Source organism: Salarias fasciatus, chromosome 5 (assembly GCF_902148845.1).
Source record: "Salarias fasciatus chromosome 5, fSalaFa1.1, whole genome shotgun sequence".
Lineage (NCBI taxonomy): Eukaryota > Metazoa > Chordata > Actinopteri > Blenniiformes > Blenniidae > Salarias > Salarias fasciatus.
In genome coordinates, this window is record NC_043749.1 from 13,215,997 (window position 1) to 13,499,204 (window position 283,208).

General features: G+C 42.7%; 13 protein-coding genes, 2 long non-coding RNA genes and 1 other non-coding gene across 20 annotated transcripts; 2 read left to right on the forward strand and 14 right to left on the reverse strand.

Moving 5' to 3' along the window:
• Positions 1-5,776: 5,776 nt before the first annotated feature.
• On the reverse strand, positions 5,777-13,707 carry gata2b (GATA binding protein 2b). Its single transcript, XM_030092205.1, has 6 exons — positions 13,562-13,707; positions 12,916-13,343; positions 11,834-12,433; positions 10,181-10,326; positions 7,864-7,989; positions 5,777-7,262 (listed from the first exon to the last, which is right to left on the reverse strand). Exons 2-6 carry the CDS (start codon positions 13,139-13,141, stop codon positions 6,978-6,980), a joined length of 1,383 nt encoding a protein of 460 aa, XP_029948065.1. The 5' UTR covers positions 13,142-13,343; positions 13,562-13,707; the 3' UTR covers positions 5,777-6,977.
• A 12,300-nt stretch (positions 13,708-26,007) lies between these two features.
• Positions 26,008-29,004, reverse strand: LOC115388076 (fibroleukin). Its single transcript, XM_030091009.1, has 6 exons — positions 28,924-29,004; positions 28,116-28,311; positions 27,635-27,712; positions 27,440-27,552; positions 27,040-27,302; positions 26,008-26,474 (listed from the first exon to the last, which is right to left on the reverse strand). Exons 1-6 carry the CDS (start codon positions 29,002-29,004, stop codon positions 26,132-26,134), a joined length of 1,074 nt encoding a protein of 357 aa, XP_029946869.1. The 3' UTR covers positions 26,008-26,131.
• Positions 29,005-32,512: 3,508 nt separating this feature from the next.
• On the forward strand, positions 32,513-41,283 carry LOC115388647 (ras-related protein rab7-like). Of its 2 annotated transcripts, none has more exons than XM_030091869.1 (6): positions 32,513-32,838; positions 36,575-36,637; positions 38,645-38,771; positions 38,888-39,106; positions 39,507-39,635; positions 39,727-41,283. In XM_030091869.1, the coding sequence occupies exons 2-6, from the start codon at positions 36,585-36,587 to the stop codon at positions 39,820-39,822; spliced, it is 624 nt and encodes a 207-aa protein (XP_029947729.1). In that variant the 5' UTR covers positions 32,513-32,838; positions 36,575-36,584; the 3' UTR covers positions 39,823-41,283. The 2 variants fall into 2 exon arrangements, with proteins under 2 accessions (XP_029947729.1, XP_029947730.1); XM_030091870.1 differs by having other exon boundaries at positions 32,513-32,646.
• Positions 41,284-42,017: 734 nt separating this feature from the next.
• arpc4 (actin related protein 2/3 complex, subunit 4) lies at positions 42,018-44,352 on the forward strand. Its single transcript, XM_030091206.1, has 6 exons — positions 42,018-42,115; positions 43,242-43,360; positions 43,458-43,569; positions 43,667-43,762; positions 43,977-44,147; positions 44,271-44,352. The coding sequence occupies exons 1-6, from the start codon at positions 42,113-42,115 to the stop codon at positions 44,274-44,276; spliced, it is 507 nt and encodes a 168-aa protein (XP_029947066.1). The 5' UTR covers positions 42,018-42,112; the 3' UTR covers positions 44,277-44,352.
• A 463-nt stretch (positions 44,353-44,815) lies between these two features.
• pfkfb4b (6-phosphofructo-2-kinase/fructose-2,6-biphosphatase 4b) lies at positions 44,816-60,220 on the reverse strand. Of its 2 annotated transcripts, none has more exons than XM_030091203.1 (14): positions 60,065-60,220; positions 49,979-50,095; positions 49,725-49,821; positions 49,376-49,442; positions 49,204-49,278; positions 49,061-49,117; positions 48,450-48,571; positions 48,127-48,334; positions 47,878-48,024; positions 47,685-47,789; positions 47,467-47,596; positions 47,299-47,361; positions 47,113-47,177; positions 44,816-45,862 (listed from the first exon to the last, which is right to left on the reverse strand). In XM_030091203.1, exons 1-14 carry the CDS (start codon positions 60,105-60,107, stop codon positions 45,803-45,805), a joined length of 1,356 nt encoding a protein of 451 aa, XP_029947063.1. In that variant the 5' UTR covers positions 60,108-60,220; the 3' UTR covers positions 44,816-45,802. The 2 variants fall into 2 exon arrangements, with proteins under 2 accessions (XP_029947063.1, XP_029947062.1); XM_030091202.1 differs by lacking the exon at positions 60,065-60,220 and adding an exon at positions 51,617-51,792.
• Positions 60,221-62,494: 2,274 nt separating this feature from the next.
• LOC115388214 (MAP kinase-activated protein kinase 2-like) lies at positions 62,495-75,836 on the reverse strand. Of its 2 annotated transcripts, none has more exons than XM_030091205.1 (10): positions 75,270-75,836; positions 66,306-66,445; positions 65,694-65,758; positions 65,522-65,601; positions 65,280-65,406; positions 65,036-65,111; positions 64,783-64,907; positions 64,047-64,132; positions 63,875-63,952; positions 62,495-63,647 (listed from the first exon to the last, which is right to left on the reverse strand). In XM_030091205.1, the coding sequence occupies exons 1-10, from the start codon at positions 75,522-75,524 to the stop codon at positions 63,471-63,473; spliced, it is 1,209 nt and encodes a 402-aa protein (XP_029947065.1). In that variant the 5' UTR covers positions 75,525-75,836; the 3' UTR covers positions 62,495-63,470. The 2 variants fall into 2 exon arrangements, with proteins under 2 accessions (XP_029947065.1, XP_029947064.1); XM_030091204.1 differs by having other exon boundaries at positions 62,496-63,647; positions 63,875-63,955; positions 75,270-75,833.
• A 1,309-nt stretch (positions 75,837-77,145) lies between these two features.
• uroc1 (urocanate hydratase 1) lies at positions 77,146-82,392 on the reverse strand. Its single transcript, XM_030091201.1, has 19 exons — positions 82,267-82,392; positions 81,330-81,460; positions 81,097-81,190; positions 80,947-81,006; positions 80,725-80,853; positions 80,588-80,649; positions 80,397-80,463; positions 80,151-80,294; positions 79,956-80,044; positions 79,667-79,729; positions 79,371-79,550; positions 79,196-79,293; positions 78,975-79,047; positions 78,633-78,822; positions 78,431-78,529; positions 78,232-78,331; positions 77,848-77,929; positions 77,619-77,718; positions 77,146-77,492 (listed from the first exon to the last, which is right to left on the reverse strand). Exons 1-19 carry the CDS (start codon positions 82,390-82,392, stop codon positions 77,352-77,354), a joined length of 2,028 nt encoding a protein of 675 aa, XP_029947061.1. The 3' UTR covers positions 77,146-77,351.
• An 827-nt stretch (positions 82,393-83,219) lies between these two features.
• Positions 83,220-86,320, reverse strand: chchd4b (coiled-coil-helix-coiled-coil-helix domain containing 4b). 2 transcript variants are annotated; one of them, XM_030091971.1, is made up of 3 exons: positions 86,142-86,320; positions 84,863-84,961; positions 83,220-84,747 (listed from the first exon to the last, which is right to left on the reverse strand). In XM_030091971.1, the coding sequence occupies exons 1-3, from the start codon at positions 86,161-86,163 to the stop codon at positions 84,410-84,412; spliced, it is 459 nt and encodes a 152-aa protein (XP_029947831.1). In that variant the 5' UTR covers positions 86,164-86,320; the 3' UTR covers positions 83,220-84,409. The 2 variants fall into 2 exon arrangements, with proteins under 2 accessions (XP_029947831.1, XP_029947830.1); XM_030091970.1 differs by having other exon boundaries at positions 84,863-84,964.
• A 658-nt stretch (positions 86,321-86,978) lies between these two features.
• Positions 86,979-92,513, reverse strand: LOC115388900 (protein transport protein Sec61 subunit alpha-like 1). Its single transcript, XM_030092207.1, has 12 exons — positions 92,409-92,513; positions 91,767-91,834; positions 91,607-91,672; positions 91,083-91,161; positions 90,870-91,001; positions 90,675-90,784; positions 90,077-90,230; positions 89,839-89,999; positions 89,559-89,756; positions 88,406-88,597; positions 88,242-88,318; positions 86,979-88,123 (listed from the first exon to the last, which is right to left on the reverse strand). The coding sequence occupies exons 1-12, from the start codon at positions 92,413-92,415 to the stop codon at positions 87,937-87,939; spliced, it is 1,431 nt and encodes a 476-aa protein (XP_029948067.1). The 5' UTR covers positions 92,416-92,513; the 3' UTR covers positions 86,979-87,936.
• Positions 92,514-101,294: 8,781 nt separating this feature from the next.
• Positions 101,295-106,817, reverse strand: LOC115388456 (inositol hexakisphosphate kinase 2-like). Its single transcript, XM_030091617.1, has 5 exons — positions 106,226-106,817; positions 103,582-103,813; positions 103,303-103,466; positions 103,016-103,191; positions 101,295-102,922 (listed from the first exon to the last, which is right to left on the reverse strand). Exons 1-5 carry the CDS (start codon positions 106,437-106,439, stop codon positions 102,341-102,343), a joined length of 1,368 nt encoding a protein of 455 aa, XP_029947477.1. The 5' UTR covers positions 106,440-106,817; the 3' UTR covers positions 101,295-102,340.
• A 27,971-nt stretch (positions 106,818-134,788) lies between these two features.
• On the reverse strand, positions 134,789-134,861 carry trnaf-gaa (transfer RNA phenylalanine (anticodon GAA)). The gene has a single exon. It is a non-coding gene; the product is annotated as a tRNA-Phe (tRNA).
• A 4,397-nt stretch (positions 134,862-139,258) lies between these two features.
• Positions 139,259-154,818, reverse strand: LOC115388354 (uncharacterized). The gene is made up of 3 exons (XR_003931471.1): positions 154,807-154,818; positions 140,327-140,329; positions 139,259-139,884 (listed from the first exon to the last, which is right to left on the reverse strand). It is a non-coding gene; the product is annotated as an uncharacterized LOC115388354 (long non-coding RNA).
• Positions 140,403-143,093, reverse strand: LOC115388353 (G-protein coupled receptor 22-like). Its single transcript, XM_030091447.1, has one exon. It carries the CDS (start codon positions 142,994-142,996, stop codon positions 141,308-141,310), a length of 1,689 nt encoding a protein of 562 aa, XP_029947307.1. The 5' UTR covers positions 142,997-143,093; the 3' UTR covers positions 140,403-141,307.
• Positions 154,819-165,644: 10,826 nt separating the features above from the next.
• Positions 165,645-230,252, reverse strand: col7a1 (collagen, type VII, alpha 1). Its single transcript, XM_030091010.1, has 118 exons — positions 230,087-230,252; positions 223,916-223,988; positions 223,625-223,805; positions 223,386-223,542; positions 223,176-223,269; positions 222,904-223,062; positions 222,658-222,815; positions 220,515-220,644; positions 220,307-220,426; positions 219,131-219,286; positions 218,509-218,628; positions 218,270-218,419; positions 215,520-215,636; positions 215,266-215,412; positions 215,068-215,178; positions 214,843-214,989; positions 214,128-214,394; positions 213,838-213,981; positions 213,614-213,745; positions 213,282-213,428; positions 212,592-212,720; positions 211,794-211,943; positions 211,577-211,713; positions 211,353-211,479; positions 211,101-211,244; positions 210,733-210,902; positions 210,485-210,526; positions 210,284-210,310; positions 210,143-210,187; positions 209,903-210,022; positions 209,752-209,823; positions 209,631-209,666; positions 209,505-209,558; positions 209,319-209,393; positions 209,049-209,162; positions 208,147-208,173; positions 207,994-208,047; positions 207,794-207,865; positions 207,650-207,709; positions 206,762-206,797; positions 206,637-206,681; positions 205,813-205,848; positions 205,655-205,699; positions 205,514-205,549; positions 205,335-205,370; positions 203,558-203,590; positions 203,397-203,468; positions 203,247-203,306; positions 203,134-203,169; positions 202,961-203,041; positions 201,971-202,006; positions 201,767-201,811; positions 201,587-201,658; positions 201,416-201,460; positions 201,293-201,328; positions 201,117-201,158; positions 200,898-200,978; positions 200,731-200,766; positions 200,576-200,611; positions 200,021-200,101; positions 199,855-199,890; positions 198,455-198,526; positions 198,270-198,314; positions 197,890-197,925; positions 197,442-197,477; positions 196,804-196,908; positions 196,646-196,711; positions 196,355-196,390; positions 196,220-196,255; positions 196,096-196,143; positions 195,978-196,013; positions 195,680-195,805; positions 195,371-195,580; positions 195,267-195,302; positions 195,147-195,191; positions 194,960-195,076; positions 194,801-194,872; positions 194,147-194,191; positions 193,568-193,603; positions 191,888-191,923; positions 191,764-191,808; positions 191,631-191,663; positions 191,491-191,553; positions 191,350-191,385; positions 191,054-191,134; positions 190,894-190,962; positions 185,832-185,867; positions 185,651-185,710; positions 185,516-185,560; positions 185,395-185,430; positions 184,604-184,639; positions 184,457-184,516; positions 184,247-184,372; positions 184,089-184,160; positions 183,937-183,972; positions 181,168-181,227; positions 181,019-181,063; positions 180,535-180,570; positions 180,354-180,389; positions 178,218-178,274; positions 178,044-178,115; positions 177,849-177,920; positions 177,704-177,739; positions 177,512-177,592; positions 176,366-176,419; positions 175,483-175,536; positions 175,319-175,381; positions 175,164-175,226; positions 174,937-175,053; positions 173,094-173,171; positions 172,601-172,654; positions 172,428-172,476; positions 172,183-172,191; positions 170,820-170,903; positions 170,295-170,420; positions 167,865-168,038; positions 167,235-167,420; positions 165,645-167,145 (listed from the first exon to the last, which is right to left on the reverse strand). Exons 1-118 carry the CDS (start codon positions 230,120-230,122, stop codon positions 167,117-167,119), a joined length of 9,171 nt encoding a protein of 3,056 aa, XP_029946870.1. The 5' UTR covers positions 230,123-230,252; the 3' UTR covers positions 165,645-167,116.
• A 5,897-nt stretch (positions 230,253-236,149) lies between these two features.
• Positions 236,150-240,623, reverse strand: LOC115388919 (uncharacterized). The gene is made up of 4 exons (XR_003931530.1): positions 240,592-240,623; positions 239,918-240,352; positions 238,749-239,219; positions 236,150-237,313 (listed from the first exon to the last, which is right to left on the reverse strand). It is a non-coding gene; the product is annotated as an uncharacterized LOC115388919 (long non-coding RNA).
• A 35,377-nt stretch (positions 240,624-276,000) lies between these two features.
• LOC115389101 (PAK4-inhibitor inka2-like) lies at positions 276,001-278,608 on the reverse strand. The gene is made up of 3 exons (XM_030092500.1): positions 278,507-278,608; positions 278,371-278,404; positions 276,001-277,104 (listed from the first exon to the last, which is right to left on the reverse strand). Exons 2-3 carry the CDS (start codon positions 278,386-278,388, stop codon positions 276,097-276,099), a joined length of 1,026 nt encoding a protein of 341 aa, XP_029948360.1. The 5' UTR covers positions 278,389-278,404; positions 278,507-278,608; the 3' UTR covers positions 276,001-276,096.
• Positions 278,609-283,208: the final 4,600 nt, after the last annotated feature.

The window sequence follows — 283,208 nt, forward strand, 5'->3', positions numbered from 1 at the left end:
TATGGCGATTTCCTCATCTCTATCAATTTATTACAACAAAAGATGACAACAATGGCGGGTATACCACCTTCAGGTAGTATAGAGCTCCTCACTGCATCATCACTGCAGCACTGATGCCCACTGGTCTCTCATCAGGATGACCCCTGATCCTATTGGTGTCTCAGGTGCCCTACAGGTCATCCAGCACACAGACCACACTGATGCAAAAGGTCTCCAGTGGTCTGACGTGACACTTGGGGCCTTCTCAGAGTTGAGTGGCATTCATCATCTGGTTCCACAGGACGTTCTCTTCTGTGTCTTTCTGCGACTCTTCCAGTCGCTCTGTATCTCTGTTCATCGTGCTGATGACACTCTGAGCTCAGTGGCCGTTTCTGTCTGGGAACTTCCTGTTTGATGCCTTGCCATTGGTCTCATGATGTCAAAATGTGAACAGCATGATGAGGAGAAGTGTTAAATGCCCGTCCTAATTGAGACAGAACATGTATTGAGTCATTTGTGGATCAAACACCTTTTGTGAACTTTGCTGTTATGTTCCTTGCAAAAACGGTTTTAGCTTCACTCTGAAAGCCGACTCCCTAACTCTTTGTCATTGTATTTAAAAACTGACGTCCATTGGCTAGATTACACAGTAATTGGTGCAAACACTTAAACAACATTTGACTTTGAGTGAACACCATCACTTACGATTTCTAGCATGTTTTATGAACTATATATTTTCAAGCCAACCCGGCCTTCATACCTATATAGGCCACCATCGGTTCAACAAACCTGAGATGTTTTGTCTCTCCTTCCGTCTTCCTGCGCTCCCGGCCTAGATACCCCGCCTCTCAGATTTCCTGAGGGCTGAGCCCTGGGCTTTTTGTCAACTCTGTCATAAGATAGCGGGGCCCAGACGCCCAGTCCCAGGGGCCCTAACACACAGGACTAGCCTAGTGCCGACAGTGTAGCACTGTCAGGCAGATGTATTTCTCTCCGCTTCTCTCCTGAACCCTCCCTCCTCCTTCCATTGGTGCAACAGGCTGAAGAAAAGAGGTGATTGTTTGAGGACAAGAGGGATGAATTTGTCTGCCTCAGACAGGAGAAGAAAAGCAGTTTGAAAAGGACTTGTCAGTGGTTGTGGATCGGATGCTTGGAGGGCGTCCCACTTTTTCCAGAGAATGCACCATGTGTCAGCATGTTCTACCTTTTCCTGGAGAGCGCAGTCCACTGGCGCATTGTGTTTATTTGTACAGTGTGTGTTACATGGCAAAGCAGTGTGTACATTACAGCTTTGGCTAATGGAGGCTGTGCTGCCTGATTGTGTCATACGTCTCCTTTCTTAGTATTTCAGTCACACTTTTCAGCTCGTTCTCTCTTTGCTCCGCATACAAATGGAATCACAATTATAATGGCTACATTATTATTTGTGATATAACTGATAATCCTGGGGGTTATAATCCTGGTTCAAACTACAACACGGTGAGATATTTCCATAGCCACGCCGATCTCCCCAATGAGAGCATGTCAGTGGGTCTCTGGTGATGTGAAAGTTTAGTCACTGACATTCATTTCCCCCTCGGGTGCTGAAGATCAATAATACTGGCCCTCTCCTTCTCATCCCTCTTATGTTTTTTTTTTGTACATCTCAGTCCTCTTGAGATCCCTGCAGACAAAACTCTTCCCGTATCAAGCCCAGATCTCGCTGAGGCTCATTCCCCGTTGCAGCAGAGCACCTCTGGACCCGATCTGACATGTCCCACATCCTCAGTATGATGTTGAAGATGAAATGGCCAGGTGATGTACGTATTACTCAGTGGACAGGCGTGCAGAGATCACCAAATTAGTTTTCATTTTCGGGGTCATGGTCTTTTGGATTGTGTAATGCTCCCTGACTTGTTGACTTTACAGCTTTACCAGGGTGAAAACGGGTCTCCTAAAGAAGTCTTCGTGTTTTTTTATGTCCCTTCAAAACAAATTTCAGTTGTTTTTCTCTTAGTGGTTCCTAAAAACACTCTCTATATAGTTGCTCCTAATTCCTTAGTCACTTTAATGATAGAATACAAACATCAAGCCATCTTATAATTGCTTTTTCAAAAGATGCATGAATAGAAACACAGACAACGTTGCACCCAGACCTCTGCATGTAGATTACCGACACAGAACAATAACCATGACCATCATCAATTGGCACTGTATAAACTTCTCACTGTTGTTTATAAGAGCTCTCAGCCGCTGCGTGGCATTTCTATGAGGTAATTATCAGCACCTGAGTTGTGAAGCTGCATCTCTTATGATCTCAGATTGTTCTTGTTCTTGTGTGATTCTTTTACAGACCAAAAAAATAGCAACTGAAAATAATATTTAAAAAATAACAACATCCCACTCTGAGTTTTCCTGATCTCTGAATTTGTCCTGTGCTATTACATAAGTGGACATTCTTCCTTTTATGGAGAATTCAGAGAAGTGACCGGAGGCTCCAGGAGTATTGGCCTTATCTGTTTCAATGTGTTTTTTGAATCTTTGCACAAACACAACCGGCAATGTGGCAATGTTGTTGTAGCGTGTGAGGATTACCATTAGCAGCTGGATAAATGAGGACGCTTGAGGCTGAGATGAAGTGCAGGCCAACCTGGTGTTTCTGTTTCATCAATATAAACACATATTAGACCTCTCTACCCTGGATGGCATCAGCCGCTCCGCCCCACCGATCGACACGGTGGCCTGAACACAGCAGACATTGTGTGAACGGACAACGAAGCATCATACTGCTAGGAGAAATATTCTTCTTATAAGTATATGATTATATGAAGCACCTCTAGCATTAGTCGCTGCTCATCACAAATACAAATTAACAAAACATCTACTTTCAGTTTTTCTGCATTTCTGCAGCTTCTCTTTTTTTTAATCCATCATCAAACCACTCATTGCAAAATGTCTCACCTTTAGTCATCCAGTCATGAAGTCTGCCATCGTTACAGAGCCATTGTAACAATACGATTGTTCACTATGAAACTAAAACAAACCATGATGGTTTGAAGTCTGCTGAAGGTTTTGGTTGACACAAAGGCTTCTCAGATTAAAAACAAAACAGAAAAATAAGAATCATTATGACACAATTAAGAATAGCTGTGGTAACCTACTTTTTTTTTTTAATTTTACATTTTATGTGCAAAATGAAGCAAACTGTAGGCGCAAATGGATCTCTTGAAAACTAATTTGAAGTTATGAACAATCATTTAAATAGATTTTTATTATTTTATGAATCAGTTAACATTTAAGGATCTATGTTTATCACATTTGAACTGGATATGAACCATATATTTTCTGTGGTTCTCAAAGTACATAATAGTTCTATATAAGCAGTTAAAGGAGATTTTATTACTTCTGTTTACAGCTGAAACCAGAAAGTCTGTAACATTTTAAAATATATTTTCTTAAATTGTAATGATATTTTCATGGCTATGAGTTGAAAAAACACTCGCTAAGAATCCCACCTTCATCATTGGAGGATCAACATGTGATGTTGATGAGATGTTTTGTGCCTCCTCTGGTCGACGCCGCTTCCCTTCATCATTATTAGTTGTCTGCTCTCTAGAAATGTCTTTCATCTCCTTTATCTCCATCTGTTTGCTAACTCGGTCCTCTGAAGTCATTTCTGTCCCTGTTTTTGATTCTCGTAATTGAATTAGGTAGAAAAACAAACGGTTCAAGGAGTTGTTGCCGTACGAAGGTGAGAGCTGTAAATCTTTGCTGCGAGTTGATTTAGGATGCCCACCCAGTCCTGAAGCCCCTCGCACCAAAAAGGTCCTCTGGGAGGTTTGTCCAGCAAAGTGGCTCTTAGGACTTGGCTCCTCTTCATCTCCTCGTATCGCGTGTTTTCGCTCCTTCATATTTCCAAGGAGGATGTGGCAGTTTAAAGGGTTCTGTCACTGAGTCTGTGGGAGGCCTTGGGAGAGTGACAGGGTAAGTGCTTCTGGGGTGAAAGGTCAGGGAAGTCTGGAGAGGAGGCTGCAGGCTGCACTTGAGTTGACCCTTAACTGTGAATCTCAAGGCCTGCTGCCGCAGGGCAGAGACGCCCTTCAGCCTCCCGAGGAACGTCTGCCCTCACAAATACTTCAAAAGGGAAATTTGTGCCAGAGATGAGCCCAAGGCGCTCAGACCTTTAGCAGAAAGTTTACACTGGTGCAGACACTTTCCAATGTCTACGTGACGTTTTTGTCAGACTTCTTCTGACTTCCATGCTTTTTGCCGTTATATTTGTAGAAAGTTTGAGATCTGCTGCCAAGGTTAAAGCTCAGTCTTCAGTCCATGTGAATTTATTACAGATAATAAATTATAAATGCTCTCGAAGTTTGTGAATCACGTCGAGCCTCGACCTCAGTTGTGGAGGACTAGATTTGGGGCGGGATGTTCAGCCGCATAAAAACTAATGAAATCGAAAGTGGAAGTTGTAATGACTCCCGATGGCTCTCTGTGTGAAAGGGAGCAGCTATTGAAAATAAAAATGTTAAAGCAAAATGGATTTAAATGCCACAACAGCAGTCTCAACACACTTCACATGATCAGTCACATTCACCCAGTCACACACACCAATGGTGGCAGCTCCATGAATGGTACGAGTTCTTCCCTGAGGAAAACATGAGTTCTGGTTCTTGATCAAATATGCTGACAATTGAACTGCATTAATACCCCAAATGGTTTATTTTCTTTGTAAAATGTGCTTGTGTTGACCCTGTAGCAGATCATCATAGTGAATGACCCTCTGTCAATCTTCCAATAACTGTATTAGTCCCAGTTTGAATTGAGTGAATTGCACACAGATCTCAAGTCATCTTAGAATTGAATTCATGATCGTGATCCTGAGGTCACACTGCATTTGAGAGGCAATGACTCAATAAGTGGTGTGAAAGGTGGATGATGCGAATAAAAGTAAAAAGAAATGTAAACACAACAACACCATCATATCAGCCTAGATTTTCGATCAAGCTTTCGGTTGCAGCTGATATGGAGAACGTTTCATTTATTCAGTTGTGTTTCTGGCAGGAGTGGAAACAGGAAAATACTAATATACATGAATAGAAATGATTTTGGGATACTACTACTTTTAGACGTATCTATTCAACGGTGCAATTTTAGTCACTAGTACATACAATTAACACCATGTACTTCGGTGCTTTTAAAATTGGAAGTCAACACTAATCATACCAACATTTTCAAAAAGCGCTAAAACTTTTTGATCCACGTATTTGTGTCCAACTAGTTTATTACTTTACCAGGCAAATTGTCATTTACTCACAAATCACATGGTCAGTGTGTAATGTTTGTATTACAATCGTAAATCAAATATCTTCTATTGTCAATGCAATTCAGTTAAAAACTAAATTCCTGTAAGTTTTTTTCTTTTTTAGGAGACTAGTTATTTTTACTTCACTATTTTTTTGACAGTATATTTACCCATATTTGCATACAATGTAAGTAATGTAACAGTGCATGATCCTAGGACTTCTTCATCCACTCCAGTTTAGAGTGTGGTATCAGATTTCACCAGTTTTATCATTTGGGAATGTTTAGGGCTGAACTTTACATTATAAAGCAGGAAGAGAGAAGCAGAGGTTTTGCCTGAAACCAAAAACAGCCTAAAGAGATGAAATGATGCCTTTAATTTAGGCAAACTGCAAATCAAGTCTCCATCAGTCCCTTACATGAAAACTCACCTTTCACATGCAATGAATCATGGGATTATTCTAGAAGGAATTTATAGAAATAAAGGAAAATAAGTTTGCTCAGTCGTCACAGCTAGATGTACATATCTTTTATTTTTATTATCAACAGTATGCATTGGCCACGAGATCTCAGCTTGTATTTTATTTTTTTTCAAACAGGTGTCAAAGAGCAAGCACATGCTCTTACTCTGGCAGGATGGTATGAATGCATGGTGAATATGACACAGATTATTAGTAGAGGAATGTAAATATATTCTCCTGCAGGAGACATTAGCATCATCTATGGAAAAGCTTTAAGTGAGAACATTTCTGCCGACTCCCCAGTCTAATGCTCCGGTGAGGAGGAGGAATACAGAAAAAGATGCCGGCCGCCTGATGGTTAACATAAGATGGTAATTGTAGCAGCGCATAGAGCAATTCTTCAAAAAAAAAAAAAGAAAGAAGGCTATGGTCCCGTTTATGAGTCTCATAAACAATGGCTGTAATTTCAGACGTATCCTTTCTCCTCTCTGAGATTCAACCATCCGATATTGAATAGGCAGAACAGATTGAGTAATAAACTTTATCTCTTTATTTCTGAAGAGTATAAATGTCGACCAGCTCAGACAAGGCGCTTCAGCTAAAAATATACTCATAACTGGGATAACAGCATCCGTATTATGATTCAGGTATTATAGTCAAAGGAAAAAAAAAAAGCAACTGTGAAAATAAATTATCTGAATAACAATAATTATAATAACAATAATCATAATAAACAGTGTCAAATTAGAATTTATAAACCTTTTTTTTTTGTTTGCGTGCTTCTTTTTGTGAAAACTCCTTTAAAATCGTCCATGAGCAAAAAAATCCAGCATATTTTCATTTAAAGTTGTGAAGGAGATCTCCGTCCGTCTTCAGTCTCACACATGTACAATATTCACAGTAACTCGCTTTGCACATTTCAGCCACACTGCAGTCTGTCAGCACGGACACAACGGTGAGGTGCAATGATATTTTTGTGTTTGTGTGTGTGTGTGTGTGTGTGTGAGTGTGTGTGTGTGTCTGACAGGAAGTAGAATCTTTCTCCGCCTAATTTTGGTACCTATAGATATCAAGTAAAAGGTCTTTTCCTTTTACAGCACACCTGTTCTCTCCAGTCCACCATTGGCATAAATCAGTAAGCAGACAATCAAGATGGAGACACACAAAGTGCATGTCTGTAACACTGTACACGCCGCCCGCCCCTCTTCATTTCACCATCTCAAGTCTGTGATGGAGCCGCCTCCAATCGCCCGCTCAGCCCATCGCCGTCACCATGTTGGAGTGGTGCGGGTGGCCGAACGACGGGTGTATGGGCGTGGGCGTGGGGAGCATGTGTCCGGCGTGGCTGAAGGGCGGCAAGTGGCTCATGGTCATGTGGCTGGCCAGGGAGGCGGCGCTGAAGGGGGAGCTCTTGTCGTGTAGGCTTTTGGAGAACTCCTCATAGCCGTCGCCGCCGCGCTTGCACTTTTTAGACTTGTTGGACATTTTGCGGTTGCGCGTTTGGATGCCCTCCTTTTTCATGGTGAGAGGTCGGTTCACCTGTCAGGAAGAGGGAGGATGAAGAGTTGAAGGAGGCTTTCAAAGCATTCAACAAAACAACAAGCAGGGTTTATTTGTAAAGGACAGTCTTCTACTAACACTGCACTTCACCGATGTGTTCTCAATATATTTGCACAGTGATGGTGCATGTTAAGCTGAAGCTACAAGTTGGCTTCAAAAAGCAAAACTTGTCAGTGAAATAGACTCGCTGATTTTTGTTTTTGTTTTCCACAAATGCGCATCCCAGGCCCTCACATATTCCGTTTTGATGCCTCCAGCTTTAATGCTATTCATATGGAGACCGGCCTTGTGGCAGTTGCACTCAACAACAGTCCCACCATTGTGACTCTCAAGGGGATTACGCCTACCATGGAAACAATAACGCACAAAGAAGGGGGGGAAAAAAACACTAAGGAGTGCAACAGTGTCTGAGAGTAAAACAACCCTCACTCTCTCTCTCCTCTCCCTTCTGTCCTTTCTCTCTCTCTCTCCCTCACCCTGGCCTCTCTTATCACTCAACAATCAGTGTAACCTGCCTGCCTACTTCCTGTCTGCTCGGCCCTGCTGGGCCCAATATGAGGCTCAGCGGTCAAATACTTACGTTATGCAGTTTATAGTAGAGGCCGCAGGCGTTGCACACGGGGTCCCCATTTGCATTGCGCCGCCAGAGAGTGGTGGTGGTCGTCTGACAGTTAGCACAACAGGTGCCTGCTCGTCTGGCTGCAGACTGTAGGAAAACACAGATCAGGCTTTGATTAGAGCGCCACAGCACAGGCAGACAGGAGTTATGCACAGTTTAGCCATACATTTGATACTTTAATATATACACCATGAACGTGAGTGAGCTTTCTATAATGTTTATTTGACCAGCTTGGTGACGTGAAGATTGTTTTCACTAATGGTTATTTGTCATTGAATTGCTTGGTGAAAATAAAACCTCATCGCGTGTTTCCAACACCACTGTGACATTTTACAGTTTATTTCCAACCAGCAATCACTAAAGAGACATTAAGCAACATCTGACCGGCTGGAGCTTGTATTTTTATTCTCAAAGATGATTTGTGAATTACAACCCACTGCAGACCTGCATGTCTAATTTGATCTCAAAGCATTTTATTGGAAGGTTTGAAAAAAAAACATAGGTAAATATAAGCACAATCTCAAGTGAGAAAAACGTTTTTAAAGTCCTTTCTTATATTGTTTAAAAAAGGCTAATGAGACACTTGGAAGTTTATATCCGATTATTTCTGATTGTTGTGGACATATTGAATGTACTTGCTGTAAGTGTTCCAAAAATATCCTTAAAAATTTTTAAAAGGTGTCTGTTTAGATTAGATATCTGAAATCTACAGAATGGAGACAGAATCTTGCGTCCCAGTTTTTTTTTTTTTTTTTTTAAACACATTTGTTGTATTGATTTTTTTTCTACTCTCCTTAATTTTGTAATTGCGTGCTGCTCTTCCTCTCTGGTGGCCGTGCAGACTGACCAGTGGAAAGAGCGCCCGGGGCCTTCAGAGCGGAGGCCTGCGCAGGAAGCAGGCGCAGTCCTGCTGCGTTATCTGGACCGGTCAGACATCCGGAGAGGAAACAACCGCTGCCGCGCCGCGCCGCGCCGGAGCAGCAGCCCCGGCCGAGCTGCACGGAAGCCGGGCCTGATATATGGCCCTATATGTGTTCATGGTTAGATTAGTGCTCAAATTGTTGGGAGATTTTCAGTATCAAAACCAATAGTTAAGCAGTTTCTGATTATGTGGTTATATGCGCTAAATCTGTGCGCAAAAAGTTGTATAAACGCTTTTTTCCCCCTCAAACTGACTTACAGCCCTGACATGAAGACGATTTACAGTATTTGCAAACTAGTCTTCTTTCTTTAGGTTTTTTTTTTATTTCTTCTTGAAATCTACTTAACTCATCCGTCTGTTTAAGATGCGCGTTTTGGCGGAGACTGAAAACTGAAACTGCTCTTTATCAATAAACTGTTACTCTGGTGTAATCCATAAGCATCCAGGAGCCAAAATGAAACTGCTTCATGAAATTTCCAACATTGAGACTTCTAACTGACCACTCCTGGATTATTAGAATATTAGCGTTGATGCCGTCTTTATTTCTCCTGCAGATTATTTGTTGAATATACAGACACATCATTTTATCATGGAGCCAAATTTACTTCTCAAATGTATTAAAATTACCGGGATTAACTTGGAGCACAATTCACGTGTCTTCCTTTCAAGCATTCTTAAAAAAAAAATCTCTCCACAACCATGAAATTGAACACTGGCTAATGCATACCAATGCAGAAGTAAAATGAAGTTGGACAATAATAATAATACTAAAAAAAGATGACTCTGTCCAAACGGTGCTGCAAACGTTTGATGGAAAATATTTATATTCTGTTTCCCAGCCTTTCATTGTGTAACACTTTTTCACACATAATTCAATGGCATTTTAGTGGGTTTTTTTAAAAAAGAGAATGTTCTCAAATTACTATAAAAACTACTTGTAAAATCACAACGGAGACTGCAACCTCTGTGTGAAAATAAAACCAGACAGTATCTCAAAAAAACACCGTGCCCTATAAATGTGTGAGGTCCAGCAGGCCTGCTGAGTGTCAGCCAGCCGCTGCTGGGTTTGAGGGATGACATGCTGACCCTGCTATCAGTGGCACTATCAGAAGTAGCTGTAATAATGATAAGAGAAACAACGCAGATAATCTCACTCTGCTCGCAGGCTGAGCTAAAGAAGCAAGAGGTGAAGGGGAAACACAATTCCCGGAAGCTGATTGGGAAAATATAACTTTCCTGGAATTGTGCCTTCTCCCCCTCACCCTTCACCTTGTGCTCTCTTTATTCACTACCTTTCACATCACACTCAGTCGCCCCTGTCCCTGCAGAGGGGGGTGGGGGCAGCACCACACTCACCAGTCTGCGTTTGGGTTTGATGAGCGGTCTGTTCTGCCCGTTCATCTTGTGGTAGAGGCCGCAGGCGTTGCACAGGTAGTGTCCGGTGCTGTCGCGTCTCCACAGAGGTGTGGATGTGGCTCCGCAGTTCACACACTCCCGCCCCTCTGAAGAAAAACAAAGCCACATATGCTGTGAGCATGTAAATGAAATAAACCTGTATATTAAGTTTTTAATGATGGGCGAGGGTTTCACTGCAGATTTGGGTTTTTAGCTCAGTCACAAAAGCACATCATGGAATTTATAACTTATAAATAAGACAGTGTATTGGGAAATTTGGTAGCTTACATTAGCAGAGGCAAAACAAGAATATAGGCAAAGTATTCCTTCAAGTTTTAACAGAAAATATACTAAATATCAAACAACTGTTAATATAGTATATTCCAAACAAATGAAGTATTTCTAATGAGCCACCTTATTACATTATGAATTTAAACCACTCATTAAGAAAAAAAATCTAATAAAACCTTATTTCTCTCAACAGCAGCGTCCATTAAAAAAACACTGAAATAGGACAACATGAGTTTTTGTTCTGCTGCTCGGTCTCTCCTAACATGCTGGTCAAACACAACTGAGAGCTGAAGCCGAGAGTCTCCTGCTCCGTAATCAAATAACAATCAGGACAATGTGTAAATGTCTTATGTAACAGAGACGCGACTCCCAGCCTGAATACTGAGGTTTTGGCTCGGCGCGCCTGCGGATCTTCCTTTCACACCTCTGGGCTGGATCCAGTTGACTGTGCGCTGCAGCCAGCTCAGACATCATTACAAAGTCACGGTTAACAAAAGAGGATTATCAAAGCGGCTCCGTGTTGGAAATCCGTCGAGAGCAAGCTCCGGGCTTCGTCTCGATTTATTTATTTCGGGGAAAATATTACTGCTCCATTCACACCCAGTGTTTTATTGTTTTATTTTTTTTAAATGAAATTCCAAAAGTGGTGATAGTAATTTTGCTCAAATCACAGCCTGCACACTGGACAGGACAGCTACCTTACTGAGTGACAATGAAGGCATTAACCAATTCCCAATTAAGCAATGTTCAATAAATAGATTTTATAAGGTTAATTGGAATAAAAAGCAGAATGATTCTAACTCCTCGTAATTTTTCAGTAAGGTTTAAATTTATTACAGAAAAAAATGCGAAATTCCTCAATTTTTATTCTCTTTGATCAATATTATTTGTTAATTAAGTTCAGTGTATTTAACTTAAATGTACTGAGGATAAATACGCGCTATATTGAATGACATGGCATTCATCATCTGATTCATGGTTGGTGCTGAAATAGCAAAGAAGACAAACAGAAATACGTTTTGATTTAAAATGCGGTCATTTCTTTTTAAACAACAAAAGTGGCAATTTGTTTTTAACAAGCTCCTCTTTGTGCCTCAGACGCGGATTGCCTCTGGAGAGCTGCGGGGTGTTTTAAAATTACGTTTCTTATTGCTTCAGGTTGTACTTAGTTAAATTGACACTGGCTGGCTTCAGATCCGAACAGCAAAGCTTTCGATAAGATCACCAATATATCTATCTCTGCGTGCAAACGCGGGCGTATTTAGGTCCAGGTTTAATTTCCTCGGTTCTGGGGGCTGATCTGGGGTATTTGCGGAGACTCACCGGTGCAGGACCGTGTCTTGCCTTTATTCTTGGTGCAGAAGCCGGACGAGGATCCCAGCAGGCTGCCCGGGTGGAACAGGCTGCCGCCGTACTCGTGGGCCGCGGGGAGGGAGTAGGGGGGGTAGGTCGGGATGGGGTGGTGGGTGGAGGGGGTCTGCGCGCTCATGGAAGCCAGGCTGCTCCTCAGCGGGCTGGAGCCCTCCATCTTCATGCCCTCCGGCAGCGACACTTGGTATTTGATAGATTCCTTCTCGTCCATCCTGGTGGCGGAGGAGGAGGACGGGGACGCGGCCCCGGGGTCCGGGGACACGTCTTTGGGCGGCGTCGGGGGGAAGGTGTACAGATGCGAGCCGGAGTGGGACGGCGGCGTCAGCGAGGACGCGGAGACGGCGTTCGAGGTGCTGCTGCACGGGTAGACGGCGGAGAGCGCGCCGGGGGACGCGGAGCCCGGGTGGTGCAGGCTGGGCTTGCTGAACGGGCTGACGGCCCAGGCGTTGTGGTGGTGGTGGGCCGACAGGGCCGCCTTCCCCCCGTCCAGCCACGAGATGCCCGGGCTGTGGAGGAGGTGAGGCCGGCACACCTGAGACCCCGTCAGACGAGCTGCGGAGCAACGACACGGTGTTTATCATGGAGAATCAGTATGGCACACTGATTCTGTCTGGTTTTCTTCTGCCTGTGAGTCTGGTGGAGTAATAACCAAGACTTGTTGATTCTCCCCGTTAGTTAAAGGAGTGAAATAGTATGGATGCACTAAAATTAACAAATCAACGGGAAAAATCCTGAACAAAGCGCAGGCTATAGAGTAAAAGGTCTATTTTTACGCAGTATATTTGCATTTAGAGGTGACTGATGTAGAACAATAAATATTAGAAAATGTGTTAGAAAGTGTCAACCTTATGAACATTAGTGGTTCAGAAAGTAATAACATTAACACACACCAATATATATAGAAATTAGTCTATATTCACGCTTGGAACAGTCACATTGTTCAAAAAGCTTGTGGAAAATCGTATATCTTTAAAACATGGCTGTTAATTTTCAAGTTTTTATTTTTGAAGCGGCTCAGCTGAACTCGTCCTCACCGTGCGCTTGGCTGTAGGACACTCTGGCCCTGGCTGGGTTGTGGTAGTACGGGTTTCCCTGTGAGTCCAGGTGGTTAAAAAACACATCCACCTCATCCGGAGGCAGCAGCTGCGCCGTGGGCTCCATGTAGTTGTGGCCCAGGCCGGGATGGTGGCTGTCCGGGTGTTGACCGTTCAGCACGGCGTGGTGATGCATCCAGCGGGGCTGGTCCGCAGCCACATCCATCTCCGCGGCTCTCGGCTGCGCCTTGTTTATAAAGTGAGCGAATATCCAGGGACAAAGCTCAGAATGGTGGAAATAATCTGTCCTTTTACGGGATCTCCACCGCGTCCATTCACAGCTCTGGAGCACTGCTGTGTTTTGCGGGTTGTCTTAACTTAAATTCCTCTCTTCTTCTGGACATGGAGTCGAGTTTAACACTGGAAACCTGCAAGGAGCAAACATCACATGTTAATATTTTAAAGGTATAGGTGTTGTGCACCCTCCTATCTGTTTGTAAGCATCAGTCCTCTTTACGCACTCAGCTTCTCTTTTGCGCGTAAAAAGATTATTATCGCCATTCACACCCACCCACTGCTCGAATCGGTTTTTTTTTTCTAATCACCCTCGCCTGTCTGCTTTACTCACGATCTGAACGCGTCGTACCTTTGCCAATGTTTGGTGCTCAGCCTCAGATCATCTCACACCTGTCTGGAAGAGCGTCCTCTGCCTGCTCCGCGTCGCCGCAGCTCCTCGCCGGCTTTCGTGTGATGTTTGTCGGAGTGAACTCTGTCCACTGGGACTTAACGCAACATGTACAGCCCTGACTGACAGCGAGAGGGGGGACGGCTTTAAAACTCAGGGGCGGAGTCTCCAATCAAGCCTTCAGTCAGCCAATTGCAATCTACCTTTATGCCAAACCTCGGCGACAGTTGCCCCAGCCAGAAAATCACAGAGATCTTTTTTTTTTTTTTTTAAATCTCCATGTAGATGTTGTTGGTTTGGAACCAAGACGGTATCATTTGTATTGCATTTGAAGATATGATATTCTCAGGTAAAAATCTTGGGAAAAAAACAAACAAGTGCGCTTCTGCAAATAATTAAAACAAAGCTTTCACAACACATTTCAAGCGGTCAACAATTGCATATCTTAATGTAACCCCACTGTCATGGTTTTCTTTTTGAGACCCAGACTTTGATAAATGGTATGACTACATCATTGTTATTTCAAAAATTGGAAACTTGCCTAACCCATGCTCACCCTTTGAGATGAAGTTAATGGGTTCAGTTCTTATCGTCAAGTCAAAGAAAGAAAGTGGAAACCTGACTAAAGTAGGCCCTGACTCTTGAAATATAGGTACATGGAGACTTAACACATGACATGACACTTTTCAGACCAAACCAGGCCTGAAACCTGATTCAGATCTTAAAAAAATGAGGAGGACCTTTTTGAAATCATTGTTGGTTGATTTAATAGTTTATTCTGGACTCATTAAGCTATATCTGAAGGCAGACTACTCTTGATCAGACTCCTAACTTCAATGCTTTAATCTGATTTCTGTAACTTCAAATCTTCAAAAAGTGAACTCCACAGCAACACACAGAAATTTAAATTTCCAATGAGTTATCCTTAATAAAATAATTCAACAACAACATTTCAAAAGTTGATTATTTCTTTTCTTTTTTGCGTTCCAAGATGGAGATTTCTTCACAGTTAGTGACAGGGGGTGGCACCAGGTTTATATTTTATTTATCGTCATATCATCAATGCATTTTCTCAATTTCCAGATTAAAGAGGTATTACTCAGTATGGAGTGGGGCTGGTCCTCTTGTTTTCACGTGCTGTGGACATAATTTACAACACTTTCTGTCTTGCATTTATATTTATTGGCTGTTTTTGAGGCTGATTGTGTGTTATTGATGGTTTATCACTCTCTCTCTCTCCCTCTCTCTCTCTTTCTCTCTCTCTCGTGCATGATTGACAGGCAATAATTGGAGAGGGAGCGCGCGCGGCCCCGGCCGGCCAGCAGTGCCGCCTGCTTGACGCCGTTTCCTGACGTCAGTGCATCTTAGTGAAAAAAAAAGCATGAAGTTTTTCCTGCACAGAAAGAGGGGGAGAGAGAGAGAGAGAGAGAGAGAGAGAGAGAGAGAGAGAGAGAGAGAGAGAGAGAGAGAGAGAGAGAGAGAGAGAGGGAGGATGAGAGAGGGGAGAGTGAGACAGAAATAAAGACAGGGACAGGACAGGGGTTGCCCTGATTCGGATGGGCTGGAGGAAGGACAGAAGTGATATTTACACTGCGGTGGCATAAATAATACATCAAGTATACATTCTGCTTCACACTGGCCAACACTTAACGTTAAAATAAAGTGTATTTTATTTTGAGTTACCTGTTTAGATATTTTAGATATTTTATTTCTCTATCTATCTATCTATCTATCTATCTATCTATCTATCTATCTATCTATCTGTTTCATCTTAATTATCAGTATAAATGGAAATATTTAATAATATTATTTTTTTAGTGACCGTCACGTTCAAGAGCAACAATTAAATTATTTACCAAGCTACAATCGTTATATTTAAATTCAGGAAACACCCAAACAATCTGCCTTTTATTTATTCAGCGATAGGAGACTTTTTTTTTTTTTTTTTTTTTTTTTTTGGGCAGCATTAAGAGAAAATCTACAATATAGACGGAGGAGAGCGGAACATATACCACAGGGACGAGCGAGCGGTATTAGAGCTCATCAGCATGATAATGTGGGAATACACATGCTTTGAGTGTGAGCCCTTTTGATCTGGCCAGGCGATAAAACCTTATCGGCAGCAAACATCCACTTCCATTTTAGGATTTGACATTAATTCAATCCTGCCTTTTATTTACGGCTCCTTTTCTCACACGAGCTCAAGAGAAAGAGGGATGGCTCTGAGGATTTTATTATGGGACAAAAAAGCAAGCGGATTCAGCTCATAATAGAGGGAAATACAATTGAAATGTCATTTTGATCAAATTCAATAAAGTGTAAAGATACGTTTAAATTATTATTATATTATTATTATTATTATTATTATTATTATTATTATTATTATTATTATTATTACATACGTTTTTTATTTTTATTTTTCTGCTGATTTTATAGGCATTGTGTGCAAAAATAAATATATACTTAGAAGAATTGATGGGTGTAAGTGAGTGAAGAAGAGATTGAAGAAGTGTGTGCTTGTGTATGTGTTTGTGTGTGTGTGTGTGTGTGTGTGTGTGTGTGTGTGTGTGTGTGTGTGTGTGTGTGTGTGTGTGTGTGTGTGTGTGTGTGTGTGTGTGTGAGAGAGAGAGAGAGAGAGAGAGAGAGAGAGAGAGAGAGAGCTCCGCTTCTGCTCGGATCCTTGGATCCAGCTGATTATAGCCCATCCCGGGGTAATTTTTCATCGGTGCTGGCTAATCTTTGTTCTTTGTGAAGATAATAAATAGCCTAATCGTTATCAGCGAGCTGCTGGAGGTGTCGGGGAGAATGGGGCTGATCGGCCCGGGAAATAGGCTCCAAAGTGCCGCCGAATAAATGGCATTTCTTATCTCTCTCTTCCAGATTATCGCCGCCTTTTCAAACTCGAACAACAAATACATCTAATGCAGCGAATGCATCACTTACTGGACTAGATCTGTGCGAATGATTGATAGATGTATAGATATAGGGAGGGGAGGGTGAGAAAAGGGGGATCATGACTATTATTTACAAGTATAATATTGTGCACGTGCAAAGTCTTTCTTATACTTGATGGCGCAAATGCAGCTCGCTTCTCCGTCCATTATCTCTAGGTTATCTGCAGGAGCCATCTGAGGTTCCGGTTCTTTGTTGCCATATCGCCCTTCTTTCATCTGGGATTTTGCTGGATAACAGTTAAACAGGCGCAGCCGCTTCACCCAGGCAGAAAAATATATTTGAATAATGCTTTCACGTGTTGGAAATTTTACAAATGGCAAATGCAAGCAGCAGCGGTATTATTAGGCCACGTGGATGAAACGATGCTGAAGCATCAAGGCCCCGTTAGATCCAGAAGACACGAACTGCTGGATGTTCTGATTTCATTATTCTCCACTATTCACACAGCCCGCCTATTTAGTGCAAAAGAAAGCTGAACTTTTGAACATGTTTTTTTCAAAAAAGCACAAAAACAATCTTGAAGTAGAATATAAGATTTTCTAGATTTGCAGTTAGATTGGCACAGAAGTACATCAGTGAAACTATTTAACCAACGGGATTGAAAATGAACTTGAACTTTGAAAACTGCATGTTCTAGTATAAAAAAAATGGATTATTTTGGTTTAAAGAGAAGAAAAACACTCCACCATTGTGCATGAGTGTGCACACAGGGAGTGACCGGTTATGACAGAAAAAGGTATTTTTTTTCCAATATATACAAACTGGATGCTTAATAACTTGGCAGCTGCAGCAGCCCTGGGTGCTGCTGATGGTCTCCAGGGAAACGCTGATAACAGCTCAGTCATTTTCCATATCTTACAGTCTATTATATTCAAGGATTAGTTCTCCTTCCCGAAAAGGTCAAACATAAAGTCAAGCCAGCCAGGAGTGCTCCTCCTCCTCCTCCTCTTCCTCCTCCTCCTCCTCCTCCTCTTCCATCCCCCCACAATGACAGAGCATTTCACATTTTTTTCATATTATCTATGGTTTAACCATGAGATGACCTTTGCTGACATGCTTTGATAGATGTATACCTTCACAATAAACAGCCTGTATTTTTCTTTTTAATTTCCTCATGTTTGCAGTGGACATTGATTTTCACTGTTCTTTTCTTTTTTCTTTTTAAAAACATCTTATGCTGTCAGTTTTTGTGGTATATCTGAAATCATTCACCTCATTTGTTTCCAGTGTTCAAATATTTAGTTTTCTTTGACTTGGGAACAAAGACATGTTGTGATTGACTGAATAATTTTGTTATTTCACCATTAATGATATGATGCAACATTTGACCATGCAGCAATAAAATCAAATCAAACTTTTCCTAACTGATGAGGTCAAATTGCAGTCTAATTAAGAAAACATTTCAACTAAAGAAGAAATAGCGATAAAAGATGGTTTTGTATGAGCTCAGTTTAGTATTTTGGTTGAAGTTTCATCTGTGAAGAGGTGAGCTCCAGCATCAGTGTGACTGATGAGGGTCATGTGCTGCCTCATGTCAGCGAGTTGAAAAAATACAGTGGAAATGAACAGATTTTTAGTGAGACTTTATTATTTATACGGCAGAAACTGTCTGTGCATTCAGACTGATGCGTTTTGCTTTGCTGATGGGCCTGTTAAGTCAATAATGAGCTATTTACAACCACATTTGTCTGACATTCATTAAGAGGACGATAAATTAAAACAAATGAACAAATAAAGCAAATTTTAAGGGCATTGATGAACAGATTATGTGTATAATTTATTAACGGAGCCAGCAAGCACACTGCATGCGTTGTTAAGTTTTGATATCACTCTAATTGCAAATTGTAATTATTTTACTGGTAGTTTTGTTTTATTTGTTTCAATAATGTTGTTGTCCATATTTGTGTCACTTCAATAGAAGTTCTGTAATTTGAGTTTATTTTCAATCCACCCCCCCCCCCCCCCCCCCAAAAAAAAAAAAGCAATTAAAACACCAATTAATGAAAGTAACCGTTTGTCGGTTAGTGAGTAATAAAGCTCAGAAACATGAAGTCATCCATCTCCCCTCTCTCTCCACTGAAGCCTCCTCTTCGAGCTTTGGGAGTTTCCTGTGAGAAATCTCTTTTCCTTCTATTTAAGAGGGATTTCAGTGAGTGAAGGATAAACTGCTCCAAAGCAGGAGGAATTATCAGGCCGACAGCGCCTCCTACAGGAGAGGAGCAGCTCTGCTCATCAGTCTCCTCCGTTCATGATGTGATTTTATCTGAAAACTGTGTTATCTGAGCGATTAGGATAAAACAAAGCAAACACTGCACATGTCTTTGATATGATAGGCACTTCTAGTTCTAATCACTGATAATTCAACTTTTTTCAAAATACTACATTAAAGGCTTGGATTTGTTAGTGTTGTCTTCCTTTTGAGCATTTCACCTTCCATCGTATGTACAGGTAGCTATCCATCTTATTTTCTTAATCAATCAACAGCATATAAAATTAATAGAATGAGCCCCAACAGGCATCCTGGACATGTTTACATTAAAGCCTGTGGGTAATATAATACATCATTTTAAACTTTTGTTTGTGTCTGTACTGTATTCCGGACTTTAGTCTAGAAAGAAAGACTGCTCTGAGTATAATGTCCCCACTTGATCTCAGACTTTGCCCAGTGTAGTCTTGAAAATGATCTTTTTAAAGTTATAACAGGTCAGAGGTTCGAGACTTTGCTTCCTGCCAAGAGAGCTGCAGGAAGTGAGAGTTTACAACACCTTGTCACAAACCACCTGTCAATCAATCTCTCTTTCACTGACGCTGTCTGGGGAGTTGTAGAATTCAAAACAACTTTTTTTTTTCTTAACTTGGGAGAGCCCATCAGTTTCTGGTGTCTTTATTTTGTCTGTGTGTGTATGTTTGTGTGTGTATATGTGTGTGCCTGCGTGTGTGTGTCTTTCTCATTTCATCTCTTTGCCGGATTTGAAACACAAGACTGATCTGTCTTCTAGCATCCACAATCAGCTTTCAAAGATTGTGATATTATTTTGGGTGAGTAGAATAGAATAGAATAGAATAAATAAAATAAAAAACTTATAAAGGAAAGTGGTCTGTCTGCCTGTTAGATGAAACATTTTTGAGGGAAAGCTTGTGTTGCTGAATCAGTTTTTGCCCTCATCTGAACAGATGCAGTCACCCAGGTGTGTGTGCGTGTGTGTGTGTGTGTGTGTGTGTGTGTGTGTGTGTGTGTGTGTGTGTGTGTGTGTGTGTGTGTGTGTGTGTGTGTGTTTGTATATACCTGCTTTGTTTCATGTTTTAGTTTGCATCTCTCAGCTCAGTATGTCTGATCCTCACTGATCTGTCTTGACTATAAATCCTGCAGTCTCTCCTCCTGAGGTGACACACACACAAAAACATCTGCTGCTTTGCGTAAGATGATTCTATAGAGCTAAACCATCCTACTATTCTCATACACACACACAGTTTTAAAAAAAAGCGAAAGCCTTGAGAGGACAGTAGAGTCATGAGGCTGCAGTAAGGAGATGTGAGAAAAAGCAACACAGAAGAGAAACAAAACTGACCATCAGCCACATCCTTTATTCTGCGACATTTGGGATTTTTCACACTCTCCATGGATACAAGAGGCAAAAAATGAAAACCCCAAATCAGATCAGTAAGTTTCAAATATTCAACCTTGTGTTTTATGTTTTGTGCGTATTGTCTGATCCACAGGTTGGTTACTCTTCATGTGCTTTCAGTGGGTATTATCAGGTTAGATAATCCTCTGATTCGAGAAAAAGGCTCGGCGCCTCCATCTCACTGCTTCTCCTGCTGTTTTCTTCCTCTCACCCTCCAGTCAGTGTGACAGTTGGGTGGATTATAATGAAAAGGCAGCTCCTGATGCTGCGAGAATAAGAAGAGCTGCTGGAGGAAAACAGCTTTGAAATATTATCTTATGATACTGAGATCATGTCAGGTTTCAACTCCTGTCAGCCATGGAAAGTCAAAGAACTACGTGAAGAAAAATGAGTTCAGTGCCGTTCTATCAGTGTACTCACACACCTGTGTACACTGCCATCATTAAATACGGAGGTTTAAACTCTCATTATAATCGTGTGAAGGCTGTTAAATGTATATGACCAGACCAATGATGACTCATCGAAACAAGATTTGGGAATTTCAGGTGGAAAAGGGATTCTTAATAATGTAAGATAGCAACACAAACAAAAATATAAATACTTTTTGTGCATTTCATGCACAAAACGTTTAAAAAGTGACTGAACGGAGCAAAGTCAGGAGGGCATCTTTCCCTGAGAAACGGCAGGAGTGTCTTGTTCTTGTCGATGTAAAGCAAACGGCATCAAAATGTGACATGTAAATGAGTGCACCTTGCCTTGGTTTCCTACCGTGATGAACTTACTAGAAGAGACTGAAGGCCACATGGTGACAGTGAGCAGATGGTCCCCGTCAATGGCCTTCACTGAGAATAATGTTTCAGAGTTCATGCTGTTTCAGATTTATGTTTGTAAAAGAAAAGAAATGACCTATTAATCTCGGTTTTAATTAAACTCAGTTGGATATTGATTACAGTTTTTGTAATCTAATCTAATCTAATCTAAAATCTCATCAGAATCAGGAAATACACATTTCACATATGAGATCTCAACCACTAAAAGCTTTCAGGAAAAAAAAAAAAAAAAACGATGATTATATATATTTCTGAGAAGGTTTGGAAAATATAATTAAGGCCTTTTAGGGTATTTATATTGTGTTCCTGGTTGAGTAAATGTACATACATAAATCTGCTGATAATACCATAAAAAAAGTGTTTCCTATGAACAAAAACTGGAGGTTCCTCTCCTTGTATTAAAAAAATCCAACATTAAACACTTTTATTAAACAACTTTAGAACTACATTGAAACAGATAGTGAAATGGTTATACAGTATTAGACAGCCAGTTATATTTCATATGTGAAAATCTGTTGCCTTAGCTAGTTTGTGAAACTTTTGCTGCTACTGGTTGAACTCGTCCACAACAAAATACTTTTAATAATGTAACATCTCTGTATTATATTCACAATCAACAAAGTAAAGCCTATTCTGTCTTCTCGCTTCCCGCCTGCAGAAGCTCTCAACCATCGCGTCTCTGTGCAGATTTAGATAGGAGATGCAGCGAGGCCTGCCACATGGCGCTCTCTGTGTCCTCCCTCCTCACCCCTCCTCACCCCTCCTCACCCCAGCTCCTCACCACATCAGGATACACTTGTTCTGGTGGATTCCGGTTTCAAACGGAACACTGCCTTGCTCTGGTTTTCTTTCAGGACCAGTATTAAAAGAAAGCGCATGCTGTCTCTCAGTGGCCCTGTGGTCAGGGAACGGGACCACTAACGGCCTGTTACACTCACGCACCTTTCAAACCTCACCCGCCCTGGCTTCCTCCAACACCCCACCTCCCCCAAGCCTTCCGCCCCTCCTCGACACCCTGACAGCTGCCGTGGACGTCCTCGTGACCCGGGAGGCGGATCTGGGAGCAACAAAAAAAAAAAAGGCCTTTTACTGCAGGTAACGCCGTCGTTCATCACGTCCTCCTGACTCTACTTTGAAATCACCAACCTCTGACTGAGCTGGAGGCAGGATCTACGTTTCTCATCAAAACTGTTACTATTATCACATGACCTCTGTCTTGGATTCTTTGAAAAAGCACCGGCTGCAGACACTCTGTGTCCTTTGACCTCTAACTTAAATTGTGGCGCCCCCAGTCACAACTTTGAGGGCCACAAGGGTGCAGTATTTTCCAGGATATTTGGACATGATGGCATGCACATGCATTCCCATTGTTGAGTTTTCAAATTATTTAAAGCAAACACGTTTAAAATAGAAATACATAAAGTACAACCAGAGTTCCCTTTTCTCTTTAGCACATCATTTTTAGCAATTGCCTGTCACCTTTTTGCTCACTGACCCTCACACAGCCAGACCGAGGTACAGTTTTTGTCTCTGGCAGGTCATTCTCACGCAGAACATCTAATATTAGCACACGTCCTATTTTCATCTGTCCCTGACATGTCTCTGCATTTTCTGTTAGGTTCTGAGGTTTTTTTTTTATGTGAAAAAGTTTTTTGAGGGTTTCCTCTTTGCAACATTGCCTCCTGCTGTTGATCAGGAGAAGCGGTAAAATCTTCCTGCAGTCTGGAGCAGTTAAACAGAGCCTCTCATCTTTGGACTGCACTTCTGTTACAGCTGAAAAAAAAACATTCACCTGTTGTATGAATCAGCTTGCTGAAATACTTCTTTGCAATGTGAACAGATTTCAGTTTTTCAGATCCTCTTTTGACATCGATTCATTGGATGCATGAAAACACCATTTTAGTTAAAGTAATGAGGTTTACACTGAGTTTCACGCTGCCATCGCACAATATTCTCAAAATTCAGATAGGAGAGAGACAAGATGATAAAAGAGGGTGATTAGCACAGAACGATAGTGGTTTTCATGAAGAGAGAGACCAAGGAGTGTCTTTGTTGCAGCAGCCACAATCTGATTTGTTTGCTATGCATTTTAAACCCCTGTGAACAACATTTCACAAAATGATTGATCGTTATCATTCATACAAAGATAAAACATCTTGCCTATCCCCAAATGAATCGCAATTCCTCATGCAGAAAGGTCAACGCACCACAATTAAAAAAACAAAAAACAAACCATGAGGCTTCACAGTTTCCAGCGACTCGTGCCTCCCAGAGATGAGTGTTATAGATCACAGGGGAACTTCCCCTGTAGGACTGCAGTATTTCTCAAAGGGATGTGCTAGCTAACCGCTGCCCGGCCGAGGCTTCCGGCCCTGGGGCAGCAGAGCCTCCCGGCACCCGTAACACCCTGCAGCACCACTACTATCACCCCACTCCAGACACCGTGCCAGGATACTGTGGTGACACAACCGTGAGCCTGTGTTCCTCCCTTGTCAATAAGACAGATGGATGCAGAGTGGAGAAGAGGATGAAAGAAGATGACATATCAATACTCCGTGGAGCTGAGAGACTGCAGAATCACAATGAAAGGAAGGGTGCAAAAAAATTTTCCAGATGTGAGACAGATGAGGAGATCATTCAAAGGAGAAAAAACACGCCACGAATATATAGAAAGGAGCCAAAAAGGTTCAATACTGATTTCTCTCCAGGCGTTCATTATTCAGACACGAGGGAGCACATCTGATGGGTTCAGTATTGCAGTGTGAAATGAATAAAAAAAATACATCTAGACTTAGCCCAACAGGTTTTTTTTCTGATTGTCGAAACTTCTGATTGTGCACATTTTACCCTTTAAGTTCAGCTGAAACTAAAAAAAAAACTCAGTGTCTCCTCTATGTTCAGGAGCCAGCAGGGGGCAGAACAGGGAGCCTTCTCTCTTTCAGCTTTCAACATGGCTTTGCTCTGTTTGAACACACACACACACACACACACACACACACACACACACACACACACACCACACACACCACACACACGATCTGCCCACCTCCTTAACTCATCACAAATCAAATGAGAAAGCTGATCTGTATAATGGCCTCCATGGCTGACTGATCTTCACTGCTTACAGTTAATCGCTTGTTGTACAGGTCTATGTGTAAAACTGAGAAAAGGGGAAAAACGCCATGTGGTTTGAAGACAATAATTGATTTTTTTACAACACGAGCCATGTATTATTTTCCATCTCCATTGTTTGTTTGTATGTTGCTGAAATCTGTTTACAAAATCAGAGTATTTAGATGATGGCGAGCGTGTTCCCTTAAGGCAAAGATGTCGAACTCCTTTTAGTTTAGGGAGGACCAAGGTGGTCTGAACTGGGATCAGTACAATGGGCAGCAGAAATACGTTTATAACACAAGATCCACCTCTGAAGTTCTCTCTCCATGCAAATGGAATCAATGAATGAATAAATACATGTACACGGTGAAAATGATCACGTTTCATATACCATCTAAAAATATGTTTTGAGCAATGTAGTATTTTCTTCAGCAAAGAAAGCAAGTAGCTTTCTTTCCTAAGGCTTTAGTAATGCAATCTGAAATCGTACTTACTGCAGCGGCTTGCTTCTGGGTAATGGAAGTAAAGTTCTGTTGCTTCTCAGAGATATCTGAAGCCATTAGCATGAAAGTTTTCAAAAACATACTCACAAGCTATACTAATGGAATTAGCATCCATCCATCTCTAGACACACTACACACACACACACACTTTTCACACCACTTAAACTACTCCGGGAGGAAACCACAGTACCTGAAGAAAACTCACAAAGACACCAAGAGAACTTACAAACTCCACTCAGAAACGCCTTTAAAGGTGTGAGATGATGTGAGCGCGCCACCCGCTGCACGTCAGAGCAGCCACGCCGGCCTGGAGCCTATTTAAAGGTCATGTGTGTTTTTTAGGGCTAAGGTCATAGTTACCTCAAAAAATGACTGTGGATCAGGTTAAGGGCGATTCAACACATCAGCGGTAAGGTCATCCAAAGACATGCAAGTCCTATAAGCGTGTGTGTGTGTGTGTGTGTGTGTGTGTGTGTGTGTGTGTGAGACCAAGTGTCATCCAGACAGCTCAGGTCTGAGTCTGTCTCTGACTGTTTAGATCAGAGCTCCTGCCGCTCCCTCAGTGCATTAATGCAGTCGGTTTGTTGCTTGCCTCTTGAAGAGACCGACATCTCACTGTGAACGCTGCTAAAACAGGTGGAAAGTTTTTCAAAAGCAGTGCGGCAGACAGCCGCTGACCATCCTGCCAGTCATCTGTCCAAGTCTCAGAAAAGATGTTGTGAAACACAGCCAGGGAGATTGAGTGGGCATTTTCATGTATTTGACATAAGCAAAGTGCTTGGAGGACTGTTTTGGAGAATGAAGGCAGAGTAAAGTGCTTCAAGAGGTTTGTGTCTCTGCTTCTGTTTGGTGTCAAAATGCTCATTTTTAGGTTTAAAGGTCAGGACCTGTGTTTTCACAGAAGATTTGTTTCTAATGTAGCCATCAGATCTCTGTGATCTGAAGCACATCAGTGAAAAGTGGCAGCTGCTGGAGTTCTTTGCAGAGATACGAGGACCTTTTAGACTCATCTGGCCTGAAAACACCACAGTTGCAGCCTGTATTTAAAGGGTAACAGAGCCTTCACATAATTTGAGATGGAACGAATCGCTCTCCAGTGTGAAGTGGGGGGCAGATTCTCGTTTGGTAAGTACACCCTTTGTAAAACCTGATCCATTTTTACTTTGCAATCAGTAATATATAAACAGACACACACCTCTCAAGACAGAACAAAACGTGGTTAATGTCTTTTTACCTTCCCAATATTTTAATTGGTGATTTCCTTCTCTTTCTGTCTCACGGTCATATTGTGAGACACACATGGCAAAAAGACAAAGTTTAAATTGAAACAGCATTTAAGCAATATTTATTGGACTTTTTAAAAATCCATTAGCTGCCATCTGCATGTTACTAGTAGGTCACATGAAGGCTTCTCTAAACGGAGTGAAACACAGTCAGTGAAAACAAGCTGCAGAGCAGTGCTGACAGTATGACTCCAGTGTACCGAGTGTGTTACTGTCATCTTTACTGTGTTCCCACAAAGTTCTTTGGTCTCGTCTTCATCTCCACGCTCTTGAAGGAGTAGCGTTCCCCAGTTCGCCCGTCGGTCAGGATGTACCAGGTGCCCCAGTAGATGCCATCGGTGATCCCGCTGTATCGCCCCCGGTAATACCGTCCATTCAGGTTGGCCGCCAGGCAGGCATCGAACCACCAGCCTGCACCGTAGTACTGACCACAGCTCCCAGACGCGTAGCGGTCGTGGTCGCGGTCAGCAGTGCTGAAGGGCCTCCCATCGTGGTTGTAACGTTTACTGTAGCTCATTGCGTTGCCCGCATCCCCAGAGTACTCTCGAGCCGTGAGACGATATCTGGAGAGCACAAAGAGCACAACCTATGTCAGTGTTGATTATTTTTTTTAATGTGGATTATGTAGCTTTAGTCTCAAAAAAAGGATTTTTGATTCCTCTAAATGTTGCAGAGCTCTTGTGTTTGATATTTTCAACAACCGTGGTGCAGTGGGTTCTTTATGTTCTAATTATATCGGACGCACAAAGTTACGTTCAAACTGGAATAAGATCAATGAATCGCCATTCAAAAAATGTTTTCTTAATACCAGTGAGTTGATATGGTTCCAAATTGTAAAACAAAACAATGAATTTACATTCAAATGTTTGAAGTATGAAACTGTCAGTAAGTTCAAACTATTTTTTCTATTAATTAAAAATAAAAAACTTTGCCCTTACTGTGGCTCTTGTAATAGTTTCTGACACATTTTGATCAAAACCTTATTAAAATTATTGTTTATGCAGATAAGGTTGTGAGCTTTCCCGTCGGTGCACTTGTTGGGACTTTTCCTCCAGCGCTCTGTTTAATCTCGGGCTAGCTTTAGTCATCCGTTCCATAGAGTGTGTACGTGTCTGCTGTACATTTCACCTCTGGGCCTCTGAGGCCACTTTGAAGTTGCTGTATGTCGCCTGGCGTCTCTGCTGGTGCCAGTCCTCCAGTTCAATGCGGAGCTGGTGCTGGCCGGTGGAGGTGAGCGCATGCAGAGCTGCATTGCCCAGCCAGTGTTCTCCCTGCAGACTGCCAAAGCCTTCCCGGTATTCTTGCCACGTTCTGTTGAAGTCCACCGAGCCGTCCTGCCGACTCTGGATCACCGTCCACCCGCCGCCCGCCGTCTCCATGTCACATTTAGCCTGAGACGAAACAATGACTCTGATATTATGAAGCCGTGAATTTACTGATCCACAGATGACGTGGTGATCTCTAAAATAGGAAGAGTGAGAATGAGGGTCTATCTGTGTGTTTTACGAGCGCGGTGAATCAAAAATACCTCCACCGCTGGTCCATGTAGGTCGGGCTGGATGGTGTAGATTCCATTCTCTTTGATGCCGTGCTTGTAAATCTCTGCACAGTCCTGAGGATGTAACCTCTCCAAGGGAGCAACTGAGACCCACACAGTGCATTTTTATTTTTATTCAGACAATCAGTCAGTTGCATTTGGTGCGATTCCTGCTCGTACCCTCACCTGTGGGTGGATATTGTGTGATGCTCTTCAGCAAAAGCAGCAGGTCTTTCTCCCCCTCTCTTCCCACCGCCACACTTTCTGTCAACCCCACAAAAAGATTAGCTTTATCAGTAGGACACATCACACTGTCATCAGGGCCTGAAAATAGATGCTTTGTCTTGATGCACCTCACAGAGGGCTTTTGTAAAAGCTCTTTGAAGCTTCGTGCAATATGTATGTGCACATGCACACACAGTTTTGCCAAGCTTCCCACAGCAGTTGAATTCCTATGCACTCACCTATGACCGACACTTAGCAGGCCTCATTGAGGTTCTGTTTACTATGTGTGGGGGAGTGACTGCCCTGGCATTTGTGCGCGTGCGTGTCTGTGCGTGCGTGCATGCATGTGTGTGTGTGTGTGTGTGTGTGTGTGTGTGTGTGTGTGTGTGTGTGTGTGTGCCTGTGTGTCTGTGTCAAAGGGATATAAATGTGTACTACTCACCCAGTCGCTTGGCCATCACCCCAAGGGCCTGACTGTGACAGTGGAGGTCACACTCTGTCAGCACAGCTGCCATTAAAGCCAGGATGGCCCCCAGAGAGCTGCTGTCCTGGCCCCCATGACTCCTGGGTGCCCCCGTTTCCTGGAGAGAGCGCATGCAGCGCTGCAGCTGAACCAGTCGGTCTTTCACACCTCCGCTCTGCAAGACAGTGACCTCAGGCAGGTACTTCTGCAAGACGATTTTCTCACTGATCGTAATAGTTCAACACTGTCAGATTGCCTTAATTATTAATACCCTAACATTGTCTTATTTAATGAATAAAGTGCATGTGCATAAACCTGCATTTCTGTTTGAATGAATATGTCATTGTCCTCCAGCTCCCGTCTGTGTCCCTCCCCCCGTCTCTTACACTTACATCAGACTTTGTAATCATGCCCCTGATGCACCTGTTGCCGCATGAGCTCATCACAACCATATGATGAGGACATTTTTAAAGTAGACCTAATTTTATCCCTTCTTTGATTGCAGGCGGCTATTACTCCGTGGCTTTTAGGTAGTGCCAAGTTTAGTGTCCCATGGGAAGGACCTGCTGGCATGTGCTTGACACTATCCTGCTAACTCCCCCTGGCACATGAGAATGCACAGCCAGAGATGTGGATCTGCTTCACCTTCTCTGTCTGTGTGTTGGAACCATCTGACTTGCTGAGTTAAATGTGGCATCATGCATTTGTTCCTACAATTACAGTTCAAGATGTCTACTTTGGAAACAATAAACCTCACTGAAGATGCGCTGTGCAGTATGTCACTTACCTTATGTTGAACCTGGGGAGAATCAGGTCCGGGCCCTGCTTTCTGAGGAGCATCTGAGATGGCTGGGAGTGAAGCCCCCATCATGCAGACACTTGTCCCTGTTTGACCTTCACAGGCTGAAGCACCCAGTCCGGCTCCAGTCCCCGGTGGGATGGGTGCAGCCACTAAACTGTCCCTGCAGGGAGGATGCATGCAGGCTGGAGATGCATCTGAGGACAGCAGCACTCCAATGTACAGTGGCAGCAGAGGAAGCATGCTCAGGGAGGCAAAGAGAGTCATGGGAAATACAAAGATGATGAGTTTTTTTCTTCCAGGTCCAGTTTCCTCCAAGCTGTTGTTGCGTTTTTGTTTGTGATTCCAGGCAATCTTCAGGTAAAAGTTCAGTTCAAATCTTTGTATTGGTCTTGTTTTCTACTCTGCGTGTTCCTGTCATGTCCTTTTTTTTTCTTCTTAATTTCCTCACCTTATTTGATTTGTCATCATCCTTTTTCTTCTGCTTGTTCTGAGTTAGTGAGGGTGCTCCCAGCTCAGATTCCTAGATAAATGCGGCACTCTTTGCTGTCTGACACGGACTAATGCACCCACCCCCTAATACCACATGCAAACAGACACACACACTCACACACACACGATCTGCCCACCTCCTTAACTCATCTCTTTCTCTCCTACCCTCCCACACAGCCACATTCAGAAATGCATGTTTACACACACACGCACGCGCTCACATACACACCTAGATGAACCTAAATCCCACTGTCCTGCGAATACATGCAGTGTAACAATTTAACATGTTTAAAAGTATGCCTCTCAAAAATAAATGAGCGATCTTTGTCGACCTTGACGTATTTCCGATCAGACTTTGACTTCTGTGGCACCTCTCACCCTAAACCACCGAGGTGTCAGAGTGTGTTTAGAAGAAACTCCTGCAGGATGCTTCAGATATGTGGCCTCCTCCTCTTGTGGATCATTTTTCTCACTCACATGCTTTTGTGTTGCTGTATTTGTGTTTACAAACTGAGTTCCAAAGAGGCCATAAAGACTGGACATTCAATAGGCACAAGAAGGCAGGAATTCCTCTATAAACACCAGAGCTGTCCCAGTCATCAGGATTGTGCTCAGGCACACTTCCAGTGCTGGGGAGAACAAACACACACATAGTAGACACATTTACACACGGCCACGGGATAGGACAAAATCAAGTTGAGTTCTCAGAGGCACAAAATCCATGTGAAACTGTAGCAGCACTGTGATCTTTAAGATGAAGATGCAAAAAAAACAAACAAACAAAAGATAAATTAAAAAACCAGCAGTCAGTTATGTGATAACAGTCACCACTTACTTCAGTTATTGGACTGTTATCGTATGATCCATACTAGAATATAAAATCTATTTTTTTTTTCCTTTCCAAACTAATGGCCACCATTATTTTCTTTATTCTTGTTATGTTTGAGTCGGCCACCTCTGGGAAAATAGTCCATACTTCTAGATTATGCTGTCTTACCACCAACAGCTTTTGCTAAGAATATGTGTATAATAAATAAGACGTTGCCTGTCAGTTGACAGAGTGACAATTTGCAGTATATCACAGTGCAGTCTTTTGCAATTCTTTCCTAATGTGACTGTCAATCAGGGTTTGGGATCCTGCTCACCCAGTCAAGGAGATCACTGCCCTCCAGTGGCGGTTTTTACTTACTGCCTCATAGGGTTGAAGGGTGCTGGAGCCAATCCCAGCTGAAGTCCAAAAGCAGATTACATCCTGGACAAGTCATCAGTCCATCACAGGGTAACACAGAGAGACAAACCGTTACACAAAAATTAAATAATCATAAGTTCAATACTTTTTGTGATTCATTTCAGAAAGAAAACCCCATATATGGTAGATTCATTACACATAGAATTAGTATATCAAGTCTTTATTTCTTGAAATTTGTATGGAGCTCATAGATAAAAAGTATTGTAGAAGATCTTTCTTCAATGCGATGTGGCATGGAGGCGATCATCCTGTAGCACTGCTCAGGTGCCCAGGTTACATTGACAGCAGCATTCAGGTCATCTGCATTGTCTGCCTGGGTCTGGCCATTCAAGCACACCAACACCACGGTCACCATGGTCTACCTTTGGCAGTGTGTGCAGGTGCCTCAAGCTGATGAAAAATTAAATCGGCATCTCCATGAAGCTTGTCAGCAGAAGGAAGCATGATGTGATCTAAAATTTCCTGCACAGACAGTGGACTTCAGTGAGCCAACACCAGCAGATGACATGGTGGCCCAAATCATCACTGACTGTGGAAACTTCACTCTGGACTTCAAGCAACACGGATTCTGAGGCTCTCCGCTCTTCCTCCAGACTCTAGGACTTGATATGCAAATGGCATACAAAGTTTACTTTCATCTGAAAAGAGGCCTTTGGACCACTGAACATCAGTCCAGTTTTTTTTTTTTTTTTTTTTCACTTTAGACGTAAGATGCTTCTGACTGTCTCTGGTTCATCAGTGGCTTGACACAAGAAAATTTATGTCTAGGATTCATCTGCGCAGAGTGGCTCTTGAATCTCCCCCAAATTCTTGACTGGATTTGCCTTGACAGTCCTCTCAAGGCTGAATTGATCCCTTCTGCTGGTGCACCTTTTCAAACCACATTTTTTTCATCCACTCAACTTTCTATTAATATGCTCGGACACAGCACTCTGTGAACAACCAGCTTCTTTAGCAATGACCTTTTGTGGCTTAGCCTCCTTGAAGAGGGTGACTGTCCTCTGGACGTCTGTCAAATAAGCAGTCTCCCCCAAGGTTTCTTGACCATTAAAGGCTCAAGAAACCTTTGCAGGTGTTGTGAGTTAATTAGCTGATTAAGGTGTGACACCATGACCTTCCAATATGGATCTTTTCCCAATATCCTTATTCTCTGAGACAACAAATTTGGTGGTTTTAGTATCTGTGAACTACAGCTATCCAAAGTCCAAGAAATAAATTATAGGAAGAATTATTCTATATGTCATGTATTTATATGATATATGCATGGTTTTTTTCATGATATTTACATTTTTTTAGGTGTGCCTGCACAGGGAATTTCCTGGAGTTAACTTAAAATGCAAGATTTTGAACTGTGGCAGGGAACCAGAGAACCCAGGAAAAAGCCACGAGAATAACATGCAAATTTCACAGAAATGGCCCCCAAGTCCAGACTGAAGTGAACTGTACTGTTTAAAGTGAAATTTTCTAATTACTAATTACTACAAGTCCTTGCCTCTATACGAGACATTCATAATAAACTGAACTTAAACATGAGAAGACATGCTCATTTCATCCTCTGAAGTCTCAGTGTCTCCACATGTTGTAAATATTCACATTTATCTGACCCACCTTACTGTTTGGCTGTCTACTAAGAAACTGCACTGTTAACAGGTACACCAGACTACATGTGGGGCTTTTCTGAGATCTAAATTTGAACAAAATATAAAGTTTGAACCCAAAAAAATAAGTGTCTTGTGTTCCTGTGTGCGTGCGTGCGTTGACATGCCCTGACTCGGATACAGCCTGTGATTGGTCAGCAGCCCGTGACGTAAGACGCAGGCGTTGTTTTGGAGGAGGAAGTGAAAGGGGAAGATAGAGCTGTGGGCAGAGGGTAGTTAGCAGGCTGCTCGGCGATCAAGCTTTCAAGCAAAGTGCCAAATTTCCACCGCAGTTGCTGATAAAGAGCCTCGCCAACTCAGGACACGTTTTTTGTGAGTGCTTTTGAAAAGGACAAGTCGTTTTTGTACGCTTTTGAAACTAGACATTGCCAAATCAGCGCCACTAGCCAGCGTAACGCCGAGTTAGCCGCTGACGCTAGCTGTCCTGAACAATAACAGCTAGTTAGCCCGCAGCCGGTCCGACACGATCAAGAAGTCTCCTCTCCGCTGTGCTACGAGATTAAAGTAAGTTTTTTTTCCAGGATGACAACACTGTGTTAACACACAGGATGTTTGCTGACTCATTAACGTGGCCGGTGTCTTATTATCCCCGCCGCCGTCACTGCTAATGGTGGTGCAGTGTTTTTTTTCGAGAAGCTGGCTGGTAAAAACAACGGCGGCCTGTGACTCCTCTGGGTCGCCTCCAGCCAGGAAGGAGAACCAGGAGTACATACCTAGCAGAGGAAAACCCTTTGGAAACTGTGAAATTGTCGACATTTTCAAATTAATTTAATACGCTCCGATCAGCTCAAACAACTGAGACTTCGAAACTCCACGTATATGAGTCTGTCTCGAGTTAATCAAACGTCAAAGGGTGCTTTGGTAACACGTCTCGACGCTGACAAGTCCATTTTCTGTCAGCAGGTCTCCCGGGCTGAGTGTTGCATGTCGCTGTGGCAGTGTTGCCAGGCAGACGTGACATGTCATGTGTTCGCCAGTGTTTGTTGCCTTTGTGACTCACAGGTCACGCAGGTACACGTCGCTCCCTTTGCTGCTTCTATTAAACGTGGATTTAATGATCCAGTGAAGTTGCACCGCATTATCAAACTGACAACAAGTAATGACAACAGCGTTTTGATGCTATTCAAACCATAAATTCCATCTTTGTTCCATTTGCTTTTACTTTTATTTAGTGGTAGCCGAGTCATGTCATGTCACTTTTCCTTTCTGTTGTAGATAAATCACATCTTTTACAGTGTGTAGCCTGAGATATGTCTCTGCCCTTTGGTTCTGTTTTAAATAATTGATTGCAATTGTTGGCAACTATTCCCTGAGAGAAAAGAGCTCATCTCGGGTTACTTGATATGAAGTGCTTTCTGAATACCCACCTGGTATTCTTCTCTTGGTGTCCTCGGCATGCCTGAGAATGTTTAACTCTTAAGAGTCCTTACTCTACATTGCAATGCATACCTTCCAGACAGTCCTCTGGGGGAAAAACATGAAGGTGATTTCCCAGGTGTGTCTGCGGTGTCATTGAGAAAGGGAGTTTTTGTTTTATCCATGTTTTCCATGGAATAACAATATGAATGTCTAATAAATGTTCCACCAAGTGTGTTTTCATGTTTTGTTTAAACTCTCTATTATTAAAACTAATCTTAAGGTCATTTAGTGCTTTATTTAGACTGACTTTTAACTCAAAAAGTTTGATAGAAATATCCTTCTAGAGCATTTGCTTGTCATGTGGAATATAGTTAACCAGCAGGCTAAACTGAGTGATGCTGGGTGATGTGAGCATTGAGCGTCTGAACTCTGCTTTCCAAATCTGTGTTTTGTTTTGTACAGAGTCTGTCTGTTGTGAGTTAATTTTCAATATCAGAGGTGATTTCCAGGTATGCCAGTGCAAACAAAATAAGTTGTCCTCTAGATGACAATTAATTAATTAAAAACTTCCAGTATTGGCAAATTGTGTTTGAGCTGTGCTCAGTTTTTAGTCATTGTGTCATTCCTCTTGTTTTTGTGCCAGGCAATTGCATAATGATGATTGGCCATCAAATGTATTATCCAACTGTGTGGCGAAGTCAGAATATTTATTTGAATGTTCTCTGTACAATAATGCTTACTTGTCTGGGGAATTGTATGGAATCGTCCTGTAATTACGAAATGAGAAATGGGCAAGTTAGTACTCTGTGCAGCAATAAACTAGCAGCATATTAAAGCCCTAATAGCTCAATAAAAACTTATTTGTGTGGCATTGAAACAGACAAATGAGCTGCTTATCACACATTAAGCACTATTCCAGCAGCTCTCATTTCAGAACAGTGAGTTCAGGTAAACAGTCATTCAGGTACTGTAAACTACATGAGGTCCAATCGCAGTCCTTAGTTCAACATGGTTCCTCAACTGTTATTTTTTTTTTTTTTTTTTTTTTTTTTTTTTTGTAATTGGCGATACAGTCTGAAGTCTACCAGGTAATGCATTGATTGGAATTTAGTTTCATGTCACTGTACTCGGCTGTTTATCAAAGCTCAAATGCTTATCTTGGCATCGTTTATGATCTTGTGACTATGGCCTGAACACACCTAGACGTCAGTTCACTCCTGTCAGCTGTTCTTTGCTTCAGTGTTTTTGTCAGTGGTGCGCCAAAGTTGCTCAGAAAGAAGGAATGCAAGTGTACTTTACAGGTACTGAAATGTTTGTTATTCCTTTAGTTGTCGGGGTTTTACGTGTGATTATCACAGTTGTGCTAGTAGTAACTGAGTATGTAGAAAAATCTGGTTGGGTCGGTGTATTGACTTGTCAACTACTTGTATAAATGTATGTTGCCCCTCATTAAAGCTAAAAAGGAAGTGGTCAGATTTTCAGTTGAACTGTTGTCTAACAGGTTTGTGTGCTCTACTTATAACACTTATCACTTGCTCATGTAAATAAGGGCAGATGTGTTGTAATTTTGCCAATGAGAACAAAATGTGGCACACAGATTGGTACTTTATTGTCCATATCTATATGAGACCATCATTAATACCAGCATCTGCTCATGTGCAGGGTGATTTATTTGGAAAGTTTGTTTTTTTTTGTTTGTTTTTTTCCTGGTAATATTTTGTTATATGTGACACTTTGAGTCACATTTATTGTCGGGAAGGTGCTATGTGAACAAAAACTGACCACATCCAGTGTTCTCACCGAAGGCATGTGCACTGGCAGTAGATTTATCGAGGTCTGTCAATAACAGCGTGATGACGGCTCACAGAGCAAAGGTGTGAGAAACTGTACAACAGTCTCTTATGAAACCACTTCATTTTACTCTACCTTTCCTGTTTGTGCAAATATAGGTTAACAGATAACACTTATAGCTGAAAAATATTTCGTTGCCGCACACTGTATTTTATTATCAAGGTTTCGTTCAGAAAAGGTAGAGTCAACACTGTTTTAGTTTGCCCAAAAATGAAGGCAGGAGACGGCGTGACGCTTATCCACATGGACCAAAGCAGTAGAGGAGAGCAAGAATGTGGTCGTATATTGTTCCTCTATAAGTAACAAAGCAGTCCTGCTTTGCATTGAGAAAACCAACCACAAAGTGGTTTTATGTAATCATAGGAATTAGTATGATGAAATGCTTTCATTTGTACAGTCATTCCTGAACGTACATATCTTTCAGATTTCTTTTTGACAATTAGTAGAAACGATGCATGTTGCTGCGCAGTGGAATGCATTTAGAGTGAAGAAATTACAGATTGCGCACCACTCAAAGGATTCTGCTGTTGCTCAAAGTAATAGAAGACACGGTCTTTTGAATTGGTGTTATGTTTTATTAACTGCTGTAGTGTGTTTTCAGCCATGCCGCATTTCAGTACCTCATGTGAAAGAAGCATTTGTAGTAGTAATAGTAGTAGTATGTGGACAGTGATGTCAGGCGCGTCCTTCATTTTGGGCCGTAAGGAGAAGTCGGTTATCATGGAGGTAACTTCCCATGTTTGAGAGAGAGAATGATGTGTTCCTCGTGATTTGCCCAACAGCTTAGAAAGCACATGACTGGAATAAATGGCATTCAATTCTGATTGGTCCAGGGGCTTGAAACGCAACACACAAATTTGTTGAGTAATTTTTTCCAATCGGCCGGTCTCCTTAGTAACATATTCAGTCATGTATTTTTTTTTAATGTACATCAACAATAGAAAACTAGTGAAAATGTTGTGACTGGTGATTAGCTGTCAGAAATGCTCCGAGCTCTGTTTGATCTTCTTCTTTTTTTTTCTTTCTGCAGCTGAAAAAAAATGACATCCAGGAAGAAAGTGCTCTTGAAAGTCATCATCCTTGGAGATTCTGGGTGAGTCACACAACATTGAGTACTTTTTTTTCCTACATGCTCAAATTAGCAGAGTGGAGTAGACAATCTGTGGCAATACCAGTAGTAAGTGTTTTGGTTGGGAACACAAACTAAATGCCACATTTTTTTTTATTTGGATTTAATTCCATGTTTTAAAACCTTTTTTAGTAACGTCCTTGTTAATGAACAAAACTGTTGTGCCCTCAGCTGTCTCGTGGCAGGGTCGAAATGCTTCTCCTTGTCAGCAAAGCTTCTGCATTTTCTGATTTACATTCAATATGAGCCTACCTAATGCTGCTTAATCACTATTATTTTCATTCTCTGCTCCATGTCATCTATGGAAAGTAATTGGCATCATCAATTATTAGGACTATTAAAAAGTCATTAGGTGTTTCACAGCTTTGTAAGAGATAAAGTTATGTATATAGACGCTCAGGCTCCATGATGAGGTGATCAGAGTCATAATTTAAAAATGACTGCCTCTGTTGTTACTGTGATAAGGGATTTAGTGCATTCCTTTTTAATCTGCCTGTAAAATCCCTTGATTGCATTTAGAGTCAGCTCTTGTGAGATGAGATGGCCCACTCACGGTAAATAAAGGAGTATAAAACTGGAATAATGTCTTCATTACTTTGGTGCATCACACAGGCCGTGGAATAAGTGAATGTGTCATTGCAGTTATTGGCAGAGTTTACGTTTCTCTTTTCTTCTCTTGAATTTTCTGTTGTGATGTATTTAAGGTTTTCTGTCTTTCTCACCATGAAATGAATTCTCATTAAATTCATGAATGACGTACAAAAAAGGTAGTGATTTTATTTCTGCAACATTTGTTAGTGCCTGTCTGTTTAAAAAAAAACGTATTCTCATGACCACATGATTGTTTTTCCCTATCCCTGCTAAATCAAATAATGTCTAAATTGGATGCTCTCAGGTTAGTGATAATCTTGTTCTTAAAGTGGCGGTTTGTTTGTGCATAGTCACTGCAAATTTAGGAAATGATCACTTACTTCATTCAACTGGTGCATTCCAGAAAGAAACGGTCGGGGCCAATTTTGAATGATCAGAAGTTGAATTTCTCTTATTTTACTAGCACTAGTACTAGAAAGCCCTCTAGCCTGGGCATGTTCTTGATATAATCGTCAGCAGGTTCAGTCACTGCAGGGTGAGCAGCAGGGTGGACTGAAGAACAGACACAAGAAATGTCCACTTGGATCAGTGGTGCTTCAAGTGTTAACAGAAACAAAACCGAAAAGCTGATATATTGCGTTGACAGTGCTGTAAAAATGTTGCTCAAGACACAGGGATTCCCCTGCAAGTTGCAGGAACAGTCCAACCATTTAGACCACAATGTTGCTGATGAGGGACTGAGGCTTCAACCAGGTTAAAAAAAAAAAAGTGTCACTACTTCAAAAACCTGTGTGAGAAGAGCGGTTTGCAGTCAGTGTGACAGATGTGCCGCCGTTTATAGAGTCCGACCAGACGCCATGTTGGCAGAGCAGTGAAAGTGGTAATAGATGTGGAAAAACAGCTTCGCCATGGAAATCTCATTTAGAGGCAAGAATCCATATTGCAAGATGCATTTACTCAAAATGAGATTAGCAATGATGAACGCGCGCTTAAAAGTAAATCTCTTCATTGAAGGAAGGTGTGATCGCGCTTATCAGATTTGAATCTATTAAGGCTCATTTCCTCTGTTAATGCAGTTCATATGTAGACGTCTGAACACTGCCAGCCACTGTCTGAAGCCTGCTTGTTGGTTTAGCATTAAACACTTCATCAACATTCAAATGGCAATTTTCAGTTTGCTTTCAAATGAACTTGTATAAGAATTCAATGAACGTTTGATCACAGCCCAGACAGCAAAACGAGAGACTGCACCGTTGTTGATGCTGTCTGTCTTTTAAAGCATTCAGAGTGAAAAGTGTCTTTCCACTGTCCCTCTCTTTAATAAATGAAGTTAAAGACAGACGGGTCACTGTTATCCCACCTTGTGTCTTTGTCCTGCAGTGTGGGGAAGACCTCCCTCATGAACCAGTATGTGAACAAGAAGTTTAGCAACCAGTACAAAGCGACAATAGGAGCAGACTTCCTCACCAAGGAGGTGATGGTGGATGACCGACTTGTTACAATGCAGGTGAGAAATAACCGCCTTTCATGAGGAGAATTGAAACTGTAAAAGTAATTTGGACAGTGAATATATTGAGTCTCAGTCGACATCTGTAATTCTTTTTCCCCTCATGCTTCATCTAGATCTGGGACACAGCTGGCCAGGAGAGGTTCCAGTCTTTGGGCGTGGCGTTCTACCGCGGAGCAGATTGCTGTGTGTTGGTGTTTGATGTGACTGCACCAAACACTTTCAAGACACTTGACAGCTGGAGGGATGAATTCCTGATCCAGGCCAGCCCCCGAGACCCGGAGAACTTCCCCTTTGTGGTGCTAGGCAACAAGATCGACCTGGAGAACAGACAGGTTAGCAGGAGTGTTTTCATTGCCAGGTGTCCCGGTCATTCATGCATTACCCACAGATGTGTTGCGCCCTGAGTGCTGCTGTTGTCCTTTTGAACACATTGCAAACTAAAGCCACTTTCTTTGGCTAGCGTGCATTAAATAGAACAACCCGGCACTTAGTGTTTTTATTTAATTAGCTGAAAATGTGTCTTTGATAAAGAGCTGCAGCTACTTTTCTGCGGCCAGCAAAGAGCTTGACTCACTTTTGTGGCGTTTGTTGCCGTCTCTGAATATCAGATAGAAATTGTGTGATATTACTTTAGTCTGATTTGAACAGAGCAAATCCAATGTAAAGCCCTCTTTTACTTTTCCATTCATGTGCAGCTGGTTTGTTCACGTGTCTCTTCCACTGCCTTCTCAGGTGACCACCAAAAGGGCTCAGGCTTGGTGTCATAGCAAGAACAACATCCCCTACTTTGAGACCAGCGCCAAAGAAGCAATCAATGTAGAACAGGCATTCCAGACAATTGCACGTAACGCTCTCAAACAGGTGAGCTCCGGTTTCAAATGGAAAGTCTGGTGATGTGCGAAGCGGCCGTTATTCAACCATCCACTCATTGTTCTCTCCCAATGTGCCGCAGGAGACAGAGGTGGAGTTGTATAATGAATTTCCAGAGCCCATTAAGCTGGACAGGAACGACAGAGCCAAACCTTCTGCAGAAAGCTGCAGCTGCTAAGGGACAACTTGGACCGTCTTCTCTCTTGGCTTTCTGAAACACCCTGTCACGAGTCCCGTCACATCACCCTCACACACCCGGGGAACGGACTTCCCTTCTGGTCTTCCTCCTTCAAGCCACTGTTCATTCCTTTCAGCGAGACCGGCCCCTCACGCAGCACGCTGCACACGGATGTATCCCACCCCCACTTACTACACAAAATAATACACTTGTGCGCTCTCAAACTACGCTGACAAATCGCTTGTTCCCCCTCCAAAGATCACATGAGAAAAGAATGACGGCCCTTCTGCCCTGATGTGCTAATGAGTGATCTGTCCTCGTCACCTATTTGTCCAACTGTGGCCCTCCGACTCTCACACTTAAGAGGCACAATAGAGCCGTGTTCAGAGCGCAGAAGTGTTGCTCTGTAATCTGAGATGATAGCTAATGTCAGCATCCCAAGTATCCTATCCTTTGTTTTTGTTTTGTTTTTTTTTTTTGCTTTCTTTTGCCTGTCAAAATAATCTAGTTCAACTATAAAAATCTATATGAATATATAATTTTAGAATAATTTGGCTGATATCTCACACGCCAAACAGAAACACATACTTGTTTTGCACTTTTACTTTGTTTTTGCCTTCAAATGTTATAGTTTGGTTTAGTTGTTCATTCATTGTAAAAATAAATCAGTTCAATAATACTTAACAATTTCCCATCTGCTTGAGTGAAAGGGAACAGAAAGAAGGATAAACCTATCTGCTCTGCCCCTTTATATCGTATAATCAGATTATTCGAACATTGAAAACAAACAATTAGAGGGATGACTGATTTTTTGGGCACAGTCTGCTGCCACACACTCTTTGGCAAACTTCAAATTATATCTCCTCACTTGTTTTTCCTGTCAGATATCTGAGTCTTTCAAACACTTTGGTGATTGTATTGCCTTTTCCCTTCAAGATTGTGCATTAATGGGTTTATAACCGCCTCACACTGCAAGTGTTGTAAAGTAGACATGTAAAAACCGATAAAGCAGTTACAGTGTAAAATGTGGATTAATCCCTTGATATATTAATATTTGCTTTTTTTTTAATGTAACATTACTTGTACTGCTACTACTCCTGCTGTATGTGTTACATCCCTCATCAGACATCTTTCAGTGCTACAGAATCACAACATGCATCACCAACACAGCACACACATACACACCTTTCTGTCTTCAGACACATCTTTGTTATTGCTGTTCTCGCTATCTGCTTGTAGCTCAGGTTGGCTAAGTACTTAATATTTTTAACAGAATTTGCATCATGGTGTATAGATGGTAAAGGTAAGAAGGACTTAACTGAAATGGATGTTCACTCTTTCCATTTAAAGAATCTTGAACTATTTCCCTGGTATTACTCCTACTCCTTACAAAAAAAAAAATTACTGCAATGCCAACAATGTTAAAGAAAATTCAGACGTCAAATAAAACTCTTGAATATATCTCTGGTGTGATTTTTTTTTAATCTATTTTTGCTTAATTTTCAGTCGAGTACATTATTCCTTTCAACAAGAAATGTTATACTACTGAAATGTTTTTAATTTAATGTCTTTAATGTTTTAATGGTGGAACTTGTTTAGTGTGTACAAGAAGCTATAAAGGAGCTGGTAAAAAAAAACAACTTCCAAGCTGGTTTTCACAGACTTGACAAATCTTTCATAGGAAAGCCATACATTAATTTCTGCTGATCATCCCACAAGTGCATGTTCTATACAAACAGGACTGCTCATCTTCAGAGACCCAGCTGGGATCATAAGCAGAAACGGGGATACCTTCTTTCTTATACTGAGTAATTATGCTGATTTTGCATAATTTTTCAACCTCTTTGTGCACTTAAACAAGTTTAGTCAAGATTTAAGATGCCTGATTGTGGCATTATCGCCAAAGTGGTCTCATGTTACAATCACACATGGAAGCAGATCAACTGCAAGACTGTGAAGAGATCCTGTTTAAGTTGGAATTAACACCATATTTAGAACAATCTAGTTGGATAAGTCTTTGCTCAGCAAAAAGGCTATAATTCTTCTCCTTTTTCTTTTTTTCTTTTTTTCCTCGGCATGCTATTTTGTGAACATGGAAACTTATTTGTACTGAGTATTGTTTATTTAAGTGTAACCGAAGCATTTAGTCAGTATTTTTTGCAATCTATCATTTTGACAGCAGTGAACACGTCAGTGAGCGCGCGGCTCTTTATTTCCGGTATGCTCACTGAACGAGCGCGCGCACTCAGAAGCTGCTTCCTGCTTTAGCCGCCTCTCCTGATAACTAGCAATGGTAAGAGGATTTTGACATATTATGCTTTACTTATAACCATTTCACACCAAAGACGTGATAGACAGTGACTGTTACAGTCCGGGGACTTGAACGGAGGCCACGTAGAAAGACGCGGGCGATTTATTTCCCCTGGTCCAGTTTGAAGTAGACGTGTAGCTAGCATGCTAACGTTAGCTGGTTGGTTTGTGAGTCAAACTGGAGCTGATGGGCTTCATCACTGTCTCAGTCACCTCACACACACGGCTGCGGAATACCGTTACTACGACGTAAATATCTATAGGTCTATGTTGTTATTAATTGAAGTGGACCGTCCGGTTGAGTGACTGATGGTAGTGATGATGGAGGGCCAGATGTGACGTATGGGACTGCTGTCGTCATGGTGATGATGGTGGAAGACCAGATGTGACGTATGGAACTGCTGTTGTCATGGTGATGATGATGGATGTGAGGTGTGGAACTCCTCTCCTTAAATGTAAATATTAGGTGTTTCTACAGTGTTTTTTTTAGTAATGTATCAAAATAAAAGCTTATTTTTAACTTCTAAATATGATTGTCAACCATGGATAATCAGCAATTTCTGTAGACAGTTTGTTACCAAAAAGAATTCACACAAAAGGGGAAATGTGGATTCAGAATAGATCAAATGTCAGCTTCTCTTTCTCATTCTGAAGGATCTTTGAAACATTTTCAGGTGAAGGACCGATTTGATCACGTGAAATTGCCTCAAGACCAACAGCCCTCATTTTTTTTAAAATACTATTTTCTGCCCAAATGCATTATGCTGTAGTTGTTACATTGAATTGATGAAATAAAAACAGTAGATGATGGGGCTGGAATGTGATTAACTGAAAACACCGCTGAGTCTTAGGAGACAAAACTACTTGATATTTTGGTTGCGATGACCATCAGATAATCTGAAGCACAATCTGAAATATGGATTATATCTTTTCCTGTGATCTACTACTTTCACCATCACTCAGTCCACAGACTTCTGGTAATTATTCAGTCAGGTCTCCAAATCAGCCCTGTGGTTCCGTACTGCCATGAAGTGAAGAGAAAACAGGAAGAAGTGTGTGATAGTGAATTGTTCATTAGACATGATCCTCTGTCTTCTCCCTCCTCTCAGACTGCTACCTTACGCCCCTATCTGAACGCAGTGCGTGCCACGCTGCAGGCCGCCCTCTGCTTGGAGAATTTCTCCTCTCAGGTGGTGGAGAGACACAACAAGCCAGAGGTGGAAGTGAGGTGAGTCCAGCAGTGTGATGACACCTGAACCTCTGAGCTCCTGTGGACTTCATGTTGGTTTGCGAAACATTCACTGTCTGTGTTAACCTCCCAACAGGAGCAGTAAAGAATTGCTTCTCCAACCAGTAATCATCAGCCGTAATGAAAAGGAGAAGGTTCTGATCGAGGGCTCCATCAACTCAGTCCGAGTCAGCATTGCAGTCAAGCAGGTCGGTCAAGCTCTGTTTTGAGTCAGCAAGTATAATAATTAGCATTAAATGTCTAATATCAGTGCTGATGATCCCTTTTTTCATCCTGCTGAGGTAGGCAGATGAGATTGAGAAGATCTTGTGCCATAAATTCATGCGCTTCATGATGATGAGAGCGGAGAACTTCTTCATCTTGAGGAGAAAGCCAGTGGAGGTGGGTGCTCGAACACATCCTCAGGGATGGGAGGAGTGTTCTCATATACTCAAAGTAATGTGGAAGTAAAACGTTTTGCAAACTTTGAACAAAAATCTTCAAATTCACTGATATTTGTATTCAAGATCTCAAGTGGAAATGGATTTCATTTCTTGGATAATGTATTTTTTGCAATGATTTGACACGTTTCCACTGATCTGTCTTCATTTCTCAGGGTTACGACATCAGCTTTCTCATCACCAACTTCCACACAGAGCAGATGTACAAACATAAACTAGTGGACTTCGTCATTCATTTTATGGAAGAAATAGACAAGGAGATCAGCGAAATGAAGCTGTCTGTTAATGCTAGAGCTCGTATCGTCGCCGAGGAGTTCCTTAAAAATGTGAGTGGCACATTATATGTAAAATTAGTATTTATTTAACGTGGCCAGTAATTGGTTCATAATGAATCACGTCTTTCTTTGGAAGTTTTTGCAACTAAAATATTGTGTTTTTTTCTTTTGCAGTTCTGAGACAGAGAAAAAAAAAAATCCTGGAAATGTTCCATTGCAGTCTCGGCCGCCATGTCTGAGTGAGAGGAGGCAAACTGCTCAGCCAGGAGATGTCGAGAAGCAGACAATGTACAGGAGAGGATGTGCAGGCCAATGGGGATTTTCCCTTCAATTTTAAAATGTCGCTGTGCTCAGAAATATTGAGATTTGTACATATATAAGAAATATGCACACAATTAGACATTATTTTCTGCCTTTGGTAGCTTTCCTAACAGGATACTCTTCGATATAAATGAGCACAGGATAATGTGATGGATTTTTAAAAAAAAATAATTTAAATGTTTTTTTTTTTAAATAAAGAAATATATAACTATATCAAGTGCATAAATTTAATTTTGCTGTGTTTTGTTGAAACAAACCATTAACCACATAGGCAATCAATACTTAATATTTTTGTTTTACAAGTACATAAAGGATGTAGACTTGCTGGCAATGACAAATAAAACCTATAATACTTTGTATTCCTGTTTTTTTTTTTTTCCTGAGCTGGTGAGTCTTGGAAGAGTTAGAAATATTTCACTTTATTGAGATTTTGACAGTTTGAAACAAACAAGGCCTTTGAAAACAGTTTTTAAGCACAGTCATATACAATGTACAACGTTGTCAAAAAAAAAGAAGGAATAAAACAGGGAAACTATTACACAAACATGCACACAGTACCAGACTTTAGATTCCCACATAAAAAGAGGTATTGTAGCAGATAAAATTACTGAGTGGCCTAAAGATGTCCTAAGTTAGACATCTGGTTGAGATTCGTCTTAGCTTTCATTGTGTGCTGGGGAATAGTTCATTTCACAGTAATCATGAAGAAACAGTAAAGATTTTTCTAAGCAGGTGAATACAGTTCAGGGAAAAAGCCTCATTTAGTCGAGGGACTCTTTATTTGTCCTATTGTTTTTGTGGCTCTCACAGTAAGAATTGTATCTTCCCATCTGGAATGTTAAAGATCCTAATCTTTGTTCACAGACACAGAGCACCGTCACAGCTGCACTTTTTGTTTTTACACTTTACTACAAAATAGAAACCGACCATCAGGAAATGGAGAACACTGTTAAAACACAGATAATCACTTGTAATTTAAGTGTCCCCTGTTCTGTTCTATTCTGTTCTGGGATTACCTACTTGAACTTCAAATCATAAGAACATCTTCTGGTGGCAGTATACACAGTCACAATATACAGTGGATATTAAATACAAACATGGAGGAATTTGTCAAAATGTGAAAATGTCATTATTGCACTGTCGACAGTTGAACCACATATCAAAAATAATGGCATCTGCCTTTAGTTTCCTCCAAAGCTACCGTGGTATAGGTCAAACAAACATGTATAAAATTGGATGAGACTTGGGTGAAAGTGCTTTACGGCGCGGGCGCTGGGAACATGTCTCGGTATGCGTGAAGAAGCTGCCGTGAAGGGCGGCGGAACGGCAGCGTTCCCACGAGCCTGTCGGGAGAGTCGCCCTCCGGCCTGGGCTGCCGCGGGCCGCTAGAAGTGATCGGGGACTGTCTGCAGGGCGTCTTCGGTGCTGCGCTGCACATTCACATTCTGAAACAGTGGCGAGAGGGAAACTCTGTTACAGCCCTACACTAATGTTAAACTTTAAACTTCTAACATTGTAATGAGAGCAAGATCATGAATCGATCCAGTGGCTGGATGATCTTTACTTTTTGTCAAGGTGCAGAGGGACATTGCTCTATTTAAACTATTGTATCGGTAAACATTTCCATGGCTGCTGCATTGTTTGATTTGGGTCCTGTGTTGCATTTGAGGCGTTTAGTGGTTAAACACGCTGTATGAGAAGTGGATACAAGAGACACACTGATCACAGAAGTCCTCGACGACAACTACAGAGGAAGGTGAGAGGCTGAACAAACTGCAGACGAGGTAAGTGATGGTGGGAGGAGTGAATGAGTGAAATTTGGCTTGGACAAAATAATGTTTTCACCAGAAAAATATTCAGGTCAAAACCTATTTATTCGTAGATTAACAATTTGTAAACTTTTACAAACATGAGATGAGTTACAAATGGTAAAATCAATCAAGCTTCTGATTCTTCAAACAGAAAATTTACTCTACTGCTGATTTCAGAACGAAAACAGATCACATCTTCACTGTGCAGAGGTTTTTAAATTTTGGTCAACACTGCATAACACATTTAAAATGTAAACAATTCGGACGGAAACAAATTTAGCTTCAAACAAGAGATTTGCTATGAATTGTGCCTGATTTTAGATGCAGTAAAAATGTTGGCTTGGGTGAAAAACATTATTCACAGTCACAAGTTTAAAAAGTGGCAAGGCTACACAAAGCATCCATGAACATACAAAAAAATAAAACTGAGGAAATACAAAAATGGTTTCTGTACTTTATCAAAAGAATAATCAAAAAGAGAAGAGTCTCTTCATTCATTCTGCAGGGTTTGAATAGAATAATCACACACACTCCTTTTTAAGATTTCTTCTGATGTTAACTAAACATTAGTCTGTCATGATGTGCAAATTAAAAGCAATTCGTTTCTGCAAGTCTCCATAATGCCAAATTTCTATATCACATGGTTATTGATACACACACACAGTCGAAAGATTCAATCTGAAACTAGATTCCACTTTCAGCTGAGATTAAAGCTGCTCAATGACCTGATCTTTACTAATAAAACTGAAATGAGAGAGTCTGAGTCGTTTCTTGACCAGACAGTTGAAGGTATCAGTGCTAAGTGTCGTCACAGTTTAGATTGCTGTCAGGAGTCACCGGTGGACGGAGACTGAAGTCTAAATGCGCACTGAGGTCATACCTACCTCAGGCCTGTCTCTGTGTGTGTTGACGGCGTCCACACTGAGATAGACGGACTCCACTTTACACCCTGAGGGAGCAGAGATCACGAGGATGGTCAGACCTTTATGATATTCAATGCATTGCATTTGCTTTTCAGCTGCAAGACAGTGTTTCAGGTAGACATGATATTTGCTTGTAAAATCACTCACCATAGGCCACAGGTGTCAACTTCAACACAGTGTGCAAAGGACACTTCAGATAAGGCAACTCATCTGTGGGAAGAGACCGAAAGCTGTAGAACTCTGGATTCTGAATGCATCACTTTCTGATTCTGATAGATTGCCAAAACGAAATCCTGACACCGAAACTGTTCTCACTTGCAGACTTGTCGAGAAAATATGCCAGAAGACATCGCATGACAGCCTGATGACAGACGACCAGGATGTTCTCCTGCCTCTCCAGCTCCATGATGACGGGCTCCAGCCGCTGGACCAGGTCCTCGTACGACTGAGAGAAAACCACGGGTCACAAAACACTCAACAATGTGCGGGAGGCAGGGAAAGTAAAGGACTTCCGCGGGGTTTTGAACCCTCACCTCTCCTTTGGGATAGCGGTAGCGGTATTTGTCCTGGTCTCTCAGCGCAAACTCCAGAGGGTAATGCTCCTGGATCTCCTCGTACATCATTTCTTCACACACACCCTGAGCGCAGCAAGGAGAACACGTGTTTACGTTTCGCACAGGTGCAAAACAAACTACCTTGCTGTGCCGGATGCAGAAGTCGGCGTACGGCGTCTATTTCGTTGAGAGCCTTCCACTGTTCGTACGGCACCCCGAGGCACTCTGCCGTCTGGATCGTCCTCTTCATCTGGCTGGTCCACACTTTCAGATCTGGGATGTTCTGCTCCTCAATGAATTTCCTCAGTTTTTTGGCAAACTAGAGGAGCAACATTTGGATCAGTACCAATAAAAAAAACAACTTCTCTGCTGAAGTCTAGACGCTGACTGCTAGTAAGACAGACGGTGCAGACACACACACCTCTTTTCCTCTGGCAGACAAGGCGGAGTCGCCTCCGATGCGTCCCTTGATGTTGAGATCGCTCTCTCCGTGCCGACACAGGTAGATGGAGCGCGGCGTGATGTGGATGTTCATCAGGTAGTAGACGATTCGGCTCTGGATGTGGTCCACCACGCGGTTCACAAGATAACGGCGGCCAACATCCATAATCTTAATGTAGGATAGATCCCTAAAACAAGAAATCCAATACGTTAATCGATTTAATCAAAACCAAGTCTGTCTATTCTGCCTCCAACTCAGACGGCACTGGAGCAGATTTCTGCCTCACTGCAGGTTATCCTCACCTGTCAAGAACCTCATCCAGAGGCTGGTATGAAGACTCGTAACACTTGATTCTCTTCATGAAGTCCTCGATGGCCTCCTCTGAGTTGCAGTCGATGTAGTCTGGGTTTCCCAGTTTGACTTGCTACAGAAAAAAAAACAAAAACAAAACACACAGGGGAGAGGATGTTAGAAGAGGAGAAAAAATAAAGAGAAGTTCACTGCTCTTTTCTGATTCAAGCCTTTTTTATATTGATCTGGAAGCTAAACATTGTGGAGACCTTTTTTAATTTAACAAAGATCATCAGAGGAGCAACTATGACTCAGTAATTAAGCTGCAAATCCCTAAAAGAAGATGCAGAAAGCTGTCCCTGTTTAGAATTCGCGTCACATTTCTTCTCCTCGGCTGACTGCAGCCTTTTCTGCTTCTGACAGTCTTGTTGGCCACAGTATGCTCGTCACGTTTGCTCGTTTGTGCCACAGTTCTGACAGTTTCTCGTGGTTTCCACCTGGAACTGTCACAGCAGTTAAAAATAAAGCATTTCAGAGGCTTCTTTACAAAAAAATAGTATCAAAGTTTCATGCTGTTGCTTCCAGAATGGATTAAAGAAGGAAATAAAGAGTCCAAACTCACCACTATATTTTGTGCGACTACATCTGGGTCTTCACACACAGACTCCACAAAAAATACCTGAATAGAAAAGGAAACCGTTAACTTGGTGGCAACTAGTTGACAATCGTGAAAAGAAAAGAAAAAAAAAAAAACGTTCCACTTACCCTAAAACCATTCTGCTCTGCAAACTTCATGATGGTCCCTCTTCGTTCTCTGGTTGTATTTGTGGCATCGAACACCTGAAACGCAGAGCAGACATTCCTAATGCGGCACTGCCACATTTATTTGACGTCCGATTCCTCATTCTGCAGCTCCAGGAGAGCAAAGGTGACTCACCGCGACCTGTCCTCCTTCAACGCTCAGGTACTCCCGGACGTCATTGAGCGCCGATGTAGCGCACTGCCTGCAGAAAAACACATGACGCACTTTCAGGATTTAAACGGATTTTTCAAAGAATTGAATCCTGTCTTTGTCGCATTTGTGAAATAAAAAAAAAAAAGCAGTTTGACAGATATAGATTGCATTAATGTGGTGCAGGATGTTTAAAGGTTTTCAATCCAGCTGATGCCTCTGAGTCATTTTTCAAAACGAGCCACTCCAGTTTCGCTTAGTGGAAGAGGTTTTTGTTTGGTTGCTCCAGTCCTTGAAAACACGCTGACACAGAGAGACACCGGAGTCTATTTACCGTCGGATTTTCAGGCCTTCTTCATTGTCGGGACGGAAAAACTCGAAGGATTTGTAGATCTTCAGACACTCCCTCCGGTACTCCCCAACGTTAAACTCTGGAATAAATGACATTGCAACGTATTTTAAACACTTTTCCACAGAAGAGGGGGCCTCAGACCTCAGACAGCTCTCAATCATAACAAGCTTCACAGTTTTCATCGACACAAGTCAGAATAACAAAAGAGACATGCCGTGCGGCGCTGCAGCACGTACCTTTGGTTGGCACGCCGATCCAGTTCAGGTAGCGAGTGAGCTTCTTTGCGATGTACGTCTTTCCTCTGGCGGGAAGTCCGACCGTCACGATGAGGGTCGGGCAGTTTGTCATACACACTGAAACAAAAGACGGGACAGAAAACACAAACTTTTAATGAATTTGTTCTGCTCAGCCCGTTAAATTAGTGTCATCTGCCTGTCAGCACCGCCTCGGTCACGTGGAGATTAATTAGTCCTGAAGGTTTCCCATCATTACATGTGACAGTGACACACAGAAACCCCTCGAGACAAAGCAGACATGTAATTACTGCTGCAACACAAAAACCATCTGCTTAAAGCAAACCTCAGAGGGAGAATTAAATAAATACAATCAAAAATAATTAACCATGACAATAAATATGCAACATGTGATTCACAAAGAAAAACAGAAGCAAGAAAATGCAGCTAAACCAACTTAAGGTTACAGCGATAACTTATCGGGTCTGAAATCAACCATGGCTCCTTAAGAATTTTCTCTTCAATCTCCTCCTGCTGACGCCGCTTTTATTTTATTGTAAAGAACCACTTCGTGTGATATGTAGGAAAATAAAGAAACAGCCCTTGTCCTTTCCATCAACCCTCTGTAATGACAGTCTAATCAGAAGCACGAGTCCATGAGCTGAGGACTGCATTAAACTGGAGAAGGAAGACCAAGTTGAAGCTGTTGGGTTTGGAAACCGCTTCAACTGAAACATATTCCTGAAACTAGATGCTAATTTATAAAATAATTATTCACAAGAAAATATAAAGCTATTAAAGATAGTGAAGATAAAGTATTGGCTTCAGTTATTTATTTTCTGTTGTTGTAACCTAAACGTGTTTTGTTCCTTTATTATTAACAAAGACACATTTCATATTGCAGCATTTGTTTTTGTAACATTGTGGCGGAAATTACCTCAGATTACAGTGGAAAAAGTTCAGCAAAAAAAAGACCACATTTACTTAGATTGCTTCACGTGTTATAGTCCAAAAATACACTTGAATTTATGTAGCAATAAATACAGAGTTACATTTTGTATCTTTCCCTGGAGCTGAAAAAGCTTGGGAAGAAAGAACTATCAGCTCCAGGGAGGGAGCAGTACTTGACTCAGCAGAAAAAACGGTGTAAAGAAACTCGACCTGCGGAGAGGAAGAGCAAACTAGACAGAAACGCAGCGGGGGGGACAGCTGTCCAGCGCCAGAGCCAGACCATCAACCCAACACCAGGCCGAGCGCCAGAGAGCGGCCGTCCGGGAGGACTGATCCGAGCGTGTCATGAGTGTCTGCGTCTTTCCCCCCCTCCGTACAAAAAGCGTGATTCCCATTTAGCTCAAACGCGTGCGATATCGGGGGTAAGAAAGGACCAGAGGGGGCGAACATGATGCAACGCAGCCGGGCGCACGAGCGCATCCTGACAACCTGCAGCAGCACGTGCGATTAAAAATGAAATCAGGCTCGGATCACACGAGCCAAAAAGAGAAGACGTTCAGGTAGAATTAAAAAAAAAAAAAAAAAAAAAAAAAAAAAGGGCGAGAAGAAAAAAAAATTGACGAAGAGACGCCCTGCATCATCCTCCGGTCTCATCCTCTGCGCACTTGCCGGCGCGGCGCTGCATCTTACCGCGTCTGTGCGCGATGTGTCCGGTCCTGCAGGGCATCCAGATCTTCCGGAGCGGGTTCTGGGTCAGCTCCTGAGGGTACACCTCCACCATGAACTCCTCGTTGTCTAACATTGTGCCCGGAGGCTGATGCGCGCAGACTGAGGCGGTGGGCTTCAGCCCCGGCAGTGTGATTCAGCGGCGGGCTGCGGGGGGAGGATGTCAGCTGAGGAACAGCGGCTCCTCCTTACCGTAAATACCGGACAGCGCGCGCAACGCAAACGCCGCAGCTTCCTGTGTTTTCAGTGGACACTCATCCTGCCCCGCTGTGTTTAGCAATATATTATCGAGATGGGTTGCAAACAAGTGCTGCGATCATCATTTGGAGAATTCCTTACTGGAACAATTGCGTAAATCGGTTAAATTCTACCAAAAAAAGAATAATTGGGAGAGGAAAATCCAAGAAATACTGTACATTAGGATAACTTTTTCAATCCCCCATAGCTCCACACAGAAACGAACATACAATAAATAGCACAAACAACCAAACAAAAATTCAACAGGACGGAATAAAGGACAGAATAAAGTTAAATAATGTAATATATGTTATGGTAAAATGAAATATAGTATTTTTGTGCTCTTTCTGGCAATAGTTAAACCACAATAACTCTCAAGATTCGTATTACTTTGAGATTCAGGCCTGGGAAATCTTCTGAAAAGATGTTTGTTCAGTTTCCACAGAGTTGTGGATCTCAATAATTACTGCATTGTCTCCCAAGGTTGTTTTCCTCTAAACTGCACCTGCTCTGACTCCTCCGGTTTGGGAGGTGTAAAAGTTTTATTCGTCTGTGTCTCAGAGTGATTCGGCCACGCATTCAGGCCGGTTGTCTGTATGACTCCTGTACACCAAATATGAAACTTTTAAAATACTATTCGTTGACGATCCTTTTCACCCGAGGCTGTCAGTGGTACAGCATAGAATTTCCATGACAATATGCACAAGGCTAAGTGGTGACTCGTATTAGCAGAGAAGAATGACAATACAGGGGCCCAAAAGGGTCATGCAGCTACAAAAGCCACAACAACACAAATGTAAAGGTCAGAACAGATGTTAAACCAAAACAAAAACATGCACTGGAACAGGGTTTGTTTCCAGGGGACAGCATTTTCTGAGGCACTACTGATTATGGGACAGTTGATGACAATTTGGTGACTAACAGGGCTGATATGTGAATCCACATTGACATTATAGTCACAATAATCAGCAGCAGCCCTCTAATTGCCTTTCATTAAACTCTCCCATGATTAAACTAGTCCGTCAAAGAATATTGTCCCCAGAAACAAAGCCTAAGAGACATTGTTCAGGATGGAGGTCAGTTTGAACTGGACCATCCTCTCCAAACTGAGGTCCATCCTGAACAAATAACATAATGAGGATGCCCAATGAGATACTTAAGGTACTTACTGACTCACTGTTTATTTGTTACAGTCAATTGTAACTTTTTTTTTTTTTTTTTAATAAGCAATGTCCACTAAAGAGTGTTCATAAAAATATGTAAATGCAGGAAATTTTTGCACATAAACCTAATTTAGAGAAAGGAACCACTTCAGACAAAGTTTAAATAAACGTAATGTTGGTATTATAACAGTGAAAAAGTATCTAATAAACCAGTGTTACATTTATGCTGTTAGTAATCACTTGTGACAAACTAGTACATCATGTACTAACTTATCGTTTCTTTTCCAATCATCTTTAGGACAACAATGCAATTCAGTATTACAAAAATAAAACCTCACAATGTCTGATTTAAATATTAATATATTAGTCCAAGTTGAAAATATTTAGACAGTTCATGCTACTACTAACATAATTGATTAAAATGCATTTATAGTTTCTTTCTGCAAAAACGTAAACTTTTTTATGCTGTTCACACGAGTTGTGTTTGTCAAATATGCAATAAATGCCTGAATTAAATCGTTACTATTCCTTCAACCTTCGAGTAACTTGTAAATGAAGAATATTTCCAAATATCCAGACAATAGTTTTTTTCAGAAGACGCCTAGTTTTCTAGGAAACTACCGTAATAAGGATAGCAGAGCGCACATTCTGTGAAAAACAAGTGCTCAGACCTTCACATGCAGCACACATGGGCAGAGGATGCAACCGAGACACGAGCCAATCAGAGGCGAGCCCGAGAACCCGGCAGCCAATGGGAGAGAGGAACGGGGCGGAGAGGAGGGCGTGCAAACTGCGGGAAGCTCAGAAAACACATGCTCACGAAAACTGAAAGACTGGCGTTTTGTACAGCCCCCAGTCACGGGTCCCCTCGACCCGAGGCCCGTGATCAGAAACCGTTCAGACACAAACACACTGAGCACTGCATGAGATCACTCTCTGTGACAGACCTGGGTATGTGAAAAAACTTATCAAAAAACCTATCTTATGTTTGGCTGTCACACCCAAAAATTTGGTTTCTTGAAAGATTCTGCAAAAATAAAACTCAAGTGAGAAAAATGCAAACCGTGCAGTACATGGCCAAGGCCATCTGATTAAAAGGTTCACTAGAGAAGGTGAAACACTGCTGCGGTCTTTAGTGTTACACTGTAGCAGAGGTACTGGGGGAGTTTGTATGTTCTCTGTTGTGTCCAGACTCTGCCCATCACCTCACAAATATGCAGAGGATAAAGGAATGGACCATATGTGTTGATGTGTAAGAGTAATTGTCAATCGCTTTCTGTCAACCAGACTCATAAAAAGTCATTTCTGACCTCAGCTTTTGGTCCACTTTCCATTGAAAATGCAGATAACACAGTAAAAAAAAACGTATACAGCAAAGTTTAACAAAATATACAAATAACTGCACTTTGTTGTTCTGTGAACAGAGGATGAAAACTCAATGCAAAGACTTTCAGACTGCATGAAATCATATTTTATACCAAGTACAAGACAAACAGCATTTCAGATGTTGAAATTAAGACATTTAACACTGAGGAAAACATTAGCTCATTTTGGATTGAACACACTCAAGTCAAAACAATAACACCTTTCTCACAATCGATTTTTATGCAAACTAGATTTAAAACACTTTTCCATTTTTCCTGGAATTTATTCACCAATTTGTGAAAGTTTACAGGTGAAAAAAGGCAGATGTGGCTGCAGGGGTTGCAGATCTTTCGTCGATGTCCGAGCCTCGACACCAGAGGGCGCTGTGTACTCACTCATAAACACCAAAGCCTATCAGCTTAGAGGAACCCATCACAGTTGGGCCTAATCATTTCTATACAGTGTGTAGCACAAGAGCGGGCGTGTTATCAGTTCAGCATCCAGTGTAACAGTAAACAAGAGCAAAGGTCAGGTCTGACAGCACTAATCTCATCACAGACACTTCACTCCACTCCGTCTGGCATTGATCCCATTACTCACACCCTGAGTCGCTAGATTCTTTCAGCAAGCAAACCGACACGTGAGCAATGCCTATAAACTATAGTTAAAGTTAATCTTTAACTGCTCGCTTAACAGTAAGTCTTTCAGGAACAGTATCACTGATAAAGTTGGTGTTAGTTACTGTAAGTTATTTTGAAAAATGTGTGTAGCCTGTGTCCCTTCGACGCATATAAAGGATGTGATGTGATGATAATTCCAATGTAAATCTGTGCAGTAGTTACGCCACAGAGCATAAAGCATTAGGAAAGTACTGTCTGCTGCCTGAAAAACCACAAATGGGTTTCACTTCTCACAAATGAGAACATTTTTATTGGGCTTTCTCATACGTGCACGTTTGTTGGCATGGTAACCATTCTGGGATCATTCATTCTTTCAAAACAGAGCGATTACAGAAGTCCAGTGCAAAACACTATGTTTATTCGAGCTTCAGTGACTGGCGGCAGTCCTTCCTCTGGGACATTATCTGACTTTCCATTACTTTATTTATGTCCGGGAATAAGGCAACAGGATGTGTGTGAAGAATTTGTAGCAAAATGTGGCTGAAGGTTCACCTAAAAAGACACACAATGACACAGCCATGCAAACACTAACACAACGGTGTGGTGTGTCGTATTGAAAAACATTTCACATCCATCTGCCAAACTCCAGCTGGTCTGCCTCGTTCCTCTCTGTGCCTGTGCAGGTCTACGTTGGAATCAAGTTATTATTATCAAAACTGCACATCGAGACATATTAAATCACCGGCATTCAGTTTACGATGTACAATGTGGCAAAGGCACGGTGGACCAAGAAGCAGACGTGGTGCTGTAAATGTGATACAGCTGCAGTTAGTACTTTTGCTGCTCTAGTTAAAATGATGCACCGTCATGTTTCCATGGTCAATGCCCATGACGATGCCGGGAGCACCGTGTTTGTGTTCCCTGTTGTATTTTGTAGCTTGTTGAACCATGTCTTTTTTCCACACCATTACTTTCCATTTCCAAGCAGTTTGTCGTCCCACTTCGACACATTTTAAAAAATGCAGGGTGATCTGCTAAAACTAGCCTCAATGTGTAGCTCATTGGACTGTTTAATCTGTCTGGAGCTAAAACTCGTGAGCATGAGAGGCAGTTGGTTCAGTGTCACGCCAACGCCACCTCTGCAGGTCGTTCACACCCGGGTGCCAGTGTGGTGTTAACACATTCACTGCAGGGCCCTACTTGGTGCCCAAACTCAGCTGATATATTAATTACTTCAATTCTAACATTTAAATTACTCTAATTATAATCATCATGACCTTGTAAGATTGGCTACTGCTGACAGCTCTGTGTTTAGTAAATAAAACGTGGCAGTCTTACCGTATAAAAGTAATATTTACAACGAGGTGCTGGACGATGGAGAGACAGATTAGTGACCTGGATCCAGATTTTCACCCAGTGCTCGCTGGCTCCAGCTCAGTGCGATTCTACGTTACATAAAGCATCGATGGATCTACTAACGCCAGCGTTCTAATAATAAAGACAGACACAAATAAAATGCATCACTATTCTGGAATGTCTACAGACTACATGACCATCGGGGGGATGCAGGTGATTGCTTTTTCTGCTTTTTGCTTTCTGTCCATGACTGAAATGTTCACTGCAAATCTGAAGAAAAAACAGTAAAAACATTTGATCTTCAAGTTGATTTGGAATCTGCCCAGATAGGCGTTACCACTCCTGATGTCCCAAACAGAATGTTTGACCCAGATCTCGATCCAGTTCCTTTAGAATTGAGCAATCTGATACTTTCGTCAGCTGATTCTTGAATTTTCTTGTCATATTAAGCAGAAAAGTGAGTTTATGGTGTTTAAAAGGACATGAATTTGTTCCTTTGTTTGTTCTGTAATTGTTCATCATCACCTGCTCTGATGTTCCAGACCTGTGAAACTGGTCAAACAGCCCAAACTTATGGCATACACTGGATATTTGGTTCTGTTACAGCGGCCGCTGTGAAAGCACCGTGTGTGAACATTCTGTACTTCCTTGCATGTTTACTTTTTCGATGTCGTATCAAACTGAACAAAACTTTGATGCTTCACTTCTTTCAACGGAGGTACTGCACACAAAGCAAGTGGGCCTTGGATTGTCCACAGTAACGACATTTTAGCCACTGTGTTGTGATGGGGCTGTTCCATGGCTTGATACAAAAATTAATATTCCTTTAAATCTGCCGAGCTGATCGGCTAAATATGAAGATAGCCAGTCATTCAAAAAAATAAATAAATCAAAAATTTTAAATCATCCTCGATCCACTACCAATCCAATCAGAACATCCCTTGTTATCACAATTGGCATTTACACACAAGCTTAGAAACACTGTAAAGACACTGAATGTACAACTTCCAGTAAACCAAACTATGACATAAGAAAAGTAGTGACCTTTGCGGTGAAAGAAAATTACTCCTCTTCTTCAACATTATAACGTAACAAAGGATCAAACACTAAAACATTACCGTGAATGAAAACCAAACAACACTGCTTATTATGATTGGCAAATGATGGTTACAAGAAACAGGGTAAACAAGTCCAGTGATGATGCAAGTCCAACATTTAGCAACAGAGGAGCCATTATTACTGGCTCTTCCCATCGATAAAATCAAATCAAATAGCTTCGGACCACAGAGCTGGGAATGCTCAAAATATTTCCCAGCCTGGTGATACCTCCCGATTTACCATCCAGTAAATAACACGATACCAGAACACCAGAAATGTCTCATAAGCTATGGAAAGGATGCAATTCCTCCAACTGAATCAGCTAAAAGCACATTATGGTTCGAACAAAGGCAAACAAATATGAGGTCTTCTGTTGATCAGCAGGGTCGTTCTGAATCAATATGGCGTTTATGGGGCGTCACAGGGTGCTGAGAATGACAGAAGGAATGATTTCCTCAAGCCTAAAATAGCTCAGCCTCATTCGTCCAATGCACAATAACGCTGCTGCGTTTACAAGGTTAAATCAAATTTGACAAAAACAACAGTCGTAATGAGACAGTGGTCCCTTGTTCAAAGCAGGAGGTCGATGCATTCGCCAAGCATTTCTACAGCGATTGCAAAGGCGGCGCTCATGTAGGCTGCAGCCTCGCTGGAAGCCTCTAATGTGATTCTGAGCAAGCTGGTGAACTTTCCCCCAGATAAAGAGCAGACACAGGGAGGGAGGGTGTGAGGAGGAGGAGGAGGAGGAGGAAGAGGAGAGTGGGAGAGTGGTGCAGCAAGCGAGAGAGTGATAGCCTGTGAACCAGGACAGGAGGAAATGATGCACGGTGGAGATTTAATACAGAAATGTGACGGGTATAAAAACATTAAAGAAACGAGAATAAGAAAGAGAGGAAACACTGAGGAGGAGAGCAGTCTCACAGTCTGAGCAGCCTCTCAAGCGAGAAGACGAACATCCTGCAGGGCAACACAACAGCCATGCATGTAATGGCATAATCTGTGTTGGCTCTGCGGCACCCACTGAAGAATGATTAAACCCTTCTGCACCTCCAAACACATATGGATGCATTAACAATATTAATGTAATGCTTTTAACTCCAGTTTTCCCAGTAGCATCACACTGTCAACACCATTACACAAAACAGAGCCTTAACCATCAGCTACTATCACCACTATGTACAGCTAAAGCACAAAACAGCTGTTTCTATTTGTTCATTGGTGCTCCTAAAATAAACATGCCAGCCTCCACAGACACACAGCAATGCTCATGTGTGTTTTTCCTGTTTTTCTGCCCCACCTCCCTCCCTCTGTGTTTCTGTAGGCAGACAGGCAGCCAGCCGGCAGAGTACATCTCCTACTCATCGACACAGCCTGAGCTCTTGTTCATCCCTCGTACATCTGCCACAACAGCTCGGGCCGCAGACATTTAAAGCGCAGTGACCACACACCCACACACACACAAAGAACAGCAGTGACTCTGTCTGCCCTGTCTGCATGGTGTTTGTCAACATGACAACACAGCAAAACAGGCCCTCCAGCATACATGAGGAACAGCGTTGCATCATGGAATACTCTCACAATAAGTAATTCACCGGATTATCTCATCCATTCAGTCGGCACTCACCTGCACGTACTCGGTGGGTTTTGGAATGTAAACTATTACTTGAGGAACATAAGGCAAAAGCAAGCAACTGTAAACCGAGTGTCACGTTCAAGTGCGTTTGATAGAGCAGAGCAACTGTTATTTCAGGATGGTGGACTGAAACTTGACCTGAAAATCTCCTCTCCATCTGCCCCGAACCAGAGCTGTGACAAAGTTGACTTTACAGGTAACCAGACGCTTAATACTGTTTGACACTGATCAAAATGAGCTCATTCTAATGGACAGAAGAGTATTTCCACTGAAATATCAGAGTTGCTGTAGAGCATCAGGAGACCTACAGGGCTGAAACATGACTTCATGGGTGAGTATGAAGGTCATGGCACTCAGGCAAGGCTTTCTTATTTCCATACTCCCTCCTTCTGCCACACAACGTGGGCATGCAGGATTTTCTGACTCATACCTCCACAAACTTCGAGCAGTCTTCAGAAACACCTCTGCAGTCACAACTTCTATGAAATGCAGTTGGAGCTGCAGAGACACGGTGTGATACCGGCGTTGTGTGGGCTCTCTGAGCAGCGGCAGGAAGTGTGTTAACCTTGTGGTGACAGAGAGTTGTGTACAGTCTGCCCCTCTCACATGTTACTGCCTGGCTAACATGCAGCAGCTGCAGCCGGGCTAAGCCTGCAGATGGTGAGGATGCTAGCCGAACCAGAAGCACCGCAGACTCCTCCAGGACAGCCCGAACAACATTACAATCGCAACTCTTTTTCTTTTTTTCCCTTCTCACACTCCTCGGCCGTGTATCGCAGTGTGTCCTGGCTGTACTCCGCTCCGAGGCGAGCCTACGTGACACAGACTTGTTTACTTCATCCGCTGCTAGCCCAGCTGCTCTAACGCTCCGCACACAGCCAGGAAATACATGAGGGGAAAAGTGAGGCTCTGCGAGCGGCAGCAGCCCCCGGGACCCTACCTGTCCTGTCCCGCGGGTGTCTCGGGCGGCAGGAGCCCCTCATGGTCCCGGTTCGATGCCTGTTCTCGTTGCGCGAGCTGCGGACTTTGCGAGCGTCTCCTGCAGCTCAGGCAGCAATGAATGAAGCCAGGGCGCGCGCGCGCTCAGGGCTCAGGCGCGCCCACAACCACGTGCCCGTCAGCGCGCTCGCGAGCTCAACACGCTCATGTTATGATACATACAGACACATATTCACCCCCTCCTTCTGAATTTATCTGGAGCAGTTTACACTAAATAGTCTGCTTTTCTAATTTTAAAATCATAAGTCACTACTGAGAATTGATAAATTCTTAAATCTGTCTGCCATCCACTGGATGGATGGATTCCAGTTTTCATAAAGCTCCATCCAGTCCAGGGTCAGAGGGCACTGGAACCACTTTCAGCTAACAATGGACAGGGCTGGACATACCATGAACATGTCTCCAGTCCATCACAGAGGAAACAGAGTTAGAGAGAGACCGCCACACACACTCACATTCACACTTCCTGCAATATAAGTCGTACAATCAGCTCCAAACGCCTGATTTCAGACGGTGAGAGTAGAAAAACTACAACAGCATGCACGCACATGGAGAACATGAAGACTCCACACAGACTAGATGGGACGCAAACCAACATTTTTTCACTTTGAGGCAAAAGTACTAGCCACCAGAATGCAGCCGTAATCTAAAATTTAATGCCCATTCATCCAAACTTGATCTGGATAAATGGTTTGGAGCCAATCCCAGCTGACTATTTGAAAAGCCAGGATTTACCCAGAACACGTCACTAGTCCTCTGCAGGGAAATCAGAGACAGAAAATCTCATACACCAACATCCACAGTGATGTTGAGCCACCAAAGAAACAGGAACTCACATTCTGGTTCATGAAAAGAAATCAGGGCTCATGAGGAAAATCTCTGCACACAGGAGTAACATGCAAACTCAGCAGTTGGATGGGATGGTTGTTTTTTGTGGGTCTTTCATAATTAAGACTGTTCTTCCCCTGGGGAATAATCTTCTATTATTGTGTTTTGTGCTTACAGTATTTAAAAAGAAAAGTTTTGAGATAAAAATCTAGGTTAGTTGTCATTTGAACCATGGACAGCTTCAACTACTGAAGGAAAGATTTTGCCCTAGTTTAAAACTCATGAGGTCCTGTGATGACACAGTAAATAAGATGCCTTCACTGAGCACAGGATGTGCAAAGATACAACCACAGGGTCACGTAGCGCTGCAGGAACTGTGTGGCTTGTTGCGTATTTGAACAGAATGTGCACTTCCTGCTCATACAATAATTTGAGCTCTAACTTCGAGTGTGGGTGACGACAGATGAGAGGGGAAGAAGAAGGACAGGAGTGGTTACAAACAGCTGGCGGAGTTAAACAAGGAAAAAAAACAGACACACCTACAAAGATAAGAGCTTCCATTGTTATTGAAGGAAGCTGAATTAGAGAAGGTGTGTGCAGCTCTCCTCGTGAATACTTTGAAAGCTTTAAGGACATAAGAAGCATTAGGAGCATAAGGATGTATTTCATGATATTGTATTATTCTTTAACATGACTCAAAGTATTCAGGTTGAACATTCACTATGGATAGTTTTTCATTGTGACAAAAAGTTGCTAGGCTTCAGCATATAGAGAATGTAAATCTAAGAGTGAGTTTATAGTTCAAGAGTGGACTATTTTTGTCTCATCAGTTTTGAATCTGTATCATTTTCACTTCACAGACAAAAGTTCACCCGCCCAAAGTCTCCTAATTTGCTTCCTCACAGAGTTTTCCTCCCTACTATCTTACAACATAGGCTACATGTTAACATAATTAGTTATTTTTGATTGAATTCTGGACTTTGTCTTGTTTGACATTAGTATTGTTAGAGGTTGGATCCATATGAAAAACATAAGTCTCTTTGAAATATCTGATCAGTCTTTATGTAGGCACACTTACATTATTGTCTACTCTCAAAATCTTAATTTATTTAAAAATATTCGAAGTCTGAATTATTGTCAAACCAATAAATATTCATGCCCTTTCTCCTGACCCCTGAATCTCTCCTCCTGCTGTGCCGCTCTGAAGCTCTCTAACCCTCCTAAAATTTTGAAAGCACAGTTTTAATTTTTATTGCGAGTGACCCATACACACTGTTGATGGAACTCAAGAGATGATTCATTCAGATAATTTCTATACTTCTTGTTGAGTTTCCAGATTTTAAATTTCTATTTTTTTGATCACTGCTACATTGGTATGATTTGGATCTCCAGATTCCCACAGAAAAACACCGTAACTTTACCTTCTTAAGTCAAGTTCAGTTTTGGTTAGAATTATTTAAGTAGATTTTCAGTTCATGGTTCTTTTTCTTGAAACACATTAAAAAACACACAAACCCAGTTTTTCTGATTTAAACGTGTTTATATTCTTACAGAAAAGAAAAATCTTTGTTTTTATGACAGTTGTGAGCTGAAGTGAGGTTGAAGAGTACACCTTTCCGACAGATCATCAGGAGATTCTTCATAATCTGAGATACTGGCACCATGACCTCAATATTTCTCCTGAAGCTGCTCTGAAACACATTCGGTTCTGCTTTGCTTCTGATTTGACTATCTGTATTTCCAGTGAAGAACGTTCCATGCAAATTCATGAACACTACATAGGCACTGTGGCTTCACGTAAACAAATGAACAGTTGGTCATAAAACCAAAAAGGCAAAATGGAATTTTTTGGCCACCATATATGTGAATGACGAAGTCTAGCTAGATGACTATTACACAGAGTACAGTACATCACACTATACTACCACTATTATGTTCCAGGACACTACTATTAAGGTAAAAACAGTCATCACATACTGAGTGGTTGAAAAGTACATTGGAACAAGTTCTCCTAAAAACATCACTTCTTGAGGTACAGTCCTTGCCGTGCTTTATAGGAATATAATGACACATTTTACGTTCATATAGGTAAACAACTAGTGCTACTTTTTATACTTGAGGTCTCCTGAAACAATGAAAAGGAGAACATGCAAAGTCTTGGACAGAAAGGCCCAGAATTAAACCAGATTGTGCAAACCACTAGAACACTGTGTGGCTTCTGCCTCAATATATGATCTAATTTTCACCATCAGAAACCTCTGTGTATGTTGAATGGTTTCTTCAGGTCAAACTGATTTTTGCAGAGTGAACCTCTACAGTGATACAGTTATAAAACACTAAAAAAAACAAAATAATTTTATTTACAAACTGTTGAGTGACATTCTCTCCTCTGTAGAGAGCAGTGACACAAACAACGAGTAAGATACTGTAAGTGATATGTAAATGGGAAAATATTGCTTGCTTGCTTACAATACATTTTCCCACGTTATGAAGAAAATGCAGCTTCTTTAATAAGACTACTACACGCCACTCTTCCACCCCTCCCCTCCGTCTGCCTCCTCGGCTCCTTCGGCTCCTCCTGGCATGGGCCTCTTGCGTCTCTTATTGAGCAGAGGGTTGTTGGACGTGTCCAAATCTTTTATTTTCACCTGGTCGTAGTCCACACGCATAGTAGCCAGAGCACTGGCCATTTCCTCCTGTTGAGAGAACAGTGTTTGAGGCGTAAATCTGAAGTTTACTGCCATCTTGTGTCCACATTATGACAACAAGCATATTCTGACACTTGGATGGATCCTTGGCAGGAATCCTAACGAGTTTCTGCACCTGTCTCAAAGATTCATTCAAAGACAGACTTCACAATAGAGAGATTCTCTATGCAAAAGCCCTTCCAACAAAACACTAAAAGTACATTTTATAGTCTCACCTTCACATCGTCCCACAGCTCCTTGTCCTCTGTCAAAACACGGGACGTGTGCAGAGGTGTTAGAGGGACCACCATTGACTGCTGTGGTACAAAAACATGAGCATCCATGATTAGACAGCAGGCTGACACAGACAGCATGTAGACCGCTGCAAGGCTTCAGTTGTTAACTTACACTGATCCAAGGATGGTTCATGAACTGTCCGATAGTCATCCGCTCGCTGGGGTCTGTCTTCAGTAACTGAATGATGAGCTGTTTGGCTGCAGAGAACATGGGATGAACCAAAATTCAATGACCCACCTAATTTTTATTAAACTGAATTTGAACTACAATATGGAAAAAAAACATACTCCCAAACATATTTTTAAATTTTGTGATTGAATACTAAATATTGAAATTGAAACTACAATGATAAAAATTAGGAAAACATTTTTTTTTTTTATTTCTACTTCTTTGAGATTTGTCAGCATGTCAGCAGTCCCTAATAAAAGTTTTTTTTTAATCAATGTTTCTAAAGGTAATATATTGCAAAAAAAAAAAGTTACACTATGGATTATTTCCACTAACTTGATGCTCAAGTTTTTGTGATCACACAAAAACACATTTCACAATACTCTAGGATATCTAATATATTGATGAAATGAACCAGAACATTTTCCCTTCATGTTCATTCAAGTTATTTTCATCCGTAATTTCAAAGTGTATGGGAATGTTTCAAACCGTGTCGTTTACATTGATGTTGATGGACCAGTGCGTCAAACTCAGACGCCATCTAGTGGTAATGTCGCAAATTACAAAAACAGTAATATTCATGCTGTGAATTTTACTGTTTCTGTACAATTTGGCAGCAAATCACAGTTTTTAACATTTGATATTTTCCCTTTATTCATATATAAATTCAGTGCCTGACCTTCCTCAGAAACGTCGGCCCACTCAGGATTGGGAAACTCGTATTGGCCCAACCTGATCCTCTGTTTCATCCCAGGAGAGATGGCCTGACCTGTGTTTGAGTAGAAAGGAGGAAATCCACACAGACTGGGGAGGAGAGGAGAGGAGAGGAGAGGAGAGGAGAGGAGAGGAGAGGAGGGCAAACCTTTGATCAAAATAAAGCATGTCGGTAGTTACAATTACATCATTAAGACAGAGATACACACGATACTCACAGAATATACATAATTACTCCCAAAGACCACATGTCACACGATTTGTCATATTTCTCCGGCCCCAGCACTTCCGGCGCTGAATGGATAAACAGACACAGAGGAAAACAAGACAATAACATGGGGGGTAAAGAACATATTCACAAAGCAGCCGGTCAGTAATATACAAACACACACTGACAACACACAAGTGAATTACAGTTCACACACGCAGAAAATCAAGTCTTCTTACTATGCAAATACTCACCAACATAATAAGGGGTATAGCAGGGAGTTTCAAGGGATTTGTGGAGGTTTGTTTCTTTGGCAAAGCCAAAATCTGTCAGTTTGAGTGTTGCGTTCGTCTCCTTGGTGGTGTAGAGCAGGTTTTCTGGCTGTAGTGTGAATCAGAATAAGAAAGGGAACAAAAATTGAATCACAACAGAATTCTTTGATAACATTAAAAATCTCCTTTGCATTCCTCCTCCATGTGAGCTGAAGCAGTCGTACCTTGACATCTCTGTGAGCAATGTCCATGCGATGGAGGAAGTCTATGGCTGAGCCAATGTCATGCATGATCTCAGACACCTCTGATGGACACACATGAACAAAGCCGTGTAGCTGCAGCTCACAGAACAGAATATAACATGTTTTAAACTCAGAAAAGTGATTTCTCACCCACCTCTTTCTGTGAAGGCCCGGTCCCCCCTGGCCTGGATGCGGCTGAACAGCTCCCCTCCCTCCATACTGACACAAGATTAACAAAGAGATCAGAAGTGGGGCAAAACATGGCAACCATGGTCTCATAACAGAGCGAGTCTTTGTGTCTCTGTACTGCTCAGAGCACAAAACTAGTTAGGAAATAAATTTCCTGGGTTTTGCACCAACGAAACATACCATAAAGCTTAATGGTGATTCTCTTGACTTCATGTTTAACTAACCATTCATGTCCCATCAGTGAATTTAAATGCATTATTCACTTCAAATGCTGATTATGCAAAGTTATGCCAGAATTTCATTTACGTAGTTACAAATAACACAAAACTGTAAAACAACAAATAAAAAGTATTTCTTTCAGTCACTTTGTACCAATTAAGACCCAAGGCGCCATGAACATCTAACGCTTTCTATGTTCACAATGGTTCACCCTTTGTGGCTGAACGGGGATTAATGTACCATAATCATTTCTCACATGTATGCCTCATGCATCTATTTCATAATCTACTCTGAGTGTATTTGCGTACATGTTGCCGTGGAGCTTAACAATGAACCACTTACATCTATTGTTTCTTACCATTCCATTACAATCAGTAAACATTTCTTCCCCTGATGGAAGTTCTCATAGAGGCTGAGTATTCGTACAATGTGGGGGCCTCCAGACACTCGCCAGTGCAGGTCGACCTCCCGTCTGGCTTTAGGGGTATCACTGAGGATCTGTTGAACAAAATGTGGACACAAGACAGTGCAAAGCTGAAAATCCCTCCATAAGCCTCCATGCACGCACAGTGAGTGCGGCTCAGTTGACAGAGTATGCATCCAAAAGTGTTCAAAGCTTGTTTTTTAAGCTGCAAAGTTTAAGGATATCAGAGGTCAAAGAAGGGGTAGAAAGCCATATTTAGAAGCAATGTGGGCAGAGAAGTTGATTCTGGAGGACACTGAAGAGTTGAACTGATAAACATTGTATCATACATCACAAAACACAGATAAACCAGACAGTGGCTAAGGGCATCCTGGTTTTCATGGCATTAAAAACCCAATCCAAACCCAAGCAAAGTAAAGGTTTTCACAAGAAAACATTCGCAGGTGCTCAATGGACGGCTCTTCCTGTTTGTGAGGCTTTATTGCAGGCCTAAAGCCAGCTGTTTATTTACTTAACGCATCTGTGTGTCTCACAAAATGACAGTGTGAGCTGAATATTACTGAGCGTGAGTGAAAAGATGTGTGTGTTTTGTGCTTCACTGAAATGCCAGAGGCGCAGTTGATTATACAAAGTATAACAGAGCGTGCCATTGTCCACCACATAACAATTATAGAGAGGGGTAGAGAGAGAGAGAAAGAGAGAGGGAGACAGACAGAGAGAGAGAGAGAGAGAGAGAGAGAGAGAGAGAGAGAGAGAGAGGGAAACAGACAGGGAGCGAGAGAGGAACTGAAAGCTTCCCAGACAGCACATCACTGTCAGACACATCTACTGTCTGTTAAACTCACTAAGTGGATTTGCTTCAGAAATACTTCTCCAACCAGCCATGCCCGTGAATTCATTGATTTTTTTTTTGTATCCTTCTGATATGATAATCTCACAAATCTGATGCAAGTGCTGTAGAAGCACCCTCATAATAAATATGAGTAATGGATGAATTGTGATCTGATTACTGCATATGCTTGCCAAGTAAGACACCACTGAACGGCCTTGCAGGCCAGGGGATGTCCACTTCTTCATCTTAGACACTCTTTCCCGGATGTCTGCCACAGAGCTGCGTGCTGGTTCTTGCTGTGGGAACTGCTGTGGTCAAGTCTCAGGTCCATTAGCCACTGAGAGTTAGTGCTGTCACCCTTACAAATAAAATAGATAAACTAGGATAAACTACGATAAGTACAAAATGACAGTGGTTTACTCTCTGACCTATTATTTTGTTTTGTTTGTTGTAATGAAACTGTTGATTAAACATTTAGGGTAGTTGTCAGTTGAGCTATGGAGCAGCTTAAACTACCGAAGGAAATACTTCATCCCATTCTCGAACTGTGAGAACACAGGATGTGTACCTCCTGCTCCCAGTAATGTGGAGCTCTGTGTTCAAGTAGGATGACAACAGATGAGAGGGGAAGAAGGACAGGAGTGGTTACAAACTGAAGAAGTCACACAAAGAGAAAAACAGCCACATCTACAAAGATAAGAGAACTGTCACTCTCTAACCCATCAGCTTTAAAAACACTATTTCCATTGCAACGCTACTGCGGTCAAGCCCGCCCTCATTTCAGAAAGCACGGTCAACCTAGCACTCAATTGACTCTGTGGTGCGCGCATACTCTGTGCATTACGGGAACAGCGTTTTCACAGTGACTTCACAATAAAAGTTGGGTTAAGTTGAATGAGATCTTCCTTTTGATTTGGTTAGCCGAGTTAGTTTTCTTAAGTTTTCACGACCTGGAGTGACAGGCACAGTGAAACTGATATTCTACTGCGACAATACAAAGTATCAAAATAAACACGAACACACACCAAACAAGAACAGACGCCCAAAAAAAAAAAAAAAAAAAAAAAAAAAAAAAAAATCCTGTTGGCAACAACCCAGTCCACTTCTCACTGAAAGTAGGCCACCCGAGGGTGCAATTCACCAAGTGTCATCCAGATCTGATGTGTATTTTCAAAGTAAGAGCCCTCTGAAAAAGCGCATTTTTGACTCATCCAGCCAAATTCAAAGTTGCATTGCTCCAAAACGCCCTGTTGCCGAGCAACCATTCCACTTCTGACTGATAGTACGCCCCCCCAGGGTCCCAGTCACCAAGTGTCATCCAGATCTGATGTGTATTTTCAAAGTAAGAGCCCTCTGAAAAAGCGCATTTTTGACTCATCCAACCAAATTCAAAGTTGCATTGCTGCAAAACGCCCTGTTGCCGAGCAACAGTTCCACTTCTCACTGATAGTCGGCCCCCCCAGAGTCCCAGTCACCGAGTGTCATCCAGATCTGATTTCTAGTTTCAAAATAAGAGCCCTCTGAAAACTCACATTTTTGACTCGTCCTACCAAATTCAAAGTTGCATTGCTCCAAAACGCCCTGTTGCCGAGCAACCATTCCACTTCTGACTGATAGTAGGCCCCCCCAGGGTCCCAGTCACCAAGTGTCATCCAGATCTGATGTGTATTTTCAAAGTAAGAGCCCTCTGAAATAGCGCATTTTTGACTCATCCAACCAAATTCAAAGTTGCATTGCTGCAAAACGCCCTGTTGCCGAGCAACAGTTCCACTTCTCACTGATAGTCGGCCCCCCCAGAGTCCCAGTCACCGAGTGTCATCCAGATCTGATTTCTAGTTTCAAAATAAGAGCCCTCTGAAAACTCACATTTTTGACTCGTCCTACCAAATTCAAAGTTGCATTGCTCCAAAACGCCCTGTTGCCGAGCAACCATTCCACTTCTGACTGATAGTAGGCCCCCCCAGGGTCCCAGTCACCAAGTGTCATCCAGATCTGATGTGTATTTTCAAAGTAAGAGCCCTCTGAAATAGCGCATTTTTGACTCATCCTACCAAATTCAAAGTTGCATTTCTCCAAAACGCCCTGTTGCCGAGCAACAGTTCCACTTCTCACTGATAGTGGGCCCCCCCAGAGTCCCAGTCACCGAGTGTCATCCAGATCTGATTTCTAGTTTCAAAATAAGAGCCCTCTGAAAACTCACATTTTTGACTCGTCCTACCAAATTCAAAGTTGCATTGCTCCAAAACGCCCTGTTGCCGAGCAACCATTCCACTTCTGACTGATAGTGGCCCCCCCCAGGGTCCCAGTCACCAAGTGTCATCCAGATCTGATTTGTAGTTTCAAAATAAGAGCCCTCTGAAAAAGCGCATTTTTGACTCATCGAGCCAAATTCAAAGTTGCATTGCTCCAAAACGCCCTGTTGCCGAGCAACCATTCCACTTCTGACTGATAGTCGGCCCCCCCAGGGTCCCATTCACCAAGTGTCATCCAGATCTGATGTGTATTTTCAAAGTAAGAGCCCTCTGAAAAACGCATTTTTGACTCATCCAGCCAAATTCAAAGTTGCATTGCTCCAAAACGCCCTGTTGCCGAGCAACAGTTCCACTTCTCACTGATAGTCGGCCCCCCAGGGTCCCATTCACCAAGTGTCATCCAGATCTGATTTCTAGTTTCAAAATAAGAGCCCTCTGAAAACTCACATTTTTGACTCGTCCTACCAAATTCAAAGTTGCATTGCTCCAAAACGCCCTGTTGCCGAGCAACCATTCCACTTCTCACTGATAGTGGGCCCCCCCAGGGTCCCATTCACCAAGTGTCATCCAGATCTGATTTCTAGTTTCAAAATAAGAGCCCTCTGAAAACTCACATTTTTGACTCGTCCTACCAAATTCAAAGTTGCATTGCTCCAAAACGCCCTGTTGCCGAGCAACCATTCCACTTCTCACTGATAGTGGGCCCCCCCAGGGTCCCATTCACCAAGTGTCATCCAGATCTGATTTATAGTTTCAAAATAAGAGCCCTCTGAAAACTCACATTTTTGACTCATCCAGCAAAATTCAAAGTTGCATTGCTCCAAAACGCCCTGTTGCCGAGCAACCATTCCACTTCTGACTGATAGTGCCCCCCCCCCAGGGTCCCAGTCACCAAGTGTCATCCAGATCTGATTTGTAGTTTCAAAGTAAGAGCCCTCTGAAAAGCGCATTTTTGACTCATCCAGCCAAATTCAAAGTTGCATTGCTCCAAAACGCCCTGTTGCCGAGCAACCATTCCACTTCTGACTGATAGTCGGCCCCCCCAGGGTCCCATTCACCAAGTGTCATCCAGATCTGATGTGTATTTTCAAAGTAAGAGCCCTCTGAAAAACACATTTTTGACTCATCCAGCCAAATTCAAAGTTGCATTGCTCCAAAACGCCCTGTTGCCGAGCTACAGTTCCACTTCTCACTGATAGTCGGCCCCCCCAGGGTCCCATTCACCGAGTGTCATCCAGATCTGATTTCTAGTTTCAAAATAAGAGCCCTCTGAAAACTCACATTTTTGACTCGTCCTACCAAATTCAAAGTTGCATTGCTCCAAAACGCCCTGTTGCCGAGCAACCATTCCACTTCTGACTGATAGTCGGCCCCCCCAGGGTCCCATTCACCAAGTGTCATCCAGATCTGATTTATAGTTTCAAAATAAGAGCCCTCTGAAAACTCACATTTTTGACTCATCCAGCAAAATTCAAAGTTGCATTGCTCCAAAACGCCCTGTTGCCGAGCAACCATTCCACTTCTGACTGATAGTGGGCCCCCCCAGGGTCCCAGTCACCAAGTGTCATCCAGATCTGATTTGTAGTTTCAAAATAAGAGCCCTCTGAAAAAGCGCATTTTTGACTCATCCAGCCAAATTCAAAGTTGCATTGCTCCAAAACGCCCTGTTGCCGAGCAACCATTCCACTTCTGACTGATAGGAGGCCCCCCCAGGGTCCCATTCACCAAGTGTCATCCAGATCTGATGTGTATTTTCAAAGTAAGAGTCCTCTGAAAACTGACATTTTTGACTCATCCAACCAAATTCAAAGTTGCATTGCTCCAAAATTCCCTGTTGCCGAGCAACCATTCCACTTCTCACTGATAGTAGGCCCCCCCAGGGTCCCATTCACCAAGTGTCATCCAGATATGATGTGTATTGTCAAAGTAAGAGCCCTCTGAAAAAGCGCATTTTTGACTCATCCAACCAAATTCAAAGTGAGATTGCTCCAAAATGCACTGTTGCCAAGCCACCATTCTGACTGATAGTAGGCCCCGGGGGCTGCTGCGTGTGATTTTGCCTGCCGCTGCAAGGCATGATGGGACGCGGGACTGGGTTTTGGGCCATTTCTTGCCGGTTTGCGTATTCTGTGTGGTTTATTTGTGTTTCATTTATTATGCATGTGTTTTGTTCATTGTTGTTCTCTGCTGTTGCCGTGTTTTCCTTCATTTTGTGTTCCTTTTTGTGTGCACCGTGGCTCAGGGGGACCTTTGGGGGAGGGATGCGGCCTTCGCGCCGCTGGGGAGGGCCTGTTGCTTGTGAACCTAAAGGTCAAACTCAGTCTCCTTCGTTGTCTCCGCCGCTCGAAATCGCCACATTGGTGTCAGAAGTTGGATGGAGCCACGGCAAGCTTCAGATAGAAGACGCCCGGAGAACGCAGGAAGGATCGCCGCACAGTGGGGGACTCCGAGCCGGCCCGACGGGTCCAGCGATCGGCCGAAGCACCGTCCAGAAGCGGCGAGGATGGCTGAGGACGGTGGCGATCGCGTGGATGCGGGAGCTCGCCCACCCACCGCTCCAGCGAGAGCCGCCGTCAAGCTGCCGAAGTATGATGGCGCCGGCTCACTGGAGCGCTTCATCAAGCAGACACGAGTCGCCGCAACGCACAACAGCTGGAGTGGCCAAGACACCGCCGCGCATCGAGCCCTGGCCTTGGAAGGCAAGGCCCAGCAAGTTCTCTTCGACTTCGTGCCCGGACAAGAGCGGATCCTGGCCGCATTAATCACCGCACTCGAGCGGCGCTTCGGGCGGCGCACCATAGAGGCCGCTGAAAGGGAAAAGCTGAATAACCGCCACCGCCTTCAAGGAGAAGGGCGTCTTCTTTGGCGGCGTTAGCCAGTTGAACACGGGGCGGCGGTGATTTGGCGCCGACCCGCGGTGTGGAGGAGATTGTCTCGGTTAGTTCTGCTTCCCAGAGGGCCTTCTCCAGGGTCTGTGGTGTAGCGAGCTGCACATGCTGATGCAGCCGCCTGGGGCGGGAGTCCTTGCTGGAATGCATGTAGTTACTCCAGTTACTCCAGCATGCTTACGGGGAAGGTGGGGAAGCCCTGCCGTGCGAATAACTGGACGTCAGTGGTGAAGGAGCCCAGGTTTTCTCCTTGGCGACGGCGGCGGTTATTCAGCTTTTCCCTTTCAGCGGCCTCTATGGTGCGCCGCCCGAAGCGCCGCTCGAGTGCGGTGATTAATGCGGCCAGGATCCGCTCTTGTCCGGGCACGAAGTCGAAGAGAACTTGCTGGGCCTTGCCTTCCAAGGCCAGGGCTCGATGCGCGGCGGTGTCTTGGCCACTCCAGCTGTTGTGCGTTGCGGCGACTCGTGTCTGCTTGATGAAGCGCTCCAGTGAGCCGGCGCCATCATACTTCGGCAGCTTGACGGCGGCTCTCGCTGGAGCGGTGGGTGGGCGAGCTCCCGCATCCACGCGATCGCCACCGTCCTCAGCCATCCTCGCCGCTTCTGGACGGTGCTTCGGCCGATCGCTGGACCCGTCGGGCCGGCTCGGAGTCCCCCACTGTGCGGCGATCCTTCCTGCGTTCTCCGGGCGTCTTCTATCTGAAGCTTGCCGTGGCTCCATCCAACTTCTGACACCAATGTGGCGATTTCGAGCGGCGGAGACAACGAAGGAGACTGAGTTTGACCTTTAGGTTCACAAGCAACAGGCCCTCCCCAGCGGCGCGAAGGCCGCATCCCTCCCCCAAAGGTCCCCCTGAGCCACGGTGCACACAAAAAGGAACACAAAATGAAGGAAAACACGGCAACAGCAGAGAACAACAATGAACAAAACACATGCATAATAAATGAAACACAAATAAACCACACAGAATACGCAAACCGGCAAGAAATGGCCCAAAACCCAGTCCCGCGTCCCATCATGCCTTGCAGCGGCAGGCAAAATCACACGCAGCAGCCCCCGGGGCCTACTATCAGTCAGAATGGTGGCTTGGCAACAGTGCATTTTGGAGCAATCTCACTTTGAATTTGGTTGGATGAGTCAAAAATGCGCTATTTCAGAGGGCTCTTACTTTGAAAATACACATCAGATCTGGATGACACTTGGTGAATGGGACCCTGGGGGGGCCGACTATCAGTCAGAAGTGGAATGGTTGCTCGGCAACAGGGAGTTTTGGAGCAATGCAACTTTGAATTTGGCTGGATGAGTCAAAAATGCGCTTTTCAGAGGGCTCTTACTTTGAAAATACACATCAGATCTGGATGACACTTGGTGAATGGGACCCTGGGGGGGCCGACTATCAGTCAGAAGTGGAATGGTTGCTCGGCAACAGGGAGTTTTGGAGCAATGCAACTTTGAATTTGGCTGGATGAGTCAAAAATGCGCTTTTCAGAGGGCTCTTATTTTGAAACTACAAATCAGATCTGGATGACACTCGGTGACTGGGACCCTGGGGGGGGGCGACTATCAGGGAGAAGTGGAATGGTTGCTCGGCAACAGGGCGTTTTGGAGCAATGCAACTTTGAATTTGGTAGGACGAGTCAAAAATGTGAGTTTTCAGAGGGCTCTTATTTTGAAACTACAAATCAGATCTGGATGACACTCGGTGACTGGGACCCTGGGGGGGCGTACTATCAGTCAGAAGTGGAATGGTTGCTCGGCAACAGGGCGTTTTGGAGCAATGCAACTTTGAATTTGGCTGGATGAGTCAAAAATGTGAGTTTTCAGAGGGCTCTTATTTTGAAACTACAAATCAGATCTGGATGACACTCGGTGACTGGGACCCTGGGGGGGGCGACTATCAGTCAGAAGTGGAATGGTTGCTCGGCAACAGGGCGTTTTGGAGCAATGCAACTTTGAATTTGGTAGGACGAGTCAAAAATGTGAGTTTTCAGAGGGCTCTTATTTTGAAACTACAAATCAGATCTGGATGACACTTGGTGAATGGGACCCTGGGGGGGCCGACTATCAGTCAGAAGTGGAATGGTTGCTCGGCAACAGGGAGTTTTGGAGCAATGCAACTTTGAATTTGGCTGGATGAGTCAAAAATGCGCTTTTCAGAGGGCTCTTACTTTGAAAATACACATCAGATCTGGATGACACTTGGTGAATGGGACCCTGGGGGGGCCGACTATCAGTCAGAAGTGGAATGGTTGCTCGGCAACAGGGAGTTTTGGAGCAATGCAACTTTGAATTTGGCTGGATGAGTCAAAAATGCGCTTTTCAGAGGGCTCTTACTTTGAAAATACACATCAGATCTGGATGACACTTGGTGAATGGGACCCTGGGGGGGCCGACTATCAGACAGAAGTGGAGTGGGTTGTTGGTAACAGGGTATTTGTTATTGGCGTCTGTTGGTGTTTGGTGTGTGTTGGTGTTTGATTTGATAGATTTAGTTCTGACATTGTCGCAGAAGATTATCTATTTTACTGTGCCTGTCAGTCCAGGTCGTGAAAACTTAAAGAGCGTAACTTGGTTAACCAAATCAAAAGTAAGATCACATTCAATTTAACCCAGCTTTTATTGTGAAGTCACTGTGAAAACGCTGTTCCCGTAATGCACAAAGTATGCGCGCACCACAGAATCAATTGAGTGCTTGGTTGACCGTGCTTTCTGAAATGAGGGCGGGCTTGACCGCAGTAGCTTACCCATACATACTGTTAGTGGAACTGAAGAGATGCTGTATTCATGATCTGATTTCTGCATATACTTGCAAAGTCAGACACCACTGAACGGTGCAAATGAATATTTAATGAACGCTATTATTATTTCCAGCTCCCATCTATGACCAGAGGTAAAGCAGGGAGAGAGAGAAGAGCACAAACAAACCTTGAGGGCGCATTTCTCGCCAGTTTTCTTGCAGTAACACTCCAGCACTTTGCCATTGATGCCAAGACCAAGGACCTGCGTGGTTACTTTGTAGTCCTCTGTCACTGTGTGCCTCTTGAACTCCAGCTGAGGGAAGGCAGGTGTCTGGGGGTCGGCGTTCCCCTCGTCCAGGCTGCCGCTGCTGCCCGGGCTGCGGGAGTCGCTGCGGGGCGCAGCGGACGCGTTCACCGCCTGCTCCTCCTGGCTATGATGCATCTTTCCTCTAAAAGCCGACAGCAGCGCACATTAAATGCCTTCAGCTTCTGCCACAGAAAATTTCCAGGGCCATTTCAGCACGCACGTTCATTTTCACGGGACTTTTGCACTTCCCAGCATAACATGGTGACCCGCAGTTCACACTGTAGAGGAGGAAAGAAAAAAAAAAGAAAAAGAGGAGGGCAGCCTGTATCCCGGGAGGAGGAGGGCGGAGGGCTGAAAACGCGCCCCTCACTTCAGCCGAGGCGGTTAACAGGTTTCAGCAGCGCGCCGCGTGGAGATAAAATACACACATAGGCGCAAATAATGGAGAAAAAAAGGCGCTAACATAAAACGCGAACCCCGCGTCTGTCCCCCATCCCCGTCATCTGCCTCCCGTCCTGCGGCTCAGCAGCCTCTCCAGGCCGCTACGTCAGCGCGAGAGGATCAAGTTCACCATTCAGCTTTCTTAAAGGAACAAGATGCTAAACAAATCACCGGCAGTTTATTGGATTTTCTCTGTGACATCTCAGCTTTAGCCTCTTCAGAACATTAAATCTCAGGAATGGTCAGCAGTAGCTTTTTCTATTATGAAAGGTGCGTGTGCTGGGCAAGTTACTTTTAAAAAGTAATTAGTTGTCTTTGCTAGTTACTTGGTTAAAAAAGTAACTAAGTTAGTAATTGAGCTATAATATTTGAAAAGTAACTAATTACTTGGTTCATTATTTTTAAAAATGTGTTTGAATATATGTCAAATCATTTGGATCCCCCCTTTAACGGAATTTTTGTATGTATGTTCAATTACTATAAAACAGTTTATATGATTAATGAAATGAATGGATACTTAATAAACTAACAGTAAACGCTACATTAATCTAAATTATAGTGATTGGGGTTCTCTATGGCTGTATAACACTGTCACATCACCTGACGCACTTTGCACCAATGCTTTCCTTCTTTGTGTATGACGTCATTTAGAACGTTAGTGACTGAGTTGGCAACAAAGTATCGTTTTAAATGACATCATCATCATCATCATCATCTAATATGAGCTGCTCATTTTCATATTAGGACAAATTAGATGATGACATCAATTGTATCAGTTTTCAAGTTACTTTTTTTTACAAAACACAATAGAATGCATCATATTTAATTATCAAGCTTTAATGTGAATATTATGAGTTCACATTATGGACTTTCTTCTGAATTATTATGACATTGTAATATGTACATCACAACTCATCATTCAATTCAATTCAGCTTTATTTATACAGTGCCAAGAAAGACACGGTAATTTCTAGGCACTTTTGCAGATAAAAACCCAACAGTTCCACATAAGTGAGCATGAGCGACTGTGGAAAGGAAAAACTCCCTTTCAAAAGGAAGAAAATCTTCTTTGTATAGGAAGGGATTTGGACTGGGGGTGGGGGGTGGACTACAGGAGAGAGGGAGCACAGACAAGCAGAGAGAAACAGGTTAGTAAATTGCTGATTGAGACTTTCTAAATGTTTTTGGTTTATTTTCAACACAAAACATAACAAAAGCATTTTTGTTAAAAAGGCCAACAGTTTACTGTAGTTCATTGTAGTTTGTAGTTTCTCTACTTTCCCAGCAGACTGACCGTTTATTTTTTTCCTTTTACAGGTAAATTATTATGCAAGTTTTCAGTGTGTCACGACGTCTGTGTGGGAGCTTTTTAAATATTAGTCATTCCTATTTGTTTCAAGTACATGATTTTAACAGCTGGGTAACAAGCTCATTCATACAAATGGATCGTGATCAGCGTTGCTGGTTTCCTTTGTTATGCAGCTGTGAGTAGTTGGTTATAAAACTGTGACTGAGTGTTGGTTAACCCTGCAGGGCACGGTCAAGCACATGTTCGTCCTGCACGGGAAAAGGCATGGTGACACGCAGCTGCCGGTTCTCCTCCATGGTGTGTTGGATGGTTTCATAGGCATTACTGTTTCCAGACCAGCAGCGGCGAGCCACCTACAACACACACACACAGACACACACACACACACACAGAGTTTAAGTTTAACTACCAGCTGCAATCCAAGCAGATTGGGACTGTTAGGCAACGCTGTTAAACTTCTCTTGTTTTGGTACTCTCACCCCATTAGAGACGTCCCAGTTGAGCATCAGACTGGCGCGTTTCGCAGCCTCCTCTGAGCCGTCCAGCATCAAACCAAAGCCTCCATTCATAACCTCACCCCTGTGTTCCGGATGGAGGCATAAGTACATCGACTTAAGCATCAGGTTGCCATTACTTAAAGAATATGCTTTTGATGAATATGAATAATTATTCACGCAGGTTACAGTTAATGCTATGAGTCAGACCTACCAGCCTACACCACCACCGTTGTGCAAGGCAACCCATGTGGCACCTCTGAATGCATCACCAACAAAGTTCTGCACAGCCATGTCTGCAACGGAGAGATGCTGTGAGCTATTATTGGCATTTTTATCACTCCCGAGGTATAATGTATTCTTTTCCATGATGAGAGTCTCCAAGGAAGAAAGGCAATGTGTAACTAACTTCCTGTGTGGGAAAACCTATAAACCTAAATCAAGGCTGTTTCAGCACAGATTCAAGATAGATCATTTAAGGTAGTTGATCCACGAAACAGTGTCTGCCATGTGCTCTTCAGAATTTCTACGATGAGACTGAAATTTCACTTCAAGTTTAGCACAAGTTTGATTATTCTTCATTGCAAATATCAGGTACCTGCACAGAAGGCAGAACCATCGTAGACATTCGAGGTCTCTCTGAAGGGGCTGTCTGTGCCGCTGACATCATGGTGGTCTCGGCTAATAACCACCGGTGCCTGTTCAAGAGAAACAACCAAAGATACCACGGTGACTCTGCTGAAAACTTCCAATCCTGCAGAGATCAGAGCATGTCAAACAATCTTGGATCCCCTTACTGAAACTCTTCCATCAGCAATAGCCTGGTTGATAGCCAAAGCAATGCGCACTCGTCCTTTTTGGTCTGAGTAGAGGATTCTCGCCTGTGATCCCACAACCTAACAAGAGAAAAAGAAGTGGTGAGGATTAGTTGGACCTGTGCCTCTTTTTGTTTCAGGTGTGGAATATCTTAAAAGCACAGAGTATCTCAGAGGTTATAACCATTTTGTGTTTTCCAGCCTGTCTGATCCAAAGGATGTTATCATTGTACTGCTGTTTGATGCGATCGGACACGTGGGCACTGATTTCCTCCAGGACAGTGGCAGCAATGTTGTCAGTTACAGCAAGGTCTTGGGGATCACCGGATGTGCACACCCACCGAAACGGCCCAAAACCAAGGGAAAAAATATCTCTGTTGCAAAGGCAAAGATAAGAAAAGAGACTAAATAAGCAATAGCAACTTGTCAAGCAAACCCGTGGAGAAACTTTTGTGAGACCATCACTTGTATTAAATCAGCTCTTTTGCCTGATCAAAGTTTGATTGAAAAGAAGTGAATATCGTACCCCATGATGTGTTGGACATAAGAAGGGTAACGGAACTCTGTTGCTCCTCCTCCAGCTTTTTCAACCTCTGCACCTGTACGAAGAAAAAGTCTATAACAGCTATTGGTACTGTGTGTGTGTGTGTGTGTGTGTGTGTGTGTGTGTGTGTGTGTGTGTGTATGAGTGTGCGTGTGTGTGTGTGTGTGTGTGTGTGTGTGTGTGTGTGTGTGTGTGTTACCTACCAGCTCTTTTGGCCTCCAGGAGAAAGGCATTACCATAGTCCCAGAAGAACATGCCTGCGTCAGACAACTTGTTGATAGCCGTTACGTGTCTTCTTAGACTGTGATAGAATATAAAATGTGATTATAGCTTCATAGATTAGTGCATTTCAGATCTACACTCTGAGATGAAATGAACCTTTGCTGAACCATGGTTTTGAAACGGTCAGGATCAGTCGTCATGAGCTGGTTGGCCTGGCGGAAGCTGAGCTGGACTGGATAGTAACCGCCGTTGTAGGGGTTATGAAGGGAGGTCTGGTCTGATCCCAGATCCACCAGGAGCTCTCCTGTCCTCTCAAACTCTAACAGGAGCCTCTCCCTGAATGGAGCAGGAATAAAGTGTGGAATGATTGTAAAAGAATGAGAGGAAGGTGCGTTCATTCACTCTTGCGGCAGACTTGGTTTTCATCAGGGTATCTGCAGGTTTGTACTCACCACAGGTCTACTATGTTTCCATGGTATCCCAGACTGAGAGGAGTCTTGGAGCGCTTAGCTTCTCTGTAACACACAGAGAGATAATTACTGAAAATCTCAGCAGGCAGGATCTCTTTCTGTTCTCTCCTTTAACTTGAATATAATTATGCTGGAAGATAGAGACGTTCTTTGAAGCTGAATCCCGACACAGATCACCTGGATTCACTGGATTCTGTAGTTTATAGAACAAATGACAGCTCTGACACTTAAAGCATCTGTTTATTGTCCTTTGTGTTCTTTTCTCTGTTACCTGATTCGCTTGATGCATTGCTCTATGTTGCTGGTGACCTCCATCAGCCAGCCCTGCTCATGTCTCTTTCTCAAGGGAGCCTCGTCCACCTACCCAGAAGCCAAACGCACATGGTCACGTGGACAGACAGGACTTCCTCCATTCCTGCTCACTCAGCAGAGAGTGCTGATGGTAAATGACAGGAAATCAGCTGACCTCTGCAATCACGCCAATGCAACCAGCAATGACGGCGGCTTTAGCCTGAGCTCCGCTCATGCCTCCGAGGCCGGAGGTCACAAACACACGTCCTGACAAGTCGCCTGAGCCCAGATACCTCCGGCTGGCGTTCAGTACCGTCAACTGCACAGCAGAAGAAACATGGAAAAAATGAGGGACCATTGATTTAACAAATGAAGTGATATTGTAGTGCTGGAAAACATCTATTTTCAATTTTTTACAAACCATTGTGCCGTGAACTATCCCTTGAGGCCCGATGTAGCAGTAGCTTCCTGCTGTCATCTGACCATACCTGGAAGGAAAGAAGCTCTTCTTACATTCCATACCTCACTAACAGGGTACATATGATACGACTATACCGTCCTGTAGACAAAAACAAGCACAACTGAATGTCAAGAAGCACCTTGGAAACTTACATCGACACACCAAGAGCGAACATCTTTTCATACTGATCTCTGGAGGAGTAATTTGGAATGACCTGACCAGAACAAAAGAGGAAAATGTGACTATGTGCAGACTATGTCCTTGAACCGGGTGTGTGCACTGATGCTACCATGCCATTGGTGATGATGGCCCGGGGGGAGGAAGGCAGGCTGGGGAACAAGCCCATGGGATGGCCACTGTACATGACCAGGGTCTGTTCCTCGGTCATCTCACTCAGGTAATGCATCACCAGGCGGAACTGTAGACCACACAATCACCAGCAAACACAAATTATTCACATCAAACCAATCAGGCAAATTCTCAAGACAACTATAGCTCGTATGAGGCTTACCTGAGCCCAGTTACTAAACACCTGGCCATTCCCCCCATAAGTGACAAGCTCTTGGGGAAACTGAAAGATCAAGAAACGTCAGAGACATTAAACACGACTGAAATAATGTCCAGCATCGCTACTTTACAGAAACACAGGTAAACAAATCACCTGAGCAACAGCCGGGTCCAGGTTGTTCATGATCATGAGCATCATAGAGGCTGCTTGACGTGTGCGGCATGGGTACTCGTCTAGGGGGTAGGCTCTGAGGACGCCACAGCACAAGTTATGTTGAATGAAACTTGTGATTACATCGTAATTTATTAAAAAGACAGATTTCCCAACCACATTGATGACAATATTTTTCTGAAATCACTTCCTGAGTTCTCAGTGAAGAGCCTCACCTCATGCGTAGCACGGGGCAGAAGCGGTACATGTAAATGTGGCCATACTGCCGCAGCTCCTGAGCAAATTCAGGAGCCAGCGTTGGATGGTGGGAAGGCGGAAAGTAACGCAGAGCATTTCTCAATGCCAGCTAGAGGGAGGAAGCACGGGCAGAACAGGTCACGGTGAAGAAATGTTCTAAAGACGGTGCACAGACATGAGTTCATGTTTTACTCCTGTTTCCTCTTCTTATGTAATCGGAGGCGCTCCGCCTGCACCTCTCTTAATTATTGACCAAAGCCTTTGCTCTGTGTCAGTTGAAGACCTTTGAAAATAATCAATATTTAGGATGAAACACGAGCCAACACAGGCGATGCAATCGGTCTCAGCACACACTGTGGCATAAGAGCAACTATTATCCTACATCTAATACTTTGGAAGCATAAGGTAGTGGAGGTCAGAGGTCACATCATCACAGGTTTTTCATCCTTTCTGACTGGTCGGCTGAAGTCAAGTCAGACATACATTTACTAGCTCCCTTAATAAGTTTAAAATATGCATTCCTGCTCAACAAATTTAACACTGAGTGAATTAAAGGCTCTCTGATGCTCTCGAGTACCGGTAATAAACAAAACTGTATTAATCGCACAAAGGAAGAAGCTTTGGCTGTGACGGATCTTATCAGAGTGTACAGAGGTGTCTTTTAAAGTGGCCAGTCGGTGTACAGCAGTGTTCTAAATAATTCATAAGGACAATAAAAGAGAAAGAGAGTGCACATCTTGAATTGCAGTTCTTATTGTCTGTTGGGATTCTGTTGCTATAAAACTGCTCATCAGGCAGCATAAAATAAAATTTAGACCTTAAAAAAAACAAACCCTGCTATTTACCTTTACTACTGATTCACAAAACAGTGAGAGTTGACACAGGAATGAAAAATAAAACTTTTTTTTTTCTCACCCGCTCTTCTTCTGCAGTAAGGTTGGGGGTCCGAATCGGAGCATGAGGCATGCTGGGATCTCGTCCCCTGTTTGGAGGCAAAGGATCGAAAGGAAGCCCGCTGCATATGTCCTTTAAACTGGACATCCTGGTACCTGGCTGAGAGGAAACCCCGAGACACAGCTGAGACTGAACCCTGAAGATGGCTCTGTCCCTGTGGAGAGTCAGACCGGGTTCCAGTGAGCCCTGCAGTGGGATCGCCCTTCACATGACTTTCTCATTGGCTTTTTCTACCTTTTTTTGCCCCTCCGGTTGAACCAATGGTACACCAGGGATAGAGAGGGTTGTTTGGTAATTATTGATCGATGGAGTTTAAAGCGACTCATGCTTCAGTGGTCAAAGCCTGACAGAGACCTCTGACCCCCCCCAACACACACACAGATATATAACACAGTTAAACAACAGCTGTACTAAAACCCTTTCACATGCAGTGAAATGTAACTTGAAATTATTTTGTGACACAAACACAACTAATGGAGTTGAGTGGCAACATCAAAAACATTACCTTAGATCACATGTCAGTTCCTGAAATATGTCAGTTCCTGCTGTTTTAATTCTTACTGCTTTAAGTGATTTGATTTCCACCACAGAGCAAATCAGAAAGCAAATACCAGACTGACTGGATCCACTGGAAAACTTCTCAGCAGAAGCTCCACTAAATCTGGCTGAGCCTGCGGGTGGGGGTGTTTCTCTGGGAGATACGGCCTGTCTCAGTACAACGGCCTCCAGGGTGGAGAGGGTTAAGGTCGCCTCACAGTGGACGCTCTGCTCGGACCTCATCAGTCAAAGCGATGCATGTTACTCTAGCTGATGTAAAGCAGAAGTACATTGAGTACAACACGAGTCAATGTAAAACGTCCTCGACGGACAATGAAAATAAAAAAACAAAAAACAAAAACCCAAAAGTTGAGACTTTTTATTTATTGCAGCATTGACTTCAAGCACTTCTGTGCCGTTCCAGTTCAGCTCAGATGAGGTAAATATTTCAAGTCTGGTTATAAATTATCAAAAGAAATGCAGTCCCGAGAGACAGAGGGCAACAGTGGGACTGCAGCAGAGAAGATCTCACACTAAAAATACCCCGTGAGTAAAAATACCCATCAGTTTGATCAAATGAACCACTAAAACAAACACTGTCAGTTTTAAGATGAATTAACTCAATCTAGTAAACAATTACATCAAAATGAAACATAAGACAGAGAAACACAAACAACTAAATGAAAGTGGAATGAAGGCTTTTTAGTGTAACGTTAGTCTTTGACCATCGCATTAAAAAAGCAAAAAGAAAAACTCTCAGAACTGAGGATCTGACCAGCTTCTTCGGAGTTCAACAGTCTGAGTTTGACTCTATCATGTGATTGAAGATGTGGAGAATTGAGTGAGCAGGATGGTGAGCGTAAACAATTTTTATTTATATTTTTAACCATATTTTGACTAGTTTATTTCCTCTATGAAGAGAGGAAGTGTAAACTGGGATGAAAAGCTGCTGTATTAATGAGATGAGCCTCTCATGTTCAACCTTCTTTGAGAAAACTACAGAAGCTGAACTGTAGCCAAATCTTCTCAAAACACAGATCATCATTTCTTTTTAGTTCCTGGTGAAATAATGTAGTAGTACTAGTAGTAGATTTATTTGATCAGCAAGGAAAACATTCTATCAATTGTGTACAATGACATCATCATCATCATCGTTATCCACATGAGTTATCATCGTCAACATCATCAACAAAATCATCATCAAGATCATCCTCAACATCATCACCCTGTGACCAAAGGGTTTAGACTGAAGTCAAAACTTATTTTGCCTAACCCTTTTCAACCAAAACAAAAAATTTCCATATTTCGTAGAAGGAGAAAAGGAAAAAAAAACAAAAAAACGAAACAAAACGGGAACAAATTTCAACCAGTTATATATCTGCAAGAAAATCTAAGGTACCAGGATTTTATTTAGTCTTACTTAGGAAGTCATTCCTCTTTCAAGCCCTCACATTTTTGACTTTTTCTTTTTCACAGTAAAAAAAAACCAAACAGTTTTGAAAATACAGTCACAATTTCATTTCTAGAAGGAGACAGTTAAATGTCCCTGACAGACTGCAGCCCTGCATTAGCTCTCCACTGAGCTCTCTGTGCTGGGCCGTGTGCTTCCAGAGTCCTGTTCAGATGCAGATGTTGCAGATGTTGAGTTTACATCCGTCTGTTCGGCAGAGTCCTGTGAGGTCTGACTGGGGGATTTTTCGTCTTCCTGTGGGTAAAGCTCTGGGTAGAGCTGCATACACCCCTGCATCGCCCTGAACTGCTCGATGCAGTCGGATCCTTTCACCTCCTCTTTACTGTAGTGAAAACAGGAGAACGCGTCCTTAAATTCAGTTCCGCAAGGACCGCTGGCCATGCCGCCGAGACAGGGGCAGTTCCAGTTGATTTCCCCACTGGGAAGAATTAGACCTAACAAAGAGAGAGAGGGGATTTTTAAAACAGTACAAAAATACTGAAGTTAAGTGAACAGAACATTCTCCCAGTGAGCTACAGTTTGAGTCCAGCTGGTCTTATTAGTCCTCACCTCGCTCCTCATACGGTTCGTCGGGGTCTTCCTCCACCAGCTCAGCTTTGCTGGGTGTTGCATGATCCTCTTTGGTGACAAAGATGATTGTGTCTTTACCTGCTAAATCGAAAACCCTGCATTAGATGAAAGCTTGCTGAGGTTTTGAGGCTCCGTGTGTGACACTCGTCAGCTCTGTGAAAGCACATCTGTAGCGGTGTCACAATAATACTAAATACTTTTTGTTAGGTATAGACTTTGCTTCACTCCACTGTGAAGTTGCCAAATGTTCCAAATGATTCTGCTCCTTTGAGTGACTCAAAACACCATCCTGTGGTCAAAACTGGCAACACATAACTAAAAGGAGAATGAGTGGATAACTTGCTGACTTTAGTAGAAATGGCAGCAGGACATCATAAAATCATCCTTGAGATGACACCAGGACTATTTTTTATGTCTGTTTCATCTCAGTTGTTTTACTTCTTATGTTACATTTATATATTAAACATATTACATATGGCATTTTTAAAGTTTCCAGCATTTCAAGAATTAAATAAAACTTTTAAACTATGATTTTGAAATTGATGGCATTGAATAAGTACAAATGAACTGGAAAGTCAATATAATTAAAGATATCTGAAAAGTCTTCACGTAATTATATTTTAAGGTTTTTAATCTTTTCCTTCAGTCTAAGGATACTAGGATACTGTACTAAACACTGGCAAAGATCAAGCTGTGTCAAACGTCTCAGATGTGTTAAAATTACGACGGGAGACAACACTTTCTTCAATCACATGAACAGTGTCATTTGGGGCTCTTTTACTTTGTGGTTATGAGTAGATTTATGATTTCTACTCGAATCATCACATTTACACAAATGTGGTTACAAACAATGTCTGATTTAGAGGCTCTTTAAATGTCTGTTAATATGTTTTATAACTTGTATTTAATATATGATGTAACTGCAAAATATGGAAATCCAGACTGACTTCAAAAGCCTACAAAATAAGAAAAAATAAATGAGTCTTCAAATATATTTCAAAAACGCCCTTGTTGCTTTTTTGTCAACTTAGTCAAGTGTTGTATGAGGGGTAACTTTTAAAATATTTCATTACTGCCTCCTTTTTCTGGTGACAAATCCAGACACACAAGACCTTCGTGTAGTTTAGTCTGTTGCACCGAAACAAGACATGAAAAAGGCCTGATAACTGATAACACGTACAACAGCATCCGAGATGCTTTTCTATTTCAGACTGCAGGAAAGTTTAGCTTCACAGGTTAGCAGAGGTTCGCGGGTTACCTTCCTGCCTGACGGAGCTCATGTCTTCACGGTCAGAAACCTCTTTCTCCTCCTCCAGAGTCCCTGCAGTTCACTAGAGACACGCTTCTCTCGGACACACAGCGGGCAGCGGGAGGACGGTGCAGCTTTCACTCCATCTTCTGCACGATGTTTCACAACTAACCTCCATTCACACGCTGCAGGACTCCTTCTGCTCCGCTGTTTCCGGCAGCGTTTATCCGGCAGGGAGCGCTGCTGCCCCCTACCGGCCGAGGAGGCTCGTCGTTGCATGATGAGCACAAATCTCCATCAACTAGTATTCCTCATCCACGACTACTACCGCTCCAAATCAAACTTCCTGAACCCCTGAGGACCGCGAACACACTTGTTTTATATTCGGTTTGTTTGATCCTACTTTATAAGACATTCAAAGCTGAAGCGTTGTGACGAGGAATGATTCTGCATGCTCTGTAAACATGTTTACTCTCGATTCCGGTTCATGAAAGGGTGTCGATCCTTCCTCACCAACCCACCCTGTACTCTCTGGTTAATAAGCTACTATTATCCACTTGTAAAATTTCACATTCGCACACATCTACAAACCTGCTTCCCTCCTAACGGTCCTCCGTACAGTCACGGTAGGAGCTTCCAGGTGAGTTCCAACTAGCTATAAATATCAAAAATCCTCAAATATTTCTCAAAATAACCCACACACTGTGCTGACTACAGTGCATTGCATATTGATATTATAAAAAGCAAACAAAGGCAAAAGGCAGTAAAATCAAGAAAAACACAAGCATCAAGTCAAAAGTGAAAACCTTTTTCCACAAAAGTTTTTCTTTTTTAATTGAGAATGTATTTTCTTATATATAAGTTTGTTCTGAAATGTTTTTTTTTTTTTTTTTTAACATATTCAAAGATTTTATCTTACACTTAAGACAAATTCAAAGTATTCAATGCATGGCCTATGTACAGAAAGTCAATCTGAAAATCGGATCAGTTAAAGTATGAAGAGCAGACATAAAACAAAAGATCTGAGGACGAAGGGAACGAGAGTGAATGTGACATGCGAGTTAATACTGCAGCGCCCAAGGAATGCCATACACCCAAACAACTAGCACAGTTGTTTTGTTTTTTTTCTTTTCCTTTAAAATGTTCACTGGATTACTGTTAACCTTTATTTGGAGCTGAAACCCAATATGAGCTCCACGCCCTCTTCCTGCAGGACCCAAATCTAATACAAGCTAGAACACAGGAATACAAACAGTACAGGATGCAGCATCTGACAGTTCAGCTTCTGGTCCACCTGATCGGCAGGTCAACAACAACAACAACAAAAAAAAAAAGAAAACTCAAAGTAAAAGTAGAAACCAAGACAACGTTGAGCACGCTGCAGGCCGTCGATCGCCATCTGAATCAAGTATGCCTGCATACTGAGATGCTCACTTTGTCGGTCTAAAAACAAAAGAAAAAGACCGAAATCCTGCAGAAAGCCTTTCAAAAGAATCCTGGAGAGCTTCAATCTTAAACTGGGTTTAAAAAAAAGAAGAAAAAAAATCTGATGCAGTACAGCTCAGATTGAGGTTGTTGTGTCACTTTGGAAGATATGTAGGGGGAGCGCTTGATGTGACTGTCGGCACGTAGTCCCACCACCTCAGAGCAGCTCGTCTCAGCGGAGACTCCTGAAGGTTCCTCAAACCGGGGCTGATGGAGCGGCGAAGGAGGGGGGGGGGGGGTTCGTCACACGGGTGTCAAATAAACGTGAGGTTGGTGATAAAAATAACAGTTGGTAAGAGGAGGGGACATGGTGTGTGTCCTAGAAGAGCAGGGCCCCCATGCTGCCCACTTCGCTCTGCTCCTTCACGAAGATCTCAAAGTACTGATAGATGATGGTGACGGCCAGCAGGATGCCGGTGCCAGAGCCAATGGCGCCCAGGAAGTCGGCCATTACGGACAAACCGCCGATACACAGTCCACCGAAGGCAGCAGCGGTGGGGATGTACCTACAGACAGGAACACGGTGGTTTAATCCATTGTACTCAGATGAATGAGCCACTCGAACTGAACGGATATCTGAGGATGATGAGGAACGATGTGCGAGAAAGAGGACTGTGAGCGTACCTGTTGAGTTCATGGACCATTGAGGTTTCTCTGTGTCCTCTCATCACCATCTGCTGCTCCTTCAGCTGTTTTGCCACCTGAGGGAAAAAAAAAAAAAAAAAAGTGTGCTCAATTAAAACGTCCTTTGATTTTTTTAACGACCAGACAAAACTCAGCTCACTCACATCTTTAGCTGAAGATCCAGAGACTTCGATCCAGGTTTTGGAGAAGAAGGCACAGGATCCCAGCATGAACACGATGTAGATGAGCGCGTGGACCGGGTCCTCCAGCACCGAGCCGAACGACTCTGGAGGGGAGAGGTAGTAACAGAGACCCCCGACAGGGTAGGCCCGGGCCGGACCACCAGACGACGTGTCCTACACACAGGAAGGGATACGTTATTTATGGAAAAATGGAAATTATTCTCATCTGACTGCTTTTACACTGTTTCCACATCCGGTTCAGTCTTGCTGTCGACTCAGAACTGACGTGACGCCAATAAGGAAGAACATTTTATAGTTTTTATTTTGTGTCAATCTTTCTTCCTGTTCAGATACCGGTTGATCCAAGTCAACCATCAAAATAATGATAATCTAATATTTTACATGAATTCCAGGTGATCTTTTGGGTGTCAGATAAAGGCTCAAACTGGCAGGTGTGTGTAAAACACACTGTCCAAACCTGAAACATATTTAAAAAGGAGTCCAGTTTGACTTATATCCATTAAACCATCATAAAAAGTTGACAGTTATGTGAAAAAATCTACAGAATCTTCTGTCCATTAATTAGTTAGTGCAAACATAATTGTCATCAAACTACAGTTGGTGTGTTTACATTAAATACGGACTTGCTTCTCATCATAAAAGACCAGTCATTGACATTTAAGGCAATAAATCAGACCAATATGCAGTGATTGCACTTGTGTTTACAGAGCTCAGTATTGTTTATTTCTGGAAATACATCAATACAGTCAAACCTCGGTTTATGAAAGACTCACATCTGTTCGCAAACAGAATTTTCCAACTCCCTAGAGGACTGGTTGCTGTCCTCTTAGTTAGTGGACATTTTACTGGGCGATAGCCTGCAGCAGCACGTCATTATTATGCACGTCATGTCAGTTCCTGGAGCCTTTTAGTTACATAACTTCAGACTGGACTGTAATTTGGATTTGTTGACTCCCTTTGTTAACAGTTTCATCTTTGAGCCACTGTGGCCTGTCAAAAACCTGGCTTTGAGTCTCCCAAACAATAACGCCTCCTGAACCTCCTCCATGTTGACTGTACACTGAATTGACTGCTTCACAGTGAAAATAAAAGCTCAGATCAAACGTATACTCACAGACCACGTCCCCAGCAGATTGACCAGGAAGTTGCCACTGAAGCGAGTGGAAAGCATCTGGGAGATGACGTACAGGTTGGACACCAAGGCAGACTGGAGGATGATGGGAATGTTGGAGGTGTAGAAGAGCTTGATGGGGTAGGTGTTGTACTGGCCGCGGTAGCGGGCCGACTTAATGGGCAGATCCACCCTGAATCCCTGTGGAAGTAAAACGCATGACATTTAGGATTCATTTGTTCTCATTAAAAGAAACAGAGTGACTCTGATCAGCACAACTCACCTGGAAGTATATCACCACGGCGAAGACGAAGACGGTGGCGATGAGGTTCATGAGGTTGGGCAGGTTCTGTCTGTAGAAGGCTTCCCTCAGAGCTCGCACCTTGTCCGTCCTCGTGGCCAGCAGATGGAACAGAGCGATGATCGCGCCCTCAAACTCGGTCCCTTCACACAAAAAGCAACCAGTGACGAGGTGCTGCCGAGCGCGGCAGCGGCATGAGCGCCACCGAGCAGCTCCTTACCTCTCCCGGTGTTCACAGTGGTGGGGCTGAAGGCCTTCCACACGATCGTCTCGCAGATGTTCGTGGCAATGAAGAGGGAAATCCCCGAGCCCAGACCGTAGCCCTTTTGAAGCAGCTCATCCAGCAGCAGCACGATCAGCCCGGCAACAAAGAGCTACAGAGAAACACAGCAGACCGTGAGCTGAAACGACCTGCAAATGTTTCTGTTGGCTGTGAATTCCCATTTCTGAACCTTATTCATAAAGGAGACAACATGATGGATCTTTTTAATTATCATGACTTAACCTAAAGCAGCCTTTTTTCCTCTTTTACAAAAAACTGAATTGTGAGTAAATCAGTCTGTCCTGCAGCACTGATTCAACTAAGGCTGGAACCATTTGTAACCGCCAACAACTTGTATTAAACCTTTACAAGACTAATAACTGCGATGGAAATATCTGGATCACTGTATATCACATGTTTATAATAATCAGCTTTAACTATGCAGCTATTTCAAAGAAAACCACATGACACTTCAAATCTCTTTGGAGCATTTCATAATAATTATCCCAAAGTTCACAATCAATCGCCACAGAGACCAAGAAAATCCTGTCCTCACCTGAATAATGATCAGCAGACAGATTCCAGCGCCCATCTCCGATGGATCTCCGTACATGCCGGTCATCACGTACACGATGGCCTGGCCGATGGTGATGATCATCCCAAACACTGACAGCCAGATGGAAATTTAATTTAGAGTCTTTATTATAAAATCTGACCGCCTCAAATCACCTCCTGCTGAGACGTTACTCACATTTCTGAGCTCCGTTGAAGAGAGCTCTGTCCTTTGGAGTGTCTCCAACCTCAATGATCTTGGCTCCGGCCAGCAGCTGCATTATCAGGCCTGAGGTGACGATTGGTGAGATTCCCAGCTCCATCAGAGTACCTGGAGGGGGGCAACGGAGTTATGACAAACCGGCGGGACAGCAGTCACTGGGTTTACTATCAACACGTGGAGGATACTGACCTCTGTTTGAGGCCAGGATGACTCTCATCCAGTAGAAAGGATCTGCAGAGTCTGAGGACATGATGCCGAAGAGAGGAATCTGAGGGAGCAGAGTGTGACCAAGTTATGTTAGAGTCTCAACGTAAAGGACAAAATCTCATATTTTGTGGGAGGTTCAGTATGTTTGTCAGGTTCAGGAAAATACTTTAAAGTCTAATTAGGAAAAAAAGAAAAAAAGAATCACTCTTGATCAGAAAGGGTGCAGATCAACCAATCAGGATGACGGTTACAGCCAAAAGAAGTTGGCGCGTGTATTTCTCACAACAATAACTTACAGAACGACGATATCTATAACATCCAAACAATGCTATGAATGAAATGAAGTACAGAAAGAGCAGTGATTAAATCAGTCATTTAAAAATATTACAATAGGCACCAATAAAGTGTCAGTGCTCTCAATGTCTTATGATCACTTTGTGTATTAACCTGGATTCAATGTAAAGATGGGAGTGAGGAAAACAGACAGTAGTAAAAGGGGAACCGACCTGGCAGCAAACCAGGAAGATGAAGAGAGTGATGGCTGTCCATAGCACCTTTTCTCTGAACTGAATCTGTTGATGAAGCACAGCAGAGGGAAGATTTACACCAGGTAAAGGCCTCATACAGTCTGGTGGGGTGGGGGGCGCAGCAAGTGAGAATACCCACCTTCCTCTCTGGTTTCTGGATCTCAGGCAGCACCGCACAGAAAGGCTTTATCACCTCCAGGAACTTGACTGGAAACGAGCAGAGGGGAGTCAGAGAGGTGGCCGGAGCCGCTGCTCCTCAATGGGACGTGGCAGTGAATGGGGGGCGGGATCAGCGAACATTTGAATTTACAAATAATCAACAAAATCAAGAGCCGGATAAACCGAATGCTTTCGCGTGTGTTCGCGTAGAGCTTCACATGCTCGGTGTCTGAGGAGTTGTACAGCGGGCTGTGTGAGCAGAAGCCTTCAGAAAACACCGGCGCTGTAATGCGTCGTCATCACTCCAGTGTCTTTGAATGAGTGGCTAACGAGTTAGCTTACAGGAGCTTTACAGCTAACTTCCACCGCCGTGGCACTCCTGGAGCTTAACTACAGCCCAGAAATTAAGTCCTGGCGAGTTCCCTAATGTCGAATTGAACCTGGAAGCCGTTCTTAATCTGACACACACACTACTACAACAGAGAAGCCCTGAGCAGGAGCAGCAACAGCGGAAGCTAGCCGCCTGCTATGAATGGCTAACACGGCAAACTAAGTTATCGCCGCAAAGAGGACACGGATTAAAACACACACTGCTCACATCAGGAAACAAAACAACACTCACTGCCCATGATGACGCCGGGGGTCCACTTAAAGGCTGCTTCGCTGCGTAAATCAGACCAGACTGACTGTGACTGAGGCTCTGGGAGGAGGACGAGGAGGAGGAGGATGAAGAGGAGGAGGAGAAACTTTACAGACACGTCACCACTAGAGACACGGTGGACAGAGATTTAAAGACGCCACTCACGTTTATTCTCTTCCAAACCAGTCATTACTTTTTAAAATAACACATTTATTCTTTGCAGCCAGGCACTCTGGCATTGTCGTGGACTCCACCTCATCCCGCCAGCAGAGCTCCATCATGAACCAGTTTATCAAGGCAAAGCTCATAAAGTTCACAACTATTTGTTTGCATTCAAAATACCTTTTATTTTATTTTTTCATTCTGAAGTAACTTGAAATTATTATAACTTATTTTACTGAGGGAAGAATAGATCAGTGTGTCAAATATAAGGCCCGTGTGGCAAAACCAGCCCGCAAGAAGCACCAATGTGGTCCAGGAAAAGGCCAAACAAATTTTTTTAAAAAAAGAAAAAGAATTGTGAATAAACCATTGACTATTTTTTAACTATTTTTCTAAAGAGTATCGTACAAAAGACAGCAGTGCGACTCAAGCTGAGATATCTGTGATGCTGCCATTAACGCTAGCTTCCTCATTAACATCAAACTAGAAAAAAAACAGATATAATTCATTTTAAAGCGTCAGATTCTCCTGTATTAGATGAAGAGAATGGAAAAAGCTTTCATCTGCGTTCACTTCAAGGAAACCATTCGACGTAGATCACTTCAGTTTCCCTTCTCTGCAGAAATGTCTGCATGTCTCCACCAGAGGGCAGCAGTGAATGGGCAATGAGACTGAGGCCAGCAGCCAAGACCAGAACCAGTTTACTATAAACAAAGGCAGAGCTACAGACCTCAAAGGGCTGCAGAAGGACAGCAACAGCTTGCATTTTCTCCAAATGTTAAGCACTGGAGCTGCAATACCAGTAATCATCTTAAGAAATGTTAAATTGAGTTGTTTGTGCTTCAGAGTTGTTTTCTTCTATGAAAATAGGAATCAGGAACAAAAACATGCACTGGTAAGCAAAGAAGCAAAACAAACATCATGTTTGTGTATGGCAAAACTTTTTAATGACTAAGAGGAAAGTAAATGACAATCTTTTGGGCTTTCGAAGAAAGTCGCAAAGTGTCAGTCAACAAGATGTCATAAAAGGCTGGACATGCATTTCTCACATATTTGAGGGAAGTATGGTAACGAGGGTTTCAAAGAAATACCCCAGTCTTTCGGGGAACTCGGGAGCAGCAGTATTCCTAGTGTTGGGGCACCAGGAGGCCACTTCAACAGAATACGTCTTGGTTGTAGTTGGCTGACATCGTTGGTCTGGCTCTAGTTTCATTTGTCTCACAACGTGTTGAGTTGTCCCTGAGGAAGAAGCACAGGTTTTGCCCCATGGCAGTCACAATTTGAATGTGCTTGCATAAAGTAAAAGAAGTTGTCTTAGGAAAACAGATAGCTATGTGCTGACATGAAATATTGACACTCTTGACAATTTTTTGTAATGACATGGAATTTCTCCTCTTGTTTCAATGAATGAAAAATGACTGTTATAAGACTGAAATGGTTAAAATGTAAGGGAATTCCTTTTAGTTCCGAGGCAAGGTCAAACAGTTAAGTTGTTTATGGACTGGGAATGAACTGTTCTGATCAAACATTTTTATTTATGGCATCTAAGTCTGATTATTGCCACTTGTGTTGTTGTATAAATCCTAAAAGCAGTCTCTCGTTTTGTTTGTGTGAAATAAAGAAAGCCCAAAAAAATGACTCTGGAGACATTACATAACAGTGTGTGACTCTAATAGAGGAAAGTCAAATTCTTTTGACTGATACTGTGGGTTCTTTGTGCTGTTGTACTTTTCTTTTCCTCTCACATTCGTCCCATTCCATGTTTTGTTCCGGCAGTTCACCCCCCATCCACTACCAAGCAAGACACAGGTTCCATGAGGCCTTTTAACTCACCCGCCGGTAACCAGGTCACTCACAACAATCCATCTCACTTTCCATTAGCGAGACAAACAGCCCTGTATTCACCTCTCTTTTATGCAGCGCTGTGTGTGTTCAAATAGACTTTTATGTTTCCCAGCCACTCCTTGTGAAGCGGCTCAACACACTGGAACATCATGCAGACCTTGGAGTGACAAGGTAAAATTGGCTGTCAGGGGCTTTTGAAAAAGCCACAATTTGATGAGACGAGATAATACGGTGTTTTCTTTAGTGCCCCAAACCCCCTGTGTTGTTTTTCTGGGAATGGTCTCTTGCAGATGTACAACAAATTGAGTGGGAGCAAAGAGTCACAAGATCAACATGAGACCGAGAGGAGTAAGTTTGCTCTCTTAGCATGATTCTCATGCTTCCTGTCAATGGCCGGCCAGGATCCACTACAGCAACCGTGTTTCCAATTCACGGAGAGCATCGTGTTCTTCCCTGGTCTTTAGTCATCATACACAATAATGTCTTTCCTTCTAATCTTTCAGTCTGCTGAATCTTTACTGCTCTTAATCAGCAGGTTCCCAGATAGCAAACAGTCGCTGAACCCAAACAGGGATTGAATGTGACTTTACCGTATTCTGATTCCTCTTTGACCAATAAAGTACTGACATGCGGTACTTCACTCTGGCCATCTTTAGATTGGAAGTTGAGGTCAGTGGATTTTTAGTGGCGGACATAATTGCTCTTGTAATCCACGGCAGCGATCCAGTGCGTAGAAGAACATTGTGTCCTCGACCTCAGGACCCAGGTTATATAAACATCTACAGCTCAAAGAGCTCCCTGCAGGCTTTTTCTCACACAGCACTGGAGGGTTAATGAAAGGAACAAGTGTGCTCGTCAGAGACAAAACGACCGTGAAATGTAGCAACAGCGTCGACTGGGCTCAGTGAAGAGTTGAAGTCATTCGATTTACATCATCAGCTAATCAGAAAGCAACAACAAGTAGGACAAATAAGAGGATGTTTCACAACCTTTTTCTTTTGAACTTCTGAAAGAAATCAACATTTAAAATGCATAATAGGTGAAATGTGGGGAGTTTAATCATCAGTTACATCATTAAACATGTTTTTAGAGAATAATGTGCTGTAAGTATATTGGAGATTAATTACGATTATGTAATAACTTTCGGTTTAAAAGTGTAATCGTTCTTCGCATAGACTTTAACTAAAAGTTTATTGGAGCAAATGAAGCCTCTGAGCATAAGAACATCTTTGCATTTATGTTTTGAAGTAATGTATCCCAAGAGCTGCAAGCAAAAATAGCTTTTGACTCAAACTGGTGATTTTGCGAGGAACAATGTTGTTCAAGGTCTGTTAGGGGGGCTCACCCCCCCACATACTTCTGATTCCAGCAGAAGCCGTTCAACACAATCTTTACAGATTTCAGCTACAATGTGTCTGATCGAAGTCATAAATCATGGCAGTAAATATCACAGAAATGCTACAGTTTGGTGCTGGACTGCTAACAGAGACAAGACAAGAGTCGGTGTCTATAAAGCTGTCACTGCCGCTTGCTTCATTGTGAAGAAAGTCTTTAAGATCAATAAAAACAGTGATGTTTTAAGTCCAAGCTAGTCACAAAGCGAAGCACACAGTAAGACCTGAATGTTCCGGGACAGCAGTGTGAAGGAAGGCTTTGCTGTTTCTGCTTCTGTCTGGCTGCTAATCTCAGGTGAACAGCTGTGCACAGTCCACTCTCAAAAACAATTTATGCAACCAGTTTCAGCGCTCCGGGACAGCTTTGCCCCTAAAACAACAAAAACACAGACGTGACAGTCAAGTTCACCTGGCAGAGACGTGGCCTCGCTTGTGTAAACAAAACTTACTTAACTGATATGCCAGAAATGTCAAATGAAAATAAAGCTTTTAAAAACTTTCACTTTTAAAGTCAAGAAAGGACTAATGACCACATCTTCCAGACATAAAACCATTTCCTTTAGTAATCTTTATTACTGTGATTAAATGGTACATAGAGCCGCAGATGAAGTGTGTTTCCAGAGGAGCGAGGCTCTTTTATTGAAACACCTTCAATCTTACTCACTGCAGGGATTTCAGGGACAGAGTACTCCATCGCAGCATGTACGAAGTGGAAAATGCATGTGAAGCAGATTAATGTGGTCACATTTTTACCAGAGGTTGGAGTAAGAAACCACAACACAAACACGCGTACATCAACTTCCCCTTGCCGACCAGTGGTCATCAGGCTTAATCCAGATTATTCCAAACTGTACACTCTCTGCTTTCTGCGCCGGTCTCGTCTCGTGCGGAGCTATTTTAAGCTCATACAAACTTGAATGCATTGGCCACAGGGAGGATGAGAGAGGCTGTGCTGCAATGTGACTGTGAGGTTGTCCTCATGTGAAGTTGCTTCTTTGTTTTACATTGAAACACACACACACGCGCGCTGCTTTCACCCTTAACAGTTCCCTCTCATGCATTCATCTACCACCAAGAAGGCTTGTTTACAGAACACACAAGTGAGACTTTGTCCTGAGGGCTTCAGGTGGAGTTGATGATGGGTTGGAGTTAAAGTAAAAAACTTTGGATAAATGTATTACGGGCACAGCGCGGGGGCAGTCGGGCCTTCAACATGTGGATTCACACATGTGGAACAAATGAGGCTTCTGGCTCAGATCTGGTAGGGACATTGTCCTCATCTTCACAGCCAACCATGATGCATCGCTGTGTTTTCACCGTAGCTCACAAACTAAAAACAGACCCTTGAAGAGCATTTCTGTATTCGTAGGATTTCTCTTTTTTCTGTTTTGCTAATTTTGCAAACATTCTTTGACCAGCTTGAATACTAGGATGAATTAAGGAAAGGGGGGGGGGATTGTTTTACAGCTCAGGTGATGGAATACTCGTAAGTCCCTGGATCCCTGCCCCGGCTAATGAGAGGGTCGACTCCCTGCGGCCAAAGGTGGAGGGAAGGAAATCTCTGACTGTTGTTCTTTTCCTCAAAACAGCAGCATCGGAGTATGGGGCCTTCTCAGAACGAGTGGTGATGTCCTGGAAATGGTACCGCCAACAGATTCCATGAAGGAGCATGTATGTATTATACTGGTTACACAACTCAGTTTCTGAACTTTGGTGGCCTGACATGATAGCAGGGAGCGTTCTGTTGATTTTAGTTATGTTTCTTTCACAAATATTTCACAGAAAACAAGACTGACGTATTGTAAAACGGATGTACTGTGATCATGAATTTACATAATCCCTGTCCTGCTTTGTCCTGTCCAAATAAAAAACAGGTATTGCTGCAACGCTTTGTGTCAAAATACCACAACATCCCTATCAAAATTCTGACCCTTGGTCATTACATTCCATCTCTCCATCCGTTAAACGGCATGCTGACATAGAAATCCCTTTAACAGAAGAATACATCTGTCTTTATGTTCTGCTGCTCAGGGACAAAGGTTGAAGACGTGATAAGACCCCATATTAAGGCCGTGCCAGCGGGGTTACCAGCGGTTACACTGCGATACAGCCGTCCTGATATGAAAATGGGCCAACAACAGTCAGAAAAGAGAACAGCGTATTCAAGTTGATTGTCTCATGAATGACCAGTGGACCACAGTTTGATTTCAGTGGGTGGCCGTGCGTTATCTCATCCATCAGCTGAACACGGTTCCAGGAGGGTTACATAACCTGCTGGGACACTATACTCTTTGACCATATGAAATGCTGTGTGGACAACTGTAAGTTTCACCACCCACCGGGAAAGACTGTTTACTTTCAGAGTGATTTATAACATTATTTATTTATCTGTTATGCTTTGACAGCGTACTGACTTTTTTTGCTTTCAACTCTGACATTATTTCACGATGTTGCATCATGCATGTCTGCTTTGAATCTGAGGTATAACATCCAGTCACAATATTTCACTGTCTTCTGCCTAAAGTTGTAATCTTTAAATTAACTTTTAAAGATCTATTCTTTAAGGTTTATGTTAACAATCACTTATTTTTCTTTAGCACTCACCAAGATTGACGCGTCACTGAGCTGATGGTTAAGTTTATTTCACAGTAAAATATGAAAAAGATCTTGACTTTATAGGCCAAATTTTATTCAAATCTTTTCATAGGTTTATCCTCCCTGAATAACGTGCATACTGGTCAAGCTTTCTTTTTTTTTTTTTTTTTTTTTTGGATTCCATTATTTCCTTCTGCTTTTCTGCTCCTGGGAGAGTTTATTTAAAGGCTGCACTCAATTATCAGATGTAGCCCCAGGAAGAGAGAGCGAGTGCACGTGGTGTACAGCAGGACTCACATCCCTTTTTTAGGCATTTTTACGAACTGAAATGTAACCCTTTTCTTTAAATTTAAAAGGCACGAGACTAACGCAGAAGGACTGCGTTGGGGAGATTCCAAGTTATCAGGTGAGAACATTCATAACCACTGGACTGTGGGGTCTATACATCCACTGTAATCACCTCAAACACCTGTTCACACACTACAAGCCACCATGCAGCAAAACACACATGAAAATCTGTTATCTTAACTTCCACATATGCAGAAACAGCAACATTCATGCATTCTATAAAATATATTATGCTCACACAACTTCTCACATTTTACCTGAGAGGTTTCTGTGCCCTATTTATGTCAATCAGGAGTTTGATAGTTTTTTTAAGACACTGCCAAACCGGTACTTACATCCTGCAATCCGGTCATAGTTGCGAAAGTGTTAATGCAAGATTAAAAGAAAAAACAAGATCCATTAAAAACCAAAGAAAATGTAATTGGTGAATTTCAAAGTTATATTTTGATGTGATATCAACCTTTGTGACTCTGGGTGAAGTTCATTCAAGCTACGAACAGCACCACCCCTGTATTTAGGAGTTCAAACACTCTGGAAATAAAATGTTAGCAGAGTTTTTCTCATAAATGTCATATATCGCGTAACTTCATTAAAAGAACACCAGCAATTCTGTCTCGCACTGGAGCTAAACGCATTCATTTAAATCTGTTTTCCTACTGGCAGCAGATGAGCACGGCATGCGCAGCTATTTTTAGATCTGAAAAGTGGAAATTATAATCCCCCTCATCTGATGCCCCGGTGCTATTACCTCAGCTAAACTGTCTGTCGCGCCTGTCTCTTCCGTCTGGTGACGCTGGCCTCTGAAACCCCTTGACATGCCGCACGGGACGACAGATGGGATGTCAGTTCACGTGATGTCTAATGTTGTGTTACTGTTTGGAAAAATCAACCTGTAAGTTAATTATTTCCAAGAAAATCTACAAAATTCACCAGCAACTATCAGCAGGTGACCATCTGTGTATGCAGCTTAGGGCTTGCAGTTATGCACACACACACACACACCCGCACCCACAAAACCTGTTGACCAGCTCCTCAAGACCAACCACTGAAGAAAAATTCAAAGCTGTGCAAACAACCTCTTTGTGATTGTTTGCTTCACTCCACCCATTGCATGCCACGCAGTTCTCCGGGGCTGAAGGCAGATATCTGCAACAGGATCTTCCACTCGGCACAGCCATGATAACTTTATTCTTCTGTCGCAAATCACTCCACGCTGCATGTTCAGCAGGTGTGCCAAGCTGACGAAGAGTGACGCAGGGTTGCAGGCATACTTTCCACACAGCTAGAGTTTTGGGGGACTTACCCCCCTATAAGCCCGGTGTTTTCCTACGCCGGGAAAGCTGATTAGGCCGACAACAAAGTTGCCGATTTTGATAGCCAACAACTTTCAATGTGGAGTTCAAAGTGCAGGCAGTAGCTTGCACTGAGTAGCGCTGGCCATCTGAGGTGCTGCCTAACACCTCGTAATACTTCCTGCTGGTTAAGCGTCTGGTGTTTGAAGGTCTGTGGCAACCGAGTACAGGGCAGTCGCCGATGTCACCGCTGGACGGCAACTCGGCCAAAAACCTCCACTAAACGGCTTAATAGTGACCTCCGTAAGTACTGACGCACGCAAAAGGAAGTTCGCAATCCTTGTGTGCAAGCAAATTTGTGAAACCAAAGTAAAAAACGCAATGCCTGCTCTCTTGGCAGTTTCCTTTGAATAATTTAGTCTGAGCAGTCTGAAACAATATTAGATTCCGGGGTTTGATTGATAACTGTGGCTCAAACACAAGCAAATCAAACGCGCGCAGAATAGAGGTTTTATTTTCAGACTTAAAAACTCTATAGTAACAACTGTTGACATGAATAATATCAGAAACCAATGAGAGGGAAAGCTTGCAGTATAAGTCCCAGTGTGGACTTTATGCATAACTGTGATCACTGAGAAGGACATTCAGAACTCAAGCTAAAGACACACTGCATATGCTGTATTTTCACCACAACCAATTACCAGTTCACCAGTCTCACAGATAACTTGATCACAACACTTAAATAAACCCACAGTGGGGATTTGTTGGGTTTTACCAGTTGCATATCATTACTATTAATTCTACTAAACCTTTTATTTTCTTCCTCACATGTAATGTTACATGGACTTAAAAGATATATCCTGGTTCTTTAAAACATTCAGAGTATCATTGCTCCTTCCTTCCTTCCAGCTGTAATAAGGAAGTCTCACATTAGCGTTTGAATGTATTTATCCTGGTTGCATAGATAGAGAATGACCAGCAGAATATGTTGTTTGTATTCATTAACAATAGATGATTCATGCTTTTCGTTATTGCTTTTATTTTTTTATAGCTTTCAGGAAAATACAAATTGCACTTCCTTTTCCCCATGTCGGTACAGCCTCTCCGGTAAATTTGTTTAGACCCTCACTGGCATAAATATGGCATTACCTTGGACTTTGGCCCTTAACACCACAAATCTTAGTATATAGAAATACACTAAATAAACACAAAGTAGAATACAGATTTTACCACAATGAATGCCTTTATTTTCCAAGACAGTTAACACACAAGTATACAAGAGAGCTTCTGCAATAACAAAATAAGTAAGTCTGCATCAAGAGGACAAAACATTTAAAGTGGTAACATGGAATGTACTTGCTTCCATTTTCAAACTGTCCTTTTGAATAAATAGTCTTTGTAGCTAGTGTTTTCATCAATATATTCACTCAAGTTGAGTCAATTTTCAGGAATGAAAAGGAACAAATTCAATGGAAACAAAACCAGTGACAAAGAAATCATATTCTCAACTTTGCAAAAGTCTTTTTTTTTTTAGGCAAAAAAAGTACAAGGTAGAACAACGGTTGAAAAAAAGGCAAATCCCTTCTTCCAGAGCAAAATCGTCGTCCACCAAAAAGTAGAAATCCAAGTGCATGGTGGACACAAACTGTAGTTGTTGCCAGGTTCTTAAGCGATACCAATATAAACAAATAAATGTCCTTATCAGATGCTTTTAACTTGTCAATTGCTACAAGGCTGCTGACCCAGCCAGCAAAGGTCAGCTTCCCCACTAATTGTGCTGTGCTTCTGGGGAATGGCAGTCCAAACTATCCAAAAACAACCAAAAAAAAAGTATATCGTATCACAGGTAAAGCACCACAACAGGCTCCTATCTAACTACAACAGCTTCACTTTTCTCTGCCTCGCTCTTTCTCTCTCAGAGAGAACTTAATAAAGGAACTTTTCTGTACCAGAGGAGGAGAGGGGAAGGAAAATCCTGGGACGCGACAGGGAGTTCCTGTGTTTGTATGCGAGACGTTTCTCCTACCATGTACAACAAAGAAAAGGAGGAGTCTCAGAAAAAGTGCTAGGAAGGGCACCGGCGGCCCCGTCCTCTGGCGGGCGTGTGAGAGCGCAGGAACGGACACGCAGACTCTCCCCCGACTCAGAGGTGCCTGAGGTTTCCACCGAGCGGACCCCGCTGCAGGCACGGGGACAATGCACCTCGGGGTGGCAGGGCTCCGAGCTCGACGAGCTCTTTCCATGCTTGGGATTCAGAACAAGCTGCTCCGGCGCAGCCTCAATCAGTGCTGTGATCCTCCAGCTGGGAGATTATGGTGATCAGATTCTGGAGGCCGAAGATGAATCCGCTGTCCTGGCCCTCGTGCACCACGCTGTCTTCTCCGTAGTGCCGACAGGTGGTGTGAGCAAAGTCGATCATGCGCACGTCCACCGCGGGGCTGCTGGCTTCTCCTGAGCGGCCGCCGCTCCCGCCGGCCACGCCGGCACTGCCGGAGGAGCGGGGGAAACCGAACGCCCCTCCCTCCGCATCTTCCTCCTCCTCCCCGTCCTCCTCTTCGTCAGACGGCTCATCCTCATCACCTTCTTCCCCACCTCGATGCCTGGGCCGGGTGGGCGTCCTGGGAGGGTCTCCGTCGTAGATCACGAGCAGGGAGCTGGAGTAGAAGCGGTAGGACTCGCAGGCCTCGAGGGCCGCCTGCATTTCGCGGAGGCTGCGCAGCACGGGTGACAGCAGCTCGTGACGGAGGCGGCAGCCGTCGTGGAAAAACTGGTAGAGAGCCTCCTTGAAGCCCGCCAGGGTCAGCTTACGCCCGTGGTACTTATTCATGAAGATCAGCTGGCCCGTGTCCGGCTGGTACACCTGCAGCCATGGAAGAGCAGCGTCAGCCTCCACACGTACAGCCAGTGACAAAACCACCGCAACGCTAAGGAAATGCTTTCACGTCTGTTTTACCTGCATGCCACAAAGTCGCACCCCGATAGATGCAGAGGTGCTCTGTTGACACTTGCGGATCTGATTAGCTTTCTTCTCTTCCGATGCATCGTCTCCATGTTGGCGGGTTCCCATCTTCAGGTCTAAGACGCATGGTACTCTGTAGCGCCACGTCAGGTTTTCCAAAAGGATAAATTCTGTGAAAAGGGGGGTCAAGGATCATACAGCAACACAGAGACACGCAGACTGAGGACAAACACACCGACTCTGCTGTCCACTGGAAAACCTGGTACTCTGAGAAAGGATACTGTATTGGTTGCGGTGCTTTGCGTTCTCTTTCATCCGCTGCAGGTGCTGCTGGTGGCATTTCAGACTCCATGGGTTGTGTTTGATCTGTGGAACCACGTTGCCTTTCTCCAGGCTGAAGTACAAAACCTCCGCCTGCTGCTGCTGCACCTCTTCGCGGTTATAGCTACAAAACGCAGACGACAGAACAACGTCACCAACGGAGCACATGATAGTAACTGCAATAAAGATAATATCAAATGACGAGTGAGTGTCTTCCTGTCATAAAGCTGCATCCTCACCTCATGATCTTGTCTTCTTTCCGGCTGTGTCGAGCTCTGTCTTTGCTGTAGTTGTCGTTCTCCAGAAGCAGGGAGGACTGCTTCTTGTTGCTCCACTTCAGAATCTTGCTCTTGGGCTCGCAGTCGGTCGAGGGGTCTTTGTTTTCCAGGTCCCCTGATTCGCTGTGAAGGGGGTAGGCAATGAGGCACAGGTTCCCTTCCCCGTCCTCTTCGAAACTGACGGACACCACACCTGAAAAAACAATGACAAAGACAACATATGATTCATACTCGTTCGGTTCTTTACAATGTACCACAATTCCCATAAAGCTGATTATCTTTCTCTGAAGCTGCAATATGGACACAATATACATTTCATAAACAGAGGTGTACATGTTGACACCGGAAAGAGGGTGGTGCGGTTAACAGAATATTTTTACAGTCAAAAAAATGCCTGAACACATTTGTCTCTCACTCACTCACACAAACATAAGAAATGTTTCGAGTTGAAAAGACTATTGAAATAATTTCGAAACCTTTATGAAAATAATGTGATCTCATGAGACAGTAAAAAATACAAATATAAATATCTAAAATGAATGTACGACAATAATACATTCATTTAGTGATATGAAATCTATTCATAGAGATTTCAATGTAGATTTAATTGCAAAAAATATATACATAGTTCATTTAAAAACACATTACTTGTCTAGTAGATTGAGTAGTGTGAATAGTAATTGATCATTCAATTTCACAAAAGTGTGAGCAAACAGAGGAGAACACAAGTGAGAAAGTCGATCATGGATTTACTCCCTTAGTACTGATAGAAACAAGGTGAACCTTGACACCAATAGTAACCTGCAGTGGGACCTGAAAGCACACACCCCCTCATCTCCCAATAAAACTCCTTACAAAGACTTGATACAGAGTGGGGGAGGTGTCTGCACTGAGAATAAATGTTGCAGCTGCACTGGCTGATATCACAGACTGGAAGGACGGACCGGGTTTAAACACACGAGGAGAGAAAGTGTTGCAGATAAAGTCACAGCCCCCAAGATGAAGAAACGCACTCCAAGGACGAGTAGCCATCAAATTATTGAACCACCAAGATTGTTTGTTTGTGTGTGTGTGTGTGTGTGTGTGTGTGTGTGTGTGTGTGTGTGTGTGTGTGCGTGCGTGCGTGCGTGCGTGCGTGCGTGCGTGCGTGCGTGCGTGCGTGCGTGCGTGCGTGCGTATGTACTGACTGTGGGAAAATACAGTATGATCTTAGTGAGTGTTAAGCGAAGGGCGCGAAGACAGTGCCTCTAATAATTTTTCGACAGCCATCACGTGACGCTTTCTCCACTGATATCATCCTCGTCACACAAGAAGTCCTGCCTCTGAAAGCCATGCCGGTGCACTCTGCACTGTCATCACACCACAGCAGGATGTGTGGGAACTTATGAGTCACATTGACTCAATGCAACGGAGGAGCTCATAAATCAGGGACAAAGGTTAACGGGATTTCTTTTTTTTGGTTTTATAACCTGATGGAATCCCGCAGGGGTTTGGCTGCACCATAGATCTTTATAAATTGCTTTCAGTTTATCAGAATCGAAAGTTTTAACTGTCCAATCTACTCTTTGACGAGTGGTTCAGCATAAAAGCACATAACATACTGAGTCATACGACCCATATCTCTTCATCTACGTCTTCAAAAGGCCATACCTTGACCAACATTTTCCAAACTGAAAATAAAACTGGCAACTTAAGTAAAGAAACAGTTCCACCTGCCAAGCCTGCTTTGTTGAAAAAGAAGGTTTGATTACTCTCGCTATTTTTTGAAATATAAAACTAGAGATGTGTCTGTGGTGAGGAGCACTCAAAGGCCCCACAAGTCTGTGGTCTGCTGTCCAAATCTCGCTCCATCTATCCAGGCTCTTTTTATAGTCTCATGCTGCATTACTGAGGAGTCAGATAGCACATGTGTCTAGGCTTCGTCAGAGGGCTGCCTGAATGTCTGTGTTGGTATATACACATCTCATTGTCTAATATGGACGAAACTGTAACCAGATTGTGGATCTCCTCACAACCAGGCAACAGAAAATATCCATTCAAAGAGGGGGTATGCAGGTTCAAATGTGTGCTTGTGTTCAGGCTTCTGTGACAACACCTGAAACCTGATCTAATAAATCTCATCAAGTGTCCAGTCCCCAGGTGATCTTTCCCAGTTATTTTAGATCCTTGTGTGCTCTATTACATGATGAAACTGTAGATGCCTTCAAAGCCAGACATGGCCAGCACTCAAGACACCTCTGACTAGCCATCCTCCTGGCAGGCAGCCTGCTCTTCAAACTGAATGCTACTGGAAACATCCTCTTATACATCATGATCACAACCAGAAAGCATGTCGTAAATATGCTTTGTCAAATGCTGTAACATGACTGACACTCCACTCAAGCTATGCAGCCATGCAGCCAAGAATGCACCAGCTCAACATTTCAGAACAGGCCTGGCGTCTAGTGCAGATGACATTTGGGTGTAATATTTGCTTTTTGCAATATGATGCCAATGCATAGGAGATATAGTTTATAGATGTAGCTATAGAATAACGAGAGAGTGCTCACATGGAGAAACCTGAGTACCACCACATCCCTGTCTCGTGCATGCAAAGCAATCTTACCTTTATACTGGGGGGTGAACTTCCTCATCTCTGGAGGAAGGCTCTTGTAGAACTGATGTTCTCGTGGAATGAGGGGTTTGCAAATGGTCTGCTCCCCAAATCGTAGCACGCAGGAGTGGCCTCCCACCTGGTGCACGAAGGGTTCAAGCATCACCCCTTTTGCGGGATAAGGAGTCCCGTCCGCCTGCATGAGGGCTTCCAAAGCGGGACTCATCCTCACTCCGCATCGGACAGCTGAGCTGGGCAGACCCACGTCGCACGGGAGGCAAGAGGCACGGCCGCTCGTCTGGCTCCCTATCCTCGGACTGTTCTCGGATGGCTCGCAGGGGGCGCTGCTGCACACCTGCTCAGACCGAGGGCTGGAAAAACAAAAGGCTGAACAGGAAGGGCAGAGGCGACGACGAAATCCCTTATTCCGCCCGCTTCCCCCGATTGAGGACAAATAGTAACACTCCTTCGGTGTGTGGTGTATTCTCCGTGTTTGTATGTTGAATAAAGGGCCACTCTCGCAGCCCTGAGAGCTGCTCTTTCTGTGAACGGCAGCGTTACGTCAGCCCTCTCCGGGATGTGGCTGATACGGAAACTGACGAGGAGCCGCGAGCCAACCGAGAAAAACAGCTCAGCTGCGAGCTGGCCCCGCCCCTCGACGGAACCAGCCAATCAGAGAGCCTCAGCTGTCGCTGGGAGGAGTCAGGGCTCCTAGAAGGGGATCAAGCAGATCAAGCAAACAAAGAGGAAGGGGAGAAAACAAGGGGGAGGGGAGAGCAGGGGAAACGCGACACGCACGCACACACACACACACACACACACACACACACACACACACACACACACACACACACACACACAGCATTCAAAGCCTTTTTTTTTTACACATTTAAGGCAAGCCATGGGTTTATATGGGCTGATGTTTTCACTTGAGGTTTTTTTTTCTTTATGTTGTCTTCAGATGCGATCAACACTGAGGAGCAGATCAAAGCATTTACTGTAAAACGAAAGCAAGCAGGAAGGAAATTCTTTGTTTTCATACATGCGTCAGAGGAGAATATTGGAAACATAGGTGTTGTGCTTAACTTCATGCCATATCCAGTTTTCAATTAAACCACAGAGTTGAACTGTCTAATGTTTGTAAAAAGAATATTTCACGTCTCCATTTGTACAATAAAAGTGAAGAGCTAAAAAAACATAAGTGCAACGAATAACAGGAGGGCCAGCGCTTCATGTTTACAACTTGAGTGCGTATTTGAATGTCATCAGATAAGGAGTTGACCACGTGAGGGTTGAAGATGCATCATCAAAACAAAGATATCTGTTTTGAACCACCTCTCTACGGGAGAATCTGCCCTGACAGTGACATGAACTCTAATGACAAGGTGTCATCCAGAGGGTAAAGTTAGAAATTATATATATTAATGTGAAGATGTGAATAGGTTCTATCAAGTGCCAATAAAAATAATGGCAATTTCAATCTAGTCAGCACAATGCAGCCATCTGTAAAAGCACATCCATGGCACTGTGAAACTCTGTCATAATTCCTATGAAATGCTTAAAGACCGAGTTGGCACACTCCTATTTAGCACAATCCACAGACATTACATTGACAGAACACGGCATAATTGAAAACTAACTTTTCCCTGCTTTTGAAAAGTTTTAGAAATTTTAAATTTGTATTTCTATCATGCAGATACATTCAGTTATGTTTTACTCTTCAATACTTCCTTTTAGTAGTTTCAAATTTTTCTTTATTTTACATCAGTCCTTTGGAACAAATGTGTTTTGGGTTCTTGGAGTATTTGTGGTGCCCAATGGCAACAACTGACCAGACTTTCTGTGCCACAATCAATAAATCTTTGTCCAAAAGATTTATCAGCCACTGAGAGACTGTGCAACACTTTATACTGTGTGGGGATGTTTTCTCTCTTTTTGCCACCGTAAAATATTACCTTGGATGAAAAAAAAAAAAGTACTGACAGCAGCAAATTTACAGTGTGATATTAGATGTGTCCAGGATACTTGGAGTGTACACAGCTGGTAATTTTTTACTGATCTGTGATGAATGTTCAAACCCGAGTTCAAGTTACAGCTGGGCTTCACTGCACTATATCCTTAGGGGTATGACTGAGAGATTTTGCAGTAGTTAGATCACACTGATGGTCTAAATGTAACTTCAGACTTTGATATTGAGGTCTTCATCACAAAAAATAATGAACGGCTCATAAAGAATAAAGGTCAGTGGGCAAGAATTCACCACACACTGGGCTGTCAGGTTTCACCCAGCTTAATGCGGGTTTGTGTAAAGAGTCATTTATTGCTCACTCATGCTTCAGGTGTACCTGACCAAAATAGAAATGTCTTTGTGAGTTTTACTCGACCTAATGAGTCAGACTGGCGCACCAGGCCAGACTATGCTGAGGTGCTCAGGCTCAGGGCACTGGATGGCTGCAGCCTAATCACGCACTAATCTCTGATGTTCCAGTTCAGCACTGGGATTACTCAGGGAGAGAAAATATCCCAGATACAGCCAGAGAAGGGATTAAATGATCAGCGCTTGAAGTGGGCCCCCTCTGTTTTACCATGTCCTGACAGGTGGACCTGGTGGTCGAGGCCTACATTGTAATGTTGTTAAGACTGTATGTGTGTGTGTGTGTGTGTGTGTGTGTGTGTGTGTGTGTGTGTGTGTGTGTGTGTATGCATGCATATGTTCAGAGCACTTCCCAGATATTTTCATCTCAGCTTCAGATGAAAAATACAGACCACGTTAATCCCATGTGATTTTGTAGAGGATGTCGATTCTGTGTGTTTGCAGGTTCTTCCAGTCGGGTTCTTTCTGGCAAAAGACATGTATGTTTGGTCAGTTGGTGTTTAGATTCAGATGAGACTGTGAGCACACATCTGTTTCTCAGTGCTAATACAGGGACGGACTGATGAGCGGTCCACAATGTACCCTGCACAATGTTTGCTGGATCATGCTTTAATCCATGTGAACGTTGTCGAGATAAAGTCGATATGCAAAGTGGATGGAATGATGTATTAGCTACGTCTGGTATAATGTTAGTATTATTCAGCAAGGAAAGAGAACCCACACAATAATGTTGTTGTGGTTGCTGTTGAGCTATACACCTGAATAAAAATATCAACATTTTTCACATTGTTATTTAAAACAAACAGATTGTGATTCAAACCATCTTAGGAAAAGTGATGGTATTATCTATATTCTGGTAAATGGGATGAAGTGCATTCTGATGTGTATGAGTTGTCATTTTTCCAGCTTAGTCACCCTGCCCTCACTGGTCGGTAGTGTTATGTCAACTTGACATGGCTTCCCCTCTCTTGTCATGGGTCTGTGCCTGAGGACAATAGGTCCAGGCTGTGCCACAGGGCCCACAATCCAGCTCTGAGCTAAAGCAGTGATGCAATCCCCCAAAGGGCCCAAAGGGCCCTCTACAAACACAGTGATCACTGCAAACCTCATGCATCACAGGCTCAGCAAGAATTTCTTTAAATCCACTTTTCGACAAATACACCATGAGTTTGAGAAATGAAACAGTTTAATGCAGTGAATGTGTTTTGAAATCTTCGGGAACTATGACTTCTAGCTATTCTGTCAAATTCAGCTTATGTAAACCAAGCTTTTCCTTGATTTTTAAACAGAAGTCCAGCTGCAATTGATTGTTTTGTATGAACTGAGTTAGAATAGTTACAGTGCAATGCTCTGTTGGGTAGTTTGACCAAGTTAGTACAAATCATGTAGCTTGACATGACTGATCGTCTGTTAGCAGTCTGCTTTAAGTATAGAGAGTAACAACAATTTTGAGGGGATGTTTTTTCACTTGAGGGCCTTTGCTCAACCATGGGTTTGAACTGTAACAGAACAAAGTTAATAGCTTGGAATCTTTAACCTTACAGTCCAGCGACAGTCCATCCTGAACCACAGGGCAAAACGTGTTCTGTTAGGCACACAGTGCCTCGAGCCCTCTGTGGCGGAGAAATCAAAACAGTTGTACGCTGACAATTTGACAAGCCATTCTCCAGAAGGTCTGAGCCCTCCCCCTCATTTCCAGACACGTGAGGAGAAGAAGCAGGGCTGAGTGTGAGACGGAGCCTCTTGCTGCTTCACTTAGGCTTCTGCCTGCTCTTGTAAATAGAAATGTGTTGATAGTGAAGAGTGCTGTTGGCACACTGACACCCAATGCCAAGTCAAGGACAGTGTTGTTTACTGTAGCTTTAACCAGCTCCCACTCTCGTTATTAAATTCCTTCTGGCTTCCCCTTTGTCTACAAAAGAGAATAACTCACGTGATGTCTGCTTGATGATAAAAATGAAATTTGCCACCCTGGCTTGTGTCTGAATTATATCTGCCAACATCATTAAGTACAAACGATACTATGAGGGACACTTGTCGTGGCCGGTTGGATCACTTCTGAGCCTTATGGCTTAACAAAGAAAGACAAACTTTTTGATACATACACAGTACTTTAATTTGCCTTTGTAAAAGTTGATGACTAAACTTAAGAAAGGCACTGATTTATGGAATTCAACATAAAAATCAAGACACATGAAAGAGTGTGCACACTGAGGACATTTGGTTGTACTGTAAATACAACTCAAACACGTGAGTAAAGGTAATATACAGTAAGTAAATTATCAATTTTACTGATAACACTTCTTCTGTTGATGGGCAACTCCATGTGTACACTGAACCATGAAGTGCGGCAGAAAATCTGTCAAAACTAACAATGAAGTTCAAAGTTAAACAAGCTAATTGCGTGGACTTTACACAAGGAGGAGCGAACAAACAAGGATAAGAGTGAAAGAATATCACCTTTCCTTTGACAAACTGTTCATGCATCAATCATGCAAATAGCTTGTCTCAATGGTTTTCAGAGTAAAATTCATTTGAGCCCTCAAATAAAAGTTTGAAAAATAGACTATACATTGAATCAACACATCTAATCACTGTATAGTTTCTCGGACAACAGCTATAAAAATATTTAATCAACATTTCAATCAACAGGTTTGACTGAGATTCATACAAATTACTGCATCAGGTCTTTTATTGTCCAGTACAAATACTTTAAGTGACCAGACAGGAGAGGCTTTATTCGATGACCATGGCAACTTCCCTCAAATTACAGGCCAAAGGAGAACTGGAACTGCTTTTACGTAATACAGGCTCAGTTGTGACCCTTACTCCAAGGAAAACCAAACCTGTGTTCACTTGAATCGACTGGAGAAAGAAATTGTAGAATCCACTGAACGTCATGGGATGTGTGTATTGGAGTGAAAGTTGAGATCCCTGTACCGCGGGGCTATAGAACGGCAGCTGGAAAGCCCCTTACGACCGGGGGAGACATATACGCGCCGCCACCAGATGCCTTGGCACTGACCGCAGTGTGTAATGCCTAGTTAGGCCTGCGCTGGAGATAATACCACACTATCAGACAGACACTTTGAGCCTGTCAGTGAACAAACACTGAGGTCCTGACCCACTTGGGAGGAGGCGCTTGGTCACCTCTTTCCACAATACAGAGGCTTTGATTACAGACGGGACCATCTCTGGTATCTCGCTAATGCGCACGTGTAACGTGAGACATGGAGAATACTTATGAAGGACTGATTGAGGCCATACAGGCGACCAAATCACTGGAGTGGTCGCCATTTATGTTTGTGTGCAACGTGTGGATGATCCCTACTATGTTTAGGTTGAAAATTGCGAGACATGTTAAGCTGCCTCACTGTTACGGCCTAGTTTCTACATGATCCACATCAATACTCGGTCTGCAGCACATCACCATGGGAACAGTTATGAGATGATAGTGTATGTCTGAGCAGCGAACACGTTCAAGGTTTTATTGAATTTTCTGCTTGCAAATGGTGCACATACTAGATTTGCTGTGTATGTGACCTGAGTGCAATGTAATCTTTTTCTCCTTCTTTCATTTTTTTGTAAGCATGTAAATTGTGATTTCTGTCCCTGCCCATGGCTGCAGCGCCTGTGGCTTCAGTCCACTTTCTATTTTAACTTTGCTGGCTCATCTTGAAACACCTCCAATTTGCTAAGCACACACACACACACACACACCCTCACCTTTGACGCCTGCTCATGACATCAAATAAATAAACCTAAAGTGGAACGCTGTGCATTGACACCACCTCCTCATGGTTTGATTTCCTGCAGGTCTGGAGGTGAAATTAGGTCAGACACCGAGTCTCTTGCCCAGGATCTGGGAAGCTAGGTTATCTGGGTACAGTCCAAGCAACCACAACAAGTGTGTTTTCATGTGTGGTGATCCTGATCTTTACGTCTTGTCTACCATCATAAATCCTTCTAATGTCAAATGATGTTCAACGCCACTGTCAAACAAGTCGACCAGAATGAACTGATATTAGCAGAACATTCCAGAGCATCTCTGGCTTGTATAATTTATCACACATTTCTTAAGCCTTATCTCATTCTGTGTAAATGTTTAAACCATCGGAGCTAATTGGCAACCATGTCCAGCTTACGAAGCACCTTGTTAATCTAACTTATTCTTACATTTAATATAAGCTTGGCACCAGAATTAGTTGGGTAAAGCCATCTAGTATATTAAAAAATATATATTAAAGTGGGCAAAGTGCATCTGTGTGAAAATTAGAGTTAATAGGTTCACATTCAAACACTCAATACAAGCTAAAATTGAAGGTTAACTTTGCTGTCACGATCAGTCTAACAAAGTTCCCCTTGTTAAACCTGGTTCTTTAGTTTCTCACTGTATCTACAGTCCAAATAGCTGTCAACACCTCTGCTATTTAGGAGCGCGCTGCAGCTCTCATATGGTTTACCTAGAGCAACGGCGCCACATGGACAGACATTCATATATAAATCAACTCAAAACAAGATGCAAAAGTCTAATTTTCATCACTCGTAAATGTGGATGTGTTACCGCAAGTCTGCATTTAAACATGGCGTGCATAAAATAGACAGCCGCAACAAAACAAAACAACTAACTGAACTACTTTCATCCTTATTGATATTCTGATCAACTACATGAAGAAGGACACAGTGCCAGTGCTGTGGTCACAAATTTAAAGCCAAGCACTCACTATTCTTCTCAGACTAGTCAGCAGGATAAATACAGAACAAACAAACAAAACACGGCACAGATTCCATTGGATTTACTGGTGGAAAAAAAAAATCCCAGCCACTCAGCCTAATAACCAAATTATGAACATGTCTTTGTTTGTATGATAATAGACACAGTATTGAAGAGTATATTTCAGTCACATGCCTGAAAAGCTCAGTGGGTGGGGACTAAGAAAGAAAAACAAAACAAACTTTCTAACCTCATGGCCTACATCAGTTCCTTTTCCTTCAGAGAGAAACATGAGCAACTTTATCTCTGGTATGTAGCCTTCCTCGGGGGTTTTTCGAAACCTCCAGTTAATAGACAGCAGAAGACAGTCATAAATTGCTGCGATTAGCTTTGAACAAAACCTTCCAGAACTGCTCTGTTGGATGAAGTTTCTGGAAGTGAGAGGGTTTTACAACGGAGGGAAGCGTCACTCAGAGTGAAATATGCAGTTTTTGCAGCTCCGTCTTCCTCCATGCTGCTTCACTGTACATTAACAGGTTCCATATGACCCAAATATGCTGAGAGTGAGCAAAGAAGTCCCTTACATAAACAAAACCCCCTCCCTCTGCTTCTCACGTGTTACACAGGATGTCACGTGGCATCCAGTACTGCCAAAATGTTAAACCATAATATTTTGGTTTTCGTGTGCACATGCAAGCCCCAACAGAAAATGTAAATTCTGCCTGGGCAGTGGACTTGAGCCTGATAGAGAATCATCCAAAAACAAACGATGGCCAGAACATTTACCATTCAAGGACTTGCATGAAACTGAAGTTCATTGGGTTAGCTTGAAGTTTTCCTAGTTAAAGTTTTTGCATGACTAAACACAAGGTGGAGAAACATAGTAGGGAGTCCAGGGACATTTAAAAGTTTTGTCACTTATCTGGAAAAGAAAAGAAAAACAAATGCAGCTGCTTAACTTCCTCTTGTTGATGAGAAAAAAGTCAAATTTACATTACCGGTACTTTAAAAGTCAGAAACATAAATCATTGCTCATGGTTGTCTCACTGCCGTGCACTTCAGCGCACTACGGCAGTCTTCTTTTTCCAGGAAACGGGGGTAAACATCATCTGTTGCAAGTCAGAATCAAGACTCCGCCCAGTTTCGACTGGACACAGAGATCATGTTTTCTTTCTCAGTCTGCAGATGTAAAGGGGTTTTTTGTTTTGCAGTTCCCTTGGTGTGTTTTTGGACGAATGTGTTACTGGCTGGTTAGGGGATATCTGCTCGTGCCTGCCTGTGCATGTTTGTTTGTGTGTGTGTGTGTGTGTGTGTGTGTGTGTGTGTGTGTGTGTGTGTGTGTGTGTGTGTGTGTGTGTGTATGTTCTCGTATTTCTATCCTTGTTGGGGCCAAATGTCCCCACAAGGATAGCAAAACGTGAAACGACGTGCCTTGTGGGGACCTTTTTTCGGTCCTAAGTAGGAGAAACAGTGTTTTCTTGACCATGTTGTTGTTACTGAAAAAAGTAAAAGTGCAAAAACATTTCTTTAGGGTTAGGCTTTGTTGTGGTGTGGGTTAGGGTTAGGGTAAGGGTCAGGGTTAGGGGCTAGACATGAATGGGAGTCAATGGACGGTCCCCACAAGGATAGAAATACGAGACTGTGTGTGTGTGTGTGTGTCTATGTACAGAAGACGAAATGAATATAGGTTCTGTGTGCATCTGTGGTATTACATAACAGCCAAGGGAAGCCAATCGGACTATCTAAACCTCATGACATTATATTCACACTGGGTACAGACTGTTCTGAGGGAATGACCCCCTCAAATACAAATACATATGATTTCACAACCAGTTTCCGACTCACCAGTTGTGACCATTATTTAATTCTATCATGCACAACATGCAAACTGAAAGCTTAATTCACTTCTATAATTCTACAATTTCATTTAGCAGACGCTTTTGTCCAAAGCGATGTACAACACAAGCAAGAATTCAGACATAAGGAAAAACCTTTTGTAAGTGCAAAAAGTACTTCAAGTGCAATTGGTCAAAGGTGTTGCCATCAAGTTGCAGAAGAAGTGCCAACCACCCCCTTTTTTTTATCAACTTTGTCAGTGCTAAATAAGTGCTGGGTTTTGGTCCACCTGACTTATTCTACCCCTAAGGTGGAGTTGGATTAAATCCCTCGGTGTTCTCTGAACAATTGAGTCTTCAATTGTCTCTTGAAAGTAGAAAGAGACTCAGCAGAACGCACAGAGTTTGGTAGTTTGTTCCACCATTTGGGAACAACAGAGGAGAAGAGTCTAGCTAGAGATTTAGAGCTGTGCTGGGCTGGAAGCACCAGGCGTCTCTCACATGCAGAGCGAAGTGGGCGTGAAGGAGAGTAGACCTGGATCAGGGAATCCAGGTAGACTGGAGCTGTTCTTGTAAGTGTTTTGTAAACCAGGAGGGGAGTTTTGAATTTGATTCTGGCTGTAACTGGAAGCCAGTGAAGGGAGATGAACAGGGGAGTGACATGAGCTCTTTTGGGCTGGTTGAAGACCAGACGTGCTGCTGCATTCTGGATCATCTGTAGAGGTTTGACTGTACATGCAGGGAGACCCGCCAGAAGAGAGTTGCAGTAGTCAATGCGTGATATCACGAGAGCCTGAACCAGAAGCTGTTTGGCCTGTTGGGTCAAGAAGGGTCTGATCTTCCTGATGTTGTAGAGGGCATAACGACAAGACCGAGAAACTGAGGCCACATGAAACTTAAAGGTCAGCTGGTCATCAATCATGACACCCAGGCTTCTGGTTGAGTTTGTGGGCACAAGTAGGTTCGAGTGATGTTGGACACTGATCTGAGGCTGAACAGATGAACAAGCTGGAAAGACCATGAGTTCAGTCTTAGACAGATTTAGCTGAAGGTGGCGTTCATTCATCCATGTGGAGATATCAGCCAGACATGCTGACATCGGAGCTGAAACTGTTGTCTCGTCAGGTGGAAAAGAGTGGAAAAGCTGAGTGTCGTCAGCATAACAGTGGTAGGAGAAGCCATGGGAGCGGATCACTGCACCAAGTGAGGTGGTGTACAGAGAGAAGAGTAAGGGACCAAGCACTGACCCCTGAGGGACCCCTGTTGATAGGCCATGTGACCTTGACACCATGACACTCTGAAGGATCTGCCTGTGAGATAGGACTTGAACCACAACAGGACAGAACCTGAGATTCCGAGCTCAGAGAGTGTGGAGAGGAGGATCTGATGGTTCACAGTGTCAAAGGCAGCAGACAAGTCCAGCAGCAGTCGGACAGAGGACTGACCAGCAGCTCTCGCCAGCCGCAGAGAATCTGTGACTGATAGGAGTGCAGTCTCAGTGGAGTGGTCGCACCTGAAGCCTGACTGAAAAGGGTCAAGTAGGTTGTTGTTCCGCAGATGTTCACAGAGACTTGGTTGAATACTGAGCACTCCAGTATTTTCGACAGGAATGGTAGAAGTGAGACTGGCCTGTAGTTTTCAACCTGGGCTGGGTTGAGATGAGGCTTTTTGAGTAGGGGGGTGACGCGGGCTTGTTTAAAAGTAGCAGGAAAAATGCCAGTTTCCAGAGAGGAATTGACAATATGCGTGACTGCAGGTTTGATTGTGGGTAAGATGGTCTGCAGGATGCTGGTGGATATTGGATCGAGAGGACATGTAGGTTTTGAGCTCAGACGAAGTCTGGAGACCTCATCCTCGCTCACAGGAGCACAAGAGCAGAGTGAAGGAGCAGTAGTGGGTTTGAGCTGACGGGACTGGTCAGGCTGCTGACTGCAGCCACTTTTTCAGTGAAAAAAGAGGCAAACATGTCAGGAGTCAGCTCAGTGGACGGCTGAGCAGCTGGACGAGAAAGCAAGGAGTTGAACGCCATAAACAGTTCTCTGGAATCAGAATCAGAATCACTTGCATGGGTATGCAGTTTCCCTATGATCACCAGACAGCATGTTTCAAGCTAATTTGTGAGTGTGAATTAGTACAACTCGTGTATGCGTAAAAATATTTGTGTGGAAAATCAACATGTACTTTGCAACATGTCCTGTAATGCAATTTGCGTGAATCAAGGGACAACACAGCAGCTGTGATACAACAGTTAGCTGTGCTGTCTCTGTAACAACGCTCCTGGATTGAACTGACTTATTCACACAAACAGAGAAAAATAGTCTCTCCAAGCTTGTCCTGAGCCGACAAGAATGACCCAAAGTTCATGACAACAGCTGACGGCGGCAATGTAGACTGACCGGTAAACAGACAGCTTTGATTTGATTCAGAGCTAAGTTTCCTCCCCAAGTGGGATACTCCATTATAGCCCCCTTTATGCCCACAAAAGGTTGGTTGATTTTTCCAATTGCAGCAAGACACAGCATTGAGTGGTGCAGACACGTAAAGTGGTATTTAAGTTCTGAGGTGAACATAAACAGCTCTCCATGGTACCAAGACAAATTAGTTCATGTTGATGGCCTCACCATTTGTTTTTCATGAGTGTCCTAGACAATTAGTACTTCGATACTGCCGATCTGTCCTGTCACTGTGAGATACCATCAATATCTTTCAGGGTCAGAAGCGCTTTGGACTATCCAGCGATTGACTTAGCAGCAGCGTTCACTTTCCAGTCTGGAAAAACAAATTCTAAACAAAACAAAATAAAAACCTAAAAAACAAATAGCAGTAGAGTCACATAACTCAAGAAGTTGAAATCTTATCTTTGCGACTTGTTTTTTTGTGGTTTGCTGGGAACAGTTATCAATATCAGCATTCAAAATACTGTTTCTTCTTGCCTCTGGCGTGGGAGAGAGAAATCATGTACTGAGTTTAAATGCTGAAGAGTTTTATTCAGGTGTGTAGAGAGCTTTCAAATGTTTCCTTATCCTTTATATCTTTAGCTCCAAAAGGTGCAGTCGATCATATCAAGCATCGAATACAAGTTGATTGTTTTCAGATGCCTCTCACACTGCACACTACAGATATTTCTTCATTTATTATATATATACGTATGTATATATATATATATATATATATATATATATATATATATATATATATATATATATATATATATATATATATATATATATATATATATATATATACATGCCTCAAAAATGCAGCCGTTGAAAGTTTTAATGCTGATGAATGTTAGTGTCTGAGTTCAGTTTCTCACTTGAAATTAATGGTTTATAATAGACAAAGCATCAACACAAGCACTTAAAGAAAATGCAAATATCCTGCTTGCGGAGCATTATCTACAGTCGATTGTGCTGCAGCACCACAGAAAGGTGGATACTTTCTGAACAAACCTGGATGTGCTGACTCAGAAAGCAGAACTCGACTTTCCTGAAGCGTGAGTCACTTCTTGCAAATTAGATTAGTCCAAAAACAGATAAAGTAGAATGAGTGGCACCAAGGGCCTTGTTCTCATTATAAATAGAAGCATCTTAAAAAGCGAACCAAATGTAATGAACTACATAACGAGTGCTCGCACCACACGTGTCACTCATTCACGTTTCCACAGACTTCCCTTCTTTTCCAGCCATTCATTCAACCATCCGCAAATTGTGGATTGATGATCAATAACACATTAAGCTGGTTGGTGTGAATCAATGTGTATGGAACACACTCCTATAGTGGGATGATTGATCTGCAACTTTGTGACGTCTGTTATCTGGAACAAAGCCTGCTTCAAAGTGAGAGTGGAGACCATTTCAATTGAAATATGAAAATTGTGTAAAAGTTCATTATTCACATTTTGTAACATCAGCATATCACAGGAAGGAAATGAGAATTATCTCCTGACTCTGCGGCTCCAGTCAGTATTGGACAACTGAACAAAGAGTTCCAGTAGGTTTGATGTTGAGTAAATGTTGTTTCCGTCACACTTCCTCAGTCACTGGTAGTAAATGTTCTGAAATCCAGTCGATGTTAACGTCTCAGAACAGGACACCAAACTCTGATTGAACGTTAATGTTCCTGTAAGACATGGCTGACTGTTTGTAAAGGTGATAAATCAACGTCTAATGTGGAGTTGCTGCACTCTCATCTACAGGCCCTCCAAAACAGGTATTGATTACTTAACATGCAATAATAAATGTTTAGATTCACCACATTAAAAATAAAAGTTAACTGAAATGTGATTTATCAGTAGAATCGATCTACTGCTGTGATAGCATTCCTTTTATGTCGGATCGGTAGACATATTTAACGACATGAGAGAAGCCAGGCAGTAATGTTCACATGAGCGTGTGGAATCAAACTGCAGTTCTCTGAGCTGAGTGTTTGTGGGTGCTCGCTCTCAGCAGTGTGTCGGGGTGCTGCAGTGCTGCTCTGCTGATTTGCTGGGCACGTGATGATGAACGCACGTTTCTGCAGAGGTTACTACAGCCAACAGAGCTGCACTTGTCAATCCTTCTGTTTTTCCACCACTTCAGAGTTCCTCAACTCGCCACCTGCAAAACGATCACAACCCACCACTGTTAAAAATTTGAAAATCTGACATCTCGGGGTTTTGCTTCATCTTGTCTGACAAAAAGGTTTTCCCCAACTTTGGATTAAGACCCTCATCATCCCCCTGTTTAATTCAGCATTGTTCACGACCATTCATGCAGTTTCAGAAACACCCATGATTTCTTGCCGCGTCTTGTCTCACTTACGGTATTTACATAATTTAAAGTGCCGACGTCTCCCTCCCACGGCACTCCGAAACCTCAGAGCATCGATTCTTTCTCACGAGCATACTCTCATCCTTCCCCCTCACCATCCCACCTGCCTCTCCCTCTTCACCGCCACCCCTCTCCTCTCTCTGCTGCAGTGTGGAATTTTCCAAGCACAGCAAGTGCTGCAGTGCTCGAGCTCACAGTGAAGGCATGGAGGAGGAAGATGAAAAGAAAAGAGGCAGGGCAGGAGATTTTTTATATGTATATATATATATATATATATATATATATATATATATATATATATATATATATATGAGAGACAGACAGAGAGAGAGAGAGAGAGAGAGAGAGAGAGAGAGAGAGAGAGAGAGAGAGAGAGAGAGAAATACAAAATACACACACACACAATTGTGGGGAAGGACCTATTATCTAATTTCTTTCTGTGAACTCAGTGGAAAAATACCAGGTAACCAAACCTGCATGGCAACAGCAGAGGTTGAGAAAAGAGTGATATGCACAGGTATGGTCTTTTGTGAATATATAGTGTTCAATTCAATTAAAATGTAAATAAATTACTTACTTGCTTTACTTACTTTAAATCCAAAACATCTTAATTGCAATTCTGAATCACAAATACATTAGGAGTTATGTAGCAGGCATTGAGACCTGACATAGAGCAAAGGAATCAGACACAAACTGTATGAGCTTAATAAACAAATAATTATATGCTTTCTGTCACGTAATAAAACTAAAAATGATAAACTGTAGAATGAAACAATAGACGGTTTAAATGGTTTAATTGAAAAACAAATAAACTGATGAAGACTCAACATATCACAGTATCATCCACTAAAGTAGCTGCAAATGTAGATGAATCAAGAGAAACTATATTAGCTTGTCATTAGGAATAGTACTGTAAATTCAAACATCACCTTCAGATACGTATATGCAATAATTTCACTTTCTTTCACACTGACTAATTACCAAGAATCTGGGCCAACATCTTATACAAATACGATACAAAGATAACAGTAGCTATTCCCTCTTTTTAGGAAATACTCTGAAAGATGGTATTAAAGAATATAGTTTGTAGATAATGTAAGACACGAAGGGTGTAACTTAAAGCTTCATACTAAATGTAACTGAAGGGTTTGCTAAAATCCCCGGTAGTTACCACCATAATCTGACAAAGGGCCTCCCAGGAAAGCCGTCATGTCACAGTCAGACACGCAACATTTTCAGCGTGAAAGTGGAGGAGGTGATGGAAAATGTGTTAATGACATTCTGTGTGCTGCGGCGGACCACACAGCAGTGGGTTTTCTACAGAGATGTAGTAATAAATTATTAAATAATATAGTGTAAATGACCAGGGCAAGTTTTTCTTTTTTTTCTTTTGCAGCAGTCTGCTATGTCCGCTTGAGAGCAATGACGTTATCAATGACAGCGAGTGTGGGAAAGTCAAGGGGTGTGTCTCTGTCTGACAACGTCCTGCGTCACTGGTGACGTGTAAGACATAACACCATTTACGCTGCTTCTAGGAGATAACCTGAGGGCAGACGCTCGGACAGTCCCTATCATGTGTACAGTCCAGCATGTGGTGGACACACCCACAAATCTAACACGATGGGACAAAACATTACGTGCAAGAATATTACAAGATGTACCTGATTGGATCAGATAGAAGAGTCCAAGCTCACAAATATTTTTATGATCACATTTTTATTTTGTTTGGAAAATTATGATATACAACACAAACAAGAACGTGTGTAACCAAAAGGATACAAGTGATGACTGTCAGCCTCGACAACAAAAAGGAGCAAAAAAAAAAAAAAGAAAAAAAGAATATATGTATATATATATATATATATATATATATATATATATATGAATGTATTACAGTGAACATGCACATGCCACTGCAGAAGGAATATCAACATAACAACATAAACTTCAGAGTCTCAGCAGTTTCATGCGACTGTTCCAGTATGCTTTCCTGAGCTATATTTATACGAGCAGTTGATTATTGCATGTAGAAAACGCCAAGAAACATAAGAATCCAATGAGTAAGAAAGTCACATTTCAGATAGAATGTGAAGTGTACTGTCTGGCTTTGCAGGCAATCTATAGAAGTTATTTTAATGGACTCTTTATGAGGATGTATTCTGCTAAACCTCTGTTATGTAATCTAATTGGCTGTGTTGTTTTTTGGTTCTGTATTGATGACTGGGAAACAAATTTCTTCTGTAGATAATAAACACTTGAGCCTTGATTTTTATTTAAAGACAGTGGTGGATCTAAGATGTGCAGGGACCAATGAAGCATACAAAACAAAACAAAAAAAGAGAGAGAACTTAAAGGTTCATCAACGTTTGGCCGCTTTCAACATCCTTCTCCAGGTGAAGGGTGAAACTGTAGCCATGATATTCTAATCAGCTGCTTCACTGACATGTTAATCTGCATTAAAGGTAGAATGGCTGAAAACCTGAAATTCACTGATCATTTCTGCTGTGTAAGAAGTTTGTTAAATGAACTCCAGCATTAATTAAAATAAGATGTTTGAAAAAAAAAACAGATTAGAAATTCGGCCGTGGTGGTGCAGATGGAATTGTGTATATATCTGTGAACTGAGTAGGAGGAGGCTGTGCTGGTCAGGACCACAGACAAGTGGACATTTGGCAATGAATGAGACAAGCTTCACTCGCCTTTCTTTTCTGAACATGGGACCCTTTGCAATTTTTTTCTGTCACATTGTGATGCCAGATGAAATGAGATCCAGTGAGCGTTAGCGACAGGAGGGGTTTTATGGGAATCCTGAGGGGGCTGGGAAGTGGGCCAGAGTAGGGTCACTGCCACAGCTGCCAGTCATCTGCCCTTGTATGCACAAACTCTGGGACACTGTCAAAGCAAAAACCCAAAGAGCAGTGGGGGGGGGGAGTCTGCAGAGGTCAGAGCTGCGTAACCAGTTACACAGCCAAATGTTGAATAAACTCTTATCAAAGACAAACTACAATATCCTCAAACACTAATGCAATTTCTAAGCTCTACATATAAATTTTTCTATATTTCTTTTTTAAGCAGATCCAGTGGAATGCGACCAAACCTCTGGCCTATGCACTGTCGTTTCAGGTTGTCTGACTCAATTTGTCCCATAGAATAATCCCTGGGTTGCATAACAGCAGCCCACCACCACCTACTAGTGGCAAATCCCAGAGATCAAGAAAGGGATCAGACAAAAAGAGGGCCGAGAGAGACAATGAAAAGACAGGATGAAAAAAAAAGAAAGAAGACACAGTGGATGTGAAGCTGTGGACCCAGCAGTCAGGATGGGGCAGGGCAAGGACAGTATTTCAGCAGAGGTAGCAGACAGTGGAAACCAATGTCAATACAAACATCATGCCGTGTGCCGTCAAGAACACATGGCGCACAGCATGAGCACACAACTCAGGTAAACAGTGAATTATGCAAAGGGAATCTGCACTTCTATGACATAATGAAAGGGAGAGGAGGAGGAGGTCTCCTGTGGTTTGATAGAGTAATCCGCCTTTCCCACCTTGTGATGGAGCAATGGGTGCTGAAGAGGAAACCAAAGAGAGGAGCTGGTAACTGGGACAGGCCTCAGCAGGCATAATGTGAAGTATGTGGGAGAAGTCTGAAATCAAAAGATGAGAGAAAGAAACTTTCAAGTGTGTGGAGGCGACAGAGTGGGAGTTAAAAATGCTAAAAACAGCCCGGCAATTTAGTGGGACAGAGCGACAGGTAAATTAGAGCCTGTGCCAGCGGACATTTTCTGTTAATGAGAACAGCTTAAATATAGCCAAAGAGGAAGGAGGAGTTGACACCGCACGCTAAGGAGTTTGCCTTCACTTTCTCTGTCAGTCTCATGGAACATTTTTACAGCCGAGCCTCAAAGTATCCTGTGTCAGTGAACATAGAAATCCATCTTGAGTATCCCCCGATGGAGTGACATCAAGATCACGCACTGATTCATACTGCAAATGTGAGAATGGGTCCACGTGGAGCATTACATAACATCCAAAAGAAACATTAGACTTCATCATGTAAGGTGATTCTGTGAAGGTACTATCAACCCTGTCAATAGCCAACAATTTCTTGACATCAGTAACATCAATTTGACTTCACAGACTTTTGTTGTTGCTGTTGCTGAGTTCAGACCGTTTGTGCCTGATAAGCCACAAAAACTGAGACATGCTGAAACCTTCCTTTTGCATGAAACAGAAAAGAAAATAATGTTTGATGTGTTTGTTTGAGAACCCTAGGAGAGGCGGTCTGCAGCAGCGTGAGTATCGGCCGGTTTGCTTGTGATTCATTGGCGTCTTGGTGGGTGGGTGTGCATGAGCAGCTCCACATCAGACATGATTCGTCTCCGTCGAGCCAGTGTGTCAGCAAAGCTTGGATGACCTGAAACCCCGGGAAGCGTTGCTGCAGGAGCCAACGTAAGCACAAGGAAAGGGTCAGCGACACCGCTAACACGAGCCGCACACAGACCTTTAGCTTACACAACATTCTGGGAACTTCAGAACTGCACTGCTCCCAAAGACTATTGATTTTTTTTTTTTTTAACAGAAGAAATGAGGAATAAAAAATTCATAAACCGAGAACTCCAACAGAGGCCTTTTCATTCTTTTCACAGTGAGGATTAAAGATTTGTGAATACAATAATTATGTGCAAGACATTTAAAACCGTATAATGTGGAGATAATTGTCATGAACTGAGGCAGATTTTAAAAAGATGGTTCAGCATAATTGCACTTCATTTACAAGTATACAAAAGAGCTTTTAAGAATGTATCCACTTGTGAAATACTGCTATTGTCCTCACAGTGAGCTCTTTGATAATGGTGTGTGTAATCTGGGACATGTCCTCAGAGGAGGTGTTTCTTTCTAAGTTCAAGTGTTAAGTGTTCTTGCATGGATTAGGTGAAACAGTTAGGACGCCATCGAAATAAAATGTGTGTTAAACGTTTTCAAAACACAGCATACATCACATTCAGACTAAACATGCATGGAGGTCATTTGTTACAATTACTGGTATATTTTCCACAGTGTTTAGGGAATGAAAAGCTCAAATTTGATAACTTTCATCTCCTTCTTTTAAAAAATTGTGAACTGGTTAGTTTCTAGGAATCAATTCTGTTACTTTGGTAACATTACAAATATTCATCAATTACTTTATTTGATATATGCGTGAATCAAACTGGAGCTACAGAGATGTGAGACACCATGAAATCTGGAGAACTGGGTACGCTCAGTCAGTCAGAGCACATTTAATAAAATCAATCTTTACTATTTGTGAATTAACGACCGTGTGGTCATTTGATGACAAGTTTAATCAATTATGGATTGCTATTGGTTTTCAACAATTTAAACTCCTCTTGATGTAAATGTCCTTCATCCACACAAACAAATACAATGAAGCGATGGTTTTAAGTTAACATCCACTTCTCTATAGTGCACAAACAATGTTGTGATTACAAAAATTCATAGAAATATATTTTAAGCATTGAATTAGCAAAAAATCATATTTTGTTGAAACGTATCATTCAAGAATTAGGCTAAAACAAATGTGTAATCTAAATAATAATTACAAAAATTATCACATATTTTGGATCCAGTCAATTTGAAAGTATTAGGATATATGACTCCACTTGAAATGCGAAAGAACCACAGAGTACAAAAACTTTGTGAAGTGAAACACAAGCTGGGCCCTGGTGCTGCAGGTGCCACATGATAGTGTATGACACTGCATACCAGGACTCCTCGGGGTGTAAGTGCTTCATTTATTCATCATAACCCCATCACCTTGTGTTCTGAGATGCCGGATTGTGGTAACTCAACACCAGTTAACCTCTGTGTGTGAATCCAGCCAGCTGCTTAACTCTGCCAAGCACCTCATGCAATCAATACGTCTGCATAGTACTCCGTGTCTGTCTGTCAGCGGTGGAAACACAGAATGAGTTAGAGATATATTTACCCCGATGCAGTGCTCTGTTTTAAAGGGTTCCAAAAGTAATAGTAAGGACACAGTAAAATGATCTCATTATAAACTTGATCTCAGCCATTTTCTAACACGTGCGGAAGACGAGAAGACCTCTAGGGTGACAATAACCCCACTAATGTGGGTCAGTGCTGCTGATAATTAGCTGCCTTCGCTACGATCTCATTTCAAAGGGGACAGATCAAGAGCTTGTCCACGGTGAAAACATGAATAGAATTTAATAGGATAGTATGGTCTCCCTTCACAAAATAGAAGCACAAATAAGGTGGAGTCTGCTTCAAAATGTCTTTTAAATATCTGTGCTTCTCTGAGATGATCTGTTACTGTCTGCGGCAGCGGGAACGTCAAAGGTCTCTTGGCAAACTTAGTTAAACATACCTGAGCTCTCTGCCAATGCTAAGCCGCTTTCACTGGCTTAAGAAAATGTGTCATCTGTGTAAACAGCCGACAGAGCCGGTAAATACACAACAGCAGTCCTATATAAACACACACCCGTGGAGAGGAGGATGACTGGTTGGCTTGCAGAAATGCGGTTGCCTCACCAGGTGTTTAGTAAAGCTGAGAAGTGCTGAGATGACAGTATTGTCACCGGGCGAAGGCACAACCAAAGACTGCCAGCGACTCTCTGATGACCAGCGGTGGTAAAAAGATGATGCATCCGCCTCTGGCTCCCTGACACATCAGGGCTGGAGCGCCTTCGGTTTACTGTTGGCCCAAAGTTCCCTATGATCAGAGGTCTTACCTGTACCTTCTAATGATGATCTACATTCTGTCAAATAATAAGCAGCACTGAGAAGTTTCCAAATGGTACTTTACTTTTTTGCTGGAGTCAGGGCTGACTAAGACTTTCGGAGGCACTAAGCTAACAGCTCTGTTGTGCTCCGCTCTGATTCACGCAACAGGAATCTGTTACAAGAACAACATGTTGCTATTGGGGTCACAACAACTGCAACCCCGGACACATGGAGGGCACCCCCAGCGGCAGCACACTTATAGGTTCATTCCAGAGCTATAAATAAACACTTTCCAATGGAATGGCAAACGGCAAGTCTTCCTGTTGATGTTGAGATAGCGGCAGAAGAATAAGAACTCCAGCTGAGCATCAAACAGCATCAAACAACAGTGAAAAATTCATTTGATAATAAATAACCCTCCGTTCCCTTTCAAAAGCATGGAAATTAAACCAGCTGAATTCTGTCTTTCACCAAAAAAGCAATGCACTCTCCCAAAGACCAGATTATACAAAGTAAGTTGTTTAATCAAAAGCCAAAATAGCTTTCATTAACTAGGTTTTCAGACAGAATCGATATATCGAGGGACACTGAGGTTACACCGGGAGATAAAGCACGGCCTTGGGTGCTGCTTTGATTGCCTCGTACACAGAGGCACCATGCGCTTGTTTTCACCAAGTACTTCTGAACCAGAAGTAGGTGCGATATGGAGAAGAGCGCTAGCCTGTGTGTCAGAAAATGGTCACTATAGCTGTACATCAGTTCACGATGTGGAATCGATCTACCGAGACTTGATGTGCAGGGTAACCAATCAGATGCTCCCTATCAAACAGTAGTTTTATAGGAAAAAAAATATTTCATGAAACACTGAAACACTTGACCAAGACATTAAACAGAAAAATAATTATATATACTGTGTCTTTTATGTGAAATGAATTGGTCTTTTAATGAATTAATGACACACTTAAGCAATTTTTGGCACTTTTAGTCTTCTATACTGAATATATAAGACAAAATTTAAGCAAATACACGTTACCAGTAACACAGTACTGCCATTAATGTCAAGAAAATGTGATTGATAATATTTATAAAGTTTTTGATCACACAACAAGAAAACAAATCAATTCTTGAGAAAAATCCTCTGATCAGCTGGGTATAAGTAATTTCATAATTTACGAGAGCTATAAAATTAGTGAATGTTATTGTGTGTAGCTGCTACAACACAGAGTGAATGGAACATCAGATCATGTCTAATGTCAGATAATATTCTATTAATCACTCAAACTGTAATTTAGAAACGATCCAAGCAGGTGTTAATGTCAAACAAATGAGAGAAACAAATAATGACTTCAGCGATAAGCTTCTAAAACACGACAGGGACTTCCTGTTGGGATCAAGAGGATTTGGCGTTTGTGTAACAGTGACACAGTGGCTGCTGCTTATCTGCGAGGGGCAGGTGAACCTGAGAAACAGACTCCTCTTTGTGTGCTTGGCGCCATGTCTGCGACCAACAGAAAGACAACAGGCTGCGCTCAGCGGCAGTTCACGTGACGGCGACAATATCTGTATCGGGCTCTTTTTGTCCGCCCGTCTTTCACTTCTTCTCAGTCTGAATGTTACTCAGGGGCTTCTGGCATTTAGTTTCTCACTCAAGTGCACTGACTACATTTTTTTTTTTTTTTTTTTAAATGGCTGAGGGTTTTAGAAAGACCAATTTGAGATCTGAAAAGAGGAAGTTCACTTGGGAGTGGACTCAGTAAATACAGGAAGTTGGCTATTCTCAGTATCTGCACAGCGAAACAAAACACCCATCCTGTTCTTGTCTCCACTGCTGACAGATTGATTCATCACAACCGTTGTTTAGACTGATCTCATCTCTTTCAACCTCAACTGGAAAAACCTTTGGGTTTAGTCAAAGAATAACTAATTCAATTAAATATTTGCTGAAGTAAGAGTCTAACCATATTTAAAATACATCTGTGTTTGAATATGACAGACCCAGGGAGCTCGAACCAACTGTAGACCTTTAACTAGACTTGAATATGTGTCTTTTCAATGCTAACCATTACACAGCTAAGCTTTCTGTTAAAGAAGACTAACAAACTTCAAAGAAAAATTGCAGCATGATAAAATAAATGAGAAAAAACATAAAAATAAAAATTTCCACATCACTGAAAAGAAATCTCATGTATGAAATGTGCCTTTAATAAAATTGTTAATACCTTTAAAACTCACTTTAAAAAAAGATGAAAGAAAGCTGTTTCTATTAAAGAATTAAAAGTTAAACGGGCAATATAATTCTGGAAAAATGTATCTCCTTGGTCTGTAGAGTCTCAGTGTATGAAATATGAAGTATCTGCTGATCTGTGATAAAAGTGCATGAAACTTTAGCAGCCGTTCCTGCGGGGTATTCCAACTTGACCACCAGGGTTTGTGTTTCCTTGATCCTTCGGCACTTCTTCCTGTTACAGTTTAACAAAGCTGAGTCAGTGAATGCTGTTACTAATTACACTGTGAATTAATGTAATCAGTAACCACGACGCTTCACCTGCCACAACACATCAAAGCCTGTGATGGTGAAAACACACCAAGGCCCTGTGGTCGAGTTAGAGTAAAATCTGAACCATTATCACCATCTACATGTTAAAAGGTTTATAGAATGATCTGAAGTCCAAATCAAGACGATACAATTACCAGAAACCACATCACATGACCATGACCTGCTTTGTCTGAGCAACAATAAAAAGTCAATTAGTGTCAGCCTCCTTTTCTTTCACTGGGTTCACCAACGTCCCGGTTTGGGAGAAGTTCCAGATTTAATAAAGAACTGGTTTGTACTTTGATTTTGGTTTGTCACATAATGGCAATCAGTTTTTTTGTTAAAAAGTATTTGATATACACCGAAGCCTTTCACTATTTCTGTTGTTAGAATCTTACTGTTTTTTTTTTGTTTTTTTTTTAGGTATGCACGTGGCAAAAGTAAAAATAAAACTGAAACTAAGTCTAAGCTAAAGCAGGTTTCTTTATCTTGATTTCTGTTTTAAAATACTTGGGTTAAACACTTTTCAGAAAAAGAAAAAGATCCGATTTATATTCCTGACATGTGCCAGTATTTAACACAGTGTCCTCATAGAGCCTTATTAGACACCAGTGGATTTCTTCTGAACTTCAGCGTGTGAAGATTCAGAAGTGCCATTCCTGGCTGAAAAAAGAGGTCAGTAACAAAGTGAAAAAGCATGAAAAATAAGTAAATCTGATCGCTGATAGGTCCATGTTACAGTTTGAAATGGTTACAAGATAAGGAAAAAAGAAGCGTAGCCATAAAGACAAGTAGGTCAGGGAATATTTGTTGAAGTCAAAAAAGACAATAAATGATAGCTCACTTTTAACTCGAGAAAATACAAATAACATGTACATGAACACTGTGATGCTGTGAAAGGTCCTTATGAAGAAGCATGTTACCATGAAATCAAAAATATAAAGACAACAAGCCAAACAGTGTAAGAAGAAAAGAAAATGAGAGAGAGAGAGAGAGAGAGAGAGAGAGAGAGAGAGAGACAGAAAGAGAGAAAGAAAGAGAAAGAGAGAACGCTGTAATATTAGCAGTGTCTGTGAAAGAAAACAGAAAATAGAGCTGGAGTGTCAAGTTGCCGCTGGCGGGGAATGCGTCATATGAAATTTATGGAGATTAAAGGATAGCAGGAGGTTCAACAGTACAGCTCAGTCAGTATCTCTGTGTAACCGGTTAGGAATGCCTCGGTATTTCCCTGAGCTCTGTATGTAAGCGAGAAACATGAACACAGCTGTTATGACGTAGAAATGAATGTTACGTTTGACAAGCTATGAAACAAAAGAGTTTGTTCCCGTGTTTGAGTTCCTCAATCAGAGAATAATGCACTGGGTTGATAAAGTGTCGTGATACCAACACTACATTTTGTGCTGTTTACAATACAGATTATTATTTCAGAAAATACCCATCTGTGATAAGAATTACATTTGAAGTACAAACAAATTTTAACAGCTGTAGTGACTCATGAACAAAAAACTGATGTCAATAATTATACAGTGTTATATAATTCTGTAAACTTCTCACAACAGACCATGTGCACTGTTATCATAGTCATCCCGAAAAGAACCTCATAATAGATAAAACATTCATGCATTAATCAAAAGTCTTGGCACCCTTGGGCAGTAAGATTCAAAGACATGCCGGGACGTATCAGAGAGGCGTGCTCAGTAGACGACAAATAGTTGTGAATAAGGTGTCAGTGTTAGCTGGTGTCACGTGGCAGTCATGTGAGTCTTGCTGCTGAAAGGAAGGATGGTTGCTTCAAACAGGCAACAAGGTGATGGAGCGCCTACACAAGGAGGTGTGCGGGTGGGGCCAAGTCACTGATTCTGTTATCCGCCTTTCGATAGCAACTACAAACTGGCTGCTGTCAATATGTGTAGTACAACAATAAATTTTGCAGAAGGTGACGAAGTGACATGCACTTTTACTGAGCACAAGCTTAGTGAGTGACTCAGTTCACTGGGATACAAATTTGAATGCTAAACTACTTACGTCTATGTCAGCTGAATTTGTTGTGATTATGAACGCTTAAAAACTCATACATGGAATCAATTATCTTCCGTTTCTCAGAATATAACTTTATCAAAAATGTTGGGCAAAAGCTTCTAACAAAATGTGTGCTGATGTAGCATAAATGTGTTTATTTTGTGTCCAAATATGGTGTAGCTTACGACAAAAGCGTCACGTTGCATATGAAAATGTTTTCACCGCTGATTGTGAAAGTCTATTGTGTGTAGAGTGTGATCTAGTGCTGAGATCCAGGGCGAACACACACTGCTCTTCAGGGAGTCGTGATTGTCACAGCGGCAGCAAAATAAGCAGCAGTCCTTCTTTGTCCTCTCTTGTGGTTTGTTGCACGTTGCAACTGACTTTGCCCATTTTCAAAAGTTTGAAAAGTTCGAAAATCTCAAGCAGCTCTGAAAACACTGAACCTCTGTCTATAGATAAACTGATGTGTTATTGGCATACTGGGTCTTGTGACTTTTCAGTGGAAATGACGTTGAGGCAATGCAATCTGAAACGTATGTTAATGATAGGTGTGAACGGGATCGTGTCAGGACTCACCAATTGAGATCTGATCACAGACACACACATCACTGCTAGATCACATACTAAACTAACTGAGCTTAGCTAGTTAAAGAAGTTAACAAAAGCACATAACTGTTTGACTATAATGATATGTTAATTTGTTGTGATCAAGTTTTGCTAGTGATTATATTAGGATTAATTATCCAGTCAGTAAATTAATGATAGCTGTGCCCCATGCCAACACAGGGCTTTGCATGCTAATCTTTACTTTACTAACGTGTAAACTCGCAATCCGATACATATCACACCAAAACCACAAATCAACACAACACAACACTAATCACATTCACACACACCTGCAAGCACTTTTCCCTTTATAAATCAAAATCCACCTGGGAAGTTGTGCAGGTGGATTCACCTCATATCCTGCACTCTACTCGCCCACATTCTGCCATCAATGGTCAATGCAAAGCACCTCATGAATAGTTTTGCATGTGAATAAGCCTGCTGACTGATGGCATTTTATAGTCAATCATGGCAGAGAAGACAAAGGAAATGAATTTCCCAGAAAGGGAAATAGTTAGGGGGGCAGTACAATCAAATTGCTTGGTGGTCGTAGTAGTGGCATCCCTATTAATAAAAAAAAAAACAAGTGAGTGGTGGCACGTGATCACAGTTGTAAATAGTGTGACTGACAGAGCGATTTAGTACGTAGTACAGGCTCACTAAAGAAACACATCTATAACACAGCAGGCTTGGGCGTTTATGATTATGTGGCTCTATAAAACTGATATGTGATGACATTAAATGTTTGAAATAAATCTCCCTTCAATTCACCACTTCACCATTTGCATCGCCAGTTTCCTCAGTCTCTAAATGTTCTTGTGCAAAAAAGAAAGCTGATGTACCAGTGTGCCCATTCTCTCGCCAAGTGTATTTACGTAAATCCTAAACTTTTATGTGGGAAGTGACGAGTACATCTTTCAGGCCCCATTTTGTGTTTAAGCAGGACACTGAAATGAGGCCCCTGATTCTCCTGTCCTTCCTGTTTTAAGCACAGGGTCAGGAAAACCACTCTTCTGGTCGCTGCCATTTTGTCGGTATAGTTTTTTTTTTTTCACGCCACACACAAGCACACACACACACCCCAAGCTTGTATATAATATATGTAGAATCTGTGTTTTGTTTTGCTTCATTTCTTTTGTGAATAAATATATTTTCTGGTATAATACCTGCTGTCTGTTTGACGTTGCATAAGAATGAATGACACGTCCACCTCTTCTACATCGAGAAGTCCAAAATTCTTCAGGCATTACTTTTAACTTTGTTAATTGCTGTTAAGTTATTCATCTAATTCCAAATTAATAGCTGAGTGTATTTTATGAGACTGATGTCAACAAATTGGCGATAATTTCCCCTTAACGAGGTGATCAGACGTAGATCAGATCCTACTCTTCACCACTCAAAAACTATCTGTGATGATTATTAATCATTAATGAAAGCCCAATTGCCTATAATGTTGATTCCCAACACTATTTTATATGACTTGTGTGCAGGTGCACCATATTTATATATATGGTGTGAAATTAGTCCAGTTGCACATGCATGTGTCTAAAGACACTGTAGTAAACAGCTATAAAGAAATTCTGGATTAGCTGTTTTGACATGCCTCTTGTGATTTCCAATAATTTTATCCCTTACACAACACTGAAAAAGAATATACTTGGAATAAACATATTTTGCTGTGCATTTTATCATTGTCTGAAAGGTGTAATACAAACAAATCCTAGCCCCATCTTCTCTTTACCTCTGAAGTTTAATAATATCAGTAATAATAATAATGCATTGGCATTGGCATTTACATAGCACTTTTCTAATCTGGACACTCAAAGTCACTTTACAATTGCGTGATTCATTCCATACTCGATGGTGATAAGCTACACATGTAGCCACAGCTGCTGTGCGATAGACTGATGGAAACTAGGCTGCCAATCCGCACCATCAGCCCCTCTGACCACCACCAACCACTCACTCTTACACTGACTAAACTACATGAAAGAAATAATCTTTAGCAAAACAAAGACAAATGAACTCCAAAGCACAAAGACGGTTTGCTGCTCAGGTATTAGAGTACTAAAAGGATTCCAAAATACATGAAGGCCACAGAGATCACATGTTTAATAGGCGTCTAACACAGTTCTACTTAATGCTGCTTTTCATTTGTAGCAGTTGTTCAACTTCTCTCTCTTTTGTGTTTCATTTGCAGAAGTACAACTTGAACCATGGACTTTATATTATTGAAGTTGATGCATCTCCAGCCCCAACCAGGGTTCAACCCAGATTACCCTCAGGAGAAAAGACTTGACTCAGTGAACCACCAGAGCGGCCTGCTCACGTTTATTTTGCTGTGCTCTTTAGAAAATGCATCAGTCAATGAGCCAACCTGATCATTTACTGGACAACATCGCCCTCTGGTGGAAATAGATGTAACTGTTTGTTTAAAAATGCGTTTGCCTGCAGTTTTATGGTTAGCAGTCCATTACACCATTACAGACACTTTTTGATTTTGCAAATGAGGAAAAGTCACGGTCGGTTCAAGTCTATTAATGTTTTCTAAAACACTGCACTTTTTATTTGTGTTAAACACCTTTTAAAAAGATACTTTGAAAAAAAAATGCAGAATTAGAACCAACACAATGGAGTCAATTATGAGTCGAGAGTAATTCAAAAACATATGACTGGACTTTATCACTTTTGTGTGAAAAGAGACTGATGCTCGTGACATTTTGACAGAAAGTAGCAAAATGCCATATCTTAAGTATTTTAAATACACACAGGCTTGTAATGCCTTGAGGTTGTATTGTTTGACTACCTTTTATATAGACTTGCTTTAGTGAGAGTAAACTTTAAAAACAAGTACGTCCAAATTTTCGGGTGTACATATTCTTATTTCTACTGTACATTCACTTCAAAGCAGGAAAAAACTTTGTTCCCTGCTGCCGAAACCCGGGATCGAACCAGGGACCTTTAGATCTTCAGTCTAACGCTCTCCCAACTGAGCTATTTCGGCGAGCTGCGCATGACCAACACGTCATATAGCCAAAAAAATTCACTTCAGCGTACAGGCAGTCGGGTACATCTACCAGCCCTTCTCTGAACCACTCACGTTCTCAGGTCTATCTTTTAACAATCAATTGAATCACCTGCTCAATCTTTTGAAAGCCAATCAGAACCGAGGATAAAAAAAACCCTCAAGAGTCCACGACTCATCCCTCACAAACTGGACATACATTTTGACGTCTTCCTTTTGATTCTAAGACAAATAATGGAAACAAATGTCGGCAAAAACCATAGACTGTATGGCATAAACGGACAACAATTAATAAATAATAAATCGAAAAGAAAAAAAAATCGGTTGGAGTTGTTCCAAAGATTGAACACATGATGGCGCCATTGTTGCCCATAAATAAAATAAAGCACTTGTCTAAAAGGTTGGACATTGGTCGTGGGCTTCACCAAAACGGAAAAATTCAGCATCTTAATTTGAGATTACTTCACTGCTCGCTTTTCCAGAGCTGGAGTAATGGAGTAATTTTGTTGTGATCTACTTCGATTAGCCAAAACTTTATCAAAACATTTAAGAAAAAATCTGATTTGCACCTGAAAAAAAAAACCACATCCTGGACTGCAACATGACTCATCTTCAGTGGCGGCGTCAGAAATTTTTTTCCCCACTTAAACACACCTCTGAATCTAAACTTTAACGCAATAATGTCAGTGACAGGGCAGCCGCATGCAAAACACACAACAGGTTTCCATTTCGGCCTCGTGCACAAAGACCACAAACACTTACTGCCAGTTAAAACCCTCACTGAATGAAAAATATTCCGTTTATTAGCTCTAATGGCATATTATTAAACATTGCAGAGATAAGGAGTCAGAATTTGTATCTCAACAAGCACATGGGCAATCGTGCACTTACCATTAAATGTCATAATAAAACAATATGTCGGTTGTTGAGAGCGAAAGCAAAGTTCGTGAGCTGTGTCGTTCCTGTTCACTTTCCAAATGCGCCGACGTTTTAGCAAACAGCGCTCCATGTTTTTCTCTATAAATATGTTATGGTCGCCAGAGAAAAAGCGCTCTCATTATGAGGAAGCGGCAAGATCAAAGGTTAATGCACGCGCTGCACGTACCGGCTGAAACAGAACACGTGGGTTGTTAGTAAATAAAGTAAATAGATAAATAAATGCCTATTTCATTGCTGTATTTACGAACCAGCAGGAAAACAAATTCTATGATTCAGACATAAAAAAAAAATCAAAATAAACCACTTTAAAACAACAACGCTGTTTGCCAGCTTCAGGGCAATGTTCCCATTGGACTCTCCCATCGGGACCTCCAGCACCCCCAAGCCTCCCACGACCAACACCTTATGCAGCCAGTTACCCCTGAACCTCGACTGAAGACAAATGTGCAGTTCAATAGATCTGATAATACATCTATCAGACACTTTTGGTGAGAGTAATGGATCCAACTTCCATGGGCCAACTTCAATGTCTACACAACATGCCTGACCTGCGTGACATTTTGAAACATGCTTCCAATCTTTCATGTTTCTACACACCAACTTACTGGGACATTCAATCTGTTTAGATTTAACAAAATGGAAAATGGGCAAGCTCGATAGATTGTGCAAGTGTAAACATTTGATCGATTGCGACCATTGAATGCTAATTTATTTAGGTAAAATGTGCAGCAAAATGATATTATATATAAACAAATCACAATATACACGTTTCAAAAAAAGTCCAAATAAACCACTTTTAAAAAATCCTATTTCTTTGGAGTGCTATAGGAGTTCTGTGTCTACAGCCACACCCCTATTGCACCACCAAAAAATAAGACTAAGAAAAAGTGGAGTATTTAAATAAATATTCTTAATGTGCAAATATTATAGATTTTCAACTTGGCTGAAAGTGGAAAAAGAGAAACCAGAACCAAAGAAGAAGCCTGGTAATCTCATCATCCTGCGCTTAGAGTCTGTCCGTTTTTTTTCAAACAGGATTCTGCGGTGATGCAGTGCTGTCCCTTTATTAGTCATATGATGTACCAGTGCCAGCTTCCGTGGCTCCCGTCTCTTCTCTTTTCCCCTGATCTCCCCTCCATGCTGTCGCTCATACCCGCTCTCTCTCTCTCTCTCTCTCTCTCTCTCTCTCTCTCTCTCTCTCTCTCCCTCTCTCCCTCTATTTCTCTCTCATGTTTTGTTCCTCTGTCATCCCCCAAGGTGACTTTCCTTCCTTCACAGACACTGCAGCTGTTCCTTGCTTTTGTTCTGGAAGGCCTGAGTGTGGATAAGAGATGAGAGAGATGCAGACTGGCGGAATAAAGAGTAGGAGAACCAAAGGGGAAAATGGGAGTGTGAAAAAAAAAGAAGAAGAGACTGATGAGATTATCAAGCAGGATGGAAAAATCTACAGTCTTGATGCAGTGCAAAAATCAGTAAGGCAACAAATTTGCACCACAGCTTTGTTCTGATGGAGGAAAGAATGGATTGTCAACATGAGGAGATGAGCTCCCTCGACAGATGCTTACCTTACTAACAAGTTTCATCTTCGTTAGGACGGATGATTTGCACAGTTGTCACATCACAGTGAAGCACAGTGAGGGTTCACTACAGTCAGCACTAAATACTGCAAGTATCTGGGACGGAGTTTCTAAATTTAGGGATCAGAGAAACAGGGATTGGAAATTGGAGATGTAGAAAGAGAGGGACAGCTGGAAAAGAGAGACAGATTGGGACAGCGAGGTCCAGAGGATGAGGGATGGAACGGTTCCCAAGTCGTTACGAGTCTGATGAATCCAAGCTCTCTGTTTAAACTGCAGATAAAGAGTGGCAATCATAATGAAGCCCAGTCCCACTTTTGAACCGTCTTGCTCTCAGTGAGAGAGACATAATAGTCTTATTTCACTCTTGCATTTGCAGATCATATCCTTGGCAATACTTGAACGCTTTAATAATCTGCACGACTTCACTGTATGGAGAGAGCAGTTGGCATTTCAGTCTGGACTTATCTGTAATGATTGTATGATTCTATGAACCATTCAGTCTGAAATGACATGTTTAATAAAGTCTTTCACCATGTAAAATGAGAAAACACTGAATTTTTTGGGGGGGAATGAACAGTTTGTTGTCATGTTTCTCATTTAAACAACAACCAGCCAACAGGGAGGGACAGGATAAATACATTAGTTGTAAATTTGAATAACAATAAACTCAAGTGACGCTGAAGTAGCTCCATAAGATATCTTGGACACAAACTGAAGATCGTGGTAAATAAATCAGATCAGCTTGTCATGCAATTAAGTTTACCAGTCCTGTGCCTTCAACACACTCAAATTAAAGCGACACCAAGGAACTTTCAGTTTTTGTTGATTTTGGCGGCGCCAGTGGACAAAAGCGGTAGTGTTTTGCCTGAAGGAATACCACAGTTCCCATGAGGTCTAGCGCGTGGCGTGGTAAAATGCTGCTCCTGGTCACATGCTGTTGGACTGAACTCGGCTACATTTGTTTCCAGTGGCTGTCTGAAGGATGGATAGCGACGAGGTAATGAATCTAATGGTGGCTAAACAATGTTATATCATGATGTGACGTATGCCGTAAAGCAGTCCGCACATTTGGAGTTTTTTAGTGTGCAGGGTTCCTACCACCCTCCTCACAGCTGCTTAGTCCAAGTGAAAGCAATACTGACGCCCTCAGCCCGTGACAGAGGGGTCATTCAACTAGTTGTAAGTCGATGTATCGTCACAAAAGATATCAAAATGTTTTATTAAGGTTGAAAAGTTCCTTAGTGTCGCTTTAAATTCCTTTTTTATAATAGCTGGCCAATGATTTAAGGACAAGGAACACCACTGACAAACTTTTACATACACATTTTTAATGACCCACAATACTATGTGCAAGGTTTCGTGTTATGTTTTTTTTTTTTTTTTTTTTAAAGATAAGATTAGATTGATAATGCTGAATTTCTGTCATTAAAAGCTTGGATTGTGCAGCAAGCCACTTAATTCTTGTCAATATGGCAGATAGCACCATGATGCCAAGCAGAACCACTCGCAAGAGAATTCAGTTGACAAATCCGGGCAAAATGTACCACAACCTGTCATCATCTGAGTACAGTTCAACTACTGATATTATTATTGTAACCCACTGACTGCAATTTTTTTTTTAATTTGTCATCTTATTATCAGTGTTTATCGTCATGGAACAAGTTGGAGGAACAATTTTTCATTGTAATATTAAATCTAAGTAAAGGTTCCATGACAATACAACAGCATGAGATGTAAATAATATTTGAAAGAAAGTTTCGTTTTGTATTTATTCATCCAAATTTAAAACGTAGTTCAAGTTTCCCACATCTGCCCCACATCAGACAAGAAACACGTCACCGACACAGCAAAGATAGGTCCATTTTTAGATCACCTTTTTAATACAGATTTTGCTCTGTTCTATACAATAACATATATTATAAATCTTATACAATGCTAATATTTCTCTATACACGTCTTCATAAATGTACAGTACAGTTTACACACATACAGTATTAACACAAATTCACTTACATGTAGCTTCTTTACACAGTAACTCTTCAACTCAGAGAGTTGATCACAATGGCTGATTTTCTGTCCGGCAGATGATTGTGGCCAAAGGGGAAAAAAAAAGTTTTCTGACTAAAACCTAAATAAGACACTTCTGTATTTACATCCCTGAAAAATGTACATGAATACATAAGAATTGTTGTTTTCTGTCTGCCTCACAAATAGTGTAAAAGGGGTGAGGATGAAAAGAGGAGATAGCCCAAAGCCCAAGGTGCGCTCCCACGTCTTAAATCCATACAAAGTTGAAAGTTTACTTTATCTACATGGTGACATGAACTTTTACCTACGGTAACACAACTGATTGAGGGCTGGTATATTGGTTTTTTTTCTTTCTTTCTTTTCCTTTTTGTCCAGCAGGTTTTGAAAGGAGTCGTGAAGCCCTGAGGAGAAAGAGAGACGCAGATCTAGTGTGACACGTCCCGGACTCAGTCTGTCTCTGCGGTCGTTCAACACGCCGTTCAGAAGCAGTAACTCTGCCGTCCAGAGAAGGAAACACAGCGAGCAGAAGGGACTGTCCCATTCCAGGTGTTGTTGTTGTTGTTTTTTTTTAATATCATGTTGGAATCTCTCGAGTTTATGATGCTGGGTAACCTGCAGTGACTTCAGAGACAGTTTGAGTAATGTTTTCATAAAATATTGCCCTTAAATTCCCTCATTAAAGTTCAGTATTATTACAGTGGTCTGTCATATACACATAGATACAAATGTCCCATATAATCTCATTGTATTGTTTCCAGCAGGCTCCTCACAACAATTCTGTGTTCACATTCTCTTTGTTTCACATCCGAGGGGGTCATTGCTTTGTTCTGGATTTATTGCACATAATCATGAATACACACACAGTTGGCCATTTACTCCAGCATACGGTTGAGGCACAGGCTCACACTTGACCAGATATACATACGTGCATGCCCTTGTGCAGACATACAATCACACACAACCTCTGTCAAAATGACCATTAAAGTTCATCTTTTCAAAAAACAAACAAAAAAAAAAACTCATGCCTTTTAGGTTTAGGTTGCCCACATTCATCTAAAACATGGTGCTTCTCGGAAATGAAGTCTGAATCAGTTTTTTTTTTTGCTGTTTCCAAGAAATTGAACCTGATTCTGTAAACTTTCATAATGAATGTTTGCATTTATCAATCATTAAACGGCTATGTTGTGTACAGGATGTGGAAACGCTTCACTCTACGCTGATGCATTATTGTAAACGTACAGCAGGACATTCAGCACCATGATAATATATTAATAACTTAATTAAGGCATGAAAACAAACAAGGAAGGAAATTGAGAAATACTTATTTCCATTAATATTTTTCTCACTGAGTACTTCAGTGCAGGTAGATATTGGTGTGCTTTCACAGATAATGAATAAATATTGATCAGTGTGCATTAAGTGTTTGCGTAAGTGTCTATCTGTGCATATGTACATGCACATGCAAGTTGAAAAGTGCACGCAGGAGCATTACTGTACTATATGCTTTTGCAGTTATTTATTCCTCACCCATCACATGGGGTACCCGCTAGTATTTTCAGTAGTCATGGCTATGGTGTTGTCATGGAGACACACTGGTTACCGTGTCAGTCAGAACGTCGACTATTAACTGTCTGTGTAACAAGCTGGAAAGCTGGCTCTCATTAGAGCTTGAGGCTCACCTGTCTCAGCATCGACATGGAACCAGAGGCCGCGGGATTAGTCCTGACCTTTGTAAACTAACTGGTTCTCATTTTTCCATTTTTCCTCTCAGCGACACGTGAATACACTTAAACCCCGTCTCCATCAACTTGTTGAGATACATACAATTATTCAAATTCACACACACTGAATTATGCAGCCACTGTCAGAAGACCAGCCTCATTCCCTGACTGCCTCCGTGAGGCACCGGTCAGTGCCGTCGCTGGCCTCCACACGCGGCTTACGGTTTTTCCTCTGGCCTCCCCCCTCAACCCAAGAGTTATGAATAACCGTCCCCCCGCTCGGAGCTGGGTCCACCTGCAGAAGCGACACGACCCTTTTTTTCACCCGTGTTTTGAGGGCTCGTCGCAGTTTCTGCCTGGTGAAAGCGTAGAGCAGAGGGTGGAAAATCGTGGTCCCATAAGCCATCGCCAAAAAGCACAGACGCAGCCGCACCAGGCCGTCGCTCGGGCCCATACACAGAATCAGAACATTGACCGCAGACAGGGGGGCCCAGCAGCCCAAGAAGGTGGATATGATGATGAGGGACATTTTCAGGACGCGGCGTTGCCGTTCCCGACGGTCCCTGTGCCGGCGCACCGCCCGCCTCAAGGCGATGATAGCGGAAACCGAAGCCTGCACGCCCATGGAGGACGCAGGCAGAGGAGTGGTGGCCTGGGTCGGAGCAGACGTCGAAGCCGGGGTTGGAGAAGCCGGGGTTGCTGGTGTGGTCGCAATGGGAGTGGTGGCAGCCGTGCTGACAGTTGTGACTGTTGCTCCACTGTCAGACATCCCCTGGGGCATGGAGGAGAGCGGTGGTGGAGATGTTGGTGTCGGGGTGGGAGATGGGATGAGAGGGGGATGGCTGAGGTTCTGGTTCTGGTTGGAGGACACTATCTCCGTGGGCAGGCTCAGGTCTTTCTTCTTCCGCCTCCTGCATCGTATCCTGCAGGTGGAGTCCTTCGCTCGCGTATTCCTCATCATGTGAGAGCCGATACGGATGTTTAGGGCCTGTAGGATCCTGGAGTAGGTGAACAGCATGACCGCAACGGCAATGAAGAAGCAGGGCACTTGGAGTAACAAGTGGTAATACATAGCCAGGCCTGTGTAATAGCCCTGCCCTCCAACACACAGCAGTGTCCTGTTCTGCCATGCCGGAGGCAGGTGGTGTGAAGGGGAGGAGGGATGAGCAGAAGGTAATAAGGAGGGAGCGAGGGAGGAAAAAATAGGGGTCAGTCCGGTGGTGAGCTCAGAGTCATTGCTTTGTCTTTCTGGCTCTTCATCTTCGCCATCATCAATTCTCGAAGAGAAAAAATCCCCCTCGAGGAAGGGCAAGAAGAAAACAGCCAGAGACACTGCCCACACTGCTGCCAAGAGCAGCGCGGCGCGCCTCGGGGTGAGCAGACGACTGGCCGGACGCACTGAGATGTCGTATCGGTCCAAACTGATGACTAGCACGTTGACTGCCGTGGCCACGCTGGTGAATGTGACACAAGCCTCGTGAAAGCAGCAAAGCGTGGCCAGACTGCTAACTCCACTTTCGCTAGCTGGTAGCAGGATCACAGCCACGGTCAGCGGCAGACACAGGACACAGACCAATATGTCGAGCACGTGGAGGTTGACCGTCACCAGGTTGCTGACCGAATCCACCAGGTTGGACTGAGCACAGTAGAGCACGAGTACGGTAAGGTTGCTGCTGAAGCCCAGCACCAGCTCCAGCATCAGCACAGTGGTCAAAGACACCTGGAATCCCAGAGGGTAGGGCGTGCTCCAGCCTTCCTCCACACCCGCCTCTCCCCCTCCTTCCAGCTGGCCTACCCCCTGGCCGTCACTGGTCTCCAGGAGGTCGCGATAGCCTTCGGTCTCCATTGGCGCCACAGCAGTCCTTCACACATAGCAACTGCAGCTACCCCACCAGATCATGTTCTCTGGTTTCTTCCCTTTCGGCTCAGACAAGACAGCGATGATGTTGGAGAGATCTGCAGTTGTATCTGTGGAGGAAAGAACAGAAAAAAGATACAGACATGAGACAGGGATCATATATAGTTTGATAGTCAGCTTGTTTCACTTTCACTGACAAAAGAAAGCCGAGGACATGGTGCACAGGGACAAGACTGAGCAAGAGAGAAAACGCCTTGACTTGACAGAGGGGGGTGAAAGTGACTGCGGTCGATTGGAGTCATAGGGTGCAGTTCAAGCTGCTGCTAATGCTCCATGATGTGTCACTGAGCTCAGCAGTTAGACGGCAGCGTGCTTCATGTAGCCCGCGCTGGCAGCTCAGTGAGGATTTAGAGCAGGATGTCTCTTGGGGTGCGTTTTCAGGTAAGAGCACATTAGAGGAGGACTTGGCAAAGAATCGCTGAACTCTACAGAATATAACAAATCAACGGGGGTTTATCCTCTCACCACGCTTGCTATCACATACCGTGCTGAATTCTGTTACGACGATGCAGCTTTCTCTATAAGTACGTGTGGGTGGATTCTTTATTTATTGTTACACAACATAACAATATATGGGTCAGAAAGAAAGCATGCAGGATGAAGCCTGTGCATTTGTTCATCGATTGATAAACACACCTGCCTTGACATGCCAGGGTGTCACTGACATATTGCATGTTCTCCTTTCCGGTCAGGTGTCTGTCCAATCTCACTAAGACAGATCATCCCTGGGCCGACTGAGTTAAAGTCAGCCTTCAGTCATAAACCCTCTGCTTTGTTTTTTTGACAAATAGTATAGCATTATCAGCTTGAACCTCCAAGAGCAGACGTGGTGGGGACATTGCTAGATCCTTTTGAGAGAGCGTGCGGTGCATGTCAACATCGCAGGCACCCAACTGAGGGTGGCAGCGGTTCGCTCTCACAGGGAGACATAATGAAGACGAATGGATCAATGGTCCGCAGACGGTGCCACATAAACAATGCTATCAGAGAAGGACCAGCTCCCGTGGCATCCTCCTTACACAACTCCTCCTTCTTCCTCCCCTGACATCCCTCGCATCCCTTTTCTGCTCTCTCAAACAGACTGCTTCTTATGGAGAGCATGTCATTCATTGATGGCTGGATACTCGCCTATGTGTGAGCAGGAATAATACGAAGTATTGATCATTTTCAAAAAAGACACTTCTTCGATAGGGAGCAAGAAAGAAATCAATTTTCTGAGCATCTGACTGACGAGGAGCTACAAGTGTCTGTACTGGCAGCACTGACCCAAACCTTTCCTCTCAACCTTTTCCCTGCTGCAGCTTTTGTTCTCACCCTCTTGTTTTGGCCTTTCCCCCTCTGCTTTATTCCAGTCTTTCCTCCCATTCGTCATGTGGAAAGGACCTGCAGGCAGAGTGGGACTCCGTGTGGAACAGTGGTCTATCTTAATTCACTAATGGGTTTCATGGGGTTTGCGGTGGTGCTGGAACATTGATTTAAAGCATCATCGATCTGCCAATTTAACAAGCCTGAGGCAAGAGAGCACATAAACACACTCCCTATCACATCCTCTTGTGGTCACCCACGGGCTCATTTTGAGTGATGAATGAAATACTTGTGAGCAGATGTGTTAAACGCCTTACCTTTATTACAAGCTGAAACTGGAGATAATGTAATATGGTATTAATTTTGATCTATTTTGGAAGTTTATTACATCTATCAAGGTCATAATAAATGATTAAGAAATGGTGTGTCCTGAGCTGGTATTTATAGTGTTTCTACTGTGACGAATAGAGTATTTACCCCATGTAAAAAAAACAAAAAAAAACACAGCAGAGTCATTTGATTTCACAGACATACAGACATGACCCTGGGAGTCAAAACATAAAACAATTATCAGGACCGTGACCTTATTAGATCAACCAAATCAATTACGTCTGTCTAGGTTCAACATGACGGACAGCATGGTAGTGCAGAGAATGAAAGAGCGAACACAGGATAGTCAATCACCTCCACCAATCACAGAGTAAACGCATCTGTCAATACTGCATTACCCACGCAGTGTCTTCTAGCCCATGTGAGAGTAATGCCAGGCACTATGGTAAACCACAGTCTGCTAAAGAAAAGCCCTTTGATCCCACAGACTGAATAAATACCTGCAAATGTATAATGACAAACCAAAAAAAAAAGGCCTTAAGGCTATGCAACACAATATTCAAAAGTGATCTCAGTGTGACAATTCATACAAAAAGGGACATCAAAACTGAGTTTTTTTTTAATGTGAATACAGCCATATCTTGGTAAAAAGACCATCATCTGTTCTCTTCATTCTCCTGACAATAATGAACAAGGGAAAGAGCAGGCAGCAGACTGACTAGCTTTCAACAAGCATAATATATGCTATTATATCACTAAGATACAATGAGCGGCAATCAATCCCATCATAAAGGATGCTTAGTAATCTGCTGTGAACCGTTAACACTTACAAAGGGACACCGATAATAGAGTAGACAGCGTCATTGTAAGCATGTGGTTGCCCCCAGCAAGATAAAATGTCAGAAAAGCCTTTATATGTGCAGCTGTGACTCTGACCTGCAGGCAGCAGAAGTCACAGGACTCTAGCTTTTATAGGGATGGATACAATTTAAACATGAGTACAGGGTCGTGAACTGTGTATATTGCTTTTGTAATAACCAACAGCGTTTGTGCCATTCATTAAAACTGTGAACACTCAATGATTCGAGGTTGCAGGTCAATCTTCAGCGATCTGGTACGCTGGTAACTGACAGACCAGCTGCAGACAAGTTAGTGCTTATAGCACTCCATGACAATAATTCAGTTTGATAACGAGTGCAGTGGATTACTGTGGCATGCTTGTTGTAGATATTAAGAAGTGTTTGTATGCACTATGACAGTTTGAGTATTTTCTGCCTCGAAGGCAGAAAATAGCTGGAATAAAGGTTATATATTTTAGTGTCTCAAGCTGCATCCAGCCTTTGATCGACACATCAGAAAGAAAAAAAAAAGACCTTCAGGCAATTACAAAAAGTATATTAGGACATGACCCAAACAAACAGGCATTAACCTTTAATAAGTCCTACTTTAAAAGGTGTTCTGACAACTCTGTTTTGGTAATTAAAGTCAAAGACAAACAAATGTGACAAGTGTGTGTTTTTTTAACACAGTAGCACTGCTGCGTTCTGTTGAGTGAGCATCATGGGAAATGACTCCATTTCAGTCACAAACACTTAAATTGCTTTTGGTAACCTCAGGGGTCCTCTCCTCAATTATCAATCAACAGCATTACAGTCATGTGTTGAAAGCTAAATATTATGGCTTCTTGGTTCAGTGTTTAACCCAGCGACGAACTGCCTTCTTGGGATTCAACCTACGGTTTGCAGATGTTTTTGTCACATCGCATTTTCTGAGCGTTCTGTGATTTGTTCCAAATTAACAAACCGTCCATGTCCCCGACTGCACAACATCCACGACCCCGTTGTCAAGGTTATTATGACTGTCAAATCAGAGATGAGAAGTTGTCAATCCTGCTTTCACAACATCAGAGAGTAAACACCAAAGCGGATGATGTTGCTGTTGGTGTGAAAAGTTCATCGCATTTGCCTCAGTTTTGCAAACTTCCATTCACTCAGCCCACATGGTTGAACACACACACAAACAACCAAGCTATCTCTGTATTTCCTGGGCTGAGGCCTAATTATTTCATCTCTGCTCAAAGACAAACCTTGTTCCAGACAGCATTTAAAGCAGCACCGTTTCCAGTATTTCTTGGCGAATGTATCAGTTATTTCTTTGTGAACTTTGTGAGTCAGAAGAAGAGTAGGGCCGGGAAAAGCTACACCACTGCAGGTTATGTGTAAACCTGCAATGAATAATGATGATCTTGGAGGGAGATGCTTGTCTGTTGAGGACATTCTAATAAAAATAAATGATCAACAGAATTCTAGTAGTAAAAGTGCATTTCCAAAGTCAGTTTCCCTACAGAAACACCTTATTAAGCCTGTGTTTTTATGTTATGACTGCTGTGCACCACAGTACTGCTAGAGATCTACATGATGCTTCAGAAAGTGCCGCTGATCCAGGCCAGCAAGCACGCTGCCACTTCCACCTCAGTTCCTAACAATGTTGATGTGACAGCAGTAAGTAGCATTTAAAGGGTGACAGTGTCTTTCTTATGGAGTGTGAGCGCTGCCTGTATCCTGAGACAATGAGACAACCTTCCACAGAGGACAATCATGGACAATTATCTGTGCGCTTATTTCCAAGTATTAACAATCTTCACCTATTTACATTCAGTACAAGTGAATCAATTTGTAAAGTGGAGCATGCTATTTTCAGTTTTGAGTGAGCTATGCAACAGATTCATTAGGAGTTAATTCATTTAGTCTGTCCTGCTCTGAGAAGTGCTTCATTTTCATCAGTATTTCAGTTGCTGCTGTTTGTTTTCAGCTGTTGGAAACTATCCAGCTCCTCCCTGAGTTTCTGCACTTGGGTCCACCTCAGAGATAAAGACTGCCACCGCTGTTTACACAAGGACAGCAATAGTCAATGTAAATGGTGCCTGAACAAAAAAATAAATTTGAAAAATGTTCTTATTGTTAGCTGTGAAATGAGGGCATTACATCAGAGTAGATAGATAGAAATGAACCTGCATTGTACTCTGGTCTATTATGTTTCTCTCTTTTGATTGACGCTTTCCTATAAAACTGTAAAATGTCAGAAAAAAAGACGAGAAAGTAGGTTTTACTCTTTGATTCCTTGGGACTGTCACCAAAAGCTGACATTTAAGGAACAAAGAGGATTGGGAGGAAGAGACAGGACAGGCGAGGGCTGAAGGGGGTGAAAAGAGACAGCAAACAGCGCGATAGCGCACACGTCACGCTGATTCATGGCTGTCTTAGGTATTCCTAATGTCCGCAGCGAGACAATCGATCAAAGGCTTAATTTTCCCACTCAATTCATCGCACAGCACTAACAGAGAGCGGCCACCAGCTGGGCAGCAGTATCCCTGGCAGGCTCCCAACAAACCGGCTCTCATAGAGGCCAGCACATCCAGCCCTGAGAGCCACATCCCAACCTCTCTAATACGTTTTAATCGAGACGACTTGAACAAGTTCAGCAGAAATGCAGTTTAACATACTGCATGAAAGCACTAAGAGCCTCACCAGTGTGTGATTGGTTAACAAGGGTTGTTTCTGTAAATCTCAAAATTGCCATTACTTCTCTCTGTCAGGACACACAACATTTAACACAATAAAAAAGACAAATACATATTAACTCCTGAACACACCCTGCAGTCAACAATGCCTTGTAGCCCTCGCTGCCACGCCCCCACACATCCACCCACTGGGAGCCCTCATCCATGAACCAAGTCCCTGCCTGAAAGCTCTCCGCTGATACAGACGGTGACGGATCGCTATCTGAGCTGAATGACATGTTGTGTGCTTAAGAAACTGCTGAATTCAGTCCGCACCAGAGCCTGAGACAGGTTAGGGACAAAGGGATGGGGGTAACAGGAGGTGAGATGAAAATGGGAGGTGGGCGCAGTGAGGGAGTGATGGATGGGAGGGAGGCCTGGAGGTGTGCAGATGGATGCTGAGTTGTGTGCTCGCTGGAGGGGAATGTTTGTCCCCTGCTCGCTCCCTCTATCTATCTCTTTTTTGAATAGTCCCAGTTGCGCCAACTTGCTTCGCCTTCTCGCCATCCATCTCACAACCAAGAGGTTCTTTGCTTTTACTGTACAGTATCTTTATATGGTAACCTTCCACATCTTAGTGGACTCGTTTCAGATTTATAATAAAATTCTTCTAGTCTCTCAAGAATTACTGATACACCAGAGACTTTATCCCATGTCCAGTCACTTCAGCATGTTTCAGATTACCATTAGAATATCCGTAAGGGATCTATACAAGGCAAGTCAGTTAATATACCGCTGAACCTATAGGCTCATTTCAGTATAGATATAAAACCATGGTCTCTGTAAAGGTCTGGTCCAGAGGCTGTGAGATATCATTACCACCTGACATCTTGTTCAACGACATTCATTTGGCTTCACCATTCATTAAAAACACTTCTCTGCATCCTCTATCGAGCTGTGACATCCAAAGGCCCATCATTTTGCTATTACATGCACCACCTATCAATAACCACTAATCAAGGCTGCCGTGCAATCACAGCTCTTTAAACAAGGAGAAATCAAAATCAAGTGCAAAAGCTGGCAGGATTAAGGAAAACTGTTAAAGCAAGTGGAGGCTTCAACATAAATTACGGCTTTAGGAGGCTGCTCAAAGCCTCATCGAACAGAGAAGAAAAGATTCATGATGATGAAAGACAATAAAACAAGATAAAACTGAAAGATATAACAGCATTCATTATATTTCTATTATATGAATAATTACTCCTCAATCCCTTATGTATGTTGAAGTGATTGTGATTATTGATGACTTCCTCCTTGTCTTGCTTTCAGATAATAAAAGCAACATGAAGTAGTGTGTGCACGATAATCACCTGTGGTGATTTATATGGTACAAGGCTGCGATGAGTAAACAGGTAAGTCACAGTGTGAGGCCTGTGGACACTTTAATGCTGCTCCGCTGGCGCCAAGCAGCAGATGAATGGTAACAAACCAAACGCTATGGAGTAACCCAACCTAATGTGTCTGTTTTATTGTCTCAAACAGAATTCCACTCTATAACTGGGGATATCACATACATAGAGGCTGACCCAAACATCTTTCCTGTAAAGGATGTGATACGGTGCTGATTTTACCTTGTAAGTTTCTTTAATACATGAGGTGATTTTTGCCTGACAATCTCTGAAAACACTGAAATCTTGTCTGATCACTGACAAAGACGTTCACCAAAGTGTAAAAGGAGGAAAAGAAAATCAAGTGTTACTTAGGTTTTGGTCAAATTGAGCTTCATGTTAACACAGAAAAAAAAGAAAACAGGATTTCTGACCTATTCAAAAATGTTGCTAAGAGAAAACACAGATGTTTTGTGGGATTTTTTTTTTTTGTCTATTGCCTCTTGCCTTTTTATGACTTCCTGGTGAATTGTTTGTACATCTTGAAGAGTCCGGTTTGTTTTCATTCTATGGACAGAAGCAATGATCTTGCTCTGCGACAATCCAGTCTAATATCTACATTTGTCCACAGCATAAAATGGAGCACTTTTCTAAAACTGTAGCATGGGCATGCTTCATATACTGTACCCAGTCCTTTACATGGGAATAACTTCAGGTCTTGTGACTGCTGACTTTCCTCTCAGTTAAAAACAAACAAAAACATGGCAAGTGTCACTTCTCTTTTTGGTGAAAATTATTAAGTTAGCTTGTGGCTTTAGGTTACCCTTTTGACTGTCGGGTCTGTGATTTTTGCACTATTAGAGACTTTGTGAGTCGTATTGAGCATCAAATCCAGGTTTTTGTGCACCAAATTTCTCCCATTTCAATCTAAGCATTTATTATCTATGTGCTAAGGGGCCTGGGTACTGTCCCAGAGGAACCCCAAACCCGAGCGGCTCAAAGCTCTGCAGAGTAGACAAGGAGGATGAAATATACGAATGTTACAATTTCAGAGGAATTCTTTGAAATGACTACGCTTTGTGCTGTGGACAAATAAAGGTATTGCACTATTTGGAGTGAAGGTTGTCCATGAAGCCATTGTGTAAAATTTGAAGTCCCTCACCAATGCAGCCTGTGTACTCCCTCAAGATGAACACACACATTACAAGTTCTTCCCTGCACTCTTTGGTACATTTCTTGGCAGAATAGAGCTGTAGATCAGTGAAACAGCGTGAACCCATTTGCAAGAGCATGTGTGACATTACCCTCATGTTTGTGCATGAACATCCCTGCACAACAAAGTGGGAAGCCACTCATGAAACAGATGGATTCATAAGAATGCGATTGGTCAAAGACCGGGGTTTTCTTTACAGATGGGAACTCAGTGAAACAATGTGGCGCCTTGCAGAAAAGTAATTGGAATGAATACAAGCCTAATCAGAACAATTTTTCACTCTTGCAGCGCTCACCTTCAGCTTGCATTTAATCAGACCTTGCTTCTGATCATTGCCTGCAGAGAGAGAGAGATGAATCTCTCTGTGCACCAGACTCGTTCTCAGGATCCATGAAGAATAGGACTAAAGGAAACTGAAGAGCAGGTTTGAAGAGTGAAATCTCAAGGCAATATCATCTGAGCAACGGGATAAACAGACCTGATGACAAGATAAGAATGGGAAAAAAAAGACTGAAGATGCCTGCACCAGGTTAAAATGATTAAGCTGTTTTACTCCAGCTTGCAATTAAGCCTCAATTAATGCCATTTATCTCCTGCAGACAGGACATCATTGCCCAGGAGGGAAGCTGCACTGCAGGAATCCTCACTATCACACTGTAGGAGCCAGAGTAAGGAATCACATCTAAATAATTAGACAATAATGTGAAATTGCAAAAAAAAAAAGAAAACATAAGGAAGCAAAAGCATCGCTCCTGTGGTCACACCAGGTCTTTTCTTCTCCTGACAGTCTTATTTCCTCACCATCACTTCATTCTGCTCTTCTACTGATGTGCTGCTCTGCCTCCTCTCTTTATTCGCTCCTCATGTGTTGCGATCTCATGATCATGTCAGTATTTCTTATGAACTTATACGTCATTACTTGAGTTTGAAGGAATGAGCTTTAGTGGCACTTTAATTTCACAAAGCGGGCCACTGGTGCATTTTAAAAGAAGGATGAGCAATCCAAGTCATCAGTAATCAATACATGTATGGACTGAAGAGCTCCTGACCTCCTTTTGGCTCACATTTTTTTATTTCTGTCGTTTGTGTGGCAGATTTTTATTTGTTCCAAAAAATAATGTAACTTTGACAAGTCCTGCGTGTGGAGATTTGTCAAGTAACCAAATTAAAAATGACGTGACAAATCTCTTTGAAACACTCTTCTCATAATTAGTGATAAATTTAGATGTTTAATTATTTTGATGACAGATGTCCTGAAATATAGCTGCTATTCAAGCCTGATGCAGTAGTAGGGCTTTCAGCCAAGCGAACATGATGTTTATTGTCAGCAGAGCAATTTCTACACATGTTCGACATGCGCAACATTTGTCAACACTAAACACAGAGATCAAATAACTAATGAAGAATTTGGAATGTCACAAAAAATTCGGGGTTTGAAAGCTTGTTATGTAAACTCTTGAAGGACGTTCTGATTCTGCAAGAATCTGATCTTCTCTACTAAATTATTAAACTAACACTTTCATTTTCACAAGTAATGAAAAACTATTAATTATATATTTACAATAAAGCAAATCTGCTAAGAACAGAGCTTCTCAGGATTTTTTTTATGGCAGTGGCCGCTCTTACATAAATTTCCTATGCTCTGCTCACACCAGTTTTGGCCAAAAGTAACCTTGAGAAGACGCTGCCCATTTTCCCGTGAGTGTTATCTAAAAGCTAAGTGAAGATTTTCAGTCAGTGTCTCATTTCTGAATTACGGAGCTCTATTGCTCGACGCACTGAAACAAAGGGTGACTGCTTCCCTCAGCTGGCAATTGTGGTAGAATATTTCCCCACCAGCCTCATCAAAGCTTCTCTATAAATACACAGACGCAAACACACAATGACCCACATGCAACGCAAACACACACAAGCTGACAGCCATGTGGAAATGAGGGAAAATGATAAAACACTTGTCACTTTGAGATTCATAGCAGGGATTCAAATACATTTTGGGGAATCTTTGTGCAGAAATAAGATGTTTTACACCAGAAACCTTTAAATGTTGACTCTCATTACAAAGCTCAAGACCCACAGGCAGGCAGTCATTATGTAGAGTTTGTTTTTAGAGTTGTTAATTGACCACAATGTGTGTGTGTGTGTGTGTGTGTGTGTGTGTGTGTGTGTGTGTGTGTGTGTGTGTGTGTGTCTGGGTTAGAAAGCTCCATTCTCATCATTTTATTTGGCTTTACTGTTAAAAAACATGATACTGTCAACCAGGCTGATGCATATAATTATACAAGTTCATATTTTACAACGAATTTACCCCAGTGAATAATTTAAAAGACTGCACCAGAGTTTTAATGGCCCACATTATGAATAAACACAATGCATTTCTGAATTTGAGGATGCAGGAGAATTTGATAGAGGAACACCATGAATTACAGCAAGTCAATTCAAAGGGTGTTGCAAGGAATTATTGGTATTTAATTGCAATAGTAAGAAAAGCAGGAGGGACATGATTGGAGGAGGATTAGCAGCTTTTGATGAAGAAAAACTTTTACTGTTGACTTCACAGGGCACTAAAATGCTTGGCACATGACATGTCACACTTGGTTGCATCATATTGAAAGAACTGAATTTGTCCTAAAATCACACATAAGGCACAGTCACTATTTGGTTATTGCAAAGAGGCAGCTATTTGATATTCAGAATTTTTTTCCAGCTGTGACTTCAGCTTCTAGAGAATATATGACTTTGCAGGGGAAAACTTGTTTGGGAGGGAAAAACCCCTCCTGGAAGAGGTCACCATCCCATTTCACATTTCTCATCAAAGAGACAGTTGTGTTGAAAACGGTCTGGAATACAGCTCAGCTCAAACAGATGAAGAGGAGGAATATGAAGGTAGAACCAGAAATCTTTCAGTATACGTGATCAGCTTAAATCACACCCATAAGGGGCTAGTCTCACAGTTTAGGATCAATACATTTAATAATTACACATGCATAAAGCCATTTGATCATTACTCATTTTAATGTCAAAACACCTCCTCTATAACTAAACCACTGCTCCTTAAATGATCAAAGTGGCCACCTTCATGCCAAGCGTGGCGCATGCATTTGACTGAAGCATTATCAACAACCCATGCAAGTCCCTGGGAAATGGGATCAATATCGACTTTATCGTCTTTAAAGATTCCAGTGAGGTGTTCTTCCTTCAAACCACCATATTAAGATTGTTTCCATCTGATGTACATGTTATGTTATTGATAGTGCACACATTTAAAGCCTAAAATGGTCTTGAACAGCTGAAGGATTTTCACCCCGACGAGTCACTTTATATCTTAAAATGCAAAATCAGCCATAAAAATAACCCGGTGTCAGTGTCAGACCCTCCTGAGTGCTGCTCTCAGTCAGGTGATTTGTTATTGTTGCAACAGTCCGCAGCCAAAGCAGGTCCCCGGACCGTCTTAAAGACCCACAGTGTGTGTGTGTCGATTCGCGGAGGATACACACCGTTTGGATGTGGAAGCTCACACATCATCCACATTTCCAGATGTCAACAACACACAACGCCCACCGCGGAGGTGATCACAACACCGAAAACCACGACGGCTCTCTGAAATACCAGCGTCTCCCAGAGTCTCATGAGAGAAAGTGCCGCGGACAAGTGTTAAACTTACCGGATTGTTGGTGGGAATTCCCTTTACATCCTACTGCAGGTGTCGGTGCGGCGCGCTGCCTTCAGCCCCGGACCCCGATTCACTCCGGCTCTCCAGGACAGCCGGCTGTCAGCCAAAAACGTGACCGGAATAATTTGCCTCCGTTTTGTCATAAATATTACAGCGGGAGGGGGTGACGGTGGGGGGGTGGTGGTGGGGGGGTGGGAAACCCTCCACGGCTGCGGATAAGGAGCGCGGCAGTAGCGCTGCTGTCCGATCACAAACCCCGCGCCGGCGGCGGCGGCGGCGCTGCGCTCTGCCGTCTCTCCGTTAATTCCCCGCGCCGCGCGTAACGCGCTGCACCTGTCTTTCACTTTCGTATGCCGCGGACTTGTGCGGCATCCCACGCGCGGACGGACCGGCCAAACGCATGATCACGCGAGAAGCCGCTCGCTGAAGGGGGGGAGGGGAGGGAAGGGGGGGGCAGACCGCTCCAGCCCAGCCGCCAATACGGTAATCAGGGGGGGGGGGGGGGGGGGGGGGGGGGGGGGGGGGGGGGGGGGAATGGAGAGGGAGGAGACAGGGATGCGGGAGGAGAAGGGGGGCTGGGGCTGGGGTGTGCGCGTGTGATGGGGAGCCTTTCGCAAGGACGACCTGAAATTCCTCAAGGGTGAACGCTCTTCTGGAGTAATTCAACGAGATTCCCCAATCAGCTCCTTCCCCCTCTCTAAAAACATGTGAGGCACACTTCACCTGGTCCTCCTCCAGGAAAGATGGCTCGGCCCGGGCTTTACTCGATAATATCAGTGTGTATCCCCCCCACCCCACTGAGGAGGAGGCTTTTTTTTTTTTTTTTTTTTTCTGTTGTTGCTGCAAACTGAGAGCCATGCAGAGAGCGTCTGCCCCGCTCCCATCTCACTCCCCACGTGCAGACTTCATAGCCGGTGGAGAAGGAGCTGCTTAAATAACTGATTCATGAGGTCTGGAGCCACATTTCACCTGGGATTATCATCTCATCGCTGGGTGCATCCCCCTCCACGTGCTCCCTGCCATGGGATCAAGGTCACGGGCTGTTAAATTTGTGACCTTGAGCGCTGCTCCTGTCACTGCTCCTCTCACTGACTCACAGGCAGTTGTTTTTAGCTACAGGTGTAAATCACCGTGCAGGCGACACGAGCGTGTGAGATAATGTGGAGAGAGATTTTTACAACATGCAAACACCTGGAGTCTCTCCGGGAAGCAGGGGCAGCTGAGGTCGACTCCTCGCCTTTCAGCAACTATTTAGACGTGTGCTACGAAATTTTCCCATAAGTATATGACTGCAGCCAGTAACCGAAGAACACCGACTGTGCATAAAAGCATAGCTCTGTGTGTGTGGAGATTCATGTATAGTAATTGCAGAGGAACACTGTGTTTGTTTTGGGCTGAAATAAGATACCATAATGACTGTCTGTGTGATCGCTTCCAGATTTTCACATAGTTTTTATGCAGGTTTCTTTTTGCTCTCAGCTCCCCATCACACTGTCATCTTGCCGTCTTTGGAGAGCGCCCTTTTCCGTTCGCTGCAACAGTGCGCCACATATCTCACAGGGCACCTAAGGCAACCTGTGAGCGCACAGCTGCATCTCCTTTTTTTTTTTTTCCTCCATTAAACAGGAAAACTGTAAATTGCCCTCGCTACCTATTTGAATCTCTCTGTGAAAACAGTCAGATACAAATGCTAAGCTAGCTCGTGGTTAGGAGCATCTGCCAAACACCCACATGCCATATGTCTGTGTCACTTAGCCAGGGAGAAATACAGAAAACCATCTAAACATTCGCTCCCAATACGAGACAGCGAATACTTGTAATGTCATGGAGAGGGTTGACTTCTTAACTGAAAAAGAGAAAATACACAGATGCACAGATAGACTCCTGCTGCAAGTTGACTATAGTCTGTAAAGACATATGACATTATTAAATGTTGCAGGGTCCAGATTAAAGCATCAATCACAGCAAGAGTGTGTATTCAAAAAGAAGAGCCAGAATCATGTTCATACATCATGATTCCAAACATTCCTGATGAATTACAAGACATTCAGATTTCTAATTTTGTAACACCTCATGCATTTGTAGTGTGTTCTCCATCAGCTCATCCTTTTTACTGATTTCCTATACTTCCCACAATGCCTTTCACAAACTCTGAGACAAGGGGCATGAACTTGAATTAAAAAGCAGCAACAACAACCACAGCAGACGACGTCAGATTCCTCTCACGAAAATCTAAATAATCTGTGATTCAGTTCACAGAAACTTTGATGGTTTTATTTGCTTTCAAGACAATTTCTCTTTATATTTTTGTCAAATTTCTGTTTAGGATGCTGAGAGCCAAATAACACTGTTCTCTCTGAGGGTCCTATTGTGTTCGAGTGGTGAAGATTAACCGTCGAGCCTCAGCTGCTCCTAAGTTATGTACATTCTACTAATTATTCTCAAGAATAAGCAAAACGAGAAACATGCCATGAGATGATTGTATTTTTCTTTCTAAAACCAGAAGTCTAATTGAATTTCAGTGCCTTCAGGGTTAGGGGGGCTCGGCAGTTATGAACAGTGACCTCTTCTCCATCGGGAGAGATTTCCGCTAAAGACGTCAATAAAGCACAGCTTTATTTCCCCTCTCCGAGGCTTCATTTTTTATTCACAGGCTAGTGATTGTAAAGTATGTACGATCACGTTTCCATAGCGATGTACATATGAAACATTTATTGGCGCAGTCAAATGCACCGGCTGTACCCTTTGTAGTGAGGATTATTGAGTCCATCGACATGTCCTGTCTGTTCAGCAGGAAGGGAATCTCTGTCCCTGTCTGAGCAAAGTCAGTTCCATAAGTCAGGAGCTGGAGTCTGGAATGGCTTCAGTCAATCCAGAGAGGACGGGGTTGATGCCTTCAGAACAGGGGTCACCAACTCCAGAGAGCACAGGTCCCGCATGGTGGTGAAGCTCATTACTATGGTTTGTTAGGAGGACTGGAGTTTGTCACCCTTGCTTTAGAAGTTCCACACAAATTCATGCATGACCAAAACAATCAAAAGAGCAGATTAATAGTGTCTACATGTTCATCTCATGCTAAGATGAGTACGTACCGTACAGCATTTCATACTCCATGCAAACATTATTTGGACATTGCAGTGATAAAAACACTTCTGTTGTTGTTTGTTCGTTAATAAAAAAAAAAGTCCACAGCACCTCCTAACTCCATGTCGTACAAATAAGTCTGCTCAAAATGTAACTGCAAATCATTTGTACAGGTATATAAAGGTGGATGAAAGAGTTAAAAGACCAGGTCTTTGGAATATATGAATGTCATCTGAGAGCTGAGATATTTCTGTTTGAAACATCAATGTTCATGTTCTGATGAGTCTGGAGGCATCTTGATTTGTTCCTCTGGAGATCATAAATGTCTTTGCAAAATGTATTGCTAATCAGTGTCACAGTGTGTGAGGTGTGTGGCCAGTGGAGATGGAAAAACACTGGCACCAGCTGTGCTGACACTATTTACACTTCATGCATTCAGACTGAATACTTGTCCAATCAGTTTTGAAGATACATAAATTTCCATTCTTTTGCTATTATTCTTCAATTTAGTAGTAATTTTTACTCAGAACACAAACAACTTCAGCAAACGAGGCTGACAGAAGGGATAATTACCTTCTCTGCTTTCTGTAAAGCTTTAAAGGCTGAATTTGAAGCCTGTCATGTAATGAAGGCTTGTTTAAGAGGTGATTTATATTCAGACACAGTTAGGTCTGCCCTTGAATTTGACGGAAACATCCCGTGGACACGACCTTATAGCTGACCTTATTACAGTATGCTGAAAAGATGGCCAGCTGGAGTGTCGCATAAAACGGAGACTGTGTAAATTAAAATGTCACGACGTCTCACTGTGTCACCTACTGACTCAGCTTCGCTTCCTGCTCAAATGAAAACCACTTGAACGCAAGTGGCAAGATTGAGCTGATACATCTGAGAGAGGAGGAAGCAATAAAACCATGTGAACAAGAGAGTTTAAATTCACTGAATTATGAATGACGAAGCGTAAGCAAGGTGAAGTACCACAGTTTTTTTTTTTAAACAGCTAAAGCTGTGAGTTGAGACAATATTCATGCAGGAAATGAGAACGCTAACCTCTACACTGTTCAGCCTGATGACTATGAGCTGCATGAGATGAAACAGGGAGGGAAAGAAAGCTGAATAAAAGAAAAATATGCTGTAAAAAAATCTATCTTTGTGAAGCTTCTGTGGTTTGACAAATTGACCTTGAGCTGAGGCTTGCAAGAGGAGAGGCAAATGCTGAGCCATGGACATGGAGCAGACAGAGGATTATGGGTGAGGAGGAGCAAGGAAGACAGCCAATAAAGAGAAGTAAAGAAAAAGGAAGGGGGAGAGAGGAAATAAAACAGATAAAAAGCAAAGGGGGACAAAGAGAAGAAGCAACAACAAAAACATCTTCAGTAGGTATTTGACCAGAGTCCAGCCAATTACAGTCCTGCATTATGAATGAGGAAAAACAAAATTACCTTTTGCGAGCACAAAGATGGGGAAGCAGGTCGCAGGCGGGCTGCTCGCTAAATGCCACCTCTGAAGTGTTCGTTAGAGCTCCTGGTGTTCTGCCTGGGAAGGGGGGTAGGCTGACATCTTGCTTTAGCCTCTCATTAGTGCATCCAGGAAGTGGTCCTGCTCAGCGGGTCTGATATTGAACTCGTCACCCTGAGTGTGTGACCCACCACAGCTGGTCAGCCATGTTTAACTGGCAGGTGGGTGGAACTGCGACTTATGTTTTCAGTGCGGCGTGCCCACAGTGAGTCCGCTGGCTGCGGCGGTTCAAATAAGTCTAATGGGCTGTGAAATGAGTTTTATCTCTGCACACAACATGGCTTCAGAACCACCGTGGACCATGGGGTCTCCAGAGAGGCTGGGTCTGGGAAATGCATTTTTATTGTAAATTGCAAACAATCCAGCCTTTTCGGTTAAGAAAACCTTCATTGTTTGATTGCAGGATATTTTTGTCCCGTCGTGCACACGCGGGCTCAGGTGTCCTGCATGGCTTCACATCCACCGGTGCTCCCGCAGTCAAATTCAGTCAAGACATTTGAGGTTTGACTGAAGCACAAAGGGACTGAGTGATGGATGGGAGATGAGACGCTCACTGACCTGTCACTTCAACCTTCCCCCCTCGCCCGGCTTCAAGTCCCACACCCTTCCTTTCCTGACCTCTGCGCATGTGGTCCGCTCCCCCCGTGCAGCCTGTGACATCCATGGCTCCTCTGTTCCTCATTCAGCCTGTCACTTACCGTTCCGTCTCCGCTCGGCAGCACCTGACTTCTCCGGCACAGCGGCAGACCCCGCTTTACCCGACCTGCATGCTGAAACACTACAGTCATCATATTGAACATTTTATATAAGCTGCCGCTACAAATTGCTATCTGTGTTTGTCTTTTTTTTTTTAGTGGAGCCTCGGGGCTCCATTTGATTCACAGGGAAGATATTACTTGAAGCCCACCAGATATAATGTGCTGAATAACAGAGATGGAGCCCTGGAGCCCAGTAATCCAAACCGATACATCGTCTCAGACAGCTTTCACACGGCCGTCTCACAGACGAGGAGGAAATAGCATTTGGTCTCATCTCACCAGTCTTCTTCCATCTCAACGGAAAGACAGTTTGACAGAGTCAATCGTCCCTTTTCCGTGTGTGCAGAAGTTAAGTTCTTACACAATTCTTATCAATCTGAAGTGTCAGCACATTTAAACGATTATGAAAATACAGTGTTAAATTGAAGATTACGATCTTTCAGAGCCATTTCCTGGAATAGACAACAACTAAAACAGAAGTGAAGAGTGAGGACGGCCCAGGCCACGTCAGGAAAAGAAATGTGAACGGCAAGAGGACTTCCAAGGCTGTCTGGCAGCTCTTTTCTGTAGTGTAAAGAGGCCAGAGGTCAACAGAGAGCGCTCATCTTTCAGAAACTGCGGGGACACTGCTGATAACTCGAGCAGACCGAGAAAGAGAAGGCTTGTGGAGTCAAAGAGCTGCACAGAAATGAAACAGATAAAAAAGAAAAAAAAACTGCCCAATGTTGGTTAGGATTTGCTCTGAACCCCTGCAGCAGATAAGACTGGTGTAGAAGATGGATGGATGTCTTATCTCTACACTGATCAACACTGGAAATTGTAAATGCTTTTCATTCATGATAAAAAATGTTTCAATTTTCCAAATCATGTAAATTTCAGTATTCCAATGTTGATTAAGTATTTTCCATTTAGTCATAAATAGAATAAGTGCAAGGTTTAAACAACTTCTGCCTTCATGGGTGATATTTAGAGCCAAGTTCTGATGAGTTGCATCAGCCAGTTGTGTGTTGAGGTACTTTTTTCCTGAAGAAGATTGTTGACATTTAGAGACACCTGGGGATCTTGCTTACTTTTGAGTATGGAGGTGGGGGTCAGTGAGTTAATGTCCTCATTGGAAGATGCCCAAGCTGAGCTGTATTTGTCTCACCACAGTGTTCAGTGAGGAGACAGACTACCGTGATGAAGAGATGATGATGTCTAATAAAGGATTATTTAAAACATGGTGTTAATGGTGAAGGAGACAGTCACAGACAAGGAGCGCAGAGATGCTTAAAAAAGTACAAATCTCATGTCATGGCAGGTTTGAGTGGCCATGATAGAAATAGAGGTGCAGGCCTCTGAATGACAGCGTAAAGAGATGAGGAATGGCATATGTTAATTCAGGCTTAAACGCCTGAGATATCCCATGAGAGGCCTATAATAATGCTGAGGCACTGTGACACTCAGGTGGCCTCGTCTCATCACTGCCATAATGAAGAGAATATGCTAAATAGCTGAGTCATCTGCTGGACGAAAAAAAAAAATAAACCAAGTCAAAACACCATGGTCGTGAAGAAGTAAGACATAAGAGAAATTAGAGGATTTGGGAGGAGGGAGTCCTGGACGTTAAGTTCATCCATGACCTTTATTTTGAAGGCTCTCTCTGAAGCTTGAGATTTTGCGAAGCACATAATTTTACACAAATATGCCATACACAATGAACTGGACCAAAAATCAGGAGAATATGCAGTGAACCAAGATATGATCTTGTGCAATACCCGTTTCTAATTGAAACTGCGCTTCGTGAAAGTTCCCGGTGCGGCGAGGAGCAGAGAGGCCAGCCTGAACTCTCAGATCAATAGACTGAATAAATGCTTAGACTGGCACAAATGCAAGTACTCAAGTGAAAGACTTACAGGACAGAGAGAAGTCATGATTCCCAGCTTACACCGACAAAAACCCAGGAGATTGAATGGCTTAAACACAGAGTTAGAGCATTATATGAACTGTCTGCGAAAAGTATACTTGCTGTGTGATATTTTAGAGATTTTGTACTTCTCACTCACCTACAAGACAGTGTCACACAAGTGGTTCCTTGGTTTTGTCTGATAAGCGATGCGAGCAGGCAAGTAGGATACAAACACAGATAGAAGTGATACGGATCGTATGCTAATACAGCTGAGAGGGTAAAAGTGAGATTGAGCACATTTCTAGCATGTTTCATTGCTATAGCAACAGCCTTTGTACTTGTGGAGGGAAGTGGGTGGCAGGAAAAAAAGAGCAAGAGTGAGAGGACTGTTGGAGGGAGACACTTTGGCATGCTCCTCTCTCCTGGCGAGAGTTTTTACCAATCCAGCTTCTGCCAGCCCGAGACCCCGGGGCTTTCAACAGTCAAGGTCACTGAAGAGGAAAAAGGAACAACTCCTCAACGTGCTTCTGCATACTTTTCATCCAAGAGGGGCGGCGAGCGGCGAGCGGCGGTTCTGGCTCAGGAAGCCAGACGGAGTCACTGTTGTGTGTGCAGCGTGTGCGGTATTGTCCTCAAGACCCACTACAGAAGGATCACAGTCAGTTGAAGCTGTAGCCTTGAAAGGTCATGGATCCAGAAACAAAAAAGATTAATGACTCTTTTGTCTTTTTAAACTGGAAGGATATTGTTTGGAAAAATGTCTAGTTTACCGTTTAAAAGGCTGTCATCAACAACTCGTTTACTAAACGTTGACACTATTCATATACATGCAGGCTCTCCCCTCTTCTGTATGCACAGACTCATGATGTCGGTGATGCTTTATGATGAGTTCAAGTTTTTCGTGCCAGCAGCGGCGCGCCTGTTATGGTGGGAATTACTACAGCATCAATACAGCTCAGCACATAAACGCAGCGCGACGAGCACTTAGTTCGTATTAAATTACAGCGCGGAGCATCCCGCATTCACACAGGCATTAGCATAAGTCTGTGAAGGACAACCTTGAGTTGCAAAAATCAGAGTGTGTATGTGTGTGTGTGTGTCTGTTTGTGTTCTGAAAGAGAGCCCTCAGGACCCTGAGAGGTAACAGAGTGAATATCAAATTAGTTATGGTTATTAAAGCGTCCCCTGTCTGGTAGAGCCGCAATTTTGCAGACAATCTTCCACATGCATGCCCTCCAACATGCAAACGCACACACGCGCACACACACACACACACACACACACACACACACACACACACACACACACACACACAAACATACACAGAGCTGCCAGTTTCACGTCCTTTCAGAGACTTGTGATACTACTCTAAAAGCCTTCTGTAAAGCAGCTGAAATCAACGAAGGATGCTATTTTTAGGAATATGTAAAATGTATCTGTAGCACATGCATCATGATGAAACACGTGTGTGTGTGTGTGTGTGTGCCAGTAAGCGCTCACACATTCACCCACACACACAGACAACCATACACATAACAGATAAAAGAGATCAGGCCGACTGAGTGGAAAAACAAGGAACAGATTTCATAGCTAATACATTAGTAAATTCGTGGGGATGTTGTGAGAGGTTTAGTGTTTGAGTGAAACAAAGCAATTCCAAAAATCCCGACATGTTTGCATAAGTCGGCGTGGAGGATGGGGCTTTAGTGTTCAGCGTCAGAACAAGCAAAGACACCCTCTGCTGTTTTGCATCTTACAAGCTACGAACAAAGACTGGCTGCGGCGGAGGAATTTTAATGCTCTCTTTAGTTGAAGGAAAAACTTTCACCACTTTATTTGATGTTAATTTATCTTAAGCAGTACAAGAAGGCGGCCACCTCAGCCTTAATGAGACTCAGTTCATTTTGATAAAACAAAATCTGTCTGATCTTGCATCTGGAGAGCACTCTGCAGGAGCACCCAAGTACATCCAGTGGGCTCAGATTTGACATAACAGCTATAATTTGGTTGATGGTACATCACTCAGCATCCGTAGACAACTCTTCCTGCAGAAGACTTCACCATTTTTCTCCATGTGCTGGTGAGTGGCTGCTTTTAAATGTTCCGCTAATTTCGACAGACTTTAGGAAAACAGCCTTCTCATATTCTGCGCCCTGCTCACATCTTCAAGGTAAAAACATCTTCAATCTAACAATTACATTCATTAATGATCTTTAGAGTATAAAAATATCCAGTGACGGAGGGCCCTCCACCCTTGAATTGCAGTCTTTCAGTATTTTAGTTCATTTTTACATAAAGGAACATGACACATATTCAATGTTTGTAGTCTCAGTGTGAATTTTGCTGGTAAATCAAATAAATCTAAATTAGAATTTTTCAGCTTTTCTGCAATTGAGATATTTTAATTAAAGGCTTTAAAACAATTACTGCAGTGATGAAGGGTAAAAGGGAATACTAACGTTTGAGACATTGAAAGCAGGTTATAGGTTATAATTCACCTTGAATTTATTAAGTAACTGGAAAGTTCACTTTAAATTTGATGCTTATATTCAATCAAAGGTCACTTTCTCTAAGCGTGACTGCAGCCTATAGTGAATATAGACTTTCCAGGTGGACGTCAACTGTTCAGAGGAAAACAGATTCCAGATTTTTGAAGTCTGGTGTCGACTCTAAGATAAACAGCTCCTCTCCACAGACTGGAGGTGGTCGACAAAAAGACCAAGAGTCATATTTTAACTCTGTGTTCAGGTTGGGAAACCTTTTGGTATCCCTTCTAAGCAAATGAACTGTATTGTCACATAAAGTGCAGAATTAATGGTGTATTTCTTTCATCTTCTACGTTGAAAAAGGTTTGACTCAGTTGGAAAGCTTTCAATTATCAATGCAAAGCAGAGATGACACCATTATTCTGCCAAGTTCAACACTGAAAACTGACGATAAACAAAACCAGCCTTCAGATAAAATGTCACAATTACTCATTAAAAAAAAAAAAAAAAAAAAAAAAATCAGTATCCTAGTTTGATGGCTGTTTTGTGTGACACTGTCCATCGCCTGAGTAGTTTGAAGCCTTTTCCACCCATTCATCTTTCAGTCCACAATCACTGTCAGCCCGTCACGATCATGTCCTTGCTGCCACAGTGTTGGTAATTTGTTAAAGTTGTCACACGGTCCCCGTCAACACGCCCCGGCCCACAGAGCAAGGCGAGGAGCCGGCCGAGGTAACTTTTGAAATTAAGTAATGGCGCAGGATCGGGGCAGCGAGTCGATAAACCTGTGTGAGGCCGGCGGAGGTGCGACGAGGCTGATAGGGAATCAGTGTGTCTCAAAGCAAGGGAAATCAACCGAGGGCAGAGAGCATGGAGAAAAACCGAGGGAGGAGGAGGAGGAGTCGTGGCCAACAAGCAGAAAATGCTCTCATTAATAAAATGTGCTGATGAAATTAGAACGTCTAATCAGTCACACACACCTACTCTCCCTCTCTCTCGCTCTCTTTGGCTCACACGTGCACTCTTAATTTCACATCTCATTCTCTCATGCCTCAAATTGAATTTATTGGAAATATATTCTTGTCGGTATATCAACAGACAAATCACATTAAGAAAGATTAAAGAGTCAGAGCTGTGCGTTCGCGAAAAAGGTCAAGGGGACAAAACATGTTTTAAAATGTTCATTGAATGTGATAAGAGCTCCAAAACCTTTAAAAGACATTTCAGAGGGCACAGCAGATTAAACAAGGCGTCTTCAAAGTGTCGCAGCGCTTCAACTACTTTGCATTGAATACTGAACTTCCTGTTTTTAACATTTTTCCCCCTCACACACTTTACAAACTACTGTATTGTTGATGCACAGCAGGCAGAAAATGAACTCAAATAATACACAAACGTTGTTTTTAACCAGACCTTTGGTTTATTACAAATGCTTATTAAAATGTTTGATAATACTACAGATCTTGTACCACACAACAGCAAACTCACACCTTCAACGGACAGTATAAAAAATACCTTTAAAAATAGCACCTTTTCTCTGACAGGTAAACATGCAGTCATGACAAGTAACTCAACTTCCCCCTGATTAAAAAATTAACAAAACAAAAAAACAGTATGTACAAAATATTGCCAGATATGTTGTGCTCGATTCTTCATATTAAATAGAAATGTTTATATTATATCCATATTCTTAATTCTACATATTTTTGCTTGCATGGCTCTTTCAGTATAGAAAAGCTTTGGAAGATTTTTTTGGGGGGGAAATGTTGCACAAAGACAATGAGAAAACTTGCCATTTGATCAATGCCATGATTTTATAAAGCAAAAAAAAAAATCTCATGATAAAATTTTAATTATATTTTGGAAAAAAAGAAAAAAAAAAGAAAATAAATGTGGATGGAAGTCATTGTAATTCCTGAGGCGCATGCAGCGCAACGGCGGTCACATAAAATTTAAAATTTATAATTTATTTAAAGACTTGAACATACACGCTTTGTGTTTGTACCTCAGGCTTCTTTTCTTTAATACAGCAAAAAGTTTTTGATTCATTTACTTATGTGTCAAACATCTGTGACGTAGTTGTAGAATTCATAAGAAGTTAAATTCCTCTGTTGTATTGGACCGAGTCTTTTTCCTGAAACGTAGCACTCAAGACATGATCTACAAAAAGAAATGTATGAACATAAATACAAAACTCTGAATTTATGAACAATTTATCCCTAGGAAAAAACAGGAAGTACATTTTTTCCCCTCTGAATATTGACACTGAACTCATTACTTTTCTACTTATTCCTTTTCAGTCTTGATGAATCATCGGTGTTTTAGTAGCACTCAACATCTCGCCCTACACAGTCGAGGGCGGCAGCATTGTTACTTTGGGTTTCTGTAATAAGGACTTGCAGGTTATTGGCCTCCTGTCCCACCTGGAGGATCATGGGATCACACTGCTGCTCTCTTCTCTTGCACTCATGCTCGGATATTCCGGACTCCCTGGAAACATGCCCAAAATAATACCTGAAAATTGCAAAATGCACCAGATCTTAATAACCATCAAGTTATAGGAACATATTAAAGCTTCAGGAACTTGAACTTGGCGAGTTGGTAAATCTGTCCAATCCATGTTCGTATGCATATATTAGTCTTCTTACCAGTGTCCCACATGAACTGAACATATAAGCTACTCTACTTGCTCAAGTAAATATGGTCTTCAGTGTGCAAATGCTAAACAGTCTGTATTTGCAAGGAGGCATTCTTATTTCCCCCCCTTTTTTTTGGAGTAACATTTGTTGGGTTTGAAGAAGCAATAAATAAACAAAATCAAATAAAATCACTGACATTTGACACAATATTGATCTATAAAGGCCATATAAATGCTAAGATTCCTGCGGGAGGGGAGGAGTTGGCCACTATCATCGTGCTGTCTTCAGCGGATGAGAACCTGCACGAGAGATCATTGAGTTTGAATGAGCTTAACACCTTTGTGCGACTTTCAGGTGTGTTCGTTTTGTCGTATTTTTGTTGTTTTACCTTTGGCCTCTTGTAGGCAGGCCTCCTCACACTCCTCCAGGTGGAGGAAGCGGTTGTCGTTTCCTTCGCAGCCGCTGTAGATGAAGGGCCTGCAGGCTTGGACTTGGCTGTTGAAGTACCAGCGCAGAGTGTATCGTCCGCAGCTCCCCTCCTCCATGGACAGCAGGCAGATGTCTGCTTGAGCTGCTGCAAACAGACACGTGTGAGAAAGTGTGCATGCGTACGCACACGGACCGGAGGAGAAAAAAAAAGAAAAAAAAAAAAGAAGGCAGGACTGGCACGAAGGAGCAAATGCAGAGCGGCAATAAGATGAATCACGGCCTCGAAACGAGCACTCACAGTAACTGACAACATCCATTTATTTCAATACTTATCATGCAAAGTAATACATTAGAAAGCACTTTAATGGCATTCTTAGCTCTTATCTTGCCCTATTTTGATAAATGCATGCATCTTTATTCATACATGGTAAATACAGTATGCAAAACATAACCTCAAGCTAATCCACATTATAATAAATACAAACGAACAGCAACAATGCAGCCGGAGACACACAAGGAGCACCAGACACCAGACAGGCAGGAATAACCCTGAAGCGATCCCCAAACCGGACGGTAGCAGCTGGTTTACCTTCCCCTGTGACTGTCCTCTTGGACCTGACTGATTTGGGCTTGACTGCTTTCAGAGGTGTAACTTTGGCTTTTTTCTGACCAGCAACTGTTGCTGTATTCTTAACGTCAGCACTCGCTGATTTATTTGGTCCGACACTGACTGTTTTTTCAGATTCCTTTTTGACAACCTCTCCTGAGGATGCACACGCAGAGAGAGAGAGAGACAAAAAATTCACACACACACACACACACACACACGCACAGACAAAGAGAGAAATCACAAACAGCAGTGATTAGTTAAAAACAGAGAAGAGGAAGACATTAACATGATGACAGGGTAAATCTCAAGATCACCAAAGGTATGAGAGGTCACCAACTCAGCATGATGAGCTCCAGAAATACTCTGGATAGTCTCACCAACACGACTGGAGCTCAAGATCAAATGGAAACACAACTGGGACAAATCTGATGCACTTTGAGTTCATCACACAAATCAGAAACGTCTGTGGGATCTATTATAACCAGGTGTTGTGTCACAGTCCTCTGCTTTACAGAACAACAGTGGCAGAAATAAAGTTTTGCTCCTTTTCAGTTGGTTCACTCGGAACAACATATCCAGGGTGTAATTTAAAGCGATACTTCAACATTTTGGCAAATTGGCCCATTTAGCGCAATTATTTAGTCATTTCGAACAGCATACTTACTTTTTTGTGAGGGTGAGCTGTTGTTTATCCAGAGGTGAGTCGGGGAAGGTTTTCAGGATGGACACAATGGAGGTGAACAGTATTTTTGTTCCCCCTTGTCAAACTCATCAAATACAAAATCCAACAACCCCAAAACACTTTGGTGGACACGTTATGATCCGCACATTCACTACGCTGTGGAACACCAACAAATAATATTGTAGCGTTACGACACTGAAGCAAACACTGGGAACTACTTTTTCTTTTGAAATCACTACGCCCAGACGCCATGTTTAGTAAGTAGTTCTGTCTTAGCAATCTTCGCATAAACAACTCAGTCTGGTAATTTTGCATTAATATTTCACAGCGTAGTGAATGTGCGGATTATAACGTGTCCACCAAAGTGTTTTGGGGTTGTTGGATTGTGTATTTGATGAGTTTGACGAGGGGGAACAAAAATACCGTTCACCTCCATTGTGTCCGTCCTGAAAACCTTCCCCGACTCACCTCTGGATAAACAACAGCTCGCCCTCACAAAAAAAGTAAGTATGCTGTTCCAAATGACTGAGGAATTGCGCTAAATGGGCTAATTTGCCAAAATGTTGAAGTATCGCTTTAAACATTTTAAACCTGAATGTATAAATCTGCTTTCCTGGAATATGAACAATATCTTCAGAAAGAGGAGATCCAGGGAAGAGAGTGAGAAACTGGGAGTGAACAGGATGACGATAGTACAGACGTGGCCATCGAGGTTGCCAGTCACTGTGGTCTGTAGCTGTGTGGGCTACGGGTCCTCCACCACTATTATCACCAGCAATGTCCTTCACATGAGGTCGGGTCAGTTCACACAGAGCCTCCATAGCACAAATTAATCCATGCATAAAACTGCAAATGTATATGTGCATGCGGTCAAAAATAGATGTATGGCGTAGGTTCTAGTTGACATCGTACTTCCTCTCGGGGGTGAGTGGCAGTATCATGAGTGTGAGAGGGCTGGAGGCTTTCTTGACTTTCAGATCTCATCTGAAGGTGACGCTCGTTAAACTCCATTATCGAACTTCAAGGAGAATCACTGTGGCTGCAGTGTTGTGATTAGACCATAAAGACTTCTGTGTGCGCTCCATACAGATAAGAGACAGTGTTCAGCATGTTATTGTCTACATGGCTTCCTCTGGAAACGGGCTGAATCAGGATAATTAAATAACAACAACAAAATAAACTCTGTCCAAAAAGCACCAAGTTGAGTCGCTCAAGATGGAGAGAAGGTGATTTTATCACAAGACAGCAGCCTTTCTGGCGTCTCCACCCACAAATGTACCCATAGCAAATCCAAAACTGGACGTTAACTGATCATGAGACACAAAGCCCATTAAAAAGACAAAACTCTTCAAATCAGCGATCTGTGACAGGACAGAGCTAAGTAACTAATATTTATATTACTTGGCATTTGAATACATGCCTCAAGACAAGAACAATGTATTATTTGTGTGATACTGACTGAATTGATGTTTGGAAATCGAGCTCCTTTCTCATATTTTTGCCCCCTGTAGGCTTTTCTATGTTTTCACTGTGGGCACATTTATTCATAGAAAAAACAACGACACGACATTAAGACCCAGTGTGACACATTTCTTTTGAGGCGAGGACAAGGGTTAAGTTCCAAACAGAAAGAATAAACATGTTTTTCACTTCTCAAAATGTAGGACACCCAGCTGTGCTGCTCCACCACCTCGCTACACGACACCAGTATGAAACACACACAGTACCGTCACTCTGGTTGGCGGACGGAGTGAAGTAGAGCAGCTCCTCCAAGGGGTCATCGTAGGCCTCGATGGAGTAGATGTGCTCATAGTCTGGGTCATTGGTGTTCACCACCACCCGCAGCTCGCGCCCTGCAAGAGAAGCAGCAGCCACACAAGACACACGGGCATCTTTCACTTTCATCCGATGACCTCTGGCCTCCGGACTGAAAGAGAAGTCTCGACTTTTTTTTCCGTTTTTGCCTCACTACAAAAAGCCTCCAAAAAACAGGCAAAGGAAGTGATTTCAGATAAAAGAGATACCGCATTTCTGTGTTTGTATCGTTATCATCGTTGATATCACGAGACCAAAAATGGCATTTATAAGTGGGAACAAATGGAGTTCTCTGTTTTCTTGATGAGAAAACCACCCAACGCTCAGAGGTCTCCAAATGCCACGCCACTTCTGAAAACCTGTTTGTTAGGGACAGACACGAAGACAGGCGAACGGACGGACATCGAAAAGCAGAGCGGCGGGAAGGAGGCACTCACCCTCTTCACCCTTCAGTACCAGTTGTTGCTCTGGTGCAGGCCGAGCCCTTACCCCGGGCTGGGGCCGAGAGTCTGTGCCTGAACCTGAGAGAGCCAGACGGGGCGGGAGGCAAACACAGACGCCGAGAGAGCAGAGGAGGGATTCAGAGGGCGGGAGGGACCAGGTGTGTTACACAGGAGGGAGGAAGGAAGGGGGTGGGTGGGGGGGGGGGCGGATAAGCAAAATGATGAAAAATAAACAAACAAAAAGAAAAGCCAGAACATTTTAGTAGTAAAAACTTGTGGACGCATGAGCTTGCAACAACCCCTGAAGCACCACAGACGTCATCCCGCCACTCCAACACAGACACCTGCTGAAAGGATCCGGCACGTTTCTGTCAGACTGCTCAACACGAGGCGGTCTTCAGGAAACCTGCTGTAATCCTTTAATGACTTCAGTCACTGCTGTGGACACGCGTGTTACTTGAGCTGTTCGGCCTGACTGCTTAGTAAAATCAGTGTGATATGAAAGACAAGAAAAATACCATCACTGAGTTATTCTTCATGGACTTCCTGTCGTGAACAGTATGGGCTGGCTATGAGCAAATAATTGAAATAATAAGAGAGCAAAAGTGCTCTCTAGCTATCAATAAGTCAGAACTGAGGAGAAAATGCTTCAGTAAAACCGATGTATTGAGGACAGCTGTGGTAAAGAGGCCTGGCACACGCCAGTGTGTGGTGGTGTGCGGCAAATATTTTTCATCTGCTCTGGAGGTAATAACTCCCAAATTAAAGCTGAAATCTGCGCATGAAGCTGAAATGCTGAAAATTATGACAATGTCCAAACATTTATCTTTTCCTCCCGCAGCTGTACTTTGGTGTGGTTGTGCACTGAATAACGGCTCCTCAGACAACAAACTTCAAACTTTCAGAACGTGGAGCTACTGAGGTTATTATCAAGTCAAATTTTTCACAGTTTGCTTTAACGCATTACGAATGTTTACAGCTCAAAGGAACTAAAGAGCTTTTAGAAAGGAAATGAGGAAAAAACTACACTGATATTGAATCGCTAATGAATTTTACACTGCGCTCTAAGAGAGGAGAGCTTACTCTATTTTGTGTGCAAAACAATGAATGAATGGCGCACTTCACTTATTCCACAGGGCACAAGCAAGATGCTCGACTACGGAAAAGCACTTCAGCTTTTATAAATGGATAGAACTCCGAATGGTTATAGCTTCAGATTCTGTAGCAGCATAAGTGGCACAGTTCACGTCGGTGACTCATGCTAAACTGCAGCCCTTCTGGCCACGTTTTCTTCTTCTTTTTTCTTTTCTTTCTTTTTCTTTTTTTTTTTTTTGCAGCAGTTGAGCGTCTCACTCACCTCCACACGCTGAGGATCGGGGCAGATGGACAAAAAGGTGGGGAAGAGAGAGAGAGAGAGAATAATAAAGGTCAGTGTGAGAAGAGTCACAGCCCGGATGCCAATCTCTAAGCTCTCTTCAATTATCCTGCCTGGAGAGTTCAGCTGAGGCTGTGGCTCTAATGTGCAGCGATCACCGTCTTGAAGTTCAAGATGAGGACAGCGCCGTCATAAATTAGCAATGCACGCCGCGCGAAAACACTCACCACAGTGCTGATTCATCTCTGTGCGCACGTACTCTCTGATCTCATACTCCTGAATTCAAAATAAAGGGAGAAACACACATAAAAAACCGGGGCTGAGCATCAGCTCCCTGAACCTGTCTGTCCTGTTGGTGTGACTTCCGATTATGTCCCGCGGTAAAAGATCAAGCACTGACCGTCATGCCCGGCTCTCCCCTGTCTCCTTTGGCTCCATCTGGGCCCATCTCTCCCTGCAACACGGACAGGTATCAGGACACGGACCGTCCACAAAGGGGTTTGAATCTCATGAATACATTAGGCTGAGACCAGCTGCAGCACATGAAATCATTCCACAGCTAAAATGGAAGGTTAAATCAGCAATTGTCCCGCACGTCATTTGTACAGGCATGTCGCATTGAACTGGCAGCATCTCGCAGAGAATCGCAAACAAAAACCATTTGTCTGTGAGTTTATATCCCCACTATTTGGTACACAGAATTTTAACTTTTGTAAAAGAAGCTTTGCTGAAAAACTCTAATTCCACTGTCGTATTGAATTCTGTTTATTTCCCAGGAATAGCAGAATTCCCTCAGGAAGCAGTTTCCCATTTGGAACGGATGCCAAGAAAGCAATCAAGTGGAAAAAAAAAAAGAAAAGAAGAAAAAAAAAAGAAACAATCCTGACACAAACCTGATCTCCTCGTTCCCCTGGGATCCCTGGTATCCCGCGAGGGCCCACCATGGCCGGACCGATCGGACCCCTCTCTCCCTGTCACACAGGCCAGACAGCATTACAGCTCCCAGCAAATTTATACCAAACGGAAAACATCAGTGTTAGGGCTTCTGTGTTTCCCACCAATACCTGAGCCATGTACTGGTGAGCGTCTCAACAGATTCACTGTTTCCATCTCTTAAATTCACGAAGATTATATTCATGTAGCCTGATAATCTGTAGACTGTGTTGTCCTGAATTGGAGAATTTGACTTTTGATTTTTAAGAATGACATTTGAGGGGGTGTTACAAGGTTCTTGAGAGTCACTTTTCTTTTTTTTTTTCGTGGTACTTTCTACTTCTTTCCAGAAGTGACCAGGTTCATTCTGAGTTCATCAGAAGTGGAGCTTTAAAAGCCCAGGGACGACACCGAGAACTGAGAGTGCGTATTGGGAGTTGGTTCCACCCGAGTCATGTCCTTGTGCTTTGTGTTCGGTGGGCTTGTGGTTGTGGCAGTGAACTGGAATCTTTTTGGTATTTAGTTTGAACATGTTTTTTTTTTTTTATTAACTGTATTTTAGTTTAGTAGCAAATCATCACTTTAAATCCTCATACAATATTCTTCTTCTTTGGCAGCTTTCGCCTCTTACGTTTCTTCTGACATTTTGGGGGATTATTGGAGTCTAAAATCTGCAATGTGATCACCAGAATTTCTATGTGATCTCTAAGCAGAGTATTTGGGTGACGGACGGTAACTTTATATTCATAAAATAATTCAAGCAATCTCTTGCTCTGCTAATAGACTGAGTGCAGATCGCAGAAATAGCTACACGTGCAAACAGAACAAACTCTGGTGCTTCTTTGTTCTTTTCCTGCTGCTGTGCTGAGGAAGAGTGTGTCCAGAGAAGACTTGTGTTCACGTTTTATCAGCGTGCAGCAAAACGCTCTAGACTTTGTTCCTACTTTCATGTCTGAGAGAGAACTATTTTTAGAGTTATTAAACCTTTCTGTCAGATGTAAACAAATGAAAAAGTATTGCAGGTTTGTTGATGTGTGTTATTGTGAATTGTAAGACTTATTTCTGGAGTGACTGTACAGCACACACTCAGGCATATAATTTATGCTTTTTAAGCTATTTAAAGAGAAATATCTTGTACAAGCAGTCCCTGTAAGCAAACGCTACGACATAATACAAACTGGACTACTCCTAAATTAACCGTCTTTCAACCCAAGCTGGATGAAGTGACGACAGGCGCTGGTGTGCTGGTACATAATGCTGCAGTCTAAATCAGGAGAGCCTCTGAGTCACGCGGGTTAAACTTTCAGAGACTCGGTGTGCGTCTGCTCCTCCGTCACCTGCCTTCTTTATTTACCTCACAGCGAGCCAGGGCTCATCAAACTGCCGATAGTCACAGAGCGACGCACATCTCACTCCTTTAAAGGACGAGTCAGGTGAAGCAGCGGCAGAACAAAGGAGCATCCGCAGCAATAAAATAAGCATTACACGGTGCTTTTCACGTCAAAACTGTCAAGAGTTTTATCTTTGTTGCCACTACATTGCACACACACCTGGCTGCTGCCACTGTGTGCAGCATTACAGACCATTTTCTCTATTCTGGCTTTTACTCCGCAGCGTTTTTCTTTGCCAACCATCAAATCTGTGCACAGAACTGATTCAGCAGTCTTTCAGTCTTGTGACAAGGGGAGCCATAATCGTAAAAACTGTCATTGTCACCTGTCCAGTGTTCTCTATGAGAGCCATCTGCACTTAAAGACATAAAGTCTGGAATCAGAAATCATCAAATCAAGTAGAAACGGCCACCTTTTGTCCCTGGAGCCCCTCGGGTCCTTTAGCACCGCCTGGGCCTTGTGGGCCAGTCAAGCCAGGGGCCCCGTCTGCTCCTCTGGGACCTGGAGGGCCAGGTACCCCCGGTGGACCCTGCATGAGGTAAAGAGTTAATCACTTATTGAGTTCAGGTTTATTATCGTCACACCGTTGAGGTTAGAAACACTGAGGCTGTTTCATAAAAACGAAACCCAGAAACTCACCCTTTCACCTTTTTCTCCCTGAGCTCCTTTGGGTCCAGCTACCCCATCAAATCCACGGTCGCCCTAAACTCACAAAGAAAACTCATATTTGCCCAATTTCTGCTTTACAATAGAAGAAAAAAAAGAAAAGAAAACCAAGCTGTTCTTCATGTCACCTTGGGACCGACGAGTCCCTCTTTCCCAGTGCTGCCAGGAGCTCCAGGAGGTCCCAGGTCTCCCTGCAGAACACACAGTTCCGATGAGGAGTCGTCGTCACAAACACACAGATAATAAACCAGAGAGCGCCGACGCAGGCGCCTGCGCAAATGATTAGTCATACCTGTTCACCTTTTCTCCCTGGGAGGCCAGGACGTCCATGAACACCGCCGTCCCCCTGAATGCAAATAAAACCGTGCGCCTGGTTTTATTGGATGTATGAGTCATGTGTGTGTGTGTGGCTCAGTGGACACACACACGCATTAACCAGCATTAACTGACTTGCTTTGATGAGAAAAACTCCTTATTTGATCATGAAACAGCACCAGGGAAAAAACACCACAGACTGAAAACCAACGAGCAAAATCCTACAGTGACAGCTGCCCAGCATTTTTCTAGTACTGCATTCTGATTAAATCCATAATGTGAAGGAGAGTTTGTGAAAACTTGCTGAAAAAACCTCAGAGCCTGAGAGACGATGAAAAATATCAGACTTCACATCACACGTTTCAAAACCAGTTCACCAAAGAACAACAATCTGAAGTTTCTCAACAGTGGAACATCCCAGATTGTCTTTATTGTTTGCTTTTTTTCCACATGAAAACAAAAAAAGGGAAACTGAACTGCTGGAATTGAGTGGCAGACTTTCAGGAAGGTCTGCTGATGCAGATAATTTAAAATCCAATGGAGCAGTTTGTGAGTTAAAATAAGTTTGACACCACCAGTTTATACAGTAATGAGATGAGTTCTTCAGTTGTACTTTATAAACTACTCTGTAAATTCGTACTTTTGCCTCTCTTACAACAGCAGGCATCCTTATTTGAACAGCACACTGCTTAACCCTATTAATATGACAACCTTTACATAGGTGGTTTTATTCAGTATAATCCACAAGATATAACAAATAAATAAAAAAAACTGACATAATAAAAATCACACCTCTACAGCTTCTACAGTATATTCAAGATTACTGCCATTTAGTATTTGTTCTTTTTTCACTACGCCACCTTTTCTCCTTTGGGTCCATCTGATCCACAGGCGCCCTTAGGCCCTCGGTCACCCTGGAAACAAAACGTTTACGGCTCAGAAACATATAAGAAAAGTGAAAATAAGTCAAAGTGAGGAAGATGCGAAGAAAGAGTCGGCCGGTTGGGCCAGATCGTTCTTTAACCCGCCACTTACTGCTGAAGCACTTACACACACCGGAACAAAAAGACGCAGAGCTTCTACGATTTCCTTGATAGCGGACATTTAGAGAGTAATGACAAGTAAAAGCCCGATAAGAGCAATATGGCCGCCGGGGACTGAGAAAAATCCGTTCCGATTTCACATCCTTTTTTCATTCACATTTCACACTGGCGTTCTCCTCAGACATGGAAAATGGGGCTTAAATTGTAGATTTCAAGTGACTTCCTTTCAGAAGTCACTTTATGATCGACAGGAAAGATGTTGTATCTCTATTTAGGAATAATTGTATGTTGACTTTAGGGAAGAGAAGTTTATTGATACCTTGTCTTACAGCTTGAGGTGATCACTTATATAAAGACACAGACAGAAGCTGCAAAAACTCAGTGAGATTGGGAACAAGTAAAACGTTGATCAGGATATTTTTTTAAAGACAGGAATTTTTTCAGGTCAACCTCTCTGATTCTATTCTGTTCTGTCCACAAACATGATTGCAATCTGATCAGTCTGTCATATATTACTATACTAGGTTCATCACTATAGAGATGATTGTTAAAAAAGCTTTAATTTCTGCATTAGAGCTAAAATATGCAACATATTCAGAGAAATTCTGTTTAGGTGCAGCTGATGTTTATGAACAAGGGAGGGAAGTTTAAAAAAAGACATTACAGACTTAAAGCTGCAACCTGTACCCAGCTCTACATGACAGCCGCCTTTTGATTGGTTTAGCGATTTAAATGGAAAGTACAGAGAAAAATAATAATAAAGTGAAATTATATTTATAATCGGGTAATGAGACTACACAAAATCCTCGGCGGTGGATATGAATAATTTTAATATTGGCTTGTAAGTAAATAATCTAAATGCGACTGACACAATTTGCAATAATCCTCCATGATGACAGCATTTCCATCCTGTTACTGAGCTGCAGCTGAAGCCTCGTTCAGGGAGCAACGCAGCGGAAATACCTTGATTCCTCTCATTCCTACAACGCCGATTTCTCCCTTCACCCCTGTTTGCCCTGGTAGTCCATCTTTTCCAGGTAGCCCCTGAAAAGAAAACCATAAAAAAACAAGTCTGACCCCAGTTTCCATCAATAAATCAGGAGATTCTACAGACAGAAGATGAAGGAGCTGAATCGGGATGAAGGAAAGCCAGACCATTTCACCAGGTACTCCAGGCTGCCCTGCTTCTCCCTGCAGGATGGAGACTGGATTACAGCGCGTCTAATTACTGCTTGAACTGACTTCAGCTGCCATTACTGTTAATATCAACTAAAACACAAACATTCATTCATTAACTTGCCTTCTGTCCGCCAGGCCCTCGGGCGCCTGGGAATCCAGTGGATCCTCGTTCTCCAGGTTCCCCCTGGAGACCCTGATGTCAAATATATACAGAAATACACTAATCAATAAAATAAATACAACGAACACAGCTCGGCTGCCATCAGATTTGTACTTTCCCTAAACTGGGATGGCGTTGGATAGCACTGAGCTGTACCTGCAGGCCTGCCGGGCCCTCTTGACCTTTAGCCCCCTTTTCTCCTTGGACACCCTTGGGTCCTCTGTCACCCTGCATGAAACAACAGTAAAATCCACAAAAAGCACAAGAAAACAAACAAACAAACAAAAAAGGCCATCCTGAGAATTTATGACCACACACTGTGACACTGACCGTTTCTCCCTTCGTGCCCTTTTCTCCAGGAGGTCCTCCCACCAGCACTGTGTCGCCCTGCGAGCAAGAAAACAACCGTAAACACTACAGCTCACCCCCCTCACAGACACACAAAAAAACAAACAAAACAAAAACCTGATGCCTTAGCCCAGGGGTCGGCAACCTCTTTGTCATGGAGTGCCGGTTTAAATTTTCCTCATTGATGTGAGCGCCACTATCAACTAAAACGCAAGTTAACACAAAATACAAAAAGATTTCCAGCATACCTGGAAATTTGTTCCATTCAGATGAAGCACATACAATCATATCTTTAAAGACATTTTTTTTCTGTTATTAACTCCAAAAAGTGCTTTCATAAACTTTGTGCTTTGTGCTCCGCATGCCGATGTTTCGAATTAACTGGTGCCCGTGTTAAATTGTGGCCAGTAGATGACTGAGACTTGTAGGTACTAGGTCAGGGGCCGGCAAGTTTGCTGGGGTCACCAAAATAAAGCGTTTTTCTTCTCAAACCAATATGTGTTCGAAAGAGTGATATATTTGCATCACAAACCGTTGTCGACGAAAAAGTCAGACCTCGTAAACGCTTCGCACTATTTTCTCTCCCTTCATATCACTCCGCACCGCCTGCAGCTGGCAGCCACGCTGGTTTCACTTTGTTTACCGCCAGTAAAGAGCTAGCTAGCTCTAGCTCTAGCTGTTAGCATCTCCGCGCTGCCTGCATTATTTTTGGGACCCCAGCAAACTTGCCGGACTATTTTCGTCTGGACCAAAACCGGACAGGATCTCCGCTCACTGGACGCTGTCAGGGGTAAGTCTGTGTGAATGCACAACACTGCTGACGGAGATGCCATACAGATTCAAGTCAAAAATCCCGAACTATCCCTTTAACACTAGGAACTTTTACATGCGCCCCATATGATGGCTTATAGGGCACAGCGGATGTGTCATGTAAACGCCCGAGCGGATCCGCTTCACTCGGAGCAGATTGTATTTCGGAGCCAACCATACGAGGTGGTGTACACCGATCGATAATCCGCTCCGTGTCTCATATTAAACGCCGCCTGACAGCGGAGCGGATTAAACGGGGGATTATTTGTTCCGCGCATGCGTTCCCTCATACATAGTGACGTGTGACGTGCACAGTAAACGGGAAGCAGGACAGTCAAAAACAAGCAGAAGAACACGACGGTGGTTGAAAAACACTTTTTTTTAAATAAAAACCCAGAGAGAAAAAACACTGGAGAGGCGAGATGCAAGCAAATCGCGCAACAGCGAGTTGTTCAAAGAGCTCCGTAGCAGAATACGAGCATCGTCCGGCTGGTGTTACGGATTAACTGGTTCCCGTGTTAACGAGTGATGGCGGAATTCTGTGTAAACACATGCTGATAACAGCAGTTGTTAGAGTAAGACTCACAAAAGACTTTAAACTTATACATTCACTACAACTGTGGTAACCGACGTTCGCCAGAACGACTACCTGGTACCTACAAGTCTCAGTCAACTATTGGTCACAAGTTAACACGGGCACCAGTTAATTCGAAACATCGGCATGCGGAGCACAAAGAACAAAGTTTATGAAAGCACTGTTTGGAGTTAATAACAGAAAAAAATCTCTTTAAAGATATGATTGTATGTGCTTCATCTGAATGGAATAAATTTCCAGGTATGTTGGAAATCTTTTTGTATTTTGTGTTAACTTGTGTTTTAGTTGATAATGGCACTCACATCGATGAGGAAAATTTAAACTGGCACTCCATGACAAAGAGGTCGCCGACCCTTGTACTAGGTAGTCGTTCTAGCGAACGTCGGTTATCACAGTTACAGTGAATTTATAAGTTTAAAGTCTTTTGTGAGTTTTACTTGCCACCTGTGGCACGCGTGCGCAGGGTTGCCGACCCCTGCTTTAGCCTGTCGTCATATTTAAGACTCTGTGACTTGTAATATCGCAGCTCAGGATCGTTGTACATTCAAATATTGCTCCTTCTCTCTGAACCGCTCCCTCGCTGCTGACACAATGTCTTATTTTTACCCTTTTTTTTCCCATCCAAGCTTTCTTTGCAAATACAAACAAAGCAGAAATAAGAGGAAGGCGAGCGGGCAGCAGGAAGAGCCGCTTCCACATTGAAATGCACGCACCTTTTCTCCTTTGTCACCTTGCAGCCCGCCGTCTCCCTGAGAAAAGAGAGAGATCGAGAGCAAAAGATTCCATTCAGGCGTGTCAATTCAATTCAGTACTTTACATGAGCGGGGAGCTCGGGGGACGCGGCTGAAATGACGATACATAAAAAATGGGGGGAAAAGGACTCGTGGTATTCACCTTCTCTCCCCGAGCACCGCGGATCCCCGGGGGGCCCTGATGGACACACAGATACACACTCCTGGCATCATGTAAGCTTCACAATCAAAAAAAAAAAAAAAAAAACCTACTATGCATATGAAGCCACATTTCTGTTATCAAAACGCAAACGGCAGGAGACGGTATGACGCTGCAGCGAAGCGGCTCGTCTTCAGGGTTTTGCAGCAGAATTAAAGCGGACAGGTAAACCAGATTTCTGGAGATGGAAAACCTGACTGAATGATTTATTTACTACCTCAGGAGGACCTTGTTTCTATTGTAGAGGAGCTACTCTTCAAGGACACAAGGTGTGTGTGTTTTTTTTCCCCTCACGTGCAGACTGTCTCGTCAGTTGAAAAGAAAAAAAAAAGAAAAGAAAAAAAAAAAGGTCCTCGATAAAATCTTCAGTGGTGAATGGACCGTGAGTCTGAGAGATGAAATGACAGAGAAAACACTCGATATTTACTGTTGCTCCTCGTTCTCCGTCCACGCCAGCTCGACCTTCCTCGCCCTGGAACAGGAGAGAGATGCTAAAACACACCTGTGTTTCTTTCTGTCCTCTAAAGGTGAATTCATACTGAGCGTCTCTAATAGCTGGTGTCTGCAGGGTCTTACTCTGGGCCCCGGATCTCCTCTTTCTCCTCTGGAGCCAGGAACACCGACACCAACTTCCCCCTGGAAATAAAAATACTGTCTCCAGCCTTCAGGAAAAAAAACCCATTAACATTAATGGAGTTTGTCAGTCTCCGGTGGGCTCACCACCCAGCGAGGGAACCGTAGGGGCCGGGTGCAACGTGGATTGGGTGGCAGCCGACGGCAGGGTGCCCCGCGACCCGATCCTCAGACAAAGAGACTAGCTCTAGGGACATGGAATGTCACCTCGTTGAGGGGGAAGGAGCCCGAGCTTGTGAGGGAGGTTGAGAGATACCGGCTAGATATAGTCGGCTTACCTCCACACATAGCCTGGGCTCTGGAACACAACCTCTCCAGAAGGGCTGGACTCTCCACTTCTCTGGCGTTGCCCGCGGTGAGAGGCGGTGGGCTGGTGTGGGTTTGCTTATAGCCCCACAGCTCAGCCGCCATGTGTTGGAGGTCACCCCAGTGAACGAAAGGGTCATATCCCTGCGCCTTTGGGTCGGGGACAGGTGCCTCACTGTTGTTTCAGCAGTGCAGAGTAGCCGGCCTTCTTGGAGTCCCTGGGAGGGATGCTGGACAGTGCTCTGACTGAGGTCTCCATTGTTCTACTGGGGGACTTCAACGCCCACGTGGGCAGCGACAGTGAGATCTGGAAGGGAGTGATTGGATCGCAGGGCCTTTCTGATCTGAACCCGAGTGGTGTTCTGTTATTGGACTTCTGTGCTAGTCACAGTTTGTCCATAACAAACACCATGTTTGAGCACAGGGGTGTCCATAAGTGCACTTGGCACCAGGACACCCTAGGGCGGAGGTCAATGATCGACTTTGTTGTTGTGTCATCTGACCTCCGGCCGCGTGTTTTGGACACTCAGGTGAAGAGAGGAGCAGAGCTGTTGACCGATCACCACCTGGTGGTGAGTTGGATTCGCTGGCGGAGGAGGAAACCGGACTGACCTGGCAGACCCAAATGTGTTGTGAGGGTCTGCTGGGAACGTCTGGTGGAACCCTCTGTCAGCATGATTTTCAACTCCCACCTCCGGGAGAGCTTCTCTCATGTCCCGAGGGAGGCTGGGGACATTGAGTCCGAGTGGATCATGTTCTCCACCTCCATTGTCGAAGCAGCTGCCCGGAGCTGTGGTCGTAAGGTCTCCGGTGCCTGTAGTGGCGGCAACCCCCGAACCCGGTGGTGGACACCGGATGTAAGGGCTGCCGTCAAGCTGAAGAAGGAGTCCTATCGAGCCTTGTTGGCTCATGGGACTCCAGAAGCAGCTGAAAGGTACCGGCAGGCCAAGCGAACTGCAGCCCGAGTGGTTGTGGAGGCAAAAACTCGGGTCTGGGAGGAGTTCAGGGAGGCCATAGAGGAGGACTACCGCTCGGCCTCAAAGAAATTCTGGCAAACCGTCCGGCGCCTCAGGAGGGGAAAGTAGGTCTCCGCCAACACTGTTTACAGTGGAGGTGGGGAGTTGTTGACCTCAATTGGGGATATTGTTGGACGGTGGAAGGAATACTTTGAGGACCTCCTCAATCCCGTCGCCATGTCTTCCATGGAGGAAGCAGAGGCTGAGGTCCCAGAGGTGGACTCGTTTATCACCCAAGCTGAAGTCACCGAGGTGGTCGGTAAGGTCCTCGGTGGCAAGGCACCGGGGGTGGACGAGATTCGCCCTGAGTACCTTAAGTCTCTGGATGTGCAGGGACTGTCTTAGTTGACACGTCTCTGCAACATCGCGTAGCGGTCGGGAACGATACCTCTGGATTGGCAGACTGGGGTGGTGGTCCCCCTTTTTAAAAAGGGGGACCGGAGGGTGTGCTCCAACTATAGGGGGATCACACTCCTCAGCCTCCCCGGGAAAGTCTATTCCAGGGTACTGGAGAGGAGGATCCGACCGATAGTCGAACCTCGGATTCAGGAGGAACAATGTGGTTTTCGTCCTGGTCGTGGAACAGCGGACCAGCGCTATACCCTCCATAGGGTGCTCGAGGGCTCGTGGGAGTTCGCCCAACCAGTCCACATGTGTTTTGTGGATTTGGAGAAGGCGTTCGACTGCGTCCCTGGTGGTGTCTTGTGGGGGGTGCTCCGGAAATACGGAGTCCAGGGCCCCTTATTAAGGGCCGTCCGGTCTTTGTATGACCGGAGTAGGAGTCTGGTCCGCATTGCCGGCAGTAAGTCGGACCTGATCCCGGTGCATGTTGGACTCCGGCAGGGCTGCCCTTTGTCACTGGTTCTGTTCAGAATTTTTATGGACAGAATTTCTAGGTGCAGCCAGGGGCCGGAGGGGGTCCAGTTTGGGGACCACAGGATTTCATCTCTGCTTTTTGCAGATGATGTTGTCCTGTTGGCTTCATCGAACCCGGACCTGCAGCATGCACTGTGGCGGTTCGCAGCCGAGTGTGAAGCGACAGGGATGAAGATCAGCACCTCCAAATCCGAGGCCATGGTCCTCGACTACTAGAGGAAGGTGGCTTGCCCTCTCCAGGTTGGTGGAGAGACTCTGGCCCAAGTGGAAGAGTTTAAGTATCTCGGGGTCTTGTTCATGAGTGGGGGACGGATGGAGCGTGAGATTGACAGGCGGATCGGTGCAGCGGCTGCAGTGCTGCGGTTGTATCGGTCCGTTGTGGTGAAAAAGGAGCTGAGCCGAAAGGCAAAGCTCTCGATTTACCGGTCAATCTACGTTCCCACCCTCATCTATGGTCATGAGCTTTGGGTCATGACCGAAAGGACAAGATTTGTGCGTCTGCCTGGATGTTCACCTTGTCTCCTTTCACTCCGTTCGTACCGGCGGAGCCCTGGAAAACAGAGACGACTCATGAAATCACGCTGTTTCTGCTTTTTATCTTGTTTCATGTGAGGACGGTAAACAGTTAAAGTGAAAATGAAGCTTTCAGAAAAACTTTGCTCCCACCGGTTCTCCTGCAGGTCCAGGAGGACCAGGAGGACCAACACTTCCTGCACGGCCGGCAAATCCCTGGAGACCCTGAAAACAAGGCCGCGGGAGTGCTTAAATGTCAAAATCATGTAGTGTGGGTTTTTTTATTTCCAGTGATCGGCGGCTCCGTCTACCCTCTCTCCCGGAGGTCCAGCTGGTCCTGGCGCTCCATTTTCTCCTCTCACACCAGGCTGCCCAGGGCCGCCTGTCTTTCCCTGAGGTCCCGGAGAACCAGCTGAGCCCGGCAGGCCCGGATCGCCCTGAAATGTAGTCAAACATTTGCTCCAGTGGCTGATAAAACACCGTATCTAACTGGAGCGAGGAAAACAGACGCCGCCGCTCACCTTTAAGCCTTGAGGCCCGTCCCGGCCAGGTGGTCCTGCCAGTCCGATGCCCCTCTCGCCCTGCAACACACACTCTGTCATCCGCCTCACAGTCGAGTCGGTTTGATTCTGTGCAGATTACTGAGACGGATCATTGAAAAAGGTCACCTTGTCTCCTTTTGGTCCAGGAGATCCTCGTGGTCCCTGCATGGAGAACAAGAGGTGAAAAAGAGAAACCACAGATAGCTAGAATGCATCCTCACACTCAGTTCATTCATTCATTTGTTCATAACAATGGTTAATACGCTCTCCAGCAAGCTGAGTTTTTCTTGTTCGAGGTAGAACGCCTCGTTAACCTCGAGGAAAACAAACGATCAGAACCTGAAGAGGAATCTGAAAAGATCGGGCTGAAATACAGTCGACACTTAAAGATCCAAGGTCAGGAGAAAAAATGATAAAGGAAATATGAAAATAACTGGCCTGACCTTGAAGTGAATCAACATAAGAAAAGGATTCTCCTGAGGAAGTCATGGCAGGAGGTGAATGTATTTAGCCTTACTGTTGTACGAGTTTAAGATTTGATCATTTTTCAAAGACAGAGGTTTCATGAGGTTTCTTCACCGATGCAGTGGAATAAACATGTCTTTAATATCATGTCATAATTTTAATATTCACCAAGAAGATAACATACAAAGAGGAACATATAGAGTACATGTTCCTCAGGATTAATAAAAAGTAAAATTACCTGTTGAATTAATTGCGTTACATCTTTGTTGATCTCAATTTTTTGAATGTGCTCATCTTTTAAATTATTACTAGATTACTAAGAATGATTATAAATATTCTTAATAATATTAATAATGAAAATCAAAACGTCCTTTACTGACAGCAGTGTTATTTAGGCACGTCCACAACATTTAACTCATGTGAATTATTTAAACAGTGCAGGCATTACTCACGTCCTCTCCAGCCTCTCCTGCTTCTCCAGCCACACCCTGGCATAAAGCGAGACAGAACATCGAGGAGATGCCGACGGATTCAACAGTTTATCAGAATTCTCTGCACTGAGTTGATGCTCACCCTTTCTCCTTTGGAGCCTGCAGAACCCTTGTCTCCTCTGTCTCCCTGAATGACAGAAGTTGTACATTCAGTCGCATCTCTTCCATGAAAAAGCTCATAATGAAAAAAAAAAACTCTTGGTTTGGGAAGCCTCACCTTTTCACCGGGCAGACCTCTCTCTCCAGCCACGCCAGGCAGCGTTTGGCCAGGAAGCCCCTGCATCAGTCACAACCGTGAACGTCCCGTCAGCCACGTGCAATAAATCTCTTGCGCTCCGCCAAACATGTACAAGTGGCATGCAGCTACTTTCACCTTAATGCCGATAATAAAAACTCACCCTTTCTCCTTTGGATCCAGGGGGGCCAGCAACAGCCTGTGAGAGTGGGAAGAAAAAACACAGTTATTACCAGTGCGGCAAAGGTTTTTGTTCACCCGACTATGTAAACGGGTATTTAAAAGCCTCAGTATTAAGTGTCAGGTCGGCCCAGTCATTATCTTCTGTAGCTGTTAAACATTAAGAGTTTAATGTCTTCAGTGAGGACAGCCAGAGCATGCGCTCTCACAGCGGAACCACCACAACACACCGGCTGCACGTGCTCAAAAACTAAGTCAACTCTTCTGGAAGAGACCTACAGTTACTTGATGAAGACATGCCAGCAGACCTTAGATCTTCGTCACTAACTACCCTCAGTATTTAGTGATGAAGGTCCAATATGGTATTGAAGAAATAACATTTATTTTAAATTAATATATGAAGCAAAGTGGTGGTCTAGTCTTTCAATTATTCAGATTTTTGGATGAATGGGGCCAAAAATAAAGCACGTAAAGTGCAAATCAGTATATTAGTATTCGGGGGATCACATCCCTCCATCTTTGTGAAAACTGGTATGACGTATGAGGATATAAATCTGTTTAAGCTTTTGCACATGGGTAAATTAAAGTGAGATTGATGGCAATGTCAGAGTAAGCCCCTAAGAAATGCATGCGAGTCAATGGTATCTGAATCAGCATCTGAATCAATGAAAACAGGCTTGCATGAGAGAGAGGGTGTGTGTGTGTGTGTGTGTGTGTGTTTGTGTTTGTGCATGGAGTTTTGTTTGTCACAACAAATGGTGGCGCTTGAGCCCTAACAGATGGACAAGTGTCGCCTGGTTATTCATCAAACCGGTGAACTCCCTGACGGAGTCACCGCAGCTCTGTCCAAGGTGCTGAACCCGAAGCCGGCGGCGGCGGGGGAGCCGGTCAAGACAGTCGTCACGACTGATGTCAACATAGCAAACGGCAGGACTGGTCGAGAATACTGAGCGTCTCACAAGCAGTCGCTCCCCCTCCTCCTCCTGGACGCTTTGCCAGAGACTGGCACGCCGCAACACCGGCAGCCAGGAGCTTCGGCCAATAACTTTAAAATTGTGCACGGCACTGAGTGACAGAAAATCTATTGCCCCATTTTATTTGATGTTTCTTTCTGTGAATGTGTTTTCAGATTTATCCTTGGTGCATAATTTCAACAATTGCAACCCCAGCATGCTCTCTCTGTGCACATGTGGGGTTTTTTTTCCAAATACTGAATAATCAGTCAGTCCCACATGTAGGATTTTTTTTTTTTATCTCCAGGTACTCTGGTTTGCTTCCACAGTCCAAAGATATTTGGTGAAATGGTGTGTTTAAATTTACTGCAGGTCAGAATGAGTGTGTGTGACTGTTTGTGAGTTTCCTGTGATGGAACAGTAACTTATCCAGGTTGTATTGTCTTTTTCCAACACTAGCTCAATGTGTGTACATGTGTGACTAATATTTATCAAATCTAATAAACAATTTACATCCTTACTGAACATTTCCAAAATCACAGCACCACATTATTTTAAAGAATTCTGTGAATATAAATGAAATTTCATACAGGATGCTCACAACTACTTTAACTGTTGATGTATTGGAGTATTTATTAAGAACAGTTCATCACCAAGTCTTTGCTACACCTCTTTGTCCCAGTTCTTATCAAACCGTTTTCTCTCTCCTCCTTTGCCACTGAGTGGACTGACACGCCGTGTTTGCCTGGAGGTGTATCGGCTGCTATAAATATATACGCTCTGCTATTTCAAGGAGAGAGGACTGTCATAAGAGTAATCATTTTTTGTGGGTTCCCATTACTGGTCTGGTACCAGCTTGAAAGTGTGTTGACATATTTTAAATATTATATTTAGAGTTTAAGTGCAGTGAAAATATTTATTATATGTGATGTTTTCAGAGAGAAAAAATGTCAAAAAAGAATGTGACTATTACTGAATGAGCCTAAAACACAGCAGGAATTATACTATTCCTATCTGAAGGAGACATAGAAACACTTGTTTACCCTTTCATTTTTAGAAGGCTGGGTTATTGTAAGTGTCTTCACAGGTTTGAGTTAATAACAAAAACAACATATCAGACATGTTTCATCAGCTAGCTTGCAGTGGCACATTCTAGTTAAACACAACAGAGGTGAAGCCACTGCACCAGTCAGGAGTTTCCTCTAGGTGACAATAAACTAAAATACTATCTTGTGTTTACAGTTTGTGATTAGTATTAGTAGGTAACTCTGGAACCAGTTTACTCTGAGCTCAGGATCAAAACTAAGAAGGTGAAGTAGCCTTAAATTTTTCTGGTCTTCACACGGAGAACAATCCTCCAGAGTATTTCAGATCAGCCCAAACTGGAATCTTATTTACATCAGCGCTTAAAGCACAACTGCAGCTTTTAGGGATGAAGAATACATGAAACTCAGTTGTGATCATCCGTAGCTCTCGCTCTTGTATTTGAGTGCTCTTGCTTTTTGCCTTAAAAATGTAATTTCTGGAACATTTTCAACCATTTTTTTTCAAGCACTTGGAACAGTTTGTGTCTGGTGTTGGAAAAAAAAAAACATCTATACATGATACAAGCAAAATCAAGAATGAAAAAGAAACTGATAACAAAGGTGAATTGAAAATTTTAGAAATGGAGCTTATCTTCTTGGATCGTGAAGAGTTTTTGTCTATTGTCAATGTGCTTTGGATTCTAAACTGAATGGCTCCATTCCTCAAAAGTGCTGCCAAACATGCTTCTCCGTTCATCTTCTATTCTGCTTTGTACAATTCGTCGTCGCAGGATGCTGGAGCTGATCCCGGCTGGCTATGGGCGAAGCCAGAGGACATCCTGTACAGGTCGCTCGGCCATCAGATCAAAACTGGATTCAAACCTACGGACAACGCTCGATCTGTGTTGAAGATCTGTGTCAGAAAGTTACATGATCTGGCTCTGGAAACACCCGAGTTGTGAATTAAAAGCTAACGATGGTGTGTGCTCCTCTCCTTCATTATAAAATCTGCCAGGAAACCTAATGAAAAGCACTTTGCATTACAAAACCTAACACTGCAGGCAGAAAGTTTGATGGCTTCTGGCTCTGGCAAACAAGGATGTGCTGTATCTGAAGAAACACTGCATGCATAACAAAAAGCAGCTGTTTAATTGGAGTGGGTAAAATGATCAACAATATTTACAGCAATATGAGGTATTGTGGGAAAACCTTCACACTGTTCTCAAAAAATCTAAGGGAAGATGTGCCGGAGGTCTTTTTTCTTTCTTTCAAACACGTATAGCTGAAATCACAGACAACAAAATTTAAAAACTGACAGTTCACTCTGTAGTTTATATAAACACTTGTGGCAAAGAAAAATACATAATTGTCTATACTTTAGCCTACTTGGTTTATATCTGAGCAAGAGCGACCATGTTTACCAATTCTGAGCAAGAATGAGACAACATGTCAGCCTGTCACAGTCACCAGTGCAGAGGCAGAGAAAACCTGAAGAGGAAAAGTTACACCAGGGAACAAACCTCTACTGAGAAAAGCATGAATAAAAAATGGAACCAACTCAAGGCCCAAAACGTCTGGCCCTGTCTGTCAGTCACAGTGACTCTGATCTGGCTTTGGCATGGAAAGCTGCCAACTAAACTGGCACCCTGGTATTAAGTGACAATTAAAATGCTGAGAGAAATAACACAATGAACACTGAATTGCACAAAACCCACTGTGAGCCGGAACAATCTCACCCATGGCGACACAAACCAGAGGATTTTTCAAGGTGAAATATGTTTGAATACATGCTTCATCACTTGAATCTGTTTTGTAAAGTCTGTGTCTGTCACATATGTTTCAGGGGTGGGACGTCATCGATCGAGATATTGACAAGTTGACTCTGATCCACTATGAGGCAAGTAAAGATGGATCCCAAACAATCCATCACAGGCTGTGCTATTTGCAGGCTGGGAGGCTGGGAGACAGCTAAAAGGACATTCAAGACAATTATCCATAAATGTAAGCAAGGATTTAGCTATAATTCACATTCATGGTCGGTCCCTTTTTAATCTCAGAGAGGGAGGCCTCCACAGGGCTTTCCCTCATTTAGCAAAAAAAAAAAAAAAAATCCAGGGCTGTACTGCAACAGATTATTTCTGTAGCAGACAAGTGAAAGCTCATTTCACTGGCTGAGCATATGCCAGAGAATTTGTGATTTGAATGTCAATCAATAACAGTCATCTAGCTGAGAAACACTGGCGAGCCTGTCGACACAGGAAGATAAAGTCTGATTACTCCCAAATACAAACCTAACAAAAATGCTCATGGCGGATATTCGTTTAGTAAATTAATATCATAAAACACACAGAAAGTCAAGTAATAGATAGTAAAAGGTAACTGAGACCCAATGACAGATAAAAGAGTCAGTTTAGCTGCTGATGTGTCTAACTCACTCGATTGTTTGAATATTAAGAGACAGAAATGTGTGTTCAGACACAAATGACAACAGACACAGAAACATATATCTGGACCAACGCATTCTGACAACGCTAATCACATTTTCCCGGTTGAATAATCCCGAACTGCTGCACTGCCCGGAGAGCAAACCGACTCTGCATGAGTCGGGGAAATTCTACAGATCTCGTTCTTCCCGTTTCCTTGCTGCTAGCACTCTTTCGGCATGTTGGGTCTCACAGCAGCAGGATTCGCCCTGCTGCAGGCACGGAGCCATTATCAGAGTTAGAACATCCAAGGCTGTTGCGGCAGCCACCTACAACATAAAAACCACAAACAGCGGGAGCCTCGGCCAACTTCACAACCAGTAGAAATTACAGAGGACTTGATCTGGAGAGCCATCGGGGGGTGAAGCAGGAGTGAGCGAGGCCCCCGAAGGAAGAGCTGGAGCAGGACCCCCCATCGCTGTGCATCACAGGAAAACGCCTGCTACAAACAGCCCCACTGATTTTTATTTTTTAAACTCTATACAGGAAATCATTCCATAGCTCGATACCATCCAAAAGGAGCCTCCACATTACCTGTGGTTTTTCCAGCCAGAGGTTGCGGAGACGCTGCAACATGGACTCACCTTCCCCGGAGGGCCGCTGTCTCCTTGCTCTCCCTTTAAACCGGCCTGGCCTGGAGGCCCCGCGATGCCCTGAGGAGCAGAGCGTACAGCGTTAACCACATCAAAACACCATAATGCGTGACACAGGGTACAAGCAGCACATGCAGCCACACACGTGTACCTGCTTTCCAGGTAATCCAGGTATCCCCTCTTTGCCAGGCACCCCATCTCTACCAGGGACCCCAGGTTTCCCTGATTCTCCCTGTTCGATACAGATACCATGTTCTTATTCACCACAGCACAGTGTGCACTGGCATCGCGTGTATTTTACACTGACATTATAATACATGAGGTCTAAGAATATTCTAAAAGTTGCATTTCAGATATCTGTTCTACGATAAAGTGTCCATCATGAAACGTGCAGTGAACCGTTTCTGTGCAGTAACAGACTGAGGCTGATGAAAGCTGCACACTCACCACCTGCCCGGGCAGCCCTGGGGGGCCCTGCGGACCCTGAGCGGAGAAAATAAAGAGTCATGAAGGAAAACAATTTGATACACACCATGAGATTTTTCAATTAGGTTCACAGGAGAACTGTGACGTTTCAGGAACACATACAACAGCTCCTGGGGGGCCTGGTGGTCCCGGCAGACCTGTGCTCCCCTGGGCTCCAGGAGGACCCTGCAGGCCGGAGGAACAAACTCACACACTGCGCATTTCTCTTAAATCTCATAAAAATAGCAGAGTGGTTATTTTACCTGGACACCAACACCAGCTTCTCCTTGATTTCCCTGTAAAAAATAAAAAAAAAAATTAAAAAAAAGGCATTAATTAACTTGTATCTACAGCTACCAAACAAAGAGTTGGAACATTCTAAAGCAGTGAACTCACCTTCACTCCAGCTGGACCTGGTGCTCCGTTTGGACCCATAGGGCCCTAAAAAACAGGTCAGAACCATGTCAACCGAGGCTGCTGATTACTTTAATAAATACAAACTGAGATGAGTTCTACTCACAGTCGGCCCCCGGACGCCGGGCTCTCCTGGGTTTCCCTGCAAGTCAAACCAAAAGTAAAGTCACATTAGAAAAACGTTGCTCAAAGATAAAATAATACTGAGCTTATAATTTAAAGAATGATCTGACACTCTGGAAAGGCTAAGTGGCTATTATTTTGTCGATCGTTTTTTCTTTTAGTTGTGACGTCCTGCTGAGAGTTGCTACTGACAATAAAACTTCAGACTCTATCAGTGCAGGTAACACATCAACCTGGACAGAAAGTTAAAAAAACAGAACTAACTGAGCCCAGTCGTCACTCCTCTTTAGTCTTTTAGGTTTACACCCATCAGACGTGTGCTGAGTGGTGACATTTCCTGGGGGCAGAGCCTGGCCAGCAGGCCGACGGCCTTGAAAACGATAATGATCCTCTCCTCTAACACTCAGTAAGAAAGTAAATAACAGTATGACATTTGAAAACTCGAGCAGTAAGGCCACATCATGGAATGATGTGAAAATGTCAAGTGCACGCTTTTGAGCGTGAACTTTGAATGTTAAGATTTCAACTTTACTCTTCAAATTTAAGTGAACTCTCAAATGTAATAAATTATTTTTCTTGAATTGCCAATTAATGAAAAGGATATAATTTTATTTTATTTTTTTTAATAAGTCTGAATATGGCATCATATGATGAATTAATACACAGAGTAAGCCTCTGCTCTTGTGTGTTCTGGTTGCTTGTTGCTGTGCTCATGAGAAAACGTTTGACAATCACTTTGTATACAAGGAATGTAGCTGATTAACAATAAGTTGGATAAGAAGCTGAGACATTTAAAAGTGGACATATATAAACAGGGACAGAAACACGGACGAGGGGCTGACTGCTGACAGAAGGCGGAACCGTGCAGAGGATCAACGGCGTCAACAAAGAGACACTTGCATGGTAAGCTGTGAAAAGTCAGTCCTGTGAAGGGATCAGCACACAGCAGACAGCGGCCCAGCTGCATGCACGATAAGCAGACTCCAGCAAACCGACAGCAGGGCCGTTCTGGACTAACCCAGTTCCCTCCCTCCATTGTGCTCTGAATCCTGTCGAGGGCCGTCAGTCGACACTCTTTCTACTCTATTAAATATCGAATGCCATATTTGTAAGACTTATTCCACATTTCAAAAATCTGCTTAAAAAAATAATCCCCCCCCCAAAAAGGAATGAAATGATTTTTTTTTTTTTTTTAAATAAATTTAAGTTTTTATTTTTTTTTCGTTTGGAGCTACTTGTTGTTTCGGCAATGGCTCCATCAGATTTGTCAGATTTGGTATCTTCCCCCTTGTATCCGATACCAGAGGCTTCTGCAGAACTCAAACATGCCAGCAAGCAGCACAAAACCTACCGGTCTGCCCAGAACTCCAGGGAACCCAGGCATGCCCTGGAAAGGATGGAGGACAGGAGGGTGGGGGGGGGGGACAGAGTTGGAAGAAAGGAAACAAGACGACACAGAAAAGGAAATGGACGGAGATGAGACACATACAGAGAGAGAGACTAGTTAGACAGTGAGCTGTGAGCTGCGGTTTGTTTGGGGATCTATGAAGCCTCGGCCCAAAGAGGGAAAACAAGAGTTCCACTGGCTTTGTGTTTGCAGCCAAACCAGTGATTCATCTCCGCAGATGAAGCCTGAAAGCAGACCGGGTTACTGGTTACTCACTGGTTGGCCTCGAAGACCAGCGGGCCCTGTGGAGCCCTGCTCCGACATGCAGGGAGGGAAAATACAACATGTGAAGAAGAGCCGATCACCTCTCTCCCCTTCCTTATATTTACCTTCCACTCTGACTCACGCAACACCGAGGCGGGCGTTCGTAATCACGGTCAATTGTACGGTAAGACGAAAAGACGAAATTTCGGTACATCCCATAATCTCTGAAAACAAACCTGCTGATTATCTGGATGAATATGTTATCAACTTCATACCACTGATTCCTCTGGGAAGTAAAACTCACTCGCCAAGTCTGGAGGAACGGATGATCGCTTGTGTGATAACAATGTCTTAAAATTACGACGTGGTCAATCTAAACTTCCTTTGATTTGAAAAAAATAAAACATGATTTAACTGATGGTTTCATGAGAAAAATACTCACCAAGTTTGCTGGAAGAAACGTTCACTGCACGACACTCAATCATTCCCTTCAGTCCATGTTAACATTTTAAATGACAGTGTTTTTCACTTATCTACATCTTGAGTCTTAAAAGTACTTTTGAGGAGTTAAAAACTGATTCCTCCACGTACCGGTTTACCATCCGGACCAGGCTTTCCAGGTTCTCCTGGTGATCCCTGGAATGACAAACCACATTTCGTGAGGATCTTTTTCTTCATTTAATTCAAAAACCTCTGCTTGGGTCTTATTTTGACCAACAATAGGTGGGAAATTTCAAATTATGCCAAACCCATCAACAAACAGCTCTTTCATTAAACACCGGTCATGAACTGTTCGTGTGACGTGAAGCAGTTTAACACCGTAACCATCCATAATCTGACCTGCGTCATTTTCCTCCTTAACATTCATTTCTGGTATTTTTCTTTGTAACCGATCGATATTTGTGCCATGATCTGGGGAATCTAACGGGACGTCTGAGAGCAGATGTGACCCTTCCATCCATCTTTCACATCACGTTATTCAACTCAAGGTCGAGGCTGACGCTCTGGAACCGATCCCAGCGGAGGACGCCCTGCAGGCCCCAGTCCATCACAGAGCAAACACACACACACACACACACACACACACACACACCTACAGCTCACCTACAATCAGTTTGGTTTGAGTCGTTCTCCTGATGTATGTTTTGTACAGTAGTAGGAAACTGGAGTAATTTCACGGCGGCGGTTCGTGGTCGACGTCTGGACGATGTTAAAGTAAAGCTTCAGGTGCCGGCGTGAACCGACCTGTGAGCCGTCGCGTCCTTTCTCTCCAGACTCTCCTCGCTCGCCCTTATCGCCCTTCGGCCCCACAAAGCCCTGTTTGACATATTAGAAACACCAAATGAGCTCATTCCTATTCTAAACTTCAAACAGGGTCAAAAATGAACTGAGAGGCTCGCCGACCTGATCTCCTTTAGACCCGGATGCTCCTGGAACACCAGGCTCTCCTTTCGGTCCTACGACTCCAGGAACCCCTCTAGGCCCCGGCGCCCCGACCAGCACTGAGTCGGCCGACGCTCCCTGCAGGACAGACAGACTCTTCACGCTGAAGCAGACTATTGGATGATTTCCTCGCCGGGGCAGACGTTACCTTCTGACCCGGGGGGCCGGCGGCGCCCGTCAGTCCAGCTGGACCCTGATGAGGAGAAACTCAGAATTAAGGCGGAAAAGTTTTTGCTCCGTCGACTGAACCGATCTGACGATCACTCACAGCTTGTCCCCGGTCGCCTTTCTCTCCTCGATCGCCCTGAAACACACACAGCGTCAGCGGGGGCGAGCGGCGGCGGACGGCATCGTCTCCGCTCGTCCTCTCACCTTCTCTCCTGGTCTCCCAGCCTCGCCTAGCTCTCCAGCTCGTCCTGGCACTCCTGGTATTCCTGGCTTGCCAGGTTCTCCAGCGGGCCCCGCGGGCCCCTCTGGCCCTCGCTCTAGGATGGCTCTCCCCGGGGGGCCGGTCGCTCCGGCGGGACCCCGGTCTCCTTGGTCGCCTTTACTTCCCCGCTCTCCCGGCAGACCGCGGGCGCCCTGCGGCCGGAAGACGGGGAAAAAAAAAAGCAACGATGTGAATCAAACCCTGGACTGTTGCTGCACGGCTTAAAGTGTAAATAAATAAATTGTACGCACATCCAGACCGGCCGGCCCTCGCGGTCCGGCCTCCCCCCTGTCCCCCTTGTCTCCTTTCTCCGTCCTCGGCGCCGCCGGACGCTGCACCAGGTCCTTCCTGTCCACCACCACCTTCAGATCCGACACCTGCAGACAGAGGACAGAAACAACCCGATGACATTCAGCTCCTTCAGGATCCAGCTCAAAAACAGCCAATCAGAGAAGAGAAGTATCGCAGGATTTATTTCTGGACTTTAAGACCAAACAAGCTGCTTCATAAAATCAGGACGCAGTCGTCACTACAGCGGAGGCCGCCCACCTGAATACCCAGGCTGGAAAGAGCCTTTGCTACATCCTGGTGGGAGGAACAGCACAGCGTCAGTAAACATGGAGAATCACGCTCGCTGCCGGTGTTGGACGAGGCGCTGAAGGCGTACCACTGCCGTCCCGGGTTTACCCGGCGCCCCATCCTCTCCTGGGTCTCCCTGCCAGAGACACGGTATCAGGGCGTCGCCACGGAGGAAAGTATTATTCACATTTTCACATGAAAGTTTCACTTACAGCGTCACCTTTGAGACCAGGCGGACCGCGTTCCCCCTGAACCACAGGGAACAGAAACAGGACGAATTAACTCTGATGAAATGACCAGAGATCAATAAACACCAGCCGGACGTCGTCCAGGTTCACTCTACTCACCCTGGATCCCGCCACCCCCGGGATTCCAGGGACGCCCTGAAAGAGCGAGCGGAGACGGTAAAGATGTCCGCAAAGCGAGAGGCAAACACAAACAGACGCAGACGGACGCCGTCCGCACGCAACGGAAACAAACACTGAGATTTACAGACTGGTTACGATGCAGTTTCACCTCAGAATGTGTAAAAAGCACATAAAAACATTCAATGAAAGAAACAAAGAAACAAAAATAATGCAAAGTAATGTTAAAAAAGAAAAAAAAAATCCTGAAACTAAGAGGTTATTGAGACTCACGGATGTCCCCGGCGGCCCCTGAGGACCTGGAATGGGCGGAGCTTCAACTCCTTTGACATAAACAACCTGAGAGACAGCAGGAGCACGCCTTTTAGATTTAAACAAAAAAAAATGCATATTAAACTTGTAAACTAGCAAATTTTTTAAACAACTTGCACCTGTCCCGGAGGACCGATGCTTCCAGGCACTCCAGGAGTTCCTGGGGGGCCGGCGGGGCCCACGGGTCCAGCGAGCCCCCGGTCCCCTTTGGTCCCGTCACGGCCCTGCAGACACACACACACACCGTTACATAAACAGAGACCGACTCTAAACAGGCTTATTTCCTCCTTCACTGCAGCTGAGAGAGAGCTACAGAATCAAAGCAGGCCGCCGCCGCCGCCCCCCCTCCCCCGCCCCTGCCCCCCCTCCACTGATGTTCCACAGATAATTAATACGAATTTGCACATGAAAACAGCGTGCTGACATTTGGCGCCCCCCTGGATTCCTCTCAGAAGTGGCTCCCCCCTTAAAGGCTAAGCTCGATCATTACCGGGTTGTGAATTGATATTGCAGCTTCTGAGGAGACTATCGATCGAGCGGCGAGCGAGCGTCTGATGTCGGCGTCGGAGCAAACTACCGTTGATACGTGGGAATTTTAGAGGGAACCAGACGAGGCGGAAACAAAAAGGGGGAAGCTTTGATCAAAAGAAAGAATGCGAGCTATATATCGAGTCTGAGAGGTTATAGTGCACAAAATAACTGCCAACAAAAACATATTAGAGGAATAACGACGTGAGGGAGGTTCAGTGAAACTGACGTCTCTTCCAGCCGCTCCGGTTTCTCCTTTGTCGCCCTGTGGATAAGAAATAGCGCCGTCAGATTTCCAGAGAAATACGCAAAAAAAGTGCCATACACGGTAATCCAACCCATCAACACACAGCTGTTTCTACAAAAAATACAACACATTAAAAAAGTTCATTTAACAGTCAAACTTCCTTATATTTCACATTTATCATCACATGTAAAATATAAACTTCACAATGATTTCAAGTAATGGGATTATAATTTTTTAATTAATAAGAACTTTGACGTTTTGATTCAAGTTGGTGTCAAACGATCACATAAGACTAAAAATAATGTCTATTTCAATTTTACATTTACTCTTCAACTTTATACGAAACCATTTTGCCATCATAAACTGAAAAAACTAAATCTCCTCTCGCCAGACTCAGATGATCAGATCAATCCGATGAAGAGGGACAAACCTTCCTCCCATCTTCACCGGGGACTCCGTCCTCGCCCTGGAAGACAAAGCAAAATGGATTTCAGCGTCTGCAGGAACAGACCGAGTGTGCAGGGCTTTACAGACTCAATTAAAACAGCACTTTGCAGCAGAGTAGAATAAACGTCTGCGCTGCTTTCATTCAGTAAACTTCATTCACAACACAGACTCTTGTCAAGGACATTAAAAAAAAGACAAGCGCAGTAAAGAGGAACAAAACAACACCAGCAGAAATTTAAATTATTCATGGACAGTCTATATCACAATCGCAGCTGCTTCACTAAAGAAAATCACTTCCATCAGAGTATCTTCGAAAATGCGGACATTTATTTCAGGGTTGAAAGATTCACTTTAAAACTCTACCATTTTTCCAGGGGCTCCTGGTTTACCGTCTTCACCCAGTTTACCCTGAAAAATAACAAACCGAGTGGCAAATTCAATAAATACAGTGAGCAATGACGAGAAGCGAGAAGCTGATTCAGAGACATGTGGATATTACATTCAGTGTGTGTGTGTGTGTGTGTGTGTGTGTGTGTGTGTGAACTCACAGGCGCCCCTGCATTGCCTGGAGGCCCGACCGGACCGGTGGGTCCCTGTTCGCCTCGTAGTCCTGGCAAACCCTGGCAGACAAAACCAACACAGGTCAGCATGAACATGAAGAACAGCTGCAGAAATGAGTAAATTAAAGAACTGGTTTAACAAGAATAAATCATCGCTGAATCTAAACAGTCTAAACGTATGCCCTCTCAGAAATATCAGAAGAATATAAATGCATTGATGCAGACACGGGGAAGACGAAGGGGGGGATTTGCAATAAATGTTTTTTTTTAATTGTTATTTTTGCATTTTGTTTATTTACCTGTTCATTTACTTGCAGGTTGCTTTATTTGTTTTGAAGGTTATTGAATTTTCTGACTGTTCATGAGTATTTGACTGGTTACAAAAACGCACACACAGGATTCAAACAGTAACCAGAGAGTATTTAGGATTTAAATGATGCCGCTTCGTACTTCTTTTTGAGGAAGTTTTAATTTTCATTGTATACATTATACTAATTATTTTACTTTTAATAATTATGTTCAAGAATAAAATAATTAAAAATAAAATAGACTGAACAAACCATTACTGTGGAGGCATTTCAGGGAAACGTTTACTTCTTATAAACATTTTAAGCACCTACATGGGTACAGAATCATTGTCAAAATTCTTTAAAATATTGTAAAGCGTCAGCAAAAGGCGATCATTAGTCGTGTGTGTGTCTGCCGTCGGACCAGATTTAAATTCTTTCTTGAAACTGTAAGTTTCGAGCAGTTGTGAACTTTTAAACTCATTATAATCAATACTGCACACCAGTTCCCTTCCATGCTGGATCGATCAGGAAACATCTTCCTTTGGCTGATGCAACAGGTCACGTGAGCAAAGACAAGGGGAACGCCTCCACAGCGCCCTCTGCAGCACATCCACTACAACTGCAGCAGGTGTGTGTCCGCAGCTTAGAACGCCACTGCAGCTAGGACCAGACTACTCTTTTGTACAAAAAAAAAAAAAATGCCTGACTAAAAATTGAAAGATCCTTCAGTCATGAAAAAAGACTTCATGAAACAAATGACGATGTTAACACTGGAAGGCACGATTGCTTTTATAGTGGACGAGCATTTTAAGACTTATTCGTCGTTGCGCTGTTGCGCTGAGCGATCACCAGAATGGATCTTCTGCCTCTATCACAGCGTTTCCTCAATAATTACACCACCAGTCTCTACACCCTCCTTCACTACGTTCATGAATCCTGAACTCTTCCTCATCTCCTGTGGAGAAGCTCCATCTACAACATGCCCCGTCCAATATCTCTACAATCTCTCCTCAACCTGTCCTCAAACTTTAGGAACGATTGTTAAAATCAACTGCATTTTTCACACAAATACGACCAAACTGGGAACATGAAACTTACATCCCTCCCAGGTTCTCCCTGTTTCCCAGGATCGCCCTGCATGACAAAGAAAAAACAAACAAACAAACAAACAAAAAAAACAAACGGTATTCAGCTTTACAGTGGGTGATTATACAGCATCAGATCGGGTCTTAAAGCTTGGTGAAAGGTGCACAAACTGCAGTACCCTCTGTCCAGGTGGCCCAACAGCACCGGGTTTACCATCCAGACCAGAGCGGCCGTCTATTCCAGCAGCTCCTCTTTCGCCCTGATCAAACACCAGCGGACTGTTAGATGAAACGTACTGACGTCTGAAACACAACCCGATCTGGCTAAACTCGACATTATTGATGCAGCTTTTCTCCCAGCGTCTACGCTCCTCCTCCTCCTCCAGGAAATCAGCTACATGAGGAAAATAAATACTGGACTGAAGCAGTGGTTCCTGACCTGGGCCCCAAAGTGCTTCGACTTTGGAGCCGTCAGAATTAGATTTGTACACATGAGACTAACACACTGTTTAGAATCAAGGAAACTGGTTTATTGCACAAACCGGAAATGATCTGATTAAACCAACAGTCTGCGCATGCTTGTAAATATCTGCTACTTTACCAGGTGACTGGATTAAAAGCATCTGGAACTCACCACCTAGTGGCAAATGTCTGGTTTTATTTTATTATTTTTTTTTTTTTACTTGTTTGTATTTAATCTCGATAAGAATGACAAGAGTCAGTACGGTGCAGACCTTTTCTCCGGGCGCTCCTCTTTCTCCCGCGTCACCCTGGAGATAATAAGATAGGAAGCCATGTTAATACTTTTGACATTGAAGAATCGAATCACCCGGACGGTTCCAGATATCTGCGGCGGTGACGACAGGCTGACCGGAGGAAGCAGACTCACCCTGGTGCCTGCAGGCCCGCGCTGTCCCTCCGGACCCTGAGCAGACGGCGGCGAGAGAGCGAGAACCATCAGCCGAGCAAACCACGAGCAGCGTGCGTTCAGATCCATATACGATTCACAGCGTATGTCCTGTTAGAGTTTCAGAGTGAGGAGTGAGTGGAACTCACTCGCAGGCCGGCGGCTCCGGAAGCTCCCGACTCGCCTTTCTGGCCCTTGGCGCCGTGCTCTCCGGGGTCTCCTGCCTCGCCCTGAGGACGGCGACGACAGCGGCTGTTTTAGCTGCACTGCAGCTTTTCTTCAACTTAAATTTAGTGGTTTTAGGTATAAAAAAAAAAAAAAAAAAAACCTCATTGATAATCATTCCAAACAAACACATAAACACACACCCTCTCTCCTTTCTCTCCTCTGAGCTGCCCCTGGATGTCGGCCTGTTGAGAAACAAACAGAAATGAATCCATGTCATCTTCATCCCGCTTCCTCTCTGTTTCAGCCTGTCAGACCATGTAGAGCACAAATCTATAAGATTCTATTCTCATTTTTCGATGCTTTGAAACGCACTCACCACTTTTCCTGGCGGTCCTGGAGGCCCTTGGGGTCCCTTACAGAAAAGTGTGCAGACTGTGAATCCAGTCAGAGGCGACATGAAGACATTTCAGAAGATTTAAAAGCAAGGCTAACAACATACCGCTTCTCCTGTCTCTCCTCTTGGTCCTGCAGGTCCAGGGCTGCCCTGTCAGATCGATAAAGATGCTGAAAAGCGGCTCTTCCACACTGCCGCCGCTCCCGGGCGTTCGGCGAAGAAATAAAAGAGCGTATTGAAAAACTGTCTGCATGATGATCCATAAACGCCTCTCACGTTGCGGCCGTGCTCTCCGGGGTCGCCCATGTCTCCTTTCTCGCCCGCTCGTCCCGGCTGACCGGCCAGTCCCTGAGAGCCGCATCAATCAAAAGCCTGAACTATCGGATCTCGGTGACTTTAAAGGTTTAACATGAAATATTAATTCGAAGAAAGAAAGTTCCAAAGATGTTTTCCTACCCTCAGTCCTCGCTCTCCTGGCTTTCCTGGAAGTCCAGACTCGCCCTGATCAGTGGAGAGAAATCACAACTCAGACTGTCGGCACATTATTCAACATCAGACATATTTTCCTTAGCAGAATTAAAAGAAGGAACAGTAAAGAATTTTGAAGAAAACTGCAGTAAACAAAAACAAAACAAAAAAAAGAATGGAAAGTTTACTTACAGGTGTTCCTTCGTCCCCCTTCTCTCCTCGAGCTCCCTTTAAATCAACACTTTAGGAATTAGTATCAGTGAGTCGGGAAAATAAACGACCCCAAATTTCAAAATTCACTAAAACCAACAGAAGAGATAACACATACGCAAAGAAAATTAATATGAGTCATACAAACATGCATAAAAACTGGATTTTACCTCTAAACTGTCATCAATAGCAAGAGAAGCGTGTTGGAAGAAAAAAAAAACAAAAATATCTTTGACCTTGCTGGAATCGACAAAAAATACTATCAGTTCCAACAAAAACTTTACATTGTGGGGAATACATTTTCTTTTTTTTAGATTGGAAATAAGAAGTCCTGACATTCGACCATTATTGACATCAGTGATGATTATGAATTAATGAGCTTCTGCACCTGGAGTATTCATGTCAAGATGGAAAGAAGTAATGAACCAAAGTGAAGAAAAAAATTGTATAAAGTCCAGTAATTTCAGATAAAATCTAATGAGGTAAAAGTAGACTGGAAGCTACACATGAGAGTTTACTCAAAAATATAAAATAAGCAATAGAAAACTGAAACAGAGCAGCAGGGAGAGAGCGAGAGAGAGAGAGAGGAGAAAAGCAGAGAATCTGTAACCTTGCTGAAGAAAAAAGGAGATTTGGGTAAAAATACAGAGCTGGAGGAACAAAATCACAAATGCTTCCAGAACAGCAGCCGCTGGCTGAGGCTTATCGGAATGGCATGGGAAGAAAAAAAAAAAAGCCTTATCTAGCAGTTCTATTTATAAATGAAGCATTTTCTGACAGATCTGAGTCAAGTGCGACTTAATTAGAGGGGAAAGCACTGCAGCCTGCCACCTTTCGCCTCTCTCTGTCCGTCTGTTACAAGATGCTTAAAGATTCTCACCGAACGGAAGACAAAGAACTGACGCTGCTGAAGGGGAAGTTGCTGATATTTACACTTAAGACTCAAACGTTTGCGGGTCTCAGCACACTGACCTCTTTCCCAGGAAGACCGGGCTTTCCGGGAACCCCTGGGCGTCCGTCCTCTCCCCTCTCTCCCGGATCACCCTGGTCTCCCTAACGAACAGTTCGCCAGACAGGTTCAGCCGTCTCACAGAAAAAACACTCTAAAATAAATTTAAAAAAGTAACAAGCTAACTTCCTCTCACCTTTGCACCTGGTTTTCCGCTCACACCAGAAAGTCCCTGAGGCGGAGGCACATGGTTCATGAATATCATGAGTTTGAGGTGTTTCAGGAGGACTTGCTTTAGTTTGACCTTACTCGTTCTCCTGGCTCTCCTTTAGGTCCAACCACGCCTGAGCCTCCAGAGCCCGAATCTCCCTGTCAGCACGACAAGAAGGGACGGTTCAGTCCGACGTATGACGAATGACATGACTTACATATTTTCATAAATATTATCGGCTCACTCACCCGCTCTCCTTTCTGTCCCGCCTCGCCCTTCTGTCCCTTCGACCCATCGGTACCAGCCGCTCCTCTGTCTCCCTGTTGGACGACAGCAAAGAAAGGAAACCCATTAACATTTAGATTTACTCAAATAAAAGGCGTATAAGAGCAGGAGTTTGACAATTTACCTGCTCTCCTTTCTTCCCTGGAAAACCTGGAACCTGAAGAATAATCCACATGTCAGTCAGAACACCAGAAGACAGTCATGGAAACGATCAGACTGACTCCATCGTTAAAATGGCATGCTAGCTGTTTAAAGGCCACGAGTTCAAGGCTTGAAAATGGGAAATTTTAACCCTACATGTGTTTTTGAGGGATATTGTTGGATGTTATATAAACTGTTAAAATGCGTCACTGATAAAATCAATCATATTTCTAAAAGGTTCTACAGTCCTGATGATATCTTGGACACTATTTAGTCTTCCGGTGCTGCTATATGGGGGTTTTTTTTGCACAAAGTGCATCATTGCTAAAGACTCAAAGGGAGCAAGGAAAGAGTTATTTGAATGAGATCCTTTCATTTGTTAATAAATCTCTCAACAGTCTGGGTCCTGGTGATTTTGTCAGATTTAATCACATGATCCTCACTGAGTCCTTGAACATTCAGGTAAAAGATTCTTGTCATCCTGAAGTTAAACCAAATCCCACAGTCAGGCATCATTTCATTACACTGACTGTTTCATGGTGACGACAGCTTAGAGCAGCGACATATTTAAAATAAATACCAGAAGCTACTATTCAGCAAAGCTTCAAGATTATTTTTTTCCACTGTTTTTTTTTTTTTCAAATATTGCTTCATTCTGTCTTATTTTACAGATTTCATGTTTTAGCATTTGTACAAATTCTATGCTTCATTGTGTTAACGTCAGTCTTTTATCCAGAAGTCCAGTTGTTTTACATGCTTTTATCGGTGTAAACCGAAAGAAATCTTTTCCCTAAGAGAATCAATGAAGCATGATTTCTCTCTTCTTCTATACAAATCAAGACAGATCAATGGATTCACTCATACAATACAATTGTCAAAGTGTTTTGTATGTTGATAAAATAGGCTGAGTCCACACACTATAATTTTGTGAAATTGTAGAAATACGTGCCTACAATTTAGGCAGAAGAAATCTATTATTTGAGTATTGTTACTCTGCAGAAATTCTGAAGAAATGATCAAAGTGAATTCTCTGATGACAGTAAAAATATGTAAATAAAAAAAAAAGAAAAAAGAGTGCCGCAAACAGACAACACAAACATTTGCAAAGTAAGACAACCGAATTCATCTAAACGCTTCAGAAAAACGTCTGCTGTGCTGATTGTCGTCTGTCCAGGTCGGGGGCATTACAGTCCGAGGGGGAGCAGGTGAAACGTTTGGCCAAACCACAGAGGACACACACTCCTCCGGTCTGGGCTCAGCTGTTTATTCACTCCTCAAACAGCAGCCAGACTTCTTTGAAGGCAGCAACGTCCATATTTTGGACAGAGAAGACTGACGGTTTAAGGGAGGGGTAATAGAAGCTTTCTATGAGAGGAAAACCACAGTATTTTTATTCTGAGTTAAAGGGGAAAGTTAAAAAACGTCATAGTGTTAAAAGCCACACCCGGGGGCTTCTGGTCCATCAGGATAGAATCCTGGGGTCATTAGTAGATTAGTGACAAAGTTAAAATACCTTCGCTCCACCATATTTTTGGCAACACAGTGTAAGACCAAGTCCAGCTGACCTGATTTTTTTTTTTTCTTTGAGAAGCTTCAGAAAAGCTTCTGAATTTGGTGAAATACCTTTGAAAATATTATCATGGTAATGAAAGAAAAACAAGGAGAAATTCTAAATTAAAACTAAAAGCGACTAAACCATGAATAAAAGGACAAAGAAAAAACAGATAAATGTCATGACTGTCTCGTGTCTTTATGCTCACACTTCTGCCGGGCTCTCCTCTCGCGCCTTCGTTTCCCTGTGAACAGAGACATTCACTTGTTCTTTCATCCTTCCTCGGAAATTCATTTAATCAGATTATGAAAGGCATAAGACATGAGAATCACGTTCCTATTAACCTGCAGCTTGTCATCTGATTCATCCTGAACGAGTCGGTCTCACCTTTTCCCCCGGCAGTCCGCTGGGTCCCGGCAAACCCTGAAAACAAACGGAAACGTTCACTCCCATCGCAGATCGATGCGCCATTATAAAAAAGGCACGCAGGCGTCATTAGCCGATGCTAAATAGCAGTCCGACACTCACTCTTAACCCCGCGGTTCCCGGGGGGCCGGTCTTCCCCGGGTCTCCCTGAGAAGACAGCGGCGTTTTAAGAGATGGAACAAAACTCTCTCTGGAGGAAGCAAACACTCTGAAGAGGTGAGAACGAAAAAAATCTGAACTAAAAACAGGTTTTCACTCACCCTCTCCCCGGTTTCACCAGCCGGCCCTCTTTCCCCCTACGAAGCAAAACATAAACAAACATATGTCAGGTACCTTCACATATAAGAAAGGATACATGCTCGACAGGAATAGAGAAATGTGTTCATTTTCTCAAGGTTACAGGACCACAGCTTTTTTTTTGTTTTTTGTTTAATCAGGACAGTTTATACTTTAGGAAAAGCACAGCTTCAGAACTCCTGGCAGGAGGAAACTTCATTGATTTCCTTAAAAATTACAACAGATTAGGTCTGAAAGCTGCAGGATGTACTGTACGTGCCTGAAAGCCAGTTTCGCAAGGACTGCGACCGGCAGAGGCATTGTTGTAAATGCAGGACGGTAAATTTGTTTTTAGCGAGAAAGACGACAGTAACGGCTTTCAGAGAACCGTTACCGCGGTTTCCCGGTCGTTACACATCAGTATGAAAGATGAAACACTTTCCTCGTAATAAAAAAAGAGAGACACTGAAGATATCTTTCATTTCATGTACAAACAAGTATCTCCTCTCAACATATTTTTATTGAAGTGTGAAAAAAGAGAGAAGAGTGTCTGTTGTGTCTCCAAGACGTTGCTGCAAACATTTTAAGGAACTTTCCAAACCCGTACGACTGCGAAGAGGCGAACACCTGGATCAGACGGGCCATTAATAACTCATTTCCTTTTCATTTTTTTTCTCCTTTTCCTTGTGGTTAAATTAACCATGCCAATTTCTGGTGTCTGTGATTGAGGATCGCAGTAAACTCCACAAACAGGTTTATACTTGATTCACAGCCTTAATGAAAACTCTGAAAACACCGCGTGACTCACCCTGTCTCCCTGTGATCCCGGCTCACCAGGCTGTCCTCGGTCACCCTGTCGGCATCGAGACAGGAACAGACTCAACTCTTCTGTTTGCACCTATAAACAAACGTTTTCTTTTACCTTTTTCTTACCTTGCTGCCAATTTCTCCAGGAGGTCCCCGGGGTCCCTGAAAAAAACCCCAAACTCATTATTTGAACCAATTTTTTCAACACGAAGGAAGTTTTTTTTTTTTTTTTACCTGCTGCTGAACAGTTTGCATGGTGGCTAAAAAGTGTGATAAATTATATCTTATATCCATTTAGAAAAAGCTTTACTGTAACTCCTGTCAGGCAAAAACGCATAATTTTTTATTCCTTAGGAATTCATGTGTTCATCTAAAGCACAGATGCTGCTCTGTGGCATTTACTGACGGATTATAAAATATACACGACCCTGAAATTGTAGTAATCTGTGCTTGTCCCGTTCGGTTTTTCGTCTACTGCTTTAGGCGTCACGTGTCAACGTCTGATGGTCCGACAAACGGAAACATTTCAGGTGAGTGGGATTTCGTGGGTCCTTGAAGAGTATTTCTGAGGATCTGTTCTTCTGTTCAGCTCACTCAGTGTGTAAATGCAGCTGTGTTACAACGACACACACGCAGAACGATTCCATGGCTTTTCTGCGCGAGCCGATTCCATCGGTCCTGTAGGCGGAGCCACAACCAGGTTCTGGATTCTTATGACAAAACTACCGTTAGTCTGACTTTGAATTTTACATAAACAATCTGTGAGGTGTGTGTAGTCTACAGTCAGTCATACAACAGTTTAGAAATGACACAAATGGATATTCATCATCCATCAGTCCAGTTCCTATGGCTGCTTGATCCAGTTCATGGTTGTGGAGGCCGGAGCTGTATGAAGGTTTTCTTCAGCACACTGAGATGCAGACAGGATCAGTCTGGACTGTGTTTGCTGATGTGATTTTTTTTTTTTTTTCAGAAACTGTATCACATTTTAAAACGGCGTTGCGCCTGACTGACCCTGTCCCCGGGATCTCCTTGCTTGCCTGGAGGGCCGGGCAGTCCATCAGCAGCCTCGCCCTGGAAAACAATAACAAATCACTTCCTTGACACAAACACCGGAGAAGGCTCAGCCACTCGTAAAACGAATGGGTCCTCTGCTACCTTGTCTCCTCTGCGACCATCCGCTCCTGCCGCCCCTCGAGGACCCTGAGGCCCCGGAGGTCCTGGAAGACCCTGACGATTAAGGAAAAAAAAAAGAAAAAAAAAAGCAATTAGTAAATGCAAAACAGATCCCATGTGCACAGGGAGTTCACCTGCGAGCTGAATGTGTCAGCACATCACTGATGATTGGCAGCGCTTACAGAGGAGCCCTTGTCGCCCTTCACGGCCACCCCGCTGCCAACTCCTGGTGGTCCCTGTCAGCAAAGAGAGATAAGAGCCCAGGATCATTATGCTCATGGGCTCCTTAGGATATTCCTGCAGTCGGAGGACAAGCTGGCGACGGCGTGACTCACCCTCTCCCCTGTGCTGCCTTTTTCTCCCTCGAGGAAAGAAGGAAGAGAGGAACAGATTGAGGAAAAGGGGCAAGAAAACAATGAACATTGCTAACAGGCAAAGAATAGGACCGCCAAAACCCAACTGAGATATTACTGTCTTCCCGTGCAGATGCATTTAAAAGTTTGATTTATATACAAAACAAAACAAAACAAAAAAAAAACACCATAGGTTTGTGCATAATTGCGTCTTCATATAAAAATGAGAAAATCAAACAAATGAGAGCAGAAAATCAAGAAGGAAGAAAAATTCCAGAAAATGTAATAATTTTACTGATATCACAACAACAACCCAAACTGAAAACTAATACAGTGCTACAGTGTTGCTGGGGATGCAAATAAATACTGTGACAAATACTGTGAATCATGGCAGTTTCCAGACAGAATTCCAAATATCGAACAGAAACAGCATCAGCGGTTTCTGTCTATCCTGCGTTGGACACATCATAGTGGATATATCAGAGAATAATGACAAAATAAATGTGGAATTTATTACATTTTTGAAAAGACTCAAGACAATCACAAAAATAAACTCATAACTTATACGACTAACTTATATTTACATATTGAAAGAAAAAGTCCCAAATGTTCTAAGCCCCCTAAATAAAATACTGATGTGGCTCAATGCTACCACCATGTGTGCAAGTCTGACAATAACAATTTCATCTTAGAGCAAAAAACTCAATTCTCACTTTTTTGCTGCAAGATGAAAAAACCCGCCTGAGGAAAAACAGAGAAGCTACACCGTTTTAATCAATTAATTACATTTATTTAGTGGGGATGAGAATATTTCTTGCTAAAATGTTTTTTGTTTGCTTTTTGCTGAGAGTTGCTTAAAAAAAAAATCACTGTATGAGGCAAACCTTGATGGAAAGTCCTGGAGATCCTGGTATCCCCGGTTGGCCGTCCCGACCTGGTGTCCCTGGAATTCCAGGAGCTCCTTTGAGCCCGTCGATGCCTGGTCGTCCTGGAGTTCCCTAATCCCCAAACAAACAGGAGTCAGCTCACAGCAAGGAGGAAGACGATGCACGCCAAGCAAATAAAAACACAGAAATACAGAGTGGAATTATGTTCCTATATTTTGCATTTTCCATCAATATAAAGGGGGGATGTTTTTCCAGTTGGCTTCTTACTGGGATTCCTGAGACGCCCGGCTCGCCTTTCCTCCCAGGAAGACCTCCTCCATTGATGCCAGGGCCGGGCTCACCCTGCAGTGTCATCAGTGACAGACACAAAGGTGTTGGACATCACTTTCTTCCTAATCTCACTAAAAAATATATCAATAAACCATTTGATTTCAGTTCATTGTGGACGCTCACCCGTTCACCTTTGTCACCTTTTGACCCTTGTATCCCCGTCCTTCCCGGTTCACCCTGGAACGAGAGAAAACACCTCGTATTTCATACACAGACGTGCACCCAGCCTCTCCCTCGGGCATTACTCACTGGGTTTCCTCTGACACCGGGGATTCCCTGTGAACCCTGCGGAGCACAAAAAACACATCTTTTGTTTTTGCCATTAAAAAAATCATTATAAAAAAGTGAAGATTTTATCGCGTCTACTCACAGGGACCCCTGCATTTCCGGGGGCTCCTGGTCGTCCTGGCAAACCTGGGTTTCCATCAATACCTGGGAAACCCTGAGGAGAAAGCAAACCGCCGTTACTTCATGTCTTTCTCTGGCAATGTGTTCGGTGAAGACGACGTCCGTGCACTGACTCGTTCCCCTTTTTCTCCTTTCACTCCTCCGGACGGGTCAATAGGGACGCTCTGTCCTGGAACGCCTGGTCTTCCTTCAGGCCCTCTGGGGCCGTCTCTGCCAGGCAAACCGTCCCGGCCCTGCGTCGCCCAGACACAAGCAGATAAAGCATTACTCAACTGAACTTTAACTTCAACATCGCTGTAACGTCTAAAAAAAAAAAGGAAAAAGAAATCCATGTCTGGTGCTGAGTGACTCACAGGCTCTCCCTTGCGTCCTTCCACACCGTCTCTGCCTCTCTCGCCCTGTAAAGCACAAACGTCACTTTGACAGACGAAGACACAAAAACCAAGAATGGTGACAAAAAAAAAAAAAAAAGTCTGAAAATGTGTGTAGCGTACCTTCTCCCCACGTTCTCCCCTCTCACCCTAACGGAAAAGGTCAAATCAAATGTTTTTAATTAGACATCACATCTCTGAGAGGCCATAAAAACAGGAAGAACAGAAAATATCCACATGATGTGAAGACTTTATACATCAGCAGCAGATTACTGCTTCAGTGACAACAGGTTGAAATACAGCACAACATGTAGAAAGACTCACCCGAGGACACTGGACAGTACACGGACCTGGGCCTCCAGAGGTCTGGAAATTAAAACGATAGATTTTTTTTTGTTTTAGACAAGTGAAATATGGGGCATTTTTTTAAATATGTCTACTGGGAAGTTCTTTTTTTGGATTTGGCCTTTATTATGGCAGGTATGACACATACTGCAGTAGCCTCATCTCCTATTCGAAGAACAAGGTCGTGAACAAAATATTTGTTTTTTTGTTGCAGGGTTTATTCTCACCTCTGGTATCCTGGCAATACCGCAGAGTAAGTCTGCGAGGTCAGTGTGCAGCGCGTCCAACCGTGCTGCATCCCGGCTAAACAGGATATTCTGGGTGCTGCCATCTGTCACCGCTCGGCGCAGTTCCTCCGTATCGGCCTGGTTCGTACCCACTGCTAACACCGTCACACCTGACACAGACACACAAACACACCAACACGTCCTCCTCAGCACAATGCTCGATGTAGAGCTTCAATATCATGTACTCCAATCAGGAGGAATGCTAAAGCATAACCCTTTTCAAAGACAGTCAGTCTGAGCTTATGAAAGAACAAGACACTGGGACGCAGCGATACACACACATGCATAAGGTTGACACAAACACACACCTGTAGCTCTTAGGTTGCTTGCTGCAAGAGTCAGGTTGTCAGTTGATCTCCCATCAGAAACGATGACTACGGCACCGGGGACCGTCGGCCTGCGCCCGGCTGTGGGGCTCAGGAGGTACTGCCTGGTGAAAGTGACGGCCTCCCCTGCAGAGGAGGACGGGCGCTATTACAGCCGACACCTCGAAGGACCAAGCAGCCACAGAGAGGGTGTTCGATCGAGATGATCAGAGCAGATGGAGAATAAATACCGACCGACGTTATTCCCTGGGGTTTCATCAAAAGGCGTGGCCTGGATTTCTTGGAGCAGCGTGTCAGATCTGGCATGGCGGTTGAGCAGGAACCATATTTTGGGTCTATAACCGTACACTACGACCCCCATCTGACAAAGCCGGAAAGTACGCGCAATGTTAACAGCAGACTTCGCAAGAGGTGAACTCTTTCCTACTCGAATAATCTGAGATCGTTCTCGAAAATACCTGTGAATCGCGAGGTCCCACAGCGTAGAACGATCCTGCTGCACTCGTCAGGAGCTCACGCAGAGGTCTTGCGAGGTTAGTCCGATCAGTGGATGCAGGCACAACAAACACCACGTCCAGACGTCCTCCCACACACACTGTGGTTAAAGGAAAAGAGGTTACAGGGAAAAAAAAACGGTTCTGAACTGCAGTTACAGATCCCGTGTCGGTGTCTCACCGGGGCGTTCATCCACAAAGCTCTCTGTCCCCACTCCGCTTGCAAAGGTGGGCTGCACGGTGAATCGGTATCGACGACCCAAGCGCAGCCCTGTCACCTGGTAAGAGTTGGATGAAGCAGGCAGCGTAACGGACAAGCCTCGACCGGTATCTGAAAAATGTGAACAATGATCGGATCATTTTAACAGGGCAGAAGTGCAAAAGTCCAAGTAAAAAAAAAAATTAACAAGTACATCTAGAAAAGGCCCCCAGGCTCAATTACAAATAAACCTATAAATACCACAGCATATACATTTCTACTGAAATCCTAATCAGTATTGATTAATTTATGCTGCAGCTTTTCACTTTCTCTGCCAAGTCTTTGTTCCTCCATAAACAAAACAGACGGGCATGTAACAAGTACAGTCACAGATGATCCAGGTCAAACAAAACTAATTAACTAGTTGAATTATTGGCAGTCATTACTGTCAGAAAGTGTAATAAAATCCATACATAATGCACCACAAATGCCAGACAGTAATAATTCACCATACAATTTTAAAATAGTATAAACAGGTTTAAAAAAGCTGCATCTGCATCAAAATCTGACATCTTCTGGTCAAACTTTAGGAAACCTCCTCTGCTCTGGTCTTTTAAATAACTTAAAATGTTTAAATCTGATCCTTTCTGGGTTTAACTTTTAGAAAAATATAAAACACAACAACCCTAAACAATCTAAATAAATTTAATGGGGCAAATGGTTGGACAAATAATACACTAAGAACATGCTGTACATGCTGTGTATAAATGTGTGCCTCACCTCTTTCGTCTCTCCAGCGCAGAATGTATCCTGTGGCTCCTGGTAGAAGAGTCCAACCAAGCCGCACAGAACTCTGGGTAACTTCGATCACACTCAGAGGAGTGGAAGTACCCGGGGTAAATTCACCAGCTAATGAAGGAAAAACAAAAACACAGGGAAAAAAACGTGTCAAAATACAAGATTTTGCAAACAAATCTATGTATTTAATTTCATATTTTAAATTCTCTGAGCAAGGTCAAGAAAGTATTTGCAGAAAGGTCATCACAGCAGGTTTTAAAGTTAGACTTTTAACTTAAAGATGAAAAGAGTACCGGATATTTGTCCTCCAACTGAATGAAATGAAGATTACATGGCGTAAAGTGTACTCAAGTGTAAACAATTATGAATGTTTTCTATAAAACTCAAAAAGCAGGAAGTATCCTAAAATACTGCTAACTTCAGCATTTTAATGTCTTGTTTTCATCTATGATCACAATATTTCAGTATTTAGATTAGGACCAGACATTTGAGGCCTGTGGTATGAATGTCATACACTAAACATTCTGATAATAAGGATTTATGATTGATTTATTCCTTTAGGAGAACTTCAAGAAGAGTTAAATCTATGTATTCAATTCTACTCGTTTTGAAAAAGTTGTCGAAAGCTGTGGGAAACCAGTAATGTGATGAGCATAAAAATAAAGTACTCACGTGTGGTGACTCTGACAGACACTGGGGCTCCCTCTCTGTTTTGAACTAAAGCCATGACCTGCACCTCGTACTGCGCTCCGGGGTCCAGCTGGTCCAGATCCACTCCCGTTACATCTCCGCCCACCAGCTGACTCCTCTCCTGACCGCCTGCAGCGGCACACAGTCACAGCAGTAAGTAGAGCAGACAGTCAAAACCAAACTCATGCAAAAACTTCACTTTCAACACCGCTTAATTTTAAGTTTGGCTTCGTACAGCGAGGTCCATAAGGTTAATAAACATCCTGGCAGGTACATTAGAGGACCGCATCAATAAAAAGAGCACAAGCGCCCACCGTCCGTTCTCCTCCAAGACACACGATAGGCTGTTGCTCCCTGCACACCAACCCAGGAGACCCGGACCACCTCTCCGCGGGTTTCCTGGACCGTCAGCGACGTCACGGTTCCAACAACCGACTCATCGGATTCTGCCAGTCACACCAAGAAAACGTTACAAATCATTTACCGACAGGTTACTCTTATACAACAAAATGTGTGTCTAAAGAATCGATTTGAAAACCTGTTCTGATGGTCAGTGTAGCTGGACTTCCTTCTCGAGAGCCAGTCAGTGTGGAGACCTGCACGGTGTACGCCCGGTTCGGTTGCAGCCCGTCAATGACGTAGGACGTGGCGTCAGCAGCCACATTACGAGTGTCCTCAATTCCTGCAGAACATCAAGCATATCAACGCTCAGTTTCCAGAGCACTATTTATGGTTGTCATTTTTTTGAGGTCGGTTTTGTGAGGTATCCAGTGTCTGAATCCGAGATGTTTTCAGAAATGTTATCATCATATGTAAATCCGTCGTTACCGTCATCACGCCGCCAGGTGACCTTATACCCGGTGGCCCTGGAGGCAGCTGACCACGCCAGGCGTATTCTCTGAGCCGTGACGTCGACGACGCGGAGTCCAGACAGCGATCCGCTGTAGGGATTCGTGCGAGCAGACAGTGTGACCACCTCTCCGACACGTTCATTAACAACAGCTGCCACACCGATTGCCAGCGCCTCGTCTGGCTGCAGGCCTTCGATGGTGTACGAAGAGAGCTCCGCCCCCAGCACACGTGTTTGCTCTGCATCTGCACAACAGAACACGGTGTTAGAAAAATATGTGCACGTTTTTTCCATTGCCCGATTTAGATTTCACTATTAATTGCATCAACACTGTTTATTAATCAGCATTATTATCAGTCCGAATTGCTTCTTGAGGTATTGCTGCAGAGACATAACTTCACAAAGAAATGCATCCAAGCATCATTCAAGATGATGTATTTGTTGAGAGATTAGATTACAGATCACTCACTGTTTCCTTGTCTCCAAGTTACCCTGTACCCCGTTGCTCCACTGACACCAATCCAGGCAATCCGAACTCTCCGGCTGTTTGCATTTGTTACCCTGAGATTGGTCACTCTCCCTGTAACTTGCTCTGCAATAGAGAGACATAAGTTTCATCTGCTATAATGTTCCGTTTAAACAAGGAAACACTCTGCATAACCTGTGCCTAGTGAGGAGTTTCTATCACCGTACCTGGTTTAATGTAGACAGTGACCGGAGCTCCTTCATTTCCTCCCACCACTGCTGTGACACTGATGCCATATGACACTCCCACAGACAAGTCTCTGAGGTCCAGGGTCGTCTGGTTTCCAGGGATAGTTCGAATTTCCTCCGTTCCCACTGGTGGACCGAGAAACATTCAGAAATTGTATCACTCACGCTCATGCATAGTTCAAAAATATAAACGTTTTGTCACACCGTCTGTGTTTTGGATGACGATCCGGTACTGTGTGGCTCCGGCCACCCCCGTCCAGCCCAGCCGAGACTCCACCACCCGAAGGTTGGACACCGTTCCAACTGGCTGGTCCTCTGAAATATGAGAGATTCAGCGCTCTCATGACACATGAAAACAACCACAAAGGGAGAAATCAGTGCACTAGAACTTTCCTGTCTGACCTCTGGAGCTGGTTGAGACAGGCGTGGCTTCTTCACGGCCTTCGAACAGGGTGTACAAGGTGATTATATACTCCGTGTTGGGTTGAAGGCCTGTGAGTTCATAGCTGGTGGTGCTTCTAGGAAAGGACAGGGTTCGAGCTGGTCCTCCTAAAGGGGGCAATAATCATCTTTCTTTGATTTCCCTTTTTCCTTCAGGACTGCTTGTGTAAACATCAATTTTGATTAAATGTCCGAGAATCCAGATCACATCTGACCTTCTCCTTCCCTCCACTCCAGGCGATACCCTTGAGAGGACTGAATGAGCCTCCAGGTGAGGGTGATGGTGGACGGGCCCGTCGTGGCCGCTCTGAGGACCTGCTGCTCCTGGCGCTCTGTGAACGACACATTTCACATGAAATATGACAAGAGGACCTTCAATTCATCATACAGAATTGTTGAACGATAATTTGACGTTTTTTCCAATATGAAAACAAAAATGCTGCCGAGCACACAGCATGACGTATTGATCGATTTTTAAGGTCATTTTCTGCAAAATGTGCAGAAGACATTCCGCTCTAAAGTTACTTCAATCGAAGTAATGAAAGGTTACAAGAATACAAGATTCACCAGGCTGTTGAGAGAAAACACAGGACATGAGGATCATTATCTCATGAGAGCAGAGGCCTGGGTCTCTGTTGTGCTTTACTAATACTGAGGAAGATTCACCGTATAACTGCAGACAAAACTGTTTAGTATGACTGTTTTTGAAAGGACGGGCTGAATGTACATGACACACTTTTTTTTTTTGTTTGTTTGTTTTTGACTCACTTTAGCCAGTTCACCTTCAGGGTTTTGCATGGAATCCTTTCAAAGTAAAACTTCTTGAAAACGCTAAAATTGGAGTGATTGACAACCAAATTAATTATATGTTATTAAATCTGAAATATCATGCTGAACCACTGCCCCGAGGCAGTGAAATATAGAGAACTAAAAGCCATCCTTAAGGCATGGCAGACAAACACTTTCCCTTCAAATACACACTGCATATCAGTGTTAAAGTGGCAGGTGTCGAGTGAGAAGCCCAGAGGTTACAAAAACCAGAAGACAAGAAGACACGGACAGAGCAGTCACTGCCTCGTAATAATCCTGTTAGACCACAAGTCACACTGCTCCACGGAGCATTTCTGGCCTGAGTGGCTGTCATGCAGAGTTGTTGAATTATTTGAAACTGGGAGAAGAAGACGCTGCTGTAGGAAAAACAAAAAAAAAACAAAACATGGTAAAACAGACCTGAACGCTTGCTCGATTCCTGCAGGAATCGTCCATTGAATTTTAACATGATTTACACAGAACACGGTGCAATGTAATCCTCCAAACACCTCACAAAGAACACATCATGTCCTTGCTGAACACAGCAATCTAATATTCACACCTCTGCTTCTGTAAGTGAACGCTTCCAGACTGCTGCTTCATTGATTAAACATGTTCTCAGGATGGCTGGTGTGACTACGAAACGACCAAACTGGTTTGAATGTAAGACTTATTTTTCCAGGAAATAAGTGCAAAAACATTGGCTTGTATACTTGGGGTCTAATATGATGTGTTCTTTGATGAGTTCTGCATAACAACAGTACGGCGGCTCCAGAAACAAGAGAAACAAGTTTGCTGTGATCAGGTGAACAAAATGTGCAGTGTCTTGGTGATGATACCAGGAAGATTTGAAGAAAGATTCTGGACGGTTGTCAATAATCTTGCTGGAGTTGTTGAGCGTCAGTCTGTGGCAAATTTAAATTTTTCAGAAATGCCAATTTCATTTTGATTGATTGATTGATTACGTTGCACCTTTCCCTTCATTGTCCTGCCATGGAAATCATGTTTTGCTGTTGCAATGGTTCTTTTAAGCTTTCAGCCATTACTGTGACTACTTCTGTAACACAGTAAGCATTCTGTAATCCATTTAGCCAGAGCCCCACTTCCACAGAGCAGTTGAAGTCCCAAATCATCTGGACTTGAGGACAGTTTAGCAAACGGTGTACTGATAAACACCAGAAGCCACTGAGACTACACGTAAGCCTTTACAGTCTTGTTCATATCAAAAACTCTTGATGAATGGAGATTTTCTTTGCAAGGTCTGGTTCACATTCTTCTTGTCAACAGTACTTTTTTTTTTTAATCTCTTTTTATTCACTACGCTTTAGATTTCAGTAACAGCTGGTTAATAGTTATCTGAGTGGTAATACACTGAGCATATTGTTGTTATCAATACTCTTTATGCAGATAAACTATTTAAAAGAATTCGCTTTTTTTCTTGCCAATGTAAGCTTTTAAACCTCCGTCAAAATCGAAGATCTCTTTAATAAATGTTGTTTGGAGCTTCATTTTCTTGCTGCATTATTCTAAACAGATACGAGAGCTTTGTGTGATGTGGCTCTCGCCAGAAAACGAAGGAGCCAACATTTTTTCCAAATGAAACGGACCAAACTTATAAACCCAAATAAACCACAGACAAGCACAAAGTTGTAACACAGCTGGTTTGCTCCGAAACAAACAAAAGAGAAACCAGCTGAGCCACAGTTTAGGTGACTGCGGTGCGCCGGACGTGGAGCTCTGTGTACTCCTCACTTCTTTGATAGCAGAAGTTGGACACGAGGAAGGCTTTGGTCTGTACTGTCCGGCGCTTTGTGCTGTGACTCAGTTTTCATTCAAACAACACTGCTCAGTGAAGTGACACCATATGGGCATTACTCACGAGATGGTGTGTGTATATAATGAGTGTGTAGGTGTGCCTAAAATGTTCAACAAACAGACCTAAACAGTACCATGTGCAGACTTTTTAAGAGAGAAATGGTTAGAAGAGAATCCTACTGACTACATTTGCTATCTCTTGTTTTTCCATTTGTTTCTTGGCATGTCAAAAAGCAAAACTCCCTTTCAAAGATGTCAAAAAACAAAGACATTGAATGTTATTTATAGGACTGCGGCAGTTCACACTGTGTGTCTCACTGCCTAATGAACGCACACCCACCTATTTTGAATCTGGCCGTTGCGCCGGGGCCCTCAGTGTTTCCCTCGTACAGCGGGATGATTGTCACTATGTACTCCGCATCGGGCAGCAGCTGGGACAGAGTGTGAAACTCGCTGTCACCTGCGACCTCCACAGTCTCCACATTGCGACCTTGGGAGAGAGAGCAAGACGTCAATGAAGTGTGTACAACTAAGTACAACTAGAAAAAGAAAGAAGATTCATGGGTCCTTTGTACCAACCAGGAAATGGTCCCCAGACCAGACGGTAGGCCCTTGCTCCACTGACGCCTCTCCAACGGACGCGAACGCTGCCCGCCGACTCCGTTTCGACTGACAGCTGCTGCACTGCCTCAAGGCGCACTGGCGTAAGCAGATAGGACAAGACCACTTGTTGACAATGCTGAAAATCGCTGATCATAAAGAGCAATTTCCAACCTTATAAACCATGTTTGCCAAGTTACTGCAGTTTGTTGGAAATCTCAAAATTCCTAAGATAGACAGGAGTTCACTGAAATGGTAACAGAGGAGGTGAAGACATCACCTTCAGCTAATGATAGCGCCAAGGCTAACAATGGCTTCAGTCAGTAGACCAGAAGGCGAAAGCAACCCTGCAACTTTCCACATACAGTAAAATTAAGAGAAACAAGCCCGAGTAAACTTCATGAATTTCAAAATCTCAATTCGTTGCAATTACATTCAAGACGTAAGTGGTGTCATTACACACAAACACCTAAAATTGACTTCAATTGTCGTCAAATTACCACTGTATTAAATTATACTATTTGATTAAGATCTCAATACAAACATTCATTATCAAATGACAGTACATGTCGGTACAAAAAGGCGTTATTAATAGACTCACATGTGCGGGCGTTGAGAACAGACGGGGATCCAGAGTTTCGGGGGAACAAAGGGTAGAGGCTGATGACGTACTCCGTGTCGGCCTGAAGAGACTCCAAGGTGACAGATGTGGAGTCAGCAGACAGCGACTGCTCCAGGAGTTGGGCCGTTGGCTGACCTACTCTTCCAGACAACAGTCAGACAGGAAGGATGTGCAGGAGACCGTTTAGCGCATCAAAAGCAAATTACACAGCCCAGTGAGTCATCAAAGAGAATTAACAGGCCAGGTGCAAACGTGCAGAATTGTATTTTATTAGATTACCTCGATTGCATTTATCAGGCCGTGTGTGTACTGTACATGGAAGCCTGCCAGCTGTTCATAATACTGTATAACTGCACTCTGAGCAAGGCAGTCCAGTATCTGTCTGCATGCACGATGTGAATAGAATCTTTCTGCGTCTACATTTTGCTGTCAAACATGAACAGTTGATCAGAGCTTGATCAATACAGGACCTGCACTGGCTACCTTCAAAAAGTTGCAGCAGACATGATGAACCCTAACTAGTCAGCAGAAGAGCTCAGTGTGAGATTCTTCTGAAAAAAAAAAAAAAAAAAACTGGCTGTACTGACAAATGTTTGATGAGGGAAAGTGTCTATATCAGCCCTCGGGGGCCGTTTTTCTCCTCCTCTGAATCAACACCAACCCCGCAGACCTGACACACCCTGTCTCTATAACTGTAGGGACAAAATTGCAGCCAATTCATGACATAAGTAAAGGTTTTCACGCACTGTGCCTCCTTTCACAACCGGTGACAATAACATGTATTTGATATTTTAGGTAATGATTGGGCAATAAAAATTCTCACTGACAGCTGAAGCCTGGGGGAAGTGAGGCGTTCGAGGAGCTTATGTTCATCATGCTCAACTCAGACTGCTGCACATTCTTGACAAGGTTCCAACTTGCCACCAACAAGTTAACTGTTTTTGACTACCTTTTTCTACCTTATCTCCGTTGTAATCTCTCAATCTGCCAACGTTGTTTTTTTCTGACAAGATGATTTTGACATAACAGTCGGCCAAAAAGTCTCTTCCATGATTTTCTGTCAAGATCACGGACGTCATGCAAGCTTGATAAAAACAGAAACGAGCAGAGGAAAATCAGACAGTAAATAGAAGAAAACCTAAGCGTGTGTCTAACCTCGAGGTCCATAGGTGAGTCTGTATCCTTGAACTGGAGTGGAGGGCTGATCCCATCCCACAGAGAGAGAAAAGAAGCCTGCCTGGACCAGACGTAGGCTGGAAACACCCGGCAGGGACCCTAAGAAAGGAGACAGAAACGAAATTGTTGAGTGTTTTTTTGGCTGGTGTCTCTTGGCTGACATTTGAGTCCTTCACTTCTCACTCACTTGTCCGTTGCTTGGCAGAGGCAGACTCTCCAACGCTGTTGGGATACTGGGCAATTACAGTCACCAGGTAGTCAGTTCCTGACCTCAGCTCTCGGGCAGTGAAAGTCCTCTGACTTGCAGTTAGAGTCTCCTGCAGGGGCAAGTAAACTTTGTAAATCTTAATACCTAAAACAAGTTTAAGCAAAGTATGCAAGGGGGAAAAAATAGCCGATGGCATTCTTTCATTATCAATGTAGCTGCCTGGGTTCTCAGGAGAAAGTTTCAGACGCTGCTTTGCAACACTTTAATCTCGACGGTGTCTACGTACAGATCATCCACCCATTAGACGTGTTTATACCCAGCCTGAATGCACATGTCTCTCCAGCAAAGCAGGACTCACTTTGGATCTAAAACTGCAATTACACTACTTCAGTCTACTTAACGGGGTTTTCAAAGTGTGAGAAGGACGAGTCCCTCCTCTCAGACTGAACCTCCAGTACAGCCACCTCTCACACTACACAAGTTTAATCTTAGATCAGTTTGGTATTTTTGGTTGAATGCCAGCCTTCCTGATGTTTTTCACATGAAAAGATGTTTCAAAGAATGTCATATTTTCTCTCGTGTCCTGATTTGCGAGCTTTCACAGCTTGTTCTCAACGTGTTCTCGATCTTCTGTGAAAAAGTTTATTTCTCCAGCGCTGTCAGACAATTACAGCGTGACTCTTCAGAAATTTACAGTTTAAAGCTTGATTAACTGGAAAAAGTGTCATTTCTATTGTTCTACTGAAGCACTGAACAGCAATGGATCATTTTAAGAAGCAGCTGGTTGAGGCGGTGTGGAAGCACATCTATTTTTATAAATTATCTCAAAAGGCATATAAAATCAAACATGGAGTAACAAATTGTAGAGACAGGCAGCATGAACCCTGTACAAATATAACAGAGCATCTGTCACAAAAGACTGCAACACTTTACCGACAAATTCACAAAGTCCACAAGGCATGCACAGATTAAGAAGGATTGTGATAAAGATGGAGGGAAACCAACCCCAGCAGTGTACACCTTGAACCCTTCTGACCTCTGAGGAGTTCCACAGTTGAGTTCTGGTGAATAATCCTATAAATGTCCCGATCAAATCAAATTTCTCTTTGTAGATCATACATTCACTTTTACACTGAAGTTGTGCACTTGCATTTCTTTCAGCAATTCACCTTTTTTCCTACATTTTCTATAACACAAATCACTCAAATTTGTATGAATCTTAATGAATAATAGTTTTAACCACTACTAACAGAAACTGAAATTACCTGGGACTGGGAAGAGACATTTCTCAGGGTGAATGCAGCTATAACTGCTCAAGCTCTTTTACCTTCAATAGTTACACCCCCCCTGCAAATACCCCATGCTATGGGGTATCCAGATACCACACAAAGTATGTGTACTCATAAAAGATCCCGGATACCACCAGGCGAGTACTACACGCCGTCATGCGTAGACAGACGCTATGCACTGCTCTACGCCTAATGTAGGTAATGTAGGTGAATGTTCACAGGATTCATCAGTTCTCGCCCTCTCTTTCATTGTTGACGTGAAATGCACCACGGTGCATGCTTGGTGCGCTTCATGCTGCTTTCCATCGCCCTGAACCATTTGCATAAAGTAGAATCCTGCATTGGAGCCAACATGCACAGCTTATTTCTCACCTTAAATGTTTTCAGAAATCCTTTTCCCTGAACTGGTTTTAGTAATTAAAGAGAAAATTTGTGACTGAGCCACCAAGTCGGTCCGGTTAAAAACTCCAGGAGGAAACAGTCTTGTGCAAGTGATTCAAATACAAAATAAACGAAAGCCTCTTTTTATCTAGACACTGCCGCAACGCCCGCCAAGCATGCAATTTTCAGATGCGGTGTGTTTCCATGTGAGAAAACCCTGCACACTGTTGAAGGTGCATGGAGCATTGATGCAGAGGCTGTGTGGAGGTGGTTCACAGTGACACATAGTCTTCATATATCATTTGTGTATGGAGTATGAATTTGGGTTTATGGCATTTAATAAACACTCGTATCGATACTCAGTACCTCAAGCTTGTTACCAGTACTTGTACTCTAAAAATTAGGTATTGATGCATCCCTAATCAACTCCATCCTTTAAGCTATGGACTCACCTGACGCAGTTCTGATGTGATTGGCTGGCCGAGACCGGAGAGCGGTACATACTGGACCACGTAACCACTCACCGGCCCGCCTGCAGCATTCCAACGAAACCTGAGGGAATCGGACGTCTGGCCTGTGAAGGCGATGTTAGACGGGCCCGAAAAGGCCTCTGAGAGGAGAAGAGAGGAGAGGAGAGAATGTTTTCCACTGTTCAGAGTTTATTGTTCCGACATTTGATTGCAGTAATCTAAACATACCATCGCTGGCATAGACTCCTCCTGCTTTGGAACAAACTCGAGGACTGACGAGTGGAAGGAGTGTGTTCAGCAATTTGAAGTCCCCAACAAAAGACGTGAAGTCGCTGCTGGGCTGAGAGGAAATCTGAGCTAATTCATTCCTGTCTGCACTCTTTATGCCTAAAAGAAGAAGAAGAAGAAAAAAAATAAATAAATAAAACAGAAAAAGGTGGCCAAAAGGTGAATCAATTTCATCAATTCAAAAATAATTACACTGCAGGTACGACACATACCAACTGCAAACACATGCACTCCCTGACTGCGGAGCTTCTGTGCTGGCTCCTGCACGCTGTCCTGTGACCTGCCGTCTGTGATCAGGATGGTGATCTGGAAGTTTGGGAGGAAACAAAGATAGATTTAGAGAGAGTGAGAAAAAAAGACAGAGTTCCATTATAAATGCTTAAATATATTCGTGACAGCCACAGTCTGGCTGCTACGCAAACCTTCGGCACATCCCGACTGGACGACGGGTTGAAGAAGTTATCGGCCACAAACTTGAGACCAGCACCAGTGCGTGTGTTTCCACCTTTGTAGTTTAGATTCTGCACAGCGTTGACGAGCTCAGTGCCATTCAGGTAAGTAGTGAAGGTAAACTCAACTCTGGAAGAGCAGAAAAGAACATGAATATGTATTTCTCCATCAGCAGTAAAGCAGTGAAGTCAACAGAATCCCTGCCAGTCACCTGGAGGTGTCGCTGTACTGTATGGCGCCAAACCGAATCCCCGACTCGCTGACCGAGCTGGCAAAAGGCTTCACTATTCCAGCCATGAAGCCCTTCACCTGCAGGAAGTTGGCTCGACCGATACTGGAAGACCCGTCCACCAGAAAAACGATGTCTGCTGCTTGCACATTATTACACCTGCCTGAAAAAAGGGATGTGGATGCAAAAACCTTTATTTACAGGAACACAAAACATTACGTTTCCGAGCATCATCTGAAAGCAAATGGATGCTTCTTGTAGAGAAAACGTTACCCTGAGCTTTAGCTTGTTTTATAGACGACAGCAGGACAGTCACAGTGAAAATCCAGCGCCACATCTTCACAACCTGGACACACAGAGGGCAGAAGATTATTATTTTTTTACGATAATCTAACTTGTGAAAAAAAATGAACAAGACACAAAACAAACAAAAAACATTATAAAGTCGGGAAGTCATGTGTTTTATTTCTACTAATACTTGTTCATATATATTATTTTTAGGCCAAAATATAACAAATATTACATTTTGCCATTTCTCCTGCTTTGTCTCTGAATGTAATAATAATTTCAAATCATAATGGTCTTATCTCCTCCTCATCGTCTTCTATGATGAAGTGTTCCATCACCTTATTTATTACTCTTCATTTTCATGAAATGTCAGCGTCTGGCCCTGGCACCTTCGATTCAGCGGCATACTAGTATGCACGTGTTTTCCAGTAGTTCAACCCTGTTATTTGTCAGACTGTATCCTTCCTTACATTTCTCCTCATTGTTCCTGTCTGTACCTGTTCTGACCCACCTTGCATCTCTGATATTCAGCCTGCCAGCCTCATTACGCTCAACACCTTTCCCTCTTGTTAAAATCCTTCAGACTGCCTGGTTGAGGTGTATTTCATTATTAACGGTTTGTCTCCAGTCCAGGTTCTGTTCACACGCTGCACTCTTTGACCCTTAAAGCTTTAGCTCTGTAGAAGTACTGAAAATTAAGCCAGAGCGAGCAATGCAAGTAAAACGAAGGCAGAACTATGATATCATTTGTGCATAGTTTATCTTAGCACACCTTAATAAATATTTCCCTGACTCTGTTTTCTTTACTGATCAGTTCTCTATTGTCACTTCTATTTCTACAGCACTCTGAAGTTCCTGAAGTTATAATGCAGAAGCGGTTTTCAGCTGACTGAACAACTAAAACCCCTGCTATTTTAAGAACTGGTTCTGGTCTATGCCTATATAAATTGTATATGTTTTGTTATATTGTTAATTTATGCATGATTTTTTTATTTATGTCATAAACATACAGCACAAAGAAACCTTTGAGAGGCAATCTGAATAATGGAGGAGTGACAGCTGATAACGTCCACTTCTGTCTCCTTTTTGCAGATTCATCACAATGATTAAAATTATTAAATGCTGCTTTTCAGCTCCATCAAATCCTTCAGTGTGTGGATTATCTTGCAGTTTGCTTTGTCTTATTCTTTTTCTTTTACTATTCCCTATGTTTAACCCGTGCAATCGCAAAGTTGCCACCTTTAAGTCTGAGTTTCTTCCTGCTAAAAGGAAGCGTTTTCTTTCAATTGCTGCCAGTTCCCACCCATGAGCGATTAGTAGTTTTATTCCTTTTTCCCTTTAAAAGAAACCGAAGTTGAACCAAATTGCAGCTTAAGTTGTTTTTCATGATAGCTTAGAAGTTTGTTTTTTCCTTGTATACCTGAGCCAGGACATTTACCCAGACATTATGTTGTTACTATTATGATGTGTTTTTATTTCAATTTTATTTCAAAGCCTCAAGCCCCAAAAAGAATGAGAGTGCAAACTACTGCAGTTCAAAGACGCCATGCCAAAGAAATAACTACATTTTCATTTGAAATACAGTAAACATGATCTATCTGCTACCTTTATAGTTAAAGCTTTTTTTTCTTAATGAGCACATTTCTAAGATTTTCTTTCCATGATTATCACCAACGGGATTTTATTTTCCAATGCAACAAATGCATAAGTTCACATAACCTCAGAAATACATTTTTTATTAGATTACGGAAAAACATGTTGTGTGGCACTGTGATGATGAAAAAGCTGTAATGATGATGATAAACTCTATGTATGCAGAAAAAAGAATCTTTATATTAAATGAGAATAGTCAACAATCGCTTCTAATTTACCCGACATTTACTTTTTAAACAACTCAAAGTTGATCTGCACTTGGTTCACCAAGCTTCTGCTTAAAGAGAATTAAAAAAAACATCTCCATCACTAAACTGAAAAGCAATTTGGATTACATAAAAATCTAAAGGTGAATAAAGCTGCTAACAATAACTATTCAAACAGTGACTGGTATTTAAAAATACCCTGCGCCCTTCTTCAATTTTAAACTGAAATTTTTAATTGAAATTATGATTTGAATTCTATTATTTTTATAAACAACTTGTGCTCGTCAGCTTAGGGCTTGAGCTAATATCAACCTAAAATGGGCAAAATCCAGAACGCATAATGGATGAGTTGCCAGTCTGTTACAGGGACAAACAACCACTCATTCTCAGTCACTCCTATTTTCAATTCTGAGACTGAAATTAAACTAATACTCAAGTGTTTGGACTGTGGGAAGAAACCCATAAATACAAAGAAAGACCATCTATCAAGTTGGAATTAAACTATGAATGTTTTCACTGTGAGGGAAAGTGCTAACCACTACCATACCGTGCGGTCAACGCTCCCTCTAAGTTATATAATTCTTTTTTCAGACGTCATCTGAACTCAGATGGTATTTTTAACGTATGTTTTTTTTCTGTATCCACATCTTTGGTATACTGGATGTCTGGAAGACAGATGTCAGATCCTCATGAACAATATGTTCTGATCTGAAAACATTTAACAGATTCTTTGAAAAGAATAAATCCGACCATGCTGTCTGAAGTTCTTTGTGTTCGCTGCGTCACACAGTCCCCATCTTTTCTGTTACAGGCCAAGACAACAACCATCAAAGTCGACTGTAATTATTTAAGGAAAAACCCTTCGTGAACTTGTAGTATTGGATTTCATTAAAACCGTCACTCACATTCACCTTTTTACAGCAGCGTTGCACGGCACAGAAGCGTCTGAAAATAGCTGACAGATGTTACGCCAAAGAACAAAACCTCTCATTCTCTATGAAGACCTGACTTCATACACAATGTAACTAACAAAACCATGACAAACCATTGAAGTTAAAGAAATCAAATGTACATGAGGGATCAAGGGGACAGCGATCACCAGACCGGAGAGGGTTTCTGAGCCTCTATATGTTCGTAAGGAACCGCAACGTCATCTGGAACGTGGCTGTTTTCATTAATGGTGTTTTCCCGACACGCTGACTGAAACCAGACTGACAGTCGGAGTGCCTCGTCAGGTCAAACCAACATGAAAACCAGCTGTGGGCGATACACACCGACAGGTTTGGGAACATTCACAGGAGACAGAAAACTACTTTAAAAAGGTCTCGCACTTTGTTGTGGTTTCGTGAGTTCCAAGGTTACAGCTTTCATGTCCGCTACCACAACAGCTATTACGGCCTACACATTCAATTACCAATATCAGTTCTCATCATAAACAGAACCTCTTGCCTTTTGAAACAACAGCGTGAGTTTCTGAAGAATGATTCATTAACTCTTCCGCTTTGGTTTAGTTCACTACCTACTGCTGTTTCCATTATACATCAGCTTGGCATGGCGTGACGGCAAAGACACAAAATTAACGTGCTACACAATTCTGCAACTGAACTAATAAGCAACTCTAAAGATCACCTGTTCAAGATGAAATATCTCGCTCTGTGTAGAACGAAAATCAATGCTTTGAATTGGAATGTGACTCACTGTGACTAAATATAACAAAAAAGAATGAAAACAGGACCTTGCTTTTTTTTTTTTTAAATTAATTCATACAAGAAATACAGACCTCATGCTACGCAGCAAAATTGTAAAATAACCCAATAACTTTAACTTAATTCATACCCTGCAATAGACACCAGAGCCGGGTACCCCTTTCGCTCTTTAAAACTTTCAGGCACTGCCTGAAGCCATGAGGTCCTATTTCCCACTGAATGTTGTTTCTTGTTTTAGAAGAAAGACGTGGAGCCCACGCACCCAGCAGTTACAGATATTTTGTGTGTGTGTGTGTGTGTGTGTGTGCGTGTGTGTCACAAACAAGCAACAAACACATAAAGCTTAATAAGTTCCAAATGTAATCCCCTTCTCTGCTTGACATTAAAGGCATTTATTTTAGGACTCTTGCACCTATAAAATGAAATTATGTACCATTAACGACTTCTAAACTGCATCATGTTATTTTTCCTTTTTTCCCTGTATGAAATCTAATGAAGCAATCTTTATTTTTGGTCTGTCCAGGTGCTGGGACCACAGCCTCAACAGAGTCTGCTCATTCTGCTGCAGTCAGAACTCTGCAGACAGCGACTGAAACCCTTCAGAGGTGCCACAGTCATTAAAAACACCAAATGACGACAAACAGCAGTTCTAAACGGTGAAAGCATCAAAAATAGCTAATTGATCTTATTTCTTCCTCTTCCTGCCACTCCTACAATACGCCCACAAACCCGATTCTATTTTCAGACTTTAACCTAATCCGTGTGTGTGTGTGTTTGTGTGTGTGGCTGCAATGTTTGCCAGACCTCATCTGGAATGCTGCGATGATTCATGTTAAATTCTTGCTAATTTAGTTCAAAATTTCTAGAAAATATTGCGATGAGATGTTGGAGTGGCTTTTACACCTGGAATTCATAATTTATGAAGTAGCTGGCTCGTGGCCACGGACACACCCACCACTCTCCACCTGGGAATTGAACCAATTCAGCGGGGTTAAAAGGTCAAAGACAGAGCGGCATAGTGCTCCTCAAAGCAACTCCGCAGAGGATCCAGAGGTGGATTATACGGAAGCAAACAGTTTACGCAACAGCACTGACAAAAAGAAAGAAAGAAAAAAGACTTATTAGGGATAAAAGAGGACTCCTCCTGAGATTTTGGTGGATGCTGTACAGAGACTGGACTGTGCTTTCCAAAAATCTCAGCAAGATCACAGAGTTGTGGTTCAGCAGAAATGCCATTCTCCCAGGGGGGTGGCAGGCCACAGACCGCCGCAGTGCCCCCTCCATCATAACATCCATCAGAGGGACAGAGAAGGACACGACTGGACAATGGAACCAAGGGGTCAGGGAAAAGTGAGACGTCACAATAAATTACGAAGTCTCCTCCGACAGTCGTTCAGAGCCAAGAGTTTGTGTGTCTGGACACTGAGGGCAATCATAAGAGATGCGTGCACGTCTGACCTTCCAGGTCAAACACAACATTTTCACTTCCAATTGATTCCAATTTTTCAACCAAACTAAACAAAAGTACTCGAAACAGCAAGAGTGGAGAAGAGTGTGACGACCTTTTAATGGAACGCGTTTCAAAAGAGGCCCTGATCTTATCCATTCACTCAAGTATTTCACAAGCTTTATATTATCATTAACAAAAGCCAGATGGAATAAATCAAGAAAATGTCTGAATGCATCATGAAAGAGTTATCCTTCTCACTAAAAGGCATGAATGGACAAAGTCAAGTCAAATTCCAAAGAAGTTCAGCTGGTGCAGTCCAAAGCAAACACAGTTGATCAGCATTATTGATAAAGACCATTGAGAAACTTGTCCCTACAGAGCTCTGAAAGTCTTCTAATAATTCAGATTTAGAGCAGCAGCAACGCTTCTCTGACAAACACCTGTATACTGAACGCCAACAGCAGGCGCTCTCCACAGATGACACACTTGGGATCAGTCCAGTGTGGTTTGCCAAAAAAATTAACCAAGGCCTCAACAATGCAGCCAAAGAAAAGAGGACAGAGAGAGTAAAAGGGTGAAGGTGAAGCAGAGAGGAAAAGTCTCATCTGTCTTTTTGAGGGGATTTTTGCCATGGTGTGTGCCAAACCACAACAAAGATGTTAGAAGCAGAAGAGACAATTGAAATCAAGGGAGAGGAAGAGAGCAGTGAGAATCCCTTCCTCTGAGGCATCAGGATGAATTTATGTCCTCTCAATAAGTTCAGCTGAGGTCAACACAGTTCTACTGGCATGCAATGAAAACTAATAAGGAGCCACATAGTTACACTATATGTATGCCACTTTTGTTTGAATTTTTTGAAGTGTTTTGCCAGAATATAGATGTTTTTATTGAAGTGTGGAGGCTGAAAACGAGGTGATAAATGCGTGGTCTTGTAAGTCAAGGCTTTTTTTCCTGTAAGCAATAAGCTGCAGGTTATTGATTAGATTTAGGGTAACTGTAAATCTCACTTATATCAATATTTCAGAAGTAAATAAATACTGAAAGACTGCAGATTTATTAAATATGGGTAGCTTTCACAGAGTAAGTCACACTGGGAGTGCTGCAGGGCAGCAGCGGAGGGCAGAGCCGTGCCTCCCGTTACCTGGGGGTTCCTGCTCATCGCGCCGGGCTGCAGCATGCCGCTTCCCGCCGGTCCACCTGTGGCATATCCAGCCACGGCTCTCGGGTGCAGGTTGTGTCCACGCAGGCAGACTTCTTCTCAGCGTCCAGCAGTGTCCACGGCCACAGCTTCAAAAAAAGTGTCCAGGCAGCGCCGCCGTCATCCGCCGCGGAGCTCAGAAGCCGAATTGCTGCATCTCCGCAGGGAGCTGAGTGATTCCTGAGGCTGCCTCGACACAAGCTGCAGCAGAGCAGTCCAGACTTGTTGGGATGCCTGAAGGGTAGTGGTGAGCTGCTCTCCCTTTCTCCTGCCTTTCTTTTTTTTTTCCATCCCCATTCTCCCTGCCTCACGTCCCTCCCTGCTGCTGAATGAAAGTCCCCCACGTGCAGCGACACTTCTTCCAGGTGAGACGCTGTCACGTGATTTGACGCGGGTTTGTTGATGTCTGCTGGAGGTCCTCAACACCGAAATAACTTTTTTTTACATCTTGAAACCATCACATTTGCAACGCGTAGTTGAGAATAGCAAATAAAAGCAAACATTTCTTTGGACTAACAGTTTGCATATATAAGAAATTGTATCGTTTTAAATTAATCAAAATATCTGTAATTCCAAAAATGTTATACACTTCATGTCCTAAGCTTATAATGCTATTAATATTTTTGTGATTGTTGTTGGAACTAATAAGATGCAGTTCTTAAACCATTGCTCACACATGTACAGAAAGAGAAATCAGAGCAGATATTGGATTTTAAAGCAACATCTCTCCTGTGCTTGCTTAAACCACATCCCCATTTAAATAAAGACAAGGTTAAGTTGCTTGCACTGAGACAACACTCCCTTGAATTTCTGAGGTTACTGATCATTTCCCAGCTGCTACCTCCCGTCACTAGACATGATGCAGTGGTTGATCTTTTTTTATCTCACAAAGTACTGCATGAGGACCAGTGATGAAGCTTTGGAAAATGACCAGGGGCCAGCGTGCAATCATGCTCCAACAGCTGCAACTTCCGTTCACATCGTCTCCCTTTGTTGTGGTTGTAACCCAGGGTGGCCCAGGATTCCTGTCCTGGTACTCACTGAGCCAAGGTGCTCATGGGGACCACATGATCGCTCATCCCTGGAAGGTGAGAAACTAGAGGGATGGTAGGAAGTTGAGGCAAAAATGACAAGAAAGCCTCTCTGATCCTTGTAATTCAAGGTAAGCTCAGGCTTGTTCGGCTGGTGCTGAACATGGTGATCTTCTTCAGCCTGAGTTCACCAGAGGTGAAAAAAAAACAACCTATCTCACGTTTCCCTGGATGCATGTGTCAGATCAAGAACTCCTCACATCAGAATAGTTCTTATGTAGGCCTGCATCGGCTTGCGTCGACATGCATAGTTAGATTAAACACCAAAGGTCATCCATGTCTTTACGCCATGCATGAGTGACATTTACAGCACGATGTACAGGCACGTGTGTGAGACAGAGAAATGAAAAACAGTCACTTATGGTACATCATTACTTTTACTATTGGTGTTATATTTATTGAAAAAAATAACTGCTTGAAATGCGAATTTATTATTGAAGCCAATCATTCATTTAGAGTGGATTCATGCTTTGGTCACCTGCATCATCAGATACCATGGTTATGGTTGGCATTTTTTTCCTGGTGACTCCCAAAAGTCTTCACCCAGGGTTTTGAAGCTGTTTTAAAAAAGAATTGGGTGTTTTTTGAAACATCGCAAATTGATTCAGATGTTGCACATTCACATTCCCTTGTGGATGAGTCAGAAATATATGATGGAATGCAAAGTTTGGGGATTTTCTTTTTATATTTTCTAGTTTTTTCTGGAAGATAGAGGTTAATTTTAAGACTAGTTTAAGTCGTTTTAAATGAGAGACGTGCACCTACCATTTTAAATAAAGACTCAGTTCTCTGCAGATGAAACAGTCTTCTTCTTGAGAGTGGATGCAGGATTTGATAATTGAAGTCTGTGCCAGAGTTAGTCAACAGACATTCTCTGATTCTTTTATCTTCTTGCCAAAAATGACACCCCACCTCTCTTTTTCCTGCTCAATCACTATAATTCACTTGAACTCAAATTAAAACTCCTCACCAGGTTTTAGTGACCAGTTTCTCATGTTTTCCACTGATACGTGGTGTAGGTTACTATTATTATTAACATTATCACAGTAGATATTCAGTTTGGTGCATTTTGTTTAGGTGAATAAAGCAGCACCGCTAAGTATGTAATTATATATACAAAGAGAGACGGTGGTATTTCGGCCTGCCCCGCCCTGCGGTGTATGTTGACTTTATCATGAGGTTTTGTAAGCTGTCATTTGTAGTCATGTCTTCATCAACATCACTTCAACAATGTTGTTTATTTACCATTGTGGATAAAGAGGTTATTGTTTTGTTTTAGTACTGGATTACACTTGAATACATGCTAACTCTGCCTCTCATGACTCCTAAAACTGAAGCCTTTCCTATAACATGAAATTTCTCACTCTTTTTTTCACATCAATGGTTTGAATACCGATGATATTTCCAAACAGCACATGTGCCGTTCAGATGGATGTATGCTTGTTTGCGTTCATTGTTCCTGAGCCACAGAATTAAAGCTCAGTTTCTTTTGTACTTTCGGAGCACGAGGAAGACAGAAGTTGGTGTAAACAGGCCGGCAGGAAGGCAGACTGAACAAATCTGTGCAAGGCAGATGTGTTGTGCAGCTTCAGATCTTTTTGAGCTGGCAAACAAGACTGAAACCATCACCATGCTGCACTAATAAAAACACATTCCAGCTTTAGACTGTATGTTCTCCTGGCGCTGGCTGTTTTTTACACTCCGCTGCTTTGCGACAATGGAGACAAGACGACTTGTGGTCTGATTTGCTACAGCGTGCACTTCAGGCGCATGATCTCCCACCTTAACATAATTTATTTGGCACGGTCTCGTGTACATCCGTCATCCTCTCGCTTCTGATGGGAGTGCTCGAACAGAAAAGGCGGAGGCTGTAGGACGCAGTCAACCACACATGATAAAACAGACATGAAGAAGGCGGGAACTATGGCTTGTAAACTCAAAAATGAACCTCAACTTGCAAGCTGCTATCAGCAAGTGGGAACCTGTTTTATGATGGGATGAGCTGAAGTTGGGTACTTTAAAAAAAGATCAATCATCATTTCAATGTCTGTCAGGCTCAGAGACTCAGCTATGAATATCGTCCATGATTGGACGACCGTCACTGATGTCTTTATAGGAGAGGAGAGTAAAAAAAAGCTTTGACTGCTATGATTAAAAAATATATGGAATGGTCCCTTATTTATTGTTGAAGAGTGTTATTCCTTTCCTTTCCTTTCCTTTTCTTTTCTTTTGAGAAGAGGTATGGAGAGAAACCAAACAACAACATGTAATGTTTGTTTTTTTATGGCTTCTTTGTGATTGACACTGATCTTTCTCCTCCTCTCCTGTTTGCTCTACCTCTTAATCTTTTTTAACTGGAGTTAAAAATGTGCTCCAGCGTGGAGGATTGAGGAGATTACAGCAGAATGTGATGCTTCTTCCGGTGGAGAGAGATTTTCCCTTTCACCCTTTCCAACATACTATTGTGTGAGTGGATTTGGCGTTTCTCTGTGACGGTGTTTACATGTCTGAGTGCAGACTGGTGACAAAAGACAAATCCTCTTGGGTCTGTGCTGTCTGACAGAGAGCCAGATCTCAGCGTGTTTGTGTTTGCTTAAGGAAACTTCAGACCTGAGTCTGGTTAAGCCAGAGTAATATAGCTTACCTCATCACAGAGCAGGAATTTGTGGGCTGGCTCACCTATACTTCTGGAGCGAAGGAAGGTGCACGTACAGCTATGCGGCCACAATATTATCCACAATCGCCTGCAGCGTTCCCACGAAATACCAGCTGTCCAGGTGACAAATAGCACAATGACCTGCTCTCATAATTCCATTAGAGAGGAAATAGAGAGGAACAGAAGTGAATGAAAGATTAAACATGCTCAGACAAGTGGACACATCAGTGTATGAAGACATGACCTCTAATGCAGTTTATTTATCTCTCTCTGTTTTGCTTTTTTAATCCTTCAAAAAATGGAAAGTTCTTTCATTTTCATTTATCCTGAAAAACAAATCCATGCAATTGTTTGAGAATGGACTACTCTAATTTCCTTTTATCAGGGTGTCTAAACAGCTCGTGGGAAAGTCTCCAGATGATTGAAAATACTGCAGTGACAGTACTGACATCTACTAGAGAGATCAGATTTCTTTGATATTGTTTTTTTATTTCCCAATGAAATCCTGTAAAATCTAAAATATATTTTTAATATATTCTTCGAACCTACAAAATATTAACAACTATACCTTTAAAAAACTGTTGATATCACATTATCCCAGCAGAAACCATCATTCTCAAAGACCTGGTTTACTGAAGGTTCCTGGAGTTTCTAAAAATACAACAGAGGAAGTTATCTGGCTTGTCTCATCTTGAGCCAGCTCACTGTGTCAGTCAGCGAGGCGAACCAGTCTCTACTTTCAAAATCAGGCTTTCAGCCTTCCTGGTTGATAAAGCTCCTAGTCTGCAGGCTCAGATCAGTCTAAATCATTTTCTATTTCATGTTCTTATTTTTAATGCACTGAACAGATGCTGCTACAATATACAATTATTGTGTAAAACAAATAAACAAACAATAAAAAAGTAGTGTAGCGAAAAAAGCCTTGTGCTATTGTACTACAGTGTGTCGCAGCCAGGCGCTCTTCCTGCCTTCATTGTCAGAACAGACAGCTTCTCAGTGGAGAAGTGGGAGAGGAGCTCTCCCAGAAGCAGGTCTGACGTCACTCAGTATGGAAGCATTTCTGGTGTAACTCGAGAAACACACATTGTTTTCATCCTGTTTTTGCTTGTATTCAGAGGCTTGAATTACGAAGATTTCCTTTCGACTCTTCAGTATAACAAACCTGCCATAAGTAACCATAATGCTTCGTATCAAAGTTGAGAATAATTGGCAGAATTGTGAAGAAAAACAAAGTAATGACTGTGAATCACATCTGCATACATGTGGCCTGAACAATACAGCCCTTTAGCTTGATTTCTTCTTCCTCTTAGTTAATAGGGGATGACAAGTTTATTTCTCTCTTTCCTGGACTGACAGCTGCAGTGACGCAGCAGAGCAGGACACACGCTGGTTAAATGTAATATTATCATGTGAACACTAAAAACTGGAATATGAGAGTTTCTTGAGTGGAACTATCCCAGTGCCAAAGGAACCATTCCTTAAATCTTACAGACTGTGGCTTTGAACAGCTTTTTCTCTTGTTGGTAAACTCTTCATGCTACTTACTGTGACTTATTGTCAATAAGGGAAAGAATCTCTCATGATGATTTCATTGTTGCAGCATAAAGGCAGAAAAAATTAAAGACACATGCTTCTCAAAAAGTTTTTTTTATATTACAGATTAAATATTATATGTTATCAATTTCAAATATTTATGATGTTTCTTTTAAAGAAGAAACCTTAATCTAAATCACACAACAAACAGGATGTGGGAGTCACACAATCTCATTATAACTAATGCGTGTGAAAAGAAACCAGCTGAGACTGAACATCTGAAAGTTCTGCTGTGTGTTGAAGTTATGATCAGCGCATGACGATACACACTTGCACGCATGCAGCACACATGGACGCGATAGACACAACACATGTCAAACAGAGACAGAATCATCAGAAGATCAAATATAATGTGAAATGATTCTCAGTGATGAACGCTAAGTGGCAAATACTCATTAATTCTTATTTCTCCACTCTGTGAGCAGAAACAACAACTTTAAAGTAATGCATCAATATAAAGTCCTTCCTAAGCTTGAAATATGTAATGAAATACAATGTAAAACCGACACTCACACGAACTTGCAGTCCTGTCAGAATTGCATTAACTTGTGCAAAGACCCAGAGGAATCCACATTTCACTGAAACCCTTTGAGCTGATGAGCAGAACCCAACTGTTAATCATCTGTTCCTAAACATATTGTGAGTTCAAGCTTTTTATTGCTCTCAGATGTACAAGAGTTTTCTCAAAGCAAACAATTTAATGCCTTGTAGATGTTTTTTTTTTTTCACCAAGTACATCAAGACTGCATTTTAGACTGTCCAAGTTCATTTACTAAATAATCATCTGGTCATCCATGCGTTCTCGATAAGCTGCAAAGGAAATGCTGTGAGAGTGCTGACAGAACGCTACCGGCCACATTAATGTTAACTTTGTGGTAGCAAGTCGGAACACACTGATTTAAACCGTACGGCGTACACCGATGTCTTTGATGATTCACCAGTCTGGCCCAGTCACTCGTTTCCTCTCAAACAGCCCTGGTGGGCATCGTTCTTGTCTAGAAGATCTGGCGACTTTTAAAAGGTTTAGAAGAGAAACATGAGGAATAAATAAAGACAAAGTCTTCCTACTAACCCCCCCCCCCCCCCGATACACATTTGGAAAACAAAATAACAAAAAGCTGGCAGGAAGAAAATGTGTCTCTTTGACCACATTTCTGTCTCCATCCCAGAGCCTCCAGCGTGGGCGGGGCAGAGAAGATACTCTTTGAAATATTTTTCATGAAAGTGCTTTTCACTTCCATCCTGTCAACCACATTTAAACACACAGCAGCATAGCTTGATACAGTTCCTCATGATTACATTTTGGGTGCGGTCCTGCTTTACCTGGAGATTTAGCTCTTTAAAATAATACCACTGCACCTTCTCAGTCATCCTATAACTCTGTAACAACAGGGTTTGGAGGCTTTGACTCGCAAATACCACAGTGATTGACTTTCAGTGCTCGGTGCTTCCTCAAAGGTTTTTGCTGTGAGTGTGTGTGTGTGTATGTGTTTGTGATTTGTCTTGTTCTATTTTGCAAATTTAATATTTCCCTCCGAAAATACTGCTTTTCCCTGAGAATGTTTTTCTGGATGTTCAAGCAGCACTTCTCGTGTTTTGGTGTTAGATGGTGAAAATCAGTGGTAACATGCTGGTGGATTGTCTTCATCTTCTTCCTGGTTCAAAGGTTAAATCAGCCAGACCATCATGCTATTATAATGGCAGGTTGTTGTTTTTTTAATCATACAGCAGGAGAAGTCTTATTTCCTGACTGTGTGGTGTGTGCATGGTGATGTTCAGGTGTTTTTGGTCCACAACTTCTTCACAGGTCAACCAGGCCCCAAAGCAAATCTGTGATAAGAGCAAGAAGCAGGACCACTTGAGGGACAGGTGACAATACAGTTGTAAGAAACATGCAATAAGTTGTACACAATGTTCAACATGTGTGTGAGAAAAAAAGACCACTGAAGCTTTGTGATCATTTTCTCCATGGGCAGATAAAAAAAAGCTACAGTCACTTTTCAGCAGGACCACCAAAGAGGTTTCACTTTATATGATAGTGAAAATGTTATTTTTTTCAAAACAGTAACTTTGGCCTAATGTGGTTCATTACATTTGATCTGATTACCTCTAATGGACAAAAATGTCAAAAAATGGCAGCTTAAAATGAAAGCATGTCAGATCAGATAAATGACATATGAAGGTCAAAAATAGAGGTTTGAAGCCTATATTTTTCAAAAGAAGCTCAAGAAAGAAGTGGTATTATTAAATTGTTTATGATGGAATTTAATTCTTCGATGGGAAAACTAAAGTGTTTCAAATGAAATGAACCAAACAGAAGAGTTAGGACAGAAAAGTTTCCACACATGTGAAACTAATTTGAGGACCGAACATTGATTTCAGCTGCAATTCAGTGATAGTTGGAAGAGGATATCAAAGGAAATATCAAACTGTGGTGAAGAAAGACACAAAAAACTTTGTAAATCAATTTGAAAAACCAGACAAATCAAAACACATGGAAACGTAGTTGATATTCCTCGACTGGGATAGGTGTGTATTTGTAATCCTTGTGTAATATTTCCTTTGATTTTCAGACTGATGACTAAGAAAGTCCTCAGCCTTCTTTGTCTCGCAGCTATTCTGAGGTTTTCTAATGACCCCATCTGTCTCGTCTTATTGGAACTGGGTTACAGCCAAGAAACACAACAACTCTCTGAGGTCCTCTAGTGTTTACTGCCGCGCAAACGTGTTTTTATGTAGAAGAACATGTTTGTTTTCCACATAGCCGGTCAGTGAGTCATTGCTTCAAATTATTTCATTTTACTAATCGCGCATGTGCATCAAGTAATACAACAAGACCTTTTAAGACTTGAGGAAAGAAGCACAGACAAAAAAAAAAATTAAGATTAGGTACCATCTTGTGGCTAATATATAATCCCTTTTGAGCTTCCAATACTGCACAATGCGAGAGTTTATTTGACCATTCATCAACCAAATGCTTGTTATTTCACGATAAAAACTTTCTATTGACCAAAACTCTTTTGATCTATAGAAAGTTATGCAGCTTTCTCTAATAGAAATCTTCATAAATATTAGAACAAAAAATGTATTTCATTATTTACTGAAGGAGTTAGGATGTAGATACTGCACATTTTACTTTTGAGAACATATTGCTCTGGTACTCGTCATTATAAATGCTGGATGGTTTTTGAAAACCGAGCTTCTTCCTCCATGTCAAAGAGAGACGATCTCTTGTAGGTCTCTGTGTGAAGTTTCCATGTTGTACCTGTTTCCTCCAGGTCCTCCAGCGTGCCCCGACAGTCCAAAACCATGTGTTTGGACTGTGAGGACTGGTGCAGGTGTGTGGTTGTCTGTCTCTGCGTTAGCTCTGGGATGGACTGGCAACCTGTCCGAGATGTGTCCCCTTGGATCCAGTGATTGGAGACCCTAAAACTGTAAAGAGGATGGATCCACTGTAGTGAAGTTAACAGGTCTGCCAGTAGAGGGACTCCAGTGTAATTTATAATGATGGGGTGAAAATGAAGGAGACAAATTCAGAAATGGTGTGTGTGTGTGTGTGTGTGTGTGTGTGTGTGTGTGTGTGTGTGTGTGTGTGTGTGTGTGTGTGTGTGTGTGTGTGTGTGTGTGCGCTTAGCTAAATGCGGGAGCCCCGGGCCACAGTCCCGTCTGTGTTTCAGTGATCAGGTTTCCAGCTGAACCGCTCCACCCACACTCGCATGGCGTGTTCATTGTTTCTCTGTCAGTGATATAAATAGATTGCGTCGGTTCATCATAACAGTGCTGAACATCTGGTGACATGACAATTACAGTAAACATAAAGTAAAAAGACTGAAATGACAAATTTGAGGCATTTCACTGAAGTGTTCTTGATTAAAACTAGTTTGTTGATATCGGTCAAACTTGCTGGCGTTTGGTTTCGCTGCCTTCATGTTCAAACTTGCTGCGTTGCTAAAAGTGGAACAATAAAAGGGCAAGGCACGGATTGAATGTAGAGTTCCTGTTCATGCGCATCTGAATGCCGCTGTAAAATTCAGTTTGGTTTTTTGTGAGTGACTCATGTGTCGTTATGGTTGTGTGTCAACAGCGAGGACCTAATTTGTCACAATAGTGAACAATACAGTCATTTTCAAAAATGTACTGAAATTGAGCTGCTGGGACGTTTATGTGTATAAGCAGATGTTCTTTAAACTAACTGCTTAGTCCTCCTGTCATAGGTGTACTTATATCATTACTGAAATCAATTTGTTTTTACATTTCACATTTTATGCCCGTGATAACACAATTAATTTTGAGCTCAACATGTGGAAATTAATTAGAAAAAAAAACACAATGATAAAGTGTAATATTAAAGAAAGGATACGGAACAGAACATGTTTTTTACAAGTGTTAGAAGAAATGACTTCTGCTCTATATTGGATGTTCGATTGTACTTACTGTATGATGAAAGAGAACAACACCCTCTTTCCATCTGAAGGTTGATTCAGTGTGGCTCTGCTCCAGTATCCAGGTTTGTCTGGTGGACTCATGTAACCCTGTTCTTGGCTTACTGTTACATACATTCATGAATCACAATGTACCTGATGGAATATTTCAATCGCTTTATGCCCCGCCATGCGTGACTGTGTCCATATGTGGTCAATAAATCACTTCATGGTCAGATCATGTTCTGCTGTTCTGGGAAAACTCAATGTACAGTAACTCCTTTGAATGTGCGCAGAGCCTCATTGCATGTTTACTCTCAAAACAGATACTTCAAGCAAGAGTCGTTTACACCTCACACCTTCGGCGTATGTGTCTGTGCTTGTCCAACATGAATTAAAAGCTCTGATATTTCTTCCTGGTAGTCCTTATGTCTCCTCCCTTGAGCCTCTGCAAAGAAAATTCAGAAATGTTGCCCTCGGTCATGAATAAAATGTGAAAGTTTCACTGAAAAGCATAGAAAATTATCATCGATACTGAGGCTTCCATTTGCTTCACTGAGCTGAGGATGATAGATTCAGTTACTCATTAAAAAAACACCGGCTCACTGATAAAACTGTGGGACAGACTTATAGACAATGATACAGCAACACACACACACACTTCCCTCAATCACCAAATGGACTCACCTGTTCCTGAGACCCAGGGTTCCCAATCCCAACATAGGAGTGAGAGCAATAGAAATGATCCATGAAGGGTGATGAAAGTCAGACACCGGTCAGGTGTCGGAGAAGTCAGACAGGTTGTGAGGAGTCAATTTAATAATATCAGAGCTCATTACATCCAATCGCCAGGCATACAACTGGACATGTAAACCAACTTGTAGAGGTTATAAGTGATCTGTAAATACATTTAAATGTCTCAAATTCATTCAGTCTGACCACGATACCTTTTGAAGCTCCTTGTCATGTTTCCGTTTTATTCACGAGGGTCCAGTAATTAAAGACTCTCCCCTCCTTTCCTGTCAACCCTCCCCTCCCTGACACACACATTAGTCAATGATGCTAGAATATTCAACAAATATAAAAATTTACAGCTGTTCCTTTTTCACATTTGCCTTGATTTGTGTAGAACAATGTCATACAACCAAAGTTTAAAAAAATAAATAGTGTGGTATTACAGGTATTATTTAGGATAATCTAAAGTCAACACTCTAGAAAGATAGGTGCGCTTATCATGTTTTCCATCACGACTGAATGGTGTAGGACGGCTATTATTATATTATATTATATTATATTATATTATATTATATTATATTATATTATATTATATTATCAAAAACAGTCACATGTTTAAATTCACAACTGTGGACACATGTTTTTGGGCTGTGACAGGAAATAGTCGTTGGAAAAACCCAAGATTGGAATTGGAGACATTTCTGTGGGGAGATCACTTCCTGCTACACGCTGTGTGGTCGATTGTATCATAACATATTTGAAATGACAGATGTGTCCAACATAGACAGCAAATAGCTACAACACTGAAACATGATAGTATGTCGGTCCATTTTGTGTCACTAAAATAGCCTTGATTTATTAATAATTCCAATAACAATCATGACAGGGTGTTTTGGTATCGTGTCTGACTGTCAGTAGAGTTTCCAGCAGATCAAACAAATGTTTATCCAGATTGAGATTTGGGACATTTGAAGGTTGACTCATCACCTCAAAGTCTTTCTCGTCTTTTTACAGCATTTATGAAGGTTTCTGTATGAAAGACAGCATATTATCTGCTGAAAGAAGTTAATACCTTCAAGGATTACAATCCCCAAATTTTCACATCTCCCTTTTTGACATCAGCAGTAGCATTAACCTCGTTGAAAGTGAGCATGTAAGCTATATGCAGTTTGATGTTCATACACAGTGTCATCCAGAGTTGAGACGTAGTGAAAAGAGGCCCTATTTTGACGGCACAGCGCAAAGAGCGCAAGACAGCGGAGGCGGCATATTGGTATTTTCAACAGGCGCAACAGGAGTCGTCGACCGGGCCGCTGCGCTTGCGCCGAGATGGGCGTGGCCGCGCACCGGGGGGAGGTGTGGACAGATTCAGCGGGGCGCAGTGATAATTTCATGCACAAGGTGTGCGCCAGCTGGGGAGGGGAAGGTCTGGTGATAAGTTGTCTGAGAAAAACTCACAGGCAGGTTTCCAGTGTGTCACTGCCATTAAAGAAACACGAAATTACTCATGAAATAAATACATTTTTACTGAACACTCCTCCCTTCTCTTCCTGTGCTGGTACTGCTGAGTGTGAGTCTGAGGAGCCATACTCTTGTGGTCTGTGGTCCACCTGCTGTACACCGTGATGCTGGGTTGTATAAGAAGCTATTTATCTCTGAAAAATAATGGAATCAGGAAATGAATGAATGAATGAATAAATGAATAAATAAAAATAACTTGTGTTTGAGCACTGATGTTGCATCAAGCCATTCTCAGCCTTACGTCCTGACCCCAAGAGGGGTGTGAGATAATTTCTTGAGGTCGTGTGAATAATTTTAGACAGACATAAATAATTTTGAATTATTGTTTCTGAAAGGGAGTTCTTTAGTTTGCGTGTGTGTGTGTGTGTGTGTGTGTGTGTGTGTGTGTGTGTGTGTGTGTGTGTGTGTGTGTGTGTGTGTGTGTGTGCACGCACGTGCATTTCTGATGCGGCTTCATGGACCGTGCAACAGCAGATAAACTAGGACCGGACGCGCGGTGGTTACTGGGCTGAGCAGCGGGTTGCACCGCGGACGGAGAGTCCGCTGCTGGGTGAGCTCTGCGCCCTCGGCGCATCGCCGGTGTATCGGAGGGTGGCACCCGCAATATGACTCATCAACCCCGCACCTGCCAGTCTGCGAGTATCATGTTTGAAACATGTTTTTATAGTTTGAACTGCGCTTAAACGAGGCGCAGTTCACGTAAATAGAGGCCAAGTAGGTGTGATGATATATTCAGGAATGAAAACTAACAGCAGAATCCTCCCGGGTTGAAAATGCCTTTAATGTGCCTCAAATGTTGTTCTTGACTGGAGTTATAGCTCATCCCCTCCAGGGACGCTGTAACCAGTTCCACATGTTTTAACATCTTTTGTAACACATTCACAGTCAGAAGGGAGCCAGACCAGTGGACACAGGGAACTACAGCTCTGCCTCCACAGCCAGTAAACCATCACTGGTCCTGCACAACTCTCAGAGACAAAGATAACAAACACATGCAACTCAAAAATGACATAAAGCATTACAAGGATCAGGACACTCAATTAATTTCAAAATGATTTGTTGCATACAGCAAAGACTTTGCATAAAACTGAAAGAAGAAAACCCTAATGAAAAGACTAATAACTATAAAATATTTCTTTAAATTTTCCTTATTCCTTGTGTAGCAATAAAAATACTTTCATAACAGTAATAATTGAAAAAAACCCATTGTAAACATGTCACCGTGTCCTGTAGGTCAGTATCACTAAGAATCTGTACTTTATTGTCCAAGAATAGGTCTTTTTCTCCCATCTAGGGTGAAATGAGATTAAACATATTTTGTCAATGGATGCAGATGGAGATTTTTTTCTCATTTCATCCTGTCGCCACTAGAGAGCAGCAGAGACTCAGACACAAACTGTGGAGCACTTTTGATCTACAGAAATAAAATGGATTCATTCTAAACACCAAGAAAACAGAATAAGTTTCTTGCAGAGATTAAATGTCGAAAGAAAAATTGTGAAATGTAAATTTTCATATGGTAAACTGAGAGAACATCAATAATATCAAAAGTCTGTTTCACAATACAGGATTAGGAAAGCAACACCCTCCTGAACTTGTTTTAAACAAACACTTGGGCAGATCCTTTGTCTGATCAGGTTCAGTGTGATTATGTTGTTGTTGTTTTGTTTTTTTTAATTAAACCTGAAATTTGCAGAAAATATGTCAACAGACGGAAGATAAATAAATGAAGTAATTCAATTCTGAATATGCATGTTGCATGTAAAGCATGTTTGTTTCTTTGAAAAGACTGAGATTCCGTCTACCCAGCCAGCCACCCTCAGATATTAGTTTTCTGCCCTTCTGAATTTTCCATCTTCATGTCAAGACTTGTATGTTTGTGACACTGCAAAAAATGGAGCAATAATGGGGCAAGGCGTGGATTAAACAGTCCCTGCTCCGCCCTTCCTAATGTTTTTTTCTGAAATTCAGGCTGACTTGTGATGAGTTATCAATGCTCACTATGCTGGGTGTTTGCAGGATTCAGACACACACAGCTGGCGGCCGAGCCAAGGATCTGCGTTTTCTCTCATGTTAGAGGAGCAGAGGAACTGATATTCTGTTTCTTAGGAGGATTAAAGACATGCCCATTAAACTGCTCTGATAGAGCTGTAGTACACACACATACACACATACACACACACACATTGATGCTCAAAAATTGGAAAAAAAGGCTTTGAGGGTTTCTCCTAATGGATGAGAGGCCTTTTCTATTAGCGAGAGCCTCTTGAATAGACTCCAGCCTGGTCCTTTTAGTTCATAATAACATAGACTTCCCCTGCAGTCCTTTCAGCTGCGGCTTATTGTCTCTCTCTCTCTCTTTCTCGCTCTCTCTCACACAGACACACACACACACAAGGATGTATAGAAGCATTTTGTCGATATGTCAGCGTCTTGGAAAGGCTTTGCTTTTCTATCCTTGACTGATATGTGGACTGATGGGTGATGAAGTAATACGATTGTATTTATGGTGCATTTGCGTTTTAATATTTGGTCAGTTACATTATTTATGGCCAGTATCTTGCCAATCCAGCTGGTGACAGATTTGGCTCCATGCAGACCTGAGTTATAATGAAATGATTGAATCGCCCTGCTGTTCCAGAGATTCTCATTACCTTTAGATTAAATGGATGAATTTGTAATTGCCGAGGATTTAATTTTGCCGGGGTTGCCAATTTCAGAACGATGGCTCTATTGTTTCACAGCTTCAGCAGTAGAAGACACATTCAGAGAGCCTTGATATGCGAGATGTGACATGATTTCTGCCCATGTCTGGCGTGATTTGGTGTTTTTATGACTGACGCAGCAGTCAAAAATAACATCAATTTTTCTCATTCAACACTGAACATGCTGGTCATATGTTCGTATAAAATGGACAAGCTGGAGGCAAAATTATGTAAGAAACTGTGTCTCTTAAAAGAGCCGTTATTATCTTTGCGTGCATGAGCACAGGGATCCCAGGAAACAGTCAAACAAAACATGAGAAGGAACTTGCTGCAAATAGTCAGAAAATGGGTTTAATACTTCATAAACCGTGATTAGCATGAGCAATCACAATGTACAGTGTAAGTAGAGGGAAAGTAAAAATAATTCAGCTGTTGTTAAGAAGCACTTTCTCTTTACCGGAAAGAAAACTTCAAAAATATGTGTGACTTCTGATCAGATTATTAATCCAGCTGTACAGATTCAGTATGTCTCAGCATTAACATCCATCATTCTTAATAAAACCTGTGAAGGCCTCCTCAAGTGCAGTTTTAAACAGCAGTGGTGGGAATGTCAAGCATGTGGTCTTCAGACAGCAGCATGTTGGCAGAAAGCAAATCTGGCCCATGGCATGGACTTTAAAGAAATGGAAAAATAAGTTTAAGTTTTTGATAAGAAAACTTCTTTTCCGAGTTTAACTGCTGTGGTTTTGCAGTATATCAATAAGACTGTTCAAAACTGAGAACTGAGTGACAACGGTGCTCATAGCTGAGACATCAATGGCACAGTTAGCTGCTTTATTAATGGAAAAATAGATTTAGTAACTTAACCAGACCATGAGAGTGAGTTTGTGAAAACATAAAGACCTACGTACAACAAGGACAGTAGGAATAATGCATCCAAGAAAGCAGTCTGAAGTCAAACTCTACAGCGCTAAATTATCTTTATCTTTAAGCTGAAATGGCCCAACTGGAGTCTCAGTGACCCTGTAACAAAAATGAGTTTGACACTGTGAGTTATAGCACTGCTGGCCTCGCTGTGAACGAATATATCATGTTTAACCAGCTCTGACTCACACTGGTGCCGTAATGCATTACTCAAAAAAAAAAAAAAAAAGAAAAAAAAACTGTGATAAGAAGGGGTCTTATTTACGGCATTAGTCAAAGTTTCTACTGGCTTTGTGCTCGTGGTAAATCTGCTCCATTGTTTTTCTCTGCTCTTATTTCAGACACGTGGCGTCTAACGGCCAGCAGCCTCTTCTCATCTGACCCCCCCCCCCCCCCCCCCCCGCCCCTTCAGGAGACAGTCCGCCTCACCTATCTGAGCATCTGATGGACTGGTGTAACCCTGGCTCTTGGCTGACCACCGCATGTGTCCGTAAATCACAGTGAGCACGAGGTTCCACTTCAGTCGTGTCTGAATTCATATGAGCTTGTATTTTTATCTCGTTGATTTTCCTCTGAGGTGTTGTTGAGAAATCCCATAATGCCACATCACACCTGTGGATCCCCACGCTCAGATTAACTCACATACACACACAAAGTGGAGAATTCTGGGTTGGGTGTCGCTTAGTGCGTCACAGTTTCAGTGAGTGTGTGTCTGTGCTTGTCCAACTTGAATCAACAGCTCCTGTTTTCCTTACGCCCTATCCACCTCTCTCCCTCTCTCTCTCCCTCTGATTTCTTTACCTCCTCTTCTTCGTTCTGCTTCCTCCCCATCTGCTCAGACTCCTTATTAGTGCTAGTTGTGTGTTTTCGGCTTTTCTTACTCGGCAAACATGCTCTGTTTTCTCAAGTGAGGTTTTGTCACTTTGTCAGTGCTTCTGACCTCAAGCTCACACTCACACACACACACACACACACACACACACACACACACACACACACACACACACACACGCCCACACACACACACACACACACACACACACACACACACAAACACACACACACATACACACACACTCCAGCACATGTCCAAACACACAACACAAACAGCACAAAAGCACAATATCCACAGACAGCTTTCAAACATCTGTAATAAATATATCTATTTTCTAAGTGCTTCATTCCTAAAGAGGTGAATAGTTGAAGTATCGTCACCTTTTCAGCCTCTTCCAGGTCGCGGTGCAGTTTCCCGGTGATTTGCTACACCAATCAGAAGTCTGTTTTAATGGACAAGTTGCAGGTTTTTTTGGGAAAGAGCTTTCCAAAAAGTTTCTGTAATGCAAATTGTCAATAGTCCGTCTCCGATGACGTGCGTCACGTCCCAGCACTTTACCTGACCGCTGCTGTTCATTGCAGCTTTGATGACTCACTGTTAAGTTTCCAATCCCACCTCTTGGTCGTCTAATCATAGATGAATCAAAATAAAGAAGGTTTTTCAGAAGAATTTCATTCAACAGTATTAATTTTCATCCATTACTCACAATGCCTTGTTACTTGTGTATGAAATTAGCAAATAGCAAGAAGCAATTTTCAAAGAACAAATTGGCTTAAAAAGCTAAGACAAATAAAATGAATAAAAACAGACAAAATGGCTAAAATGGTACAAAAATTCGGCTGTTTTAATTGTATTTATTTGATTGCATCAATGCAATATAAACCATGGTTTTTATAAAAAAAAAACTTCCTACAAAGGTTTCAATGTACTGTCTTCATTTTGAAACTTGTTTTGGCTCAAACTTTAATATTATTACTTTGACTCAAGAGTGCAACCACTATACCAATGTGAGGCTTGAGTCAAGTTAACAGAAACATCTCAGTGAGTCAGACACTGGTTTATCTAATTAAAACACAAAACCTTCATAAAAAGATTTCACACACACAATGGGCACATTGAACTGTGTTTCATTTAAACGGAACATGTTCACTGTAATTCTGAACCAGGGTTCAGAGAGTGAGCTTTCATTCTCTCCACGGATACATTTGTAAACTTTCTTCTCTGTGAGTGTGTGTATATAAGAGCCTGTGAAACTGTCCTGATGCATGTACCGGCTGCCTGGCCTGTCACTGACACGGGTGAGGTCTAACCATGTGTTGTCTTTTGTGCAGAGATTCTGGGCCTGGCACCCATCAGACACAGGAAACAGGCCCCGGCCCTGAGCTCCACATTAAACACACAGGAAATACACACAGGAAACCAGGTCTCAACCCCTGGTGCATGGTCTGCTCACTCCTCTGTCCTGCGCTCCTCTCCAGATCGCAGGGAAGTTGTTGACCTGCCAGATCTTGACCGTGCACTCAGCTGACAACCTGCCTAATTTCTCTGCAGTGTGTACAGTCCTCGCCAGCACATCCTCGACCTCCCCCGCAGTGGAGTCAGATCCAGCCTGAGCCATGAAGAAACATCTGCTCTTCATGGACTCTACCACTGCATCTGTATTAACTGAATTTTTCATTATTCACTTGAATGAGCTCACACTTTGATACATACCCAGAAGGAAATCATCTCACTTCTACAGAGTTTTACAGATGTATTTTTTTTCCTCAGCAGCTTGAATTTGACATAGTCTTGAGTTCACTATTCCTGCATCTGTCTACCCCATCCAGCTTGTTTGTCCTTTCCTCTGGAAAGATGTCAGTCAACTTTCAAAATAAAATATTTCTTTTTAATTTAAAACAAATACAGAAACAGAAAAGGATTCTGTTGTGTTGTATATTGAGCTAATGATACGTTAAAGCGGATCTGCATGTTAATCAGAATGCTGTGCACAGAAGCTTTAAATCTCCGTGACTGTGTCAGAAGTATTCAAACTCTGTGTTGAACTCTACAGTAAATTCATTGTCTGCACAGACACACGGGTTGCTGTGTGCTACATCATGATGGATGTTGATACTAGTTTTTATATGGTTTGAGTTGAAAGGTGTTAGAATGTATTGGTGAAATTATAGACTGGTATTGGTGAGACTTGTGATCAGTGAGTGACCTCCGATTTAACTAATTCACAGTCTGCGCTTTACACATGTCTTTAACTCCAATTTTGACTAAGCAATTGACCATTTAATTTTTTTTTCTTAACCTAAAAGATTATTTAAAATATCCAACCAGATTTGCATCTGTTTCCGGAGAAAGTAATCATGCAAACCTCTATAGATTAAAACCTTTGGTGAATGTTTTTCTTCAGCCAAAATTGCTAGAGAAAAAAAAACACGAGGTAAAATCCTTCTTTCTTCAGGCTCTCATCGTAATAAATCTACGGACTGACTGAGAAGGAGAAGCTCTAATGTAGATGTGAACAGTACAGTTGTGCTATCTATCATCAGAGTCCTGTGGTACATTTTCTCCGCCATCTGGTTTACATGTCTGAGTTTCCAAGACGGAGCCATTCATCAGTGTGATAGAGGTCTTTGAATATTCCTGAGCCTGTATGTTAGTATCTGGTAAAGCTTTTTCCTTCAGCCTCGTAGGTTTCTTCCACTTCTCTGTTTTTGTCATTAATTCACTCAAGCATATAGACCAGTAAACCAGGAGTGTCAAACATGCAGGCAACTGATACAGGTCAACAAGACGGCTTGATCCAGCAATGAGTTAAAACTGCAATGACAGCAACATTATAACAAAAGCTCCTATTTAAAGGATATTAATATGCAAACATTGAAATTGTTGATCCTGTTTGACAAATTGTGTAACTTTGAAGCTTTGTCCCATACCTAATTTGACCAAAAAACCTAATGGACCGTCCTTATTGACTGAAAACTTGTCAGACCCTTGTGCAACACGACGTATTTTAAAGAGAAGTGAAATGTACCTGACATGACAACACCAAGTCTTTTAAATAAGATATGACTTTAATCTTTCTGGACCAGGTCAGCATTTAGCCAGCAAATTTTAACCATGACATTCTCACAACTTTAGTGAGACACAAACACTATTGCCAGCCAGGCTTTCTTCATACAACATTGTGTATTCAGAGAAATGGCCACATTAATGCATCCACAGATACTGTGGTTGAAGACACTCAGCTGTCATAGCAGTGAGGTGAAAAAGATGAGGGAATGAGCCCCAGAGTCATGGTCATGTTTGATAAAGACATGGATTTCCTGTGATTCCTTTGAGCTTTAAGTGGAAAGATGGATTGGGAGTTTCATCTTCACTGGCCTGTCCATATATCCTTATGACACTTTGAGCGGTGGCTTAATTGAAAACCGACTCCTGGAGTTTCAGGCTTCTCTGCCCCCATCAGCCCCCTGAGGTGCAGTGACCTCTCCCTCTTCAACCTTTGGTGACCTTGTGCCAAGACTGAGTGACTGATACTCGCCTGCCTTTCATTACCTAACCGTACAACATGTGGAGCCATCATTCTAGACCTTATGTAAAGACTGCTTACGAATTAGGTCGTTTTCTTTTTAATTTCTGACATAAATCAAACAAGTCAGGACTCTCTGTGGTCTAAGTAATTTGGTTCAGTATGTTTCTTTTTCTAGTAAACCTCAGAAACCCTGCAAGAGTGTGTGATTCCCCTTTTTCTTGTCCAGAGCATCAGATAAAAGACAGGTTAGCACTGAAGTAAAAGCTCATCATCTGTGCCTGTATTTTGTTACTCGGCGTTGACTTACCTGACATGTGTTTAGAGAGCAGAATCCAGATGGAGGCATGCCACACATGAATAGGAATGGTCAAGAGGTTTTCTGTTACATACAAACACTGCACACACACACTTCCGCACACGCGCGCACATCTTTGCATATCTGTGCCAAGCATCTCAGCTCTTGGGGGGAAAAAGAAGGTCTCCTCAGGTCCAGTTTTTCCATCTTGGAAACTCATTCTGAATTCACACCACGTGCAGATTTTTTTTTCTCATGGAAATAAGGTAAATAGTGGGGCACACTGACAAAGAAGGCATGTCCATTTGCAGATTCTCATGCGCCTTTGTATGTAAAGTTATTCTGCACAACATCTGGACGCAAAAGTGGCTGCTCTCTCCGTAAAGGTCTCGCCTGGCTGATGTTTGTGAGCTTAATGATCCAGAAGAAAAAGTAACAACCTTACAAGGACCATTAAAACCGAGCCACACTCTCAATTTATGCCCAGGCATTGTAAATTGCTGAGGGTAGCAGACCAGAGTCGCCATGAATGGTGAAGGTGTGAGGATTGCTGGAGTACAAGTCTGACGTCTACTATGAACATAGCACGGATGAGGAAGTGTGTATTTGGTTAATGATATATATATGCATAAACTTTGTCACAGTAAAGGAATATTCTATAGCTTTTGAATGTGTTTTAGGCAAACATTTGTTATAGTTTCACTGTAAGGAAGGTTTCAGTCAATACTGCAGATGCTGCACTGGAGCAAACTGAAGGCAGACGTTTGACATGAAAGCTTCGGAATGTATTCACTGCTGGGATCAAGTTTCACAAAGACAATTAGTACTCCCATAGAGTGGAACAAATTGTGTCCACCTGCATTTTATCATTAGTAACAGAGACGGATATATAATTGTCATATAAACTGCAAAGCTGTGTGTCAAGGTAGAGATGGTCAGATTTCCTCGCCCTGCTGTTTTCCTCAGTAGCTTATGAGAGAGTTCTGTATTATCTGTGAAAACACTCAGGTTATTTGACCTTGACTTCTGAAAGTAGAAATCCTGGCCAGCACTGCAGATTTGAGGCTCTGCAAGAGTAAGTACTGGTTGTCCTGATTTAAATAGCAGGAAAGCCTCTTTGATTCCCGTCACATCCTGTGGGCTGAGCCCGGAGCCTTGGAACCTGGTGTGGTATGTGGTGAGTGCGATGACAGTGTGTCCCCTGGGAAATATTGTGTTACATGCGTGGTTTTTAGATCAGAAATAGGGTTTAGGGATCTCTGGTGCAGGGATTTTTGAATAAGTGGATCAAGTGCTGCTTTCAAGCTGAGATTTGATGTCATAAATGGATAATAATACTTGTCAATGCATACTGAAAACTGAAAAACTGATGCTGTAGTCAACATGTTTCCCTTCTTTAAGGGGTTGTTTGTAATCCTGTTAGTAAAGTGTGAGATCTGAATTTGGAAACACATAATGCACACACAAAAATGTTCAAAATTTGTTAAAATTGTCTGTCTCCATTATGTTCACATTCAAATGTCCATCATCACAGTCAGAGTCACAAAATAAACAGTTACTCTTTGATGGAATGTTATTTTTTTCCTGAATGCTCAAATTTTCACAAACCGGGGTTAAAAAAATACTTTTCCTGGACACTTATAAGTACAGGTTGGTGTTATTGAAATAGTTCAGTCCCGTCCACTTGGATGTGAGTGCTGAAGCAGGCTCAGCTGGAGCAGCGCAGTGACTGCATGGCTTGGTGCACACAGGCTGGCTTTGTGTGGAGGGCTGTTTCCTGTACTCACAGGAAACCCTCATATTGGAAACAGATTTTCCCTGACAGTTGATTTGAGCTAAAGCCCAGCTGAAACCACTCTCAGCTGCTCCAGTCTGCGCACAGAAAATGAAGAAAGAATTGAGGGAGGGAGTCGCTTTGAAACTCATCTCCCTCATCTCGCAGGGTGTGGGGTATTTCCTTCATTATTTTTTTTTTTCCTTTTATGACCACATATTTTTTTCTCTCTTTCGCTCTTCTCACTAAACTCCCTGCCACATGTGGAGCTCATGTTTCACTGCTGAGTGGTGTTTGGTTTTTCAAATGTCAACAGACGGGAGCCTGCCCGGGTGGAGGAGTCGCCCCGGCCTCGGCTCGACGGCGAGGGTCCACGCCGAGCTCTGCATGGGCAGACAGAACCGCTGGGACCCGAACATAAATACAGCATGCGACATACCATCGCAGCACGCTTTTAAACCCTCAGACGGAGGAAGTTAATATCTGAGCGTCACAGTGCGAGCAGCCAGTCATCTATTGGGTGTATAAAACTGTCAGGAAAAAGCCAGCTGACCCTGGACTCAACCCAAACACAGTTTGTCTGCCGCATGTGCACTCACTTCTCCGCGTGAGGAGCGCGGACACAGCCTTACTCAAGACGAAATTTATAACCTGGCCCGATAGTGGAAGATTTAGATTTCTCTTCACTTTTTTTTAGTTCACACTGAAATGCTTCAGATCATCAAACAAACTGCAATCAGTAAGTAATGATGATTGCATTTAAAAATGGAAAAAAGCCATTTACTCTTTGTGAATCCCCCCATTGAATCATGACTTAACTGTGATTAACCACATTGTTTTAGTTTGATTTGATTGTTGCCAGACCAGTAGAATCAAGAAATCACTTCAAAAAAACCTCTGGCTAAATGTAATGGTTTAGAAGAGCTCAAAAAGCAGCACATCATTGATCTAAAGAATGGGATTCCAGCAAAACATGGAAAAAATAGTAGGGATGGTCCTGAATATCCGAATATCTGAATATTCGGTCTCTCTGATGACATTCGGCGAATAATTTTGTGATCCGAGTATTGGCCCCGTCCCCCCCTCACTTCTGTCGACAGATCTTCTCCTCTCTCCAGACAGAGTCTGCTCTCTCCGTTCATGAGTTTTTTCTTTCTCTGGATGCCTTTGTAGACGGAGCTACAACCTGATGGTTTCACACAGTTACTTTTTAAAGTAGCGTCCGACATGTTTTGTTTGGTGCGGCACTCCTGTGGCTCCCCGCTCCCCTCCTCTCCAATGTGACTGAATTGAAGCATCCATCTTCTTCTTCTGCATCCATCTGGATAGAGTGCTGGAGCCAATCTGAGCTAACAATAGGCGAAGTCAGGATCCACCGTGGAAAGGTCACCAGTCCATCACAGGGCAAACACACAGAGACAGACAACCTCACACACGCTCTTTCACACCGAGGGGAAAATTAGGGTCACCATTGCATGTATTTGGAATGCTGGAGGAAACCGGACTACCCAGAGAAAACTCATGCATACACAGGAAGAACTTGCAAACTCTACATATAAAGGCCTTGGCTGGTGTTTGAACCTAGACCTTCTGTGAGGCAAGTGCGCTAACCACTGAAAAATACTCCACACCAATATGAAAAACCCATTTCTAATTATTACAAATGTTGCATTTCTGGTGCCACAACCTGTGACTGGGTTCATGGATTGGTTAGTTAAAGGTAGGTTTGGATATATTTTTAATATTCTGAAGCTAAGCATCAATTCAAACGGTGGCTGCACTTTTGGAATTTCTTCTGTTACTTTTACTTTTGTTTTTAAATGAAAACAGAAGCCGAACCTGAGAACAGCATGTCTCTACTAAAGCAGAAAAGGGCTCCTCGGGGACCACTGCGCCAGTTTCTGAACTCTGTCCAGGTATCACCCAGTAGCCACTGCCATCCCTCATGGGTGCTGTATCCAGGATTACCATGGTGATAACCCTGAGGTCAAGGGAAGTGTGCCAGAAGTTGGACCCCCCACACTGCAAGTGGGGTCTCTGGGGGCCACACTGTTACATCTCTGAAAGCTGTTGTTTACATTGTGTGCAGAGCCCGAGAGAAGACGAACCTAAACACGAATAATTCTGAAAGGTTTGCTCCCAAACCAAACTTTCTGAGAAGGAAAGTGGTATGGTGGAGTGGTGGTTGATGTCATTGTGAAGCAACAATAATGGCCTGTCTGTAGGAAGCTTCATTTATTCTTTGAGCCTGTCTAGGTAATCCACATGGTGCTTTGTCCCACAATCCAGTGTATAAAGTTACTGGTGATGATGACTGGTGACTCTAGATTGACTGTAGGTATGAGAGCGTGTGCAGGTCTGTCTTCAGCGTTTGCCCCTGCTGTGAAATGATTGATCTCTTTATGGCGTGCTCTTTCTTAGTGCTGGGAGGAGCTAAAAACCTCTTTGAGCCATTTAGGAAGAAAGTGTCAATAAATAAAGGATAAAGTAACTCCCTAAAAAGGAATTCATCCATGAAATAAAGTTTTCCACTTCATGGTTAGAACTTGATTACGTTATACCACACTTTGAAAACTTCTGTCATAAAATTAAAGAATATAGTGAATATACATGACACTGCCTTGCAGCAAACAGTACAGACACACGCCAGGCACAGAAAACTCACATATTTATATTAAAGTCAATATTCTCCTAAGATGACCTTCAAATCTCACAGGATCTAAACATACTTCAACTCTAATACTTCAAATGACATCAGCTTATGTGCAGTTTGTTAGCATTTCTATTTTGCTGCATTTGAAAGATCAATATGATTAGTCAGGTAGCTGTGGTTCAGTCGGCTTTGAATCAGTAAAGCGGACTCCAGCAGAACCAAATTCCTGTCAGTAGATAAATTAAACAAGGTTTGTTGCAGCTGCCAGTGTCTGTATGAATGGATGAATTCAACTTACAGTATAAAATGCTGAACCTGTGAAAATGAACTTTGTCTTTTTTTGTTAGTGGAAAGTGTGTGTTTTACTTGTCTTCCTGTTTTACTTTGACGCTCCCCTGTCTTGTCTTCATCATGGCACACTTGTCCTTCCTGTCTGTCTCATCTCTGTGCTTCTCATTCCCCTAATGTGACTGGAAGAACGTCTTCAGGAAGTCCCAGGCTCTCTCTGTTCCCCCTCATCGTGCTTATGACTGTGCCATTGAGTTACTTCCTGGTTCCTCGCCCCCTCATGGGATCATACTCCTGATCCGAGGTTTCAGCGCTGTGGAAGCTCCTCTGCATGCTCTGACTCCCACACTGGTCCACTCCACATGGACACCTCAGGCCAACGTCAACCATCCTGAAACCCTCCTCATGGGTAACACAGTCCTGGTTGTACCTGATCAGTGTGGAGGTGGACGCCTTGAAGGTGAGGATCAGAGAAATTCACTCACCATTTTGTTAAGCAGCCCTTCATTTGTCTTTATTAATCTAAAGGTACAATTTTTATGTCAGGTTTTTGTAATACTGCCGCCACTGCACTTAATCGTGGATTTCCCACCTTTTATGTCCTGGTGTTCCCACGCCTTTCCATTATGCTCAGTCGTTCTCTCTCACATCCTGCTGTGTGTTTGTCTGACTGACTGCAAATCTTTTGTCCCGTGTTGGTGGGCCATCCCTCGTCTCACCTTCCAGGTGCTCTCAACGAGCCGTAGCTATTCTGGCCATCAGATCGTAACCTAAGTCTGAGAAAGACATGGCAGATGTGGGCACATTCTGCTTTCACCCACACCAGCATTGAAATAATTCATAACAACTGTCTGAATAGACGCTGTATTTCTTATTCCTGTATTGCTGTAACTCCAGTGTCACTGGCCCTCATGCTTAATGTATAGCTTCTAGCTGACAGCAACCAGATGCATCCTTGCACTCACACATGCACCGTAATCCACAGAGGACAGAAATAAGCCACAGGAGACAGAGCAGATGCTGCAGGCTGGAGTTCACCCACATAGCAGAGACACTTGGGCCACATCTGGCTGGAAGCTGGCACAGGTGGCATTCGGTCGGCACTGGCATGCAGCATCTGAACCAAACATGGCCCAGATGTGGCGGAGGTGGTGCCGTATTTAAGGTGGCAAACCGAATGTGGGCCAGATGTTGAGTTTAATATGTGGCCCACGTGTCAAAAAAGAGCGGTGGGCCACAGGTGGCATTCAGTTGGTATCACTTTAAGGTGGAAAAAAAGATGTGGGCCAGATGTTAAGTTTAGTATGTGGCCCACATATCAAATTTGAACTGTGGGCCACATGCGGCCCGGGTCTGTTCTTCATGTAAAGATAAGCTCACAATGACCGATATTATTGTTTGTACCAAATGCAATAAAACTTAAATTTCAGGTGTGAAATACCATTAACTTTAATTGGCCTCTCTTAATGCACAATATTTTTGGCCTACTTCTAGAGGCTGATCAATTTATTTGTGCTCTCATTCATGTCGTTCATTCTGTGAAATCTGACAAAGATTTTAATTGTTTTTAATGTATGTTGACATTTCAATAACATCATAGACAAATAAAAATCACACTTTTTCCTGGAGAAGATTTTGGGCCCATTTACTATCATTAAAACCACTTATTTTCATTCTAGCATATAGCATACATAATACATATAACTTCAAAATTACAGATTTGTTACTGCTGTAGCCTACTATTTGATTATAATATATTTTTTGCTATTCAAACTTAAATCCGAAAAAAGTACAACATTCATGACTATTTTATAAAGTGACGCATTAGCCACAGCATCATTGAAAATCAAGAATACTTAAATCAAAAGCAGAGGGAGTCTCTAGACTCACCTACGCAGCCCTTTTTTATATGTTGATAATAAAACCATCTAGTGCATGGATAAGATGCTTTTTAAATATTTTTGGAAAAAACCTGTTGTCGTGAATACATATGAGAATGAAGGACTCAACTTCATAGACTTCGATACTCTAAACAAAAAATTTAAGATTAAATGTGTCAAAGTGTTGTGAAAAAAATGTGGATTTTTATGTCTAGCCATGCTATCTGGTTGGAGGCCTAAAATTTCCTCTGGAGTGTAACTATAACATTGAAAAAAATCCTGTTCATCTTTCAAACTTCCATAAACAAGTTTTACTTGCTTGGTCCTTATATAAATTTCTTCTTTTAAAATTGTACACCGTTAAAAATAATTCTACCAATTAGTCATGATAAATTAAGAATTTTAGTCAGCAGGACTTCAAATTATTGAAACAGTTGTGATAACTCAAGATGTTATGTTTATGTTGTGTTCACTAAAGAAAACTTTCCAAACTTATTAAAACGATTCCTGTGGAATTAGGAATTTGAACCGATGATACTTTTCCTCATTGGACATTTCTGATGACGTCAGCACGTTGAACGTGCATTCAAACAGCCCCGGCGGTTCTGCTGTCCGCCAGTTTCTGCAGCTGCACGCGACGTATTCCTTCAGTCTGGCTTCAGTCACGCTCACATATTCAGAAAAGGTAAGTCACCGAGTGATATGAATACTACCCTGATGTTTTTTCTTGCCTTTAAATTGTTAAGTTATTAGAAGGCTAAACGTGAGACTTTTAGCTAACTTTTAGCTATGCTAACTGGAGCTTCTCAAGACAACGAGCGGGACACTCTTTGCGTTTTTAAACATGTCAATTCACAACTTGTCCCAGTGAATGACATGAATCCAGTCTGCTCTGTGCAGACTGCACCATGAAAACGCCAGTTGAATTAAAGCAGACAACGTTTGACGACGTTTGTGGGTGCGGGGTAGATAGCGTGGCAGACGGTCGTTTGTGTGCTTGGGGTGTGCACGGAGAGGAGTGCGCGGATGGGGGGGTCACGTGGGGCACGCGGGTGGGGGTGCGGGAGCAGAGTGCGTGCAGGCGGGAGGATTAAATCTGTCAATCTTGTACATCTGTCAGAACAGATTCCATGCATGTTTCTGACATTAAAAGGCTAATTCAAAAAACAAGCATTTTTCAGTTTTAAGTGAAAATGGTGTTCACTATTTTTATTAAATTAAAGGTCCAAGTCTTCAATTTAGTTGAGGAATAAACAGTACAATGCAGCTGCCCTCAGCCCACCTAAAATATTTTTCAGCTTTTAAATCCTGCAAATTGTTGAATTTGACACAAAAACTATATTATCAGTGCACTAGTAGGCAAGTGTATGTGCATGCCTCTAGAAAATCAAAACAGTTATGATTGTTGAGTGTATTGTAACCATTGTCACTGTACTAATATGAGATTTTCTGTTGTAGCTCATCGTATTTGCTCCACCTGGCTGCGTCTTGGATGAGATGGACAGGTAAGTTTTGCACTTCTGTCACGGGAAACCCAGAAGAACACTTGAACACTAAGAACCAGCCATGGTCATGATGGAAGAAGTTTAGCTCTCCTTTGCATTTACAGTGATTGTGTGTTTTTTCAAGTCTCAAAAGTCTCTCCAAACCCATGTGAGACAACATGGATTTAGCAGGATCAAACCAGTGGACTTTAGAGTTAAATGTCTTTTTTGGAACTTGCAGACAAGTAAAAACTCTAACAGTGCTTTTTTTGTTTTTCTTTTTATCTTTGAGGAGCCCACAGATATGGAGGACGACGACATGACGAGGGGACTGAACGTGGGAATCCTCAGAATACCAGAAGGGGAGGATCTGACGGACCTGGCTGTGGTGCTGGAGGATCAGATCATCCTGCATGGCATCAAGAACACTCACACTGCTATGCTGTTTGGACTTCTGTATGTGCTCAACATCCACTATACTCTATACTACCACTATACACTATACTACATCGAATTGTTCTGTTGTATTCATTTCAGTAAGAGTAACTTCTGCTTTGTCCAGTCCTTCACAAGTTTTCCACTTACCCCAAACTTTATTTCTGCTGCTTCATTACTGTTTCAACTACATATCTCACTTTTGGGGGGCATTTGTATTCAGTGTGGTATATATGTTGTATAAAACTTTTGCTTTGCTTTTAAAAATGTATAGTATTAAACTTGTTAATTTTATATACTGTTTTAAGATGATATTGTAATTGTATCAATAAATAAATATTTGAAACTGTCATTGTTGGAGCATTTTGTTTTCTGGGCCAAATATGGCAAGTGAGTGTATTAAAGAAGTGGCCCGGTTACGGTTTAGTTGAGGCTGACATCTGGAACCAGTTCTGAAACTTGTCTGGTCCTTCTTCGGGCCAGCTGTGGTCATACAGGTGGTTGACGTCTGGGAGAAAAACTAAAACTTACCTCGCCCAACACTGGGCCAGGACAGGGCCACATATGGCTAAATAGGTGGCTGAGACATGGCACAATCATGGGCAATATGTGGCAACCAGAGGTGGCCCTCCCAAGTGCCGTAATTCATTGCGGTATGTGGGCCAAGTGTAAGTGAGAAGTGTGGGCCACTACTGGGCCATACTAATTTTGCTATGTGGGCAGAAAGGGTCTCTTGAGAGTTTATTCAGTGGAGACAAAGTCCTGAACATATAGCTCCATATAGATTTCATGAAAAGATTTTCTTCGAATATTGTTTATTAACTGAAGTGCCACGCACTCAAACAAACAGCTTTCTTTCTTTTCTTTTTAAGCTAGGCTTCTGGGTGTGTGCTGCAGCCGAGTGCTGGGAAAGAATGCACTCCATTTTTGCCATTTTGCCCTTCTGCTCCTGTCTATATTTGAACATGAGAATCTCCACTGCGGTCAACCAGCTTCGGGTTCAGCTTGGGAGTTGCTCCCTGGCCTGGCCTTGTGATTAAATGTTGGGACAGAGGAGAGCATCTGAGAAATTGGGATCTCTGACCACAAGCCACAATCCCCAAGCTGCAAAAAGTCACATTGAGACTACAGCTGTTATCTCACTGATGCAGACTTTTTTTTTTTTTGTTATTCTTTTCCTATTGGATTAGTTTCACCATGATAAACAAGGCAAATCAGATTTGACACATATCTGTTATAGTCTGACAAGCACAGGTGAATTTGTATTAGATTATGACCTCCATGTTACACACAGCTGCTATAAAAAGCTATGCAAATGTAAGAAAACAATTTGGCTTCAGTGCAGTGATTTTGAGCAAAAGCAAAAGTCCTACTGAGGCAAATGTCACCTGCTATGTTTTTACTGCATTTCCTAATTTCAAGCCGCACATTGTCTATCTTGTTTTGAGATCTCGTCAGCAGTGCATGGATGGTTGTGGTTTTGTCGGCCTTGTTGGAGAGATTATTCCTGTCCCACGCAGCTTTCAAAAGCTCTTCACACCGAGACGTCAGGGGAGGAGCAGCTGCAGCACAGCTCAGCGCGGCGCTGCTGTAATGAAACATCCAGATCAACAGTAAAGAGAAAAGAAAGTTAACAGCTTTGGTCAGTGGCGAATATTCAATGATAGTTCTTTATTTTCAGGAGCATGTGTTTCACTTTTATCCTCAAGGTTTGATGAGAAGATTAGTATCATTTGCGTATATTTTATTTTAATCAAAAGTCAGCTGAAAGTTAAGATATGTTACACTAAGATGCAGTGTGAGTCCCCGACTGCAGAGTTTCTGCAGTTTGGTGTTAGCTGTCGATAAAAGCTTTAAATTCCTCATCAGATTCAGCAGCTCCTTCTCTTCTTGAACTGGGGCCATGTTTATGTGACCTTTCAAGTGAAAACACACCATTTTGTATTTTTGATTCAGAAAAGTTGTTTGTTTACATTGCAACACAACAGAGTCAGAACATGGTTTAAAAGTTCCACCCGTGGCGCCACTTTTCAAAAGCTGTGCTGTGAGTGGCTCAAAGCACCTGACGGTGGTTACATGGGTACATCATGTGCAGAACGACTGGAATAAAGAACGTTATGTGACCGAATACTGTATTACTTATTGCACCTTTAAACAGACCCCCACAGTGCAACAAAACAACAAATGAAAACCTTGTGAAAAAGGGTCTTCAGTCTTTTCAGTGTATTTGGATGATATCAGTAAACAGAACAAATCATTTTACTCTTCTGATTAAATGCAGCATTTCACTTTTTTTTAAAGAATTTAAAATGACACGATGAACGAATAATCCAGTTTAACAGGTTTGCTCTGCCTGTTGATAATCTGTTCTGTCTAAAACATGTCCATGCAATCACTGAAAGTAAAGTTAAAAGCTCACCACAGGATTATTTCAGATAATAAATTATGGTAGTTTAAGAACATTTATTCATTGAGTTTTCATATGAGAGTTATTGCAAGTCATGCACAGCAAACAGGTGATCAATGAAGGCTGTAGAATCTGTGATTAGAAGTGAAAAGTGAACTTCACATCAACTTTGGGGGCTCAGTGCAATAAATGATCTTTCAAGTCAGTTTTACTACCAGTGTACACCTCAAAGACAAAGATTTCATAACAATAATGCTTTTAAATAAATGTTTTCACAATGAAAAGGTTGATTATTGACTTTCAAAATCTGTATATAGTTCAAGCTTCTTCCAATCAGTTCACACAGTTATTTTCTTATCCGTGCAATTTACCTAGAAAACAAATCAACAAATCTCTAGAATTATCTTAATGAATACCTGTAGAAAATGTGGACCTGCCTGAAATTTTTTCTCTAAAAAAAAAAAAACTCATACACTTATAAACTAAACCCTGCTTTTTTAGTTTGCAGTCTGGTGATAATTACACTGATTGGACAAAGTGCTCGGTGGATGTGAATACACTGCAGCACCAACACACACACACACACACACACACACACACACACACACACACACACACACACACACACACACGCCATCAGGTGTGGGACCTCATGGACAACCTGAAATAGGAGATGCAGCGTTGGGGGCAAAGTTAGTTCACTTTTGGTGCAGTCCAGCTGTGATCCACTCAACTAAATTAGAGCTTAGAGGTTTTCACAGCCAGACTGAAATGAAATTGGATGACTTCACAAAGGGGCGCACCACTTTTAAAACGGACAAACGAGCTTGTTCTCATTTTCCTGATGACTGTGGCGAAGTTTTACAAAGAGGTCTCCAGTAAAAGCAAATGCACAGGATGAATAGTGAACTATTGACGGGGTCAACAATACATCAAGAAGAACAGGAGCAGGCATGAGTAACATCAGCCAAAAACACACTTATTTCTGGATTTCGGAATATATTTTGAAAGATTTTTTTAAAGTATATTTTCTCTAATTGAATATTACCCCTCACATGATAAAGTCTAGACTTTAAGCAAGTGGTAGGTGTGCCCAGAGGTGGCAGGGTAATCCGCTGAAAAAAAAATACTGATTCATTTGGTTTATGTGCGCCGTCTTCACGAAGATATGCATCAAATCACACGGAAAACATCAGATTAAAAACTCCCAGAAACAGTGTGAAAAGACACAGATGTCACCTCCATCCAAATATGGTGTTGGATATATAAAGTAAAACCTTTCCTCTTCCATATCCGCCTCACTTGCTTTTGTTTGGACAAGTTGCTGTAAACGTCTGCCCATAGGGAGGACAAGCAGAAGTCCGCCGCCCTGCTTAAACCAGGCAGCGTCTTCAGCCCTTCCCTTATATAGACCTGGGAATCAATTTGTTTGGCTGCAGCGTTTCACCTCTTTCAGAGCATCGGACAGCGAAGCCGTATGAGCTGCATTGAAAGGGCAGCTCCTGAGGTCGGGGGAGGTCAACTCTGTGCAGATGCCTGTTTTTTTTCTGGTGGACCCTTCTGTCTTTGAGTCCCTCTTTTCTTCCACCACACTTCTCACTCATGTTATTGCCAGCTAAAGCAGCAGCGGTCGGCACCAGCCTGTGTTGTAAAATAGCAAGACGCACTCTGGACTGGTCTGCCGTGACTGACCCTATTGATCTTTTCCAACTACCATGACATCTGCTCAGCGCTAATTGAGAGAAGTTTCATGCGTACGACTGTCAGCCGCCACCGTTTAGGGCCAGACTGTTGTAAAATCTCATTCTCTCAGTGGTGTTAACAAGTCACCGTTGTTTACCGGCAGGCACCGGACAGCCACTAAAGAAGCTGAGCTAATAATCCAGGTGAGTGTTTTCTTCTGTTCTTTTCTACAGTTGACTTTTAAGTAATGAACTGATCGGACTTTTCGCCATCATTTACAATTTTCAAGTAGTTACAATTGCACCAAAACATGAAAAGAAAATCTTTAACATCAATAATTACGTTTGAATAAAAGGACTGGTCCCAGTATTATTTGTATTACTGCTGGTTTATAAGAAGCCATTTCTCTCTGAGAGTGATAACGTCCTAAAGGCTGATTCCCTCTGTCTTGAGTCTCACTTCTCCTCTGCCTCTGACTCCGCACTCCAGTGTTACACAAATGCTTCATTCTGCATTTTTCAGATGTGTTCGGCCCACTGTAGATGGTAGTATCTGGGTGTTAGAGGTCTCATAAAGAGCAGGCTGAAAGGCTCACGTCACCTCAGAGTTCAGAGGCCAAGAGGAGCCACACTTCCTGTGCCTGCGCCGTCGGACCCCTGCTGCCTCCTTCACCGGCTCTCTCATTGTTCAGATTTATCTCCCCTGCCACTGATGTGGCCTCTCGCCGAGGCCATTAAAGACCAAAGAGCATCACCCCAAAACAGATGTTCCACCTAACAAAGTCCTCAGTGCAGGCTGTCACCAAAACCTGCAGAGAACGTGAAAGATGGGCTTTGTGAACATGAAACAGCGCTACAAAAAAGAAAAGAATCGTTCAGGTATAAGACCTGTCCTGTTTTCAATTATAACACTGTCCTCCGTTGTCCACTGTGTACATCAGAGGTTTCACCATGTTGGCACAGTGATAAAATGGCATGAAATACTGCAACACATTTCACATCATCTTCAGTTAACACTGCTTGTCAGATATACTGTGTGAAATGGTTGGTTCAGCTGAAAATTGAAGGGTTTATGAAATTGCAAAGGTTGTTTTTATGTACTAAGTTGTTCTTCCTGTAATTTTATATAACCAGTTCCATACACAGAAAAGTACTAATATATAATTTATGCATGCTGCACTACTGCTGCAATGTTTTTTTCATAGAAATGAACTTTAGTTATCTGTATCCCACTGTGCAAATATTGAAAATTAATCAATAAATCTGAGACATCACATCTTCACGTACCCTTCATTAAATCAAAATAAAATAGATACTGAAAAATAAAAAAAAACTACAAAAAGTCACTATGTTTTTCAAGACATTTCAAAAGTCCTCATCTACTTTGTGGGACTATCACCCCATCACCACCTCCACCACAACTGTCCGAGAGTAAAGATAGTACAGGATATCTCTTTGTCAGATGCTTCAGCTGTCAGGACGCTGTATTAACACCTCGTTTTGAGTCTTTTTAATAGTTACGTGATGTCCTGTGGGGTCACTTTGTGTCTGCACAGCGAGGGAGGGGAGAGTCCTCGGAGATCAGAGGGGAAAGATGATGAAAGTAAAAAAGATATACGCATTAAGGATGTGGGGAAGAGAGAGCGAAGACTGATGATGTGACATGAAAAGCTCTTTGTCACTCAGAGCTGGAGCGTCAGCATCCCACCGCTGCCTCTTCAGCTACAAGGGCAGAACGAGCGGCTGCAGTAACAACCGCATCCACCCTGTCAGGGAGAAAAGCAGACATACACAGAATTCTGCTCTTTACCTAACGGAGGAGTGTGTTTCACATGCCAATCCGGGAATGACATTAGTCTAATTGATGGCCGCACCTCCTGGTTCGTTTATGCTTGTGATGACTGTGTGGTTTCTAATTTGTGAAATACAGCGAGGCGCAGCAGAAAACAAGCGGCGTCACACCTGGGTCTTTTTGGTTTAGAGGAAACAATTTGAAACTTTTAAAAGGTTTTCCAGCAGAGATCTTTCAGATGTGTTCTCTGTTTCACAGCTGTGATATTAAACGGAAAAATTATTTTGTGAATGCATCAGACAACTTTCTGCACTTCAGGGTGGCAGGGGTCGACTGGCCTCCTGAGTTCCTCACACAGCTGCACGTGCTCACAGTCACACCTGACGGCGGTTTGAAGTGACCAATGAGGCTCTATTCTTCGTATTTGAACTGTTCTTGGAAACCAGAGAAAATCCATGCAAACTAACACACGTGACTCCAAATTGGGATTTTGTAGCTGTGAGGCTAATAATTAAACCGTTGTTCTGCACATCACAACACACATCTGCTAGTTCCGTTTTAGGTTAATTTATGCAAAGTGGTTTACTCGAGCCACGTTGCTGCTGCCCTCTGCAAAACCTAATCAGACACTGAAGAATATTGTGCAATTTTTATTAGCGTTTCTATTTTGCAGGATTATATGCAATATGTTGGAGGAACAATATGAATGAATATGAGAATAGATATCGTTGCATCTGTGGTGAGAAGGGGGATCACCTCTGGCACTCATTTCCCCTCTTAAAGAGAGGTTACATGCAGTCATGCATATTTTGCAAAATTCCTGCTGCCACAAGAAGAAATAAACAAATGTCATGGCTGGCCAGTGGGTTCAAGTGAGAAACACCTCAGTCACTACATCATAATGTAACCCTGCAAATCATATTCAGTTACTTTAAACTGAATGAAATATGTAAAGCTTTTAACGATTTCCTTTAAAGAAACTCAGGGGTCACTGCAAGCATTACAGCAGTAACCGAATAGAGCACAATAAATCAATAGCAAAATGTGACCCTTCAGCAAAAGATGAACTTGTGAAAACTCTTAATGCTTTTATCGGGGATGTTAATTGTCGCTGGGCTGATGTGTTTCATCAACACCAGACTGCACTCGTTTCTCCTCCCTGCAGAGTGACACATCCCTGAATGCCAGCCAAGAGCAAGGACTGATTTCACTTTATAAACAGCAGCAGTGTCAAGGCAGGGCTGATTCATATCAGATGACGTATATATATTTGTATCCAAGTCATATCAAAATACGATGAAGTTTCTGAAAGCATATCTAATCACCCTCCAGTCAGTCAGACGCTGTCCCTCGTGGCATGCTGTGTTTCGGGGGGGGGAGGGGTCGTGGTTGTGCACTGAGTGGTTTGTGACCGGTCACCAGGGGCCACGGAGGTGACAGAGCTGAGCAGCACAGCAATTAGCAGCACAGCGGTCCGTCTATGAAGTGATCAGATGTGAGCGCTGCAGCACTGATCCGCCTCGCAGCCACCCAGACGCTGCGGTGCCTTTGGTCACTACAGCTGTGCGGTCATAAAGTCACTCTGTGTGAGCGTGTGTGTGTGTGTGTGTGTGTGTGTGTGTGTGTGTGTGTGTGTGTGTGTGTGTGTGTGTGTTCAATCCGTCCAGGGTTCTGAAGCCAGTCCCAGCTGATTTATGGAGTGAAGCCAGAGACAGGCTCACACCAATGGGAGAAATCTTTCAAGTTATTTTTATTGTTTCATGTTTTTTTATATACTTAAAAAAAAAGAATATAGTTGAATTGAATTGATTAAAAGTACTTTGTTTATCCCAGAGGAAAATTCTTGCAGTGTTGCTGAACAGCTTCATTTGTTTTCTAACCTTTATGCAGTTAAGTGTTGACTTTTCCAATATATTGTTCTAGTAGTTCTTGAAACACTTTAATGCAATAATTGGATGATTTTCCTTCATTGTAAAAGCCTTCAAGCACTCGAGGTCTAAAAAAATATAAAGAAAAGAAAGAAATAGATATGTCCCAATGTCTTTACAGAAGTCAATGTGGAAGTGTTTCTTGAAATGCAAAGATTTTATCACTGCCTTTAAAACTATTATGAAGACACATTTAAATTTGTGCCAGTAAATACAGACTTTTTTCAATCCAGATTGATGTTGGATAATATTTGAATGATTACAGGCGTCGAAACGCTAAATACCATGATTAGATGATTAGCAGTCATCATAAAGTGGAGGCGTTTTCAATTTTTCTCATTTTTGCAATTATGAAGTAAAATAAAGTTAAAAGAAAGGGAAAAAAAGCAGCTGAGAAATTTCACACAAGGCCATGGCAGGTTGTAGTGGTGGTGACACTAAAGTAAACATGAATATTGAAAATTCTTGGCAGTCAATCTCAAATTTGTCATATTAAACGATTAAAGTGACAACCTGAATAACGTACTGACAAATAAGCTTCCAGGGCTCACGTGAGAGCAGCACCGTTGCTGGATGTTTCCCACGCTGCATCCCGCCGGCTGCTTCCCCTCCTGACTCGGCTGGTTCAGCCGGTCGAGAGACATCCACGGAGTTTCTACATTGCCGCTCATGTAACAGTAATCCATCCTGTTTCCTGACTCATCGTCCAAATCGAACGTTTCGTTATCCTGCCTTTCACACCTTTCTGAGGGACGGAAGGTGTAACAGCAGGTAGCGGAGCGACGTGGAGGTTATTTTAATGCTGATCTGCAGGGAAATGGATAAATGAATGCTTGCAAATTTGACAAAAACCTGAACAGATTCATGAAGCTCAGCCTCAAGTTAAGACACCAACTGATTTGTTTGCGCTGCATAAAGAAGCCGTTGTATTGTCACGTCGTTATTTCTGTCGCTCCATCCTAAGTTCCTACATGAAAAACTCAGCAACGACTACATGAATCAAGCTTGTGTGTGTATATCTGAGGTTTCATAACCAGGAACACTGCAGTCTTGTGATTAACTTGATCTGAGAAGTCATTGATCAGGCTGCAAACTGTCAGATGATGTTGATCAGATGGTCGTACGACAGCGACTACCCCATGACTGGCATGCGGCCGACCATGCTCCTGCCCTCTTCCACAAAGGCCTGACTCTCATTAAGGTGAATATCTGGTCTTAATACACTGAGTGCCGCCAGAATTACAGTCGCAATACCAAAGTGAAAGCAACAACAAAACACAATGACTAACCTGTTTGGAGAAAGCATTTTACTGACCTGTCTTCAGTCACAGTCTGCGGCTGGAAAATCAGGTTATGAAACAAGTTAATAGATTTCGAAAGGAGGCTTTTTCATTTTGTTTTGTTCACAGTTCTTCCGAGCCAAGCATTTTGCCTGAGTTTAACTGTTTACTCAACAAATTATGGTAAACAAAATCATAAGTGATTCATGTCTTACAGAATCAATCCTGGTTGGTGCCTATTCGACAGACACAGTATTTAACCTGAGCTGTACTAATTTAAATCAACTAAAGATATTTTAAAGGTAAAGATATTCAATGAGGTTAGGGAACATTTTTAAAGGAGCACCGACGCAGTTGGCAAGCTGTGTTGAATGAGTTTAAATAGATTTAAACCAATTGGAAGAGGACAGTGTGAGCAGTGTGTCAGCTCAGCTGAGTGGGAGTGAGAGGTGGGGTGTGTGGAAGAGCCTGCGGAGGAGCTGAGGTTTAATATTTGACTCCATCAGTGGTGCTGGAGTGGTCACTCAGTCATGCGGTCTGCATTAGGACTGACAGCTTTGGTTAAAATCAACAGTGGTCCAGGTGTGGCGAGCAGCCATCTGCTGCCAGCGGTGGCTGGCCTCCACTGGGCCGTGTTGACACAGGGGCCGCGAGGAGGAGCCGCTCCGCCATCCAGAAGCCCCTGCAGCTGTCTGAAAGAAGCTCAGTATCAAATGTTTCAAGATTTCATTCGCTCACATTATACTGCATTTCGAAATTTCCCATAATAATACTTCCACTGATGTAATAACTGTCAGTAATTAAATAATTTTGACCCCTTTGAATGCAGTTATTTACCAATAATGTTATTAATTAGTCAAATATCTTATATGCATAGTGTGCTCCTTCCTAACTCATTGCATTATTCGCCAAATATTACGATAGTGTCTCAAATATCATATTACACTGTCAGCAAGTTAGTACATTTAAAATGACCAACACTGTCCCATTTTGTGAAGGTATCGTGTTATTGGCTACAATCCTACGATTGTTTGTGACATACACTATCTAAAAAGTTTTAAATGGCAATAAAATAGATAAATAAGAGTCATCAAACTATTGAAACTGAACTATGAAAAGTGGAAAAAAAAACTTCAACCAAATCTTGTGTTGTTGAACAGATCTCTGCCAGGTTCTTCCCAACACCCATTCACTGTTTTCTGTGAATCGGGCAGGAAGGCATCTGCTCTCACATGATGAGCCGACGTTACCCTCTGACGCCTTCTTCAGCCCCATGATGTGCCCTCACACTCACACACACACACACACACACACACACACACACACACACACACACTGCAGTGTAGCTGATCCTCTATAGCGCACATATTTGCCTCATGCAGCGCTGCTTTTTGATACAGAGATCTTTATCTCTGCAAATCCTTCATGCTTTATCAGGAGTGATGTTATTTCTAATGAATTGGCGGAATCTTCTCACTGCCTGCATGGACGTCTGGTTCTCATGGAGACATTTGGATTGAAGTCGCCCTGGTTAAACTGGTTCAAGACGTCAAGTTTTATAAAGCAGGGGTGAACAGGGGGTTAATGAAGAGTCGGCCGGAGTGTTTCTTCACTCCAGCATATGAGGAATAAATCTCTGAAAGCATAAACAATCAACTGGTGGAGTCCATGATCATAATTTGTGTGCGACTGCATGACCTCCAGTGACATTTTTTCCACATTTTTCTCAAGATTTCTATTTACACTTGGCCTGCTCTGGCTTATATCAGAACAAGAGGCCACTAAATATCTTCAGCCATCAAACTAATTATCTGAAACCAAGAGAGCAAACCACCCCCAGTGGAGCAAAGTCTGCAAAAACAAACATCTCCACAAACAAATACCTGCAGGGGCCTTTAGGAAGAGACCAATCAACTTGCAATTAGTTGATGATTTGTGAATTGAGGAGACCTGACACGATGTAAAAGATTAGATACAGGATGTCAGCGGGAAGCGAAAATGTCAGAGGAATAAAGAGCAGAGGGAAGCATGAGACTGAGAGATCTTTGAGACCACACAGCGCCTGCTTTCTGTCCGTCCCGTCACTGTGGCCCCTCTCTGATGGGAGAAGGACTCTATTGTGCGCCGGTCCGGCGAGGGTTTTCTCTCTGGAGCCGCGGAGGGACAGTCAGTGGCACGACCACGCTGAGGAGCACCGCAGGAAGACGACTTATCAAGGTCACTCCCCTGACCTCAGTTTCCTGCCCAGCTGAATGACCAATTGTGTGGTCAAGCTTTGCATCCTGATTACTCCCAAACACTTTCTCTCTCACTTCCCTGTGACTTTGTGGTTACAAGTTTCAATGCGTTGGTCCTTCTTGCTCTCTCTCCGTTTTTACAGTGCAGTGTTTGTCTCTTCTTTATCTCTCTACAAGTCCATCTGAGCAGGAGCCAGACAATCCTCCTCTCCCACACTCCTCATACTTATTCTGCTTCCTGTGTCTGCTATAATTGGCCAAGACAAAGCTTTCATTGCTGTCCGGCAGACATCAGTCACATGGGTGAAGAATGGTCAGGGCAAAAACGGGTAACTATTGACAAAAACCTAATTGAAAGCCTAGAGGCTGCTTTAGAGAAGGCCATAGAAAGGTTAATGTGGGAAGAACAAAAATGAGAGGACAGAAATACTTAGATGTTTATCTGCAACTTGCTTTCAGACTGGAGCCAAAACTATATATACTATGAGAGAACATTGCTCTGTCAGTGATTTTCAAAAGTGGGGCATCTTTGTTACATTTTCTTCTTTACTGCCTGTAGCCCTCTGCGTGGAGGGCAGCTTTAGGATGTTTGTGTGTAAGTGAGTGTGAATATTTGTGTTTGGCAGTAACCGTGTGTGTTTGATTTAGCTCTGCTGTCGAGGTTGTTGCCGTAGCTGTGTGACTGCTAACACACACCGGATCTAGACGTTCACACACTCGCATCCTCTGAGAGCAAAAGCATGAAGGAATGTAGAGAATTTGTGGCTTTGGCCAGTTTCACGAGCCTGGAAACTTTGCTTTTTGTCATTTAATGATACCGAGCTCCGTTTTCTTTTTCCATTTCAGTGATTTGAATTGCATTGTATAAAAAAATAAAGCTTTAAAGCTTTTTTTTTGTATGAATCCCTGTCCCATTGTCTCAAATAACTGACTTTTAGTTACGGACCTAGAGGGTGTTGAAGTGATAAAAGGGAAATTACTTCTTTATGGGAGTGCTGAAACATGAAGCTCCGTGAGAAGAAAATCACAGAAAAACAAAACAAAACAAAAAAAAAATTAATTGTCTCCAGAGAAGCTGATGTTTTTCCTGTTCTCTTTGCTGTGGTGCTCTTCTCTTTTTTCCCCGGGCGGCGTGTGGAACGATCACGTTTTTAGGTCACAGGATCTGTTTTGTGAACGTGCTGCTTACCGGTCCTGCGGAGGCCTGCATTCATGTCACTGGGCCAAATGTGGAGTAAACACAAAGCAACACAAGCTGCGGCAGCTCCACAGCTACACGTGCATATGCAAATTCAGGAGGAAAAAAGATGGCAGCGCTTACAGGAGGCGGCGGATGTCTGCCATGCCAAGAAAAGAGAATGGAAAGTAGATCTGTTTTTTTCACTCGACACAAATAGTTTCACCACAAGAAGAGGAAAAAGGAGATGATAATGATGGCGTTATTGATTTTCTGTAGTCAAGAATAAAAGTGACTGAGCACGAGCTACGCTGAATCTGCAGAAAGTCCAGATTGTTTCTGCGTGAGAGCAGACATCTACATAACAGGCTCCAGGTTTTAGCTTCTAATGGAGCAGTTTTATTTATACTTTGGGGTTATGGGTTTGCTTGTAAAACGCGTAGTACTGAACGGAGGAAGTTGTGTCTGACCTATGGGGCCCTGAGAACCAAAAGGAAGCCTCCTGGGATATTTGGCCTGTGTCATCTCAACTGTTATGATTCCCACCGACCCAAAGAGTCCAGCTTAGAGCGAGCAGAAGGAAAAAGCAGCTGTGATCTCCAAAGAAAGCTTATTTCATATATGACAATATTCAAGATGTTTTTAAATGATTATTTAATGAAAGATGAAGTAACAGGACCATGGGAATGTGTTCATCTGATTTTATTTATCCAGCCATACCATAGCCAAGAAAGAAAAGAAAAACACAAAAGTTCATTAATCACATTCATTGTCTGTCAGGCTGCAGGCTAAATAACCCCCGCCAGGCACTTCCTGTCCCACACTGGATATCTTAATAGAAAGGATCTGGATGTGTGTGGGTACGTCTCAGTAGTCACGAGTGGAATCCTTCTTCATTAAAGACATAAGCTGATAGGAGCTATCTGTGACAGAGCGTCTTTCTGGCTGTGCAGACTTTTAATCACCATCTGGTTCTGGCATAGATACTGAATCGAACGCAGCTGGACATCTGACCCACGCTTAAGTCAACATATTTAAGCTTTGCATCCTGTCATTCCCATTTGTTTGATAAAGTGTCTTAAAATACAGTAAAGTCATTAATTTTCCTTCCCTGTCAAGGATACATCTAATTATGATTCAGCAGACAGGGGCCACTGGAAATCACGTGTATGGTTTTGTTACCTGTCACTGTATCTTATGATTTAGGTGTTTTTTATGGAGGTATTAGTCTCCTGGAAGGCATCTCTTACTTGCCGCCAACAAATTAACAGAAGTGTTGTGCAAAACTTTTCAAATTAGAGTTTCAAGTGTTGCTGTTTGTGACACAGGGTGTGGATCTACCTAATCATAGCCTGGCAGACAAATCTTAAAGAGGTATTCCAGCTTTATGGATATTTGATTGTTTTGTTCACCAAATAAAGGGGTAATCAGGCTCAGCTACGACTTTCATTTACTGTTGTCGCTACAAGTGGTTAAACTTCCCACTTCACAGCAAGAATATCCTCAGATTAGGACCGGTGGGTGTCTTTACACATTTGCAGACATGGGTTTTCTCTGAGTGCTCCCATTTCTTCCCACAGTCCAAAACCATGCATCGGAGTCTAATGAGTCTAACTGGCGACTCTAAAATTACCAAACTTTGTTCATTCATTATCTCAGAAACTACAATGAGTAAGTTTGAGGCTCATCTGCAAATGTTTTCAGAAACTTTGAGGTGGGTTTAATGTTTACACTCTCTCCTCTTGTTTCAGGTGTGCATTCACTCCAGCTTCCGTCCCTCTCAACTGATTCTTTGTTTGCTCACCTGAAATTTGTAATGACGAGCAAAAATATGAAAAGAACTTGACGTTTCATCAGCCTTATAGGATAGTTGCACTCAGCAGCACAGCTGCCTGTGAAGAGCAGAGTGGCCTCAGGTAAAGCTACTCGGTGCCAAAACCTGTGAGGGAGACAACATGGACCTACTGGTATGAGCTCCAATTAGAGCTTGAGTCTGTCAACACAGAAGAATCACAGAGCTGAGGAGTGAGCCAAACTCCAACACTAAAACACTAATTATAACACGGGCGATAGAAGTCAGCCATCAGTGGACACGGGTTCATGCTCTCGGTGTGGTTCAGAAATTTAAAAAAATATACACTGCTTAGCATTTTAAATGAGTGAAGATATGTTGTGTGTTCATCACTGGGCCACCCTGTGAGTTTGTGAAGCATCAGCAGACCTTCTGTAGGTTATTATGTGTGCCAGGGCCATTACTACTGTTTATGGCATTTAGTAGTAACAAAGTCTGCCAGGCTGTAAGCAGACTGTGGGTGGCAGCCATCATTTATCCCTAATAGTTTGAAAGGTGGACCATTCTGAATCTTCCCTGTATTAGTGGACAGGCTGTAGGTTGTCCTGTAGCAGCTTTACGTCTCTGTGTGGTGCACGGTGTCATCCAGCAAGTATAATAAAGCTTAAAGACAGAGGACAGTGAGGACTAAAAACTGCTGATAATCAGAATGTGTATAGAAATAGTTTGGCTGTGAATGTGAGCATTTGCATTTTAAATGTATCAGTGGTCTGGCAGCAATTCCAGTATTTTGTTCTGGCTTGTCGGAGCAGAGGCACCAAATGCACGGGGTCATTGAAGCTGATCAGCAAACATCACTTCCTAAGATTAAGTTCTGATCAACTTGCATTTGCAGGGAAATGAGTCACAAACCTCAATAATGAGCTTAAAAGACATGTTATTTAATTTGATGTCAATTTTTTTTCCCAATAGCGTTAAATAATTATTTAATTCCATGTTGTCTCTTTTACTCGCTCCATTGGAACACATACCTGCTATCTGCTCCTTACACTTCCAAAATATCTTAGCTATCTCTGTTTTAACTGTTATTGAAAGACATCCTGAATGATGTCCCTGGAAAGAAGCGAGGCAGACGTTTCAGTGCCAGATCACAGGACACAGTGAGCTACAAAAGTCAAAACATTGAATGTCAAGTCAACAAAATGGAGCAGATTCAGAGCAACGGGATCTTCCACATCCGCAGCGTTATTTAGGAGACATGTTCAAAGTTGTTGGCTCAAAGATAAGAAATGTTTGAAAGAAAAGTCCTGAAAATGTCACCACAAAAAAATGTGCTGTTAATTTATGCTCTTTAAGTATTTTTGTCAGCAGTGTTTGTGTGTTTCTGCTGCATTCAGCCAGCGGTGACGAGCCTTGGCTGAGAGGACACTGACCAGCTGGCTGGATCCTCTGCTTCCTGTGTACAGTCCCTGTTTATGCCTTTCCCTGCAGAAGTTGACGTATTGATGCGGTCGTCCAGCTGCAAGCAGCTGGAAAATCACACATGCTTGAATGGAAACCAGGAGTAAAGCCAGAGGAGATGAACAGAAAGTATTTTCGGGCCTAATTCATCATAATGAACTGAAACATTCGAACTTTTAACATAATACAGCGTTATTGTGAACTTTAACTTGCATGTGAAAGTTATTAGTGTTTCTGACTCTGTTCGAGCCGAGCTGAGTGCTCAGCGGCGTGTCAGTGACTTTCCACCAGGAGACCTTGATAAACAGCACAAGACAAACGGCACCCAGTAAAAGCCGTGTCTCTGGCGTACCCTCCGCTGTCCTTGATATCAGACATGATTGGTGAGACCGGCTGCTGCAGGGAGCATGGGAAACTGCTTTAGGGAAAAATCGTTATCTTTATATTGTCTACCGCGGTTTGTCCTGTGAATTAATGAACAAAGTTCATTTGTAAAGGCAAAGGTGAAGTGATCGTTAGCTTATCTTGGCGCATACAACACCAGTCCTGTCTATCTGCAGCTTTTTCCCTCCTTGGTGAGCCTGAAATTAATTGTGCCATTAACTAACGTGTGTGGACGAGTTTGTATTACCTTTAAGACAAAGCCAATACAAGCAGAAGCCCGGTTAAATGAAGCAGGGAGCTATTAGTGAGGTGTTATGCTTCATAAAGCAAAAAAGCAGAGTAAACTTCAGCTCCATCTGCAACCAGCTGGCTTTTCCCCTCCTCACATCATTCTGCACAGGCACATGGGACATTACCTCATCGGGCACGCTGCCGTGTGTGTTGATACAGCCTCCACTTCTGGCCTCGAAGTAGCCTTGTCGTCCTCTATAAAGCATCTCCAAAGGATTCAGCTCTCCGTTGAGCAAGAGCAGAACTTTTTCCTGAGAACATTGAGTCCCCGGGCATCTGCACAAGAGTGCTCCAGAATATCCCCTTAAATCAACCCTCGCAACCCAAAATGCCTTGTTAGTCCTGGAATAACTGCAAATCTGCCTCGAGGAGATACCGTCTTGTTTTCTCTCAGCTCTTTAAAGTTAATTTTATGGTTACACTAAGTCATGCATCTGCATCAATAAAAGCCTCTTTTAACCAAGCTGTAATAAAACTCACAAAACTTCGCCAATATTGATTTTTGGAATGTTTCTGGCAATACAAAACGACCTGGCCCGTGACACACGCTAAAAGTGAGAATTACAAATGAGAGCATTTCGAGTTTGAATTATGAGAAGGTCTTTATTTTTAATAGCTTTCAGCATATCAGCAAGTAAACAGTCACATAAAAATAGTTACTTCAGGGCTGTCTTGTCTCTACAAGACTTTGCATAGAGTTGCGTCAGACGTATCCAATAATATCTTTGCAGATTATGGGCTGTCGGCTGCCCGACTTCATGAGGGCTGCAAAGCGATAGAAGTCTGAGTCCAGCTCATTGATGGCCGAGTGGGATTGGTGGAAAAAGGGAATTTTAGGCTGTGAAGGTACGACAGGACAGGACAGGCGCTTTGGAGCGTTGGCAGTTCTGTTCAGATGAGACGGCTCCGTGGACCTCATCTTCACTCTGTCCTCCACGCTCTTAGAAAATCCGGCAAGTTTCTTCCTCATGTTGACGAAAAAGCCTCTCCCCAGTCGACCTCGCGGACTTGGCTTCAGCTCAGCGGGTTCGTCACAGTCTGGTAAGTCCATCCAGTTCTGGATGAGGTCTGCAAAGCTGTTGTCGCCCAGGACCAGAGGCTGCCGGTTGCGTCCTCTGGTCAATAAAGAGTTCGTCCAGTCCCCCGGCTCGCCGACCTCAAACGACGTCCACGTCTCCAGACAGGCGTCCGAGGTGGATTTGGGTCGCACGCGTCCACTCTGCGCCCGGTTTGTGCGAATGCACGCCGAAGACGACACCCTCACGTTCCTCGTCCTCCTGAGAACCACGGTGTCGTCCTGCCACGACGCCTCGGAGTAGCCGGAATCGAACTCCAAGCTCTTGTGACTGCTGGGAGAGGCGAGGCCCAACCGAAGGCTCAGGCCCAGCCTGCTGCTGGAGTCATCCTCCTCCTCCTCCTCCTCCTCTTCCTCCTCCAGAGGGCTTGCTAAACAGCACGCCGAGTCGTATGTGCTGGTGGTGCTGGCGTCCGACATTCGCAGACGTGCGCGCTGCTCCCGCCGCAACGCCCGCTGTTGACAGGCGCGCGCAACCGCGGAGTGGCGCGCCAGGGACGGGAGCTGGTGGCCGAGGGGGGCGAGGGGCTGCCTGGCTCCGGGGCACGTCCTCCGCAGCTGCTTCAGATCCTGCAGCGACCGCATCATGTACTGCATCTGCTCCCGCAGGCAGTCGCCGGATTCACGCAAACAGAGCTGAGGAGAACAAAGAAGAGTCAGCGCTTTTGAACACGAGTTCATAAAGTCAATAAATGAGAAGGACTGGAAGCTTGTAGACGTCATAATGTGCTTCTGAAGAATGGCGCTAATATTTAGCTGTTTTGTGGGCATGCTCGGGCACGCTGGAGGCACCAGCCGATGAAAGAACATCTCTCCTCTTGTTCTAATCTTTTAGGCCAGCTGACCCGCCGTTCAAAAGAACTCCTCAGCACGCAGCTTTCCAAACAAAGAAACTCATCTGTCCGTTAATTTATCCAACCACACCGACAAGTTGTGGCAACGCCCTGATTTCATTGACTCAGGAGTGATTCAACTCCAATCCCAGACACATGTAATTAGTCTGAGATCGATAGTCACGTCAAATCACAGCAACTCCATGAAATTGTGAAACAAGATCCCGACGACCGACCGCTGAAGGGGCAACATGAGGTCTTGAGGAGGTCCTGCCTCTTTAAGGGTCTGCCTGTGAAATTCACCAGCGGCGCACTCAGGAATATAATACTCCTTTTTCCTCTCTGGACCGTAATGCTGATTGGCCAGAATCAGCCAGTGAAAATCAGTGGCTTGCTCTCAAACTCAAACAGGGCATACCAGATCATGTGACGGTGTATGTGGGAGATTTTGGGAGTAAGAGTGACCCAGAAAGGGAAAGATAAAGTCTCAGTCCCTTTAAAACGGAATTCAAAACATTGATTTTTAGGTGGGTTGCTCCTGTGCGGGCTTGAATCTTTTTTTTAAAACAACATGGGGAGCACATTGTAACTTCCTAGACGCGTGGGACTCCAGCAGTCACATCTGAGCCAGACAACACACCAGCACACTTATTTGTGGCGCTCCTGTTGGTACACTGACCTCTGAACCTGGATGACCCCTCTGTCTGTGTCTGCACCGCCTACTGAAGAATTCGACCCTGTTGCAAGACCTTCTGCCCTCTTTCAGCTTTCACAATAAGTCTGCTAGATGTTGCAAGAACTTGAGAAAGAAACCACAACAACCAGACTCAACTTTAAGAATCAATAGCAGACCCTGGAAACCACTGGATATCTCTAGATAATGTCTCAATTAAGGGAAACAATTAAAGCTGCAGTTAGGGTCAACAAATGCAGCTCATTATTTCATCCACTGCTGAGGCAGATGTTGCCTCCACATGCTGAACCAAGCTGCTTCATTTCTCAATGAAACCTCCAAAAGTCCCAAAATACTCAAATGATTTAGAATTAATCAAATGTAAAATAGGCTTACCATTTCTTTTTCTCTCATTTGCAATATTCAACTCCTGCAATGGAAAAAAAAATTGTCAGATTTAACGAAGTAGCATACTGATCTATAAGAAATCACAACAACGTGGAGGAGATGTGTGAAACTATCAAACACTTACTTCTGTTGTCCAGAAAGGGGAAGGAGACGCTTCCCATCCAGAAGAGAAACTGTCCTAAGAGTGGTCTTCAGTCTGACGGTGTGTGTGTCGCAGAGGCAGATGTGGTGAGTGAGAGTTTCGAGCCCGGTCGCCTCCTTTTAGAGCTGACACACACTCACACACACACGCGCTGAGTCAACCGACCAATCAGAGCGCAGAGAGTCGCAGAGGGAGCTGCTGCAACCTCAGCAGGCACACACACACACACAATAACACAGTGAAATGCAAATACCTACACTCAATGCAAATTTTAAATGCAAAGTTTAAGAGTAAATAACTGATCTGATGATGATGATGATGATGAAAGTAACTACTTTTGGCAGGAACAGTAAAGACTGAACTCTTACAGTTGCTGTTGTTGAGCTCTATAACTGTGCAGATGGAAAAGTTGCAGAGCCGCTGTCTCTATCTGTGTCCTGCTTTCCTTCACAGTACATGTTGGCTGCATGTCTCTGCTGTTTCCTTTTTTTCTGTGCTTCTCCAGTTAGTTCTTTATTATTATCATCATTGTTTTCATCCAATTCCTACATGACCTGCTGGAGTGTTTTCTCTGGTGCATTTAGAATAGACCAAAACAAGATGTGTGCAGCACCATTTGACTTCTAACAAACGAACATAGCTTCCCCAGTACTGATTAGACCAGCTCTGAGATCCTGCAGTGCAATGGTTGGCACATGGTGTGAAACTATAATGAAATACGAACTTTCACTTGACTGCAATTTGCCTTTGAGTTTTCACAGCACCAGGAAAACAGGACACAGCTCTAAGAATATTAGGAAAATTCGAGGAAAAATTGTTGCTTTATGTGACAAAAAATGGCAGAGCCATGGTAACACAAAACACTTTGGATCCGATCGTTAGTTTTTGCCCTATGTTTGGTCTAATCTGCCAGTTTCCTCTTCTGTAGTTGTAACATGTAGCTCTTTCCGTAATATTAGATGAGTTCAACTCCGGCGGGAGGTGGATGGAAAACACTCAGATGTAAATGTACTAGCATGCATTCTCAAACAAGCATTGGCCTAATGGGTCATTCTAAGGCCAAGTTTTCTTTCACATGCATCAGTGAATTCATGTTGTGCAAATGTGGTGGATCGATGCGAAGGCACCATGCTGCTAACAAGTCATCCATTTCTGATGACCTCCTGCTTAAGTGCAGATTCGCCTTCACACCTGAAACGTTTGCATGTGGGTCGCTGTGGCATGTCTCGGGCATGTGTTATGAAATGTGATCTTACTCAGGAAACCAAAGAGTTGGGCATGATATTTAACTTTCGATATGACTGTGGAGTCTTCTCACTTGCTGCAGGATCAGAGTTCTGAACTGAACAGTGTTCCTCAGCTCTCAGGTTCACACATCCTGGACTTCCCATTGGAACTGTGCCGCATACTGTTAAATTAAGTACATTTTTTATGTCATGCTTTCATGCACATTTTAACATTAGAGCCTATTAGAGCCTCAGTGTGCAACCTGCAGTTATTCAACTCCCAAGCTTATACTTACAATATTCTCTCAGAAAACACACACACACACACACACACACACACACACACACACACACACACACACACACACACACACACACACACACACACACACACACACACACACCATTAAATTTGCTCCCCTGCACTGTGGATGAGGTAATGCCATGTGGCTTAATGGAGCTGTGATTTTTTTCAAGCTTCTGCGCAGGCTTTTATTCTGAGCATGCCATCTCTCCCGAGCACCTAATGGATGTAATTATTGAACAAGCTGCTACTAGAACAAATTCAGCCACGTTCAGGTCAAAGATTAACCAATTATTTCTTTTATGTTCATGCCAGAGTTCAGTTTTTTCCTTGATGCTGCAGTCACGGATATAGCTGGTTGTTTAGATAACATCCAGGACAGTTCAATGTGCATGGCTTTAGTCTGTCTCTACATCAAAATATGAGGAAGATATATAGATAGATATAGATAGAAGATGTATATTTTCTAATATATAGTAATTTTAAACTCCAGTGCAATTGTTCTCGATGGATTTGACCAAAATGACCTGCATCACACAGCAATGAACCAAAAGAATAAAAAGTCCACATCTTTTAAAGCTTTGGAAAATGTGCGTTAACTGAGGACATGCTCTTTACAAAGGGCACATTTTCTCAGGTGTTGTGCTAAAATACAGAAATGTAAGACAATTTGTGTGATTTATCTGCTGGCATTCGAGTTTTTTTGAGGTGGAGCTATAGCGCCATCTGGAGGAAACCTATAGCGCCATCTGGAGGAAACCCTCTTGAAGACATTTTATCTACATGTGAACATAAGGGGCTTTTTATGCTCCAACCTCAAGAAAAGTTTATCCCAGGTGCTTTTATTTTATGACTCATATTACAGATTAGGAAAGAGGTTAAAAAAAAGTGCGCAACAGGCAACAAAATAGGCATACTGACATATTGATGGGGTTTACAAGTTAAGAGCCTTACATTTTCAGAAATGTTTGGTCTCAGTTTGCATGTTCTCCTTATGCATATGAAGGTTTTTCCCCAAGTGCTCAGATTTCCTCCCTCAGTCTATGAACATTTGCATTTGGGGCCTCTTGGTTTTTGTAATGTCTGTAGGTGTGAATGTGCCTCTGCGGTTTGATAAAAAGCTGTGAAAGCTGGGTGGTGAAGAGGACGTATTGTCATGTCTCCCGGCTTCCTCACACTTAATTCAAAGTAACGGTTCCTTCTGTGGTTTCCGGAAGTCTGATAACGATCCATTCATCCGGGTCCGGCCGGTGGGGGCCGGGGACATAACATGCAGTGGCTTTTCTCTGAGTCAGGAAAGAGGGAACGTGCATTCCTCATTCAGTTTATCCAATTTAAATGCCAAAAAGGTGTGACGGTGTGTAAAATGTAGGTGTTAGAGGAAATGGTTGGCAGTTTAATCCCCCTCAACCGCTTACCGCCCCAAAACAAAACTCTAATTCATTTCAAATAGAACAAAAAGAATAAATCAGAAAGTCACTCAATAAATCATTTTAATTTTGACTACAGTGACACATTTTCAGAAACACCATGTTTACAACTGAATGCCTTGCTGTCCAATATAGAGTGAAATACTTTCCTTACTTTTTTTGTAACTTTTATTTTTCAAATCTGTTTTTTAAAATGTATTTTATTTTTTGAAGTTTATTTTATTATTTTTCTTTTAGAAAAGACCACAGTACAAAAAAAATCTCCTCGCTTTCCTGTGCTATCCTTGACAATAAGTTTGATTTTATCTTATTTCTATTCTGTTTTCATGTTGTGTTAATGCGTTATTGCCAAATCCTAAGTGATTCTGTTAGTTTTCACAAAGAGCCAAGGAAGCAGAAAACATTTATTGAATCTTCAAAATAATATGTAATTATTTCACTAACAGTGGAGTATCTGCTGAAGCTCTTACATAAACATCAAGTCAATTGCACGTAAAGAAAAGATTAAGATCTCATTGATCGAAGTCATAAAGAATAAGTGTCCACTAGGTGGCAGTATCAGCTCATTTAAATTGAACAGGAATTCATGTGAGCAAAGTAATTCATCTGGACTCAGGTTGAATTCTAATCTGGGATCTTCCTTTGTGGAGTTTCCATGTTTTCCTTCGGCGTGGGTGTAACCAGGAACACACTACTGTGTGACAGCAGTGATCTTAAATTATACTCCTAAAACTTTAATTTAACTTGAGTTTCCAAAGGAGCATTGAAGGATTTTTGTTGCATGAAGCACGTAATCACTTCAGGTCATGTGTTTGTCATCCAGGAGTACGAAGACTTATATATGACTGCGGTTTTAGTTCATTGCCTTAAAATGAGGAAATGACACACAGCCAGTCAAAAATGTGTGTGCAGCTTCTCTAATATAACAACCCCACAAGTGCTGTCCTCCAACAGCCAACTCTCAGAGGAACATAATGTCAGAAAGCGTGATTTACCGCTAAGCAGTGTGAAAAAGGTGTGATCTTTTCTGGGAATACTGTATTCATGAAAATAGCGGAAATGTTCTCAGTGGTTTCTTCTTCTGACCACCAAATTCAAAGAACGTCCTTTGAGGAATTTCCAAGAATGAGACACGAACACAAAATTGTGTCAAACAAACTGACGGCATCAGAGTATTTTTTATTTCTATAGCAACACTTTAATGTGCATAATTTTTCTATAATGTTTATTTCATTGCTTGGTTTTTATTCAAAAAAGCATTTGTTGCACAAGACCTTGGATGGTATTTGTTAAAGGAACTCGAGTTTGTTGCACTGCATGATTTCAAGCTGGAGCCTTTTTATGAAACACCTGAAAAAGTGACAGTGGGCAAAACATTAAGTTAATCTGTGAAGTTTGTTTTGCTTCTGAGGGATGTGATAAGACTTTCAGGTCATTTCTTTTTTTTTTTTTGGTATTGAACTTTAGGTTTGTAAACCGTGTGATCTCATTTTTAGTTTTCAGGTTATTGTCAGAGAAGAAAAATGTTTTTTGTTAACCACTGCAGTAACAATCAGTATATGATGACCACCATTTGCCTTTAAAACACCTTTTTTTTTCCCCTTTCAGAACACTTTCACAGTTTTTGAATGAACTCGTGTTCGAGCTGGTTCCATTCAAACCACTGTCCTCCTGTGAATGAAGACCTGATGAATCGTCTCTTCCTGTGCCCCTGGACAGACTGT

Bases quoted from the DNA above. Each gene is read 5' to 3' on its own strand.
- gata2b (XM_030092205.1), bottom strand. From the start codon at position 13,141: ATGGATGTGGCTGCGGACCAGCCCCGCTGGATGCATCACCACGCCGTG. The intron at 10,327-11,833 runs GTGAGTCTCCGC...GTTTTTCTTCAG, and splicing joins CAAGACACGGTCCTGCACCG to AGGGGCGGGAGTGTGTGAAC. The intron at 7,990-10,180 runs GTGAGTGTGGTG...GTTTTCCTACAG, and splicing joins TCAAACCCAAACGCAGACTG to TCTGCAGCCAGACGAGCAGG.
- LOC115388076 (XM_030091009.1), bottom strand. From the start codon at position 29,004: ATGGGGGCTTCACTCCCAGCCATCTCAGATGCTCCTCAGAAAGCAGGG. The intron at 27,553-27,634 runs GTGAGGGTACGA...TGTGGGTCTCAG, and splicing joins CACACAATATCCACCCACAG to TTGCTCCCTTGGAGAGGTTA. The intron at 26,475-27,039 runs GTGAAATGTACA...TGTGCTCTCCAG, and splicing joins GTGGCCTCAGAGGCCCAGAG to ATATCGTCTCACGGCTCGAG.
- LOC115388647 (XM_030091869.1), top strand. From the start codon at position 36,585: ATGACATCCAGGAAGAAAGTGCTCTTGAAAGTCATCATCCTTGGAGAT. The intron at 38,772-38,887 runs GTGAGAAATAAC...TGCTTCATCTAG, and splicing joins ACCGACTTGTTACAATGCAG to ATCTGGGACACAGCTGGCCA. The intron at 39,636-39,726 runs GTGAGCTCCGGT...AATGTGCCGCAG, and splicing joins CACGTAACGCTCTCAAACAG to GAGACAGAGGTGGAGTTGTA.
- arpc4 (XM_030091206.1), top strand. The intron at 43,361-43,457 runs GTGAGTCCAGCA...ACCTCCCAACAG, and splicing joins AAGCCAGAGGTGGAAGTGAG to GAGCAGTAAAGAATTGCTTC. The intron at 43,763-43,976 runs GTGGGTGCTCGA...TTCATTTCTCAG, and splicing joins TGAGGAGAAAGCCAGTGGAG to GGTTACGACATCAGCTTTCT.
- pfkfb4b (XM_030091202.1), bottom strand. From the start codon at position 51,728: ATGTTAGACAACGAGGAGTTCATGGTGGAGGTGTACCCTCAGGAGCTG. The intron at 48,572-49,060 runs GTGAGTTTGGAC...TTTTTTCTGTAG, and splicing joins TAGTCGCACAAAATATAGTG to CAAGTCAAACTGGGAAACCC. The intron at 47,597-47,684 runs GTGAGGGTTCAA...GTTTTCTCTCAG, and splicing joins ACCGCTATCCCAAAGGAGAG to TCGTACGAGGACCTGGTCCA.
- LOC115388214 (XM_030091204.1), bottom strand. From the start codon at position 75,524: ATGCATCATAGCCAGGAGGAGCAGGCGGTGAACGCGTCCGCTGCGCCC. The intron at 66,446-75,269 runs GTTTGTTTGTGC...TTTGTTCAACAG, and splicing joins GCGAGAAATGCGCCCTCAAG to ATCCTCAGTGATACCCCTAA. The intron at 63,956-64,046 runs GTAAGTTAACAA...TTTGTACCACAG, and splicing joins TGAACCATCCTTGGATCAGT to CAGTCAATGGTGGTCCCTCT.
- uroc1 (XM_030091201.1), bottom strand. From the start codon at position 82,392: ATGTCCAGTTTAAAGGACATATGCAGCGGGCTTCCTTTCGATCCTTTG. The intron at 77,930-78,231 runs GTACCTGATATT...TCTCCGTTGCAG, and splicing joins TGGTTCTGCCTTCTGTGCAG to ACATGGCTGTGCAGAACTTT. The intron at 77,719-77,847 runs GTAGGTCTGACT...TCCGGAACACAG, and splicing joins AACGGTGGTGGTGTAGGCTG to GGGTGAGGTTATGAATGGAG.
- chchd4b (XM_030091970.1), bottom strand. From the start codon at position 86,163: ATGAGCTCCGTCAGGCAGGAAG. The intron at 84,965-86,141 runs GTAACCCGCGAA...TTTTCGATTTAG, and splicing joins GAGCTCCGTCAGGCAGGAAG to CAGGTAAAGACACAATCATC. The intron at 84,748-84,862 runs GTGAGGACTAAT...TCTCTTTGTTAG, and splicing joins CGAACCGTATGAGGAGCGAG to GTCTAATTCTTCCCAGTGGG.
- LOC115388900 (XM_030092207.1), bottom strand. The intron at 90,231-90,674 runs GTGAGGACAGGA...GTTTCTCTGTAG, and splicing joins GTCTGCTGATCATTATTCAG to CTCTTTGTTGCCGGGCTGAT. The intron at 90,000-90,076 runs GTAAGGAGCTGC...TTTTGTGTGAAG, and splicing joins CACTGTGAACACCGGGAGAG to GGACCGAGTTTGAGGGCGCG.
- LOC115388456 (XM_030091617.1), bottom strand. From the start codon at position 106,439: ATGAGTCCCGCTTTGGAAGCCCTCATGCAGGCGGACGGGACTCCTTAT. The intron at 103,814-106,225 runs GTAAGATTGCTT...TTGTTTTTTCAG, and splicing joins GTTCACCCCCCAGTATAAAG to GTGTGGTGTCCGTCAGTTTC. The intron at 103,467-103,581 runs GTGAGGATGCAG...TGCGTTTTGTAG, and splicing joins AAAGAAGACAAGATCATGAG to CTATAACCGCGAAGAGGTGC.
- LOC115388353 (XM_030091447.1), bottom strand. From the start codon at position 142,996: ATGGAGACCGAAGGCTATCGCGACCTCCTGGAGACCAGTGACGGCCAG.
- col7a1 (XM_030091010.1), bottom strand. From the start codon at position 230,122: ATGCTGCAGCCCGGCGCGATGAGCAGGAACCCCCAG. The intron at 214,395-214,842 runs GTACGGTGATAG...TCTGTTGTGCAG, and splicing joins CACTGTCTACATTAAACCAG to ATGCAGAGCAAACACGTGTG. The intron at 175,227-175,318 runs GTGACATGAAGA...TTGTGAGTTTAG, and splicing joins AGGGACTCGTCGGTCCCAAG to GGCGACCGTGGATTTGATGG.